The sequence below is a fragment of the Lucilia sericata genome, unplaced genomic scaffold (assembly GCF_015586225.1).
Source record: "Lucilia sericata isolate MDLA Ls3-8-SP2 unplaced genomic scaffold, ASM1558622v1 Contig000623F_arrow, whole genome shotgun sequence".
In the NCBI taxonomy this organism is placed as follows: domain Eukaryota; kingdom Metazoa; phylum Arthropoda; class Insecta; order Diptera; family Calliphoridae; genus Lucilia; species Lucilia sericata.
In genome coordinates, this window is record NW_023994629.1 from 1 (window position 1) to 275,221 (window position 275,221).

General features: G+C 31.4%; 3 protein-coding genes across 7 annotated transcripts; all 3 read right to left on the minus strand.

Moving 5' to 3' along the window:
• Nucleotides 1–58,987: 58,987 nt before the first annotated feature.
• Nucleotides 58,988–60,581, minus strand: LOC119606794 (jerky protein homolog-like). Its single transcript, XM_037960384.1, has 4 exons — nt 60,561–60,581; nt 60,005–60,481; nt 59,701–59,942; nt 58,988–59,000 (listed from the first exon to the last, which is right to left on the minus strand). The coding sequence occupies exons 1-4, from the start codon at nt 60,579–60,581 to the stop codon at nt 58,988–58,990; spliced, it is 753 nt and encodes a 250-aa protein (XP_037816312.1).
• Nucleotides 60,582–85,224: 24,643 nt separating this feature from the next.
• LOC119606795 (GIGYF family protein CG11148) lies at nt 85,225–203,493 on the minus strand. 5 transcript variants are annotated; one of them, XM_037960390.1, is made up of 9 exons: nt 203,259–203,484; nt 181,282–181,576; nt 181,034–181,221; nt 169,473–169,646; nt 129,432–132,849; nt 108,222–109,181; nt 108,087–108,161; nt 107,856–108,010; nt 85,225–86,944 (listed from the first exon to the last, which is right to left on the minus strand). In XM_037960390.1, exons 2-9 carry the CDS (start codon nt 181,448–181,450, stop codon nt 86,819–86,821), a joined length of 5,265 nt encoding a protein of 1,754 aa, XP_037816318.1. In that variant the 5' UTR covers nt 181,451–181,576; nt 203,259–203,484; the 3' UTR covers nt 85,225–86,818. The 5 variants fall into 5 exon arrangements, with proteins under 5 accessions (XP_037816318.1, XP_037816317.1, XP_037816315.1 ...); XM_037960389.1 differs by having other exon boundaries at nt 181,034–181,233; XM_037960387.1 differs by having other exon boundaries at nt 181,034–181,576; nt 203,385–203,493.
• Nucleotides 203,494–254,374: 50,881 nt separating this feature from the next.
• LOC119606796 lies at nt 254,375–261,854 on the minus strand. The gene is made up of 2 exons (XM_037960391.1): nt 261,419–261,854; nt 254,375–255,346 (listed from the first exon to the last, which is right to left on the minus strand). The coding sequence occupies exons 1-2, from the start codon at nt 261,479–261,481 to the stop codon at nt 254,810–254,812; spliced, it is 600 nt and encodes a 199-aa protein (XP_037816319.1). The 5' UTR covers nt 261,482–261,854; the 3' UTR covers nt 254,375–254,809.
• Nucleotides 261,855–275,221: the final 13,367 nt, after the last annotated feature.

Genomic DNA, 275,221 nt, shown 5'->3' on the forward strand with positions numbered 1-275,221 from the left:
ACAAATAAAATGTCCGATCCATAAAACATGGTTATTGTATCGACTATATCAAGATATGATTGGTAGCATTATTGTATGCTTTGGAAATCGGAGTATTTGTTTAAATTTAAGGAAATATATAGAATTATCCAAATTTTAAAATTTATGTTGTAAGTCTTAAGAAATCGGAGTTAAATTTCGGTTTTTTAAGAACGTACTCTGTTCAAAATGGCTAAATCCATGCATATAACATTAATTTCGAAATAACAACTCTTTTCAAAAGTTAAAAATTCTATTTCCAATGCATCATTTGGCCACCAGATCCAAAATCCGGGGACTAAAGTGGAAAAAATCGTAGAAATGAGAAAAAACTGTTCTACTAATTAATTCCGGAGCCAATCGGCCCAAATTTCAAGATTTCGGAACTAAAAGTAAATTTTTTCCAAGTTATTGTGTAAAATATATTTTATTAAAAGGTAATTATATTAATACAAGTAAAATTTTCATAAATTTTGATAATATCATTTAACCAAATATATTCTGAAATGATCTGTATACTTACTTTTGTGACGTAAATTTTGCACCTTTTTAACTTCAGCTTAAATGAGAACTCAAAGAACCAAAATATGAAGAAAAAAAGTAGTGAATAATAATTATCATAATTGTTTTTAATAAATAAATGTGTTACTTTTTTGTTTTTTGAAAAAATAATATCTTTTTTTAAATAAAACCAATCGCCAGTATTTCTGTATACTTATTTTTGTGATTAACTGTATGTCTGTATGTATCCTCTTTATGGATGATCCAGTGTAATCTCTGAGAACTTCAGTTTTCCAATCCGGTTCGTTGGGAAAAGTGTTGCCACAACAAAATTTTTTTCTAACCAAAATACGAATAAAAAATAACCAAATTAAGAAAAATGTAAACAAAATTATTTTTATTTGTTTCATATTTACATTTGGATATTAAAATAACAAATTCATTTTCTGAAGTGGAACGTGTAACTATGTCAAATTTCGTCGCTAAACTGGTATTATGAAGACAGTTATGGGCCATAAAGTAATTTTCTGTAGGGGATCTTATATGAGACATTTTCTGAGGAGAATTTTTATGAGGGATAGAGTCAATTATATACCGATCCTCATAAACTTTGACAAATACATTTCCAATAAAACTTTTTTATATTGAATTTCATCCCTATACATGCTTTTTTAAGCAATATAGTAATTTTTTGAATAGGACATAATATGGGGGCTAAAAATATTTTGGCAAAATATTTCAGTTTTCTATCTTGTTTCTTTTCGACTCTATCGTGTTTTCAACAATAAATATATGTCTCTTCGCGGATTCGTTAACAAAAGTAATTTTAAAAATAACTGAGTTTTTAACGCGTTTTAGCGCTATTCAAAAATACTCCACATTTGACTTTTTGGAAAACAATTTTAAATTGAAAAATTCTTCCCATTTTATGTACAGATTTTTAGATTTCGTTCGAAATTTGGGTTTAAGGGGTATATTTGACCAAATTATAATACCATGTAGCGGACGTTAGCATTACATTCATAACTTCAGCAATATTTGTAAACGTAATCTATCCAAATTATCCGACAAATCGACCAAAATTTAGAATTTAAGACGGTAAAATAAAAACTAGTTTACAACATCATCTAGAAAATGTAAATAAAGAACTAAAAGTCATGGTGAGATAGTAGAAGTCAAAGGTCATGAGTATCAAATCTTTGCATATATCGCGATTATTATTCATCGTATGAGTTGTTACTACAAGTTTTGTAGATAATACAATTTCATTTTCCTTAGCTGTGTTATTTAAAAATATCAGTTGATTAATACTTTAAAGATATTGTGATACTATTCTTGCATCAATTAGCAGAAAATACTTTATTAATTCTTATTAAATCATTAGAATTCGAGAATTAGAATTTCGACAAATTAGCACAGTATCTGTTTATGCAAAATTTCATATAGGTATAGAAGTTGCAATTATACTTTAAATTTTTAATTTAAATTGGAGGACATAATCTACTAAGTATGTAGACTATTCCCACCAAATTCCATAAAAATCGAAATGCGAAATACAGCCTACTTCGTTTTTTCATATAAGTACCGCGAGTTCTTTACATAAAAAGTTCCAATAGAAATATTAACGGAAGGACGGACGAGTTTGAATCAAAAAGTGATTCATTCCATTATTCACGGTGGTAGATAGGTTAGTGTAAATAAAATAATATAACGGCGTTGTTATGATTTAAATCAACTCATTTAATATGTGGAAAACGCATAGTTACTTTTGCTAAATCCTAAACCAATTAAGATATCGAAAAATACCTTTGTGCACATAATTATAACCAGTAGATGTACAAATTGCAGTAATAAAAAAATTTCGAATAGTAAAAAAAGAATTCCACATATTACCAAAATTCAAAACAGGGACGATATGTATATTTACATAGTTGGTTTAAAAGTAGAGATAAAAGAAGTTCTTTTTTAATTTTATTTTTAGAATAAAAGCAAACAGCATTTAGTGCATTTGTTTGCAAAAAATAACCAAAACGAAAAAATAATTCCCATGTACACATGCAAAATAAAAATAACCAATTTTGGTTAATAATAACCAAAGTGGCAACACTGGTTGGGACCAAATGTTGACGTGGAGAAGCAAGGAGTGGGAAACCGGTTGGAAAGTGTATGGAGTTACTCTCAAAGCCAAATAAACAAATTATTAATATAATTTGTTTACTCAATATAAACAACCCAATGGCAAATGCAGAAAAAAAAGAAATAAACAAAACCAAGTATTAGGATTTTGGATAATAATAGGAAATTCTTTATTGGGATAAATGGATGTAAGGAATACCTTTTCAGTCGGCTGCTAGTGATATAAGAAAGAAAATTTAGTTTTGTAAAACCGGAAACAGCAGCTTAGATACTTCACCAATTTGACATTTGGGTTTAGGCGAAAAAAATGAAAAAGAGATAGATAGTCATTGCAATAACTATCTATCATAAAACAATTAGCTTTTATATGTAATAAAACTATTAGGGAGAACCCAAAAAGTTAGTTAAGGCTTTTGGCATTAACATTACCTCTTAAAACGTTTGTTAATATCCCTTTTAAGTTAACCGGATTATTTTTATTGCAAATAAAATCTTTAAATTAGTATATATAGATTATAACAACTCTTTATTTACACAGTTTAATACACTAACACTTTTATAAAACTACACAACTTATACAGTAAACGGTACCAAACCCTACAAACATTTTCTATTGCGGAAGTTATCTGTGTGAAACTTCCAAACATGCTAAAATCTCGCCAGCGATATTGCGAAAGTATACGAATTCTTATCACCAGTCGGGAAGAACTGATGCCGAACTGGGGAACGTCTAAACGTAACGTGGAAGATACTTCTATATGACTCTTGGAAGTAAGGTATTGCCAAAGGCTCATCACTTCTTGGAGTGACTTCTTAGTATCAACTAGAAATGTTGTTATCGTATCTTCCAGAAGTAGGAACACTTCTAAAATAATGGAAAAAATAATTAATTTAACAACCAATTTAAAAAAAATATATGTTTGAAAAAATTAATTCCTTATGATAAGATAATTTTCAAAGAATCTGTATTAATCTTCCAACTGTTGACTGGTACCCTTCCAAAAGTTGTAAAACGTTGGACTCTATAATATTTTTGTAATTCTTCATAAATTTTATGATCAATCCATCAAATTGTAAGAGTTTTATTTTGGAACGCATTAATCCTTCAACGAAATAAACAAAAATAATATGTATTATAATTAATACATTTGTATTTATTGAAATTACCTGTTTTACTTTAGGAAGCAATAAAAATAGGATTCTCTCATGCCCAATTCATTTCCCACCAAAGTTTAAACGGTCAGATCCATTTTTTACATTTTCTGCAAATAATCGAAATTTTTAATGGAACTGCGTAATGATATAAGACTTATAGAGGGGTATATTGATTTTGTCACTCCGTTTGTAACACATCGAAATATTGGTTGTAGAGATACAAAAGTATATATATTCCGGGTCCCTATTAAATTCTAAGACGAAAGTACGATAGTGTTCGAACGGAAAGAGCTAGAGACTTAAATTTTTCAACAAATTCCCTTTAGTTAAGGTTTGTTTGGTGTTGCAAATGGGCATATCGGCCCACGATTCCGCATAGCCCCCAGAAAAACAGCTTTAACAGTCATAACAATTTTAAAAATACGAGTATAGCGATGAAATTTTGTGAGGATCGGTTCATAATTGACCCTACTCCTTCCCTTAGAAAATGACTTCATCGCTCATTGCTGGCTTAAAAATACGAGTACAGCGATAAAATTCGACATAAGTAAGTTTTATTATAATTGACCCTACCCCCTATATAAGGTCCCCTTTAGATACTCATTACCAACTTACAAGTACTAATATAGCGATGAAATTCGATATAAATAAGTTTTATATAAACCAAAATCTCTATACCAAATTTTATGGGAATCGGTCCATAATTGACTCTACCCCCCATATAAGGTCCCCTTCAGAAAAAGACTTCATCGATCATTGCTGGCTTAAAAATACGAGTACAGCGGTAAAATTCGACAAAAGTAAGTTTTATATAAGCCAAAAAATCTCTACGGCGGCGCCTAAACGGCAGCGTTCAGAGGAGAAAGCCACTGCAATTAGCCAGCAATCTGGAACGAAACGTCCCAAACAATCGCAGAAGTCGTTGACGCGTTCTTTCAGCGAAGTTGCCAAAGACATCCTCGTTCGGGCCGTCATTGACAGAAGCGACGTTGACGGATCCATATCTCAATCTAATTGGGATATGGTGAAGCAAAAGCTCATGGCGGTGTTCTGGAAAGTTATCGTTGCTCCTCAAGTCTGCTATTGCATTACTGGGTGAGGTATGGGCTGGATCGAAGCTTGAGGTGGTGACTCCTGAGGAGATACCACGCAGGCCTATATACCGTCTGAACCCTCCACCCCCGAAGAGATCCTGGAGATCCTTCACTGCTGCAACACTCAGCTTCCAACTCAAGATTGGAAAGTGGTAAGGGTTTCAGTGGCTGATGGACCTTCAAGACACGTGATCGTGGTCTTTAATAAGGAATCTATGGAGCCGTTGAGAGAGACAAAGTGGAAGGTCTATTATGGATTTGGTACGATCGTCCTCCGAGTCTATTGCAGTGACAGAGGATGTAGATGCCGTGCAGTCTGTACAAGGCACGGAAGGCGACTTGGCCGCTGATCCTTCTGATAAAGAGGACGCTCGATCAGTCTCAGAGATGATGGCTGACGAAGACGATCTTCTGGGATTATCTCAGGTAAAATACGATCCTGTATACTGGCAAAAAGCTCATTGCACATTTTCATCCTTTCTGATTTCAGTGATGAAGATACAGTTGCAGTTGCACTGGAGTATGACGGTGTAATGACATGGCTTATATCGAGCTGTATGGCCCACGACCGCGGAGACAGCCCGCCAAACAACTGTGTGCGTAGGCTGGTAGACAAGGCGAACCACAATGATATTCCCATCATCATATGCGCTGACGCCAACTCGCACCACAACTTATGGGGTAGTAGTGACACCAACATTAGAGGTGAGCAACTTTTTAATTTCATACTCAGTAGAAATTTAGAAGTAGTAAATAGCGGTTCAGAACCCACTATTATTGTATCTAATAGAAGAGAGGTACTAGATATAACGCTTGTGAGTGCTAAGCATCGCAGGTGCATAACAAATTGGACTGTCTCTAATGACTGTTCTCTATCGGACCACCGGTATATTGACTTTACAGTTGGCACTATAAAAGGGAATATTACTAATATTATCAATAGGAGAAAAACAAACTGGGAGGTTCAAACTAACATGCTTTCCATTTCTCTTCGGTCTCCCCCTACTATTGAGAGTACGGAGGATATTGATGCGGCCGTTTTAGAAGTTACGGAAGCGTTCCGTTCGGCGACTAATATTGCCTGTAAACCCTCTACCAACAGAGGTAGATCGAAACCTCCGTGGTGGAATCTTGACATTGCACACGATAGGAGAAAGTGTCGTAAGTTATTTAATGAGGCTAAAAGAACAAATAATTGATCTTCCTATAAGTCCTCTGTGAATCATTTCAAGAATATGATTAGGAATGCAAAGAGGAAGGCTTGGAGGGACTTCTGCTCTAATGTAGAAGGATCATCCGAAACCAATCGACTTCGTAAGATTTTGTCAACTACACAGACCGTACCGAGTTACATCCAAAAACCCTGCGATAGTTGGACTATGTCCAGCAGGGACATAGTCCCACTGGATACTCACTTTGCAGGATGCCAATCCATTGTAAATAATGGAACAATGACTCACTTGGATTACAACACGACAAACCCTAGTTCTGTTACTATCAACAGAGAAAGGATTTTTTGGGCTCTCAACAGTTTCGATCCATATAAATCACCGGGTCTTGACGGAATTATTCCAGTAGACCTTCCGAAAAATTAAGATCTTGTTATCCTCAGGGCGGAGTATTGTCTCCCCTACTGTGGAACGAGACTATGAATACACTACTATCTGAAATGGATAGAAGGAGGGTTACGACCGTCGCTTATGCTAACGACGTAGCAGTGTTGATATCGGGTAAATTTCCTGACACAATATATAGATGCATGGAAACCGTTCTCTTCTTCTTTTTGAAAAATTTAAAAATTTACACCCGCTAAACTGAATGGTATTAGATTGAAAACTTCGGATCACGCAAATTATCTCGGCGTAATCTTAGATAGCAAGCTATCCTGGTCAGAGGGCGAAGTCAACTTAAAATTGTCGGCGGCGGCTGAGCCAAAATAATTCGGCGGCGGCTTAAATTCGGCTCAGAGCCGAACGTTCTTTAGGAAATTTAAACTCTTACATTTATGTTCAAAAATAATGTAAATATCAAAATTTAGAGACTGGGAGGATCACTTTGCTTCAAATATTAATAATAAATGATTTTTAAAAAAGGCTCAAAAGTTTCTAGATTTAGTCTACTTTAATTCTCATTTACACTCTCTTGAATCTTATTAAGAAATTGTGGATGGTATATAGGGAACAAATAAAAAATATTTAAATTAACAAGACATACATTTACATATCTTTTAAATATTTTTATTTACAAAATATATATATTATTAATATAAAAAAATGTTAGCATAATAGTTACGAAACAACTTATTGCACATTCACATAAAAATATAACAACACATAAAAAATATACATATCGGGAGTATTGAAAATTATAAAATATCGCTTGTTACATATATCCTTTGTAAAAATCTTGTACGTTTTCAAAATATAATTTGGCCAATAATAATTCATTATGTTACAGAATCAAAAATAATTGGTATAGTTAATAAAAATATTAAAAAATTTGAGTCGACTTAAGCCGAGTGTTTCGGCGGCGGCTAAGCGCCGACTCGAAGCCGGTCGACTTCGCACTCTGATCCTGGTATCTGAACATCCAGAACCGGGTAAATAAGGCCAATGTGGCTATATATATACATGCAAGAAGGCAGTTGGTTCAACCTGGGGAATAGACCCGAAAGGTATTAACTGGATTTTCAAGGCATATTGTTCTATATAGTTATAGTATGGTGTTCTATGGAGTTATAGTATGGTGACAAGCAATGGAGCATACTTCACACTGTGCAACCATTGAGCGCAATATGCGAAATATTGCCATCCTTATTACAGGAGCAATAAAGACAACGCCGACCAAAGCACTGTTTACCATGTTAAACTGGTTACCAGCTGACTTAATGGCCGTTCAACTTGTCCTCAACTCTGCGATCGGACTTAATGCCTGCGGCTCATGGTCTGGTCACAGAGATTAGCGGCATTCAAGAATTATAAAGCAATTCGAATCTCTGCATTTAAATGTTGATTATTGCATTACGAAGCCCAACTTCGATGATCGTTTTTGTACATGGATTCCACATAGGAGTTCCGAGTTAGAGCCCCAACCTCCTCCAGGTGTATCTAGAGTTTACACTGATGGCTTCAAGAGGAGTGAAAAAGTGGGTGGTGGTTTCTTTATTGAAGAAATTGAAGAAATATTCAGACTGCCTAACTACGGTAGTGTTCTTCAGGCAGAAATATCTGCTATTAAACGAGCAGCGAATTGGCTAAGGTATTATCGCATATCGGGTGATATATGTATATATACGGATAGTAAAGCTGCTATCAAAAACATACCGGGTGTCTACACGACATCTACTTTAATCAAAGAATGCCGGGTATCTCTAAATGAGAAAGAGAGACATTCATGGGTTACGCTAATATGGGTCCCTGGCCATGATAAATGTCAGGGTAACTTTATAGCTAATGAACTAGCCATAAATGGCGCGATGTTGGTTGAGGAGAAAATCTACACCTATATTGGTATCTCTCTTACGAATTGTAAGAATCTTGTTCTTAATGAACTGTATGGGAAAGTCCAAATCAGGTGGTTCAGTGAAACTACTTGTCAGATGCTCTCAGATCCAGGCTGCTTATAGGTTTTCGAAGAGAGCATATAAGAACGCTTGTATCAGTAATTACAGGACACTGTGCCATAGGCAATCACGCCAGAAGACTAGGCCTTGTATATAATGACTACTGTAGAAGTTGTCATAATGAGGAAGAAGATCAACTTAATGGACCCAAGTGAGCTGCTTTTATAGCAGCTGCCCTCGATACCTAACCTAACGTTAATTACTGACTTAAAAATACGACAATAGCTATGAAATTCGACATAAATAAGTTTTTTATGCGTCAAAATCTCTCTACCAAATTTTATGAGGATCGGTCCATAAATGACCCTATCCTTATTATAAGGTCCCCTTCAGAAAATAAACTAATATAATAATGAAACTCGACACAAATGTTTTATATAAGCCAATATCTCTCTACCAAATTTGTAAGGATCGGTCCATAATTGATCCTACCCCCATATAAGGTTCCCTTGAGTAGAATGAGTAGAACATTTCTTTTACGGCATACGATTTGATGGTGAGTATATAAGATTCGGCATAGCCGAATATAACCCACTTACTTGTTGGTATTTATTTAATAAATTTCACCAATTAACAAAACCTTCTTAAATGATTATTAACTGTTGATTTTTAACACAACACTGTCATATTGTATTTTATTACTTATGATTCACAATATATTAATTACACTATTTTTCTACGAATATTAAATTAAGTTTTACAATGAATAATTAAAACACCAACAAAACATCACTGAAGTTAGCAAAATTTTTGCATTATTTTTTTATTTTTTCGCGTTTACGCTGGAAAAAATGGAGTATTTATATTTTATTTGTTTTTGTACTCCTCTAACAATCATCCGGAAGTACCCTTAAAGTATACTTCCAGATGGCGAAAACTCGAAATCAATGGACATATTTTGTTTTTGTAAAATGTGTGCTCTCGTTTGACAATCGTCCAGAAGTGACTACAATGTACACTTTCAGATGATTAAAATGCAACATTAATGTGTACACTCTTCAAACTATCTTCCAGAAGTGACATAAACATACAAACCAGGAAGATACAAATTCGGAAACAATGTATTTTGTTATTGTAAAATGTGTGTTCTCTCCTAACTATCATTCAGAAGTCACTAAAACGTATACTTCTAGATGAAAAAACTGCAATAGTCATGTATTTTCAATGTCAATGTATTTTGTTTTTGTAAAATGTGCGTTCTCGTCGGACAATCGTCCAGAAGTTATTTTTATAAAAAACTAGCTATACCCAGTGCGCTTTGCTACCATAAAAACCGCACTTTACGAGTTTTGAAAATTCTAGTTCTATTAGTTTCCCAGTTGTACGAATTTTTATTTTAATGCATATGAGAGGTACCATAGCCCCTTTTGATAGTCCACAATAGCGGTATGGTTCCTCCCATGTTCACATGAATGTGAAAATTCTTCGTGCAAATTTTTAGGATTCTAGATTCAAATATTCACATGTCAGAGTTGTTAGCGCAAAATTTAAGGATTTTAGTTTCTCAGATATACAAATTTTTGCATTTAATTCATATGAAAGGTCCCAAGAACCCCAAATGAATGTCCGCACATTTTACTTCCAAATGTGCACTTTTATGTTAATTTTAAGATTCTACCTCTAATAGTTTCCCAGATAAACGAATTTTTTATTTAATTCATATGGTAGGTACCACGGCCCCTATTACCCTAGTACGCCAATTTTTCCACCAAAATGTTTACATAGATGTTAAAGTGCATTGTGCAAAATTTACTGATTCCAGCTCCAATAGTTTCCCAAATAAATGATTTTTTGTATTTTATTCATATGGGAGGTGCCACTCCCTCTATTGCGAGTCCGCTAATTTTTTGTCCTAAGTATAAATGTTGATACTAAAGTGGGTCCGCAAAAGTGGAGGACTCTAGTTGTTATATTTTCTCAGATATACTAATTTAAGATTTTCTTTATATGGGAGGGGCCATGCCCTCTATAGCTAGTCTGCCCATATTGTCCCCATATGTTCATGTAGATGTCCATACAGGACTCTAGCTGTTGCAGTTTCTGAGATATGTGATTTCAAATACTTATTATGTATGTGGGCGTGGCACTAGCCTATAGTACATACATACATACATACATACATACATACATACATACATACATACATACATACATACATACATACATACATACATACATACATACATACATACATACATACATACATACATACATACATACATACATACATACATACATACATACATACATACATACATACATACATACATACATACATACATACATACATATACATACATACATACATACATACATACATACATACATACATACATACATACATACATACATACATACATACATACATACATACATACATACATACATACATACATACATACATACATACATACATACATACATACATACATACATACATACATACATACATACATACATACATACTACATACATACATACATACATACATACATACATACATACATACATACATACATACATACATACATACATACATACATACATACATACATACATACATACATACATACATACATACATACATACATACATACATACATACATACATACATACATACATACATACATACATACATACATACATACATACATACATACATACATACATACATACATACATACATACATACATACATACATACATACATACATACATACATACATACATACATACATACATACATACATACATACATACATACATACATACATACATACATACATACATACATACATACATACATACATACATACATACATACATACATACATACATACATACATACATACATACATACATACATACATACATACATACATACATACATACATCATACATACATACATACATACATACATACATACATACATACATACATACATACATACATACATACATACATACATACATACATACATACATACATACATACATACATACATACATACATACATACATACATACATACATACATCATACATACATACATACATACATACATACATACATACATACATACATACATACATACATACATACATACATACATACATACATACCATACTACATCATACATACATACATACATACATACATACATACATACATACATACATACATACATACATACATACATACATACATACATACATACATACATACATACATACATACATACATACATACATACATACATACATACATACATACATACATACATACATACATACATACATACATACATACATACATACATACATACATACATCATACATACATACATACATACATACATACATCATACATACATACATACATACATACATCATCATACATACAACACACATACATACATACAGACATCATACATACATACATACATACACACATACATACATACATACATGCATACATACATACAGAGAGAAGAGTTAGTCCTGATGTTGAAACACAAACGAAGTTGAATTGTTTTTGTTTTTGGGACGCTTTTAGCCAACAAAATGAATCATATGATTGAGTACACCGAACAGTACAACTTACTTTATTGCGATTTTCATGATAATGAACTAGGGATGCCAATCCCGAAATCCCGATCCCGAAAATCCCGGGATTTTTCGGGATTGGTAAATCCCGAATCCCGGGATTTGGAAAATAAATCCCGGGATTTTTTCGGGATTAGGATTTGTTTCAAAAAACTGTTTTATTTTCTTTTTTTGAGCCATAATTTTCATTAATTTGAAAATTACGATCTTATTTTATTTTGACTCATGCAAAACAAAATTCCGCAGAGCTAATTTTATACATATTTGAACCTTTTATTTTTTAAAGTGGTATGAGTCCATACACATAGCACATATAAATTTATTTATTCACTTCGTTTTTATACCTTACACCACTTTAGTGGGGAGGGTATATTGGGTTTGTGCTGATGTTTGTTACACACAATAATATTGGTCCTATACCTTAAAGTATACCAATCGGCTCAGAATCATTTTCAAAAAAGCTGCAAAACCAAGTTCTATACTAGCCTTCATGACCCTGATGTATTTTTTGATGATGCGGCCTCATTTGACCCTAGCCCCTATGCAAAGCCCCCTTCGAAATATGACTTAAATGTACACAATTTTATTCAACAAAAAATAGCTAAATTATATCTGAGGCAAGGTACAATTCAACTTAGATGCTTTATTATGAACAATAAATCACATTTTATTTTTATAACTGGTGTAGGGTATTATATGGTAGGCTTCGCCCAACTATAACTTTTTACTTGTTAGCACATTGCAATGTTGGTCGTAGACCGACCCAAAAAGTATACACATTCTGTGTCTGTAAGCTGAAAACACGAGTTAGAAGACTCATTCTATTTGGGCTGCAAATTTGGACCAAAATTGACACAAAAAAACCTAATTGGACCTCCTCTGAAAATCACATTGATGCTGATATTAATATCAATACATTACAATATTTTGATGGTGGGTATTTAATTTCGGCGCAGTCGAATACAAACTTTATTTTTCAATACTAGAGGATTTTACATTTCTAACTTTCTACAAATCTGAATGATACCGGTAAAGGTAAATTACCTTGTTCTGAATGCACCTAAAATTTTAAATTAATACTACGAATATAATAATATGTTCCAAAACTAATATGTATTTTGAGTAAAATTCCAAATATTTTTCAAAGAATAGGTTCTAAATTGATGTTCGAATAATTGAATTGGTATCTGTTATAATTATTAGTTCACATGGAACAGTATGAGGTTTTAAAAAGTGCTTATGTCTAATTTCGGAACTTGATATTTATTTTTATTTAGGAAGTAGTTAGTTAGTTTGAAAGGAGGATGTATATACATCAAATCCGAAGAAATATACCTAGGCCTCTATCGGGCCTGTTGTGCGCTCCTTAACCAGTGCCTCAGGTGGGAATCGAACCCACCACCTCCGGTCTACCAGACTAGAACACTAACCACTAACCTACCGGAGGCCACATTTAGGAAGTAAGTATGTATTTAAAAAGTTCTGAAAGTTTTTATTTAAAAATTGGAATTAATTGGATTGTTTTAATTTAAATATATCTTCTGTCTGTTAAATTAAACAATTTTCTTTACAAATATGATGATTTAAAGATTTTCATATATAAAATAATTAAATTCATGTAATCCCGAAATCCCGTAAAATCCCGAAATACCGAAAAATCCCGGGATCCCGAAAAATCCCGGGATCCCGAAATATCCCGGGATCCCGGGATTGCAATTTTCAAAATCCCGAATCCCGGGATTTGTAAAAGCCAGTCCCGTTTGGCATCCCTATAATGAACCAAAACCTTTGGCAAAGTTGATCTAAGACTAGTTATCGATTAATAGGACCAAAATTCTTTGATTGTCCATCAAAATCTCCTGACTCAAGCCCTTTAGAGATGCTGTTTGGCATTCTAAAGCGCTGGGTCGAAACTCGCAGTTTTAGCAAACATTGCAGCTGGCGAATGACTTAAAATCCTGTAATGGCCAGGATTATGAAAATTGAAAGCAAAACAAATGCCGAAACATCTGTTGCGGGTCGGTGTTGCCAAATGTCGACGGCGCTGGTATTATGGCTTACGCCGGGCTGAGGCTCGCCGGATGGGGTGGTTCTTGCCGACACTGCAACTTTTCCTGGGTACAAAAACTCTATACAATACCAGCTTTACTTTTAAGTTTAAAAAAAGAAAAGTATTTAAATTGAAAAGGGACCCGAAATGAGCAAACATTCATAAGACGAATACACCAAAACATTTATCTAAATTATTCCTTTTCAGGCCAAGAATAATCATTATTGGCGGATGGAGTTGCCAATATGTTGTTTCCCTCCCAGAGGTCTGAACCTACAACCGTAGCAACCTAGTCATTTTAGCTGCCCCTAACTATCCCTACCCACTCCCCCCGGGGGCATGTTACCTTGGCGAGACCTCCGCCTTGGTGTTATTGCAATCCCGGGGTATAAAGAGGTGGCCAATACCTCCAGTCTGACCGGGGCTGAAAAATTGGTTACAGTCTACTGCCTGGCTAAGTCCTTGCATAGATTGCTAGAGGTCAGACCAGAGAACCGCATAATCTGGTACTACGGGTGGCCAGTTGCCCGCAGGACTATGTCCTGGCTGGTCAGTTGGTTGAGGTTCCTTCGGGATCCACGTAGTGGCTGTGGTTTAAACCCAAATTCGCGGGAAGAGTAAGTTGCGGTTAAAAGACTGATGCATGATAATAGTCAATATTTCGGGATAAGTTCGGTGCTGTTGCCGAAAACAACAGATACCCCACAGAGGAGTGACTGTGGGACTAAGCGTTGGAAATGGGTTGGAGTCAATTGTATATGATACGGAATGAATGTAGAGGTATGCGGGCCTCATCCACCCGTATATCTAAATGAGTGTGTCGTATGTTTTTCTCTTATGAGTGTGTCGAATAAATGAGATGTGTGCTGGGTTGAATGATGATGGATGAAAGGTATCATATACAAGTGATACCGATTAATTTTCCTTCCTTGTCCAGATATGTTCAGAGTATACTCTGTTCATATCAGAATTACCACAGCATGTCACTGTGAGTAAGAACAATGTCTACGGCTTATTGATGGATCGTGCTTCGGTCCACCGGTTACGTCTCTAGGTGCTGTTGCCGAATCAACAGAGCCATAGTAGTGTGGTTGGGCGACATTATGTCGGGGTAGATTGAGCTTGCTCATGATACCTGTCTTTCCCCAACGTGACTACTTTGGCAAGAGATTAGATAGCTCGAGTACTCCAGCAAAGTACTTGCGCATGGACCGGTCATAGCCAATGTGCAAAAATTGCCACCTGAGTTCTTCATTGAAGAAAAAGGGGCGATGGTAGACCGTTCTCAAGTCTACCCTGTGGATGAAAAAGACCACCGTGGGATAAGGCCGACACGGCAGGTGCTCACGTTAAAACTCTCGACAGTCTATCCCTACCCACTCACAATAATTTCACCCCAATCACTTACCTTGTAAACTTAGCAGATCTCCATATTTGTGATCTGGACTATCGGGTGTTTACATAACATTCATTTGGAAGAAGGGTAGCTTAGGTTTTCAGTCTGTCCGTTATCTGTCCTCGTTCGGTGTTTCAGTAAGTAAAATATTATATAAACTTAAAAAAACCTTTTAAATAATTTATACTTTACGATATATTTTTTTATTTTTTTTTTTTTAATCCAATTCTGTTTACGTTGTTTTTTTTTTATTTCATTAATTCATACCTAAACATATATATATTTTAAGTCTAAACTAATATCTTTTTTTTACCTTTTTTTTATAGAAATTACCTAAAAGGAATTAACCGTCTAGTTCGTCCTGTCGTACGAGGTAAAAGTAAATTTTCCTGGTCGAAAACCTGGTACCTGAAGCACCACCGGATTGTTGGTGCTAATCTGCCGAATAAAGTCCCCCGTTGAGTGGAGCTGGCGATGGCGTGGCTTGGTGTTGCTTATTTTAGATTAAGTTATATTTTATTTAGTTTTAAGTATTCTTTAGTTTTAAATATACTTCAATTTAGTTTTAAACTTTAGGTTTTAAAGATTCTTTAAATTTTTCTTCAATAAAAATAAACCGTCTCACAATGAAAAAAGTTTTTTTTTTGTGTTCTTTCTTCTTTTTTACGTAGACGATGGCCACGGGCTCCACCTTCTTCCTTAGCCAAAAGAAATAAAAAAGGACCGACATTTTGGCCATTAGGGACCGAGAAACCTCGGTAAGCAAAATGGTTCCCTTTAATTTAATTTCATTTCAGCTATTAGTCTCTATAGTTTTTCTTTTTTCTAGCTTAGTTTTGTTTTTGTTTATGTTATTCCAGATGTCAAATTGTTTATCACCGCGTTGCCAACTTTCCATTTACTCTTCTTCTTTTATTTTCCCCAAATTCTGCCCTACTACAGGGTGCACACGACAATCCGATTGGGATTCATTACGAACTACACTAGTAACTACTCTATTCCATAAAGGTGTTTGGAACTCAAAAGGACCAAAGATTTTCATAAGAAGATCAAAGAGTTACTTAAGTTTCGAACGGCTATTTATGGAGTTAATTCAGTTATTATTTTCTTGTAACTCACAGTGAACTGGAATTAAACTTTTGTTGTTGTTATTATAATGTAGACACATAATATTATTATTATCAATTATATAATTTTGAATAAATCAATTAAAATAGAAAATGTAGCACTTTGTATACAATGCCAAAAAAAGTTGCTTAAGTTTCGAACAATACTGTATATGTATACATACCCTGCCAGCAATTTTGTAGTCGACTACGAGAAAAATTCACTTCTAGTTTACTTTTACAGACTGACTATAAGTTAACTACAATGTAATGCAGAGCTGTCGCGAAATTATCTGGAGAGAATTTTATTTCAACATGTTTTCTTTTGTTTCTCCATTATTATGAATGTTTTTTTGTTAACTTTAGTAGACTGACTATAAAGGAACTACAATATAATGCAGAAATGTTCCAAAATTTGGTATTTGTTAACGTAAGCAACCGACTTTTAAAGACTAGCTACAAGCTAACTTTCATATAATGCAGAAGTACCCCAAAATTATCTGGAGAGCATTTTGCTTCGACATGTTTTCTCATGTTTCTTTATTATTTGAAATTTTGTTTTACATTTTTGTCATTTTCTTGTATACATTGTGAAATTAAAGTCAGTAAATTGGAAAAATAAATTATAAAAAGTTAAATATTTCAAAAATCGGTCCCTAAATTCTAAATTCTGCTGATTGACACTGTAAATATAATAGTTAATTAACCCTTTCAGGGTCAAAAATAATTTATGTCTAGAAAAAAACTTGAAAACTTATATTTAAGATAATTTGAGTATGCTGAATCCGGGAAAAATAATATTTTTTGAATTTGAGTTTTCCCTAGTGAGTTATAGAAGGTCAAAGTTAAATGTCGAATATATTCGACATTCGAAAAACAGTCTCCAAAAAGTACCGATGTCCTAAAATACAATTTTTTTGGCCATTAAGTGAAGCTGTTTTTTAAACGTTGTTTAAAAGCACTTTTTAAAAAGTAGTCATGAGTGACAATTTCTTAAAATCTGATTTTTAAATACTTTTAAAATACGGAAGATCTTTCAAAATCTCAATTATAAATATAATAAAGTCTTTATTTTCATCTAAAAGAAAGAAATTAAAACTAAAGTTAAATATTATACCCAAAAAATGCTTAAAAACAGAGTCTATTGTAATGTCGAATATATTCGACAAAACCACGGAAAGGGTTAACATTACACATAACATGTTTAAATTTATTTAGATTTGGGTCATGGATACCGGTGTTATTATTAGTTCCCCTGCAGAAAACTGATGTCTATAAATTTTAACAAACTACTATCACGACTTGAAAAAGCAGATAATATTACATAAACTTTCCAAATCTTAAAAAGGTGTCTATTTCCACAGTATTTTCAACTACTTAGTGGATCTAATGAACTTGAGCCATAAATAGCTTACAGAATAAGCACTGGAACATATTTTCATTCAGATTTCTCTGTTTTTAACATGTTTTGCATAATTATTAAAGCGAAGTGTGATTTAGATAACTAATAGTTAAATAAATTTCAATTAAAATTTTCTTTAGTTAATGTAAATTAATTTTACATATATTTAATTAAAATGTAATTAATTAATACAGTAGGTAATACAAAAGAAAACTATTAGTTGACTTTTCTGCAACAAACTTTAAGTTAGTTAATAAACAGTTAACTTTAAGCTAATATTTTTGTAACTAACTTTAAGTTAGTTGAAAAGTCATGCAGAGTCGGACAATTGACTACTGCGTAGGACATCGCCATGTTAAAATATTCAGTTGGCTCCATTAAAAATAATCCAATGATCAACCATAACTAGTTGATGAAAAAGTCGGCTTTTAATGCATTTAAAGTTAGTTGAGTTGCTGGCAGGGTAATTAAAAACATAAAACACACTATATTTATTACATATCTACACATACACACATATTAAGCCACATACATTTACACGCACCTATACATATTATTTCATCACAGATTTTATATTTATCACACATTACACTGTTTCTGATTCATTTTCTTATATACAGCCGACATTTTCTATTCTATTCTCTTTTTTATTATTATTGAATTAAGTGTCTATAATTCGTAAATTGCTGCACAATAGAATATAACAAACAAAACAGATTGAGAAGTAAAACCCGTGTATAGAAATTCACATTAGATGATTTCATCACAAAGGGAAAAAGGAATTACAAATGTATAAAAATTGTAACGATAAATTAAGAAATTAAAATAAAAGGAGAAGTGTTTAAGTAATAACACAGAAAAGAAAATAATTGTTTTTTTTTTTTTGTGGTCTGATTTAGTTAAAGTGGTAAAGCATAACCAGATTGTTATATTATTTAGTAAAGTTTTTTAATACATTAGAATGTCCGAGGCAGAAGCACTTTCGTGTCTACAGAAGCAGAGGACGAAGACTAAAGCAAATATAAACCGTATTAGAAAAATTTATCAAGATGGTACGGGATCATTAGATGCAATTGACATGCAATTGAGACTCGAAATGTTAGATTATATTAGATCTTGATCTGATGCCACGCCCCTTTTTACGCCCACCTTTTGTAAAACTATTATTACGCCAATTTGGAATAACAATATGCAAAAACTACTAAACTGATTTTGCATACCGTTAGGTATAAGCTTGGAAAGAACTATAGGCTATATATAAGAACTTGATCCGCCCCTTTCTACGCCCACTTTTTATAAAACTATCCTTACCTATATCTTACTCTATAATTATATGAAAGAGAAATTCTGTTTGTTACGCTTTAACGGACAAGGTACTGAACCGATTTACATGAAAATTAGAACACTAATAGTTCTATTCTAAAGTAGAACAATAGGTTATTTAAAATAATGATTTGACGTCACGATTCTTCTTATGCTCACTTTTTTCTATATAATTGTTATACAAAATTTTCACTCGAGACTTACAGAAAACTACTGAACCGATAGTTCTGATCTCAGGATCAGGATCGGACGCCCCTTTTTACACCAACTTTTTGTAAAACAATTATTAAACCAAATTTACGTTCAGACATACAAAAAACTACTGATCCGATTTTCATGAAATCTGTTATAATGAATGTTGTGGAGTGAACAGTACGACACATTACATCTTCAAAAACTATAATATATAAAAACTATAAAATATAATGATTCAAATGTATGTAGACAAAACATATTTGTGTCGAATTTTATCAAGATAGCTTTATTTAACAATGAAATATGTGAGTGTAAAAGATTTTCGGAAGAGAGCCTTATATGGGAGCTATGACCAATAACGGACCGATCCGGGGAAAAATTGTTAGAATGATTTATAGGTATACAAAACATATCCAAGTTGAATTTTATACCGATAGCTTTATTTATCAATGAAACATATGCGATTAAATGATTTTCGGAAGTGGACCATATATGGGAGCTATGACCAATTATGGTCTTATCCGAAAAAAATTTCGTAGAGTGATTCATATATAGACGAAACATATTTGTGTCGAATTTTATCAAGATACCTTTATTTGACAATTAAATATGTGCGTTTAAGTGAATGATTTGTATGTACACAAAACATATTCAGCTCGAATTTTATCACAAAAGCTTTATTTGTCAATGAAATATGTGTGATTAGGTGATTTTTGGAAGTGGACCTTACATGGGAGCTATGACCAATTGTGGACAGACTGAGATCTACGTTGGTAGTATGATTTCTATTTATATTATATTTGTAAGTACAAAATATTGTGTTGATACCGATATATCTGAGGGAATTATTAACGATACACTTATATCCGGGAATATACACCTTTGTATGGGGGCTGTGGGAAATATTGGATCAATTGTTATGAGTTTGAACATACTTGACCCCTGGCACAAAAAAATAATGTGTGACAAAATTCATCGAAATATTTTTGGCAGTCTCTAAATATATGATATTGATTGGATGATACACACATTTTTATATTCCCTTTTTGAATAACTGCTATAACACCAAATTTCTAGGCTAAATATAAAAAACATGAACCGATTTTCAAGAAATTTGGCAACATACTGTGTTTGAGGAAGAGAATGTTTAATACACCAAATCCGAATAAATACACCTATAGCACTCATTTCGGGCCTGTTGTGATCTGTTGTGTGCAATGACCTTTTTCGTCCACTTTTTGTTACATTTATAATGCTAAAGATCATGAGATATAATTCTAATAGTATATGAGAGTTATTATTTAGTTAAATTTTTAATCAAAAATTTATTTTTATATGAAAACTCTAAAATGTTTGTAGATCCATAACTAACTTTACGATTAAGTAAAATAAAAATCTGTATTCAATTTAATTTATTATCAAAAATCGATTTTCGTCTAAAGATTTTTCCACCGGAAAACAGTTTTATTTAAAAACCTGTAATCTGCTGTATATTCTCAGAAAATAACTATTTTAAAACAGAATCTTTATTAGATCTTAAATGAATGTCTACGATGCCACGTTTGTATGCAGAATAAAAACTACTGAACAAAAACCGCGTCTAAAATAGGGAAAATAATATATTCATATTACATTTTCACTTAAATTCGAATTTTAAATGGGCTGTGGTTCGTTCCTTTAACACCTAGGTCTATCTAGAAAATCATTCATATCTCCCTTTAAAATTTCTATTTATATAACTCTTTAAAAAATTACTTTAAATAACTCTCAATTTGAGAAAACAATAAAGATCCGTAATCACTCATATTTTCCATACAAATCGAGCTTTATACCAAAAATTAAAAATGTAAATTTATTGTTAATCGAGATAACAATAAAAATCTATGATCAGGTAAATATGCCATCAAAAAATTATCTTGATATAAATTCGGCTGCCATTTTTCAAATGCAGCTCAAATATAAAAATCCATGAAGATATGTATTTGAGTACTTATTAGAGTGTCCCGAAAGACAGCACTTTTGCAAATCTTATATAGGTAGACCTCTCAAACGATGCTTTCTATGCATTGTTCATATAAAATTTGGATAAATTGATTTTTCGATAGCTTTTTATACTTTTAGAAAATTATCCAACAAAACTTCTGCACAACATTTTCTGTATGTAGCTCCGTATTTATTCTTAGCTTTTCAAATTAAATAATAATGAATAACTCCAGCACACATTTTCCATTTACCATTTATAAATTCCGACATTTTTTTTAATTAGAGGAAGACGTGGTTATTTTAATAAGTAAAATTATTTGGGTATCTGCTTTGTACACCTAACGATATTTGACCTTTATTTCTTCGAATTTAATAAGTGGTGTCTAAATTCAGTCAAAACTTTAGTGTGGATGCATAAAAGCTAATGAATAAAAATAATTGTTCAATTCACAATCAAGCTGTATATTGTACCTACTAAAGTGTAGTAACAGTGATTGTGAACAGATCTTTGCAGCAAGTCATAAGTTTATGTTCTCAATGAAAAAAAAAAAAAAAACAATCAAAACAAATATATGTACATAAGAATGCCAGAAGATAAAAAAATCAAAAAATATTAAATTAATTAAACATGCGAAATAAACAAAATTAATTTCTTTGAATTTTCAATTCTTTTATTTTCTTTATTCCACATTTTAAACTAATAAATAAACTGTTTTTAATAAAATTTTAGTTTTTTTGTTTTGGTAAACAGCTGTTTGTTTTTGATTTCAGCGTTACCACTTTATCGTTTTTTATGCTAAAATCGTTTGAATTTTTTGTTTATATGTTTAAATAAACAATTGGCAACACTAAACTTTCTTACAACATTCGAAAAACATATGAAAAATTGTCGTAGGAGTTGTATAGAGCTTTTGCATAGAAAATACCAACAGCATTGTTATGACTATTGTAGCAGCTGCTGACATACAACGCTACAACATCGATTGTGAATTGAAAAAATATGTTCAAACATACTTTTGTATAAAAGGATGTATTTTTGAGAAACAATGATGAGACAAAAACGATGGTTTTACTCTTTAATGAACTACTCAAAATTGTTTGTCAAATTAAAAGTTGTTTTGTTTTCTCTGTCAAGATTCAAGGGTTCTTCATATTTTTTAAAACAAAAAAACTTAATTTTGTTATTTTTAAGGGAATTTGAAATCTTCCAAATTTTTCATAATTTTGTGCAGAACGTTTCATAATCGTTTCAGAGTTTCTTCAATTGCCTGTACTTTTTCAAATAGAAAGAAAATCGCTTGAAATTTTGTAGTTAATAAAATGCCCCAAAGCGTTTTGTCTCTATACACCAGGGGCACTACAATTCAAAGTACAGTGTGACCGAATTTAAACTGAACAGTTCTTTAAATTAACTGCACATGGGAGAAATAAAACAACTAATTTGAAAGTGTCCTTAGTTCCCGACCAGTGATTGAGAGTGCTGATTTCAGTGTAATTTCTCAAAAAAACTTTCCTAAATGTTTCTACAAATTAGTCAAAATTTCCTAATTAAAGCTCATTTTCAATTTGTAAATTTTTAAGAGACATTTTTGTCCAGAAACTGACTTTAAGTATTAAACAAAATGCAGTAAAATACAATAACAATTTTATCGTTATAAGCTAAATTTTGACATCTATTAAAAAAAAGAATGGTCATTACGGACAGAATAATATTCTCTTTATTTTAGAAGAAACCCGGGGTACGCGTAGCTAGCATATATATATATATATATATATATATATATATATATATATATATATATATATATATATATATATATATATATATATATTAGGGTGATCGACTCGATTTTTCAACCGGTTTTAAAACCGGTTTTTTCTGCTTTACCAGTGTCGGTTTTTTCTTAATGTTGATTTTTCGAATATCGAATAACCCGGTTTTTTCACTTTTTAAAACCCGGTTTCGAATACTTTTATTTGCTTTGTATTCAAAGATTATTTAAATGAAATTTTTAAGTAAATAATAATACAGCCCGTCTAAATTTTAAAAATATTCGAGTCGAGGAACTAGAGTACATTTTCTACAGCTCTTTTGGTTAAACTTTTTTGATTTTCCTAATTAATTAAAAAAATTTATTTGTAAAATTGATAACTGTTTGATAAAATTTAGCAATCTTAAGATTATATTCCAATTACAATAATTAATTTACGGCTGAAATTTTATGGAAGAGTTGGAATGAATATGCAAATTTCCTAAACAGGGCTTTTAAAATAAGCTAGGATTACATAGTACCTTATGTTTAACAGAAGTGTCCCACTTTTTTCCTAACTTTTTTATATTAAAGAAATAATGTAAATCAGACGACTAGATCTAAAGTTATAATCTTTTAAACTGTTAAAAATCATTTCGGGCCATGTTTTATTAATCAAATTTAAACATAGACATTAAGTTTTTCAAATTAAAATATATTTTTTTAATTATAATGAAAAACCGGTTAACCGGTTTTTTCTGAATTTGAAAAATATCAACCGGTTTTTTTAAATGTCAACTATTCGAACTATTCGAAAACCGGTTTTTGGAAAATGTCGAATAATCGATCACCCTAATATATATATATATATATGCACTAATTTAATAATGCAATGCACGGCACTACTCAAAAGAAATGAGTGTAACGAAAAATTATGCTTGTATTGCTTGTCTTCTGCAAATGTCAACGAATACTCTCAAAAGCAACGAATACTAAACGATTGGTATGAATGGTTTCAATGCTGATTGAATAAGCTGTAAGAAAAAATTTACTTAACAATTTCGAAAACGTTTGCTGATTGTTTTGCTCATTTTAAAGACTTTATTGAGTAAATTTAACAGAATGTGTTTATAAAGGATTAAGTTTTTCTTCATTCATATGGGCAATTCCATGAAAAGATAAACCACGACTGAAAAAATAAAACCCTTATAACTTCTGCATTTTTGAAGATAATTCAACAAAATTTGGTATATGATCTTTTGTAGCGCCAAAGACGAAGACTGTTGAAAATTTTTGAAATCGGTCTATTTTTACACCTCGCCGCCATACAAACAGAACCGAAAATATCCCTTTTTATCTCATAATTATGTTAATTATAATACTATCCCTTCAAAAATCGGCAGATCTAAAATGTTTATAAGCCTAAACCCTTATGCCGATTTTCATAACGATTGGACCTCATTTGACCCTAGTTCCATTCAAAGTTTAATTTCAGAAAAACACTTAAACGTCCGTAACTCACCTCTAATCACTAATATTATGATAAAATGTGGCACAAATAAGTTTTATATGAATTAAAATCACACCCTAGAATTTTATGAGGATCGGTCCATATTTGACCCTAGTCGCTATATAACTCCAGTTTTTTAATTTTATCTATAAATTGTTTAAACATGTATATAGGTCGGCCATGTCCGTCTGCACTTTCCTACTCCTTTTGATTTGCTGAAGTGTGTGTATGCATATATACCCAATATATATATTTTATAACCTAAAAAAAAATCAGGAGAAAAATCTCTCACATACGATGTGTCACGTACGATATTTAAATATGTTCATTATAAAATTATATTAATTTCTTTTTTTATTTAAAAATTATGGATTACTAATGAAAAATATGTCCCATAGTGTAAGCAATTAAAACAAAAAAGATATTTCTTGTCAGTTTCGATTTAAATAGGTTTAAATTTCTCCAGCAATTTTCTAGATGATTATATGCAATTTTGCACATTTTGCACAAATAGCCAATTTTTGGATAACCGACAAACCGGTTTCTCCAAAAGTCATTTTTTTATAAACTTTAAAGGGGATTTTACATAAATACTTTGTAACAATATCAGAGTTGTCTTTAATACAAAATCAAATTTGTTGTCAAACTGTGTTGAACAATTTTCATTCATGTATTACACCGTCCGACAAACAGAGAAAAAATTCGTTTGACACGAGCCGGATGATATACGTCTTAAACTATAAATTTAATGGACAAAAACTGCGTTTTTTGTTTTTCATTTCGTAATCCTGTATCCTTTTTAAAGGATTTCAAAGTTTTAAAAAGTAAATTTTTCAAAAAATATTTAAAAATACTTCTACTGATCAAACAATATGAAATTTGATGTCAATCTCATCACCTAAGATCCACAAAAGCAATATTTTACAGCTAATACATACACTTATATATAGTTAGAACCCAAATCAAAATAACTGACCAAATCCAACTACGCCTACTGTATTTAATTCATAAAATAATGCATTCAAAATATGAGGTAGAATATCAAAATTCTAGCATGTAATAGTTCTATTGTGGTATACGGTGATATCACCATACTTAGAGTGGCTAGGATGGTACTTAGTGTTAGCTTTATTGAATAAGAATCAATATTATACAATTCTAAATAAAATCCACACAGTAACTCCCCAAATAGATGGGGTTTCCGTAATGTAGTTTTTGTTTATGAATACAAAATGACCAAAAACCTAGATTATTTGTGTTATAATCTATAGATTTATACCCCACTAAAATTTTTTTTCTAGGTCCAAATCCATTGATTTCCTAATATATCATGTATCCAATTCAAAATTACTTATTATTTTTTTTTACTTTAAGATTAAAATATTTATATACGGGCATTTTTACCTAGAAGTATACTTTTGTCACATCGCGATTCATCACTACCTATATCTTAGGACTTTTTGATTATTACGCAAATATATTACTTTACATCCCTAAATCAAAAAATCAATAAAAAATTACTTGTTGTTCATATTTGTTTTGACCATAACTTCGATTCTTATGGACCGATTTTACTGGTTTTTAACAACTAAATTCTTAAAAGCATATCTATATAAATAATCTAAGATTTGGATTCCGAAGGCATATGGAGCCTTCAAAAAACTGATTTTAAAAATTAGACGGACAGACATTTGGTGCGTGAACTTTTTAACCAACCGCGAAAAATAATTATGTATACATTATTATTTTTTCGCGGTTGGTTAAAAAGTTCACGCACCTACTATACTATAGTTTCTCATAGTTTTAATTTGTAAATATATATAAATATATACATGTTTTAAAATTTTCCACATCGGTCCATAACTACCTCCCATATAAGGTTCACTTCTGAAAACCACTTAATACCACAAAATTTATTATTAAAGTCGACATGAGCATTAGGGTGGGACGAAAATAGGCTTTTCTTTCGGATCAACTTCTAATAGTGAAATTATGTTGTATTTTATCGTCAAATGGAAGACTGTAAACTTTGGCGGCCGTGCATCGCCGCCAAAGTTTGTAAATGCGTTTATATGGGGAAAATGGCACTTTTTGGAGTTTTTTCACAAAATGAGGCTTTAAGTATTAATTATTGCACCATTTTATAGCAAAATCGTAATGTCTACAAAATTGTCTTTCCAAAAAGATGGAAAAACTCAAAATTGGTTAAAAAAGTTTTGAGTTATTAAAATTTCCCCCGAGAATTTTGTGATTCTGAAGACATATAAAAGTAAATATAAGAAAATTTTTGTTAGTTTTGAAAAATTTTACAAAAAAATATTATGTTTATCTTTAAACTTTAAAAAATTTTGTTAAATGGATTATTAAAAATTAAAGTTTTCTATACTGGATATTATAAAGGATATATAAAAGAATTACACACACAGAAAGAATGAGCTTAATACCTCTCATAGTTTTACCGTACCTGCGATGTGAATTTGAAGGATTTCGGGAAAAAGGCAATTTTTGCCAATAAATAAGTAAAAATTATATTATTACCAATTGTTGCTTAATTTTGATCAAGTAAATTGCGATTATTATTTCCGAGTCCATGGAAAGTTAGTCTGATCAAATTTCCGAAACTAAAAGTCATTAACCCTCTAAACACCGGGGTCAAAATCAAAATTTTGAATATTTTATGTTCTTGAAGAAATAAGAGAAGTTATTTTTACTACATTCAAATAATATGATAAACCAAATACTGGATATATATCCATTAATTCTTTAAGAAAATTAATTTTAAAAAATTCCTTTTAAAAGTGTTTTTTGTAGTGTTTAAAAAAATCGGTCTTGAATTGACCCCAAGTATGACAGAGGGTTAATTTTTGAAGAAGTTTGATTCCTAGATTTCTGGATATATTTTCATGTAATTTGTCAAAATGAATTCATAATTAAATACACAATATTTTTCTATTTTTAATGAAGAATATTAAATATACATAAACTTGATTTTGACCCCGGTTTTTAGAGGGTTAATGATTTTTAATTTCGGAAATTTTATCAGAAATAACTTTTCATGGACTCGGAAATAATAATCGCAATTTAATTGATCAAAATTAAACAACAATTGGTAATAATATAATTTTTACTTAATTAATGGCAAAAACTGCCTTTTTCCCGAAATCCTTCAATTTCACATCGCAGGTACGGTAAAACTACGAGAGGTATTGAGCTCATTCTTTCTGCTTTTAATTCTTATATATATCCTTTATAATATCCAGTATAGAAAACTTTAATTTTTAAAAATCCATTTAACAAAATTTTTTAAAGTTTGAAAATGGAGTTTTGGAGATGCTGCTAAAATAATGGCCCTTTTTCGACCAAGTAAGCGTTATCCAATTTGAACAAAAATTCGTACTAGCATATTTATGAATCTTATAAAGATAAACAAAATATTTGTTTGTAAAATTTTTCAAAACTAAAACAAATTTACTTATATTTACTTTTATATGACTTCAGAATCACAAAATTCTCGGGGGAAATTTTAATAACTCAACCATTTTTTAACCAATTTTGAGTTTTTTCATCTTTTTGGAAAGACAATTTTGTAGACATTACGATTTTGCTAAAAAATTGTGCAATAATTAATACTTAAAGCCTCATTTTGTGAAATTTTCCCATATAAACGCATTTACAAACTTTGGCGGCGATGCGCGGGCTCTTACCCTCAAAATAATTGAATAATATTTTACAGTCTTCCATTTGACGTTAAAATACAACATAATTTCACTATTAGAAGTTGATCCGAGCGAAAAGCCTATTTTCGACCCACCCTAATGAGTATGTTCCGTATATAGATAAATCATTTTGATTATTTTTTTTTTCGAATTGGTCCATTGTTGGACATAGTTCCCATATAAGTTATCAGCAGGATCGGCACATAATAGAATAATAGTCATAGAATAATCGGTCGGTATCTGAAAATCACTTAATACAAATGTTTCTGGGCCTAATCAAAACAGTATCTTAATTAGGGAAACAAAACATATGCCGGGTTTCACAGTTTTCCATAAGGGAAACGAAGTACTTTAGACCTAAGGTACATACTTAAGTAAAATTTCTTTCCTTAATATAAACTACAAATTCGGCCCTATAACTTCAACCATTTATAACATATTTATATAAAAAGTAGCTTGCAGGTGGAGGGTATTTAAGATTCGGCATAGCATTATAACTTGTTTTATATAACTTTATAAAAGTTAATAACTTTTATAAATAAATTAATAAAATGTAATTAATCTTGAAGTTATAGAACTATGCACAAATTTATAGCATGTTTATAGACTGACCGTATCTTATATAGGTAGAATAAAATGTCGGAATCTTGTTCGTCTTAACCCCACAAAACGTTTCCCTTTTCCAGATATTGAGATAGCCGAAATTTGAGCTTGATTAATAGACGTTAACACGTGCCGCTTGTCGCTCAAAGTTTGAAAAAATCCAAATTTTTGGCCAAAAAGCTAACATATGAAGCTATAACTCCAGAACGGTAAATAATAGAAACACACTTAGTACCTCAAAACAAAGCTAATATTGTACTTCATAATTTATATTATATACATACATAACTCTTGTTACTTTAAGTCAGAGTTACAACCGATTTTGGCTTCAAAAAACGTGACCTGGTCGCGGTAGGAGCATACTTCGTATATTTTGATATTATGTGATAAATGTTGCTATTAGGTAAATATTTCACATATAATTGTTAAAGAATCATAATGTTCATGGAATTAGTTATTATTAGTTATTATTATATTTCAAAAGGATGTAAAACACAAATCTTGGTTCAAACATGTAAAAGTTATTAAAAATGTCCCAGGAAATGCGGAAAAAATTTAACTTATTTTGGAAAATATTGTAATAAAATTATTTTTTTACATAAAATATATCTATATTTACTCGAAAATAAGTTTTTATCCCTTAAAGATATTGTGGACCTGTTCTCAGCTATGATCAAAAAAATATTTTTTTACACGGCAGTTTCAAAACTCTTTCAAATTTAAAAAAAAAATTAGGGAATAATCCAGTGAAAAAATTAGGTCAATACCTCTTATAGTTAAGCTGTGCCTGCGATTTGAATTCTGCGCATTTTTTGTAATATTTTACAAAATATGTCCTAACACCTTACTGTTATACATTTTAAACAAAATATTTACAGAATATTATTTCTCAGATAATATAAAATATGTCCCTGAAGTTATATATAAATCAGAAAATCGTAAGGTAAACTTTAGCAATATTTAGAAATTCTCATTAAAACATGTCGAAATATTATTTATTTGTTCGCTATATTTTCTAAAATTACAGGAATTTATAATATATGGTCCGATATTTAAAATAAATTAATAAATTTAATAATTTTTTTTCCACATTTCCTAATCAAGTGCTCTGAGACATGTTAATAGCCGGGGAATTTTTAATAACTTTTACATGTTTAAACCAAGTTTTGTGTTTTACATCTTTTTGAAATACTAAATCCATTACATATTATTGTTAAAGAATCATCTTTAACAATAATATGTAATATATTTACCTAATACATATATTACATAATATCAGAATATACGAAGCATGTTTCTACCGCGACCAGGTCACGTTTCTTGAGACAAAATCGGTTGTAACTCTGTATGACTTAAAGTGACAGGAATAATGTATATATATAAATTTTGAAGTACAATATTAGCTTTGATTTGAGGTATTAAGTGTGTTTCTATTATTTACCGTTCTGGACTCATAGCTTCATATGGTCAAATATGGCTTCTTTTGGCCAAAAATTTGGATTTATTCAAACTTTGTGCGACGACCGGCATGTGTTAACTTTTATTAATCGAGCTCAAATTTCGGCTATCTCAATATCTGGAAAGGGAAATCATTTTGTCAGGTTAAGACGAACAATATTCCAACATCGACTTTTTGCGGTCACTCTAATGTTTATGTACATATTGCCAATATTCAATCACGGCAACTTCTAAATATTATCACCGGATCGATGTAGAATTTTTACTTTTGGACTTAGATTTACAATGTTTAGTTATGACAAAACAATAAATACATCATAAAAGGTCTTATTATTTTAAGACTTTTTTTTTTGAAGCAACACAACATTTTTTTAAAGCTATCATAAAACTTTAGTATTATATGACAATAGTCTATCTATCTATCTATCTATCTATCTATCTATCTATCTATCTATCTATCTATCTATCTATCTATCTATCTATCTATCTATCTATCTATCTATCTATCTATCTATCTATCTATCTATCTATCTATCTATCTATCTATCTATCTATCTATCTATCTATCTATCTATCTATCTATCTATCTATCTATCTATCTATCTATCTATCTATCTATCTATCTATCTATCTATCTATCTATCTATCTATCTATCTATCTATCTATCTATCTATCTATCTATCTATCTATCTATCTATCTATCTATCTATCTATCTATCTATCTATCTATCTATCTATCTATCTATCTATCTATCTATCTATCTATCTATCTATCTATCTATCTATCTATCTATCTATCTATCTATCTATCTATCTACATATATAAAAATCAATGCATGTTTGCTTATTTGTTTGATTGTTTGTTTGTTCCTTATAGGAGGCTACACCCCTGAAGCGATTTTCTTGAAATTTTCAGTGTATGTTCCCCTATATCTGGAAGGAACTATAGGCTACTTTTTATTTTGAAATTGCAAGTGGTCAAATATCTCGCAACATGGTACAACTAGAGTCCTCAAATTGTTTATGGACAACTTTGACATTCATATGTTTATTAGCTGGAAAAATTGGAGGACTAGCAGTAGGGGGCGTGGCACCCCCCATCTATTTATATACAAATTAATGTGTATTTGTATGTTTGTTTGTTTGGACTTTATGGACAGTTAACGGCTGGACCGATTTTTCTCAAATTTTTACAGTGTCTTCCTGGAACTACACGCGACGTGCCATGCCCACATTAAAAATACACAAGAAATAGTGAACAACGACGTTGAATGCAATTTTTTTACTTTTAAGTTGTTACGTATTAACGCTATTAACTTAAGTAAGTAATCTAAAATTAATAAATTTTATTATTCTAAAATAACAAATATTAACCAATTCGTTTGCAGTTGGGACCAAATGTATCTATTGGTCCAAGCGTTACCATAGGTCCCAGTGTTAGAATACGTGAGTTCATAATATTGGAAAATGCTGTAATCAAAGATCACACTCTAATATTGCATTCTGTAGGTACATGAATACAATTTTGGTAGACAATAGATATGTAGAAAATTTCATATTTATACCCTACACCACTTTAGTGGGGAGGATATATTGGGTTTGTGCTGATGTTTGTAACATACAAAAATATTCGTCCTATACCCACCTTAAAGTATACCAATCGGCTTAGAATCGTTTTCTGAGTCAATCTAAACCTTGTGCGCAAGGTACAGGTCGCAATTTTCAAGATAATTGGATGATAATTGGCAAACACGCTTTTTTGGCCCAAGAACGAAGCCTATTGAAAATGGTTAAAATCGGTCCATTATTTCACCTAGCCCCCATACAACAGAACCCCCGAAAAGGGCTTCTGAGCTCATAATTATGTTAAATATAACTGTATATTGATAAAAAGCGGCACAACTAAATTTTATACAAGCCTTGATGACCTTGCCAAATTTCATAGAGATCGCATGGGATCATTTGCTCCCATACAAAGTCCCCTTCAGAAAATTACTTGAATGTCCAAAATTAACTTATAAACACAAATATCTCGATGAAATTCAGCACAATAAAATGTTATGTACATATAAATATATTCACAAAATTTTATCAGGTTTGACCATATTTGCCCCTAGCCCCCATATAAGGCATCTTTCAGAAAATTAGTTTTTCATCCATAAATTGCTTAAATGTATCGGAACAAGGTAATAGAAGATAAATGCTTTATTATAAAAAATAAATCACATCTAATATTCATAACTGGTCGGTCACGTCCACGAACGAAGCAGTGTGTTTGTTGCTGGAAACATGAAATTTAGTATGTAGAGCCCGGATTAGGTACAAACACATAAAAGGGGATTTTTTTGTACTTTTTCGCCTACAAAAAGTACTTTTTGAATTTTCTATAATATTGAACATAGGAACATTAAATTTAGTATGTAGAGCCCGGATTAGGTACAAACACATAAAAGGGGATTTTTTTGTACTTTTTAGTTCTACAAAACGTACATTTTGAATTTTCTATAATATTGAACCAGAAACATGAAATTTTGTATGTACACAGAGCCAAACATTTACCTAAATACTGCAAAATGGGGTGTAAATATGAAGAAATTTTGGTATTATACAGCCAACGAAAACTTTATTCCAGATTACAGATTTGTTCGTTAATTTTTTTATATTTTAGTAAATAGTTAATATGAAGAAATTTCTTCATATTTTTAATATCGTTTCGTTGTTTAGGGGTGGTAAATATGAAGAAATTTTAGTTAAATTAACTAATATTTTTTATACCTTACGCCACCATAGTGGGGAGGGTATTATACGTTTGTGCTGATGTTTGTAACGCACAAAAATATTGGTCCTACACCCACCTTAAAGTATACCGATCGACTCAGATATTTTGATGAAATTTGGACCATACGTGTTTTTCGGCCCAACGACGAAGCCTATTGAAAATGGTTGAAATCGGTCCATTATTTCACCTAGCCCCCATACAACCCTACCCTCCGGAAAGGGCTTTTAAGTTCATAATTATGTTAAATATTGTAGTATCTCTACAAAAATCGGCAAAACTTATACGTCTTAATAATACTACCAATTTTCATAATTATCGGACTTTATTTGACCCTAGCCGACATACAAAGTCCCCTTCAGAAAATGACTTGAAGATCAATAATTCCCTAATAAACACTAGTATCACGATGAAATCCATCCATCAGCATACATAACTCTAATGTAAACGTAAAGCCATGTACCAAGCCCATATTTACCCTTGCCCCCATATAACCTCTCTTTTAGAAAATCACCTTTTTCAACAAATTGTTAAAATATTTCGGAATTAAAGTAAACAACTTAAATGCTTTGTTATTAAATATAATCCACATTTTTAACATTCTCAGTGGTGTAGGGTATCATATGGTCGACCATGCCCGACTATACTTTCCTACTTGTTTTAATTATAGTCGGTCGTGGTTCTACAATTGGTCAGTGGTCTCGTGTCGAGGGTACACCCAGTGATCCTGATCCAAATAAACCTTTTGCCAAAATGGAAAATCCACCTCTATTCAATAAGGAGGGAAAACTTAATCCTTCTATAACTATTTTAGGTGAATTTTAAAAATTTTTAAAAAATTTACTAAAAGTAGCTTTGCTTTTTTCCTGTATTATTACATAGAACTTAGCAGAAGTTTTAAAAACGAAATCATTTTATAAATCGACTAAATTTATGTTTATGTATTTACCAATGTTTACTTGCGCTTTTTATATATATATATTTTTTAAAGTTTATTAAATTTTATAATGACTGGATATGTAGTTTTTTTAAGCAAAATTTCCTCTTGGTTACCAGAAAAATGGAGTTTATTAGTTTCACTAAAAAGTAGACCATTTTGTCTTAACAAAGATCATAAGTACTTTGTATTGTAAAAACTTCCGAACAGGTCCTTTGTTTATTATCAAACAGTAATAAAACAGCACTTCCAAATTGCCAATTTTGGATATGAAAGCGAAAACTATCTTCGCTGCAAAGAAAATATCATAAGATATTGCTTTTTATTCGAATATTCATTTGGATTTACGAAATTTTTCATTCGTTTTCAGATCTTAAAATAATATTATCAGTAGCATCAAAAATTGCAGTATTCTCATCCGTTAAGCTATCTGACTGAAATGTATTTTCCTCTTCTAACGAATTTGCCAAATTATTATATGTAGCTAAATCAAATACGTATGTCCTACTTTATAATAATTCTTGGTGCCGCTATGCCATCCATTCACGAATTGTTTTCTGTGATTAATTTCTATTATCGAAATATAGTAATGTTGATTTAATCCTTTTGCCATTCTTTTGTGTAGCTTCCAAAGTTTTTGCAATTTGCCTAAGTCACATCCACAAACTTATCTTCTACATAGAAATTTACACTCCCTAGTTGTTGTTGTAACACCTAAAAAATGTGCTACTTCCATTAGATGTGTCCATAAATCCATTGGAAGTAGGGTTGTCATGAGGGCCTTGACCACATGCAGGACATTCATTGGGGACGGCACTCTTTATGCGTGACCAGTAGGCATTAATCCTGTTGCTTCATCCCGATCTTAGTTGTGCCAAAGCTTATTTTTTTTCCGCTGCAGGTTTTTTTCTGTGTCTGCTATGGGCGATCTCTAAGTATCCTGCGACCGCGGAATTGATGGCGTCTCTATGATTGTCGTTTAAAGCTGCTATATACCAGGACTGATCTAATGGATCGTGCACTTATCTGCGTATGTTCTCCTCGTATATACGAACATCTTTCCTGACATGCCTCGGGAGAGTATCCAACTATGTGATTTTAAAGTTAGAATGATTCCTCAGATGTCATCCCAGAGGAACTATTTAATCAACATGATATTGCGTTTCGAAGTAATTTGTAGGTAGCATTTTGGCAGCTCTGAGCGAAGGTAATCACACTGAACAGCATAGATATGCACTGAGGGACCAATCGTTTTATATGTAGCTAACAAGGTTTCTTTAGCCATAGCCCAAGTGCTGGCGGTAATTGTTTTCCAAAATGAAGAAAGTGCGATTTCTGATTTCGATCATGGAAAAAATTGATTGAAATTAATTGATTCTCTAAATTTAAACACTATTTATTTATCAATTATCACTTTATTGAATAAATGTATTTTTTTTCGATTTTGAAATTACCTGTTGCAACTTTTAAAAAATTTCAACTTTATCGGGTTAATGAAGTACAAATTGTAGGAGGAAACGTTATTTGAATGAAAATTTATATTAATTTTAAATTAATTTAAAACAGGTATAATTTGCCGCGAATACATTTATGTACTTTATTTAATTTATGAGTCCGAGATAAATATTTCTCTGTGTTATACACAGAATAACCAACATGTTCCACTGATGGCTGTAGAGGCTCCAATAGTCGAATTTTGATAAGATACGAAATATTTCCTTTCGGAAATCAAAATTTTTAAGAGAAATTACAAAAGTAATTATAAATGTTCCACAATTAATGTCATTTCTTGAAAAATGTGTTTCATGAAAATAAAAAGATAAAAGTTACGGTGCAGGGCCTAAATAACCCAGTACCGACGGCAAGTGTTGATCAACTCGCGAGCCATGTGTCGTCGTCATCCTGCAATCGTGAGCAAAAGACTACTACAGAGAGTGGTACCTTGGCCTCCGTGGCGGACAATGCGTCAAGTGTACAGCATGTCATTGACAAAAACATAGGGGTGAAAGAGAAGGATGTACGCGGAGAGAGCTCCAAGCTACATCAACCTTTAAATATAGGTGAGAACTCCGGCTCTGAATCCTCAGATAATAATAACACTCCGTTATAGCAAATCACAAAAAGGATGAAGTAAAGCAAATGGTGAAACAGGTGAGTGATAGCATTGCTAAACTACCTATTGCTAAGAAAAGACTTTCTGGAGCACAGAGGAGGAAGTCGAATAAGATGCTTCAGGAAATCATAGTTAGACACTCCAAAGGAAAAACCGGACTTATAAGGTGTGAGGCAAAGAGGATCAGGTCTCCCAAGTAGTTGACAATTAAGAATAAACCTAAGAAGAAAAAGAGCTCCCCATCTTCTAATACACAGTCGAAGCCAAGCCATACTTCACTCAAAAAACCTGAAGTCAGAATCCAGTCAGAGTAAGGGTGACAACGCCAAGCCAGGTATTTCGAAGATGACCGTCGGCGAAATCAACCATGAAGGAAAGGGTATCTCAAAATAATCCCCGAAAAACGAGGAAGAGAAGCTAGACAGTGGAAAAGGAAAAGAGCCGCCATTTCTCGTCAAAGTTGCCAGAAGAAGACACCGGGACGATCTCAGCTATGCAGTTTACGATGCCGGTAACCAGGCAGGCAAAATTCCAATAGACCAACAAAGAAAAATAGAAGACCTGGACAACAATAAGATAGTGGACAACGCATAAAATGATGGGGCAGTGAACGTATACTGGAAATTCTTGTTGGTCAAAATGCTGAGCTGGCTGTGGAAAAATGGGATGTCTTTTACAGAAAAGAAGAACCTCAAGGAACTTTATTTGTAATAAGTATCGAACAGAACTCTATGGTAGTCTTGCCAACAATAAAGGTAGGGATTACTTCGCCTCTAAAGCTTTCATATTCAAAATAGGGAAGGTGCCGATTGGAAGGGCTATTACAACAAGCCTCGAAAAGGACACTAAAAAACCTAATACCACACCATCAGTAGCCACTACTGATAACGAAGTCAAATCCAAAAAGAGAGGAAGTTACCACTAACTCCCCAAAGAAAGTGCAGCTGCCCTTTCCAAAATTGGGAAGGCACCGATTGAAATGGCTGTCAAAGCCGGTCCCGACAAGGACACTAAAACACTTAAGATGGTATCCAAAGCATCATTAGCAATTACTGGTAATTTTGAGGAGTCAAATGCCAAAAGCGAGAAGGAAATCACTAGCCCGAAAACAGAAGAGCAGTGCTTTCCAAAATTGGAAAGGTGTCGATTAAAAAGACTGCTATTCCTATGCCTGATAAGGGGACCGCAGTGCCAACAATAGAACCCACTGCATTAATAACCAGTTCAGGGTAGTCAAATCCAACGAGCGAGGTGGTAACACTAGCACCAACGTCGGATCTGATGAAACTGGTTGAAGGGGCACAAAGGAAAAATAAGAAAATTGTAGTAGGTTGTGATGCCAACTCCCAGGTTGGGGTAGTACAAACACCAATCGCAGAGGACAAGCCCTCATGGATTTCCTTAATACTAATGACTTGATCACATTGAACTTAGGAATCTATGGTCGATGACACGAGCAGGAGGCTGAAGGATACAATAATGGAATCTCATTTCCCACCCGGTATATCGAATAACAGAGATGAACCGATATTGGAGGAAGGGGAGGCTAACACGGAGATTGTAATTACATCTGATATGATAAAATGGGCAATCAAGAGCTTTGCTCCCTATAAAGCTGCAGGGCCGGATGGCATTTTCCCGGCACTTTTGCATATGGAAGCAGGACTGGTTTCCGTACATCTGTCTCAGATATTCACTGCATGCTTGAAATTGACATATACCCCCATTACATGACAGGATGCAAGGGTAATATTTTTACCCTAACCAGGGAAACCTAGCTATGCGACACCTAAGCCCTATCGACCGATAAGACTTACGTCCTTCTTACTTAAAATCTTGGAACGGATAGTCGATATTATGGTTAAAAGCAGTATACCAGACAAAGACCTTAAATTTAAGCAGCATGCTTATGTAAAGGGTCGATCGGTGGAAACTGCTTTAAACCAAGATGTCCACTACATAGGTGAATCCTTCGATAGCCAACTGTATACACTGGCGGTAGGCATTGATATCGAAGGCGCTTTCAATAACGTGCATACTGATACAATTATCCAAACTCTAGACCAGTTCATGTTGACCAGGTGCTCCGTAACTGGATCAACTACATGCTAAGGAACAGATGGATAAGTTGCGAGATGTACGATATAACTATCAGGAAAAAGGTATTTCATGGTATACCACAGGGTGGCATTTTGTCAACTTTACTCTGGGTTACTATGATTAATAGCCTCCTAAGGACCCTAACCGAAAAAGGACATAGGCCTGTCTGCTATGCAGACGATGTCGTAATACTTTTAAAGGAAAAGGAAGGTAGGTAGAAGAGAGGCCGAGAGGTCTTAATGTTAACCCGGCGAAGACGGAAATTTTTCAACAGGATAGACAAAAGTTTCTACCTATACTGAACCTGGGCAAGAAGATACCGGTGACAGAAAAGTTAAGTACTTAGGTGTAATCCTCGACCGGAAATTAAAATGGAGGCACCACATAGAGGATGGGATCAACAAGGCACATCGGTGATGGCGGTATGTAGGAGACAAATTGGATGACAAATTGGCTTTATAAAAGTGTAATTAGACCAATTCTAGCTGGCCAAAAGGACACGTCATCAATGTATACTGGACACATTGGAAGGATATACATAATCATCGGACGTGCCTGCCAGACACAGAATATATCGGAAGCTTTGAAACCAGATATGTCTTGGTCAAGCGGAAAACTAGAGCAAATACCAGTAGGAATCAATTGTTACACGGACGGCTCTAAATTGGGAGACAAAGTAGGCCTGTGGTTCTATATTGAAACTGAAACAGAACTGTGTACCTAATCATAACACAAGCTTCCAGGCTGAAGTCGGAGCAGTAACGGAATGTGTAAATTGGATTAGAATAAATATGGCGCCCACAGCCCTCAATATATTTACGGACAGCCAGAAGGCAATAAGAGCGATATCAGGTGATAGAATTAAATCTAAGACCGTATTGGATTGTAAGAAAGCTTTAACTGAATACTCTCCCAGAGGTAAGGTTTTCATCATATGGGTACCAGACAACTCGGGCAAATGTAATAGCTTTAAAGGGAAGGGAGCTCGAGGTATTTAACCTGACAAACGCAAAACCATTCGACGCAACAAAAGCTGAATTAAAAATATGGGTGAAAGAATCCCATAAGGCCTCTTGGAATAATGCAACGGTGGGTAGAACAACAAATATTAAAAACGTTGCTTTTGGAGTTAAAATATCTTTTGTATATGTTAACGCAAAAAACATTGCACTATAAAACATTTAAGTATTGCAAAACCTTTTTTATTTAAACTGCTGACACATTTAAATTAGGTAAATAGCCAAAATTAACTAATATTGCAAAATAACAACATTTTGCTTACCATGCAAATTAACATTTATTTTAAAGTTAATGTAAGAATAAAAATTGTAATTAAAGTTAGTTCTAAATAAAAAGTGAACAAATAAAGATATATTTTTTAATGAAATAAAATATAAAAATCATAACTGGCTCCGGACATCACCTTTAGTAAAAACACCCCATAGGCTGTAACTAAAAGGACGATCCAAGAAGAAGAAAATATTGGATAAGCACCCACAGACTGCGCAAGAAAAGTACCCCATAGGCTTCATAGAAGAAGGAAAAGCACCCCATAAGGCTACAATATATTTAGTAGCTTTAATTAGCCGTATAAGGCCCTATGGGCTCGGTTATGTAAATGAAGAATTAATAATTTTTTGACATTTCAAAAAAAAAACCGGTTAATATTTTTCAATTCAGAAAAAACCGGTTAACCGGTTTTTATTATTAATAACAAAATCCATTTTATTTTGAAAAAATTAACGTTTATGTTTAAATTTGATGGCCCGAAGTGACTTTTAACGGTTTAAAAGATTATAAATTTACATTATTTCTTTAATGTAAAAAATGTTAAATATAAACAACTATGTAATCCTAGCTAAAATCCCAGTTTAGACAATTTTCATAGGCATTCCAACACATCAATAATAGTGTAGCCGCCAAGTAATTATTGTAATTGGAATATAATCTTAAGATTGATAAAAATTTTTTTAAATAGTTATTCCAATAAATTTTAAAAATAAAATTTGTTAATTAATTAGGAAAATCAAAAAAGTTTAACCAAAGGTGCGTTAGAAAAATACACTCTAGTTCCTGAACTCCAATATTTTTAAAATTTAGACGGGCTATATTAATATTTACTTCAAAATTTAATTTAAGTAATCTTTGAATACAAAGCAAATAAAAGTATTCGAAACCGGTTTTTAAAAAGTAAAAAACCGGGTTATTCGATATTCGAAAAATCGACAGTTAGAAAAAACCGACACTGCAAAAGCTGAAAAAAACAGGGTTTTAAAACGGTTGAAAAGTTGAGTCGATCACCCTAATAGGTACTGAAGAAAACGAAAACTCAGACGAACAATTTTACGAAGAAGAACTGCTTAATTATGAAAATCAGGAAGGACTACCAACGTTAGACAAATATTTGCAAGATGGACCGGAGTCCTCAAATCATTTGGAAGTTAACGATTTTGTTGACATTCATTTTTTAGATTAACCAACACGTCCCACAGTGGTATAGGAAAATTAAATTTTTAAAACCATCCTATTTCTTCATTTGAGTTCCGATTTAAAAAAATTTCGTATATAGAATCTCCTCATCGAGCACTATAAAAATGTCGTAAATTATCTCTTATAGTTTAGGAGATATTCGCATTTGAAAATTAAAATTTTAAAATTTTTACCGTCCTTACTTTAGTTTTTTTGATAATAGCGGGTCCAAATATTCCAATTTTTTTATATTCGCTTAACAACAATCGAGCACTATAAAAATGTCGTAAATTATCTCTTATAGTTTAGGAGATATTCGCATTTGAAAATTAAAATTTTAAAATTTTTACCGTCCTTACTTTAGTTTTTTTGATAATAGCGGGTCCAAATATTCCAATTTTTTTATATTCGCTTAACAACAAGTTTATATATCAAGCAGTGAAAGAATTATGTAAAAATCATGACTGAGTCCAAAGTTATAGGCATTTTAATTTAAAAAATTAAAAAAAAAAATTGTAATTTTTTTGGGAAAAAAGTATCTTTTTCTTTTTAAGTTATCTAAAAAGTTTCTAAGAAGATGTATGTATATAGAATTTATACTTTTTGGAAAGCTGACTTTACATAAAATACGATAACTGAAACAAAACCTAAAAATTTTTGATACCGAGGGGACCAGGTCCATCCAAAAAAACCCTATTTTTTATGGAAAATTTAATTTTGAGCAAAAATTCTCAAAGCTCATAGTCGATATCAAATTATAGTGACCTGTTTTATATGACCCAATCAGGATCGTTTTAAAAATATAACTTAGCCGAGGTCTCCTAATTAGAGGACCCCCCGCCGGGCCCCTGGTTGGCCTATAAGGTCCAAATTCATAACCTAAACTCGACAACACCTCCTCTTTGTGCATACCGAATTTCATTAAAATCGGATTAACCGTTTAGAAGTTACCGAATTATTTCCCTCTTTTTTTTTTCCTATACCACTGTGCGTCCTTGCCTTATATTGAGTGCAGTACAAACACCGAACAGATTTTAAATTTCCTAATTGACACAGGTCGAACAAAAACTACATCCAACCAAGCTTAGTTCAGAATCCATTACCAAATTAAGAATCCTTTTTAGCCAGTTCAGTAGGCGGTCACAATAGAATAAACTATAGAATAAACTCACCATACTTATATAAATTTGTTCGATAAAAACTCTAACAGAATAAAACTTTTCCTACTACCTTTCATGGTATTGTGGGAAACGACAGCATTAAAGAACTATCGGCAGTGATTTATTCAGCTGAAAATTACATGATAATAAACGTCAAATTTAAAATAAGAATAAAACAAAAAATCTCTCAATCAGTAAATAATATTTAAATTAGAACAGACGAACAGAAATGCAATTTACAAGAAATTGTCTCAAGGCACAGACATCTTTTCAGCAAACCAAATGAGAGCTTGACATATACATCGGCTGAAGTAGCCGAAATCCATACAAAAACTAACGAACCTGTATATTCTCGTTATTACCCTTACCTCATGCATCTAAAAGAAGAAGTAGAAAAACAAATGCGAAAACTCTTACAACAGGGTATTGTTCAGCCTTCTAAATCAGCTTATAACTCTCCGATTTGGATAGTTCCAAATAAAGTCGACGCATCAGGACAGAAGAAATACAGAATAGTAATTGACTACCGAAAACTAAATGAACAGACAATACCAGACAAATACCCAATTCCTGAAATAAACGATGTACTTCCACAACTTGGTCAAAATAAATTCTTTTCGATACTAGACCTAAAAAGTGGTTTCCACCAAATACCACTTAGGGAAATCGATATTCCTGCGTACCTTAGATGATATTTTGAGGGAACATATCAGGAAGATAAGCTTTGTCTATATGGACGAAATAATTATATTTGCGAAGAATGAAAGGGAACATAATGAAAATATAGATACCATATTTGAAACCATGAAAAATGCAAATATGATAGTTCAATTAGACAATGAAAGAAGAAGTGGAATTTTTAGGGTTTATAATTTCAAATAAGGGGATAAAAACCAAACCAAAAAATTAGAGGCAATTTTGAACTATCCAATACCTAAAACACTTAAAGAATTAAGATCATTTCTAGGGATTTTTAATTACTATAGACGCTTTATCAGGGACTATGCTAAACCCATGACAATGCTTTTAAGAGGGGAGGCAGGACGTTCGTTTAAACATACCCCAAAAAAAATATCAGTAGAACTAGAGCATGAAACTGTAAATGCCTTTAATAAACTAAAAACCGTATTATCTTCCGAAGATGTAATGCTAGAATACCCAGATTTCAGTAAAGAGTTTTGTTTAACGACAGATGCTTCGAATTATGCTCTCGGAGCCGTCCTATCGCAAGACCAATCGTATTCCTGTCAAGATCTCTTATCTGAGCGGAAGAGCATATGAATGAAAAAGAAATGCTCACAATTGTATTGGCACTAAAGTCTCTCCGAAATTTCTTATATGGTTCTCCAAAATTAAAAATGTATACTGATCACCTTCCTCTTACATATGCTTTAAATAGTAAAAATTCGAACTTCAAATTAAAAAGATGGAAAGCATTCCTCGAAGATTTTAATTAAGAATTGCAGTATAAACCTGGTAGTGCTAACGTTGTCGCAGACGCATTATCTAGACCTGCGCTAGACAATTCCCAGATAAATACTATGACCACCACACAGCACAGTGACGAAAGTTTATCTCAAGATCTTATACAATTTACAGACGCCAAAATTAATGCTTTTAAAAATCAGATAATAGTAAGCAATGAAGATGCACAGTCAACCTATAGATTTGAAATAGTATTTCCCACCTTTCATAGACACACCTTTAATGAATCCAATATTACAGAAAACCTTCTTACTCAACTTTTAAAAAAATATTTGAATCCTTCTGTAACAAATTGTATTAGGACTGACGAAATTCTAGGGAAACTACTATTTATAAAGATAATTTTACACAATATAAGATAAAATACAGTAGAACCATGGTTATAGATCTTAAAAGTGAGGAAGAACAGGAAAACGATATAATCAATGAACATAATAGAGCACAAAGAAACAGTAGAGAAAATAAAACACAATTACTGACCAAATTTTATTTTCTCCATATGCATTCTAAAATAAAGAAAATCACTAGTTATGCAAAGTATGTAAGGAAAACAAATACGAGAGACATCCCAACAAAATTACCCTTCAAGAGACGCAAATACCATTATTTCCTGGACAGATCATACATATAGATATCTTTATGATAGAAAAAAGGCAATATTAACTGCAGCAGATAAGTTTTGATGATGTTAAAGAACCTTTGAGAGAACTCTTACTTTCTTTTGGTATGCCGGAGACAATTGTTATGGACAATGAAAAATCGTTCAATTCTACCGTTATAATATTCATGTTGGAAAATCAATACAAAACAAGTTAGAGTGCTATATTCGGCTGAGCCGAATCTAAATACCCTCCACCAGCTATTTTTATATTAATACTTTTCTAATTGATCAAATATTTGCATAAATAAGTGTTCTCGTGTCTTAAATAGAAAATTTAAACAGCTTAAATTTATTACAATTCCAAGATTTATTGAACATTGCAAACGCCATTTTCTTTTATATTTTTATAGCACCATAAGATATGCTTTAGCGATATTTAGTAATGTTTGCATGTGTGTGAAAGATTTAAAGATTTTCAAAATATATAAATATATATATAATTTTGTTCTACACAAATTGATAATGCAACTAGTTAAATACGGTTAAAGTGCTCTTAGGGGCAGGGCCTAGTATAGGAGATATGACCACCTATAGACCGATCGTAAAAAAATCTGCAAGCAACATTTTTGTACATAAAAGCTATATTTCAGTAAAATTTTGTATCTATATCGTAATTTAGTAATAAGTAATGTGTGTTTAAGTGATTTTCTGAAGGGAACCTTGTATGGGACCGACCGCCCTATGTTATAAACCGATCGTAAAAAAATCTTGAATTTGTGTATACCAAACTAATATTTGTGCCAAATTTTGTATAAAAAGCTTTATTTGGTAATGAGTAATGTGCGTTTAAGAGATTTTCGTAAAAGGACCTTGTATGGGAGCTATGACCAATTATGTATATAAAGACAAAATTTCAAAATTCTGTATCTATATCATTATTTGGTAATGAATATTGTGCATTTAAGTGATTTTCTGGAGGGGACCTAGTATGAGAGCTATGACCAAATATGGACCGATCGTAAAACAATTTTATAGTGTAATTTTTGTATATAAGAGAAATATTTCTGCTAAATGTATGGATATCAATATTTTGTAATGAGTTATGTGCGTTTAAGTGATTTTCGGGAGGGAACCTTGTATGGGAGCTATGACCAAAGATGAACCGATCGAGAAAAAATTTTGAAATAACATTTCTGTGTACAAAAATAGTATGTATGCCAAATTTTTTATGGGTATCACTATTTGGTAATGAGTTATGTGAGCTATGATCAATTATGGACCGATAGGAATTTACAATTTTACAGTAATATTTCTGTATATATGAGCAATACTTATGTTAAACTTTATATGGATATTTTAATTTAGTAATGAGTTATGCGCGGTTAAGTTATTTTCGGGAGGGGACCTTGTATGGAAGCTATGAGAAATTATGGACCATAGTAATATTTCTGTATGTGAGAGCAATACTTGTACCAAATTTTATATGGATATCTTAATTTAGTAATGAGTTATGTGCGTTTAAGTGATTTTCGGGAGGAGACCTTGTATGGGAGCTATGACCAATTATGGACCGATCGGAAAAAACTTTCACAGTAATATTTCTGTGCATATGAGCAATACTTATTCCAAACTTTATATGGATATCTTAATTTAGTAAGGAGTTATGCGCGTTTAAGTGATTTTCGGGAGGGGACTTTGTATGGGAACTATGTCCAATGATGGACCGACCCAGAAAATGAACCGATTCTGGCAATTTTCAACAGGAATCAAGATCTTGTGTAGAAACAAATGTATGATGACTTTCATGAAATTATCTTGCATAGTTTTCGAGAAAATTACATCAGAATGTGTAAAAAATGTTTATTTTTTTTCGGAGTTGTTTTAAATTTTGATTCATAACTTTTTCACTATGTGAACCGATTTTGCTCATTTCCAATACCAAACTGTACCGGATAATAATGAATATTTTGGCTAAATTTCGTTAATTTCCATTGCTTCGTTTTAACGTGAGCGTGTTTTACCCAGACAGACTGCCGGACGGATATAGCAAAATCGACTCAGAATTTCATAAGGGCCCAGAATATACACACAGAATAAAAAAGTTATATATACCCTCTATCACCACTGATGGTAGTGGAGGGTATAATAAAAGTATTTAAAATGCCACCATATAGTAGTAGCGTCAATGGTCAAGTTGAAAGATTTCATTCAACGCTTTCGGAAATGATGCACTGTTTAAAAGTTGAACATGTACATAGAACGTTTTCGGAATTATTGCATAGAGCAATCTATGAATACAATAACTCCATACATTCAACAATAAAAAGAAAACCAATAGAAGCATTCTTTTTAGGAAGAGTAAGTACTAACCCTCAGGAAATAGAAAAGTTTAAATTAGGTACCATCAAAAGACCATCAAAACAATTAGAGGATATAAATTACCATAACAAAAGAAAAACCGTACCTAAGACTTACGAACCTGGACAAATCATTTATGTAAAGGAAAATAAATGATTAGAAACAATACTTAGCAAGGCATATAGGGAAGAAATAGTTAAAGAGGATAAAAACACAACAGTCAAAACTGAATCAGGAAAGACAGTACATAAGAATAATATCAGGAACTAAAAACTACTTTAACTTACTGATTATTTGTAACACTGCTTTCGGCCGAAGTTAAAATCCTGGACTATTCTAACTCACAAATAGTAACTTAGAACTCGGGACTATTTAAACTACAGACTGGTACATTTAAATTAATTCATATTATAGAGACAAAGGAATATCAGAAACTTAACTTAAACTACAAGTAATATTAGACCACGGTGTTAGCCCATCTCATTTCTTGCAACTCTTATTAAAAACTGAGATAATAGAACTCCAATCATATCTGGACAGATTAAAACCAAGGTCAAAAAGATCGCTAGACTTAATTGGTAGTGCCTAGAAGTGGATTGCCGGTAGCCCTGATCACGAAGATCTCGGTATTTTGACTAAGAAAACCAAAAGAATACTAAGAAATAATAATAAGCAAGTTATAATTAACAAACTGACAATAGAAAAAATTTATGAACTTACTCACATAACGAATAATATATTGGAAACATTTAATAATAATCATAATAAAACTAATTCCACAAGAGAACAATTAGGAACTGTATTGAAATATCGTCTGGATATAGTCAAAGAAGAATAACTAACATGCACTGGGCAAAAGTAGGTGAAGTTAACTCTTTTTTATTAACATCCGAAGAAATTAATATTGTCAAAGATATAATAAATAATAGAATCGTTAATTCATAAATTTAGAACAGGCATTTGAATTTGCTGAAATAAAAATAGTCTCTACCCAAGATTCAATTATCTATATATTAAGTACTAGATAAAACCCGGCGTGCTTTGCTACTCCTGTCGATATAAAATAAGAAATATTAAAAATGTTTTTTGTTTAGGAAAATTGTATTAATATTTGTTTGTCTCTATCCAAAACCATAAAGTAATAAGACAAAGAAAGTTTGATATTTAAAGTATTTTATTGATTAATTGATATTTATGTATATTATTTCTTATTCCTAAAAATAAAATTTACAAAATATTACAAAATTACTAAAATATAATTGATTTAATACTTACAATTGAAATTTTTCTTAATAATTATTTCCTATTCTAAAGCCTTGGGATATACAACATTTTTCGTTTTCCCCTCAGGCGCGTAGATATACAAATCTGAAGGTTTCCCAACTCGACCAAACTGACCATATGAGAAGCATGGATTTTCGAGATTTATTCCACACACTTGCAGGGATTGACACTGAGATTTGTTTATTGTCATCGCGAATGCCAAACGTATAGGAATGTTATTCATTAATATCTTAACTGCTAATCGAGTACCATTACAAAGACGTGGTGAATCAATATTTCGCAATAAAATAATTGGAACGCCAATTATCAACCAGAGAATGACAAAAGTAGTAATCGTAAAGTATTGCAACCAAACATGTATGTGTATGTATCGTCAAACACAAAGCGCACAATCATATTCAGCATACTCATACCATTTTTAACTCAAATAAATATACATATAGTCGGCATTTGGTTGTGTCGTATATTCATACATTTTTCTTTCCTATACAACAGGTTTGAGGTAAGGAATGTACTTGTTTTATTCAATTATCATACTAATATCTTCTTTGCAAAATTAATATAAATCATAGGAGCTCAATATTGCCATTACATAGCACGCGTGATAGGGTAAGAAAATTCTGCTGACGCTAAGTTGATACACATACACTATAGGTTTAATTCTTCTTCTTTTTATAATGAGCAATATCAGTTGGTTTGCTCTCAACTTGAAAAACAAAATTTGCTGATCAGCACTTGTCGAAGCAAGGTCTGTGCGCGACGTTTTTAGAACACACACAGAAATACAACAACAAAATTTTGAGAAAGCCGAATTAATGTAGGAGAACATGCTGTCAAAATCCGTAATAAATATTTGACAGTTAGCATATACTTTATAGTTTGTAGTCATTTTATTAGTATACTTTTATATTGAATTCTGTTCTCTGCTGCTTTACCAACACAAATAAAACTATGGTAGTATGTGTTTGAGCATCTCTGATATAAATATACCCTTCAAACATTTTCTATTGCGAAAGTAACCCGTGTGAAACTTCCAAACGTGCTAAAAGCTCGCCAGCGATGTTGCGGAAGTATAAGAATTCTTGTCACCAGTCGGGAAGAACTGATGCCGAGCTGGGGAACGTCCAAGAGTAACGTGGAAGATACTTCTGGACGACCCGCAGAAGAAACTTCTAGATGACTCTTGGAAGTAAGATATTGCCAAAGACTCTTCTAGATGTGACTAGGAAGTCACTTCTTGAAGTGACGACATAGTATCATCTAAAAGTGTTCCTATCTTATCTTCTAGAAGATGAGTTTTCTCTTCTTCTAGAAGATGAGTATTCTCGTCTTCTAGAAGATGAGTTTTCTCATCTTCTATTTGTATACTCACCAAAATAAAATCTATAAAAATAAATCTAATTAAAATGAAATTCTATAGTTTTTATTGAAATAATTGAAATTAAAATAGTAGAAAAAATAATTGATTTAACAACTAATCTAAAAAAAGTAATATATGTACATTAGACCGACTCACAAAGAATGGTGCTTGAGTTACCCCCCTCCTAATATTCGCTGTTATGTAATATGATGTTACCCAAAATATTTTCGGTTAAGTGTTGTCCATTCGTGAGCTGGACAGTTTTAAAAAAAATATCGTATGGGAACACGATTCTTCATGTTAAATTCAATATTTTACCCAGCTTCAAGAAATCTTTGTTATGTTTTATAATGGTTCCCAAAATATTTCTAGTCTATGGATAGCCGTTCGTGAGCTGAACCGGTCACAAAAAAGTCCCTTTTTAGTTATTTTGTTTTAAATTATACAGTATTTCTTAAACAATATATATAGTATTGTGCATACATTTTATTTTTCTTAGTGAAAAACCTAACAATTTTAAATATTTTGGAATATGACAATTATAAGCAGACGGTTATTTATGATTAATACATCATTGGACGCGGCTTTAAAATACCTTTTAAACGATACCCCGTATTGGATATTTTGTTTCAAAACAAACAAAAATTTAAAAAATATAATTCCAAAATACCTTTTTTTAATTTGGTCCAGCTCGCGAACCGTCATCCCTAGACTTAAAATATTTTGAGAATCATCATAAAATAAAGCAAGGTAAATTTTGAGAGGGGTAACAAAAACACGTTTTTTCTTTCCATACAGAGTGAGTCGGTCTAATAAACATATGTATCAAAAATTTAGAATTATTACCTTATAATAAGATAATATTCAGGAAATCTGTATTAATATTCCAACTGCTGACTGGTACACTTCCAAAAATTGTAAAACGTTGGACTCTTAAATATTTTTATAGTTCTTCATCAATTTTATGATCAATCCATCAAAGTGTAAGAGTAATATTTTGGAACGCATTAATCCTTCAACGAAATAAACCAAAATAATGTTATAATTAATATTGAATATACATACTTTTGTATTTATTGAAATTACCTGTTATACTTTTAGAAGCAATAAAAATAGGATTCTCTTATGACCAATACATTTCCCACCAAAGTTTAAACGGTCAGATCTACTTTTTACATTTTCTGCAAATAATCGACATTTTTAATTGAACCGCGTGATAAAATAAGACATATATAACTTCCCAGATCCGTTTTTTAATATTTTAATTCGGTTAGAAGTATTTTAATAGGGGTACAATATTAGCTACTGCTTTCTAAAAAGAATAAAATAATTAAAAATTAATTAATTTATTTATTTATTGTTTCGAATCAATAAAAACATTACCTTTCATGAAAATTTTTTAAATAGCTTTGAATTAAACCGATAAAGATCTGAAATTACTAAGTCATGGATTATTTTTAAATTTATTTACAGTCACTAACGATAGAAACACCTTAACTACCCTAAACGGGATATTGCTTTTGACACTAATATTGCAATACTATTTTTTGTTTGCTCTCTTCTAATTAAGGAGTTATACACGTTCAAAAACTATCTACTTAGGTTCAATATCTTGGGAACGGCATGCTGAATATTACGAATATTAGTATCATATGATAGGTCATAGAAAGTGTTAATAACTAAAAAAAGTACCTATAATTAGAATAATTAAATCCAAAGCTATATGAAAATTAATAAAATTGTATTTAAACAAGTAAGAGTGCTATATTCGGCTGTGCCGAATCTTATATACCCTTCACCATAGTGTATTTAAAAAATATAAATTTTATAAAATTTAAATTTATGTACCTATTTAATTTTCCCGATTATATCATTATTATAGCAATAGCAAAACAATATGAACAACAACAACGCTAAACGAAATAAACACTCAAAAAACAAAATACACAAGGCAGTAAAACCAACAAACGAAACTGTACACCAACAAACAAAAACAATATACACAAGGCAATGAAACACACAGCCATCCAAACACACAAAACTGAATACACCAAGAAACAAAAACAATATACACATGCCAATGAAACACACAGCCATCCAAACATGTGAAACGAAATACTCAATGAATAAGCAGTGTTGTTGTTGTTGCATGAAAGCATGAAAAAATTGTCTTTTTTAATGAAATTTTCAGAGGTTGTCTCGGATTTTTGCTTATATCTCCGTCATTTATGGACCGATTTTGCTGATTTTAAATAGCGATCTTCTCGAAAGCATGTCTAACAGAATTATTGAAGATTCGGATCTCGCCGATATCTGGGGTCCTCTAAAAACTGATTTCAACAGACAGACAGACGGACATGGCTTAATCGACTCCGCTATCTATAAGGATCCAGAATATATATATACTTTATAGGGTCGGAAAATTATATTATAGAAATTACAAACGGAATGACAAACTTATATATACCCTTCTCACGAAGGTGAAGGGTATAAAAAGGTGGTTTTAAAAATATCTGATTTTAATACTAAATATATTATATGGGCAATTTCGAGTCAAGTGACCCAAGTCAAGAAATAATATATGTATAAAACAGTAGTATTAATTTGAATATAATGATTCCAGATAGAATACTTTAAGTAAAAATTAAATAAAACAAGTAAGAAGTCTATATTCGCCTTTGCCGAATCTTATATACCCTTCACCATATTGTGTTTAAAAAATATTAATTTTATAAAATGTAAATTTATTTCATATTCCCGACCCTGTCATAACTTAAGCAAAACGAGAGAAACAACAACAATGCTAAACGAAATAAAAAACAGAAAAAACGAAATACACAACGTAATGAAACCACAGCAATCCAAACATTCGAAACAATATACACAAAAAAACAAAAACAAAATACACAAGGCAATGAAACCACAGACATCCAAACATATGAAACGAAATACATACACAAAAAAACAAAAACAAAATACACATCGCAATGAAACCAACCTTCCCTTCAAACATTTAAAAGAGAAAACTATTGCGCATCACCCCAGACGCCACGTCAGAAACACTTCTGGACGATTGTCAGACGAGAACGCACATTTTACAAAAACAAAATACATTGATTTCGAATTTTCGTCTTCTAGAAATATACTTTTAAGTTACTTCCGGATGATAGTTAGAAGAGTGCATCCATTTTGCTTAAACAAAAAACCATGCCTGTTGAATTTTTTTCATCTGGAAGTATACGTTTTAGTGACTTCTGTATGAGAGTTGGGTGAGAACACACATTTTACAATAACAAAATACATTGTTTCCTAATTTGTATCTTCTTGATTTGTATGTTTATGTCACTTCTGGAAGACAGTTTGAAGAGTGTTCACATTAATGTTGTATTTTATTCATCTGGAAGTGTGGATTGTAGTCACTTCTGTACAATTGTCAGACGAGAGCACACATTTTACAAAAACAAAATACATTGATTTCTAGTTTTCGCCGTCTGGAAGTATACTTTTAGGTTACTTCCGGATGATAGTAAGAAGAGTACAAAAACAAAAAATATAAATACTCCATTTTTTAGCGTGAAAAAAAAAAAAATAAAAATAAATAATGCAGAAATTTTGTTAAGTTCAGTGATGTTTTGTGTTTTGTTCAGTCATGTTCAGTTTTAATTATTCATCGTAAAACTTAAATGAGTTCTTGAATTTAATGTTCATAGAAAAATAGTGTAATTAAAATATTGTGAATCTTAAGTAATAAAAAACAATATGACAGTGTTGTGTTAAAAATCAACTGTTAATAAACATTTAAGAAGGTTTTCTTAATTGGCGAAGTGTATTAAATATATACCAAAAAGTATAAGGAAGGATTATATAAATAAAATTAAAAAGTAAGTTGCCATATTAAAATACTATTTTAGGAATATGTTAACAACTCTAAACGGCTTCCATTTCCATTATTTTTAAAAAAGTCTAATATGTTTCATTAAAAATGTTTTTATATTAAATTTCGACTCTCTCTTAATTCGTTTAGGAGGTATAAGCATTTAAAGACTTTTTCAAGTTGTACATTTCGGCTTTCATTTGATGAACATTGCATTTTTAACATATTTAGATTTATTTGAGTTAAATCTTAACTTTCAATATTTTTAAAACTATTTGCGCGTTTAGGTCTGGAATCACTATATTGAAATTAATACTACTGTTTTATACATAAATTATTTTTTGACTTGGGTCACTCGACACGAAATTGCCCATATAAGATATTTAATATTGAAATCAGATAGTTTTAAACCCACCTTTTTTAAATAAATACAATTTTATTAATTTCCATATAGCTTTGGATTTAATTATTCTAATTATAGGTACTTTTTTAGTTATTAACACCAGGTCTTTCTATGACCTATCATAAGATACTAATATTCTTAATATTTAGCATGCTGTTCCCAAGATATTGAACCTAAGTATTAGAAGAGAGCAAACAAAAAATGTCAAAAGCAATATCCCGTTTAGGGTCGTTAAGGTGTTTCTATCGTTAGTGACTGTAAATAATTTAAAAAATAATCCATGACTTAGTAATTTCAGATCTTTATAGACGGTTTAATTCCAAGTTATTGAAAAAATGTTCATGAAAGGTAATGTTTTTATTGATTCAAAACAATAAATAAATAAATTAATTAATTTTTAATTATTTTATTTTTTAGAAAGCAGTAGCTAATATTAAAATACTTCTAACTGAATTAAAATATAAAAAAGGGATCTGGTAAGTTATAAATGTCTAATTTCATCACGTGGTTCTACTAAAAATGTCGATTATTTGCAGAAAATGTAAAAAATGGATCTGACCGTTTAAACTTTGGTGGTAAATGTATTGGACATGAGAGAATCCTATTTTTATTGCTTCCTAAAGTATAACTGGTAATTTCAATAAATACAAAAGTATGTATATTCAATATTAATTATAACATTATTTTGGTTTATTTCGTTGAAGGATTAATGCGTTCCATAATATAACTCTTACAATTTGATGGATTAATCATAAAATTTATGAAGAACTACAAAAATATTTTAGAGTCCAACGTTTTACAATTTTTGGAAGTGTACCAGTCAGCAGTTGGAATATTAATACAGATTCCCTGACAATTATCTTATTATAAGGTAATAATTCTAAATTTTTTATACATATGTACATTAGACCGACTCCCTCTGTATGGAAAGCAAAAACGTGTTTTTGTTACCCCTCCCAAAATTTACCTTGCTTTGTTTTATGATGATTCCCAAAATATTTTAAGTGACCGCTGAACCAAATTAAAAAAAGGTATTTTGGAATTATTTTTTTTAAATTTTTGTTTGTTTTGAAACAAAATATCCAATACGGGGTATCGTTTAAAAGGTATTTTAAAGTCGCGTCCAATGATGTATTAATCATAAATAACCGTTTGCTTATAATTGTCATATTCCAAAATATTTAAAATTGTTAGGTTTTTACTAAGAAAAATTAAATATATGCACAATTTTGCAAATTTTGCGCACCACTAGACTTGGCTTCAAAAAACCTTTCAAATGATACCACATACTGTATATATTGTTTAAGAAATGCTGTATAATTTAAAACAAAATAACTAAAAAGGGACTTTTTTGTAACCGGTTCAGCTCACGAACGGCCACCGATAGACTAGAAATATTTTGGGAACCATTATAAAACATAACAAAGATTTTTTGAAGCTGGATAAAATATTGAATTTAACATGAAGAATCGTGTTCCCATACGATATTTTCTTTAAAACTGTCCAGCTCACGAATGGACAACACTTAACCGAAAATATTTTGGGTAACATCATATTACATAACAGCGAATATTATGAGGGGGGTAACTCAAGCACCATTTTTTGTGAGTCGGTCTAATGTACATATATTACTTTTTTTAGATTAGTTGTTAAATCTGTTATTTTTTCTACTATTTTAATTTCAATTAATTCAATAAAAACTATAAAATTTCATTTTATTTAGATTTATTTTTATAGATTTTATTTTGGTGAGTATACAAATAGAAGAAGAGAAAACTCATCTTCTAGAAGACGAGAATACTCATCTTCTAGAAGAAGAGAATACTCATCTTCAAGAAGAAGTGAATACTCTTCTTCAAGAAGAAGAGAATACTCTTCTTCTAGAAGAAGAGAAAACTCATCTTCTAGAAGATAAGATAGGAACACTTCTAGAGGATACTAGGTAGTCACTTCAAGAAGTGACTTCCTAGTCACATCTAGAAGAGTCTTTGGCAATACCTTACTTCCAAGAGTCATCTAGAAGTTTCTTCTGCGGGTCTTCCAGAAGTATCTTCCAAGTTACTATTAGACGTTCCCCAGCTCGGCATCAGTTCTTCCCGACTGGTGACAAGAATTCTTATACTTCCGCAACATCGCTGGCGAGCTTTTAGCACGTTTGGAAGTTTCACACGGGTAACTTCCGCAATAGAAAATGTTTGTAGGGCTTTTATACAATAAGCAGTGTTGTTGTTGCTTTTTTGATGAAATTTTCAGAGGTTGTCTCGGATTTTTGCTCATATCTGATTTTCAATAGGAAACTTCTCGAAAGTATGTCCAACAGAATTATTGAAGATTTGGATCCTTGAAGATATCTGGGGTCTTCAGAAAATTGATTTTAACAAACACACAGACAGACGGACAGACAGACGGACATAGCTTAATCGACTCCGCTATCTATAAGGACTCGGAATATATATACTTTAAAGGGTCGGAAAATTATATTGTAGAAATTACAAACGGAATGACAAACTTATATATACCCTTCTCACGAAGGTGAAGGGTATAAAAATACAAATAAAATTTTAGCTCAAAGTGATCATACGTAATCTAGAAAAAAATATTGAAAGTTAAGATTTAACTTAAATAAATCTAAATAGGTTAAAATGCAATGTTCATCAAAAGAAAGCCGAAACGTACAACTTGAAGTTGTCTCGGATTTTTGCTCATATCTGATTTTCAATAGGAAACTTCTCGAAAGTATGTCCAACAGAATTATTGAAGATTTGGATCCTTGAAGATATCTGGGGTCTTCAGAAAATTGATTTTAACAAACACACAGACAGACGGACAGACAGACGGACATAGCTTAATCGACTCCGCTATCTATAAGGACTCGGAATATATATACTTTAAAGGGTCGGAAAATTATATTGTAGAAATTACAAACGGAATGACAAACTTATATATACCCTTCTCACGAAGGTGAAGGGTATAAAAATACAAATAAAATTTTAGCTCAAAGTGATCATACGTAATCTAGAAAAAAATATTGAAAGTTAAGATTTAACTTAAATAAATCTAAATAGGTTAAAATGCAATGTTCATCAAAAGAAAGCCGAAACGTACAACTTGAAAAAATCTTTAAATGCTTATAACTCCTAAACCAATTAAGAGAGAGACGAAATTTAATATATTTCGATTTCGCTGATTTTCAGTACCAAACTGCTTAGGATAATAATAAATATTTTGGGTGAGCGTGTTTTACACAGACAGACGGACATAGCCAAATCGACTCAGGAAGGACCCAGAATATATATACTTTGTTGAGTCTTAGATGAATATTTCTTGGTGTTACACACTGAACGACAAACTTATATATACCCTCTATCACCACTGATGGTGGTGGAGGGTATAAATAGTATTGCAATATTAGTGTCAAAAGCAATATCCCGTTTAGGGTCGTTATTTTGAAAATTATCCATGACTTAGTAATTTCAGATCTTTATAGACGGTTTAATTCCAAGTTATTTAAAAAATGTTCATTAAAGGTAATGTTTTAATTGATTCAAAACAATAAATAAATTAATTAATTAATTGTTAATTATTTTATTTTTTTTAGAAAGCAGTAGCTAATACTGTACCCCCTATTAAAATACTTCTAACCGAATTAAAATATAAAAAAAGGGATCTGGTAAGTTATATATGTCTTATTTCATCACGCGGTTCCATTAAAAATGTCGATTATTTGCAGAAAATGTAAAAAATGGATCTGACCGTTTAAACTTTGGTGGTAAATGTATTGGACATAGGAGAATCCTATTTTTCTTGCTTCCTAAAGTATAACAGGTAATTTCAATAAATACAAAAGTATGTATATTCAATATTAACCCCCTCATTTTATTTCGTTAACGTAAAAAATTTGTATGAAGAATATTGGGAAATTTTTGAAAATTTGAATTCTTTCCATACAAATTTTTTTGAACGTTTGTCGTTTCGTTTTATAAAATGAGACCCTAATTATAACATTATTTTGGTTTATTTCTTTCAAGGATTAATGCGTTCCAAAATATAACTCTTACAACTTGATGGATTGATCATACAATTGATGAAGAACTACAAAAATATTTTAGAGTCCAACATTTTACAATTTTTGGAAGTATACCAGTCAGCAGTTGGAATATTAATACAGATTTCCTTATAATTATCTTATTATAAGGTAATAATTCTAAATTTTTGACACATATGTACTTTATACCGACTCATTCTGTATGGAAAGCAAAAACGTGTTTTTGTTACCCCTCTCAAAATTTACCTTGCTTTATTTTATGATGATTCTCAAAATATTTTAAGTCTAGGGATGACGGTTCGTGAGCTGGACCAAATTAAAAAAAGGTATTTTGGAATTATTTTTTTTAAGTTTTTGTTTGTTTTGAAACAAAATATCCAATACGGGGTATCGTTTAAAAGGTATTTTAAAGCCGCGTCCAATGATGTATTAATCATAAATAACCGTCTGCTTATAATTGTCATATTCCAAAATACTTAAACTTGTTAGGTTTTTCACTAAGAAAAATAAAATGTATGCACAATTTTGCGCACCACTAGACTTGGCTTCAAAAAATCTTTCAAATGATACCACATACTATACATATTGTTTAAGAAATGCTGTATAATTTAAAATAAAATAACTAAAAAAGGACTATTTTGTAACCGGTTCAGCTCACGAACGGCCATCGATAGACTAGAAATACTTTGGGAACCATTATAAAGCATAACAAAGATTTTTTGAAACTGGGTAAAATATTGAATTTAACATGAAGAATCGTGTTCCCATACGATATTTTCTTTAAAACTGTCCAGCTCACTAATGGACAACACTTAACCGAAAATATTTTGGGTAACATCATATTACATAACAGCAAATAATATGAGGGGGGTAACTCAAGCACCATTTTTTGTAAGTCGGTCTAATGTACATACATATATTACTTATTTTAGATTAGTTGTTAAATCAATTATTTTTTCTACTATTTTAATTTCAATTATTTCAATAAAAACTATAGAATTTCATTTTAATTAGATTTATTTTTATAGATTTTATTTTGGTGAGTATACAAATAGAAGAAGAGAAAACTAATCTTCTAGAAGATAAGATAGGAACACTTCTAGATGATACTAGGTAGTCACTTGAAGAAGTCTTTGGCAATACCTTACTTCCAAGAGTAATCTAGAAGTTTCTTCTGCGGGTCTTCCAGAAGTATCTTCCACGTTACTCTTAGACGTTCCCCAGCTCGGCAACAGTTCTTCCCGACTGGTGACAAGAATTCTTATACTTCCGCAATATCGCTGGCGAGCTTTTAGCACGTTTGGAAGTTTCACACGGGTAGCTTCCGTAATAGACAATGTTTGTAGGGTAAGTATCTTTTGAGTATACGCCCTGTGTTTTCTCTTCTTCTATTTGTCTACTCATAAAATCTGTAAAAATAAATCTAAATAAAATGAAATTTTATAGTTTTTATTGAAATAATTGAAATTAAAATAGTAGAAAAAATAATAGTTTTAACAACTAATCTAAAAAAAGTAATATATGTACTAAAGACGTGCAGTAGTACACCACAAAGTATTTGTAAAACAAATACACCATGGTGAGTACCTAATACTATAAGTATAAATGAGAGAATGAGTGTAACTGATATTGTATTCTTTTGCTTGTGCTCATCCACTCTATCCACAAAAACAATACCAGTTGCTTATGGTTTTGAGTTGAATACTGTATTGTATTTGTTTCTTGCTCTCAAATAACTGTTGTACTACAAATATTTTTGACTATTTGTTGTTACTTATAGTAATACAGTAGTTTTCCGATTTAACGAACGTATATGTTGTCAGGCCAGTTCGTTAAAGTGAATTGTTCGTTATATGCAGTACTAACTTAAAAGTGGGTTTTTGTCATGTGAATAATTAAAAAAAAACATTAAAATATTTATAAAAGTATATTTTATAAAAAAATGTATTTATTTAATAGAAACAAAAACAAAAAAAGGAACAATTCATGTCACATTTAGAGTTAGATATACAAAAAACATAAATAAAAGGCAATTCTTTTATAAAAGTAAAAAAATCTATTTAAAAAAAACGATTTAGCAATGTTTGTTTTTTTGGTATGGAAATTTGCTTTTTAATAGCCTCTTCTTGAAGCTCTCTTAAAACCATTGATTTTGAGTAATCTATATTATTTTGCTCTGTCCATTTAATGCAGGCTTCAAAATGTTTGACTGCATCCGCATGATTTATTTTTGGATCTAAGTTTTCGGCTTCGACAATATCCTCATCATTTTGAATTTCATCTTCATCGACGTCTTCAGGTGGGGTAATGTTTTCAACCCAGCTGTTTAAATCATCTACTGATATGTCTGCCTGTAAATGTAAATCATAAAATTTATTATAGTTTGAGAAAATTTCTTAAATCTATGACTTACTGTAGGAAAAATTGATCTTAACAATTGAACTCCAGTTTCAACTGCAATTGTATCTTCGTCATGGCGTAAATACGAAGCAAAAGGGAGATCATCTTCTTCATCAAAGTGGTAATTTTCCCTTAAAATCTTGTTCCAGCATTTTGCCAAAGAAGACTCAGACACACTTTTCCAAGCTGATGCCAATATAATCGTTGCTTCAAATAAATTAAATTGCTTTAAAAACAAAGATACATTTTGCTCCGGTGTTGAAAAGAGTCGAGACAATAGACTGTTTTTATAATGTAATTTAAGCAAGCGAATTGCATTCTGATCCATGGGTTGGATCAATGGGGTTACATTAGGGGGCATATAATGCGCCCAAATTTTGCCACTATGAGTTTGTTTTACCAATTCCTCTGCAGGAGGATGAGAGGGTGCATTATCCAAAAGGAGAATAGCATTTAGAGGCAAATTGTTTTGTGCTAGAAACTCTTCTACCTAAAATTTAAAATAAAATAAGACTAAGTTATAAAAATGTATGTATGAACTTACCTGGGGTACAAAATTGTTGAAAAACCATGTTTTGAATAGTGTACATGTTATCCAAGCATTTTTCGAGTGGGTATAATCCACAGGCAACGTTTTATTCCGAAATGCACGAGGACTTCGTGATTTTCCAATTAGCAAAGGTTTAATTTTTTTCGAACCACTGGCATTACTACAAACCAAGACTGTGATTCGTTTCTTTGATATTTTTCGGCCCGGCGCACTCCTTTCTCCGGAATGAACATATGTTTTGTCAGGTAAAACTTTCCAAAATAACCCGGTTTCATCCGCATTGAAAATTGCGTCTTTCGGCAAGTTATTTTCTAGAATAATTTGGTTTAATTTTCTTTTAAATGGCTCCACTTCTTGTGCATCTGACGAAAGTTTCTCTCCACTTTGTTTTAAAAGCCGAATGCCATACCTATTTTTAAATCTGGTCAACCACCCGTGGCTGGCATTGAAATCGCCACCATATAATTTTTTATGAATTTCCTTGGCTTTGAATTGTATCCAGTTATGGGATTATGACAACGCCGCTGTCTTTGAAACCAAGAAAAGAGCCGGTTTTCCATTATGGGGAATTCACCCTGTTTAATAGCCTTTCTATTTTTGCTCCAAAAATTTGTAGTTTCCGCATTTTTCAGAAGATTCTCCTTAGATTTTAAAATGGTACAAATTGTGGATTTTTTTATACCATACTTTTTATACAAATCTGTTACACGTAAACCATTTCGATGATCATCCACAATTTTTAATTTATCTTTTAAACAAAGTCTTTTTCTTGTACTCATTTTGATGTTTACATTAGAAAGGAATACACATAACTAATCATCATATTTTAAAAACAAACAAAAACATCAAAAGAAAACAAAAAAAACACCGCTTAAAACAACGGTAAATTTTTTGACAACATAGTTTTTTTTTTGGTAATTTTGTAAAATGTTCATTCAAATAATTTTATTAGTATTTGTTCGCTAAACTGAGTACAAAAAATAATTTTTGTTCGTTATATAAGGAACTCAATAGAAAAAATTGGTCTGTTCGTTAAACGCGATTTTCGTTAAAACGAATGTTCGTTAAACCGGAAAACTACTGTACAAAGAATCTATATTGATGCAGTATGTTTATTTATATTAAATAAGATTATTTCTAAACAAAAGAAAAATATGTAATAAATGAATAATAAATTAGTGAATATTATTATATTTTTTTTTAATTTTTTATTTATTTATATTTTTATTTAATATTCTAGTTCAGTTCTTGTTCAGTTCTAGTTAGTTCTAGTTCAGTTTTCAGTTTTTTTATTTAATATTTATTTAAACTGAAAAACGATTTCAATTACCAAAACCTCGTTTTCATTTATTTTATTTATTGAATTGATTTTTGATTGATTTCACACAAAATTTTTATTTGTTTCTAATTTTGTTGTTGTTAAATACGTATTTGATTATACATTTTTATGATTCAAACACAAAATGAATTGAACCATTTTAAAATTTTCGATTAATCGTTTAACTGAATTTTTTTTAAATCTGTTTTTTCTGTGATATTTTCTGATAGTAATTCAACATTTTCTGAAAATAATTCTGAACTATTGAGGATATTGAAATTAAATTTTACATAAATATTCTTAGGTGGTCTCCAGAGTTATATTTTTTAATCGACATAAAATCAATAATAAATGCAAGGAAAATATATTGATATTCCTTATCATCATTTATTTGATAAAAAAAATTAAAACACAACATTTAAAAGAAAATTTTTTTTTAATTTTGAAAAATGTCTCTCAAAAAATCTCAAAAAAAGTCTAAGCCTAATATCTGATCTAAAGAAAAGTGAAACGAGAAACAGGTTTTTGTGATTTAAAGTGGGCACAAGTCTCAAATGATGTGTATTGTCGTAGTGAACTCGAAAAAAAATAAAAAATAATTTTCCCACCTATTGAAAATAATGATCTCAGTACAAATTATAAAAAAAGTTTCCTACATTTTTTAGAAAAAATAATCATAAAATTGTTTGTTCCACGGAATTACTTTTAGTGCTTCAGAATTCCTACATAAATTAAAAAAGTCATTAAGTAAAAAGCTAAATGTTTTTGTAAACTTTTCTTAAAATTACGATAATTTTTACATATTTCGAAAAAATTCAAAATCTTTTTGTCCTTTGTAATGCGCTAAATAAAAGACTTTTTGTGGACCAAATTTTACAATTTAGGGAATATTTGAGATGAATTTCGACAAAATTTAAAAACTTTTTTTTTGGCAAATTGTACTGAGATCAGGATTTTCAATTAGGAAACTAAGGACCCTTTCAAAAGTTTTGTTTTGTATTTTTTCATTAAAATGTTTTTTTTTTTTTAATTCGGATCATAAATGCATTTTTATTGATTTTAAAAAAATTGAGTCGAGGTGACCAATTTTAAGGGCCTTACCACTGGACTCCATTGGACCTACGGAGTCTACAGATTGTAAGTAGATACGCAAACACCTCAGCTCTAACTATATTAAATTTTGCTACGATATCTCCTATAGATCACGAGATACCGAATATACATTATAAAATAATAAAAAAATGTTTCTAAACAACTGTGTTTTTATACGCTTGCAGCATACAATAAGTTATTTGTTGTACAACCATCATTATCTATTTTATTTGTTTGGCAAAAGTATAGCAAAACAAGTATGTTACTCTTATTCTCTTTGTACTCACTCACACAACCTATGTTTGAGAAAATAACAATATCAACTTGTACCAGAACTACTCAACTACTCATCAATACGCACTCACAGTAGGAGACACTACAAAACTTGTGCAAACAGTTGTAACTGCCCAGCAAAAAATCTGAAATTTTTGGTAATAGCCAGTAGTTATTTCATATATTACTTGGTAATGAGTGTTCATTATCATCCACATTATTTCATTTAGCTGAATAGGTTATTACTGGTAAAGAACAAAACAATTTGGATTTGTTATGGCTCAATTGTCTAGGTCGTTCATTTAACAAATAGGGGGTTCGTGGTTCGAGCCCTGCTGGATACTGCTTATTTTTTTTCAAAATGACATTCATTTATATATTTTTGTAAAAAGCCGTTCTCAAAATTACAAAAAGCAACATGTTAATGGAGCATCGAGTAGGCGGCTGGAGTGAGAAACATAGAAAACAACTGAATGCCTGGGTTCAAATCCCGGCAGAGGAATTTTTTTATTTTTTGTTTTCTACATACAAAGTCGGCCCAAAATAACTAGCTATAACATAACATATTTGTAGGTTTATTTGTAACTAGTTATTTCGCAAAGTTTTTGTAATCAAATTAGTAACCATTTATTAATTTGTTTAAGGTAGGTACATATTATTTGAACCTCGTCGAACAAAAATAATTAGTTATTCACCCCAAAAGTAATTAGTTTCCACGTGATTCCAATATTACTTTCTAGATTACAAGGTAATGAAAATTTTTGCTGGGTGTGCACATCTTTAATATGTACATTAGACCGACAAAAAAATGGTGCTTGAGTTACCCACCTCAAAATATTCATTGTTATGTAATATGATGTTACCCAAAATATTTTCGGTTAAGTGTTGTTCATTTGTGAGCTGGACAGTTTTAAAGAAAAAATTCAATATTTTACCCAGCTTCAAAAAATCTTTGTTATGTTTTATAATGGTTCCCAAAATATTTCTAGTCTATCGATGGCCGTTCCTCAGCTAAACCGGTTACAAAAAAGTCCCTTTTTAGTTATTATACCCTTCACCTTCGTGAGAAGGGTATATATAAGTTTGTCATTCCGTTTGTAATTTCTATAATATAATTTTCCGACCCCATAAAGTATATATATCCTGGATCCTTATAGGTAGCGGAGTTGATTAAGCTATGTCCGTATGTCTGTCCGTCTGTGTGTTTGTTGAAATCAGTTTTTAGAGGACCCCAGATATCGGTGACATCCAAATTTTCAATAATTCTGTTAGACATGCTTTCGAGAAGATCGCTATTTAAAATCAGCAAAATCGGTCCATAAATACCGGAGATATGAGCAAAAATCCGAGACAACCTCTGAAAATTTCATAAAAAAGACAATTTTTTTCATGCTTTGATATACGCAACAACAACAACACTGCTTATTCATCGAGTATTTCGTTTCATATGTTTGGATGGCTGTGTGTTTCATTGCCTTGTGTATATTGTTTTTGTTTCTTGGTACATTTAGTTTCGTATGTTTGGATGTCTGTTGGTTTCATTGCATTGTGTATTTTGTTTTTGCTTTTTTTTTAGTATTTCATTTCGTATATTTCATTGCCTTGTGTATATTGTTTTTGTTTCTTGGTGTATTCAGTTTCGAAGGGTGTGAAGTTAAATTCGTCTGCCAAATACGTCCCACACTACATAATGTAAATACGTTCCACATACTGTAAAATTCGTTTTCAAATTATTTAAAATTATTTTTTAATAAAACAAAGATCAAATAAAATGTTTGTTTAAGAAAAAAAGTAAAATTATATTAAAATATATTCAAAAAATAAATATGTAAAATAAAACTTAGTTAAAATAATTGAATACTCGTTAAATATGGTGGTAAAATATAGAATTTTCAAATGAAAAAAGCAGAGAAGACATGAATCGGGGCACCGAAAGACTGGAAGTAGCATAGGACTAGATCTTTCCAAAAATATATAGTTTATATGCAATTCCAGCTCTGGATAATTTTGACGATTTTTTGAAAAAACATTAAATTTTGCCAAAAATGATGGAATTTTCAAGTGGATCAAAAGGGCATTTGGAGAAGACATGAATCGGGGTACCGAAAAACAGGAAGTAGCACAGGACCAATTCTTTCCAAAAATATATAGTTTATATGCAATTCCAGCTCTGGATAATTTTGACGATTTTTTGAAAAACATCAAATTTTGCCAAAAATGATGGAATTTTCAAGTGGATCAAAAGGGCATTTGGAGAAGACATGAATCGGGGTACCGAAAAACTGGAAGTAGCCCAGGACCAGTTCTTTCCAAAAATATATAGCTTATATGCAATTCCAGCTCTGGATAATTTTGAAGATTTTTTGAAAAAACATCAAATTTTGCCAATAATAGTGGAATTTTCAAGTGGATCCTACGGGCATTTGAAGAAGACATGAATCGGGGTACCGAAAAACTGGAAGTAGCCCAGGACTAGTTCTTTCCAAAAATATATAGTTTATATGCAATTCCAGCTCTAGATAATTTTGACGATTTTTTGAAATATCATCAAATTTTTCCAAAAATAGTGGAATTTTCAAGTGGATCCTACGGGCATTTGGAGAAGACATGAATCGGGGTACCGAAAAGCTGGAAGTAGCCCAGGATTAGTTCTTTCCAAAAATATATAGTTTGTATGCAAATCCAGATCTGGATAATTTTGACGATTTTTTGAAAAAACATCAAATTTTGCCAAAAATGATGGAATATTCAAGTGGATCAAAAGGGCATTTGGAGAAGACATGAATCGGGGTACCAAAAAACTGGAAGTAGCCCAGGACCAATTCTTTCCAAAAATATATAGTTTATATGCAATTCCAGCTCTGGATAATTTTGACGATTTTTTGAAATATCATCAAATTTTGCGAAAAATGTAGGTAGTTTCAGGTCGATACTATTATTCTTATTATGAAAAATATTTCAAAAATCAACTTCTGTTGTTTAGTATTTGATTTGAATTTTCGTTAACAGTTTTTACGTATAAAAAATACTTTCAATAAAAAATAAACATTTCTTTCATATTGTTTTTCATTTTTGTTAATATTAAATATCACTCAATGAACTCTTTTTAAAGAATTATCTTGACGGTAGTTCATAATTTTATTTTGTGAATAAATAATGAGAGTGATGGAGGTAGCAAAATATTGTTGTAAGTTTTCCATGAAACTTATGCATATTTTATTGCTTCGCTGCCAATAGGTTTGATCGTTTTGGGCGCTGTTAATTTGTTGTTGGGATCGCCGTTTTTTTTATATGATTTCTGTAATTTGTTTATGACAGCACAATTTTTTTCTTGTGTTTTTTATATTCTCAGGTACTAATAATGTAAAAATAGAGTCCCTTCGTCTTAGTTAAAATAATTGTATACTCGTTAAATATGGTGGTAAAATATAGAATTTTCAAATGAAAAAAGCAGACTCTTGGAGAGTCTCATGTCTTCTCCAAATGCCCGTAGGATCCACTTGAAAATTCCACTATTTTTGGAAAAATTTGATGATATTTCAAAAAATCGTCAAAATTATCCAGAGCTGGAATTGCATATAAACTATATATTTTTGGAAAGAACTAGTCCTGGGCTACTTCCAGTTTTTCGGTACCCCGATTCATGTCTTCTTCAAATGCCCGTAGGATCCATTTGAAAATTCCACTATTATTGGCAAAATTTGATGTTTTTTCAAAAAATCGTCAAAATTATCCAGAGCTGGAATTGCATATAAACTATATATTTTTGGAAAGAACTGGTCCTGGGCTACTTCCAGTTTTTCGGTACCCCGATTCATGTCTTCTCCAAATGCCCTTTTGATCCACTTGAAAATTCCATCATTTTTGGCAAAATTTGATGTTTTTTCAAAAAATCGTCAAAATTATCCAGAGCTGGAATTGCATACAAACTATATATTTTTGGAAAGATCTAGTCCTATGCTACTTCCAGTCTTTCGGTGCCCCGATTCATGTCTTCTCTGCTTTTTTCATTTGAAAATTCTATATTTTACCACCATATTTAACGAGTATTCAATTATTTTAACTAAGTTTTATTTTACATATTTATTTTTTGAATATATTTTAATATAATTTTACTTTTTTTCTTAAAAAAACATTTTATTTGATCTTTGTTTTATTAAAAAATAATTTTAAATAATTTGAAAACGAATTTTACAGTATGTGGAACGTATTTACATTATGTAGTGTGGGACGTATTTGGCAGACGAATTTAACTTCACACCCTTTCATTTAAATGAGGTAAATTACCAAAAATAACTAATATTGCAAAATAGCAACGTTTTGCTTACCATGCAAATTAACATTTATTTTAAATTTAATGTAAGAATAAAAATTTTAATTAAAACCCAGCTAACATTTTTTAAAATTTTGATCACATTCGAGTCATTTATGACTCTTCTGCACGATTAAAATGATCATATCGCACACCCAGTACAAAAGTGACACAACTCAAAAATTTTTTTTAAGAAAAGGAACAAATTTTTTACAAATTCGGAAAGATAAAGAAAGACATAACGTTTTTTCTTGAACAGTTAACAACCAGTGTTGCCACTTCGGTTATTATTAACCAAAATTGGTTATTTTTATTTTGCATGTGTACATGTGAATTATTTTTTCGTTTTGGTTATTTTTTGCAAACAAGTGAACTAAATGCTGTTTGCTTTTATTCTAAAAATAAAATTAAAAATAACTTCTTTTATCTCTAGTTTTAAATGAACTATGTAAATATACATATCGTCCCTGTTTTGAATTTTGGTAATATGTGGAATTTTTTTTACTATTCGAAATTTTTTTATTACTGCAATTTGTACATCTACTGGTTATACTTATGTGCACAAAGGTATTTTTCGATATCTTAATTGGTTTAGGATTTAGCAAAAGTACCTATACATTTTCCACATATTAAATGAGTTGATTTAAATCATAACAACACCGTAATATTATTTTATTTACACTAGCTAATCTAACACCGTGAATAATGGATCCTCTCTCTCCTTTTGGTGCATCCATGAACTTAAAATCGCTTTTTGGGTCGATTCAAACTCGTCCGTCCTTCCGTTAATATTTCTATTGGAACTTTTTATGTAAAGAACTCGCGGTACTTATATGAAAAAACGAAGTAGGCTGTATTTCGCATTTCGATTTTTATGGAATTTGGTGGGAATAGTCTACGTACTTAGTAGATTATGTCCTCCAAATTTAATTTAAAGTATAATTGCAACTTCTATACCTATTTGAAATTTTGCATAAACAGATACTGTGCTAATTTGCCGAAATTCTAAGATAAATGGTTTAATAAGAATTAATAAAGTATTTTCTGCAAATTGATGCAAGAATAGTATCACAATATCTTTAAAGTATTAATCAACTGATATTTTAAGTAACACAGCTAAGGAAAATTAAATTGTATTGTCTACAAAAGTTGTAATAACATCTAATCTTGTACGACGAACAATAATCGCTATATATGCAAAGATTTGATACTCATGACCTTTGACTTCTACTAAATATCTCACCATGACTTTTAGTTCTTTATTTACATTTTCTGGATGATGTTGTATACTTGTTTTTATTTTACCGTCTTAAATTCTAAATGTTGGTCAATTTGTCGGATAATTTGGATATATTACGTTTACAAATATTGCTGAAGTTATGAAGATCGGTATGTGGATCGGTATATAATTGACTCTATCCCTTATGAAAAGTCTCCTCAGAAAATGACTTTAAAGCTCATAATGTACTGCAATATAGCAACAAAATTCAACATAATCAAGTTTTAAAGGAACTAAAATATCTCTGTCAGATTTTATGAGAATTGGTTTATAATTGACCATACGTCTCATATAAGATCCCCTACAGAAAATTACGTTAACGCTCATAACTGTCTTCATAATACCAGTTTAGCGACGAAATTTAACATAGTTACAAGTTCCACTTCAGAAAATGAATTTGTTATTTTAATGTAAACATGAAACAAATAAAAATAATTTTGTTTACTTTTTTCTTAATTTGGTTATTTTTTATTCGAATTTTGGTTAGAAAAAAAATTTTGTTGTGGCAACACTGTTCACAACAACAAAATACACAAATATTTTTGTAGAGTTAAACAAGTATCTTGTGCATAGTTTAAGGCTTAAACTTAAGGCTTAAAGAATATAAAAACGCAAAAATAAAATTTTGAGTTGTGTCACTTTTGTACTGGGTGTGCGATATTTCTGATCATTTTCTGATCATAAATGATACATTCGTCGGGAGAAAATGGTACCCTACCCGCGACTCTTCTAAACGAGTCTTTTATGAGCCCCACTTCTGATCAGTTCTGACTCATTTTCTAATCATTTTTGAGTCATTAATGAGCCGACTTACTGGTCGTTTTAGAATTATTTTTTAATCATATTATAGTCATTTTTATGTCTTTTCTGAGTAATTTTTATGTTTGTTACAGACAAATACAATACAATAGAAAACACTTTTTGATCTTCCAACTGCTCGAAATGTAACTACAAAATAAATTTATAAACAATCAAATTTCGAACACCTGGAAGACTTATTTGTGATTACTGTACATTTGTTATTGTTTTTCAAATAAATCAGATTTTAAACATTAATTGGAATTATTAAGACTTAGTTTAGTGATTAGTCACCCAACTCAAATATCTTCCGTAGAAGATCATTAAACATATAAAATTATTATAATTAAAGCATAATATAATTTCAATTTCCTTGACAGAAAATCGACTTTATAAATATTACACAAATTGAAATACTTATACATTTAATTTAATAAACGAAATGAGAATTGATATCAACTTATTTTAGGCCACACAAACTTTTTTGCCAACTCTTCAAAAAGAGTCTTTTCTGAGCCCATTTTCTAATCAGTTTCGACTCATTTTTGAATAGTTTTTCAGTAATTTTTAAGTGTAAGTGTTGCTATTCCATTGCAAACAAAAACAATTATACAAGAAAAAATTTTTGATCTTCCAACTGCTCGAAATATGATCACAAAATAAGTTTTTAAAACCATAATATTTTAAACACCGGGATGATCAATTTATGATTGCTATACATTTTGTTATTGTTTTTCAAATAATCAGTTTTCAATCATATATCGGGATCATTTTCGAATCATTTTTTAAACGGCCAACTTATTAATCACGTTTAGGTCATCAAAAGGAGTCAAAAATAATTCATCCAACAATCTTCAAATGCTAGCTGGGAAAATTCCGTATAACGATTTATATATACAAAATACACATTTATGTCGATTGATTGTCAATGTGCATTGAAGTAATTTTCGGTAATGGTCCTTATATGGGAGTTGTGAACAATTATGGACCGATCAGGAAAAAATTTCGTATAATGATTTATATGCAAAAAAATCAAGTCGAATTTTACTCCAATAGATTAATTAATTAATCTGCGTTGGTAGTATGATTTCTGTTCACATTATATTTCTGTGTAGAAATTTTGTGTTGATATCGATGTATTTGATGGAGTTATTAACGATAATCTACTTTCCGGGAATATATACCTTTGTATGGGGGCTATTGAAAATATTGGATCAATTGTTGGCCCCTATTCCGCATTTCAATTCGAATCGAAATTTTCTCCGTTTGGCAACTTTGGTATTCTGCATTTCGATTCGACTCTCCTCCACATAAACAACAACTTAAAAAAACGTAGGTATGATCGTAACGCAGAATACACACATTCGTAAAGCATTGAAACGAAATGGAATTGCTTCTTCTTTTTCTTACTATTCAACTGCTTACGATAATAACAAATATTTCTGGCGAATTTGGTTGATTCACTTATCTTAGTTTTAACGTGAGCGTGTTTTACACAGACAGACAGACGGACATAGCTAAATCGACACAGAATTGAATAAGAACCCAGAATATATATACTTTGTTGGGTCTCAGATAAATATTTCTTGGTGTTACACACGGAATGACAAAGTTATATATACCCTCTATCACAACTGATGGTGGTGGAGGGTATAAAAAGTACATATTCATGAAAAAATTATATTACGAATGAATATTTCTTGCGAATAGATAATTCTACTCCGGCGGAGTAATTTTCAATATTTGGCCATAATGTAGCAGCCGCCGGACGGGTAAATACCTCATATGGGTTTTGTTATATAAAGCGTTCCGGAACAGAAATTTTTTAGTTAATCTCTTTATCTACATAGTGTATATATAAAACAATATTGTTTAATTTGTTAACATTTAATAGATTTCAAAATTAAGCCATAACGTAGAAGTCAGCTGCCGCCAGCCGGGTAAATGCTTCGTATGCTTTTCTTTATATAAAGTGTTCCGGAAGAGATTATGTTAACATTTAATAGAATAAATATTTTTCTTAAATAACATATTTGTATACATACCAATTATGGCATTATTTAAATAAAATGATATTTGTTTACGGGATGCTTGGTATTTTGAGATATTTTACATAAATAATTCAAAATATTAACGAAGTTTTTCTCCGCTTAACGGAAATTTTTAAATATAACAAATAACAAACTTTGACAGCTACGTAGACCAGGCGAATTAAGAAAAAAATTATCTGCTGATTGAATAACACCACCTTATATGAATTCGCCTTGCTTTGCATCTTCTATATCAAGGCGAATTCAGATAAGGTGGTGGTAGTTCGGCAACAACAAAGTTTGCCATGTAATTTGTTTTTGCATTTGGTACGTACTGTTGTCAAAAGCAATAATTGCGGCGAATTCATTTAATGAAAATATTTTGTAAAATTTTTATATTTTATAAAAAATACACATAAAAATATTAAAATTTGTGAAGATAATATAACCTGATTGGAAGAATTTTTGTTCCAAATGAAAAATTCTACACCGCCGGTTTAATTTTGCAAAACTTAAGTTTGTGCCAATGTAATGTAAAAATTTATGGAAAAATTGTATACCGAATAAAAGAATCTTTGTTGTAAATGGAAAATTATACTCCGGCGGAGTAATTTTTAAGATTTACACCATGGCGAAACTAATAAGGTGGAGTCATTTCAACAGCTGATTGTTTTTTTGTCCATGGAAATTTAGCCCGAAGCTGTCAAACTCCATATAAAAAAAATCTCTCTCAAACCCGACGCTGTCAAATTACATATATAAAAAATTTCATGAATTCGCCGCAAAATGAAATGACTTCACCTTATAGTCTATTCGCCTTGATTTACACGTTGTAGTCAGCTGCCGCCGGACAGGAAATAGCTCATATGGATTTTGTTATAAAAAGCGTTCCGGATAGGGTTTCCAAATTCCCGACGTTTTTTGATTCCCGGGAATCGGGGAAAAAATATTCACATTCCCTGGAACCCGAAAAAATAAAAAAATAATTAAAAAAGCGTTTACGCGATGTTTTATTGAATTTTCGTAACTTAGAAATGTGTATATATAAAGTCAGGATTGGCAATAGTTTTGTAGCAGTGAAGACATAAGGGTAACGGGGTTTGGCTTATTTCGGTAACGTTATTTTAGCGGTAATGGTAGCGAGATTAAAGGGTATTTTAAATAAAGGAAAAATTATTTAAAAATAATATAAAATAACGGTAATTTGGTAGCGATATTTTAGAGATAACGATAGTAGAGCTGAGGAAACGTAGCCAAGCTTTATTTAAATAAAGTAAATAAAATACTTTATTATTTTCTTTTTAAGTACATACATATGCGTATGTCTACATTGAAGTGTCCCGCGGGCAACTCTTTGAAGGAATATCTGTCCATTTTTGTTGTATAAAATGTGTTACAATAAATGGTAAGACATGGTTGCATTTTTACTAGTTTTTAATTCCCGGGATTCCCGACTAAAATTCCCGGGAATCGGGAAGCTAAAAATCACTACATTACCCGGGAATTTTTTCCCGACGCTTCCCGGGAACGATACCCTAGTTCCGGAACAGAATTTTGTTAGTTAATCAGATTATATACACAATGTAAATATAAAACAATTTATTAAATTTTTTATAGATAAAATGTTCCGCAACATTTTTTTTGGTTAATCGCGTTAACTACAAAGTGTAAAACAAAGTATAAAACAATATTGTTTAATTTGTTAATATTTAATAGAAAAAATATTATTGTTATTTTAAGTTTGTATATGCGTACCAATTATTCATTATTTATATAAGAAAAATATTTGTTTACAAAATGCTTGGTATTTTCAGATTTTTTACATAAATTATTCAAATTACTAACGTAGTTTTTCTCTGTTTTAACGGAAATGTTTAAATATAAAAATGTAAACAATAACAAACTCTGACATCAGTGCGTATCAGTCAAGTGAAGAAAAAAAATAATCGGCTGATTGAATAACACCATCTTGTTCTATATTTTAGAACGTGAAAATAAACAAAGCTTCGTTGCAATATTTTGAAACTTTACATGTGTACAAGATATAAATACCGCAATGAAATTGTGTTTAAATTGTGTATTGATACTTTTTGGAAGTCAGACAAATATACTATAAACCTATTTACTATGGGGTAAACTTGAGGTGAACATTTTTAAAAGAAAAAAAATTGTTTATAAAACTGATAATTTATATAATCCTTTTTGCGGTTGTTTTTATAGGCTCGCGTAATCTGTTAAGGACAAAAATTTATATTCGAATAAATATGTTTTATGTAATAAAATAGTTTTATTAGAACATTTTCCAAAATAAGTTAATTTTTGGCCTGAGGAATTTCAAATAATTGTTAAATTTTTCAACCAATTTTTGTGTTTTATAATTTTTTGAAATACTAAATCTATGTTTATTATGATTCTTTAACAATAATACATAAAAATATTTACCTAATAGCAACATTTATCACATAATATCAAAAATGTAGCGCGACCAGGTCACGTTTTTGGGTAAAAAAACTGTGTAATTCTGTTTGACTTAAAGTAACAAGAATTACAAGAACAATATTAACTTTGTTTTGAGATACTAAGCGTGCTTCTATTATTTACCGTTCTGGAGTTATAGCTTCATATGTTAGCTTTTTGGCCAAAAATTTGAATTTTTTTATTAACTTTGAGCGACGAGCGGCATGAGATAACGTCGTTAATTTGAGCTCAAATTCAAATGTATAAAATATTACCAGTAGAAGAACGAAAAAGTACAAAAAATTCCTTCCAGCTGATTTAAATTCACTTAGAACTCTAAAGGTCCAAAAACATACAATACTTTACGACGAACTGCGACTGACAGCTCAGGTTTACTGTATGTGTTTAAATTAGAGCGGTCACAATCAAAACGTCAAACTTGTGCACGACGTACAAAAGTTGAATAATATTCAACTTTGGCGTACGAAACATAAGAGAAACAGAAAACAAAACTGTCAAAAATATTTTTTGTCCTTTTTGTTCTGTTTAATTGTGATTTGTGCGTGTGAAAAACAACATTTTTAAATTAAATATTTCATATATTAAATATTGAATTTTTTATATTATTAAAATATATTTAATTATTTTTTCATACTTTATCGGAGCAGCGATTGGGCATTTCTTTTTTTACGTTGCGTAGCTGTCAGTCGTAGTTCGTCGCAAAGTATTGTATGTGTTTGGACCTTAAAAGTGTAATTTTATGTTTTAGGTAAAATATTTATTTTATTTAACAAAATATTATATAGAATTCAAAGAGTACCCGAATCCAATTTTACTTTGTCAATCGATGTCCCGCACTGTGAGAGTGTTATATTCGACTGTGCCGAATCTCATATACCCATCATCAAACCGTATGCTTTAAAAGGAATGCTCCCCTATAAACATCAGGGTGATATTACTCATCAAATTAACTGAAGTGAACCTTATATAAGAGATATGATTAATAATTGACCGTTTTTCATAAAATTTTTTTAGACCAATATATCATCTCCGACACTTTCCGCATCAAATTCGGTAGGAAGATTTACGTTCCTATAAATGTTTCTTATATAAAATTTCGTAACTGTTCACTTATTTTTAAGTCAGCAAAGATCGTTAAAGTAATTTTCTTATGGACCGATCCTCAATACATTTGGTAGAGAGGTTTTAACTCGTATAAAACATACAGTTGCGTTCAAAATAGTAGGAGTGAAAAATTGAAAAATTTTGAATATAAATTTTTTAGTTAAAGATTTAGATTTTTAATTAAGTATTTTTATAATTTATTTATTTAACAGGTTCTCTAGTTTTTATAATAGTTATTTAAAATATATAAGAAACTTAAATAAAAAAATATTTGTTTTTTAAAATTTATATACAAAATTTATTGTTCAAAATAATTGGAGTATTCGATTTAAGTTCAAATATTTTTAAAATAACAAGTAAGAGTGCTATATTCGGCTGTGCCGAATCTTATATACCCTTCACCATAGTGTATTTAAAAATTCATTTTCCCGACTATATCATTATTATAGCAATAGCAAAACATAATGAACAACAACAACGCTAAACGAAATAAACACACAAAAAACAAAATACACAAGGCAGTAAAACCAACAGACATCCAAACATACGAAACGAAATACAGAAAAAAACAAAAACAAAATACACAACGCAATGAAACTAACAGACATCCAAACATACGAAATTCAATACGCTAAGAAAACAAAAACAACATACACAAGGCAATGAAACACACAGCCATCCAAACATACGAAACGAAATACTCAAAAAAACAAAATACAAAGGCAATGAATAAGCAGTGTTGTTGTTGTTTATTTTTTATGAAATTTTCAGAGGTTGTCTCGGATTTTTGCTTATATCTCCGTTGTTTATGAACGGATTTTGCTGATTTTAAATAGGAAACTTCTCGAAAGCATGTCTGATAGAATTATTGAAGATTTGGATCCAGAAGATATCTGGAAAACTTCAGAAAACTGATTTCAACAGACAGACAGACAGACAGACGGACTCCGCTATATATAAGGATTCAGAATATATATACTTTATGGGGTCGGAAAATTATATTTGGGAAATTACAAACGGAATGACAAACTTATATATACCCTTCTCAAGAAGGTGAAGGGTATAAAAACGAAAACGAAAGGACTTTCATCTAAAATATTATTAATTAATGTGTGGCAATACAACATCAGTCATTTTTGTAAAGATTTTATTTAGACTTAGGGTATATTAGCCTCCGGAACTTAATGTCTTTCCGACAACGGTTTTGAGGGGCTTGATGACACATGTCGTGGCCGATTACCAACAAATATGCAGTAATTTATTCAGAAAGCCTTAAAAGATGTTATACGCAAGGTCTTTTAACGTTTTGCTTTAGAATCAGTAAGTCGACAACCATGTAATGGCCTACTTCCTATGAAACGGGCTTCCACCAATTTGGAATCAATAATGTTTTCATATGACAACACCGCCATTTTATCAAATTTGTTTATTGGAAATATGAGAACATATTTTGGGGTAATATATTTACCTACAATATTTACCTCTGATAGAATTATGTCAGGTTTTTAATAATGTAAAACCTGACATAATTCTATCAGATCTACAAGAACTTAATGTAGATGCCTCGATCGCAAGGTTTATAAGAGAACTTCTAGAACAACGGATCATCTGTTCCAATATGGGCACAGCAACGATCCATAGAAAGGTGAACAGAGGCACACCACAAGGTGGTGTTCTCTCTCCACTATTGTGGAATGTTTCCATTAACTGTTTACTCAAGACACTAGATTCCATGAGATATAAAATTGTTGCCTATGCAGATGATGTTGCGGTAGCAGTATCAGGAATTTATTTGAATACAATATCACAGAGACTGGAGGATGCACTCAGAATACTAAGTTGATGGAGTATCGATAGTGGTTTGGGTGTAAATCCGAACTTATACTATTTACCAGGAAGTATAAGATTGACTCTTTTACACTGCCTCGTCTGAACTCCCACTTTCGGACTGTGCTAAATATTTAGGGGTTATTCTTGATAGTAAATTATCATGGAAACCCAACAAAAGCCATAACTGCAATGTAAATTTGCAAAAAAGCTATAGGAGCAAAATGGGGGATAAAACCCAAATTAGTGAAATGGATTATCAATCCAATTCTGTTCTATGGAGCTACATTTTGGTGGAAAGCACTAAATATAAACTCAAATTCAGACTGAATGCAATAAACGCATGGTCGTATAGACCATATGGACATGCTAGCATCACCGATAGGATGGGAAATCTACCGGTAAATATTGATTACTGCGTCCCCAAGCCCTTCCTCCAGAGAAGCTTTAGTTTCATCATCTCGGAAAATACGGGACTGAAGGAAGATCGCTCTCCACGAAGCCTATCCGTGTACACAGATGGCTCAAAACGAGGAGAACGAGTAGGGGGCGGTATTGTTATTCCAGAATTTGGAATCAGGATTACTTTTAGAATCGGTAATGATTGTAATCCAATCTACGCTGAAATATTGGCCATAACAGGAACGGCAAACTGGCTATGGTATCATAAGATATCGAACAGAGATATCCTAATCTTTACCGACAGCCAAGCTGCAATCAAGTCCCTGACAGGTGTATACTCTACATCACGACTAGTCCAGGAATGCCGGATATCCTTAAATAGGATGGCGAGACATTCAAACATCGTACTCGTACAGGTACATGGACACGGGGACTCTACAGGCAAATGTATCGCTCATGAGCTCGCGAAGGCGGGTTCACAGCTGCCCGACTCGGACATAGACCATTTCTGAGGTACTCCGATAGGAGTATGCAAAAGACTCATAGATAACATGTTTTATGAACTTTCACAGGCAAGATGGGAAAATGAGCCAATTTGTACACAAACAAAGAAGATATGGCCAAAGCTTGATAAAGAGCGCACGGACCATCTTCTAAAACGTAGCCGAACCCAACTCAGCAGAACTATAGCTGTCATCACAGGCCACTGTAAATTTGGTAACCACGCAATTCGACTTGGATTACCTTATAACGACTTCTGCAGAAGCTGTCAAGATGAGGAATCAATAGAACATCTTCTTTGCCACTGTCCGGCACTGGAGGACATCCGACTTCGGTATGTGGGACATCGATTTCTGGAGGACACCTTAGAATTATCAGGGACTAAAATAGATAACCTGAACGCCTTTATCAGGCACTGCGGTTGGTTTGACGAGACAAACTCAAATAGCACTGATTAGTAGCTTTTTCGAGTTCGAGACTCTTCCTCTCTTACGTTATGTTCTTAGTCTCTCTCTATCTATCTTAATCTCCGTCTTTCAATATATTCTACTACAATTAATACCCCTTAATGCCTCTTCACTATTGTCTCTTACCATAACTTTCTATGTCCTCTTCCTCTTTTCTTTTAATAAACTTACAGGTATCACAAAGGGACCAATAGGACCCACGTGTGCATCTATTGCAGCCTGAACTACCAATCAACCAACCAACATTTGGTCCACGATGCCATTTTACAATTTATTAGACCATACCCTTTTTGTGAAGACCAATCATGAATCATTCCTATTATACAACTTCCTTAAAAGTTGGTATTAGCTTAATATTTTTCGATTAGTGGTATATATATTTTCTGAATTCATTTAGATCTAAAAATGTAATTTGTTGTCGTATTCATGCATTAAAAACTCATCCATTTATGAAACCACCTCTAAATATGTTACTTTGCAAACTTTATGGGTTTCACTATATGCTTTATGGTCTGAAAATTAAATTTTTCAAAAAAGATTTGTTTAAAAATTGATCTGAACTAACTGAATATTGATCACGATGTTTAATAACTACAATTTGGCTTAGTTTCACAAATTCGGGACGCCCTAAAGGGATTAATTTAAAAAAAATTATAAGCGCTTGTGGGAAGCTCGTTATCATTTTTGAATAAAATGTTTATTTTTTTATGAGATATTTTAAAACATTTGACTTCCTAAAGTATTCAAAAAATCTTTTAATGAAATTACCATGAGAATTTTCATATTTTTTCGCGATGTTTAATTTTCAAGATATTTGAACAGGTTCAGACATTTTCTTTCATGGTTTTAAATGAGCTGAGCTCAAAATCATCTAAATATAACAGTTTTATATTATATTTTTAATATTTACTACGAATAAAGGAAATTAATCTAACTTAGGATAGATAATATACGGTACTCCTATTTTTTTGAACATATCGGATATGGATTTCGAAAAAAGTGAATACCAAAAAAACTAATGAACCTATATACAAAATTTCATTTGCACAATTATTTTTTGAACGCAGCTGTATGTGTGTCGAATTTCATCGCTTTTCTGGTATTTTTAAGCCTGTAATGATCGTTTAAGTAATTTTTTGAAGGGCACCTTATATAGAGAGTAGGGTCAATTATGGACCGATCCACATAAAGTTTAATAGAGAGAGATTTTGGCTTTATTGAAACTTATGTGTGGCGAATTTCATCACTATACTCGTATTTTTAAGCCAGTAATGAGCGTTAGTCATATTCTGAAGGGGACCTTATATGGGGGGGTAGGGTCAATTATGGACTGATCAACATAGATAGAGGTTTTGGATCATAAGAGACCTACTTACTTCAAATAAGTGTTAAAGTAATTTTCTGAATCCTGATAAAATTTGGTAGGTAGAGTTTGGATCATATTACTTATTTATGTCGAATTTCATCGCTATACTCGTACTTTTGAAACAGATATGCCCATTAAAGCTGTTTTTCGGGGGTCCACTTGTATGGGGGCTATCCGAAAACGTGGACCGATATTGCCTACTTTCAATGCCAAACAAACCTTACCTATAGAGAATTTTTGTGGAAAATTTCTATTCTCTATCTCGTTCCGTTCGGACTCTATCGTGCTTTCAACAGACAGACAGACGGACGGACGGACAGACATGGCTAGATCGTGTTAGAATTTAATAAGTACCCAGAATATACAATGTCTCACATATACAGTGTCTCACCTAAGGTATAATATCACACTCTTTAAAATTTGGAAAAATTACATTTACCTCAATTGATTTAACTTTTTTTAAAAAAGTCCATAAAATTGCCTCACAAAATTATTCGAATTTTTTCTGTATTTCATATATGACCATATTATACGAAACACAAAAATTATAATCGAGTGGTTTTTTGCTTAAAATTGTGTCAAGGGGTTACTATCAACCGAAATTATATATTTTTGGCCCATTTGTTCCACAATTTTGGAGCATTTTGTACCATCTTTTCATGTAATATCATTAAAATGGCGATTTTTGACCATATTTGCAATTTTTTTCTTTTTTTTCAGAAATAAAACCAAACTTTAATATTGGGATTTAAAAGACCCCTTGAGGTATCTAAAAATAATAATTTTTGTTATAAGGATCTGTACTTAAAAGTTCCAAGATGTATTTTTGGTATCGTTATTCTGTTTCTAATTGAATTGTATGGATCTTAAGTCCGTTTTCGTACCACTAGGGTCGATATTTTCCGACAAAGTTGGCTAGTATACATTCATGTACATATTAGCACTAATATATTTTAAATTTTCAATACATTATATCGGTATATAATTCCAAAACATGCTTTACATTACGTCATCCTATACAGTAGATTTCAGTTTTTACTAATCGTAACTTTCACGCTTATGTTGCCCATTACAATAACACTATAAGTCCAAAATTTTGGGTTTATTTTGATCATAGTAATCAATATTTAAACAGATATCGATATTTTTGAGTTAGACTATAATGATATAGTGGCATGCAGCCTGGCGGTCATTGGTATATAAAAACAAGTCAGAGTGCTATATTCGGCTGAGCCGAATCTTAAATACCCTCCACCAGCTACTTATACATATATTAATACTTTTCTAATTGATCAAATATTTGTAGAAATAAGTTTTCTCATGTCTTGAATAGAAAAAATACAAAAATTTAAACAGCTTAAATCTATTACAATTCCATGATTTATTGAACATTACAAACACCATTTGCTTTATATTTTTATAGCGCTTAGCGATATTTAGTATTTTGCATGTATGCATGTGTGTAAAAGATTTAAGGATTTTCAAAATAAATATATATAATTTTGTTCTACACAAATTGATAATGCAACTAGTTAAATACGGTTAAAGCGCTTTTAGGGGCAGGACATAGTATGGGAGATATGACCAATTATAGACCGATCGTAAAAAATTCATTACAATAACACTATAAGTCCAAAATTTTGGGTTTATTTTGATCATAGTAATCAATATTTAAACAGATATCGATATTTTTGAGTTAGACTATAATGATATAGTGGCATGCAGCCTGGCGGTCATTGGTATATAAAAACAAGTCAGAGTGCTATATTCGGCTGAGCCGAATCTTAAATACCCTCCACCAGCTACTTATACATATATTAATACTTTTCTAATTGATCAAATATTTGTAGAAATAAGTTTTCTCATGTCTTGAATAGAAAAAATACAAAAATTTAAACAGCTTAAATCTATTACAATTCCATGATTTATTGAACATTACAAACACCATTTGCTTTATATTTTTATAGCGCTTAGCGATATTTAGTATTTTGCATGTATGCATGTGTGTAAAAGATTTAAGGATTTTCAAAATAAATATATATAATTTTGTTCTACACAAATTGATAATGCAACTAGTTAAATACGGTTAAAGCGCTTTTAGGGGCAGGACATAGTATGGGAGATATGACCAATTATAGACCGATCGTAAAAAATTCTTTAAGCAAAATTTCTGTTCATAAAAGCTATATTTCAGTCAAATTTTGTATCTATATCGTAATTTAGTAATAAGTAATGTGTGTTTAAGTGATTTTCTGAAGGGAACCTTGTATGGGACCGACCGCACCCATGTTATGAACCGATCGTGAAAAAATCTTGAAATAGAATTTTTGTATACAAAATTAATATTTGGGCCAAAATTTTTATCAATAGCTTTATTTGGTAATGAGTAATGTGCGTTTAAGAGATTTTCGTAAAAGGACCTTGTATGGGAGCTATGACCAATTTTGTATATAAAGACAAAATTTCAAAATTCTGTATCTATATCATTATTTGGTAATGAATATTGTGCATTTAAGTGATTTTCTGGAGGGGACCTAGTATAAGAGCTATGACCAAATATGGACCGATCGTAAAACAATTTTATAGTTTAATTTATGTATATAAGAGGAATATTTTTGCTAAATGTATGGATATCAATATTTTGTAATGAGTTATGTGCGTTTAAGTGATTTTCGCGAGGGAACCTTGTATGGGAGCTATGACCAAAGTTGGACCGATCATGAAAAAATGTTCAAATAACATTTCTGTGTACAAAAATAGTATTTATGCCAAATGTTTTATGGGTATCACTATTTGATAATGAGTGAGCCTTTATGTGTTTTTCTGAAAGGGACCTTGGGAGCTATGATCAATTATGGACCGATAGGAAAACAAATTCACAGTAATATTTGTCTGTATATGAGAATGCTTGTGCTAAACTTTATATAAATATCTTAATTTAGTAATTATTTATGTGCGTTTAAGTGATTTTCGGGAGGGGACCTTGTATGGGAGCTATGACCAATTATGGACCGATCGGAAAAAAAGTCACAGTAATATTTTCATGCATATGTGGATATCTTAATTTTGTAATGAGTTATGTGCGTTTAAGTGATTTTCGGGAGGGGACCTTGTATGGGAGCTATGACCAATTATGGACCGCTCGGAGAAAATTTCACAGTAATATTTTCGTGCATATGAGCAATACCAAATTTTATGTGGATATCTTAATTTTGTAATGAGTTATGTGCATTTAAGTGATTTTTGGGAGGGGACCTTGTATGGGAGTTATGACCAATTATGGACCGCTCGGAGAAAAATTGCACAGTAATATTTCTGTGCATATGAGTAAAATTTCCTTGCGTATGAGCAATACTTATACCAAATTTTATATGGATATCTTAATTTAGTAATGAGTTATGCGCGTTTAAGTGTATGGGAACTATGACCAATTATGGATCGATGGAACAAAAATTTCACAGTAATATTTCTGTATGTGAGAGCAATACTTGTACCAAATTTTATATGGATGTCTTAATTTAGTAATGAATTATTTGCGTTTAAGTTATTTTCGGGAGGGGACCTTGTATGGGAGCTATGTCCAATTATGGACCGATCCAGAAAATTTTTTCTCTGAATGAATTCTAATCACATAAGATTTTAGTTTGTAAAATTTTGTAAAGATTTATATTGTGACGGAAGTTATTAACAAAAAACCCATTTTCCGGGAATATGTACTTTTGTATGGGAGGTATATGAAATTGTTGACCGATTCTGACAATTTTCAGCAGGAGTCAAGCTCTTGTGTAGAAACGAATGTATGGTGATTTTCATGGAATTATCTTGCATAGTTTTCGAGAAAATTACATCAGAATGTGCAATAAATGCTTATTTTTTTCGAGGTTGTTTCAAATTTTGATTCATAACTTTTCCCGGTGTGAACCGATTTTGCTTATTTTCAATACCAAACTGCCTAGGACAATAATAAATATTTTGGGTGAATTTCGTTAATTTTTGTTGCTTCGTGTTAACGTGAGAATGTTTTATACAGACAGACGGACGGACAGACGGACATAGCTAAATCGACTCTGAATTTCATAAGGTCCAAGAATATATATACTTTGTTGGGTCTCAGATGAATATTTCTTGGTGTTACACACGGAATGACAAAGTTATATATACCCTCTATCACCACTGATGGTGGTGGAGGGTATAAATAATGATACTACCATATTGAATGGTGTTTCTTCGAGGCATGTTTTGGAGTTGTACACTTCCACAATACATTGAAAACTTAAAATATATAAAATCTGATATCTAAAAGAATATATAAAAGAAAACTTTCCCCGAAAATTTTTGACCCTAGTATTATAGAAATGGACTTAAGTTCCAATATATTGAATTAGAGACAGAATAATAATATCAATAATATATCTTGGATCGTTTAAATACAGATTCTTGTAACAAAAAATACTATTTTTAGATACTCCAAGGGGTCTATTAAATCCCAATATCAAATTTTGGTTTTATCTCTGGAAAAAAAGAGAAAATACTACAAATATTGCCAAAAATCGCCATTTAATGTTATTACATAAAAAGAGGGTACAAATCCCCAAAAAGTGTGGACCGAATGGGCCAAAAATATATCATTTCGGTTGATAGTAACCCCTTAAAACAATTTAAAGCGTAAAAACCATTCGATTCTAAAATTTGTGTTTCGTATAATATGATCAAATATGAAATACAGGAAAAATTCGTATACTTTTGTGAGGCAATTTTATGGACTTTTTTAAAAAAAGCTAATTTAATTTAAGTAAATGTAAATGTTTCAAGTTTTAAAAAGCGTGATATCAAACCTAAGGATTGTCTAGACAATATAACAAATTAATTTATTTTTTTTGCACACAAAATATATTATTAAATTTGGTTTCTTTTCATAGTTTACCTAAATTCGAATACTTATGAGAGACACTGTATATACTTTTGTGGCTCTATGACCAACATTTCGATGTGTTACAAACGGAATGACAAAATCAATATACCCCTCATCCTTTTTGATGGTGGGTATAAAAATAAGAAAATCCTTGAGCATAGTCCCCATTCATGTCTATAAAAGTAATATATTAAAATATGTATATTTCATTTTATTAATTCAAATATTTTTAAATTATAAAAACTATACATATGATGTAAATATGTATATATATGCATATACATACGTATGTATATATTTGACATATATTTATACATATATGAATGACAGTATGAAAGCATTTTACTTTTTATGGTTACAATTTTTTATATATATTATATATTTTTAACATGGCTTTAAGTTACATTAACAATATTTATATTTATATGTATATAATGTAATATTATTATAACAATTACAGGAATTTTCTGTTTTCAATTACATGTTACGAAAAAGCCATAATTTTTTTCTTTCATACAAAAATATTTTTTAATATACTTCTTCATTAATGTAAAGTCGAAATCAAGATAATCAGGATAATAGGAAATTCAATTTAATTCATATGTTTTGTTTTCATTTAATGTTAACAAGGAAGTAGAATGAAAAATTACATTTTCAAAAACATTAACTGCCAGTCGAAGGCAATGTTCCCAACTTTTTTTAAAAAAGTGAAGGAGCCATTGTTCGACATACAAGAGCTGGTAGATAGAATTTAAATTCGGAAAATTATTCTAAATCATTTATAAACAGCATTTGTCTTTTTGTGTGTTTACTTTAATGATATTGTAAACTATTGTTATGTTTTTTCCAAAACACATATATACGAAAATTTAGCTGTTACTGTTTTTGATTTCATTAAAATATATTAATAATAATAATATAAAAGCTAAAAGAAGTGGGATAATAACATCTTTGAAAGTAGTTCCTTTTACATGGACGTAATGGTCGAGTCAATTATTGACCCACACATATTTTACTTTTAAACATTTTTGGAAAAATATGTATTCTATATGCTTTTATTTGTAATTTTCAATAATAAATTGGTATACATTTCTGAGAAATAGTAGTTGAGAATTAAAAATGAGATATAAAAATATATAAATTCAAAAAAGTTAAATTAAAAAATGTATGATCATTTATATAAAAAATTAAATTATTGATTAAAAAAGAAACATGATTATAACTTTTTGGGCTACTATATACTATAGCAAAAACTTTTTAACTTTACTGTCTGGACAATAAAATGATAAACATATTAATTCAAAAATGTTGTTGTCTTAAATTTGTGTCTATCAATAATTTTCACAAAATTACATATTACATCTTAATCATAATATTGCGACGCAATCATTTTAATTTGAGACAAGCTTCGTACGGTCGCAAAAAAAAATTATATTTCTTATTATCTTGTCATTCTATGCAAGGGGTTGCTATTGAAATTTTGATATTAGCAAATGTTATAACCCAAGTGTACCAATTATAGCTAATAAAAAGAAGTACATGAAATTAATTCTTAAAATAGATGAACACATTTTCATGTTTATATTTCCGATTTTCAATCATCCACACTATTTCGAACTTGTTTGGCAGTATTTAATGCACTGTTAATATAACAATTACATACATATCATTTTAAATTTCTTTTTAAACTTTTTTACTTAAACACATAAAATTTTGAAAAAAGATGTACCATTGAATTGATTAACACTATTAACAGTTCTATTAAAATAAATAATAAAATGCTTGTTATGAAAGAGAGGAATCTGTAATTAGTGTTTGGACTTTAACATTAAATGTTAAACCAGAAGAAGAATATTAAATGTGTTTTAAAAACGAATCTTTAAAGTTACTTAGTGTCCCATTTTATAAAACGAAACAACAAACGTTGTATGGAAAAAATTTGAAAATTAAAAAATGTCCCAGTATTCTTCATACAAATTTTTTACTCCAACAAAAGTTTAGTTTTATAAAATGAGAGTATTAATTAAAAAAAATAATAATGTTTAACAATTAATAAAATTAAATTGAAGTACAATAAAGTAACTTCTTTTGCTCGTTCTTTTAAAGCACATTTTAAGCTTAAGGAGCATCTCCATAATCACGATCTCCTACATTTATGCGGCCTTCGGCGGCTGTAACGGAAAAGCCCAAAATACGTGCATCCAATTTTGTCATTTTATTCTTCTTAACCTTCTTCTGTTTACCCTGAAAAATATATAAAATTAATGTTATATAAGTATGATGATTACAATTTTTCAAATATGTATAAAGTGTGTATTAAAAATTTTGCGACGGAACTTCTCCCACTATCAGAGATAATTTTTATTTAAGGCCCTGTCGCATCTAAAGGTTACAATGAATTCAGTGCCTCGTTTCTGTATTTTTCTCGAATCGAGAAAAAAAAAATAAAAATATTTTTTTCTCGATTCTCTCCCTTTTTTTAAAAGGGTTGTTCAGTATATTTTCAAAATTTACGCATTAAAATTTAACACGAAATATTTAAATTGCTTGTGTTCAAAACAGGGCGTTTTTTACAAGATGATCATAAATTTTCCGACAATTTTTCTCGATGCAAAAAATACTGAAACGGGGCAAAGATTCCTCAATTTAATGCAGTTTTTTAATTTTTTATACGGTTTCAATAGTTCTATATTTGGTCGAAGGAAGAAATGAAAGAATTTAATGGACAGAAATCAAAGTTTGTAATTTTCTCAATATCATTTTCCGGCTCTAATAATCATATATATTCTGGATCCTTATAGATAGCGGAGTCGATTAAGCCATGTCCATCTGTCTGTTGAAATCTATTTTCTGAAGATCCCAGATAATTTTTTGAATGCTTGGACAAAAAAGCAACAACAACATAGCTTATTGGAAAATACACGTTTGTTTGGATGTGCATTGGTTTAATTGCTTTGCTTATTTTGTTTTTCTTTCATTTGGTATTGTTGTTGTTTTTTGTTTTGTTATTGCCAAAGTAATGGTAGAGTAGGGAAAAATAAAATAAATTTAAATTTTATAAAATTAATCTCTTTTAAACACACCATGGTGAGGGGTATATAAGATTCGGCAACGGCGAATATATAATTCTTACTTGTTTTTGTATAAGTTGTTACGTGTGACAAAAATTTCTTATTAAGCAAATTGAAATATTATTAAACATTAAGTAGTCCGTAGATTTATGACACTATTAAAAGTTTTTGAAACCGGACAAATATTTCCACTATTTAATAACATTCCAATTGGAAATACCTTACATATGAGAATGGTATAAGAAATAACATTAATTAATATAAATCTTTTAAAAATGCTTATATCAACATAAAATTCAACAGAAATAATTTTGATATGCACAAAAGTTGTTCTACCTTATCTTTAAAAAATTTGGTCCATAATTAAGGGTATAGCTTCCGTACAAAGCAAATATCTATTAAATGCACAACAATCACATCACTGACCCTTCTGATGATAAAACAATATATGGTTATAACTCCCATATAAAGCCGATATCCGAAAATTACTTTATTTTCCATACATTTCTTAAGAAGGTAAATTCTTTAGTTTAAACAAGTAAGAGTGCTATATTCGGCTGTGCCGAATCTTATATACCCTTCACCATAGTGTAAAAAACAAGTAAGAAAGTATAGGGTATCATATGGGCGTGGCCGACCATATGATACCCTACACCAGTTATGAATATTAAATGTGATTTATTTTTTATAATAAAGCATTTATCTTCAATATTCCCTTGTTCCGATACATTTAAGCAATTTATGGATGAAAAACTAATTTTCTGAAAGAGGCTTTATATGGGGGCTAGGGGCAAAAAAGGACCAAGCCCGATAAAATTTTGTGAATATATTTATATTTACATAATATTTTATTGTGCTGAATTTCATCGCGATATTTGTGTTTATAAGTTAATTTGGGACATTCAAGTAATTTTCTGAAGGGGACTTTGTATGGGAGCTAGGGTCAAATGGGGCCCGATCTTTATGAAATTTGGCAGGGTCATCAAGACTTCTATAAAACTTAGTTGTGCCGTATTTTATCGATATATCTGTATATTTAACATAATTATGAGCTCATAAGCATTTTTCGGGGGGTTCTGTTCTATGGGGGCTAGGTGAAATAATGGACCGATTTTTACCATTTTCAATAGGCTTCGTCCTTGGGTCAAATAAAACGTGCGTGCCAAATTTCATCCAATTAATCGACTCAGAAAACGATTCTAAGCGGATTGGTATACTTTAATATATACGAATATTTTTGTATGTTACAAACATCAGCACAAATCCAATATACCCTCCTCACTAAAGTGGTGTAGGGTATAAATATCAATTTTATAAAATTTAAATTTATTTAATTTTCCCGAATATATCATTATTATATTAGCAATAGCAAAACGAACAACGCTAAACAATATAAACACACAAAAAACAAAATACACAAGGCAGTAAAACCAACAAACATCCAAACTTACGAAAGGAAATACACAAAAAAAAAAAAAAAAAAAAAAAAACAAAATACAAAACGCAATGAAACCAACAGACATCCAAACATACGAAACTGAATACACCAAGAAACAAAAACACAAGGCAATGAAACACACAGCCATCCAAACAAACGAAACTGAATGCACCAAAAAACAAAATCAATATACATATTAACCACAAAAACATTTGTTGGGTTGTCTTTGTTGGGTTTTTACAAAATAATAAAACTGCAGTGTCAATATTAAAGAAGCATTTATTATGTGATAAATACTAATAAATAAAATTCGATTATTTAGCAATTATTAATTTCACTTTAAAAATGCAAAAGTAAAAATTGCTTATTTATTTATCTTCCCGAAAGCTAACAGAATTATTGAAGATTCGGATCTCGCCGATATCTGGGGTCTGACAGACAGACATGGCTTAATCGACTCCGCTCTCTATAAGGATTTAGAATATATATACTTTATGGGGTCGGAAAATTATATTTTGGAAATTACAAACGGAATGACAAACTTATATATATCCTTCTCACAAAGGTTTGAATAAAATACATAACTATTACATAATTTCATAGTTATGCGTAATGTGTGTAATGTATAAAAATAACTACGCTTGGTTAATTCATATTTTCTTTTAAATTGTGTTCAATATACACACAAAAATTTTGTCAAGTTAGCTAAAAATTAGATAATTAAATGGGTTTTAATAAAAAGTAGATTGCTGGTGGAGGGTATCTAAGATTCGGCATAGCCGAATATAGCACCCTAACTTGTTTTATTATTGTTACTGGTTTGAGCTTTGAGAGTCTTGTGAATTCTATTGTATCTTCACAGAAAAAATAAATTTACGATTCAGTACAAGAACTCACGTATTACGAAAATTGTATATTTAGTAAACAGATTCGCATAGAATTAATTGAAAAAATTAGCTAAAGAACTTATTAAAAATTCACTACAATTTCAAAAAAATTATTTACCAAAACAAACATGAATTTTGTTACATATATTTAAAATGAATTATCAAACAAATTTTTTGTTGAATCTGCAAAAATCTTTATTGAAAAATTTGAATTGAATTTTTCAAATATAATTTAACAAATTAGTTTTCCAAATCTACAAATAATTTGAATACTGACAAGAAAAAACTTGCTTTTTTACTTACAACACTTATAAGAAACCCCAAATTTTATTTTTCATTTTAGAAACTATTATTTTGTACTGTTGAAACTGAAATACTTATACATTAAATGTTATAAATCAAATAAGAAGCATATTAATTCATTTTAGTATATCCTAAAAGTTGTTTTATTGTTGGATTCCATATGCAGACATAAAAACATAACTCAAACAAAAACATTTATTAAATCAGTAAAAATATTTATCAGTGTAAAAATCAAACAACTTCGTTATAAAATCAAATAAAAATATTTATAAAAATCATATTTTTTTATGTAAGGTTATTTTTACAGCTTAGATTTATTGTTGCCGTTTAATATTAAGAGGAGGATTCATTGGAGGTATTTTCTGGTACCTCTGTCTACATCATGAAAAAACTTAGATTAGCTTTTAATAGAATTGTTAGGTATTTGTACTTCCTTAGCATGTCTCAGCATGTTTCGTCTTAAATTTATAAGTTTTTGTGTTTTTCCTTCACGAAACTTATAACTTTTATAATTCACTAGCCTGGAAACAACATAAACAAAAAAACATTTACAATTTTTCATATTTACATTTTACGGCCATTTCTCTAGTCGGCAAACTGTAACACCGACATTAATTTCATCGACCAAAAGAAAATTGTTTTGTTAACATTTCAATGCCATATTAAACACATTAAAACTAAGGTAGCTAAGGTTCTAGTGGAACCTGGTACAGAATTGATAAAAATTGAATTTATATGTGAGGTAGCATGCCCCTTGTTACAGCCGAAATAGTAGTTGATGGCGCCGTAGAATGTGTCCTGACATTGTATTCTGAACGTCAAATTTTTATGTGATTGTGTTGCAAGTGGCAGTTAGTCGCGAATATTTAAGCCGAACAGAAATAAAAATTTTGAAGCTACCTCCGCTATATCATCTACCTTCACTACAACTACCACCACCACTTCTGTGATACCACCTCAGCTCGTCTCACCACTCTATACCCATTACATACTCCTATTTTATCATACAATTATTATTTTATATTACTATACTTTTTAAAACTAAAAGGACAATAAAAACGTGAATTTAATTTAAAGTGTGGATTTTGATTTTATTTGTACGCTATCAAAAGTTTCAATTCGGTTGCGATAACAATTCTTCAAAATATTTCAACGAGAATCGCTGGAAGCTGGACAGCTTTACAATGTGCCAAGAGATTGACAACGATAGAATGGTTCAAAGTGACACCTGCGACCGCTGGTGTCGGTGATGAAATTGCCGACATGAGTTGGAACTGCAATAAGTGCTCTGAAGCACAAAGAAGCACACTAAGCAAATCATTGAATATGCACGAAGGTACTTTATCCCCAATGGCAGATTATGGTTCTTGCTGTTCCTAGGGGCAGCAAAGCCTTTTGGTCGTTCGTTAAAAGTGTAAAGAATAATGTTAGTTCTTCAATTCCGACGCTTTTCAAGGACGACCAAATATTCACTGACCCGGTATCAGTAACTATAAGTGCTCTGAAGCACAAAGAAGCCCACTAAGCAAATCATTGAATATGTACGAAGGTACTTTATCCCCAATGGCAGATTATGGTCATCAAAAAATCATCGATTAGACCTAGGCAAAAGTCTTGGTTTAATCAGAAATTCAAAAATGCAATCAGATCCAGAGAAGAAGCTTTCAGAATTTGGCGTAATAACAAAAACGTCCAAACTGATAAGCTACACATTCGTGTGCCAGAGTGCTAAGACGCTAAAAAGCTCTACACGAGCAGCGCCTTCGCGCTAAGGTTCTTGCTGTTCCTAGGGGCAGCAAAGCCTTTGGTCATTCGTTAAAAGTGTAAAGGATAATTCTAGTTCTTCAATTCCGACGCTTTTCAAGGACGACCAAATATTCACTGACCCGGTATCAGTAACTATGCCAAATATATTCTTTCGAGCGCGTGCCGTTAAAAAGGTTTTAACAGATCTTAACATAAACAAGTCTCCTGGACCAGATGGCATACCGGCACTGTTCTTGAGGCAGTGCTCTTCGACGCTAGCTCGTCCATTAGCTAATCTTTTCAGCATTCTATACCAGCCGGCAAATTTCCTGCATGCTGGAAGATTGCTAATGTAACCCCAATTCCTAAAAAGGAAGAGGCTAATAATCCTGTAAATTACCGTCAAATAGCAATTTGTTCAGCACTGTCTAAAGTTATGGAAAGTATAGTCAATTTACATCTTGTCAAGTATTTAGAGACCAACAATTTACTTAACGACCACCAGTATGGCTTTCGTAGAGGTCGCTCTACGGGAGACTTACTAGCGAAAGTAAAGTGGTGGCTTTAGATGTATCAAAGGCGTTTGATAGAGTGTGGCATGGTGCACTTGTATCAAAACTATTTGCATTTGGTGTCGGTAATAACTTCTCTCGATTTATTTCGAGCTTCCTCAGAGATCGCACTTTACGAGTTGTTATCGATGGGATCTCATCAAACGAGTTTAAGATTAATTCAGGGGTACCGCAAGGTATCTGCCATACTTATTCATTCAATCATAGGCCAAGCCATATAGTAGGTATATAGGCGAAACTGAAGGGGGTTGTCAAACAAAATTTGTTATTCTCTTTACACAGACGAGTTCTGAGAGAATAAAACACACTTGAGAGAACCAAGCGCACTCACAAAACTTCAATTTTCTTCGCGAAATTGCGAGGTTATAAGTGCAGAAAAAATAACAAAAAGACGTGTTTATAATATGTTTAAAGATGAAATATCTTTTGAAAAAAATTAATTAACTAATATTTTCATTTAAAAGAAAAATAACGTATCAAAAATACATTTATTATTTAGTAACTTTTGAACAACTGTGTTTATATTTGTGCTTCTACTACCACATTCTCACCAGTTAGGTCTTTGACAGGGGACTTAGGTCTTTGACAATCCCTTTCGCCTATATGCCACTATATGGGCCAAGCCCTCTAGAGATTGGAGCAATGAGACGCAATATGAATGAATCGCTTAATCACGACTTGATAAAAATCTCTGAATGGGGTCGTGTTAACAGAGTCGATTTTAACGCCCGCAAGACTCAATGTTGTTTTTTAACACATAAACGCTTGGCAGATATTGTTGTTCCATCTTTATAAATGGGTGGTGTAAATATTAAGGAATCAGAAACTCTTGATGTTCTGGGCATGAAAATTCAGTGCGATGTCCGCTTTTCAAGTGTCGAAAGAAGCATTCAAGTGTCTTGGTTTTTTAAAACGGTGTAAGACACTTATATCCGACCGAAAATGGAATACAACTCTCATGTATGGGCCGGAGCTTCGAAGTCTATTTTGGAACTACTTGACCGCGTACAGGAGAGGGCGAAGGTACTTATCGATGACAGTAGGGTATCCAAATCTATTGATTCACTGGAGCATCGTCGCAACGTGGGGTGTATTTCACTGTTCTATCGATACTACAATGGAATGTGTTCCTTTGAAATTAGGTAACTGGTTCCCGATACCCGTATATTCTTACGTAACACACGTCTTTCTTCAAGAAAACACCCATTTGTGGTAGGTTGGCCAGTGGACCGTACAACACACTACAGGGAAAATTCATTCTTCAGCCGTCCTGTTCGTATGTGGAATAAACTTCCTGCAGAGGTATTCCCTGCCACTTTCCATATAAAAAGATTTAAATCAAATGTCCATAACCAATTTTCCTAGTTCCAACACAATGCTTCGCATAAGTAGGGGTAAAAAAAAAAAAACATCACCTATCGGCTTAGTTACTGTATCACAAACTGTAGAAAACAATGTATGCTACATTTCTACAAACGAATATCCTATGTATACGTTAGCTGCAACAACAAACACATCGGGCAACAATCAAGTGGTGTCATGCACGGCAGTAACGCAAAATTCAATGTTATTCAACAACAACGCTTGTTTTGTGAACAAGCAAGCACTGCATGCACAGAAACATTAACGAATTTTAACCGCTTTTCTAATTTGAATTTAAATTTTTTTTCAATTTCTTTATTCTAATAACCTAGCCTATATAGGCCATAATCGGTCATAAATTTCTACTTATAAAAAGTTTACACAAAAAAATTAATTCTTAATATTAATAATAATGATCTAAATAATAGTATAGTAATAAATTAAAATAAAAAAAAAACATAATTTTTTTTGTTATTCTACAATATAAAATACATAGCCAAAACTCAAATTCTTTCAATTCCACTTTTAATTTAAAGTTATAAGTTTTGAAGTTAGTCAGAGAAAACCAAACTCAACCGGTTCCAGAAATATTTAGAGGTCTATGTGTGTATAGAAATAACTAACCAAGTTTTTAAAAAAAAAACATACTCCTTACAACCCAAAAAATACGATAAAGAAATACCTTTGTATGAATTAGTTCATAAGTGTCTATCAGTTAAAGTTTTATTCGGTGAGAAAAAAATATAAAGAAAGAAATTGTCCACAATGATAAGTAATGCCACAAGAAGATGAAACATCCACACCGACACTCAACACTGATATTAAAAGTAGGTTCAACACTAATCTCTAAAAAAACAATAAATCCTCAAGAGAAATTAATAAATTAATTCACAGTGGGAAAAAACCAACCTCAAACCCAAATTCAGTGCCAACACACTATCCGCAAATTAAATTCCAAACAAGATATTATTGGATGTCCAATCCATATGCCCAAGTACAACACGCCGATCAGTCGCTAATAAGCCAATAAAAACTCTACATCAAATCACCAAACAATTTATGTACTCACAGTTATAATACAGTCAAGAAAGTCTCAAAGTAACCACACTGAAAGAATAGTAATCAACTGAAATGTCAAATACTAACAATGCAGAAAACAAATGAAGGAAAAAAGAGACTTTAACAGCAACTACATGAAATCAAACCTCCTAAAAGACGATTAGTAGTACTCAAAACAATAAGAGGACCAATGCTACCTTAACAAAATATTCAATTTTTTTCAGCAACAATGTTTCGGCAACATGTGCCACAGAATGTTTACGTGAACAATCAACATGCAGACAGAATGCAGCAAGTTCGTGTTGATAATGGCCGGTGGCAGCATGTTTCTGTTGATAATCAGAATGTAAATAATTAATTTGCACAACAGCAGAAGGTATTGGAGCTTGAAATGCTGGAAGAGGAATATTAATTCAACTGTAACTCCTATTGATCGAATGAATAATTTTATTGACGCACCTGTGAGTTTTCCTACAACTCAACAGATATCTGCAAGGCATGTACTTTCTAGAGAATTACCAACGTTATACGGTGCCCGGAGGAGTGGCCGATATTTATAAGCGGCTTTGAGAATAGTACAACAGTTGATGGCTACTCTAATGCGGAAAACTTAATTCGTTTGCAGCAATGTTTAATGGGTAAAGCTCGTGAAATTGTTCGCAACAAACTTTTGCTACCCGATATGGTCGCAGACAATGCGAATGTACTTTGGTCGCTCCGAGTTAATCTTGATACGTATGATCGAAAAAGTGAGACATATGACACACCCAAAAGACAAACTGGACTCAATTATGGACTTTGCTATGTGTGTAAGAAATATATGTTCTACGATAGAGGCTTGTAAATTAGATGCTCATCTCAACAACCCAATGTTAGTCAAGGGGTTATTGGAGAAATTATCTAACTTGCAGTGGGTAATGTTACCAAAACCAAATGGTGTCCCAGCTCTAAAGGTGTTTAGTGACTGGTTATATTCAGTTGACCTCCCCAGTGTACACAAAGAAGAGTGGAGTTATCAACACGCATGCCAAATCGGAGTGGGCTATGATACCAAATGTTTTGCATGTGATAAACCAGGTCATAAATTATCAAACTTTTCAAAATTTACTGGGTTGCCTATGGATGAAAAGTGGTCAATCGTTCGAAATAAGAATATTTGGAGAAAGTGTTTGAAAACTCATAAACGTAAATGTGGTGTTGAAGGTTGTACGGCAAAACATCACCCGCTACTGCACGATAAGAAATATTTTTCGGAAGCAGTTTCGAATGTGACGGAAATAACTAGTAATGTTGCCAACGTAAACGCACGCTGTGAGAATGAAAATGCAACATTCTTCAAAATAATACCCTTTCTGGATGAAGGATCTTCAATTCGGGCCAACATAATGAATCAACATACACCTTGAAAGATGTTCGTACCGTAAAGAATCTTTCACTTCCAACACCGACAATTGATGACGCTGTATTTAAGACGAAGTATCCGTACCTATCGACAATTCCATTGAAGTCATACAGGAATGCGAAGCCCACGATTTTAATAGGAAGTGACAATTGGAGATTAGCCCTCCCACAGAAGATTCGTGAAGGTCCGTGGAACCAGCCAATAGCGATGAAAACCCTTCTGGGATGGACGATTCAAGGGAGATCCAATAACGATAAACTAGAATATCATGTGAATGTACACATGTGTCAATGTGAAAGAAGCTCCAGGAAATTCACGAAGCAGTTAAACTGATGTATGCCCTTGAGTCATTCCCTGTGAAGACAATACAGTCTGATGAGGATGAAAAAACTGTTTCCATTCTTGAATCAACTTGTAAATATGATAATGGTCATTTTGAAATTGGTTTACCATGGCAAAGTGAAAAAGTAGATCTGCCTGAGAGTTATGATACGGCCTACAAGCGCTCCACATGACTTGAGAAAAGGCGTCAACTTAAGGACGAAAATGGAAAAGTAAATTAACAACTTGATAGATAAAGGCTATGCTAGAAAACTTAATGCAGAATATGCCCATATGGTATCTATATTTGTTATCAACAATCCGAACAAACAGCATAGAATTATGATGGTGTGGGATGCTGCCGCTAAAATGAATGCAGCATTACTAAATGATTTTCTACTAAGCAGCCCCGACTTGTTGACTCCATTAATTGATGTTCTTCTAGCTTTCAGAATTGGTCGAATAGCGATATGCGGCGACATTGCTGAAATGTTTCATCAGATTGTAGTGAGGCAAGAGGACACCCACGTGCAAAGATTTCATTGGTGGAATGAAGATGACGTTGGCAATTCCTCTATTTATGTGATGAACGCCTTATCATTTGGACTGAACTGTGCGCCATGTATAGCCCACTTTGTACGCAACAAGAATGCTGATCGATTTGAGATACAAAGAGGGAAGTTTTGAGCGTCTTGATGTCTATTTATGATCCCATGGGATTCGTATCGTGCTATACAATTTGTTTGAAAATACTGCTGCAGGCTGTTTGGCAATCAGGTACTAGATGGGTGTTATTCGCCTAGGTTGAAATTTGCAGAGCTCGGATATGCCGCAATATGTTATTGGAGAGCTCGGATTTGCGGCATATCCGAGTTATCGATCAAAACCAATATCGATACCAAGGTTGAAGCTACTGGCAGCCGTGCAGGGAATTAGATTAGCTCAGAAAGTGACCAAGATTGAACGCATGCCGATAAATTCATGCTACTTTTGGTATGATTTTAAAACGGTACTCAGATGGCTCAGAAAAATGCAACAATTTGAAGAGACTATGATCAAAATGTGTTAAGACAGTGGCGAGATGATATGTGAAGCCAAGAATATATTGTACAAAAATGCTCAGTCTGATGTTTACTTACATGAAATATGCTCTTTAAGGGTAAGAACGTATTTCTGACGAAGATGGTCTTTTAAAGGTTCGTGGACGAACCGAGCATCTTGGTTGCCATTAGGAGGTTATTGTTTTACCAAAGCATCATTATATAACAATAGAGTGCTCCAAGCTTATATGAAGAAAAAAATATTTTATCCGACAGGCCCTCCCCCTCTAGAATTGGTCTATGGGTTGTAAAACAATGTCATGCAAAAAATTAGACTGATAGGATAACGTTAACAGGTGCCGCAACGGCTATGAAGTTTCTAAGTGCATTTACAATTTCAAAATTTTAAGGAGATCTCATGGGGATTTATGGACAATAGATAAGGGAATAAAAGCGGTGAAAAAAAAAATAAAATCGCACTTTTTTGTAGTATTTTAGAGAACACTTATTAATTCTTTACTGTTGTACATTTTAAACAAAGAATTTTCAGAGTATTATAGATCAGATTAAATCGGACCTTCTTAACCCATAAAATGTGGAGTTCAAAGGTCAAATTTTGCAAATTTTTTGAGTTCTCAGTATGCCATGTCGAAATATTATTTATTTGTTGGCCATATTTAATAAATATGACTGGAATTTTTAGTACAAAGTTTAAAATAACAGTTATAAAAGTAAAATTAACCCTTTAAAATACATGAGACAAATTTAACCCCGAAGTTACTCTATATAATTAGAGGAATAACAGAAATAAAACAAAAATTATATATTAGGTATAAAAGCTTATGAATTAAGTTCAAGTTTGCTCCATATTCAAAAAGGGTTAAATATGACGTTTTATAAATAATATATAAGTTTTTGTTATATTTCTGTATTAATTCATTCGACCCCTTCAAGTCACCGGGGCCGGATGGTATATTTCCAGCTCTACTAAAGAACTTGCCTCAGGACGCTATATCTCTTCTGATGAAGATTTTTAAGAGATGCCTTGGTAGTAGGTATTTACCAAAGAGGTGGAGGGAGGTTAGGGTTATTTTCATACCCAAGGCCGGTAAGGTAAGCCACTCAAAGCCAAAGGATTTTAGACCTATCAGCCTGTCTTCTTTTCTTTTGAAGACACTTGAGAGACTGATAGATCTACATCTAAGGAACTATATTGATACTCGCCTCATTAGTGGCGCTCAACATGCCTACCTTAAGGGTAAATCTGTTGAGAGTGCACTGCATGAGGTGGTAAGTTGTGTTGAGCACGGCTTGAAGAATAAGTATTATACTCTGGCTGCGTTTTTGGACATTGAGGGAGCCTTCAATAATATAAGGATTGAGGCTATTAGAGATTCGCTTATAGGGCTCGGAGTTCAGGACTTCCTGGTGAGTTGGATAGTCTGTATGCTTAGCAGTAGAATTATTAACTCGACCCTAGGGGATCATTGCATTAGGAGAAGGGTTACCAGGGGGACACCACAGGGAGGTGTTTTATCTCCTCTTCTGTGGCTACTAGCGGTTAACGGTATCCTAAGGCTATTTGAATCTAAGGGTAGGAAGATAGTTGCCTATGCGGACGACGTGGTGATACTGGTCAAAGGAAAATTTCTATCCACGATCAGTGACATCATGGAGACTGCATTAGGTGAACTCTCGCTATGGGCGAAAGATAAGGGACTGGGTGTTAATCCTTGTAAAACGGAACTGGTACTATTTACCAGAAGGTATAAGGTAGACAATTTCAGATTGCCAATGTTAGATGGCGTCGAATTAGGTTTATCTAGAGGAGCTAAGTATTTAGGGATCTTCCTTGATAGCAAGCTGTCATGGAAGGAAAAAACTCAGGAATGAATGAAAAAGGGTCTCAATGCCTACTACACATGCAAGAATTCCATAGGGAAGAATTGGGGTCTGCAACCAGATATGGTAAATTGGATTTACACATCGGTTGTCAGGCCTATTCTAACTTATGGTTGCATTGTCTGGTGGGAGACATTGAGAAAGGACAGTTACAGGAAGTTGCTCAATAAAGCTCAAAGGTGTGCCTCCATTGGCATTACTGGTGCCATTAGAAGTACTCCGCAAGCGGCCTTGGACATCATTCTGAACCCGTCACCTATAGAACATTTTGTAGCGGGTGTGGCGGCTAGGAATCTACTAAGACTCTACGAGTCTTCGTTAGTGAAACCCTCGCGCGACAATCATACAAAAATTTTGTACGAAGTAGGTCTGCTTGATCAGGGTAATTCCCTTCACGGAATTACGGATTATGATATTAATACTCTAGACTTCGGGGAAACACCTTTGATAGAATTTCCAACTAGGGATGATTGGCTTGTATCCGATAGACTGTTTGGAGGGTGTGCAGTTTTCACTGACGGGTCCAAGATGGATACCGGCACGGGTGCCGGTGTCTATATCGCTGATATGAACATAAAACGGTCATTCAGACTCCCTGACGAATGTAGTGTCTTCCAAGCAGAGATCCTAGCGATCTGGAAAGCGACGGAACTGATTCGGAATCATATCGATCCGGGGTCGGTTGTGACAATTTATGTTGATAGTCAAGCTGCTCTTAGAGCATTGGATTGTCACACGGTACACTCGCACCTAGTTGTAGATTGCAGAAATGCCCTTAGGGACATTATGAGACTGTTTGTCATTAGATTGTGTTGGGTGCCAGGGCACTGTAATGTGCATGGTAATGAGGTTGCGGACGAACTAGCTAGATTAGGTTCGAACCTTGATATAGATGACAGGGAAAGGATGGTTAAACCACCCATTTGTCACTATAATAGGTTGATATTCGAAAGAATACGTGATATCATTAACCAGTCCTGGAATAGTAGATTGGATTGCAAAATATCAAAGGCCCTGTGGCCAAAACTTGATATGGGTGCTACCAAAATACTTATAGGACTGGACAGACGCAGTCTAAGGGTTCTGATAGGGATTCTAACTGGACACTGCTCAGTTAGAGCCTTTGTTAGTAAGTGGGACAGTAGTGTACCGGACTATTGCAGGTTATGCGAGGATGAGGAGGAAGTAGAGACGATCGAGCATATTATTTGCCAGTGTCCTAGGATACAGAACCTTAGGTTGAAATGGCTAGGGAATAGGTTCCATGGCGAACTGGGGGAAATTGCGGGACTTAACCCTCGCAGTCTACTAGGTTTTGTCAAGGGAATTAGTCACTTCTTTAACTGGGCTTTATAGGGGGACATGGATTTTCCTTATTATATATATATATATAATTATTTACTTATCTGTTATTTAATTATCTATTAATATGACCTCTTTACCATTTTCTTTCATTCTTGTGTTGTGGTAGCGTTTTTGTGTTGTGGTAGTGTTTTGGCTTCTGTTTTGAATCTTCACTTCTTGAAGGGAATCACAATGGACCTTATGGTCTCCGAGTGGATATACACCGTTTTTTACGGTGTATAACCCTTCTTAACCTAACCTAACCTATATTTCTGTAATTATATAGAGCATTATTCAAATAGATAGTGTTTTTACGATTTTTTGAAATTCGGGGTTAAATTGCTTTTTCGAATTTTTGAACTTTGATTTAAAATTGTAACCAAGAACCTTAAAGAGTTAATTTACCTTTATTGCACTCTATTTCAAATATCGGACTTTATGCGATAAATTCCAATAATTTTTAGTAAATATGGTCATCAAATAAATAATATTTCGATATGGTACACTGAAAATTCCCGAATATAGCAAAATTTGACCTTTGAACTCCACATTTTATAGGTTAAGAATGTCCGATTTAAATAAAACTTGAAATATATATCTTATATTATCTGATCTATAATACTCTGAAAATACTTTGTTTAAAATGTACAACAGTAAAGAATTAATACGTATTCCCTAAAATATTACCAAAAAGTGCGAATTTCCCGAAATCCGCCGAGTTCAAATCGCAGGTACAGCTAAACTGTAAGAATTATTGATTTAATTTTTTCACCGTTTTATTCCCTTATCTATTGTCCCCAAATCCCCATGAGATCACCTAAAAATTTTGAAATTTCTTAACAAAGTTTCAAACTAAAATTGGAGATTTGAGACAGCCGTTTTAACGGCAAACTTTTTTAACCATAGCTGAGAAAAATTTGCGTTATCGTATAAAGACAACAGCTAATATTCTAGTTATTATAGATATATTTTAAATAACAAAATGTTTTTTTACAATATATCCTAAAAAATGTAAATTTGTTTGCAACATTTCGAATTCATGTGCTGTGAGACACGTTAATGGTCTGGGGAATTTGCAATAACTTTTTAATTTTTCAACCAATATTTGTGTTTGATATCTTTCCGAAATGCTTATTATGTGTAAATGTATTATTAAGTTGCAAAATTTTAGCAAAAAAAAAAAATGAAAAAAATCGATTTTTTTTTTTTTTAAATATGAACTTCCTCGTTCCATTTACAAATTTTTTATTCTTCATATAAAAATGAGAATTTTAAGTTGTTAAGCTATTTCCATAAGATGTCTTCAATATAGTTAAAATTATAATTTCAAATATTTAAGTAAATTTATCTTTCTGTATATATTTAAAAAAGGCCTATATGTTATTTTCGGAAAATTTATATACGGTGGTGGAAAAAATAATAGAAACGACCTTATTTTGCGGTAAAAAATAATTTTTCTCAAAAATTATCAGTTAGAATTTTATGATTTGTATCTTAAATAAAAGGTATTTATCACTACTTTCTTATGATATATAGAGTTTATAAGTTTTTTTACTCCATCGTATTTTATTAGTATTTGAAATATTTAGCATTGGAAAAAATAATAGAAACGATTTATAGTATTATATTGGAGACATAACCTAAGATTTCTTAAACGGCCTGTTTGTACTTATTTTAAAATTTTTAATTGTAAATGATATTTCCAATATCAAAATATACTGTTTCCTCGGTTCTTTATGTTAACGTGTGTTTTTTTCAAAGCCTGATTGACAATATGAGCTCTGACGGCTGAATTGGAGCCACGACTTTCAAATTTTCTTAAAAGAAAAGTTAAAACAGTGAAAGAAATTGCTTTATATTGTTAAATTATTTAAAAAATTAGTTCTTGACAAGATTTCGATCCGAAGAAGTTTTAATCCGCTTATAGATAACGACAATACACCGATTTTTGGCCCAGATTTTGAGCAATATTTCACATTTTGGCAACTCAACCCGTTCTTGGTGATTAAAAAGGGGCTTAAATATCAAAGTATCTTGATGGTCAGGTAAAATAAGTTGGATTTAACACTAAAATTTCAAGATATGTAAAAATTTCGAAAATTAATTTTAAATTTAGGTATAGCACTGTTTGGGAATTAATACAAGTATATAGACCCAATACGATCTATTACAAAAAATAAAACAGAACGATTTTAAATGAGGAAAATAAAATATGTTTTTTATTTCATTTTCTTTTCTAAAATCTAATACGTTTATTTTATGAAAAAAATTATCAAAAATATTCTTTCTGATGTTTTAATATGCATTTTATCTAAACTTACGTACCAGTAAACTACCTACAATTCAAACTGAATTTTAAAATTTTTTAGATTTTGTAAACATTTTGTGTTAAATTTAACTTATTTTAGCATTATTTCACAAGTCCATCAATATACTTTGATATTTAAGCCCCTTTTTGACCACCAAGAATGGGTCAAATTGCAAAATAGCGAAATATTGCTCGAAATTTGGCCCAAAAATCGGTGTCCCACGATTTTTTTAATTTTTCTCGATGTAGAGCATAATTTTGAGTTCACAGCTACAATAAACTAATTTCTATTAAAGAATTTTTAGAATTTTATTTTTATTTCAGAATTTTATACTACGACGATATTATCCTTATCCGCGATAAAAATACTTTTTCCACTTTTCATCCAAAATGATCAATATACGTCAAAATAAAAGTCCGGCGTTTTAGTTTTGTGCGTGAAAGGGTTATTGGGATTGTTACGGTTCAGGCGATGTGCCCTACCCTTCAGGAGACTTGCGGTACCTATAATTCCGACCGTTCCCAGGGTTTGGGGTTGTGTTCTTGTCTCCATCAATATAGGCTAAGAACCGCACATTAACTTAAAAAAGTAGCTTCAATATATTAACCAAAACAAAAATAAAGAAATCACAGGAGAAGTTGGTGACATTACTTCTCTGTCTAGGCCCTCCCTACCTTACTATCTTATAACAAAATTCAAAGATAGCCCTAAAATGATTCCCTAACTACATGTGTAATTAACTTTTCGTGGAATAAAAAGAAGTTAGTCATAATATACATTAAATTAAGATTGTTTATTATTTAATTCTAAATTTAACATGTTTAAAAAAAATGTATAATAAACAATACAATAAAAGGTTTATTAATTTTTGTTGTGTAGTGTAATTGTTTTGATTGTTTATTTTCAAGTATTCTAAACAGGGACTGTAAATAACAGTTATTCTGAAATTTTTAACCCAAAAAACCTCTATATTGCAGTCAACGTAGATCTATACTATTATATACCAATATACACGTATTGAAGTGCTTTTTCAGAATATATGGTGATTTAAAAAAACTATCTTAGCTCCACAAATAACAGTTATTTTTTAACGGAAAAATAAAAGTCTGATTGAAACAGTTAAAATATGAGTTTTATTTTTCCGTCATAAAATAAAAGTTATTTGAGGTGTTTTATTTTTTCCATCAGAAAATAAAACTCATTTGGGGAGTTTTGTTTTCCCAGTCAAACAATTAACAATGTTTTTATATATTTTTTCGGTCTCTTATTTTATTTGTATATCTGATCAAGTCCATTAAATAGTTGATTTGTACTGACGTTAAAAACATCAGAATCAAAAACGGCAAATGGTAATTTTTCTGTTGTGACTGAACACAACCTTTTTTAATTTCTTCTGAAAGCATTATTATTGAAAATGAGTATTATTTTCTGACGGAAACAACAAAACTCCTCATATAATTTTTATTTTATGACGGAAAAATAAAACTCTTTTTTTTTAAATTTCATTTGAATTTTTATTTTTAGGTTTAAAAATAACTTTTTCATATGGATTTTTATTTTTAAAGTCACATAATAACTGTTATAAATTAACTTTTTTTAATATAACTTATAACTGTTACGGTCCCTGATTCTAAATTGAAATGTTATTAACAGGATCAAACTTCTTATTTTGGATGTATGGAGGGAAATAGTAATCCATTCTGATATTGTCTAATTTTTCTTTTGTATATTTTTTGTTTTTCATGGTGAGTACAGGTGATGTGTGATTTTTGGTATTGCGGGTGCATGATGATTCTTGTCTCGACCATTTTCGCTTGATACTTGTTTGCAACATTCCAAAATAATGAGAAGGATGTTGTTGCTCTATTGTGTTGACTGAATATGGTGTTGGTTGTCGGCAATTCGCGTTAGGGGTTTGACTTGGGATAAAACTTTCGTGGTTTTTTGTTTTAATTTTGGAGAGTATTAATATTTCATTGATATCTATGGAACTAGGGGTGAGTTTAACGTATGGATTGAGGATATATTCTTTATGTCTGATGAAATTGCATACTGATAGTGGGGGAGAGATTTGTTTTTGTCCTTGGGCACTTTTGGTTTTATCATAGTTATCCATTAGTCCGTTTTTTATTTTAGTGTACTATTCATAGTTTTGCTCCTTATCCTGTTCATATACATATTTCTTTTGATCCGTTTTCTTGTAATGTATTTCATCTGGCTTTTTTTCTCTCAGAAGATAATTCAATTATCGCAATTTTGAAGATAATTCAATAAAATTTGGCATGGTACCGGAGACGATGCCTATTGAAAATGGTTGACATCGGTCCATTATTTCACCTAGCCCCCATACAACTGAACCCGACGAATAGGGCTTTTAAGTTCATAATTATGTTTAATATACTCGTATCTCGACAAAAAGCTGCAAAACCAAGTTTTATACTAGCCTTGATGACTCTCATGAATTTTATAATTATAATTTGACCATAGCCCCTATACAAAGCTCCCTTCAAAATTTGACTTAAATGTCCACAATTTTATTCAACAATAAATGGCTTAAGTATATTTGAGGCAAGGTACAATTTCAACTTAAATGCTTTATTATGAAAACTAAATCACATTTTATTTTTGTAACAGGTTGTTTGATTATTTTTCTGGACTTAGAAGCCCAAAATAAAAAATCCACATAGGTTTTATATCCCATGTGGATTATATATGTAATAATATTTTTCTTAATAGTTAAAAAACCGGAATTTTTTTGCTTCTTTTTAACATTAATTAATTTAATTTGATAAAAAAAAAATTAATTACTTGTAGTAGCTGTGTTCAATAACTAAAAGTTGTTACTATTTATTACTACACTGAAAAAAATCCATGCCCAATATATACGAAAAATGTCGTACATTGTACGAATCGTTCGTTGTTTCGCACCAATAAATTCTTTCGTAATATATATGAAATTGTACGAAATATTTTAGTATAATGCAAAATAATCTTGGAAAAATTAATTTAAACAAATTTAAAAAAGTGAATTTTGAATAAATATGGTAAAATTTACGAAATATTAATTTATGAGTTTTGAATAAATATGGTAAAATTTACGAAATATTAATTTATGCAAACATTTTTGTTCATTTTAAAATAATTTTTCTAATTTTAGTTGAAAATTATTCTCCACACGAATTTTTAATTTTTTTATGAAAATAGTTCGTGAATTATATTATACTTTTTCTTAATTTGTATAAAAATGTTGTAATTTTATTTAACGATAATATAATTATGTTTAATTTCGCTAAAATTTAAGAAAAAAATATTACGAAAGGTTCTCGTACTTTCGTAAAAATAGAAAAGGGTCTTATTAAATAATATTTCGTATTATACACGAAATTTTTGTAAATATTACGAAAAAAGAAGTTATGAAATTTTTTTTCGTAAAGTTGAGCATGGATTATTTTCAGTGTAATTAGTAACAATTGTTACTGGAACTACTACAAGTACGTTACAAACTATTACAAGTTCTATTTTGTACTAGTCGGTATGTTCAGAGCCTATGGACGAGTCTAAATCTCCCGAACTAACATTGTAATGTGACTTATATAAATAAAATCAAAATAAAATTTTGAATCATTCAACTGAAACCGAACTCAACTAGGCTGAGTTTTTTTTTTACTTAAATAAATATATTTTTTTTAGAATTAAATTTAATGTTTTTTTTTCTCCAATTTCTTCGACTTTGGAAATAACAAACCAATAACAACATACTTCATACGTAACCTATCGTACAATAACAACATATATCCTATTAAGCTGTATGCGTCTGAATGCCCCAAAATTATAGGTTGTGTTAAATATGAATGATTATTTGCAGTATTTTTCTCTAAGTGTAAATCCTAATGATTTAGTTAACATTTTTGATGGAATACTATATTAATTTAAACGAGTAATCCGCGGTGTTTAAATTGAGAATTAATTAGTTAATAGCTCTTATCATTATGAAGGTAAAATGTTTAAGGTAAAATAATAAAAAAGGGAAGACAAATCGTCTCCTTTTTATTAATTTTGCGTATTTACTTTGAACCATATCAGATTGACGCCGAAAAAGGTTGTCTGTAATTTTTGCTTATATCTCCGTTATTTATAGACCGATTTTGCTGATTTTAAATAGGAAACTTCAGGACAGAATATTTGGATCCGAAGATATCTGGGGTATTCAAATTGATTTCAATAAACATAAAGGCAGACGGACATGGCTTGATGAATCTGCTATCTACAACGATCCAGAATATATACTGCATAGGAAAAATATAGTATAGAAATTATAAACGGAATGACAAACTTATATATAGCCTTGTCATGAAGATGATGGGTATAAAATAAACAAAATTCCTAGTTTGATAAATACCTTATTCTCACTGTTATCATTGACTGACGGAGTTATAGCCTGGGCAGGCTTACATAAATCATCGTCATGAGCATTTTGTGCGCGTTGTAGGTTTTTATATTTGCTTCTACGTTCCAAAAATTGCTTGGCGAAATCTATATATTCTTTACTTTCACCTGAATGGAAAAAAGAAAAAAGTTATATGTAAATCTCGAAAGAAATATAAGACAAAAAAAAAATAAATTTATTTACCTAAATACATGCGAATGTAATCTTTTACTTCATAGGGTGACTCCAAGTCCCTTAAAAAGGAGACAAATGTAGGCACTATAAAAAAACATACATTTAATTAAGTATTCTTAATATAATATTCTTAAAAATAATTACCGTCTACTTTTGTGTTCATATTATTTAAGCTTTTTGTACACCAATTGGTAAATTCTGCTTCGTAATCATCAATCTTATTAGTATTATTGCTGTTTTTAACAGTAGATTTCTTATTTTCATTATTTCCACAAACTGCACCATTATTATCGGCTTTTTGAGACTTTACTTGCTTAGTAGCTGGTACAGCATTGTTTGACGGTTTTCTTTGAGGGTTTGAGCCGCCTGATGTGCTACCTGTTGGTGAGGATATTGTATTTTGCCCTACTGCAACGCTTGGACTTTTTTTGACGTTCTTATTTAAAGACTGTTGGGATGAAGAAGGTTGTTGTTGTTGCTGCTGAGAAGTTGTTTGCTTTTGTTGCAAATTCGATGATTGTGATATAATTGAAGCACCTGTTACATTACTATTATTGTTTACATTGTTATTGGATAAACCAGAAGTCATTGATTTATTATTAAATTTAAGTGGTTCTTCCCAAAAGCCAGTAGCATTGGTAGATGTTCCCCAAATTTTATTACCACTCCAAATGCTCGAAATATTCGATGAACTATTAAGACCCCCTGCGGCGGTAGTACCAGCAGAATTAAAGGCGACGAGATTATTGTGTGCTTCTTGTTCTTTACGCCTTTGCAATTCCATTTGTTCGTGAGCCAAACGTTTCGCCTCCTCAGCTTGAATTTCAGCAAAACTTTTAACAGGCACAGGTGCAGCATTCCACTTCAAAACTGTATCTTGAGTTTCATGAGCACGCATCTGCTTTTCTTGAATTTCTAATTGGCGTTGTTGGTCCGCACGACGTTCGCGTATCTCTGCCTTTTGTATTTCAGCCAAACCTGGTCCTTGGGATTTTGTTGTCATGGTTTGGGTGGACCACGGAGCAACTGATGACTGAATACGTTGTTGGTCCTTAGATTTCTGGCTGCCTACATTGTTGGCAGAATTGGAGGAAGATAATAAACCTACAATTAAGACAAAATTTTAATATACTTTTATTTTATTTTTATTTTAATTTTATTCATAGTAATATAAAAAGCCACTATTGGCCAATAAATATTTATATATTACAAGGCAGTAATCCTAAATAAAAAATTATAAATATAAATATTATAATGGTAATTTATTTTATAAATTTATAAATGCGCTCCATTATTATATTGGTTCCCAAACCAATGGTAATAAACAATGTAGTATTAGAATTTAAAAAGACAGATCCCAGCAGTGATAAAGTATGGACAAATTATTCGAAAAATATAATTAAAAATTATGGTATAGAAAAACTCGTAACAAGTTAGTTAGAGACGAGAAAGCTCATGAGTTTGAGCTGGAAAGCATTATTGGAATGGGAAAATACTCTTAGTTCTAGAGGTATATAATTCCAATATCTAGCTATTCTAACTAAAAAAGATTGTTCAAATACAACTAAAGAAATCCTTGGTATTAAAATTTGCGGGTTCCTAATAGAATGTGTAAAAGAGAATTTAGAACATAGTAATGTGGGTAATCCAATCTTAATGACTCTATAAAAAAATAATAAGTTACGATAGCGTATAAAATTCAGAAAAGAACAACCAAGAAAACGTTTGACATAGTCAGAAATATGTTCACGTCTTCGGAGATAAAAAACATATCTAACAATCGTATTTACAATTCTATTTAATTTTGTAATAAAATATGAAAAAGTTCCTGACACAATCTCGAGACCATACAATATAATTGACATTAAATGAGAGAAAAAATTTGCAAAATTTAAGCGATTATCGATATGAATACCTAAACATCTTAGTTGATTAACAAACGATACAGGTGAACCAGCAATATAAATATTTAAATCCTCTCCATTATTTCCAAAAGATAGTGCTTTAGTTTTTGTTGAGTTAATGACCAAGGAGTTTTCAGATGACCAATGTAAAAAACGATTTAGAGTATAGTTAATATCAGAAGAAAGTTTATTAAAATCATTTTTATTTACACTAAATAAGAGCATCACATCATCTGCATATAAAAAAGATTTGCAATAATCCGAGTTAATACTCATTGGCAAATCATTAATATATAAGATAAAAAGAAGTGGCCCCAAAACTGATATTCGAAAAGTGGCCATTAACATCAACAAATTGATATCTACCTGTAAGATAGGAAAAAATAAGCTTACATGCAGTAGAGGAGAACTTAAATATATCTCGCAATTTACATATCATATTAAAAAAAATTATCGAGTTAAAGGCCTTAGCCAAATCAAGTAAAAGAGTAATATACTTTTAGTTAATATAAAAATTTATAAATGTTTGAATATATGTACATATGTAAATATTTGCCTTATAACAAAAATAATAGTAAGAGATACAATGTAGTACTAAATACTAATAGTTTTCTATGATGTAGTAGTTGAAGTAATTGAGGTACTATGTAATTAAATAAATTGTAAAACAAGTTAGAATGCTATATTCCGCTACGCCGATTCCTAAAAACCCTCCACCTGCAAGCTACATTTTTAGAAATTTTACTTAAGTATGTACTTTAGTACTAAAGTACTTTATTTCCCTTACGGAGAACTGTAAAACCCGCCATATGTTTTGTTACCGTAATAAAGATACTATTTATCATTGTGTAACTTCTTTAGGTATGTATGTATGTATGTATGTATGTATGTATGTATGTATGTATGTATGTATGTATGTATGTATGTATGTATGTATGTATGTATGTATGTATGTATGTATGTATGTATGTATGTATGTAACTAATTATGATTAGGCCCAGAAACATTTGTATTTATTTATTTTCAGATACTGACCGATTATTCTATGACCTATTATGTACCGATCCTGTCGATAACCTATATGGGAGCTATGACCAGTAATGGAGCAAGTCCAAAGAAATAAAAATGATTTATCTATATGCAGAACATACTCATGTCGAGTTAAATAATAAATTATGTGGTATTTAGTGGTTTTCAGAAGTGAACCTTATATGGGATATATATATATATATATATATATATATATATATATATATATATATATATATATATATATATATATATATATATTTATTTAGTGGTTTTCAGAAGTGAACCTTATATGGGAGATATATATATATATATATATATATATATATTGTATTGTCCATTTTATATACCAATCAAACTGCAACAATAGTTTAGGTCCTATCGTTCTTTCAAGAGACTGACAGACAGTTTAGATCGTTCGAGAATAAAAACCTAGAAAATTTCGATGTTACAAATGAAATCAAAGATTTATAATCGAAACTAGATAATTCAAATTAAATATTTCACTTTTCTTAGCTTTTTAATCAGTTTCTGGTTAAAAGTTTTTCAAATCAGCCGAAAAAACGAACGGTTAAAAAGACGTTTTGTACCTATGTATATCCGAAATTTTTTGTACAGCCAGGATGTATGATAACTTCTGTAAACAGATTTTCAGCATTTTTAAAACTTTTTGATGATATAAAAATATGATAAAAAAACATTTTATAAAAAGTTCGGAGTTCGGTATTCGGTCAAAATTTCGCCGAACACCGAACATTGACCGAACCTCACTTTTTACCGAACTCCGAACCCGTACCCGAACGTTCGGTCGGACACTACCATTTAATGATTCAAATATGTAATAAAATTTTAATATACACAAATTTTAATATTTTAATACAGTAAATAAGTGTATAATTAATTGTTAATATTCTTTAAAAGTATGTGTTTTGACAAAACTAACAAAAATCGATTTAAACTAACATCCTACCAAATGAAAAAAATCCTACCAAATTTGGTAGGAAAAGCCCAAAACGGCAACGCTGTTGGTGGCTCTTCTGTTATCTTAGTAGATCAGCTAAAATGTTTGGGAATTTATAAAGATAAACGTTTGATTGTATGATTACATGTGTGATTATATGTTCTTTACGGAAGCTTTATTCGACGGGTATTTATTTACCATTTCGAATTATATACCGTTTGGCGCATTCTCTTTTGATGTCCTCTATTTTGTATGGACTTGAGATTTTGACAGGGACGTTCTCCTATGTCATATGCTGATTAAGTAGAAATGTGAATATGATAGTAAGTTATGTTTTTTGTCTTCGTAGGAGGGATCATATTTCGGAATATTCCAGCAAAAAGTTACATGACAAAGATATAGTTTAATCAGAGGTGCAAGTGATAATGAATTGGTTCAATTTAGGTGAAACATGCATGATTTTAACATTAGCGTGTCATTGGCGATCATGAGTTTATGCGAGTATTTCGAATAATCGAACCAATGCAAATCCGATGATTTGAAAACGATGTGATGGAAATCTTATTTCAGATTGGAATTCAGCGCAGCTCAATTCATCATTCTCAGGGTTACGAATTTTTTTAAAGTTGTTACTTTTGTTTTGCTTTCATGCATGACAAAAATTTATTGTCATTCAAAAACTACCCGTTCATGATTAATATCTCAAATCAAACGTATTTAAGTCTACTTCCCTTCGTTATTTACACTTTATACTTCATATTTATGTATTATACATAGGAAAAAATAATAGAAACAATTCCTGGCATTGCATAGGGGACATAAAGTAATATTTATAAAAACGGTTTTTATGCCTTTATTTTTAAAAGTTGTAATCATCAGGGAAACCAAAATATGCAAATGCATGTTTTTTGTGGTGCGTCGTATGGACTCATGGATAAGATATTTACACGTTTCAGACCAATTTAAGAATTTTAGCATCGATTTGTTAGAGCATATATTTGCATATTTTACCCATAAGAGCATAATTTTGCATGATTTGACTTTTGTAGCATATTTAAGGCTTATTTTCGAGTTTTTAGAGCATATTTTACTCTTTTAGTGCATATTATGAAGTTTTTCGCTTTTTTTAATTTTTGTACATTTTTAATTTTCTTTTCAAAACTATATCTAAAAAAATCAAATTTATTTTTTTTTTTAATTTTTAGCCTATTTTACAATTTTGAAAAAAATTATTTTCTTTGTAGAACTTGAAAACTTCCAAAAATACATTAGTCTCATGAAAACCAATGTTATATTTTTTATTCAATAAAGCATTAAATTTTAAATCGGACATAAAACCGATTACTTTGGATTTCATGACACCAATCCATTTTTATCGTTTAAAAAACTAGTATTGATAACACTGTAAGTATGTCAAAAAGACACAGAAAAACGCCGAGACACCTAAACTTAATTTTGGGTCGTAGAATCTAGTGGCTTACTCCGTTTTGAAAATTTAGGTCAAAATCGGGAGATATTGTGTTTTAAAGTATGAACTGTTTATGAGGTTATTTTTTAATTTTTAAATTTTTGAAAAAAGTTTTCACGCATAGACATACGAACTAATTATAAAAACCTAAATATATGTATATGCATAATTAATTCATAATTTTCTATGCGTGAAAGTTTTTTTAATTTAAATAATCAAAAAACACCTCAGAAACAGTGTAAACTTTAAAATCCAATATCTCCCGATTTTGACCTAACTTTTCAAAACGGAGTATGCCACTAGATTCTACGACCGAAAATTAAGTTCACGTGTTTCGGCGTTTTTCTGTGTGAAGCTATGAATACAATTGGAAGAAATGTGTCAAACTTTGTCGTTTGAAATATGTTTTTTTTGGGGACCAAATGGCTTCATGTTATTTATTGGTTATCTGAACGTAAAACAGAGTTCTATTAAACTAGTTCTTTAAACTGTCAGATGAATCAATTATCAAAAATCTAGTACGATGAAATATGACATATGTCTTTTAAGCTTTTCAATGTTAAAATATAATTTAAAATAATTATTTTTGGAGCATATTTTTTAAATTTTAAGAGCATATTTTGAGTTTTTTACGGCATATTTAAAGCGCTTAAAACACTTTTTTTAGAGCATGTTTTCGGTTTCCCTGGTAATCATAAATTAAGTTTTTTAATTTAAAAATATGATTTTTATTTCATTATCTATTCTCACTTGTTATTTCAAGTATGCAACATCTCTTGAAATTATCTCTCCACAATAAAAACTTCAAATAAAACACAACAAATAACTTAATTTTAAAATTAAAGCCAAAGAAAAATGATTTTAGATTTTAGTTGAATAAGGATGGTGCATGTTAAATTTTCAACCAGATGTTCCTCTCATACAGATTTTTATACACTCAGGAAGCTGCGTGTCTAATTTTATGTTTTTAGGTTAAATATTATAGAAAATTCAAAAAGTATTATTAAAAAAAAATTCCATAAAGTTTTTATATATTTTCGTTCAATCAGGACACTACGTGTTTCATTTTGTTTTTATACATATATTAATTTTAGGTTTATACAATACCAAAAGACATCTTTTATTTAATTTCATGTTTCTGAGTTCAATAGTATCGAAAATTCAAAAAGTACCAGTTAAAGAACGAAAAAAATACTCTATTTTAGATTTTCATTCACATACACTGAAAAAAATCCATGCCTAATATATACGAAAAATTTCGTACATTGTACGAATCGTTCGTTGTTTCGCACCAAGAAATTCTTTCGTAATTTATACGAAATTGTACGAAATATTTTAGTGTAATGCAAAATAATCTTGGAAAAATTAATTTACATAAATTGAAAAAAGTAAATTTTGAATAAATATAGTAAAATTTACGAAATATTAATTTATGCAAAATTCGAAAAATACCTTTTGAACAACGAAAAAGTGCCAAAAAATTCCCATTTTATAGATTCTCATTTTCTCTGGACTCTACATTCTTAATTTCATGTTTCTAGGTTCAATATTATAGGCCATGTTGCAAAAGTATGCATAAAATTGAAATTTGCTCAAAAATCAAACAAGTCCTTACATATTGTTGATTCATGCTCTTCAGATGATGATTATTTAGTGGAAGACGAGACTTTTGGTATAAGTCAAATAATTGATATATACCACAAAAGTGAAATACCGTCGTCGGAGCTAAAAAAATTTTTCACATATGTTTTCATTGAAGGCAAGATAAAAATTGTTGAGGTAGATTCTGGCTACACTTTAATTCCCAAAAGTGATTTCGATAAGTTAAAATTAAATGTTAAAATACAGAATTGTTGAAGTTAACGTACGGTATAAAAAAAAATCAATAGAACAAAATGTTCTCCGTTACATGTACGTGTATGGATACGACACCTTAAAATTTATATAGAAGACCATGATTTAGAAGATTTGGGAGTAAAAACAAAATTCAACCACACATCTCACAGTGGTATAGGAAAAAAAAAGAGTAAAATAATTCGGTAAATTCTAAACGGTTAATCCGATTTTAATGAAATTTGGTATGCACAAAGAGGAGGTGTTGTCGAGTTTAGGTTTTGAATTTGGACCTTATAGGCCAACCAGGGGCCCGGCGGGGGGTCCTCAAATTAGAACACCTCGGCTATGTTAAATTTTTAAAACGATCCTATTTCTTCATTTGAGTTCCGATTTAAAAAAAATTCGTATATAGAATCTCCTCATCGAGCACTATAAAAAATGTAGCAGTAAATTATCTCTTATAGTTTAGGAGATATTCGCATTTGAAAATTAAAATATTAAATTTTTTACCGTCCTTACTTTAGTTTTTTGATAATAGCGGGTCCAAATATTCCCGACTTTCGCCATTTTTTTTTTATTCGCTTAACAACAAGTTTATATATCAAGCAGTGAAAGAATTATGTAAAAATCACGACTGAGTCCAAAGTTATAGGCATTTTAATTTAAAAAATTAAAAAAAAAGCCGATTTTTTGTAATTTTTTTGGGAAAAAAGTATCTTTTTCTTTTTAAGTTATCTAAAAAGTTTCTAAGAAGATGTATATAGAATTTATACATTTTGGAAAGCTGACTTTACATAAAATACGATAAATTAAACAAAACCTAAAAATGATACCGAGGGGACCAGGTCCATTTTGTAACGGGTTTCGATAACCCCGCCCCTGGTATGGATATAATAGGCGAAAAACCAAAAAATCCCATTTTTGGGATTTTTTAAAACTTTTTTGGGAATTCCGGGATTTATAATAAGAAAATTAAACATTTTTATTTTTGAGTAAAAAAATCTACCTAACTGTAAAATTTCATCAAAAAATATTCATAATAAAATTTTTATTGCAATTTGAAAAATTTGTATCTTCGCAAAAACTGAATAAAAACATTTTTTAATTTTTTTTTTTTAAAGTATTCCGCGAATTTTTTAATTTTCAAAAATTATATACAGTTTTGAAAAATAGACAAAATTACCTTTCCATTGATATATAACGTGCCTACCTAATGTTTTTTAAGTGACAAATTAATTAGGGAAAACTCAACATCTTTTAGAAAATTTACCTAGCACTATTATTTTCATCCATAAGGTTAACTCTTAAATTTGTTACATATATGGATGAAAATAATAGTGATAGGTAAATTTTCTAAAAGATGTTGAGTTTTCCCTAATTAATTTGTCACTTAAAAAACATTAGGTAGGCATGTTATATATCAATGGAAAGGTAATTTTGTCTATTTTTCAAAACTGACGACATTTTTTATAGTGCTCGATGAGGAGATTCTATATACGAAATTTTTTTTAAATCGGAACTCAAATGAAGAAATAGGATCGTTTTAAAAATTTAACATAGCCGAGGTGTCCTAATTTGAGGACCCCCGCCGGGCCCCTGGTTGGCCTATAAGGTCCAAATTCAAAACCTAAACTCGACAACACCTCCTCTTTGTGCATACCAAATTTCATTAAAATCGGATTAACCGTTTAGAAGTTACCGAATTATTTCCCTCTTTTTTTTTCCTATACCACTGTGTGACGGTTGCTCCGATCTCATCAGTAATTTAAAGCTAGTTCTATCCAACTTTAAAAGTCAAAATTCGTCAAAATCACAAGAAACATCCCTTCACCCATCTACCAATTAAAATGCATAAATTCATATCTCCATATCTTTTTTCATTCCAATATTTAAATACTTTTTTCCGTCTTCTATCAAAACTCAAATTGCATTATACAATAAACATACGTGGAAAATGTCAATTACTCCCATATTTATACTTTTACTACATAAATGGTAAGGCTTTCGCAATACAATATCCAAAGTCTCTCTCTAAATAAAAACTTTTAGAACACTATCTAAACAGGTTTGATATCGACATCTGTGTACTTAGTGAAATATTCAATACTCAAAATAAAAATCTTGTAATCTAATTAACTACTTATTTACCAAATATCGCTGACAATTTTTTAATGCCAGATCTATTGCCTACGGTGATATTTTGGTAGAGTTCTTCAGGCTGTCATGGAAGCGTCATTAATGATGGGAATAACACTTTCAAAAGATTTTTGACTGACCCTCAATGTCATGGCTCCGTCTTGGATCTTTCGTACTCGTATACTAATCTGAATAATTGCTGGCACGTTTCACACACTACAATTGGAGGTAGCCACCATTTTCCAATTCATATCGAAATTGACGAAGCTTCTCTACGGGATACAATCTTCTTATCAAAAATAAAAGTTTTAAATAATTTTGCCGAAATCAGCCTACCCCAGACTTCGATTCGATCGATAAATCTGTCAAAAAGATCTTAGAAGACTCAACATTTAAGATAAAGAGTAACAGCAAAAGAATTCCCAAAGGATGGTGGGACAAATAAATTGAAAAACTATACCGTCTCAAAGCTGCCGCTCAAAAGTCGTTCAATTTCAAGAAAAGCTCGGAAAATGCTTTCCGATTCTATCTACTGCTACAAAAAACTTTCAATTAGTATAGTTTTTATATAGTTCTCTTAAATAACACATCCATCAAAGATGTTAAATGTATACATTTTTGGGTCGAGTCATCAAGAACAGTCTCTCGATGAGGTATCACTTTGATAAGGTAATGTCAGAGTCATCCTTTGCGGCTAGAGCTGTCAAAATGGTCACTCCAGTTAAAGGTGGTCTACGCTCTGATATTGCTATCAACATCACTAAATCTGTTGTCTTCTCGAAAACGGAATATGGCTCATACACCAATATACCTGGATAAGAAAATTGTTACATTTCAACATCATTTGCTTCGCAGGTGTCTCGGTTTAAACCCTTCGTCTCATGTTTTCAAAATCTACGCGCTTTCTCTAATCCTACCTCCCAAATACAGAAACCAATATTTGTCCTTCAAAGAGCTACTATAGTTTGTTATATAATATTGGCTTATTTAAAATGTACTTTATTAATTAATATTGCAACTATGTTGTTAAACCCTTTTAATACAACTATGTCATTGAAGTCCGTGTGGAGTTGCTTGTCTCCCATCAGACGCGTCCTCAGGTGGCGGATAGGGGAATGCCCTACAGATATGTAAGGTAGGAGGGAAATCAAATACCACCCGCGGACCAAAACAAGCTAATCCACAAAATCCAATCAACGTCTGTCTTATAATAAGCGGTGCATTGGTAGGCGTCTGTTTCTCATGTTAGAGGCGGCCTGTTTCCATAGTCGACCCGACGACTAGTTTATTCTACAGTGGAACGAACCTGACATCAGCAGGTTTCTTAGTATCAGGAGAACGTCTGAACTTGGTACTTGGATACACGCCGTTTAACGACAGAATGTGCATACTTCGAATTAAGGGAAAATTTAGCAACATCTCACTCATATCAGCGTACGCCCCGACAGAGGAAAGTGATGACTCGATCAAGGACAGCTTTTACAATGACTTGGAGACATGGAGAATACCGGGAACGATCAGCACGAACCAGATTGATCACGTTCTAATATCCAAACGAAGGATGACCTCGATCATAGACGTTCATACGTGCAGGAGTGCGAATATTGATAGCGACCATTACCTGGTAAAAGTGCGACTAGTGCAGAGAATCTCCACCTTCGCCAATAAGCATGGCATGAAGGGACGAAAATGGGACATAGAAAGATTTAAGGACTCGAATATCGCATCCAACTTTCGCACCAATTTATCGACGAATTTATTGAATACTCCAGAGACTCTGAATATTGATGAGGACTGGAAACGATTACAAACGGCAATAACGACAGCAGCTGCAACCTGTATCGGCAACAGCAGACAATCGAGGAATAGTTTGATGAGGAATGTATGGAGGCAATCAGACTGAAGAATGAGGCTCGTGCGATCATGATGCAACAGGACACGAATCATAACAGAAATGTCTATCACCAAAGGAGAATAAGTGCCAACAAATTGTGCAGAGGAAAGGAGGAACAGGCCCTACGGGCAAAAATCGAATGCATTAACAGGGATTTTTCCAACCTGATAGTAGACAATTCTACAGGAAACTAAAAAAGGAGACAAAAGGTTTCCAACCCAGGATTGGCGACTGTAAATCCAAGAACGGTACAACCCTTACGGAAGTTGGTGATATCCTACAACGGTGGAGAGAGCATTGCAGCGAATTATATGAAAATGGGCCTGTCGACGAAAATCCTTACTTCATAATCCATGATGAAGAAGAGGAAATACCACTACCAGATGGCAACGATATCTTGAGAATGATTAAGAGAATGAAGACTAACAAAGCATACGGGGAAGATGGAATTACAACTGAACTCATCCAGGCAATGGGCGATGACTGGAACTGATACTTAATATATGGAACCAGGAACAGCTACCCAAATCATGGGGCGTCGGTCTCATCGTACCAATCCACAAGAAGGGCGACAAAAGTTCATGCGAGAACTATAGAGGAATCACGCTATTGGACGTTTGCTACAGGATCTTTACCAATATTCTCTCCGGGAGACTAACCGAAGCTGCATCCAACATATTGGGAGAATATCAAGGAGGGTTTCGACCAGGCAAATTAACTGTTGACCAACTATTCCTTCTAAAACTGAACTGTGAAAAATGTTACGAGTATGGCATAGACATTCATATGCTTTTCATTGATTTCGAGCATTCCTTTGACAGCATAGATAGAAGGGTAATCCCGCATGCATTCACCGAAATGGGTATACCCTCAAAGCTGACGAGACTTACTTGTGCAACATTGACGAACACCACTGCCAGGGTCGTAATTCAACAAAGGGAAACAGATCCCCTCCATATAAATAGTGGAGTGAAACAAGGAGACTCACTGTCAACAGTGGTATTCAACTTGGGTCTACATTACGCAATTTAGGACCATGTAGGAACAGGCAGCCTGCTTAATAGATCTGGTCTGACCATCGCATATGCAGACGATGTCGCGAATGTAGCACGAAATGCTCGCTACATGGAAGAGCTGTTCAGGAAAGTAGAGGATTCGGCTAAGAAGGTGGGCCTCAGTATAAATAAATGCAAGACCAAGTATATGAAAATGTCAGGGAATGAGGGTAGACGACAAGCACAGAACATCCAAATTGGAACCTACAACTTTGAGGGAGTAACGGGCTTTGTATACCTGGGTTCCCAGCTGGGGAATGATAACAGCATGCGAGACGGGATAAGCGATCGCATAGAGCGTATTTTGCGCAGAGGAAAATATTTACGTCCAAATTGGTATCAAAAGGAATGGAGGAAAATAACTGATTAGGCTAAAGCTCACCCCGAGCTGTAATGCTATAAGATGATGATGATGTCATTGAAGTTTAGTTTATGAATTCTTTTATAAATAAAGTCAGTCCCAATAAATCCTTAAATGCATGCGTTTCAAACTTAACAATTGGCGACGAGTAAAAAAAAAACCGAGCTTAAAATTTGTTCATGTATATATGTACATATGTGTATGTATGTGTGTGAAAAAAATATATACAGTGTCTCTCATAAGTATTCGAATTTAATGTATTATGAAAACAGACATCATTTTATAATAGATTTTGCGGGAAAAATAAATAAATAAATTTATTATGTTGCCCAGACAGTCCTTAAATTTTATACCACATTTAAAAAAAAAAAAAAAATAATTTACTTAAACTAATTTAACTTTTTTTAAAAAAAGTGCAAAAAATAGCTTCACAAAAGTATTCGAATTTTTTGTATAAATCATATTTAGATTAGCACTATGAAGTAAAAATAAATAATTAAAATTAAATTAATGTTTTGTATAGTAGCCTTTATTTTTAAAAACAACTTCCAAGCGTCGTGGGTCCGTTTCTACCAATTTATGGAATAGTTCTGGCGTTATTTTGTCCCATTCTTCATGCAAAGCAACCGTATGGTGGTTTTAGAGGATAATGAGTGATTTAAAAGTTTTTCTTGTAAATATAACCACATATTTTCAATGGAGTTTAAGTCCAGATATTAACTTCATTGAAAATTTGGTGAAAGAAGATACTTAGTGTTGTAAATGATCAACATTTTCACGTACCAGGTCGTGTATTTTGGATCGTTTTTCTGTTGAAAAATAAATTGAATGGGTTGTAGCCCCATTTTGGTGGTACTAGCATGCAAATTCTGCTCTAAAATTGAGAAGTGGACCTTCTAGTCTATAATTACAATAATAAATTTTAGCAGTCCAACACCGTGGACGGTCACAGAACCCCAAAATATGGCAGAGCAACTTGGGTGCTTTACAGTTGGTTTTAAGTTAGATAATTCCAAGGCATCTCCAAGCTTTCGTCATATCATTTGACGGCCATCTGAGCCAAAAATATTATATTTGTTCTAATAGTCGAAGATAACCTCCTTCCAAAATCCAATATTCTTACTTATGAGTCTATTTGCGGAGTCAAGACACTTAACATCGATTAACTTCGATATGAGCGGTTTCCACCTTGGTACTTGACCATGCAAATTATTGCTCCCTAGTACTTTGCGCACAATTTCGACACTAATTTTTATTCACAGGACCGTCCTGAGTTCGTTGTTAATTTTTGGAGCTGATAGATGAAGGTTCCTTAGGTAATTCCTCAGTATTTCTCTGTCGTCCTGTATTGACAGCAGTTTAGGATGACTTGATAATGGCAAATACTCGATGGAATTCTTTGTTCCATGCGTGTAATGACAAAATATATTGTCGATGGGAATCTATCAAACATTTCCTATATGTATTTAATTGATCGGCCTTGATTATACAGATATAAATTAATTTTTTAATTTGAATTGATCAACTCTTTTTCTTTGAACATTTTAAGCGCTTACACAGGAAGGATTTACAACATAATTATGCAAATTTCCAAAAAATATAATGTTAAATATTCCATATAACCACTACCTGCATAATGGGTTAATTAATGGGCAATAAAACACGTGTTCAAGGATTCTAATAAAGTTCTTAGAAAAAATTCGAATATTTTTGCGCAGTACCTGAAATGACCCTTTTTGGGTTTTTTCCATTTTCTTGGAAACCATTAATGAGTTTTTATTACTTTTTTCTTGTATTTTGTAAAAATAATATAAATTAATAAAATTTCATTAAAAAATTTTAAATACCATTATTATTTTTAAAGCAGCATCATAAAATAACACAGTAATTAATAAAAAATAATAAATTCGAATATTTATGTGAGACACTGTATGTATATATAAAAAGACAAGAACTTTTAAGGCAACAGCAGGAATTCACACAGAATTTACTAAAACAACAGCAAGTTTGGATGCAGTCGTTCATGCAAAATTTTCCTGGACCAAGTTCTTCAGGAAATATGGACAAGCAAATGGTGTCAGCTTTTCATAGTTTTGACAAGGATCGCCTAAATTGGAAATCATACTTGCAGCAGTTAAAACAAAATTTTTTAGCGTACAGAGTGTCATCTCCAGCAAAACAAAAATCATTTATTTTATCGTGGATAGGAACTGAAACGTTTGACTTGTTAAAAAATTTATTTGGTTCATCAAATCTTCATCAGCAAGTTTCTGGTAGATGTTCTACTCATAGCAGAGTCGTTCGAGTCAACAACAAAAACAGTAGCTGTTATTAAACGATGAATCGATACAAGTGAACGCAGTTACCAAACACAATTTACAAACTCATAAAAACAACGTAAACAAGATTTGTTTAAATCTTGTTAGGGCTGTTTTGTCTCACATAAAATAGAAAATTGCAAATTTAGGCACGCGACCTGTAACAAGTGTGGTAAAAAGGGACATAAATATGTACATATGTATGTCAGTAAATATAAATACCAACAAAAGAAAAAGAAACAAGAGTAATTATAATAGAAGAGATATTGAAACTATTTTTGATGTAACCGGTGTAGTAAAAAATAAAGACTCAAAAAGTTTTATACAACTGGAGATTTTTAATGAAATTGTAAAATTTCAAATGGATTCCGGTGCTTCCATTTCTATTATAACCTTGAAAACGTATAGAAAATTAAACAGACCAAAATTTATACAAACAAAACGAATATTATACGGCTTCGGTAAAAAAAAATACCAGTGTTGGGTGAAATTCATACAGCAGTCAAGTGCGGCGGACAGCGGAAAAACGTTGTTATTGTTGTTGTGAATACAGAAGTTGGTGACAATCTTTTTGGTTATGATCTGTTTAGAAAATTTGGTTTTGAAATTCTGCAAATTAATATTATTATGCTGTTTCTGATACATTTAGTGAACAAATTAATGATTTACTTGCAAAATACAAATATATTTTTGAACCGGCTCTGGGGGAAATAAAACATTTTAAAGCTGATATCCGTCTAAAATCCGATGCCCAACCCAAATGTTTTAAAACTAGACAAATACCATATGCTCAAATGCCACAATTTAAGCTGGAAATTGAAAGGCTTATTAATGAAGGTATTTTAAAACCTGTGAAATTTAGTGAGTGGGCTTCGACCATTGTTTTGGCAAAAAAGCCAAACAACTCAATACGCATATGCGGAGACATTAAGGTAGATGTTAATGCACAGATTGAGATTGAACAATATCCCTTGCCAACTCCTGCACATTATTCGCAATGCTAAATTCGATCGTAGAAAAGATCGACCTCAAAGATGCATATCTACAGATGCAATTAGATGAAGAATCAAAGAAAATAATGGTAATTATTACCCCAGCCGGTCTGTTTCAATATCAAAGTTTACGGTATGAAGTTGCAATTGCGCCAGCAATTTTTCAAAAATACTTCTTACTAGTATAGAAGGTTGTGGAAATTACCTGGATGATATTATAATATATTTTGAACTCCTTGAAAAAATCTGATTTTAAAATCTAATGGTATTAAATGTAAGCAAGAAAAATGCCAATTATTAGAAGATAATATAATAATAATATAAAGCTATGTATACACGGTTGTCAGATCAACCAACGTTGTTAGATCTGTCAATGTGCTGGCAATGTACTGACAACAAAAAATTATTAGCAACAGATAAATTGTCAGTTTAGACGATTGCAAGAAAATCTTTCAATTTCATTGCCAGGCAATTGTGAGACAATAAATTTATCTGCCAGATCTAAATTTTAACTGCAAATGTTCTTTTAATGCACCGTGTTGGCAATAGAAAATATGATTCCATTCCATGATTCCATTGTCAGATGCATAAAATTAGCACATCTGACAATAAAAATTGTCAGACAATTATCTGGCAATGGCGACGTAATGTGTTTACACGGTTGTTAGATGCCTGACAATATTGTTGTTTTACAATATACTGACAACACTTTTTCTTACAACGTTGCAAGACAAAAATTGTAAGTTCACACGGTTGTTAGATATTTTCTGAACACTTTTCTGCCAACGTTGGTAGATCTGACAACCGTGTATACATAGCTTAACATATCTGGGCTGTCAGATTAGTTCCAACGGAATTTTGCCAGATGAATCCGGTGTACGTGCAGCTAAAAATTTAAAACCCCCTAGTGATATCAAAGAATTGGAAGCTTTCATGAGTAAAGTATATTATTACCACAGTTTCGTGCAAAACTTTTCGAATTTGTTAAAAAGGGAAGGCGTTCCTTTCAAGTGAGGCACAGCTTAACAACAGGCTTTTAATCAACTGAAAAACACATTGTAAATGCAACACAATTATCGCATTTTCAGGATACATTGTCCTAAGTTCTCGCTACCGATGCTGCACCTTTGGTATAGGCGCGGTCATATCACACCTTTATCTCGATGTATTTGAAAGGTCAATTGCTTTCGCCTCAAAAACTCTAGATCAGCACCAAGTTAAGTATATTTAAATTGAGAAAGAAGAACTTGCAATAGTATTTGGAGTAAAGAGTTTTCACCAACACCTCTTCTATGGACGAATGTATATCCTGCTAACGGATCACAAGCCTTTGGTAAGCATTTTTAATACAAATAAGCATTTACCCACGATGACAGCTCACAGATTGCAGCGTTGGACCATTACCCTTATGGTATACCAATTTGAAATTAAATATCGTAGATCCACAGAGCACGGCAATGCTGACGCTCTATCGCGTTAACCTTTTGAAGGCGATGACAATTTTGATAAGGAGGAAGCATGTTTCAATATATTTCGAAAAATTTCCAATAAATACAGAACAAATTCGAGCACATGCTTCAAAAGATAAAATACTCCGTGAAGTACGTAATTTTATGGGAAAAGTCTGGCCGGATCATCTTACTTCTGAATATTCTCACCTCAATCCATTTTTTAACCGAAAGAACTCATTAACAATATATAACGATCTTGTTTGCCTGCAAACCGAATTTATTCGTGTTGTTATACCAGACACTTTAAAACAAAAAACTTTGGAGTTTTTACTTGATTACTGGTGTGTAGTGAAAATTAAGCAACTCGCCAGGCTGCATATTTGGTGGTGCATCATGGACGAGGATATAAAACAATTAGCTTCAAAGTATGAAATTTGTAAAATTGAAAACCAATTTCCACCAAAAGAATACCAAAGTTGGCCTGCACCAAATAAATCTTGATCGACTTTGCGGGACCCATATTTAATTGCATGCGGCTTATATGTGTCGATTCGTTTTCAAAATTTCCCTACGTTTCGTCAATGTCAAGTACAACATCAGAGGATACATTTACAGCCTTGTCAACTATATTTTCAATGTTAGGTATCCCTGACACCATTGTCAGCGATAATGAACCGCAACTAACGTCTGCTTCTTTTCAAAATCTTCGTAAAACTCTTGGTGTACATCCCCTATAGAGTTAATAAGAGGTAGGTACAGTTTGGTCTTAACTATTGGATAAGAAGAAAACCTCACAACACAACTATGCCACAACATTCCAACAAAACCAACAAGTTTACATTTGCTATTATGCAGTGGATTCTAGGAATCATAAAACATCCAATGGGCAGAATGCCATATTAAGTTAGCACTGAAATGGGTGACTGTAGGCGTCACTTAAATCAGATTAAACCCAGTTTTTCCACAAATTCAAACCAAATTCTCAAAATGATCTAAGTAATGATTATTCATAGTTATCGTTATCAGGTGAAATTTCGGATGTCGTTATTCGCCTGAGAGATTTCGTTGATATTAATCATCTTTTTTTTTGTTAAAAGAAAATTAAGTATCTATTATTTTAATTATTATTTCTTTCATAGATTTAAATTTTCTTAAGGAGGAGTATTGCTATATATTATTGGTTTATTTAAAGTGGGGAGGGTATATTGGATTTGTGCTGATGTTTGTAACATACAAAAATATTCGTCCTAGACCCACCTTAAAGTATACCAATCGGCTTAGAATCGTTTTCTGAGTCGATTAAGCTATGACCCAAGGACGAAGCCTATTGAAAATGGTTAAAATCGGTCCATTATTTCACCTAGCCCCCATAGAACAGAAACCCCCGAAAAGGGCTTCTGAGCTCATAATTATGTTAAATATAAAGATATATCGATAAAATACGGCACAACTAAGTTTTATAGAAGTCTTGATGACCCTGCCAAATTTCATAAAGATCGGGCCCCATTTGACCCTAGCTCCCATACAAAGTCCCCTTCAGAAAATTACTTGAATGTCCCAAATTAACTTATAAACACAAATATCGCGATGAAATTCAGCACAATATAATATTATGTAAATATAAATATATTCACAAAATTTTATCGGGCTTGGTCCATATTTGCCCCTAGCCCCCATATAAAGCCTCTTTCAGAAAATTAGTTTTTCATCCATAAATTGCTTAAATGTATCGGAACAAGGGAATATTGAAGATAAATGCTTTATTATGAAAAATAAATCACATTTAATATTCATAACTGGTGTAGGGTATCATATGGTCGGCCTCGCCCGACTATACTTTCTTACTTGTTAATATTGCAACTATGTTGTTAAACCCTTTTAATACAACTATGTCAAAGATGTTCAACTCCACCTTATATCGTCATATTGTTGGCAACCCATCAGAAAGATCTATCGTACATTTCAAAACATATTCGACAACACTCCCACCGGCTTCTCAGTAATGCCCTCAGATAAACTCTTTATCATTACAAATGTCCTGTCGCAGTCGAAAAGCATTACTTCTGGCAATGTTATGAAAGCTCTTTATGGAGAAAGGATAGAACAATACCAAAATCAAGGATTTGTAATTGTTGCAACGGATGCCTCAATTAATGCGGATAGCACTGCTTGCGGAGTCTGTAACATCCCGTGTGGGAACAATCTTCTCTTTAGAAACCACGACAACAGGAGAACTTCACCCCTTGGACAAGGCCGTTAACCACATTATATTCAATGGCTTCTCCAATTCTCTATAAAAGATGTCTGTTGTAAGGTTTGCAGCATATTATCATCCCAGTGGAACGAAGAATACAAATAATTAGCTGGTGAGAAAGACGCGGACTCTTTGGAGCTCTTCCCAAACTTGCCAAAGAATCACTGGTTCAAGAAATCTAACCTTCAACCGCGCGAAGTAAAAATTATAAATGTAATCGTCACAAGTTCAAATCTCTCATCCTTCGAAGTCAAATGATTAACCGGCTTCTAACTGGTCACACGTACAACAAACCATATCTCAAGATGATTGGATCTACGCCAACTGATTTATGTGATACATGCGACATACTCGAAGTTGACAACCACCTAATCTTTGTATGTCCAAAATATGCCACACAACGCCAACAGTTCCCTCTTTTTTGTATGTATGTCAGTCTTCTTGATGTATCCAAATTAAAACAAATCTCTTTCTACAAACAACTCATCAGATTCATCAGCGTATGTAAAATTGATCTATGAAAACCACTCTCTCTAAACTACCTTGCCTTGTCTTCTAACCCACCACTCACAAACACGATACTCTCAACCGGCACAAAATTACCTACAGCTATGTATACAAAAAACAAACCGATTTTCTTCACACTGTTACAAGCACCGTCACAAAGTCATACTCAGCTATGTAGAAAAGGGAAATCTACTGCTTAGCTTTTCACAACTGTGGGACACTTTCCCCAAATACATTCTAAAACCAACTAATGCTCTCATAATCATCAGTGTGTATCAACGTCTATTGTGACTTAAACAGCCCTGGCGTATAATCATATGACACATGCTTGGCCATTTACACATTAATTTCAATATTTTCATGTATAAACTAATCTTAGCTTAAGACCGCAGTAGTCATAGCTAAATTTAAGTTATCTTAAATTTTGGTAATAAATATGACAGCTAATAAATAAAATATTTCATTTTATGTTAATGTTGGGTTCTTCAACACTTTATTTAGTAGCATAACACCAGATAGCTGAATCGGAGGTCCCACTTTGAAAATTTCTTAAATAAAATTAAGAAACAATGATGTTCATAACTTAAAATTGATAAATTATCTATAAAATTAATTTATGATAAGATTTCGAGCCGAAAAAGTTTCGGGTCCATCTAAGATAACGACAATCTACTGATATTTCGGTAGAATTTCGTGCAATATTTTGGGAATTCAAACCGTTCTCAGAAGTTTAAACATGCCTTCTTTAAGGGTAAAATGGTTGAGAGTGCGCTGAATGAGGTTGCACTGATCACGGCTTGAATAATATGGACTACACTCATTCCGCGTTTTGGATGTAGAGGGAACTTTCAATAATATAAGGATTAGATGATTAGACATTTCTCGTGAAGTCGATTGTATATTTGCTTAACAGCAGAATTAAACTCATACCCAGAAGATCATTGCTTTAGGAGGAAGTTACCAGGAGGATGAAACATGGGGTCTTATATAGCCTCTATTGTGGCTACTAGCCGTTAACGGTATTCTAAGACTATAAATCTAAAGGTAGGAAGAGCGTTGCCTATGCGGATTAAGGGAAATTTTTATCCACCATCATATGTATATGTTATAAATGTTATTTTTGTTAATTATTACTTTGTAAAAAAAAAATTGCAAGTAAGATTAATTGATTAAAAGAATAATACTTACTATTGTTTGCGTTATTATTGCCTGAAGAATTATTACTGCTCATTAATGCCTTACGTCTTTGAGCTTGTATTTGTTGCTGCCTCTTCTCTTCTTCCTGCATTTGGCGGCGTTTTTCTTCTTCAGCTTGCATAAGACGACGTTTCTCTTCTTCCATCTGCATACGTTTGCGTTCCTCCTTTTGACGACGTTTTTCTTCATTTATTTCACGACGGCGCTCTTCCTCAGTTTTTTTTGAAATCTGATCAACATTTTCATTTTTAGGTTTGTTACCCGATTTCAGAACATTGTTGTTATTGTTAGTGGAATTTCGCTTATTATTGTTGTTTACGTGTGACTGAGTTTTTTCATTAACTGATGGTTGCAATGGTGCTTGGCGTTGATGTGGTTCTTGTTTACCATTATTATCATTTGAGGAAGAAACCTTTGTCACAGCATCAAGTGATTTTTGTAGTTCGATTGTTGACATTTGTTGCTGCTCCTGTTTATTATCTTCTGAGCGTTGCTGTTGTTTGTTTATATTATTATCAATATTTTGCTGCTGTTGGTCTTGAAGGTGTTTACCGGCATCCTTTACATGACGCTGATGTTCAAATGATTGCTGCTGCATTTGTTGTTGTAATTGTTGTTGTTCATGTTGTTGTTGTTGCTGAACTTGAACTTGTTGCTCTAGGGTGGCTACATCCCACATTGAAGCTGGTGTAGGTTTCGGTGAACCCATAATGTTACCGCCACCGTGCTGTTCCCGTGATAAATTTATTGTTGGTATTCCTACTAATGGTCCATTAAGCCACTGGTTATTTACACCGGCAGCTTGCTGAGGACTGCCCATCAAAGGATGTTGGTTTGGAAGATGATTTGTCTGATTGGACGCTAATGAATTCATCCACATTTGCATCATTGGACTTTGCGTTGCATTATTTGGAGGATTTTGTGTGGGTGTTGCACCTGCCCCAAACAACTGTTGATCACTTAAAAATTCATGACCATGCGAATTAGAAGCTGCTACCCCACCGCTGCCGCCTGCACCCGAATCGGAGCCGTTGTTTAGAAACATTCTCAGATTAAATTCATTCAACAAATCATTACTGTTCAGGTCATGTCCCGAATTTTTAGTCTTCATAATGAAATCCTCAGCATTTATATATGGCGTACCGGATGATGCATGGTGGTTAGACCTTTGCTGCTGCTGTTGTTGCTGAACCTGAGTCTGTGATTGTGGCTGGCCCTGATGATTGCTAAATAATTGCTCTTTCTTGGTACACTCGGCAATAGTGTCATACAACTGCGTACCAGCAGTTGGGTTTAAAGCCGCCAATGAATTACTTAAACCTGTTAAATTTGTAAGATACTCTGGCAACACCATCATTTGCAATTTTTGTCTGACAACAGCGTCTTGTTCAGCAGGACTTAATCGACGGAAACACTCATTTTTTGATAATTCATTAGCTATTTCAATTTCCTGATTATGTATAAAACGGTCCTGAAGTGTTTGGAAATGCATATTTAAAACTTGTGAAATATCTACAGAATTAATTAAACTCTTTAGGGCATTGCTTAAGGAATCAGCAGCAGCAGTTACACTACCTTTAAGCTTTTCATGCTGTTGCTGTTCATTTAATGTTTTAATAACAAAATCAGCCGCTTGTGTAGAGGGTTGTGCGGATATTACAGGGGCTAAAGGTGGCGTCAAAGGTGTTGTGTTCAAATCAATTGGTATCAAATGGCTATGACTAAAAGGCATTTGGCCATTGCAAATTTTAATTAATTCACCCAAAGGTCTGAATCGTACATCACAAACTCGTCGTACAAAAAGGTTTTCATTAAAGTAACCGGCGCGATACCATTCTGTCATTTCCAAAGCGGAAAATGGTCCTTGGACTTTAGCTTGAGGATCCCGATACAACCACAAATCTGTAGGAGCTGAGGAAGTCATAGGATGTGGTGGGGGTGGAGTAGGTTGTAAGCCAATGGCCGCGGCTGCTACGGCTGCCATTTGTTGTTGTTGTAACTGATGTAATGCAGCAATGTTGTGAGCGTGATCAACCATAATACCACCCATATTGTATAAAGACATATTAGGTGGACAACTTGGTCCTGACCCACTTCCCAACGCTGGGGAAACTGTTGTTGGATGACTTGAGTTTTGCGGTTGTTGCAGCGCTGATATAAAAACTGGTTGGGAATTTCTTTTATTGCCGCCCGACAACATCGACGTTTTCATATGATCGTCTTTAGTATCTTCATCATCCATTATTAATTTCTCTATCATGTCATCGGTAACTTTCATCATGCGTTCTGCATAATCTCCCGCGTTCGTATTAGTTACGTTGTTGTCTGATTCTTTAGTGTTATACTCATTTTCAGAATGATTTTCAATACTTTTCTGAAAAATACTTTCCTGTGCAACATCTACTGGAGAAACCTGATTCCGTGTGTTATTGCTGGGGTTTTGTTTTGATTTTTCATTAACACCTGAATTTTCACTGCTTTCCTGGTTAACCGGAATAGGTGGTGTGGGCGAGGGAGATGAGGAATCTTGATAGTTTTCAGTTTCTTTCACTGACGATGAATTATGGGACTTTGTAGATATATTGGAATTGTCATCCGAAGTTTTTGATATCTTTTCTTGAACATCTACATCTGATGACTTTTTTTCCTCGTTAGTTTGTTCAGACAAATCATTCTCATTTTGTTCTTCGGGGATATTTCCTGCATGTACGTCATCATCGACCGCACCATGAAAAGCGCCACTTGCATCAAAAGTACCACCAATATCTGAAGGATTTTCCATTGCCCATTCTGGCAAACCCATTTCATCGTTACCACTACCATCACCTTGAATATTGTTCATTTGCCCAACTGTTGCGCTATTGGGCCAAATATTTCCACTAACCGTGTTTCTACTTCCGGAAGATGTAACAGACATTGAACGCGTAGGTGCACCTGTTTGTTTACCCGAAACACTTGATTGTCCTATACGTTCACTTTGTGTTGTTGATATGGTTGAATTTGAACGCATCATCATTATACCTCCAGCTCCGGCAATAGTAGCACCACTACTACCAACCATTCCTGAGTTTTCATTGTTATTTGCTAGTTCATCATCTCTCCAACTCGTGGATCTGCCCCAACGTGTATGAGAATTTTGAAATCCAGATGTGTTCATTCTCCATCCACCATCAGCAGAAAATGTAGCAGCAGATGATGCCTCACCACCTGATCCATCTTCATTACGGCTACGTCGCCAATTTTCCATATTTCTGGGATGATTGCTAAATTCTCTTCGGGGACTTGATACCGGCGTATTTCCATTCCAAGCATCCGCTCCCAACCCTCCACCAACTATTGTTGAAGGACCAGACACAGCCGGATCGCCAGCGGTTGCCCCACCATTTCGTTCAGCCCATGACCGATCGGTCTATAAATAAAAAAAATATATATAGATACATATATATTTATGCAATACTAGTCATTTTTATGAGAAACATATTTGTTGTCCTATAAATGTTAAATGTTAGAATTGTTACCGCTTGAGAACGCTTTATCTTTCTAAAGGCGTCATAAACGCCAAACATAATTGTCTGCGAGATACCATTTTACTATTAGCGTTAACGTAAAATATACCTAAGGGAAGGACTTGCCGTAAATCCGAAAAAACTGAGCTTGTACTTTTTTCAAGCAAAAAGATTAATACGTTCACACTGCATAGTATTCGAAATACGCAATTTGGCGTCATTAAATTAAAAATTGTATAAAACAAAACTAAATTATTATTTTCTACTGTAAAACAAGTTAATAAATACACTTTAAGCATTTTTTTGTACATGGGCAATTTCGTGTCAAGTGAAACAACTCAAAAGATCGTTTTGGGTGAAATTTGCACCAAAGTTATTAATACTGGATAGTAGGCCAGGCACAAATTTTCTGCTCTATCGGTCGAGAACTGCTGGAGTTAGAGGTGGCCAAAGTTGGATATTTTGGTCATACAGGGTTTTTTTCAAATGAGTGTAACTTCCTACTAAACAATTTTTCGTACCGACAGTCTGCACAAGTTTCCGATTAGCCTGACTATTCTGATCAACGTCTGATGAAAACTATTTTCATATATATAATTTATTACGGTTAAATTTTATTAATTTTAATAATAATTTATAAACTTCCATTATTCAGGACTTCTTAAGAGTGCATAAATAAATAATAGAAACTTAATTTTTTTTTTAATTAATAAAATTAAACCATACTACTTACATATTATATACGAAAATGGAGTTCATTATAACATATATTTAAAATTATGTAATTTTTTTTGCTAATTTTTGTGTATTAACAAAGTTTAAAAAAAATATAAACAATAATCATCACATATGCAGATGTTGTTTACTTGATTTCCAAAGACCAACTGAGAAAATAAAAGAAAATTAAAATTAAATTCCCTTTTAAAGTACAGTTGACGAATTACAAAATATAAACAGGTTTGTGCATGATTTTTATTTAAAAAAAAAATCCCTCAGATAATGTGCAGAGTTGTCGCAAAGTTTTCTTACAAAAGTACTGAAAATGGGAACAAAACGACCGAGCAAAAAATATCAGAAAATGTGCAGATCATTCTGTTAAATATCTAAAGGAAATTTATATTATTCGCTTAATTGTCTGATGAAGTTATAAAACTCTTCAGATTATGTGCAGATTTATCGGATATAATTCTTAAACCATTTTATATTTTACTTCAGAAAATGTACAGACTCTTCTCCTTTATGTCTAAAAAATAATATAGGAATAAAAAACAAATTGTCCTCCTCCAATGTGCAGATTAGTCTCATAATTGTCGTAACACTGAAATTCCCTTTCGACAATGTGCAGACAAGTCTGATGTTAATCGTTTTATACTTCAGAAAATGTGCAGAGAAGTCTAACAAACAATTTGCCGATTAATCTGTAAAATGTCTGAAGGAAATTTAGAAATACGTTAAAAATTCTGATAAAGTATAAGAATTATTTCAGAAAATTTCTGACATCAGACATGTGTGAAAAAATTATTTACTGGGTTTTCACTTATTTCTCCTAGCAAAAATTGTTCAAAGGAGTTTATATAGATATTTCTTAACTATTTCCAACTGTTAAAATATTTTTTTTGATAGATATCCCACTTAGTAACCACGAAGCTTTTAGGGAAAGCTTTATTCTTTTCTTCTTTAAGCAAAAAAAAAAAAAAGCAAAATAAGGTCCATTTTGAAAAATAAGAAAAAATGACAATGATTTAAAAAATATTTTTTTGATAGATATCCAACTATCTATAAGGGAAATTGTACAAGCTTTCTTTTGAGCAAATAAAAATTTTTTGCAAACAGTATAGGATAGGCGTAATTATCTACAATGTCAAAAGATGAATCTAAAATATATATAAATAATATTACGTATTGAGGTCGGGACTTTAATTAATCATTCTGTTGAAAAAAAATTCGTCGACTGGATTAGCGCTCTTATTTAAAAAATCGGGATGATAAGTTTATAAAGTCGGTATGATGCGTCTTCAAAATTCATCACTATTTTCCTGAGTCATTCAAAATTGGTGACAGTGTCTTTTGGCGAGAATTTGAATTCTAGGATGTTCAGGAAACACGGTAATGGTATATATAAAAAAATTTAAAATAACATTTTGTATACAAAAGTAATGCCTGTGTAAAATTTTGTACGGATATCATTGTTTGGTAATGAGTAATGTGAATTTAAGTGATATTTGGGAGGGGACCTTATATGGGAGTTATGGCCAAATATGGGCCGATCGTGAATTTTTTTTAAATACAATTTTTGTAAACTAAATTAATATTTGTGCCAACTTTTGAATGGATATCATTATTTGGTAATGAGTTATGTGTGTTTAAGTGATTTTCTGATGGAGATCTTCCAGGGGAGCTATGACCAAATATGGACCGATCGTGTAACCATTTTAAAATTAAATGTTTGTCTACAAAAGTAATATTTGTGGCAAATTTTGTATAGATATCATTATTTGGTAATGAGTTATGTGCATTTAAGTGATTTTCGGGAGGGGACATTGTATGGGAGCTAAGACCAAATATAGACCGATCATGAAAACATTACAGTATCATTTCTATATACAGTGGTGGAAAATATATAGAAACGACCTCAAATAAAAGGTATTTAACTCATATTATTTATAGATTTTCTTGCTTCATCGCATTTGATTGATATTCAAAGAAATTGGCATTGGAAAAAATAATAGAAACGGTTCATAGTATTGCATAGGAGACATAAGGTAAGATTTTTTGAATGGATTTTTTATTTAATTTTGAAATTTTTAATTATTAATGAAGTTCTTTACATAAATATATACTTTTTACTTTGTTTTTTATTAGGTTTAAAAGTGACTTAAATATCACAGTATTTTGACAAACAGGAAAAATTATTTAAAGCTAAGACTGATTTAACACGAGAAGTTCAAAATAACCTACCTTAAAATCAATATGAATTTTAAAATTTTTTCAATTTTTTGAACTTTTTGTGTTAAATTTAACTTTATGTAATATTATTTTACCAGTTTGTCAAGATATTTGATATTGAAGTCACATTTTGACCTCATGAATTGGGTTGAGTTACAAAAAATTAAAATTTTGCTCAAAATTTTGACCAAAAATCGGTGGATTACCATTATCTATAAGTGGATCTAAAACTTTTTTTATATAAAATTTGACAATGAAAAGTAATTTCTTTCACTATCTGTTCATTTTATTTAAGAAATTTTGAATGTAGGACCCCTGAATCAGCTGTCAGGAACTATGTGATAAATTAAACGATGAAAAAACGATCGTTATAGTCATAGAAAACAAAGTAAAACTTATATTTTTATATTAAGGACTTCAATTATAATTAAAATGTTTAAAATTAAATACAAAGCTATGATCAAATATGAACCGATCGTGAAAGAAATTTTCAGTATCATTTCTGTATATAAAGGCAGTACTTGTGCCAAATTTTTGTATGAATATCATCATTTGGTAAATGCGCTTGAGTGATTTTCGGGAGGGGACCTTGTATGGGAGCTACGGATTACTAACCTACGGAAGTCAAAAATTGTAAAGAATGTGGTTTAAAAAAAATTTCTTATTAATGTAGTTAACAGTTCAATGTCCGAGCTCAAGAATTTGTAGTGAATCGTGAAGATGCGGTTGGGACAATACCGATTAAATCGAACAAATTCGGACGAGTTTTGGCATGAGAGAGGATTCGAAATGAAAAATTGGTCGATAGTATACTAAAACGTGTAAACAATTAATTACGTAATAAAACAATTTAATTTATTTATTTCCATATTAAGCAACAGTTCGATTGTGGCCGACAGTTATTTTCTGGAAAAAAAAAACAGATGTCTTTGGCCGAGTATGACTCAGGTCTTTCTGGAGCGAAGATCCAATTATATTGAGAACAAGTGAGTTATTTTCGTATTGTGTGGTTTTACCTATAATCGAGAAAGTACAGATAAAGAATTCATAATAAAATAATACATTGGAATATAGAGTTCTTTGAACTTATAAACCAGACACTTCAATTAGGCGATTTAGGATGATCTTTTTATACCCACCATCAAAAAAAAATACCCCAAATTTTTTGATTGATTGATTTTGTCACTCCGTTTGTAACACATTGGAATCGAGCTAGATAGTTAAGATTTTCCACAAATATTCCTTATAGGTAAGGTTTGTTTGGTATTGCAAAAGGCAATATCGGTCCACGTTTTCGCATAGCTCCCATACAAGTGGCCCCCCTAAAAACTGCTTTAACAGTCACAACTGTTTTGAAAATACGAGTATAGCGATGAAATTTTACATAAATAAGTTTAATATGCAACAAAATCTCTCTACCAAATTTTAAGGCGATCGGTTCATAATTGACCCTACCCCCCATATAAGGTCCCCTTCAGAAAATGACATTAATACTCATTAACGGCTTACAAAAACGTTTATGTAAGTCAAAATCTCTCTACCAAATTTTATGAGGATCGGTCCATAATTGACCCTGGCCCCATATAAGGTCCCCTTCAGAAAACGACTTCAACGCTCATTTCTGGCTTAAAAATACGAGTACAGCGATAAAATTTGACATAAATAAGTTTTATATAAGCTAAAATATCTTTAACAAATTTTATCGGGATCGGTCCATAATTGACCCTACCCCCCATATAAGGTCCCCTTCAGATAATGTCTTTAACGTTCATTACTAACTTAAAAATACGAGCACAGCGATGAAATTCGACATAATTAAGTTGTATATGCATCAAAATGTCTTTACCAAATTTTATGTGGATCGGTCCATAATTGAACTTACCCCCACATAAGGTCCCTATCAAAAAATGATTTAAACCCTCACTACTGACTAAAAAATACGAGTACAGCGGAGAAATTCGACTTTTATAGAGACGTAATCTTCCTACCGTATTTAATACGGAATGGGTCGGTAACTCACCGACTATGAAATTTGACAAAAAATAGGTTTCATACTAGCTAAAATATCTCTATAATTTTTTTTAAAATTGCTCCATAATTCAACCTACCGCCCACTTAAGGTCCCCTTCAAGAAATGATTTTAACGCTCATTACTGGCTTAAAAATAAGACTATAGGGAGGAAATTCGACATAAGCAACTTTTATAGGAACGTAATCTTCCTACCTATTTTCATGCAGAATGGGTCGGTTACTCACCCTACCCCCCATATAAGGTCCCCTACAGAACACTACTCTAATTACTGTCTTAAAGATACGAATATAATAATGAAACTCGACATAAATATGTTTTATAAAAGCCAATATCTCACTATCAAATTTGTAAGGATCGGTCCATAATTGATCCTACGCCCATACTTATAAGGTTCCCTTGAGAAATTTACTTTAGCGCTAATTACTGGCTTAAAAAAAACGATAAATTTTGACATAAACAAGTTTTGTATTCATGAAAATCGCATTACAAAATTTTATATTTTGTTTTTAAAAATTCAATTTTAAGTGTTCGCTTATCGAATATCCTTAAAAAACTTCTAAACAATACAAGATGTGTGGCATTATTGTGTGATCTAATATAACTTTAAGATTAATAGGCAAATACCTACCAATATTATATAATCTCTTCAACATGAAAGTAATTTTGGCCAATATTGTATTTATAGGCTTATCGAATAGTAAATATTTGTCTAAAGTGACACCCAAACATTTCATGCTGTCCACTGCTATAATAGAGTCGCCTCTCATTTTTATATCCACACAATCATTGAAATTATTGCTCTAGATTTATTAATATTAACTTTCGTAATTTTTAATATCAGATAATTTTTAATATGTATGAAAACAAACGAAACATTTCGCATACGTTTCCATAATGTACAAAACTTTTAAAAATTTTTAAATCGTTTTGTACATGAGCAAAACTAAAACAAATGCTTTTTAAGTGAGAAAGAGCGAAAACTGCCGGTCCACACTAAGAAACAATTTTGGGGAGACTTGATTTTGCGTGAGTGAGAAAGTAATATCATTCATCTCTCTCGCGGTACGGAGTTTCTCGTACTCGGAAACTCGTTTTGTTTTGTTATTCTTCTTATTCGTACAAAAACAAATCAATGCAATTAACACGTAGTTTCTGAAACAAAAGTTTCTATGTGTAGACATTAAGGAAACTTTAAAAGAGAATTAAGAAAAAGTTTCTCAACAAAAGTTTCCGTGTGTGGACCAGCACAAACGTTTGCGAAAATGTTTCGCTCAAAACTTTTGTTCCCATTGTTTTCTTTTCTAGCTGCGTACATTTGAGTTAATGAACATGATGTGCTCAAAGGCAAAAACAATACAAAGCCAAATGAGAAAGTCGATTTTGTTGTTTTGGTTGTGTTTCTGTTTTACTCAAAACAAAACAATTGAAAACGTTTCGTTTAGTTTGTTTTCGTACTCTGGTTAATATTAAACCATGCTTGAGCCCTATTCAGCTTAAAATTTTTATTCGACTGTAGTATATCATTGAAATACTTATCGTGTTTGAACAAAATATAAACATCATCAGCATAAATGAAAATTTGTGATTCTGGAACAGTTAAAGTTTTGATAAAATCATTAAGAAATACCATGAACAGGTTGGGACTAAGAATGGAACCCTGAGGAACTCCACTTATAACATTTTTAATATTGCTCAAATGTTTATTACAGTCCACGTATTGGGCCCGTTCCGATAAGAATGAGAATACAAGTTTACAAGCTGTCGAAGAAAATTAAAATGAATTTTGTAATTTCCGAATAAAAAAATTTTGGTCAATAGTATAAAAAGCTTTTGACAAATCTAATGATCAGGGAAACCAAAATATGCAAATGCATGTTTTTTGTGGTGCGTCGTATGGACTCATGGATAAGATATTTACACGTTTCAGACTAATTTAAGAATTTTGGCATCGATTTGTTAGAGCATATTTTTGCATATTTTACCCATAAGAGCATAATTTAGCATGATTTGACTTTTGTAGCATATTTAAGGCTTATTTTCGAGTTTTTAGAGCATATTTTACTCTTTTAGTGCATATTTTGAAGTTTTTCACTTTTTTTCATTTTTGTACATTTTTAATTTTCTTTTCAAAACTATATCTAAAAAAATCAAATTTAATTTTTTTTTTAATTTTTTTTAATTTTTTAGCCTATTTTACAATTTTGAAAAAAATTATTTTCTTTGTAGAACTTGAAAACTGCCAAAAATACATTAGTCTCATGAAAACCAATGTTATATTTTTTATTCAATAAAGCATTAAATTTTAAACTGGACATAAAACAGATTACTTTGGATTTCATGACACCAATTCATTTTTATCGTTTAAAAAACTAGTATTGATAACACTGCACAGTGGGGCAGAATGGAAATTTTTTGGAAATAAATCTGGCATTTCTAAACGGCTGATCCGATCGGGATAAAATTTGGCGTGAGCGTAGCCAAGGAGTATTCGAGTTTAAGTTTTGAAGATGAACCCTGCAGATGCCCCAGGGACGGCGCTGTGGCGGCTCGTGCCATTTTTTTGTTTTTCACCCAAGATTTCACAAAGATTTTTATATTTTGTGAAAGCGCTCGACGAGATCTTGAAAAAATATGCTTGGACATACTACTTATCTCTTATAATATCCGAGTTATAGGCATTTAAAAATTTAGTGATACAAAATTTACCATACCTTGGTCCGCCTTTTTTTGAATACCGGGCGTAATTTTGGACCAAATGGACTCAATTTTTTCTTGTTAGTTAGACAACAAAATTTCCAATAATATACAAAAAATTTCAGATCAATATTGTTTACAGATCCAAAAATATACGTTTTTTAATTTAAAAATTCAAAAAATTTTAGATTTTTGGCGTTTTTTTGCCAAAAATGTGTCTTAACTCTTTTATTAATAAAATAAAATTTTTATTAAGAACATATAACAATTTTATAGTTTTCTAAAAGGTATCTTTACGCAGAACGCTTTGGCGTAAAAAACTTGTCCTATTTTTTGAAAATGTTGCCACCACGTCCTTCCGAATATGACCTATTTTTTATCAAAACTTCAACTTTGGGCGACATGTTCTAAAATCCCAAAGCTGGGATCAGAAAACTGAAAGCAGTTTTGGAAACCTCAATATGTTTTCTATTTACTCCAAAAGTATTTTCCCAGCCCTGAAAGAAATGTGGACCCTATGGGCAAAAAAGTAAAAAATCCCATTTTTGGGATTTTCATTCCTATTTTTGGGAATTGCGGGATACCCTTTGACCTTTTCAATTTTTTTTTTTGCATATTCTTATTTGAAATGACAAATTTAACAAGCGTTGAAAATTTCATTGAGTTTTGTTCATAAATAAAGATTTTGTCATATATTACATATTTGTTTAATTTCTAAAACTATGATTTATATCAAAATTTTAATAGGATCGCAGATAGCTACAACAATTTAGTCCATATTTATCCCTTAATATCATTTTTTAGTTAGATATGGAAATTCTCGACCCTTTACAAAAAATTTCAAGCCAATATCTCAATTACATTCAAAAATATGTTCATTTAAACCTGTGTCCTTTAATTTCATCTTTTTCATATTTTAGTATTAAGTATGACAGCACATATTTAAATCTTATATTTGCCTATTTTCTATTTGTTTGCTTATCCTTATAATTGAAAGGTCCTATTATGCTTAAATTTTCAAAAATGTATAACTATTTTTTACCTAAATTTTTTCGACAGATCATTTCGTTCTGTTTCGTTTATGATCATGTAGGTAAAAATATACAGGTAATGATAATTTCGATTCATTCACTAATAAGAAATATCAATGACTGAATTACAGGTTATAGTAATATAGTCCTAAATGTTAATAGGTAGACAATTCGTAATTTTTTACTTTGGAATACCTGTATCGGAAATGACAAGAATTGGTATATAAGTAAACTTCTCAGATTTTAAGTACCATATTTAATAAATCTACAATGAAGATTACATTAAAGTACGAAGAGTTGTGTTCCGTTTTATGGAATATATCTTCAAAAGGGCCAGAAAGAATTGAAGACATTTCAAATTATATAAAAACTACATATAGTAGAAAAGTAGACAAAACAGGCATATCAAAAATTTAAAACTTTTTGATGTAAAAAGTAAGTCTGTGGATGGAAATCAAAAGAAATTTCGATTAAAATTTTGTAGTTGGATGGAAACTACTGCGGAAATCTCAACTTACAACACATCAATAGGAGCGCCTTGCAAGTCATACGAAGACTTATGTTCAAGGTAAAAAAAAGAGGGTCACACAAAAACTTTTTTCAATCTCAAATGAGGAAATTGCTGATACATTTAACGAAATGCTGAAAAAGGAAAACCAACATATGGATGTCGTACATATTGCAACTATTCTTCCTAATGCATCACCAAAACGACTTAAGCGAATTGTGGAAAGTATACCAACTCCAACATCATAATCAAATTTTACTGAAGAGGAAGCAATAGCGCTTATGTTGGAACTGGGTCTCAGTCGAAATAAGTACCAAATATTAAGGAAAGCTCTGCATGAAAAAGGACACAATATATTACCATCATACAAGGCGATCCAGGAAAAAAAAAAACAAACTATCCTACTAAATCAACAAAAAATAATGAAGAATTGAAAGAACTGAGAACTGCGGAAAAAAGCAGAATCCAAGAAGAATTTAAAGTTCAGATGGGATTAAACATCGACAAACCACTTTCAAGTTGCGGTAGTACAAATGACGGTAATACGTCGAGAAGGTTTTTTCGTGATTTTGAAATTACTTCAAAAATAACTGGAATCGACAAGGAGTTGCTTCGAAGAGTTAAAACTATTTTAATGGCACTGAATAGTAAACATAAAATTAATGAAAATCGATTTGGGGAATACACATCTGAAATTTCTAAATTACTTGTATCTCTGTATCCATGGAGGGAACTAACACCAACAGTACACAAAGTATTGTGTCATGGTCAAATAATAATTGAATCGAATATTCTTCCACTTGGAGAGTTAACAGAAGAAGCCCAGGAAGCGAGGAATCGAGATTTTAAGCATGTTCAACTATTCAGCTCAAGAAAATGCTCCAGGCAATCACAGAATGAAGATATTTTTAATAGTTTACTTCTATCTTCTGATCCTGTTCTTTCAACTATGCGAAAAAGATGGATTTGTTATGAAACTCTATCATCTCAAAACAAGGAAGATTTAAAGGACTTATATTACCTTCTGGATATGTATACCGATATGACAGATTATTTTATAGAAAATAAGTAGTGTTAGGAATTAACTATATAAGTAGGTTGTAAGAATTAATTGTATTATGTTTAAGATAAACAGTTCAAATAAAAAAGCTATTATACTAACTGATGATATTGTATTAAATTGTGTTTTATATTTCGGTGGGAGGGAAAGGTAATTTGTGTGGGGTGATTTAGGTGTTGTTGTGCGTGGCTCATAATAAAATTATAATTTTTTTTATTTTATATACAATATTATAATAAAATAATTAACTAAATAATTTTTAAAAATTGTCCAAATATTTTATTCAACACCAAATGTATGTTCTGTCATACTTAATACTAAAATATGAAAAAGATGAAATTAAAGGACACAGGTTTAAATGAACATATTTTTGAATGTAATTGAGATATTGGCTTGAAATTTTTTGTAAAGGGTCGAGAATTTCCATATCTAACTAAAAAATGATATTAAGGGATAAATATGGACTAAATTGTTGTAGCTATCTGCGATCCTATTAAAATTTTGATATAAATCATAGTTTTAGAAATAAAACAAATATGTAATATATGACAAAATCTTTATTTATGAACAAAACTCAATGAAATTTTCAACGCTTGTTAAATTTGTCATTTCAAATAAGAATATGCAAAAAAAAAATTGAAAAGGTCAAAGGGCATCCCGCAAATCCCAAAAATAGGAATGAAAATCCCAAAAATGGGATTTTTTACTTTTTTGCCCATAGGGTCCACATTTCTTTCAGGGCTGGGAAAATACTTTTGAAGTAAATAGAAAACATATTGAGGTTTCCAAAACTGCTTTCAGTTTTCTGATCCCAGCTTTGGGATTTTAGAACATGTCGCCCAAAGTTGAAGTTTTGATAAAAAATAGGTCATATTCGGAAGGACGCAGTGGCAACATTTTCAAAAAATAGGACAAGTTTTTTACGCCAAAGCGTTCTGCGTAAAGATACCTTTTAGAAAACTATAAAATTGTTATATGTTCTTAATAAAAATTTTATTTTATTAATAAAAGAGTTAAGACACATTTTTGGCAAAAAAAACGCCAAAAATCTAAAATTTTTTGAATTTTTAAATTAAAAAACGTATATTTTTGGATCTGTAAACAATATTGATCTGAAATTTTTTGTATATTATTGGAAATTTTGTTGTCTAACTAACAAGAAAAAATTGAGTCCATTTGGTCCAAAATTACGCCCGGTATTCAAAAAAAGGCGGACCAAGGTATGGTAAATTTTGTATCACTAAATTTTTAAATGCCTATAACTCGGATATTATAAGAGATAAGTAGTATGTCCAAGCATATTTTTTCAAGATCTCGTCGAGCGCTTTCACAAAATATAAAAATCTTTGTATTTGGGTGAAAAACAAAAAAATGGCACGAGTTTAAAAATTTTACATGTCGTAGGTACCCTACTTTGAGCCGCCACAGCGCCGTCCCTGGGGCATCTGCAGGGTTCATCTTCAAAACTTAAACTCGAATACTCCTTGGCTACGCTCACGCCAAATTTTATCCCGATCGGATCAGCCGTTTAGAAATGCCAGATTTATTTCCAAAAAATTTCCATTCTGCCCCACTGTGCACTGTAAGTATGTCAAAAAGACACAGAAAAACGCCGAGACACCTAAACTTAATTTTGGGTCGTAGAATCTAGTGGCTTACTCCGTTTTGAAAATTTAGGTCAAAATCGGGAGATATTGTTTTAAAGTATGAACTGTTTATGAGGTTATTTTTTAATTTTTAAATTTTTGAAAAAAGTTTTCACGCATAGACATACGAACTAATTATAAAAAGCTAAATATATGTATATGCATAATTAATTCATAATTTTCTATGCGTGAAAGTTTTTTTTAATTTAAATAATCAAAAAACACCTCAGAAACAGTGTAAACTTTAAAATCCAATATCTCCCGATTTTGACCTAACTTTTCAAAACGGAGTATGCCAATAGATTCTACGACCGAAAATTAAGTTCACGTGTTTCGGCGTTTTTCTGTGTCTTTTTGAAAGTCGGAATTTTACTTACGGTGTTATTATTGGATTTTATGACAACACCGATTAAAATGTCACTTTAGAAGCTATGAATACAATTGGAAGAAATGTGTCAAACTTTGTCGTTTGAAATATGTTTTTTTTGGGCTTCATGTTATTTATTGGTTATCTGAACGTAAAACAGAGTTCTATTTTACTAATTCTTCAAACTTTCAGATGAATCAATTATAAAAAATCTAGTAGGATGAAATATGACATTAAATATTTATTATTTCATTACAATTTCAGTCTTTTTAAGCTTTTAAATGTTAAAATATAATTTAAAATAATTATTTTTGGAGCATATTTTTTAAATTTTAAGAGCATATTTTGATGTTTTTACGGCATATTTAAAGCGCTTAGAACACTTCTTTAGAGCATGTTTTCCGTTTCCCTGCTAATGATTTATCAAAATTAATCAACTTATTGCAGTTATCAATCTCCTTCTTCAAATCCGTAAATTTCGAGTCCAGCTCAATTTTAACCTCAGAGAGAATGGTGTCAAATTTTGTCTGGATATCAGCGAGGCCACTACGCAATTCATCACGAAAGGAAAATCCTGAATCATTTCTTGAAGTCTTGCAGGAGTCACACAAATAATTCAAAGAACCCTTCCCATTAGCCAATGTTGTCAGTTGATCAGATGTTATATCAACACATTTAGCATGGAACCATTTAAGGCATAAAACACACTTTTAGGTGACACTTTCGGTAGGTGACATATTTCCCAGCAATAGCAACAACAACAGAATAACAAGTTAAAGTGCTATATTCGGCTATGCTGAATCTTAAATACCCTCCTCCACTTTTTATTAAAGCTCAATTAACTATATAATTATACCCTTCACCTTCGTGAGAATGGTATATATAAGTTTGTCATTCCGTTTGTAATTTCCAGAATATAGTTTTCCGACCCTATAAATTATGTATATGCTGAATCCTTATAGAAAGCGGAGTCGATTAAGCCATGTCTATCTTTCGTTTTGTCCGTCTGTGTGTCTGTTGAAATCAGTTTTCTGAAGACCCCAGATATCTTCGGGATCCAAATCTTCAATAATTCTGTCAGACATGCTTACGAGAAGTTTCCTATTACAATCTGCAAAAAAATTTATGTTTCCGTATTTAGGGTAATAACATTTATGCATATGTCGAATTAATTTTGATTAGGTCCAGAAAAATTTATATTAATAGGCCAGTTCGAAAACATTACAATAGAATGATTTATCTATACACAGAACATACTCATGTCGAATTTTATCCGGATATAATCATTTAATAACGTACACAAAACATATTCAAGTCAAATTTTATCCCTATAGCTAAAGAAATCAATGAAATATATGTATGCGTTTAAGTGATTTTCAGAAGTTGTCCTTATATGGGAGCTATGACCAATTATGGTCCTATCCGAAAAAATTTCGTAGAATGCTTCATATTTAAAACATATTTGTGTCGAATGTTATCAAGATAGCTTTATTTGATAATGAAATATGTATGTGCGTTTAAGTGATTTTCGGATGTGAGCCTTATATGGGGGCTATGACTAATAATGGACCGATCCGTAAAAAAATTGGTAGAATGATTTGTATGTACACAAAACATATTCAACTCGAATTTTACCACAATAGCTTTATTTATCTATGAACTAAGCTCGTTTAAGTGATTTTCGGAAGTGGACCTTATATGGAAGCTATGACCAATTGTGGACCGACTGAGATCTACGTTGAGAGTAAGATTTCTGTTCATATTATACTTGCATGTACAAAATTTTGTGTTGATACCGATATATTTGAGGGAGTTATTAATGATAAACTAATTTCCGGGAATACCTTTGTAAAGATTTTGAACATAATTGATCACTGCCCTGAAAAAGTAATGTGTGACAAAATTCATCTAGATATCTTTGGTAGTTTCTGAGAAAACTTCTTAAAAATTAGGAAAAAAAACGTAATTTTTTTCGAGTTAGTTTGAAATTTTTCTCATAACTTTTTACGTTGTGATGTTCGATTTTTCAATACCTAACTGCTTGGGATAATAATAAATATTTTGGGTGAATTTGGTTGATTTCCTTTGTTTAGTTTTAACGTGAGCGTGTTTTACACAGACAGACAGACGGACATAACTAAATCGACTCAGAATTTCATAAGGACCCAAAATACAAATATTGTTGGGTCTTAGATGAATATTTCTTGGTGTTACACACGGAACGACAAACTTATACATTAGGGATATACAACTATTGACATATTTTGCAAATATGCAAGTTGGCATAGCTAAGTCGAGCATTAAAAGATATGAAAAACCACAGTATTATTTTTTCGCGATTGTTAAAAAAGTTCACTCACCAAATGTCTGTCCGTCTGTTTATTACAATAAATTTTTTGAAGGCCCCATATATCTTTGGAATCCAAATCTTAGATTATTTTATTAGATATACTCTTAGAAATTTCTCTGTGTTAAACCAGTAAAATCGATCTATAAGTATCAAAGATATGATCAACACAAATACGATCAACAAATTTCAACTCGTTTGGTGCGGGAGTGTTGTGTTTCTTATTATTTTTTATGGACGTTTTGATTAGGGGATGTAAAATTTTATATTTGCAAAACATCAAAAAGTCATAACTCAAATATATTACTTTTTATGAATGTTATTTTATGATGTTACTTTAAAATAATAATAGTATTTAAAATTTTTTAATGAAATTTTATTAATTTATATTATTTCTACGAAATACAAGAAAAAAGTAATAAGAACTCATTAATGGTTTCCAAGAAAATGGAAAAAACCCAAAAAGGGTCATTTCAGGTACTGCGCAAAAATATTCGAATTTTTTCTAAGAACTTTTTTAGAATCCTTGAACACGTGTTTTATTGCCCATTAATTAACCCTGTGTAAGCGCTTAAAATGTTCAAAGAAAAAGAGTTGATCAATTCAAATTAAAAAAATTAATTTATATCTGTATAATCAAGGCCGATCAATTAAATACATATAGGAAATGGTTGATAGATTCCCATCGACAATATATTTTGTCATTACACGCATGGAACAAAGAATTCCATCGAGTATTTACCATTATCAAGTCGTCCAAAACTGCTGTCAATACAGGACTACAGAGAAATACTGAGGAAATACCGAAGGAACCTTCATCTATCAGCTCCAAAAATTAACAACGAACTCATGACATTCCTGTGAATAAAAATTAGTGTCGAAATTGTGCGCAAAGTACTAGGGGCAATAATTTGCATAGTCAAGTATCAAGGTGGAAACCGCTCATATCGAAGTTAATCGATGTTAAGTGTCTTGACTCCGCAAATACTCATAAGTAAGAATATTGGATTCTGGAAGGAAGTTATCTTCGACGATTAGAACAAATATAATATTTTTGGCTCAGATGGTCGTCAAATGATATGGCGAAAGAATGATTTGTATGTACACAAAACATATTCAACTCGAATTTTACCACAATAGCTTTATTTATCTATGAACTAAGCTCGTTTAAGTGATTTTCGGAAGTGGACCTTATATGGAAGCTATGACCAATTGTGGACCGACTGAGATCTACGTTGAGAGTAAGATTTCTGTTCATATTATACTTGCATGTACAAAATTTTGTGTTGATACCGATATATTTGAGGGAGTTATTAATGATAAACTAATTTCCGGGAATACCTTTGTAAAGATTTTGAACATAATTGATCACTGCCCTGAAAAAGTAATGTGTGACAAAATTCATCTAGATATCTTTGGTAGTTTCTGAGAAAACTTCTTAAAAATTAGGAAAAAAAACGTAATTTTTTTCGAGTTAGTTTGAAATTTTTCTCATAACTTTTTACGTTGTGATGTTCGATTTTTCAATACCTAACTGCTTGGGATAATAATAAATATTTTGGGTGAATTTGGTTGATTTCCTTTGTTTAGTTTTAACGTGAGCGTGTTTTACACAGACAGACAGACAGACGGACATAACTAAATCGACTCAGAATTTCATAAGGACCCAAAATACAAATATTGTTGGGTCTTAGATGAATATTTCTTGGTGTTACACACGGAACGACAAACTTATACATTAGGGATATACAACTATTGACATATTTTGCAAATATGCAAGTTGGCATAGCTAAGTCGAGCATTAAAAGATATGAAAAACCACAGTATTATTTTTTCGCGATTGTTAAAAAAGTTCACTCACCAAATGTCTGTCCGTCTGTTTATTACAATAAATTTTTTGAAGGCCCCATATATCTTTGGAATCCAAATCTTAGATTATTTTATTAGATATACTCTTAGAAATTTCTCTGTGTTAAACCAGTAAAATCGATCTATAAGTATCAAAGATATGATCAACACAAATACGATCAACAAATTTCAACTCGTTTGGTGCGGGAGTGTTGTGTTTCTTATTATTTTTTATGGACGTTTTGATTAGGGGATGTAAAATTTTATATTTGCAAAAACATCAAAAAGTCATAACTCAAATATATTAGTTTTTATGAATGTTATTTTATGATGTTACTTTAAAATAATAATAGTATTTAAAATTTTTTAATGAAATTTTATTAATTTATATTATTTCTACGAAATACAAGAAAAAAGTAATAAGAACTCATTAATGGTTTCCAAGAAAATGGAAAAAACCCAAAAAGGGTCATTTCAGGTACTGCGCAAAAATATTCGAATTTTTTCTAAGAACTTTTTTAGAATCCTTGAACACGTGTTTTATTGCCCATTAATTAACCCTGTGTAAGCGCTTAAAATGTTCAAAGAAAAAGAGTTGATCAATTCAAATTAAAAAAATTAATTTATATCTGTATAATCAAGGCCGATCAATTAAATACATATAGGAAATGGTTGATAGATTCCCATCGACAATATATTTTGTCATTACACGCATGGAACAAAGAATTCCATCGAGTATTTACCATTATCAAGTCGTCCAAAACTGCTGTCAATACAGGACTACAGAGAAATACTGAGGAAATACCGAAGGAACCTTCATCTATCAGCTCCAAAAATTAACAACGAACTCATGACATTCCTGTGAATAAAAATTAGTGTCGAAATTGTGCGCAAAGTACTAGGGAGCAATAATTTGCATGGTCAAGTATCAAGGTGGAAACCGCTCATATCGAAGTTAATCGATGTTAAGTGTCTTGACTCCGCAAATACTCATAAGTAAGAATATTGGATTCTGGAAGGAAGTTATCTTCGACGATTAGAACAAATATAATATTTTTGGCTCAGATGGTCGTCAAATGATATGGCGAAAGCTTGGAGATGCCTTGGAATTATCTAACTTAAAACCAACTGTAAAGGACCCAAGTTGCTCTGCCATATTTTGGGGTTCTGTGTCCGTCCACGGTGTTGGACTGCTAAAATTTATTATTGTAATTATAGACTAGAAGGTCCACTTGTCAATTTTAGAGCAGAATTTGCATGCTAGTACCACCAAAATGGGGCTACAACCCATTCAATTTATTTTTCAACAGAAAAACGATCCAAAATACACGAAAATGTTGATCATTTACAACACTAAGTATCTTCTTTCACCAAATTTTCAATGGAGTTAATGTCTGGACTTAAACTCCATTGAAAATTTGTGGTTATATTTACAAGAACAACTTTTAAATCACTCATTATCCTCTAAAACCACCATACGGTTGCTTTGCATGAAGAATGGGACATAATAACGGCAGAACTATTCCATAAATTGGTAGAAACGGTCCCACGACGCTTGGAAGTTGGTTTTAAAAACAAAGGCTACTATACAAAACATTAATTTCATTTTAATTATTTATTTTTACTTCATAATGCTAATCTAAATATGATTTATACAAAAAATTCGAATAATTTTGTGAAGCTATTTTTTGCACTTTTTTTTAAAAAAGTTAAATTAGTTTAAGTAAATTATTTTTTTTTAATTTTTAAAATGTGGTATAAAATTTAAGGACTGTCTGGACAACATAATAAATTTATTTATTTATTTTTCCCACAAAATCTATTATAAAATGATGTCTGTTTTCATAATACATTAAATTCGAATACTTATGAGAGACACTGTAAATACACATTTTCACCGAAAAGTCTGCTTTTGTCACATCATATCGATGTAAATACCAGTATTTAAAATTAAAAAACAAAATTAAAACTTGAACAAAAATGTTGGTTTATATTAGAAATTGGTGTTGGTGCCTGATGTTTTTGCTTACAAATGTCATAAAAACTTATTTTCACTACTTATACAACATTGGCTATCACGTGGTGGTATGTATTTGGTGGTGGAATATATTTTATAATATACGACGAATATATTTTCGTAGTCAGCCTCCTATGTATTAATGAAATTATAATATTGATTTAAGTTGCCTATTTTAACATATATATTTGCTAGTCTACCAACTATATATGGCCCTATGGTCGGTTGGTTTTTCGTAAATAAATAAATAAATATACTCATTTTGCGATAATTTACTTGTTGAAAAAATCTAAAGTCCTTAAGAAATTTTAAGAATATGAAGCTCTTGTGACAGCTAAATTTGGTAAAATAATTTCTACTCTACGCTGTGATCAAGGAAACGAGTATCATTCTAAAGAACAATTATCCTTCTATAAACAAAAAGGTACACAAATAGAAGATAAGATAGTGTACTCACCACAGCAAAATGGTATTTCAGAAAGATTTAAATAGAACTTTAGTTGAAAGAATAAGAACAATGCTAATAGAATCAAGTGCTCTAAAGAAACTGTTGAGTGAAGCAGTATTAATGGCTGTAAATTTAATAAATAGAAGTCCAACGAGAGCTGTTAAAGAAATGAAGACCCCAGCTAAGTTATGGTATGGATACAAACCTAATGTTAAAAAGTTGCAAAGCTTACGTTTGGATACCAGAACAGAAGAGAATAAAACTTGATGAAAAAAGTCAAGATGGTGTGATGATTGGTTATACAAACAATGGCTATAGAATTTGGAACAATACCAATCAGAAAATATTTACAGCTCGTGACGTAAAATTTGACGAATCTGTCTTCCCATTTAAAAGTGTAAATAAAACGTTTAAACCACAACTTATTCCCATTTGCAGTATTGAGTAAGAGAGGGAAATAGTGATGATGTCATTACTACAAATGAAATAACGGAATCCCAAATTGTGGAAGAGGAATCAAGTGATGTTGTTGATGAAGTACAGAAGCACGGAAGACATTACGAAGAAACATTTACACCGGTTGCTAAACTAACAACTATAAGAATTGTATTGGCTGTTGGAGTTCAATTGAAATTTTATTTGCATCAAATGGTTGTAAAAACTGCCTTTCATTCACGGCGATCTTAAAGAAAATATTTATATTTATACGTTTGCAAGCTAAATAAATCGTTATATGGTATGAAACAAAGTCCCAGATGTCGAATTAATAATTATTTACTTGAAATTGGTTTCAGTAGATCTAAACATGTTTACTGTTTATATATAAGAAAAAAAATGTCAGTATCATTAATTTATTACTTTATGTAGATGATTTACTTATTGCAGACAAAAAATCATCTGATATAACAACTTTAACTGTGGGAAGCTAAAGTTCTTTTTGGGAATAAAAATTGATTACAATCGTGAAGATGACATAATATCTCAAGAATCAAATATTAATAATATTTTGAGGATGTTTGATATAGAACAATGTAAACCTGCTAGAACACCAATGAAAAGAATGACAGAATTACCTAAATCTGAAAATACAAATAAACCATATCGGGAGCTATTAGTTAGCTTAATGTATTTAATGCTTTGTGTTCGTCCTGACATATGCTTTCATATTGGATAGATGGGTAATTTGCAACAAAACCCTACAGAAATAAATTGGAAAATGCTTAAAAGAATTTATATATTTCATGTTTATGCTAATACTATATCATTATCATCAGTAAGAAGCAAGCAACAGTAGCAACATCATCATCTGAAGCAGAATATATCGCTTTAAGTGCTGCTACATCTGAAGCCATATGGTTGAAAGGGATCTTTAACGACTTTGCAATTATAAATAAGATTATTCTGTAACAATATATGAGGATAACCAAGGTTGTATCTTTAAGTCGAAAAACACAGAATTCAAGAGGTCCAAACATGTCGATATCAAATACCATTTCATTTGAGTTCTTTTAGCTCAAGCCAATATACATGCTTAATTTCATGTTTCAAGGTTTAATTTTACAGAAAACTTAAAAAAGTACCGGTATAGAACGAAAAAGTAATGAAAATCTCTTTATTATTAATTTTTTTCGATGTTCAATCCAAAAAGTACCTGCTGGAGAATGAAAAAATACAAAAAATATCACTTGGTACCGGGGTTTCAAATAACACCCCATTAGCATATTTAGTGTTTCTAAATCTAAATTTTTACCTAAATTGCCTCATTGTTTGAATAAAATAAAATTTTCCGTTTTACCTTCTTTTGATACTTTTTTCCTTACCATTAACGAAATTAAAATTCTATTCCAAAAAGTTGCAACAACGTAGTGGGAGCCCAATTTTCACTACTTAAACGTCCAAATATCCAAATATTTTTTCTAAAACATTTAGAAGATCAAAATGTTGACATTTGTCTGTTATGTGAAACTTGGCTTAGTAGAGGAGGAGATGTTGCTATACTTGTAAAGAAAAACATACCTCATCAATTATTACCTATAACAAATACAACTCTAATTAGAAATATTGGAATAAAAGTTTTTTTTAGCTGATAACTTTTCTAATATACATACTTTCCTCTTATATTCCAGGAGGTTCTGCTAGCTCAACCCAAAATAAAATATAAACTTTTAAATCAGATCTTCGCAAGCTTATTAGCTCCAGCAATGAATACATTATAGGGCGGCAATTTTTTTAATTGTAGACATAGATATTGGGGTAATATTTTATATTTAATTATTATAAAATTCAACCCAAATACTTTTCCCACATGAACACTAGAGTGACCGCAAAAAGTCGATGTTGGAATCTTGTTCGTCTTAACCCCACAAAATGATTACCTTTTCCAGATATTGATATAGCCGAAATTTGAGCTCGATTAGCTCGACGTTAACACGTACCGCTCGTCGCTCAAAGATAGAAAAAATCTAAATTTTGAAAAAAAGCTAGCATAGAAACTATAACTCCAGAACGGTAAATAATAGAAACACGCTTAGTACCTCAAAACAAAGCAAATATTGTACTTGAAAATTTATATTATATACATAATTCTAGTTACTTTAAGTCAAACAGAGTTACAACAGATTTTGTCACCAAAAACGCGACCTGGTGGTGGTAGAAGGATACTACGTATATTTTGATATTATGTGATAAATTTTGCTATTAAGTAAATATTTTACATATTATTGTTAAAGAATCATAATGCACATAGATTTAGTATTTCAAAAAGATGTAAAACACAAAACTTGGTTGAAAAATTTAAAAGTTATTAAAAATTCCCCAGACCATTAATGTGTCTCAGAGCACTTTATTAGGAAATGTGGAAAACAATTTAACTTATTTTGGAAAATATTTAAAAAAAAGTTATTAAAATTCCCCAGACCATTAATGTGTCTCAGAGCACTTTATTAGGAAATGTGGAAAACAATTTAACTTATTTTGGAAAATATTTAAAAAAATAATTTTTATTACATATCTATATTTACTCGAATATAAGATTTTGTCATTAAAAGATATCGTGAAACTGTTCTCAGCTATGATCAAAAAAAATTATTTTTTAAACGGCAGTTTTCAAAACTCCATTTTCAGTTTTTTTTTAAATCTTTCTTAAACAAATTTGAAAATGTTTGAAATATCACCGGGGGGATTTATGGTCAATAGGTTTGGGAATAAAAGAGTGAAAAACAGAAAAAATTAGGTCAATACCTCTTATAGTTAAGCTGTGCATGCGATTTGAATATGTCTTTAAACAAAATATTTATTTATTCAAACAAAGTAATATAAAAGTAATATAAAAAATATTTACAGAATATTATTTCTCAGATAATATAAAATATGTTCCTGAAGTTATATATAAATCGGGAAATCCTAAGGCGTAAACTTTGGAGGTCAAAGGTAAAATTTAGCAATATTTAGAAATTCTCATTAAAACATGTCGAAATATTATTTATTTGTTAGTTTGCTGTATTTACTAAAATTACTGGAATTTATACTATATGGTCCGATATTTAAAATAACAAAAAAACCCTTTATTTTTTTAAATTATATAGAGCATTATTAAAATTGATTTATTGAACTTTGGGGTTATATTGAACCCAAGTGCTTTAAAGAGTTAATTTTAATTTTTTTGTTGTTATTTTAAATATCGGACCATATACTATAAATTCCTGTAATTTTAGTAAATATGGACCACAAATAAATAATATTTCCATGTTTCAATGAGAATTCCCAAATATTGCAAAATTTTACCTTTGACTTCCAAAGTTTACGCCTTTGGATTTTTCGATTTTTATATAACTTCAAAGACATATTTTATATAATCTGAGAAATAATATTATGTAAAAATTTTGTTTAAAATGTATAACAGTAAAGAATTAAGACATATTTTGTAAAATATTACAAAAAAATTAGTTTTTCGCATCTTTTTGAAATACTAAATCTATGTACATTATGATTCGTTAACAATAATATGTCATTTATTTACCTAATTGCAACATTTATCACATAATATTAAAATATACGAAGTATGCTCCTACCGCGACCAGGTCACGTTTTTGGAGAAAAATTATATAATATAAATTTTGAAGTACAATATTAGCTTTGTTTTGAGGTACTAAACGGGTTTCTATTATTTACCATTCTGGAGTTATGGCTTCATATGTTAGCTTTTTGGCCAAACATTTGGATTTTACAAACTTTGAGCGACGAGCGGTACGGTTAACGTCTATTAATCAAGCTCAAATGTCGGCCATCTCAATATCTGGAAAGGGGAATAAACAACCACTAGAGTTTTATTTAACAAATATCTGGCAAAATATGACAGCAGTAAAAGTTTCAAATGATTTAAGTTCGAATCATCTTCCAATCAACACGATAATAAACTTAAAATACGGGGAAATATAATATGAGTACTATAACTTAAATAAGGCAAACTGGGGGCTAATTCTCACATTCGTATACGTACAAATTTATATTCGATCGTACGAGTTTTTTTACTTTTTGGATTCTCTTATTCGATAACGAATAACACGTATCGAAATTTCTCATGATGGCATTTGAAAACGAGCAATCGAATGAAACCTTTCGAGTTTTTTCTCGAAAGCTAATAAATTCCTTTCCAAGTAAAGTTTTTGTGAAAAAAAAGAATCATTGGCAATTTAATGGCAAATCACAAGAGGTTAATGCCAAATACTCAAAAGGGAAATAACTCTATTTCGGAGGGTTTTGGCGGTTATAATTTTATTGCAGACATTCCTTGGAAGTTTTTTTAAGAGATAAATATAGTCATTATATCTTTGAGATCCAAGTTTAAAGGACTAAAACAGGACAAAGGGATCCATGAATATAGAATTTACATTTACGCTTATTCCAATGTTTAAGTTTTGAAATATGGATTTCTATATGGTAAAATTTTTAATTTTGTCCACCTAGGTATTGATTTGGAATTACAGTGCAACGATGAAATGAAAAGATGCCTATAATACAAAATGTTGTATTTACGTCCATGTTGTATTTACATATCACTTGGAATATTATATTTTGCATAAAATACTCCTCTGTGCAATCAAACTCCATATTTATATTTATATTTTAATTAATTTTTTTTTAAATTTTGTGAATAAAATTGATTCTGAAGTACCAATTTTAACAAAGTCATTTTTTACTTCCCGAAATAAAGTTTGCGAAATAATGAAACTTAAGAACAGAAAATCACTTGGAACAGATTTGATAAACAACAAATGCCAAAACAACAAATAAGAGTGCAGAATGTCCAACATCGTATAGACCAATTAGTTTACTGTCTTCAATTAGCAAAATCTTGGAAAAAATTTTAAAGGAGAAACTAAATGAATTTATTGACTTAAACTATATTCTCCCTGTACAACAATTCGGTTTCAGAAAAGAACACAACTCAACCTCATATTAAAATACGCTATCTAGTGCAATGTTTCTCCCAGATATAAAAGCCGCATTTGATTCCGTATGGCATAATGCCCTTAAATATAAATTAAAAAATTAAATTCTCCATCAGAAATTATTAAAATTATGAAGAGTTTCCTTAATAACAGGTCCTTTAAAGTTTATTAAGGTTCGATCCACTCCCAAGGAACAAATATAAACGCAGGTTGCCCTCAAGGGTCTTGCTTGTCACCCATTTTATACAATATCTTCACTGCAGATTTACCTACAAAATTGCTTTACACAATATTCGCAGACGATTCATCTATACTTTGCTCAGATGTACTCGCCCCTAGTATTACAACCAATTTACAAACAGCGCTGTTGCCGCCACTGTCATCACTTAGTAATGTAAACTTAGTAAGTTTACTTTTAGTAGATCGACGATTTTGGTACCCAAAATTAATAATTTCTTCTATGAAAGATCTTTCTTAGTTGGTATTGCTCGTTGTTGGAACTACTTACCTATAGAGTTACGTATTTTCTCACATTCAAATAATGTCTTTCGAATTAAACTTTCGGATTTTTTTTTCAAGTAATGGAGCCTCTTAATTCAGTTTTATTCCCCCTTTTATTTGCAAACAACCTTGATTGTTATATCTTTTACTTGAGAAAATTGCTAAATTTTTTTATATATTGGTACTAGCTATACCCAGTGTGCTTTGCTGCCCTAAAAGCAATATACAAACAAAAAACCCACTTAACGATTTTGAAGATTCTTACTACAATAGTTTTCCACATATACCATTTGTTACATATGAGAGATGCCACGCAAATTATTAAGATTTTAATGTAATCTATGAAAAATTTTTAATCTAATCCGAAAATCCGCCCTTTTTTACAAAATGTTCAGATGAATATTATCGTGCAAAATTTGAAGAATCTGGTTCTATGAGTTTCCCAGATAAACCAAATTTTGTATTTAATTTATCACGCACCTTGATCTCTATGGAGATTTTATTTTTCTTTTTTTTACGTTTTAAGATAATTTCTATAGTTTATTTTGACATACACAGATAGCAAACACTTATTGTAAAATTTTAATGGTGTTAGCTTATTTTTATATACATACATATATACTCAAGAAAAATGTTTTTTGTTTAAATATTTCAATTAACGATTTATCAGAAATTTGAGATTATTTATATCAGTTTAAATTTAATTGAAATTATTGTTGGGAATAATGTTTCACTAATTTGAATCACATTTAATTTTTATTTCTGCGTATATACAGTGTCTCTCATAATTATTCGAATTTGGGTAAACTATAAAAAGAAACCAAATTTAATAATATATTTTGTGTGCAAAATAAATAATTTAATTTGTTATATTGTCTAGATAGTCCTTATGTTTGATATCATGCTTTTTAAAACTTGAAAAATTTGTATTGACTTAAATTAATTGTGCTTTTTTAAAAAAAGTCCATGAAATTGCCTCACAAAAGTATTCGAATTTTTCCTGTATTTCATATTTGATCATATTATACGCAACACAAATTTTAGAATCGAATGGTTTTTATGCGTAATATTGTTTTAAGGGGTTACTATCCACGGAAAGGATATATTTTTGGCCCATTTGGTCCACAATTTGGGGAATTTGTACCTTTTTTCAAGTAGTATCATTAAAATGGATATTTTTGGCCATAATTGTAAATTTTTCTCCTTATTTCCAGAGATAAAACAAAAATTTGATATTGGGACTTATAAGACCCCTTGGGGTATCTAAAAATAGTATTTTTTGTTACAAGAATCTGTATTTAAACGTTCCAAGATAAATTATTCGGATCATTCTTCTGTCGCTAATTCAATATATTGGAACTTAAGTGCATTTTTATAATACTAGGATCAATTATTTTCGGGGAAAGTTTTCTGGTATATATTCTTTTAGATATCAGCTTTTATACACTTTAAGTTTTCAATGTGTTGTGGAAGTGTACAACTCCAAAACATGCCTCGAAGAAACACCATTCAAAATAGTAAAATCATTATTTTTATATACCAATGGCCTCCATGCTGCATGGCACGATATCATTATGATCTAACTCAAGAATGTTGATATGTGTTTAAATATTATTTACTATGATCAAATTAAAACCAAAATTTTGGACTTACAGTGTTACTGTAACGGGCAACATAAGCGTGAAAGATACGAGTAGTAAAAACTGAAATCTACTATATAGGATGACGTTTTATTAAGGCATGTTTTGCGGTTGTATACCGCTATAATATATTGAAAATTTAAAATATATTAGTGCCAATATGTACATGAATATACACTAGACAACTTTGTCGGAAAATATCGTCCCTAGAGGTACGAAAGATAATTCAATTAGAAACTGAAAAACGATACAAAAAATACATCTTGGAACGTTTAAGTACAGATCCTTATAACAAAAAATATTATTTTTAGATACCCTATGGGTTCTATTAAATTCCAATATTAAATTTTGGTTTTATCTCTGGAAAAAGAGTGAAAACATTACAAATATAGCCAAAAATCGACATTTTAATGATAATACATGAAAAGAGGGTACAAATCCCCCAAAATTGTGGATCAAATGGGTCAAAAATATATCCATGCGGTGGATAGTTACCCCTTAAAAAAATATTAAGCATAAAACCATGCGATTCTAGAATTTGTGTATCGTATAATATGATCAAATATGAAATACAGGAAAAATTCGCATACTTTTGTAAAGTAGTTTCATGGACTTTTTTTAAAAAAAGCACAACTAATTTAAGTAAATGTAAAGTTTTCAAGTTTTAAGGGGCGTGTTATCAAAACTAAGGACTATCTAGACAATATAACAAATTAATTTATTTATTTCCCACACAAAATATATTATTAAATTTGGTTTCTTTTCATAGTTTACCTAAATTCGAATACTTATGAGAGACACTGTATATATTTAAATAACTTCCACTTTTTTCTGAGCACTCTTATTTTCTATTATTGTAAATGTATAAGAAGGAAAGAAAAGAGAAGAATTTATCAATGAAAATTTTGGTAGTTATCTTTTGTATTTTTTTGTTTCTGTTGGTTTTATTCTTGTTATGCATAATTTCTTCACTTTATATATTTTATTTTTTTTCGCTTAACAAGAAATTAAATCAATTGCACTACAATTAAGATACATTTGTTAATAATAGTCACTGATTTTAAAATTGATCATGGCGGTTATCACTTTGACATGTACATTTCTATAATATAGAGGTATTAGTCCAATGTAAATATGGCGGCAAAAACTTTTTTTCCAGTGGTATAACAGTTTGTTTCATTTGCAATTCTGTGATGATTTGCGTATACATATGTACATACAGTGTCTCTCATAAGTATTCGAATTTAGGTAAACTATGAAAAGAAACCAAATTTAATAATATATTTTGTGTGCAAAATAAATAAATTAATTTGTTATATTGTCTAGATAGTCCTTATGTTTGATATCACGCTTTTTAAAACTTGAAAAATTTGCCTTGACTTAAATTAATTGTGCTTTTTTAAAAAAAGTCCATGAAATTGCCTCACAAAAGTATGCGAATTTTTCCTGTATTTCATATTTGATCATATTATACGATACACAAATTTTAGAATCGCATGGTTTTATGCTTAATATTGTTTTAAGGGGTTACTATCAACCGCATGGATATATTTTTGACCCATTTGGTCCACAATTTTGAGGGATTTGTACCCTCTTTTCATGTAATATCATTAAAATGGCGATTTTTGGCTATATTTGTAATGTTTTCACCCTTTTTCCAGAGATAAAACCAAAATTTAATATTGGAATGTAATAGAACCCATAGGATATCTAAAAATAATATTTTTTGTTAAAGGGTCCATACTTAATCGTTCCAAGATGTATTTTTGGTATCGTTTTTCAGTTTCTAATTGAATTATCTGGATCATAAGTCCCTTTTCGTACCTCTAGGGACCATATTTTCCGACAAAGTTGTCTAGTGTATATTCATGTACATATTGGCACTAATGTATTTTAAATTTTCAATATATTATAGCGGTATACAACCCCAAATCATGCCTTAACAAAACGTCATCCTATATAGTAGATTTCAGTTTTTACTACTCGTAACTTTCACGCTTATGTTGCCCGTTACAATAACACTGTAAGTTCTAAATTTTGGTTTTAATTTGATCATAGTAAATAATATTTAAACACATATCAACATTTTTGATGTGATCATAATGATATCGTGCCATGCAGCATGGAGGCCATTGGTATATAAAAATAATGATTTTACTATTTTGAATGGTGCTTCTTCGAGGCATGTTTTGGAGTTGTACACTTCCACAACACATTGAAAACTTAAAATGTATAAAAGCTGATATCTAAAAGAATATATACCAGAAAACTTTCCCCGAAAATAGTTGATCCTAGTATTATAAAAATGGACTTAAGTTCCAATATATTGAATTAGCGACAGAAGAATGATCCGAATAATTTATCTTGGAACGTTTAAATACAGATTCTTGTAACAAAAATATTATTTTTAGATACCCCAAGGGGTCTTTTAAGTCCCAATATCAAATTTTTGTTTTATCTCTGGAAAAAAGGATACAAATTTACAATTATGGCCAAAAATCGCCATTTTAATGATATTACATGAAAAGAGGATACAAATTCCCCAAAATTGTGGACCAAATGGGCCAAAAATATACCCTTTCCGTGGATAGTAACCCCTTAAAACAATATTACGCATAAAAACCATTCGATTCTAAAATTTGTGTTGCGTTTAATATGATCAAATATGAAATACAGGAAAAATTCGTATACTTTTGTGAGGCAATTTCATGGACTTTTTTTAAAAAAGCACAATTAATTTAAGTCAATGCAAATTTTTCAAGTTTTAAAAAGCGTGATATCGAACATAAGGACTATCTAGACAATATAACAAATTAATTTATTTATTTTGCACACAAAATATATTATTAAATTTGGTTTCTTTTTATAGTTTACCCAAATTCGAATAATTATGAGAGACACTGTACATATGTAGGATGAGTACACTTGTACTTTTTAATAACCACGAGCTCAGCCATGATCATAATTTTACTTTCAGGAATTGAACAGAGTTATAACACTTACATATTTCATGTAACATTTACATATGTTTCTTTTACTTATACTCGGAAAGTTGCTGTCGAATATGTTATTGACTGGATACCATTTAAGGACATTCATTTTTTATCCATTACATTTTGTTTTTACTTTATCTTTGGTTGGGGAGCCAATAGATTTTCATTGATTTAATTAATTTTTATGAGTTATGTGTATTAATATATATATTATTTTATTATTAATTAATTTTTGCATATTGTTGTATATTATAATAGATTTTGTGATTTACATAGTCATATAAGTATTTTATTCAGGATTTTGCCTTTGTAATATGGTGGATTGGCCTATTAAGGCTTTATATATTTCTTGATTAAATAAATAAATAAATAATAAATAAATTCATATAGGAGGTGGTAAGCACCCTATTGATAGTCCGCCCGTTATTAAATGTTCAGATGAATGTTAAAGTTCTTCATGTAAAATTTGATGATTCTAGCCCCCTAATAGTTTCTCAGATATACGAATTTTTCTATTTAATTCATTTGGGGGCTCCAAACCCCTCCAGATGAAAGTCCGCCCTTTTTTCTCCAAAATTTTCTGATGAATATTAAAGTTCTTCGTGCAAAATTTGAAGAATTTAGTTCTATTAGTTTCCCATATAAACGAATTTTTGTAACTAATTTGTATGGGAGGTACCACTCCCCTCATTGGTAGTCCGCCAATTTATGACCCCAAATGTTTACATGGATGTTAAAGTTCTTCGTGCAAAATTTTAAGATTCTGGTTGAAATAGTTTCCAAGATAAACGAATTTGTGTATTTAATTTATATGGTAGGTGCCCGCATACTTTTTATCCTAAATAATCTATTGACTCTAAAGTAGCTCCGACAAAATTTGAGAACTCTTACTGTTATATCATCTCAGATATACTGATTTAATATTTTCTTAATATGGGCGTGGCCCCTCGGCCACTTGAAATTTCAAAATAAAAAGTAGCCTATAACCTCTTCCGGATATACAGGAATATACTGCGCAAATTTCAAGAAAATCGGTTCAGACGTTTAGTAGTCTATAAACTTCAAATATACAAACATACAAACACACGTTCATTTTTAAATATATAGATTACACGTTTTGTTGATCAATGTTGCTATTAATTTGGATCTCTTTTGAAATTTTCTATATTTATTTTTTGCTCTTTTAATGTTCTTTTGTTTTACATTGCGTTATAGTTAGGATAAACTATGTTTAAAGTTAGTTATGTATTTAGTTAAGAAAATTTAAGTTTCTTTATGCTTAGGTTTTTATTGCTAAGTAATATGTTTTTTGGCTTTGAAGGCTTTGTATTACTTGAATGAGTAAATAACTGTCAAAATATTAACAAAAATTCCCAAGAATTTAAAGGCGCTCATTATATTATCGTAGACCAACATGGTTCCCACTCGTAAAAATTGAAATAATACCCGATTGTTATAATTAATTTTCTGACCGAAAGTAAATTTGTAAAAGACGACTCATTAAATTTTGTCGCGCTTTGTTTTTATACTAGGAAAGTACGTAAATTGGGTAATTTGTATTTAATTATAAATTTTTATGTATTTACTTATTCTTGGCAATTTTAAAATAGAAATTTAAAATTATAAATAAAATTGAATAATTGAATTTTTATATATTTGTTGTTCATAATCTTATAAAAACTGGACGCTCGAGTTAATTCCCGTAACAAGCGCTAACTGAGCTGCACAACTATTTTAGCAAATGGAATATAATCCCAGCAAAAACTCGGTAATGGGTTGTACTTTCATAACCACTTACTTTTCAATGACTACTACTTACCGTCTGCATTACTTAGAAGTACTCTAGTAATGACTTTCTTATAATCTCATATAGAAGTACTTTACTTTCGGCTTTGTCATTTTGTTTGCGCATTTTATTTAATTGCGTTTTAAGAATTGTGTTTTACAAAAAATAAAACAAAATTACTTTTGTTTGTGAAAACCATTATTTGACGCGCAATAAAATAGCTAAGCAGTGGTGCAGTGTGTGGAACATTTGACTAATAAACCGAAGTCCATGGTTCGTATTCTAGCTGGCTATTTTTATTATTAAAAAAACAAAATAACTTACTCAGCAACTGTTTTGTAAGAGAAATTGCAAGTACTTCTTTAACTCCCTATTTGTAAGTACTTCTTTAACTCCCTATTTGTAAGCGTGCGTAGAAGTACTTGCCTCCAATGACATCACCGTGTTAAAATAATGACTTAAAACGGTAATGAAGAAGTAGTGAAAAGAGATTTTATTAGCTTTTTAACTCATTACTTTTCAATGTAAGTTTTTCCTGGGAATGATAAATCCAGAAAAAGCACAAGTCATTTACTTTACAAGGAAGAGAAAGGACTGCTTTACACCTCAAATCCCACTTCAATTTATGAACCACAACGTCTCCTGAGGAAATAAAGTTAAGTATCTTGGCATAATCCTCGACAGCAAACTTTGTTTTAATGAACATATTTCATATTTGCTCAACAAAATTAATGTGATGACTGGAATGCTGTATCCAAGTATAAACGGGAAATCTGAACTTCAAAAACAACAAAAAATTAATTGTAAAATCAATTTTTCACCCATTATTATTTCCTGCGCCCCAGTATGGTCATATAAATAAACTCCAAATTGCTCATAATAAACTATTAAAATTAATTTATAATCTACCTTGGCATTACTCAACCCAACGTTAACATACTCTCGCTAACCTTGATCTCGTACATGTTAAAATTTAAAAACTAACTCACAATTTCCAAACAAGATGTCAATATTCCCAGTATAATCGCTCAAACGATCTGATACAATCTTAATTTTTGTTTTTTTACACATAGTTTAAGTTTTTAATCTACACCCAGCTTTAAAAATGTTTTTGTTAAATTTTTACCTTCCTTTAATAAATATTAAAGCATTTTCGTATACATTAAATTTTGAAATAATTACTAAGTAGAAAATGAACGTAGTTCCTAAACTCTTTACTGTACTAAGCCAAATGTAAAAATTTATTAATGACAAAATAAAGAATAATAAATAAATAAATTTAATTTTGTTCAGCGATAGCAAAAACTACTAAAAGTTTTCACATAACTAGGCTAGGTTATTGAATATTGTTAAATAAAATAAAAAATAACTAAATAAAATCATAGTCATAATAGTTATACGTTTTATGGTTATAAGTTTTATATTTCAATAAATATTTTTGCGCTACTTAAAATATTAATGAAAGATGGAAAAATAATTAACCATAAAATCATAACCATAAAAATATTTTTTGGACACAGTTTTAGTTGAGAGATATGAAATATTTTTATTATATTACTCATTCATAACTATTAGAATTCGATTAAAAAATATTGATCTTAAAGAAATTATTATGCAAATTTAATTTTTTTATTTCCGTAAATAACAATTATTAAAACATTTGTTTCTTATTAATTAAAAATCCGGCAATTATTTTGGGTCCTTTCATAAAATTAAAGAATACTTTCTAACATTTCATGTATTAGTAGTAATATCAAGGAGGTAGACAGAGCTAACATTTTTTTACTTTAATGAAAACTGCAAATGATGAATTATTTAGAGCATTGATTTACCCAAATCTCTTAGGGTCTTATTCATAAACTTTTATCAAAGTTTTATAAATCAAATTTTCATACAAAATTTGTTCTATAAACCTTTGGTAAAAGTTTATGAATGAGGCAGTTAAACTACACAAATGTAATTTAAATATTTTTTCTTCCTTTTAAATTGAATTGCATCATTAGATTTCTTGAAATTAATTGTCGAAAAATTTACTTTTCCCAAATATAGCATTGTGCTCCGCCCTAAATCCAATAGATTAATTAAGACATGTATTTATTTTGAAAATAATAATATAAAGGAAAATCTAAGAGAATGGAAGGCGATTCCGAATTATAATGTTAAAAAATGCCTTAATTGATATACAAACATTTTTAATAATGATATATAAAATTTATACTATATTTTGTCCGACAAAAAAGTAAATTAATTTTAATTTTAGATGTTATACAGCAAAATCATAAAGTAAAAAATTTAATATTTTTTTTTAAATTGCTTATTTAATAATCACTTAACAGTTTTTTCGCTGTAGTAATATAAAATGAGGTCTTTTACACTTATGTATATATATAGTAGAGATCAAAAATGAGTACATGTTGGTACTTTTTATCAAGGTTTGTATTGCTTGCTTAAAATTAGCAAAAGCACCAAAATATCTGCTTTGCTTAAAGTTTTTCAGCGACTGTATCCAAAGCAAAAGCAGAAAGCAAAGCAAATAAAACGAAAACAAACTCATTATCTGCAATGATCCAGTGAAATATTTTCTGTTTACGCAGTCAGTCACAGCGATTAATTTGAAATAATCACTACTGCTTGCAGCATTTAGCACTTCCATTTTTCTTTGTGCTTTTGCTGTACTTCTTCGCTACGCTCTTTCACTTTGTACCGTTATTGTTTTTGAGTTGTATTTTTGATAAACAAGTTGTTTTTTTTGTGGACAAAAACCGTTTTAAGGTTTTTGTTAAATGATTTTATGCATGTAGATACGTACATACATATATATGTATATATACATACATGCATACAAACATACATACATACATACATACATACATACATACATACATACATACATACATACCTACATACGTACATACATACATACATACATACATACATACATACATACATACATACATACATACATACATACATACATACATACATACATACATACATACATACATACATACATACATACATACATACATACATACATACATACATACATACATACATACATACATACATACATACATACATACAAACATACGAGCGTATCTACATGCATACAATCATTTAACAAAAACACTAAAACGGTTATTTCCCATAAAAACAACTTGTTTATCAAAAAACCAACGCAAAAACAATAACGGAAAAATTTTTCAACATTCTACAATAACAAATCAAAACCACCTTCACACACTTCTGGTACAAAGTAAAATATCGCAGCGAAGAAGTACAGCGAAAGCACAAAGAAAAATAGAAGTACTGAAATGCTGCAAGCAGTAGTGATTGTTTCAAATTAATCGCTGTGACTGACTGTATGTAAGCAGAAAACATTTCACTGAACCACTGCAGCTAGTAATGAGTTTGTTTTGAGTTTGGCTTTGCTGTTTGACTTTGCTTGTTTATGTTCTCATAGTTTTAGTTAAGCAAAAAGGTAAAAGCAGTTGTATACTTCTAGTGGAATAAAAATTAAACTAATATTGGAAATCCAAAAGTGGCATTTAATTTATTTTTATTATGTAACAAAATTAATTGAAAATCAAAACAAAAAGCAGCGAATTCTATGTAAAAACTAGGCAAAACGAAAATAACTCGCATGTACTCAATATTGCTCTCCACAAAAACTTTAGGTAATAATTGAATTTTGAAAGAGTTTGATTACGTAAATTAAATAAATTTTTGCTAAAATTTCGTTAGCTTAACTTGGAGTGTTCTCAATCCGCTGCCAAAGTTCTCCCAAATTGACTGGACTTAATCGTTATTGTCCCATCCGACACAATACGATTGACCAGAAATTCTCAATTGGATTGAGTTCGGAACTTTGAGTGCTAACAGCTTTAGTGAAAAAATTTTCCAGAAAAACCAATCTTTACAATTTATGACTTATACATTGGGTCGCCATCCCGTTGAAAAATTACTTCATCTGCAGGAATACCACTTTTAAATATAAAATCGTGATGATGGGACTACAAAATTGGAATGATACATCTGAAAAATACGCAAATGGTCTTCTTTACGCATCATTTCATCGATTCTTTGCATTGGTCCAAGATGGCACCATATAAAGCAACCCCATGTCATTACTGTTTTTCCTTTACATGCTACCTTTGAATTCTCTCCATAGGATGGTGTCACCAATTTTGAAAGAATCGGGAAAATAACAACGAAAAAAGTCTATCTGCGTATTTTGAAGACTCATCATCCCGATTTTATAGACTTATTATCCCGATTTTCTAAATAAGAGCGACAACTCTATCGAAGGAGTTATTTTTCAGCAGAATGTCGATTTAAAGCACTCATAAAAAATAGCCCAGCAAAATTTCCTACCGAAATAGTATCTAAATCAAAGTTCCGACCTCAATACGTAATAATATATACATAAATTTCAGATTCATCCTTTGACTGTGTATATAATAACGCCTATTCTAGGGAAGAAGTAATGTCACTGCGATGTGAGTATTCAAAACACACATCAAAAATAGTAATGAATGGTGTTCAAAACATAATTTCTTATTGCTGTAGTATCCAGTTCAATGCCACGAAACCAATCCCATAGAGAATTTTTGGTGAATCCTGAAGGAGCGGTGGAAACAATACCGATTAACTCCTACCAATTTGGGCGAGCTTTAGCAGCGAATTGAGCACGAGAGGGAGAGTTTTCGAAATCAAGTAAATGAATATTTTTTAGAAAATATATCCAAACGAACGTAATAACGGATTTTGGAACATATATTAAAAAAAAAAAAAAAAAAACTTTTTTCCAATTTTTTTTTTTTTTTTTTTGTTTGGTGCAAAATTGAGTACATGCGAGTTATATATTTTTGCCTGTTTTTTGCTTTTAACGACAGAAAAAATTTTGGATTTTCTTTATTACTTTTATTTTTATTGCATTAGAAGTGTACAAAGTACCAACAATACTGTATGTATGTGTATGTGCTAGCAGCAGATAAAAAAGCATATTATTTGAATAAAATAAATAAATATTTAAGAAAAACGTTTGTGAAAATTTTCGAGTTTTTCGGACAAAATTTTACAAAACGAAATAAATTAAATATTAAGTGTTTCGGTAACCTACTATCAGTATTCCATTAAATAATCAATGTTTCAACAAAAATAAATAAATCGCGAATTGAAGACATTAACACTATATTTAACACTAAATTACCTTGATTGTAGACGAACGCTGGTCATCATCAAACATGGCATTTGGTCTTTGGAAAACAGGATGATAAATAGATTTTCCACGCATACGACCTCTCTCCATACATCCGACCCTACCAGTACCACGAGTTGTTGTGCTGAAACCAACTGGTGATCGTTGGAGCCATCCCGGCCTTTGCTAGAATGATCATTTAATACATAAATATGTTTATTTAATTTTTTTTTAATATAAGAATATTAAGTTGTTTTTATAAATAACAAAGTTTTAAGGTTTGTCGGATAACCGAGAATAAAAATCTGGGTAATCAGACTAAAAGAGTATGTTTTAAATATTCCATATATTTGTTTGATTTAAAAATTTAATACTGCAATATAATGTTTACACTTTTCAGTATATCATAAGATTAATAAGATTTAAAAGATTTTATAACAGTACCACTATAGCTCAAAGTTTTAATCCGGGGTATAAAACATTTGGTTGATACTAATATCGCTGATTGTAATTGAGTTCTGATTTATGAATCAGGACAATCCGAAGCGAAAATTCAGTCTAATGATGTTTTTTATGGAACCAATAACCCACAAAAAATGTTGATGTCTTCGGACTATTAGCATTTAAAAAATGTCAGGTTCTAACAACAATTATGTTGTAAAAAATCGTAATATGTACTAACATTAATTATGGTCTTGTGTTGTTAAAATATTCAGAATTTCATTCATTGATTTGTAATAAATTCTATAACTTTACTCAGCCTTTTTAAAATTGGAGTGATAACAATAACACGGGCACAAATAGTGTAATTTTATTTGGTTTGTTGTAACAGGGTGTAATATTTTGATAAACAAAGCAAACAAAATTACACAGATGCGGTTTTCACTATTGGTGGTATATTTAATACTCTAATAAATTTACTATGACTTTTGTGACCTTTTTTTTATAAACATAATTAATTATGTTTATATACTTTGTAAATAAATAAATAAATATTTGACTCGCTTAGACAAAAAATCTAAAAAGAAATTGAATTTAAACAAGAGTTCTATATTCGGCTGTGCCGAATCTTATATACCCTTCTCCATGATGTGTTAAAAAAAGTAGTTAGTAACTACAATTATTACAGAAAAACAGAAAGTCCTAATCCGAGCCCATGTTTCTAGGTTCAATATTATAGACAATTCAAAAAGTACCTTTTGTAGAACGAAAAAGTACCAAAAAGACCTATATGCATTCATCTTTCAAGGTTCAATATTATAGAAAATTTATTTTTTTTATTTTAATTTTATTCATAGTAATATAAAAAGCCACTATTGGCCAATAAATATTTATATATTACAAGGCAGTAATCCTAAATAAAAAATTATAAATATAAATATTATAATGGTAATTTATTTTATAAATTTATAAATGCGCTCCATTATGATATTGGTTCCCAAACCAATGGTAATAAACAATGTAGTATTAGAATTTAAAAAGACAGATCCCAGCAGTGATAAAGTATGGACAAATTATTCGAAAAAAATAATTAAAAATTATGGTATAGAAAAACTCGTAACAAGTTAGTTAGAGGCGAGAAAGCTCATGAGTTTGAGCCGGAAGCATTATTGGAATGGGAGAATACTCTTAGTTCTAGAGGTAAATAATTCCAATATCTAGCTATTCTAACTAAAAAAGATTGTTCAAATAGAATTCAATAGAATGTGTAAAAGAGAATTTAGAACATAGTAATGTGGGTAATCCAAACTTAATGACTCTGTAAAAAAATAATAAGTTACGATAGCGTATAAAATTTAGAAAGAAAATTCAAAAAGTACCTTTTGTAGAACGAAAAAATACCAAAAAGTTCCCTTTTATAGATTCTCACCTAATCAAGGCCCTACATGCTAAATTTCATGTTTCTAGGTTTAACATTATGGAAAATTCAAAAAGTACCTATTCGAGAACAAAAAGTACCAAAAAGTTCCCTTTTATGTGTTCTCGCTCTACATACTTAATTTCATGTTTCTAGGTTCAATATTATAGAAAATTTAAAAAGTACCAACAAGTCCCCTGTTATAGGTTCTCGCCTAATCATGCTAAATTTCATGTTTCTAGGTTCATTATTATAGAAAATTCAAAAAGTACCTTTTGTAGAACGAAAAAGTACCAAAAAGTCCACTTTTATAGGTTTTCACCGAATCATGGTCTTTCATGTTTCTAGGTTCCTTTTGTAGAACGAAAAAGTCCCCTTTTATAGGTTCTCACTTAAACCGGGCTCTACAAACTGAAGTTTCTAGCCAGTAACAACAACACATTGCTTCTTTCATTATTGTTGTTCCTGCTTTCTTTTTTTATAAAGAAGTAAAACAATAACAAAATTTACCGTATGGTTATGTGTTTTGTTTGTTTAGAGCGGGTTTTTGAGATGGTAATCAAATGCCAATTAATAATCAGATTAGTTAATCTAAAAATAAATTTAATCTTATATTAATCCCCTTTGATGTTTTTGAGTACAAGATTAAACTCCGCAGTGTTGCCATACAAAACAACAGAAAACTTCACTGTTTGTTATCAAAACAATGCACATTTTATAGAAAGAAGAAGGCAATTGTAAATTTAATATGAAAATTAATGAAAACTTAAATTAAAAACAAAAAAATGTATTTTGAAGTGTCCTTAATTTATACTAATCAATAAATAGAACATTTTAATGTTTATATTTATAAAAATTTTATTAATTTTTTTGCATCAGCTGTTTACACTTTTGCATTTCGTGCTTAAGATTAAACCACCTCCATTGGGTGCTTAAACTTGCAAACAAAATTAACTAATTAAGTACTCAAAAACATCTTTCGAGGATTAATTTTAATTTAATCGCTAATCTTTCACCTAAAGATTGGCCCTTATCGTTTTGTCTGTGCATGAACGAAAAATGTAAATTTTTGATGAAATTTCCAGAGGTTGTCTCAGATTTTTGCTCATATCTTCCTTATTTATGGACCGAATTTGCTGATTTTCACTGGCGTTCTATTCGACCGTATGTCTGATAGAATTATTAAAGATTCGGATCTCGCAGATATCTGGGGTCTTCTGAAAACTGATTTCAACATACATACGGACAGACAGACAGACGGACATGGCTAAATCGTCTCCGGTATCTATAAGGATCTAAAATATAGGGTCGGAAAATAATATTTTAGAAATTTAAAACGGAATGACAAACTTATATATTCCTTTCTTACAGCCCCCTGGGCATGTTTCCTTGATGATAGACCGCATCTTGGTGTATTGCAATCCGGGGGTAGATAGGTGCTACCAATACCTCTAGTCTGCAGGGACTATAAATTGGTGTTTATAATTCACTGCCTGGCCTAGTCCTTGCATGAATTGAAAATAGGTCTAACCAGAGCATAATCTGGTACTACGGGTGTCCAGTTGCCCACAGGACTTGTCCTGGCTGGTCAGTTGGTTGAGGTTCTTTCGGGATTCACGTAGTGGCTGTGGTTGAAATCGTAGGAAGGGGGGTGCTTGGTTAAAAGAGCGATACACGGTGAAATATAATTTTCAAGATACATTTCTGTTTCTGTGTCCCAGATGCTAGGAGCGGTACAAGCTACAGAGCATGACTGTGGATTAATAAAATGTTGGATTTGAGCTGATAATGCAAAGATTGGATATATGGGATGTGGAGTTTCTGATGTTCTGATGTTTTGACGGATTTGACGGATGGAGTGATTTGATCGCTTATGATGTGCTGAATGATGTTTTGGCAGGACGGAGGAGGAGTTGTGGTGTAAACCGTCATTGACCTTTCTTTAATTTATCGGCAATTTTCCTTTCATGGTTGAGTATGTTGGAGTTTACTCTAAAACACAGTGGGTCTTTGTGGCCACTGAAATAAGTCTTGTCTATTAAAATGATCCCTGTTTCGGACTACCAATTACGTCTCCTAGGTGCTGTTGCCGAATCAACAGAGCCATCTCAGTAGTGTGGTTGAGCGACATATAAGGTTTTAACTTGTCAGGGTTAGATTGAGCTTGCTTATGACACCTGTTCTTCCTCAACGGGACTACTATGGCAAGAAATTAGATAGCTCGAACACTTGAGCAAAGTGCTTGTGCATGGACCGGCTTTAGCCATGTACAGAAATTGCCACCTGATTTCTTCATTGAACACGACAGGTACTCACGTAAAGCACTTCGGCATTCATTCCCTTCTTACAAAGGTAAAGGGTATAAAAAGGAAAAAAAGTGGTACAAAACATGCGTCATTCTAAAGTCTTTCATATAAATTCATCAAATTTAAAATATTTGTATTACTTTCGGTGTAAGATCGATATTTTGGTGTAAACGTAAAAAATAACAATCATTTGACCAAATCACAACTGTTAAGGGGGTAAAAACGGGTAAATTCAGTAACATCATATCTCCTAAACTAGAAAAGATACAAAAATAGTTTCAAGCTTATCCACGTTCATTTAAAAAATAACCGGACAGGTGTCTGTTCCTTTTTAAATATGGTCCCTTTAGGAAATAAACGGGTAAAAACTGTACTTTGGTACTTTTTTTGCACCCCATGTATCTTTTAAACCAGTGCCAATTTAACAAATATTTTTGACTCCTTCATAACTTAACGAAAAAATAAAAATATGGAGTTGGTAATTTTTTGGATATTCTGACGTTTAAGGGTGAAAATTGTACCTAATTTTGGTACTTTTTTCATAAAAACTTGTTTTTGATTTATTAACTTACACAAATACATAATGGGCTCCCACTTGCAACTTTTGGAATATAATTTTTATTTCAATAATGGGGAAGAAAAAAGTGCCAAAAGGGGTAAAGAGGGATTTTATTTAAACAAAATGATCCAATTTAGATAAAATTTTTAGATTTGGAAACACTTAATATGCTAATGTGTTGTTATTTGGAACCCCGGTAGCTAGTGATATTTTTTTGTAGTTTTTCATTCTCCAACTGGTACTTTTTGTGTTTTTATGATATTGAAATAGAATCATGAAATTAATAATAAAGGGATTTTTCGGTACTTTTTCATTCTACACAGGTATTTTTTTGAGTTTTCTTTAAAATTAAACCTAGAAACATGAAATTAAACATTTAGAGCCCGGAATAAATGATAATCTATAAAAGGGGACTTTTTGGTACCTTTTTGTTCTTCAAAAGGTATTTTTTGAATTTTCTATAATATTGAACCTAGAAACATAAAATTAAGCACGTAGAGGTCGGAGTAAGTGAGAACAAATAAAAGAGGACTTTTTGGCACTTTTTCGTTCTTCAAAAGGTACTTTTTGAATTTTCTATAATATTGATCCTGGAAACATGAAATTAAGCATGTAGAACCCGGATTAAGTGTACTTTTTCATTCTTTAACTGGTACTTTTTGAATTTTCAATAATATTGAACTTAGAAACATGAACTGGTACTTTTTTAATTTTCTATAATACTGAATACATAAACATAAAATTAAACACTCAGTATCCTGATTGAACGAAAATTTTACAAATACTTTTCGAATTTTCTATAATATTGAAGCTAAAAATATATAATTGGACCCGCAGCTACCGCATTGTATAAAAATCTGTATGTCTGTCTGGGGGTTGTGTGTTCAATTTCCACCAGAGAAATTGTTTGAAAAAGCGAATTCTTCGTTTTTTCGAACAATTCTTCAGTTTTTTGAATAAGCACTAATGTCAAAAAAATATATATTTGATACCGTTATTAAATATGTAATGGCTAAAATGGGATCATGCATGAACTATTTGTGATAATTACAATAAATTGAAGCAAATTTTTAAAAAATTTCTTCATGATATCTGCAATAATTAGCAAGTGTGAGTAGGCCGTGGCAAAAATTCGAAGATAATTATGAAAAGTTGCCAAATGGTGATTTATTTAAAAAAATGTAGATTGTAAGTGTTATAATTTCCCAGATATATGAATTAGAGTAATGACTTACTTTGGGTGATATCCACAACTGGTAGTCCGCCGATTTTTTAACGAATAGTACCAAAAGTCCCGTTTCTCACGTTAAGTTTAAACTTTAGCTGTTATAGTGTCTATGATACATATATGAATTTACATATATGAAAGTCCCGTTTCTCATGTTAAGTTTAAACTTTAGCTGTTATAGTGTCTATGATACATACATATATGAATTTTAGTATACATACATGAATTTAGTATATGTATATACAGTACAATACTGTAATTGTAATTAATAGTTTCCCAGATTTAATTATTTTTGTAATATCTGCCTACTATCATGCCTACTTCTAATAGTTCGCCCTGATCTGATTTATTTTATTTATTTATTTATTCAAAAACAATGGCCGTAAGCCGATAGGGCCTAATTGGCTAGTCTACAATTAAATATACTTATAATACAAAAATATTATTGGTACATTATTTAGTAGAAAAATATAACATATATTTATAATTTTTTTAATTATAATTTTCTTATTTTTAATAGTTAGACTTGAAGTTTTGCACACACTGATTAGGATTCTATAAATTGGTGAAAATAAAGATAATATTATTAGCCTAAAAATGACAGTAAAACATAATAGGAGCGAAATGCAATAAGGTTATATAAAAGATTTTTTGCAACAAATGAGTTATACCAATTAAATATTTTATAAAAACTTAGGGGAAATGGCTGTACAATATACATTTACATAGTGGAATATCATTAAAAATAGGCTAGATTTACATGAAATTTGGACCGCTAATAGGTCTAACCCCAAAAGGAACAATAGGCTATATAAGATCTTGATTGGATGACACGCCCCTTTTTACGCCCACTTTTTGTAAGAATATTATTACACCAATTTTGCAATCACAATATGCAACAACTACTATACCGATTTACCTAAAGATTGCAAAGAACTATAGGCTATATAAAATATATTGATCCGATGTCACGAGAACTTTTTGTTAAACAATTACATATTATACCAAATTTTCTTTCAGGCGTACAAAAAACAGCTGATCCGATTTTCATGAAATCTGTTATAATGAATGTTGTGGAATGAACAGTACGACACATTACATTTTCAAAACGTATAAAATATAATAAGATATATATAATAACAGCTATAACACGAAATTTCTAGGCTAAATGTAAAAAACAGGAACCGATTTTCAAGAAATTTGTTAACATACAGTGTATTTTTGGAACCAACTTTTTGGTCTTTATAATATTTAGCATGACAATTGTTCTATCGTGGAAGGTTAGGTTAGTTTGAGGAAGAGAATGTTTAATACATCAAATCCGAATAAAGACATCTATACCACTAACTTCGGGCCTGTTGTGATCTTATAGAAATGCAATGACATTTTTCCGTCCACTTTTTGTTACATTTATAATGCTAAAGATCAAGAAAGTGTATGAGAATTATTATTTAAATACATTTTCAATCAAACATTTATTATACCCTTCACCGTCGTGAGAAGGGTATATATAAGTTTCTCATTCCGTTTGTAATTTCTAATTTCTAATTTCCGAATCTTCAATAATTCTATTAGACATGCCTCCGAGAAGATCGCTATTTAAAATCAGCAGAATCGGTCCATAAATACCGGAGATATGAGCAAAAATCATAAAAAGACAATTTTTTTCATGCTTTGATGTAAGCAACAACAACACTGCTTATTCATTGAGTATTTCGTTTCGTATGTTTGGATGGCTGTGTGTTTCATTGTCTTGTGTATATTGTTTTTATTTCCTGGTACATTCAGTTTCGTATGTTTGGATGTCTGTTGCACAGTGGTATAGGAAAAAAAAAGGGAAATAATTCGGTAACTTCTAAACGGTTAATCCGATTTTGATGAAATTTGGTATGCACAAAGAGGAGGTATTGTCGAGTTTAGGTTTTGAATTTGGACCTTATAGGCCAACCAAGGGCCCGGCGGAGGGTCCTCAAATTAGGACACCTCGGCTATGTTAAATTTTTAAAACGATCCTATTTCTTCAGTTGAGTTCCGATTTAAAAAAAATTTCGTATATAGAATCTCCTCATCGAGCACTATAAAAAATGTAGCAGTAAATTATCTCTTACAGTTTACGAGATATTCGCATTTGAAAATTAAAATTTTAAAATTTTTACCGTCCTTACTTTAGTTTTTTCATAATAGCGGGTCCAAATATTCCCGATTTTCGCCATTTTTTTTTATTCGCTTAACAACAAGTTTACATATCAAGCAGTGAAAGAATTATGTAAAAATCATGACTGAGTCCAAAGTTATAGGCATTTTAATTTAAAAAATTAAAAAAGGCGATTTTTTGCAATTTTTTGGGGAAAAAAGTATCTTTTTCTTTTTAAGTTATCTAAAAAGTTTCTAAGAAGATGTATATAGAATTTATACTTTTTGGAAAGCTGACTTTACATAAAATACGATAAATGAAACAAAACCTAAAAATTTTTGATACTGGGACCAGGTCCATCCAAAAAAACACTATTTTTTATGGAAAATTCAATTTTGAGCAAAAATTCTCAAATCGCATAGTCGATATCAAATTATAGGGACCTGTTTTATATGACCCAATATGTTCTTAATCATTTTGTAACGGGTTTCGATAACCCCGACCCTGGTATGGATATAATAGGCAAAAAACCAAAAAATCCCATTTTTGGGATTTTTTAAAACTTTTTTGGGAATTCCGGGATTTCTAATAAGAAAATTCGAAATTTTTATTTAATTTTGGATTTTGAGTAAAAAAATCTACCTAACTGTAAAATTTCATCAAAAAATATTCATAAATAAAATTTTTATTGCAATTTGAAAAATTTGTATCTTCGCAAAAACTGAATAAAAAACATTTTTTAATTTTTTTTAAAAAAAGTATTCCGCGAATTTTTTAATTTTCAAAAATTATATACAGTTTTGAAAAATAGACAAAATTACCTTTCCATTGATATATAACATGCCTACCTAATGTTTTTTAAGTGACAAATTAATTAGGGAAAACTCAACATCTTTTAGAGAATTTACCTAGTACTATTATTTTCATCCATAAGGTTAACTTTTAAATTTGTTACATATATGGATGAAAATAATAGTGCTAGGTAAATTTTCTAAAAGATGTTGAGTTTTCCCTAATTAATTTGTCACTTAAAAAACATTAGGTAGGCATGTTATATATCAAAATTAAAAAATTCGCGGAATACTTTTTAAAAAAAAAAAATTAAAAAATGTTTTTTATTCAGTTTTTGCGAAAATACAAATTTTTCAAATTGCAATAAATTTATGAATATTTTTTGATGAAATTTTACAGTTAGGTAGATTTTTTACTCAAAATCCAAAATTAAATAAAAATTTCGAATTTTCCTATTAGAAATCCCGGAATTCCCAAAAAAGATTTAAAAAATCCCAAAATGGGATTTTTTGGTTTTTTTCCTATTATATCCATACCAGGGGCGGGGTTATCGAAACCCGTTACAAAATGATTAAGAACATATTGGGTCATATAAAACAGGTCACTATAATTTGATATCGACTATGCGATTTGAGAATTTTTGCTCAAAATTGAATTTTCCATAAAAAATAGGGTTTTTTTGGATGGACCTGGTCCCCTCGGTATCAAAAATTTTTAGGTTTTGTTTCATTTATCGTATTTTATGTAAAGTCAGCTTTCCAAAAAGTATAAATTCTATATACATCTTCTTAGAAACTTTTTAGATAACTTAAAAAGAAAAAGATACTTTTTTTCCAAAAAAATGGCATAAAATCGCTTTTTTTTTAATTTTTTAAATTAAAATGCCTATAACTTTGGACTCAGTCATGATTTTTACATAATTCTTTCACTGCTTGATATATAAACTTGTTGTTAAGCGAATAACAAAAAAATGGCGAAAATCGGGAATATTTGGACCCGCTATTATCAAAAAACTAAAGTATGGACGGTAAAAATTTTAAAATTTTAATTTTCAAATGCGAATATCTCCTAAACTATAAGAGATAATTTACTGCTACGACATTTTTTATAGTGCTCGATGAGGAGATTCTATATACGAAATTTTTTTTAAATCGGAACTCAAATGAAGAAATAGGATCGTTTTAAAAATTTAACATAGCCGATGTGTCCTAATTTGAGGACCCCCCGCCGGGCCCCTGGTTGGCCTATAAGGTCCAAGTTCAAAACCTAAACTCGACAATACCTCCTCTTTGTGCATACCAAATTTCATTAAAATCGGATAAACCGTTTAGAAGTTACCGAATTATTTCCCTCTTTTTTTTCCTTTACCACTGTGTGCTGTTGGTTTTACTGCCTTGTGTATTTTGTTTTTTGTGTGGTGATTTCGTTTAGCGTTGTTGTTGTTCATTTTGTTTTGCTATTGCTATAATAATGAAATAGTCGGGAAAATGAAATAAAAATAAATTTTATGAAATTGATATTTATTAAATACACTATGGTGAAGGGTATATAAGATTCGGCACAGCCGAATATAGCACTCTTACTTGTTTTTATTTTAAAACTCTAAAACCTTTGTAGATCCTTTACTAACTTTACGATTAGGTAAAATAAAAATCTGTAATCAATTTAATTTATTATCAAAAATCGATTTTATGTTTTAGATGTGTAAAATCGGTTGTAGATCCGTATATAATACGGAATCGGATGTAGTTTACTACGTTCGAGAGAATGGCATATGAACATTTTTTTTATCAAAATTATATTGTTGTTGATCCGTATATACATAATAAGTACTCCCATCACTAATATTATTTCAAAACCTGTAATCGGCTGTATATCCTCAAAAAAAAAAAAAAAAAAACAATTTTAAAACATATTATGAATTACTTAATAAGACGTACATAATAAATCATAAGAAAACAAACTTTTACATACTTAGGTAAACCTATGTATATAAGATTTGCAAAAGTGCCATCTTTCGGTACATTCTAACCGAATTTATATCAAGATAATTTGTTGATGGTATATTTAACTAATCACAGATTTTTATTTTTACCTCTCAAACGATGCACGTAAAGCATGATTCATATAAAATATGGATGAATTGATTTTTTGATTTCTTTTTATACTTTTAGAAATTATCCACCAAAACAACTTTTTCTGTATATAGCGTATTTATTCCAATATTCCATTTACCATTAACAAATTCTGAAATTTTTTTTAATTAGAGGAAGACGTGGATATTTTAATAAGTAAAATTATTTGGGTATCTGCTTTGTACATCTAACGATATTTGACCTTTATTTCTTCGGATTTAATAAGTGGTGACTAAATCCAGCCAAAACTTTAGTGTGGATGCATAACAGCTAATGAATAAAAATTATATTTTTAAACATACTTTTGTATAAATGGATGTATTTTTAAGAAACAATGACGAGACAAAAACGGTGGGTTTACCGTTTAATGAAAAAATCAAAATTGTTTGTCAAATTAAAAGTTGTTTTGTTTTCTCTGTTAAGATTCAAGGATTCTTCATAGTTCCCAAACATCAAAGTAATGAGTAACAAAAAAAACTATAAGTTAAATCTTTTCCCAACAGTGATTCAAAAATTGATTTGTAAAAATGGAAATAAAAGATGAAATGTTTTTTTACTTACCGTTGGTGGTGCAGATCCTTGCAACATATCTTCATCTGTGCTAGGCACTAAAGCTAATGGAAATTGAACTCTTTCCACAAAAAGATTTTTATATGATGGTAAAATTTCAGGTATGCCGCAATTTCTATCAAACAGTAATAGCATTTCTTCTCTACCATATCGAAATTCGGGAAATGTGTTACGTGAAGCTGTAGTATTTGCTGCATTTACATTATTATGTAAACTGCTAGAATTTAGATTTGACGTACCACTGTTTGTATTGTTTACAGTTGATCCCTCTATGCCACCACCCCCTGAGTTACCGGATCCAAACACTCCCGCAGGATTTATTTGACCACTTGTATTTGTATTGGAGGAAGTTGTATCGGCTGACATGTTTCGCAACCATTCAGGACCAAATTTCATTGAATCTGTCATTTTTAGTTGATTTATTAAATGGAAGATTTAGTTTTAAATATACTATTTAAAGATGTACTTTTATTGAATTTGAAATTTTCAAAAACTATTTGCCACACCTTAGGATGTAGTGTAGTTTACAGGTATCTGTAAAAAAAAAATTAAAAAATATGTAGTACATAAAACGTAAAAATATAAAATTAACATTTTATTAATCAACAAAATCTACATACAATAGTAATAATTATATTTCTTTTGTTTAAAACAATATTTGGATGTTTTAAATAACGAAATATACAATAATACATGCATCATGTCGATTTTTTTGGTACATTTTTGAAATAACCGTTATTAGAGTTATTGATTCTGAGTGAAATAACAAACAAAAACATCACTTACTCCAACTTTTGGGAGGGCGGAACTTTTAAGTTTCATTATATTTTGAACATAAAACCCAAAAATTTACCTTTTAATTATTTTGTATATCAATTGTATTACGTTTGACTTAGAGGAAAATGTTATTATTATTATTATTATTTGTTAGATTTATAAGTAAATTATAGAATCTCAAGAACCAAAAGATGAAGAGGAATGATGATGAAGGATCACCACCACTATAGTGTAACGCATAAAAATATTGGTCATACACCTTAAAGTATACCGATCGACTCAGAATCACTTTTTGAGTCGATTAAGACATGCCCGTCCGTCTGTCCGGCTGGCTGGCTGTCCAAGTAAACCTTGTGCGCAAGCTACGGCCCACAATTTTAAAGATAGTTGGATAAAATTTGGACCATACAAGTTTTTCGGTTTTTTGGGCGATGCCTATTGAAAATGGTTAAAATCGGTCCATTATTTCACCTAGCCCCCATTCAACATGACCTTCCGATTTGGGGTTTTTAACTCATAACTATGTCAAATATACTACTATCTCACCAAATTTGCACAACTAAGTTTTATATAAGCATAAATGACCATATCAATTTTTATAATGATCGGCCGTCGTTTGACTCTAGCCCACATACAAACCCCCCTTTAAAAAATATCTTGAAAGTCCAAAAACCTACTTATAACCATTAGTATCGCTATGAAATTCAGCATTTGAGGCTCGGCCCATAATTGACCCTAACTCCCATATAAAGCTTCTTTTAGAAATTTAGGTTTTCATCAATAAATTGCTTAAATACATCGGAATTAAGCTAAAATTCAACAAATTTTTTATGAAAAATAAATAATTTTTAAAATATTCCCATGGTGTAGGGTATTATAGTCGGCCATGTCCGACTATACTTTAATACTTGTTTTTTAATAAAATAACATATTTTATGTATATTATCCTTATTTGGTATTTCCAAAAGTTTTTTGGGGTGAATGTTTCCAAAAATATTATTTCTTATAGTTTGATAATAGGCACATTCTGAGAAGAAGTCCACATTTGTTGCAGGAGGGAGCAGTTTCGAATGATAAATAGCTTAGAGGCTACGTCTCTTTTCTCAAAAAATTACCTTATTTAGCTCAGAATCAATAATTCTAATAATGGTGAATTTTTGGACGTGATGTATTTGTTTTATTTTAGTATGAATTATTTTTTATCAAATATATTTAATTTTTTTAAACTTACTGCTTTCAGTGAAAGAAATTGTATTATAATTCCTGTATGTAGACTTTATTGAGCTACTGTATATATGTATATTAGAGGTGTCCAAAAATATGAATTTTGCTCGTTAGTGTCTAAAACTGGTGTAAAATTTTAGCCAAATCGGATAACGGTTATCTCTTATGCTTCAAGAGACACATATTTAGGTTCGCATTTTTGAACCCTCTACCACCATCAGTGGTGATAGAGGTTATATATAAATTTGTCATTCCGTCTGTAACACCAAGAAATATTCATCTGAGACCCAACAAAGTATATATATTCTTGAACACGCTCACGTAAAAACGATGCTAAATAAATTAATGAAATTCGGCCAAAAGATTCACTATTGTCCTAGGCAGTTTGGTATTAAAAATGAGCAAAATCGGTTTACATCGGATAGAGTTATGAATCAAAATTTAAAAAACTTCAAAAAAATTAAGCTTTTTTAACACATTCTAATACAGCTTTCACAAAAACTATGCGATATAATTTCATAACAATCAGCACACAATAGTTTCCATATGAAAGCTTAATTCCTGTTAAAAATGGGCGGAATCGGTCCACATTTTCATATACCTCCCATACAAATGTACATATTCCCGGAAAATGCATTAATTGTTAATAACTTCCGGTAGAAGGACAATATCTTTACAAACTTTTACAAGTAAAAGTTTTATGTCAATTGAATTCATACAGAGGAAAAGTTTTCTGAATAAGTCCATAATTGGCCGTATATATACAACGGATCCCGAAAATCTAAATTTCCTTAAATATATACCTGGAAATTATTAAATATCTTTAAAGCATATTTTAAGGCGCTATTAAATATTATAGAAAATCGTGTTTATAATGCTGCGAAAAAAACTTGCAATTGTAACAGATTTAAAATATTTAAATCTTTGCTTGTTGTATTAGAAAAGAAATTTAAAATATGATTTAATTTAAAAATTAGCGCATTTATGTAGAATTTGCTTTAATTCCGTTATATTATAAAAATTTTGGATGAAAAATTCATTATCCGAAAGAGTGTTTATATTGTGTGTTTTTAAGTGAATTATGGACGTTCTGAAGGATATTTTGTATGGGGGTTAGGGTTAGACAGATGTGTATGGAAGTCATGTCAGGTTATTTGTTTATAAGGACACACAGATGGAGAGACTCAGATTGTGATTCTAAGTGATTCTAAGCCGATACTTGAAGGTGTGTATAGGATCAATATTTTTGGACGTTAAAAGTCATCGGCACAAATGCCCCACTATAGTAGTGTAGATTTTAAAAAATGATTAGAACTAAATTAAAATTTAATTTCATAGTTTTACAGATTGAGCCTAGTTATTTTTTCTTAAGTAAATATCAAATTTATTGTAAAAATATGTAATACAAAGAAATCAAAACACAATTTTTGCTAGAAAAATAAAAAAAAATGCAAAATATGCAATAAAAATATGAGAAATATGCAAAATATGTGCAATTTATGCGTTTATAACAAAATATACAACAACAAATCGATGCTATTTTGTAGCAAATTCTTTGATTCGAAAAGAAAATAGTTAAAAGTTATTTGAGTTACTGACTACAAACATGAATTTGCATAGAAATCTTTGCCCTGATAATGACATTAAAAATAAATGAAATTAGAAATATTCTCGAAGGGAATTTTCTTGATATTGTTGGTATGTGCGAAACATGGTTGAAACCACGCAGAAGTGATAGACTAAGACCGGCTAGAGCTGGTGGTGTGGCTTTACTTATATCAGAGAATATTAAATATAGAGTCATTTTACATTTGTTTTTGCACAGGGAATAAAAATTGTATTAGGTGTTATTATTTACCATTGCCATATAGCCATTTGAAGAATCTGTCGAAGAAATTATTACCCGGTATTCTAACATTTGTATTATGGGTTATTCGTCAAATTTATTGAGTTCGTCTCTCACAGTTTCTACATCTGGTCAGATGCAATGTCCTGGTGTATCACACCATTCAATGATTTTTATAGCTCTTAACATTCCATGTTTTTCTTCACAGCAATATGTAACTTATTTGAATTATAAAGCCCTTAGTATGTTATTGGAACAAACCTATCGTTCTTTAGATTTTAGTGGAATGTACTTAACATCAAATGTTAATATTTAATTGCATGAAAAATATACATTCTTTACATTCCCTGGTTCCATTTGTAAGACGTAAGGTTGTAACTAAGGCTGATTGTTGATTCAATTCCCCGGAGATTGTATATCACATCTCAATTCGAGGTTATTTTGCTGAGGTATTTATTGGCACTACTAATGTAGAATTTAAAAGAGTTGTTAAAATATTTAATAGAATAGTAAGATTTGTGTATGGACTGAGACTGCGGCCCAGTATTTCTCCTTATGTATTACAATTTCTTGGGTGTTCGTTTCAAAATTATATTAATGTCAGGATTTTACTGTTCTTTTACAAAACTATGGTAGGTAAATGGCTTTCCTGAATATATTGTAGATAATTTTAATTTTAATCATTACAGCTGGAACCCACAATTATTATATCCCCGGTTTAATTTAAGTATATAAATATAATAATTCATTTCAGATTAGAATGTCGAAGATGTGGAATGACCTGCATAGGGATTTGAAATTTTTCTCGGCTTCGCCTCTCGGTTTTAGGCGAAAACTTCAAAAATATGTTATTGACCATGAACTTCGATTGGTGCACTTGTAATTACCGTTCGAATTTTCTCTTTCAACTTGTATTCATTGGTAATATAAAAGAATTGTTTTTATTTTATTTTTATTATTTTTTTATATATCATTATAATATTTTTTATTATACGTTTACTACTTTTTCTAAAAATGTGTTATAATTATTGTTGTAGTAGCTTTTTATAACTATATAGGCCTAAAAGGCTCTGTTATAATAAAATAGGAAATAAACAAGTTAGAGTGCTATATTCGACTATACCGAATCTTAAATACCCTCCGCCAGCAAGCTACTTTTCATTTACTATCTAATTTTTAGATAACTTGACAAAATGTTTGTTTCCGTAGTGAGGGTACTAACATTTATGCATATGTGGAACTAATTTTGATTAGGTTCATAAAATTTTATATTAATAGGCCAGTTGCAAACATTTTAATATAATGATTTATCTATACACAAACATACTCATGTCAAATTTTACCTGGATATAATCATTTAATAATGAATTAAGTGGTATTAAATGATTTTCAGAAGTAAAATTCCGTATAACGATTTATATATGGGCAATTCCATGAAAAGGTACACCACCACAAACGATGTGTCACGTACGATATTCAAAAATGTTTATTATAAAATTATATTAATTTAATTTTTTTGTTCCTTTTTAAAAATTATGGATTACGAATAAAAAATATGTCCCAGTGTAAGAAGTTAAAACAAACAAGTAAGAGTGCTATATTCGGCTGTGCCGAATCTTATATACCCTTCACCATAGTGTATTTAAAAAATATAAATTTTATAAAATTTAAATTTATTTCATTTTCCCAACAATATCATTATTATAGTAATAGTCAAACGAAATAAACAACAACAACGCTAAACGAAATAAACACACAAAATACACAAGGCAGTAAAACCAACAGACATCCAAACATACGAAACGAAGTACACAAAAAAACAAAAACAAAATACACAACACAATGAAACCAACAGACATCCAAACATACGAATACACCAAGAAACAAAAACAATATACAGAAGGCAATGAAACACACAGCCATCCAAACATACGAAACTGAATACACCAAGGAACAAAACAACATACATATGGCAATGAAACACCCAAAGTCAACTCGTCCAAGAGCAAGAGTAAGCTATACTTTGAAAATATTTCTGCGCACTTGGAAATGATGGAAATTCTAAAGGCACAGAATATTAATATCATATCAGAGTATCAGTTGTCTTACGATGTTTATATCATTTGACAGAGGTGTCTGAAATTCAAAATGCTATTGATGTGGAATTACCGAATACATAAGATAAGGTCAGTAAACTTGTTACGCAGTTTTCAGCTAAAAATAATTATGACAGGTTTATTTATTGTTACGTTAGCCTAAGGTAAGGAACTAAAAGATGTAAATAAATTACGCTACATCCTGAATCAAGCTATAACTTGGAAATCACCCAAATTAAAGAAAAATGAGATTCAATGTTTTAGATGCCAACAATGGGGGCATTCTGCGCGAAATTGTAACTCTAAGTTCAATTGTGTTAAATGAAATTTGTCCCATGAACCTGGTTCTTGTAGTATTAAAAAGGGAGAATCTTCTCCAATATGTGTTAATTGCAATGAGACTGGACATGCTGCTAATTATAGGGGATGCCCAGCCTATAAAAAGTAAATAAAGCATAAAAAGGAATTATTGAGTAAGTCTAAAGAAAGACAGACTAAGATTACAGATAAAGTTGAACATGTAATAATAGGTAGCCAAAAGGTTAATAATAAGACTTCGTTTGCAAGTCTTTTTCACACAGAGCGTAAGGAACTTTCGGACAATAGAAATGTACATAAGCTGCCTCCAATCGGTGAGGAATTTATCAAGCTCGGAGAATATTTAAGGGAACCAAAGGCAATTACTTTGGAATCAAAAATTTCCAATTTTTAAATACATATACATCACTACCTATTGAAATGGCAAGAAAGTAGTACGGTAGTCTATTAAATGAAGTTTTAATTATTTATGTATGTCCGTAATAATTTAAGTTTTGTTACATTTAACGTAAGGTCTTTAGTCGAGTTAAGTCGACGTATAGAATTGATTAAAATTCTTAAGTTTCACAAGATTGATATTTGTTTCCTACAGAAAACTCGTTTTCGGACAAACTCGAAGCTACAGTTTGAAAATGATAACGTATTTAGAGATTATTCTCCTCAAGGCACGGCAATTTTAATTGACAAAAATATTGAATCCTCTCCCGTTGCTAAAAACAACTAGAAATTTTCGTACTGTTTTATAGAGATACAATTATCATTCGATGGTCGCGTAAGTAGACTTCTATTAGGAAGTCTTTATATTCCGACAAATTTTTCTCAATCTGACTTATGTTCTAGTCTCGACACAATCAATAATGTGTCACAGTCATACGATGGCTTGTTTATTGGGGGGGATTTTAATTCCAGAAATATGAACTGGGGTGATTCGCTTATTAATTTGTTTGACTGGTTAAACTGTCCAGGGGACAATCTTACTAGAATTTGTAATATAAATCCATCTTTCCCAGGAGGCCCATCATTTTTAGATCACTTCCTCATTAGTACGAGTCTAGTCGATGCATCACTTCCAATTTATGAGATAAATTCTCTTCCCAGCTTTTCCAATCACTATCCCCTCAAATTGAATTTCAGATTCCGGGACTTTGATCTAATTTTGTCACCTCCAAGGTTTTTCGAATCTTTCTAGAACACAAACTGGGAAAAATTTCATGATGACGCTCACCATACAATGCTAAATCTAATGCCACCCGACTTCAGTTAGTGAAATTGTTAGGTCTTTAAATGGTAAGAAATCTTCAGGAACTGATAACCTGTCCAACTTTATAATAAAAACGAGGCCATTCATATGTTGATGCATTAGTTCATTTACACAACGAAGTGATTTGCAACTTAAGGGACCAAAAATGTTTCTTTGGATATTGAAAAAGCTTTCGATAAAGCCTATCAGCGTGGCATCATTTATAAACTTATACAAATGACATGTGACTCCTTTTTGATAAAAATGTTTGTAAGCTATTTTAAATACCGACAATTTTTTGTTCAAATTAGTGATACCAAATCTGATTTTGGTGATATTTTTAGTGGTGTTCCAAAGGGAGCTATTTTAGATCCACTACTGTATAGTATTTTCGTGTACGATTTTCCCAACCTCTACAATGACGACCTATACACCGACGACTCCCTAGTTTACGCCCATTACAGTGATCCACATATTGCACTTGCTAAGGTTCCAACCGTGATGAAAGAGTTGGAGGTTTTAGAGAGAAGCTGCTTAAGACACTGCGTTAACGCGAATTATGAAAATTATGTCAAAAGATTTTCAAATAGAAAAATTTATGGAAAGGCAGATATACTGCCACTGTCTTCCTATGCTCTTTTCCTACTTGATAAGTTTGAAAATCGACTGGAAACCCACGATAACATTTTGATGAGAAATGTTTATGAAACACGGGTTGTATTTGACTGGTCAAACAGTATATATGTATGTAGGTTAAAAATGAACTTGTTATTTTCTACTTTGTAAATTTTATATCAAATATGTTTTGAATGAAAAATTTATATGACTTTTGTTTAATAAAATTTTCCTTACTTCTGTTCATAATTTCATATCAAAAACAAGAATTGTCTGTGCGTATAAATAATTTTCAATAGGTTATGGGCCTTTTGTCTCGCGTTAATTAATTCTTGTCTGATTGTGTTATAAATACTAAACTGAGATGAATTCATTAAGTTTTCCGTTCGAAAAGTTACGTGGTCGTGAAAATTTCGATGTTTGGCGGAGACATGCGAAATCATGTTAAGTGATAAAAAATTTTTGGAAAGTCGTACAAAACGGCGTATCAGGTGAGCAAGATCAAGATGCAAATGAACGCGCTCTTGCTGAAATAACCCTGATGATTGAACCAACGAATTTTGCACACATTGCAACAGCAACAACAGCTAAAGAAGCCTGGGATTCTCTTATTTGTGCATATGAGGATAACGGTTTAACAAGGAAAGTTGAGTTATTGAAGCAGCTTGTACAACTAAAACTTGGAGATTTTGATTCAATGCTAGATTATGTGAATGCAATGGTAATGACATCATTGAAAGTTAAAAATGCTGGTCTTAACATTGATGATGAGCTAACAGCATCTCTAATGCTTGCTGGTCTTCCTGACGATTTCCCTGCTTTAGTGATGGCAGTAGAAAATTCAAAAACTAATTTAACAGTAGATGCAATCAAGAACCTGTTACTTCAAGATGCTAAATTTGATAATAATAGTAGTGAAAATGCGTTAATAGCAAAAAATAAATTTAAAAACAAAAAGTTTAAGTGCCACTCGTGTAATCAGGTGGGTCATTTTAGTAAAAATTGTCCCAACAAGAAGAATACAAAGGTCGCCAAGGAAAAAACAAAAAACGGGTTTTAAAATAATGGTTCGATATTATTTGCCGCGCTTTTTTCGAATAGTAAAAACACAGACGAATGGAATGTTGATTCGGGCGCAACATCGCACATAACAAATAATGAAAACTTTTTATCTAATAAAAAAGATGTGCATAATAAAGAAATTATTGTTGCAAATAATAACAAAATGCCTATATCATGTGTTGGTGATATTAAAATGATATTAAAAACTGAAAATGGAAAGTGTCAAAGCGTTGTTAATAATGTTGAATATATACCCAATTTGTGTAGCAATTAACTTTCGGTTCGCCAAATGACTAAAAACGGAAACAATGTGGTATTTGAAAAAAACTTTTGTAAAATATTTGACAATAGAAACTAACTAATTGGAAAAGCGGTTGTTGAAAATGATCTGTATCGGTTAAATTGTGAAATCAAATGAAAAAGCATTAATTGTTAACGAAAATGCGGATTTGTGGCATCGTCGAATGGGACATATTTGTAACGAAAATTTGAAAAAAGTAAAACAGTCGTGTTACGGTATTAATATAAAAACGAGTGAAAAGTGTTACGTGTATTAATGGTAAACATACAAGAAATGCATTCAAAGAATCCAATAATCGTGCTAAATGTTTACTCGAAGTAATTCACTCTGATGTTGTTGGTCCCTTTAAACAAAAATCTTTTTCGGGAAATCGGTTTTTATTAACATTTGTCGATGATTATTCACGTAAAGTTTTCGCAATACCAATTAAAAGAAAATCTGATGTGTACAATGAATTCGTGAAGTTTAAAACCCTAGTTGAGAATCAGTGTTCTAAAAAAATTAAAATATTACGTACGGATAATGGTACAGAATACGTAAATAAGAATTTTTCAAAATATTTACAACAAAATGGTATAATACATCAAAAAACATGTCCTTACACTCCCGAGCAAAATGGAGTTGCGGAACGTATGAATCGAAATCTAATAGAAAGAATGAGGTATATGTTATTTGATGCTAAATTGGATGAACAATTTTGGGCAGAAACATCAGTTACTGCTGCTTATTTAATTAATCGTGTTCCATGCAGAGGAAACACCAGAAGAAATGTGGTCAAATAAAAAACCGACATTAAAACATTTAAAAGTGTTTGGATGTAAAGCAATGGTTCACATTCCTCAAAGTAAACGAAAAAAGCTGGACAAAAAATCATTTACTGGTATTCTGGTGGGATATAGCTCAGAATCAAAAGCCTATAGAATTTATATTCCAAACACCAAAGAAATAATAACTAGTAGAGATGTTATTTTCTTAGAGAATGAAAAATTGGAACAATGTAACAAACATAATTATTATTTTCCAATTTTAATTAATGAAACAGAAGAATTCAGAATTCTGAAGAAAATGTTGTTACACCTAACAACACAGATGTTGAAACAAACTCTGAATCAAGTGATGAAGATTTTATGGGGTTTTCCGAAGAAGATAACGTACAAGAAGAAGTTATTCTTGAAACTAATAAAGTTAATCCAGCAGTAAGAAGTAAGAAAAGACAAAGAGAAGATGATGTGGTTGAACTTCGAAGATCAGAAAGAATTTGCAAGAAACCAAAACAAATGTATACTTTTTGTGCTACAGAATTTTTGGAAGAAGATCCTAATACAGTTAAGAAAGCTTTATCATCACCTTATGCAGCAGAATGGTCTCAAGGAATGAAAGAAGAATACAATTCATTAATTGATAATAATACTTGAATATTAACAGAATTACCTTCTAACAAAAAGCGATTTCTTGTAAATGGGTTTTTAAAACGAAAACAAATGCAGCTGGAGAAGTGATTCGAAGAAAGGCAAGATTAGTAGCCAAAGGGTATAGTCAAGAAAAAGGTATAGACTATAACGAAACATTCGCTCCTGTAGTAAGGTATGAATCAATACGATATTTAATTGCATTAGCTGTTGGTCATGATTTAATTATTCATCAAATGGATGCAGTAACTGCACTTCTGAATAGTACATTAAAAGAAGAGATTTATATGAAGCAACCAGAAGGTATGGATGATGGCTCAGGAAAAGTATGTAAACGTCAAAAAAATATTTACGGCCTTAAACAAGCAAGTCGTGTATGGAATGAGACGCTCAATAAAGTTTTATTAGATTTGGATGTCAAAAGAAGTGAAGTTGACCAGTGTATTTATTATCATGTAACAGCAAATAAGATATTATTTATTGCAATTTATGTTGATGTTTTAATATTTGCGAATGATAATAAAATAATCAACGAAGTTAATCAAAAATTAATGAGCAACTTTAAAATGAAAGATTTAGGCGAAGCTTCATCTATATTGGGAATTCGAATAACTCGAAGTAAAAATTCAACAAAATTAGACCAATCTCAATATATTTCTAATATACTGACTCGGTTTGGAATGGAAGATTGTAACCCCGTTAGTACCCCTGTTGATTGTAACCAGAAAATGTCAGCTGAACTTTGTCCAACTAATGATGATGAGATAAAACAAATGTCAAATGTACCATATATGGAGGCAATTGGATGTTTACTGTTTGCTGCTCAAGTTTCACGTCCTGATATCTGCTATATAGTTAATGTTTTAAGCAGCTATACAAGAAGCAATATGGCTAAAAAGATTAGAAAATGAAATTTCTCAAATCAAATTAAAACGATGGATTTGCATTGTGATAATAAAAGTGCAATACATGTTGCGCTAAACAATGCATATTCATCTCGAACTAAACACATTGATGTAAGGGTCAAATTTATTCGTGAATGTTTTGAAAATAAATTAATTAATTTAAAATATTTGCCAACAAATAGTATGTTAGCAGATTTGTTAACAAAAGGTGTTCCTTCTCCAAAACTAAAGACTCTCACGAATAAGTTCGGTCTAAAATAGTATTGTATTTTATAATTTTGACTAGTATTTTTATATTGAAATCAAATAACAAATTCAGGGAAGATGTTAAAAATGAACTTCTTATTTTCTACTTTGTAAATTTTATATCAAATATGTTTTGAATGAAAAATTTATATGACTTTTGTTTAATAAAATTTTCCTTACATCTGTTCATAATTTCATATCAAAAACAAGAATTGTTTGTGCGTATAAATAATTTTCAATAATATATAACTCACCTATTGGTATTATCGGAGAGGATATTTCTACGCTGTCAAACTCAGGTCAATACTGTCTACTATTGGTTCAAATAGGGGTTAATCTTTTTATCCTAGTTTATAATATTTGTATATATGTTGTTTAGTTTTAAGATTAGTTTTAAGTTTCTTTTAATCTCAATGTTGACGTATTAGCAGTCTACGTAAACTTTTATTATATTTATTGAGCAATATAATTTTAATGTTTATTGTCGATGTGAAATTCTTATGATCTTTTATTGTTAATGTGAGCATGTTGCGTTATCGTCTTGTCTTCAATGTTTATGAAAATAATACATATAGTTTTAAGTTTATACAAATATAATGTTATCGTTATTAAGTTCCATTGTAATCTGACTATCAAGTCTTAATAAAAGAATATTTAATATTGTTTCTGAATTAAAAAGCTAAAGTTTTTGTTTTTACATACATATTTTTATAATCTGAATTCTTATTTTAATTTCGATTAGGGAAAAGAAGATCCTTTTATATACGTTAGTTTAATTTAAACATCGAATGTTAGTTTTAAAGGATTTCAGTAATTTTTTAAACATTTTGAAAAATATAACTATAAACGGTTTTCACTCTTGGTAGTAAAGTACCCTTATATCCACGTTCTTGTCGTATTTTACAATTGTTGTTGTACTTCTGATTACAATATTTGAATGTAACATGTATCCATGTTAAGTATGGTAGGTATATTATAAATAATAATAATAAAAATGTATTTAATTTATATATACAGCTGCGTTCAAAAAATAGGAGTGAAACCTTAAAATAATTGTTCGAATTGACGATAATGAAGTCTGTTCAAATATCTATAAAATTAAATTAAATGTGGTTCTTGATCGGGAATCAATGATAGTGGGAAACTTTGCATTAATTTCCTAATAGCAGCTTTTCATTATCTGTGATATATTATGTAGGATCCATATTGTTTGATTGCATTTTGAATGATATTTCATGCTCTGGTGAAGAGTCGTGTATTATATATGGGTTTCTCTTAACCGTAACTTTAAATTTCTAAATTCTACATATTGTGTTTTGTGATTGATGGCATATATTGATCTACATCTTGTGTTGGTGAGACATTATGTTTTGTGTAGCTCACTGTTTTGGGCATATGATTTGTTATATTATAGGATTTTTTAAAACATTGGTTTTTACATAATATCCTTCGCTAGGAATTTTATTTATCAGTTGCTCATTTTGCATTGTGGTGGTGATGCTATTTCATCTGATCTTTGATTGCCAATATTTGGGTTTGTCTTTTTCAGAGGTTTGTTTTGTAAGAGAGGTCTTGTTGTATTAATGGGGTGTGGTGGGATTGCTATAGTTGGTATTAGTAGTTTAAGTTGTTTGAGTGTGGATCTTTTATTGCTTCAGATATTGTTTTATTTTCGGGCAAGGTTGGTAACATTTTATTTGTATTTATAGTGCTGAGGGAGTTTTTATCTTTTGATGTGTGGAATTATCTTTAATGTTTGATTAATTCTCAGATTGTTTATAGTGAGGGAGTGTCTTGGTCATTGGAAGAGATATTTTTGGTATTATTTTTGCCATTGAATAAGCCATTTTTATTTTTATAGTTTTGATCTTCATAGTCTTCTATTATTTGTTCATATACATGAGTTCTTTGCTTTATTTTCAATTAATTTATTTGGTTTATTTCCTATTCTGTCAGGAGTCTTTAAATTGTTTTTTTTTCTGTTGTGCGAATTTTTCTATGGTTTGGACTCTATTTGCAATCAGATGTCTAATTCAGTTGTTGTTCATCTTATCATTTTGGTTATTAGCTGTTGCAGTTTTTAAGGGATACTTAGTTTAATGTAATCATTGGTATTTCATTTTTAAATCATTCTTTGTTGTCATTGAATTGGTAAACGGAGTAGGTTTATTTTTCTTGCAGATATTTTTTATCTTGATATCTTGTCGTATTTTACAATTGTTGTTGTACTTACTTCTGATTACAATATTTGAATGTGGAGCTTGGTTTTAGATATTTGCTTTTTTGTGACTATGTTTTCTATGTTGGGTAGTCATTCCTATTATCTTGTATAGCTAGGGGTGCGTTTGACTAACAGGCTCTCATGTTCTTGTTCTTTCAACTTTTTAGAGATTGGGGATCACATTTCTATCTCTTAAATTGGTCGATTATTTTTATGGTTTTTCTTGGCTGGCTTTGTTGAACTTCCATTATTAATCTTTTGTCGTTTTGAGTTGGGATTTAAATTTTGGCGTTACAACTTTTAATTTTCTTTCAAAATTATTTTATAATTTATTTTATTATTTTTTATTTTTAATTATTTGTTATATGATTATATTTTTTATGTATAAATTCTTTTTTTAAATAGAAATTTATAACCGATTATGGCCAATAGGCTAGGTTTATTTGGAAATAAATTACATAAATTAAAATAAAATCTAGTTGTGTTAAGATATTTCGAAAATCTTTCATGGATTTATTTTATTTTATTTTATTTTATTTATTCATAGTAATATAGAAAGCCACTCTTGGCCAATATAATATATATTACAAAGCAGTAATCCTGAATTTAATTACAATAAAAATAAAGATGTTTACAATTCTAAATAGTAGTGTTAATTAAAAAATTAACAAAAAGTTTTTATAAAAATTAATTAGAGAAAAACAATTTTGCTAGCGGTTCCCAAACCATCAAGGTAATGATTAACAAAAAAACAATTATAACTTGAATCTTGTCCCAACAGTGATTCAAATGTCAACAATAAACTACTCGATAGGTAGTCCTTAAGTATGATATATAATTTTCATGTATATATTGAGAATTGGAATTAAGATAAATTAGTTAAGTAATAGTAATTCTCAATATAAATACATTTGTTGTAATAAATAGATTATGATAAGAACCTCATAAGTTTAAGCCGAAAAGCATTATTCGAGTGCGAAAATACTCTCAGTTCTAAAGGTAAATAATTCCAAGACCTAGCCGTTCTAACTATAAATGATTGTTCAAATATTACTGTATGAATCATAGGGATTAAAACCTGTGGATTCCTAGTTGAACGTGTAAAAGAAAATGTTGAACAAAGAAATGTAGGTAATCCACGCTTTATTACACGATAAAAAAATAGTAAGTTACGGTAATTCAAGAACTGCTGGAAAGAACAACCAAGAAAACGTTTAACGTGTTCCGAAATATGATCCCTTCTACGAAGACTAAAAACATACCTTACAATCATATTAACGATTCTATTTAATCTAGATATAACATAGGAGAACGTCCCTGTCACAATCTCAAGACCATACAAAATAGAGGACATCAAAAGAGAATGCGCCAAACGGTATCTGATTCTAAATGGTAAATAAATACCCGTCGAATAAAGCTTCCGTAGAGTACATGTAATCTTACAACATAAATGATCAATATGATTTTTAAAAGTCAAACGTTTATCTATATAAATTCCCAAACATTTTAGCTGATCAACAAAGCTAACAGAAGAGCCAGCAATAGATATATTTAGATCTTCATCAACAATTCCAAATGCTAATGCTTTAGTCTTAGCCGAGTTAATAGCCAAGGAATTAATAGATGACCACGAAAGAAAACGATTAAGAGTAGAATTAATATCCAAAGATAGCCCATTCAAATTACTTTTACTTCCCCTGAACAAAAGCATAACGTCATCAGCAAACAAAAATGATTTGCAACTATTAGAGTCAACGAATGTTGGCAAATCATTAATGTATAATATAAATAAAAGTGGCCCCAGTACCGAGCCCTGGGGAACACCAGAAGTAAGGGGAAGCAAATTTGAAAAATTTCCATTAATATCTACAAATTGAAATCTTCCTGATAAATAAGAATAAACAAGCTTACAAGCAGTAGCAGAAAAACCGAAATAATATCTCAATTTGTGTATCATATTAGAATAATTAATAGAATTGAATGCTTTTGCTAAATCAAGGGAAACCAATGTAGATATAGCATTATCATTAAAATTTTGTCTTATATCATCCGTCAAATTAAGTAAAAGTGAGGTAGTGTTGTGTCCAGAACGGAAAGCATATTGAGAGGGGGTTATAAGTTCACGTACAAAGTATAATATCTGATCCTGTAAAATATGTTCTACAGCTTTAGATAAAGCCGGGAGAATCGAGATTGGCCTTAAATCATCCAGAGCACAAACTACTCTTGACTTCGGGATAGGGACAACTCGGGCTGTCTTCCATATAGCTGGAAATTTCGATGTAGTTATAATCATGTTAACATGATGGTTAAGAATATAAGAAATGAATGGATAAATAACTTTTATAAAACGAATAGGAATGGAGTCGGTACCAACAGAAGTTGATTTAATCCTACAGATTGCATCAAACAACTCGTCTTCACTCACGCAAGAGAAAGAAAAAGATCCTATAGCATCACTATATGCACTGAAATCAATATCATTGTAATTTGGAACAGACCCAGCAACATTAACAAAATAATCATTCATGTCATCAATATTCAGATCACACTGCCATCCACAATTATCAGAAATGCCACGTTTCTTTAGTAATCTCCACATTCCAGAAGAGTCAAGACCAGAAAATAGTTTACAATAGAATGCCCTTTTTTCTTTTCGAATAACATTTTTAGCCTTATTTCGGTATTTACAATACGTACGCCAAGAAGAAGCAGTTCTGTTAGAACGAAATGCCGAGTAGGCCAAGTCCCTAAGAGATGTTGCCAAAACAATACAATTCGCAGTCATCCATTCATTATTATCCACTTTAATTCTTCTTCTTACCGTCGGAACAAAAGAGTACAGTGTGTTTATAAAAGAATCAATAATAGAACACTGAAACTCAACATCATTACATCTAAAGAAAGAATCAGTGTCAAATTCCGAAATGGAAGTTATAAGACCGTCCCAATTTATGCGATTGAAATCCTTATATTCAACAAACTCATCACAACAAGAAACGTTAAATCCAAATACAGCATAAATAAGGGAATGATGAGAAATAGAACATGCTTGTATTTGATCAGAAAATTGAATAATAGAATTATCATTAGTTAACCAAAAATCCAGTAAAGAAGATGAACCTTGAGCAACTGCAAAATGAGTAGGTTTTGAGTTATGAAATATTGAAAGGTTACATCGCAAACACATGGATCTAAGTAGATAGGCCCTAGAAATGTCGAAGAGGTTACAATTGAAATCTCCTACTATAATCATATTTGAATACATTAGAAATAAATCATAATGAGAGTTTTCAAATTCAAGAATATCTCCATGGGGGAGATAAACAACTCCAAATAAAGTTTTAACTCCCCTAAAGCAAAGCTCAATAAATAACGATTCACAACCATTAAGAGAAATCTTCCTAACAACTTTGTACTTTAGCCCACTGGTTAGGTAAATACACACACCACCACCCCTATTATGCAGTCGATCATTTCTAATCAATTTATAACCAGGTATCTGCACAGAGGCATCAGAAATATGAGGTTTTAACCATGTTTCGGATTTTGTGATAATCTTTAAAAATTTACATTGAATTTAATTTTTGCGTAATATAAAAATCAGCTATTTTACATAGTTTACAATAAACAACAAAAGTGTGCTCACACTTTCTATAAAAAATTATAATTAATTAAATTCTAATTATTTTACAATTGATTTTATTATTAATAATTTCTTTTTTCTTTATTATATGATTATATTTTTTACGTATAAATTTTATTAAGTAGAAATTTGTAACCGATTATGGACAATAGGCTGGGTTTATTTTAGAAATAAATTAAATTAAAAAAAGTCGCTGTAAATATAAAAGTTAATACCCTATTATATTTACACCGACTTTTTTATATATACTGACAAGAGTGAAAACCGCTATAGTTATAGTTTATGCAGAACTTAAAAAATAATTCAATATTTTGTACACATATAAAAATATATTTAATTTAAACATCGTTTTTTTTAAATTAATTTAATAAATAAAAAAATTTTAAAAAATTTCTTTGGTCTGTTTTGCACTTTTATGAAAATTTGTGGAATTTGATTTTAATTTATCATTTTCGCTATAACTTTGGAATAAAAAAGACGGTTTTCAAATTTAGCTGGCCAAAACCCCAAAAAATAATTTAAATCAAGTAAGAAGTGTGTATTCGACTTTGCCGAATCTTATACATATACCCTTCACCATTCACCATAGTATGTTTAAAAAATACTAATTTTATAAAATTTAAATTTACTTAATTTTTCCGACTATCATTACATTAGCAATAGCAAAACAAAAGAAACAACAACAACGTTAAACGAAATAAAACACAGAAAAAACAAAATGCACAACGCAATGAAACCACAGACATCCAAACGTATGAAACAAAATACACGACGTAATGAAACTAACATACATCCAAACATACGAAACAAAATACACAAAAGAAAACCAAAATATACAACGCAATCAATAGCATTCAAACATAAGAAAAAAATACACAAAGAAACAAAAACAAAATACACAACGCAATGAAACCAACAGACATCCAAACATACATCTTTACCCAATAAGCAGTGTTGTTGTTGCTTATTTATCAAAGCATGCAAAAAATTTTCTTTTTTTGATAAAATTTTCAGATGTCTCGGATTTTTGCTTATATTACCGTTATTAATGGACGGGTTTTGCTGATTTTAAATAGGAAACTTCTCGAAAGCATGTCTGACAGAATTATTAAAGATTTGGATACCAAAGATATCTAGGGTCTTTAGAAAATTGATTTCAACACACAGACAGACGGACAGGCAGGCAGAAGGACATGGCTGAATCGACTCCGCTATCTATAAGGATTCAGAATATATGTATATACTTTATAGGGTCGGAAAATTATACTTTGGAAATTACAAACGGAATGACAAACTTATATGTATATACCCTTCTCACGAAGGTGAAGGGTATAATAAAAATATAATAACAAAAACCACAACATGCAACTACCCATCCTTATTTTTCAATCATCTTTCCCACTATAAAGAACTCAACATAAATTATGTCCCACCCAAATATACTACAAATGCAAAAAACATCAAACTCATATCTTTAGCCGTCTCCGTCTTGGGCACACTACTGCTACACATAACTATATCCTTCGAAATGTACCAGCTCCCTCCTGCAACAAAATGTGGTCTTCTCAATACCAATCGTATCCTTTCTGAATATGCCTATTGGAAACAATCACCTCAATAAACTGTTAGAAATACCAAATAATCTGTTATTTTAATAAACAAATTGATATAATCATTTGATCCTTCATCATTACTCTTCTTCATCATATACCTTAATATAATACAAAATGTATAAATGTAATAATAATGTAATTGTTCTATATATACTATATATATATATATTCATGAAAGAGCTGCTTCTAAATTTTTGCATTAGAATCTGCAATTTATTTACATAAAAGTCTAATAAATATATTATAACCACTAGTTCAACATCTGAAAATCTTCATCGGATTAATCTAGATGATAAATAGAGAAAAAGAACTTGTTATTAGAAAAAATTAAATCTTCACTGTTTAAACATTTTTAAATAGAATTTAAATAAATTATATGTAAAAAGAAAGAAACAACTTTTTAAGATATTTTAGTATTACGCACCCAAATTTTAAAGATTCTAATTTGAAAAAATTTGGAAACAATTTAAATTCCTTATAAGAAATATATGTAATTGGTTATTTCTGCTTGAATGTCAACAATTTTACAATTGATTTATAAAAAGTAATAATAACACAAGCTTACAAATTTTTGCTTTTTGTCTGCTTATGGATTGAAACATATGTATATTTTTGGAATGGGCTATCTATGTCCGATAGTGAATTAACACTATTTATTTTATTTTTTTTTTTCGTCGAAATTTTGAGATAAAGAGGTTTTTATTAAGCGTTTTTCTTCAGTAGTGCAGGAAAAATATTTTAAAGTGAGTATTGAATTTTAGGTGCTTGCACCTGGAATAGGACTCTCTCAACCCACTATTTATAATTTTTTGTTTTTCTTGGTTCTTTTTTATGCGATTTTTAGTAAAATAAAAAAGGGGGTCAATAAAGGACCATTTTGGGACATTACTAGTGATTCGTTTTTTCGTTAAATATATATTACATGCTTGAGAGGAGAATTCAAAATTCTGAGACAAATTATTTTATTAATTAATCCATATTGTAATACAAAAGCCACCCAGGCCAAAAAACACGTATTACTCATTATAATTCATAAAAAAAACTTCAACTAACAAGCTGCTACCTTTCTCTTATGGGAATTTACACACAAAAAAGTTAGCATCTGATAGCAGTTCGTTTTTCATTATGAATAAGCCCGTTAGATATAAAAATTTAAGAACTTATAAAAATATACATATCTAGCATATAATGTAATCTAGAATGGAATACCTTATCAAAACTTTAGAAAAATCTTCTGATATTAATATAACATTCTTCGGATTCGGCTGTCTAAAAACTGTCTAATAGAATCAGTCAAAGAAGTAAACGTCAGAATCCAAATTGTGAAGGCTGACCTGGTTCTAGATGCTCAAACATTTTGTACTTTAATATTTATTAATTTCTAAAAAATATTATGAATTTTTCACTGCATGCACTATCTACTCTTTCGTAATCATAGGATCTACAATAATATTCGGTGTGCTGTTTTAGGAACAACCCTGAAAAGTGCAGACGGCCTTCGACCTGGTGCAGTGATTTCTATGTAGGAGTGTATCGAATACCGGCTTTGATAAAAATGCCGTTTCTGGTTACTGCTTTATATGATTAAAAAAAAAAAAAAAACAGAACAAAAATAGATCCCTGAACCAGGATTCTTCTCCTCTGGAGTGTATCGAACACGGGCTGCGCTAAAAATTCCTTTTCTGCATACAAAAATGTTACTGTTTTATATGTAAAAACTACAACTTCGAAGTCAATAACTCTGAAAATAGAAGAGCTCAGACGAAAATGTTTACGCCTAGACTTATTATTAAAAAAAATTTTAAATGTAAGGTGGTTTAGGCTATATGTTTATATGTTAACAAGTAAAAATTTGAGGTCCCATAACTCTTTCAGGGATCTGGGTTTATTACACAAAATGGAAATACAAAATCAATATAAGTACCCCAATAATTTGCTGTCCTTATAAAAAAATAAAATACATATACCAATTAAAATAGAGATAAATTCTACTTTATTAGAGATAGGAATAAAGTAGTACTTATCGGATTCATTTTTAGTTATTTTTCCAATCAGATTAATCACTATTAGATAGAATCTTAATTTCTAGCCTACTAACACAATAAAAGATTTTGGATTTTATATACTATACGCAATGTATGATGGTAAGACTTTTATTTATTTATTTTTTGTAGTCGTTGTGGTTCGTTTAGGATTTGATAGGATTATTTTTCATCTGCCGTATTTTTATTAATAATTGCAACAAGATTTTAGCAAGAAATTCAAATCTAAATCTATAATCACAAAAAATCAGTTGTCACAAACTTTTTCGTTAAGGATTGAAACATAAAAAAAAAAATAATGAAGTCACATTATATTCTTCAGAACCAAAGATTGTATTTGCGTATGGCAACACAAAGTTGCCATACGCCAATGATAGATTATTGTTATTCATTAAATTTTTAATATTCAATTCTTACTTTTATTAATTATTCAATTAGAAAAAAACGCTGTTTTTAGGGAACAAATCACACAGTTTTTGATACAAATGTGTGCAATGGCACAATTAAATTATATCTGCACAGAAGAATTTCGCGTCATTAACACTTAAAAACGAACATACACAGACACTTGCTACACACATTTTCATTTTTTATATATAAAAATATAACATTCTGAACTTATGTGGTTATATCCCCAAAAAGTACTTGTACTTACGCAAACGACGTATACAATCCAAATTATCTACTTTTAATAGGGCATAAAACTCCCAATATTTGTTTTTTATATTTTTTAATATTCAGTAACAATATCGCTTTTTGTTTTAAGGCAAATAATATTTACCGATTAATATAACTTTGGATATAAAATATTTTTTTAAGCAAAAATGTCACGCAACGAGGTGTGCCTTGTTAAGCTCTTCGGAAAGAACGACTACAAAACAGTGATATCAACATCTTCTACGAAAAAATCGTTTATTTGATAATAGTATTTTAACAACCCTGTTTATATTTTAACAACTCTGTCTACATAAGCATGGAAAATAATAAAACGTATTATTAAGTATAACCTATATTTTTTTTGATAAGGAGTTTGATAGAAGATATAATAATTAAAAAAATGTGGTTTTTCCTATTCAATCTCATAAATCTGACTAAATTAAAACATATTTAATGTAACACCTTGTGAAAAGTAAAAGAGTTGCCACACCATTAACACGCATATAAATACTTGACACGTTAGTAAAAGTAAATATCATCCCTACAAGAAACCCAGCAGTTCGGGCGGACAGTCCCGAACTCCCTATTTAGCCTACCACATAGGATTACCCCTAGCCACCGACTGTCCAGGTGAATAGCTATTTTAACATGTGCTTGTCCTACGAGGAAGTCAATCGTCACCCCATAGGTTACAAAAAGACAGAAAAGTGTTTTTTAAGTGTCCCCTCTCTCGCTTACAAAGGGGACACTAAAGTGACGATTACCTTCACCCTCGTTTACAAAGAGTACATCCGTGACGAAAGACGAATTAGAGCCCACCAGGTGGTTTAACATAAGTGGAAATCACTGTCTTTTTCCTATGCATTGACTCTTTGTCGAACTGCAGGGAATGTATGACCGAAATTAATACATACAGAATGGTTTTACTAACAATAAAATTGCTAAAAAAAATAGTTAATGGATAATTGCATCAATAATGACAGTCAAATGATTGTTGATGTACCCAATGTGTGATAAAGGGTTTCATTTGCATATGAAAGAGTGAAACAAGTACATTTTAATTAATATATATTAAAATCTATATTCCCATCAACAATAACAGCCAAATGACTGTCACTGTGTTTCAGAGTTGTATTTTCCGTCGTTATAAATTCATTGTTTCTGCGAAAAATTAAAAAATTTACAAAGTCTATAAATTATTAAAATAAAAAGAATTATTATAAACTGAATTTAAAAAAAGTGCAGAAAGTGGAGCTGAAGATAAACATTTTGGAGTTTAATCAATCTATGGTAACATGAATACTTACTTTTGATTTTTATATTTCGATATTTATATGTATTTCTTTGCAGACAACTTATTTCCACAAATTAAGCGGAGAATCAGAGGATTTAAGATTCTGCGAGGCATGTAAAATGGTGAAATGATTGTTAATTTATGTATATACGTACTATATTAATAAAATTAAAAAATATATATCTTAAAATATTAATAAATTGTGTTTTGTTATAAATTGGTATAGCCGTCAGTTTTGACGGATATATTCATCAAGTATGTTTAGTCAACAATGACCGATTAATACATCATTTCTTATTTGTTAACTGTGATGCATATATCCATCAAGCATGATGAGTCAACCGTGACTAATATTTATATCATCCTTGATTAGTAAACAGCAAAAGAGTGAGCAGCTCAATATATGTTTTAAAATCAATAGAATTCATAAGTGCAAGGGAGAAGCAAGATCACAAAAATTTTCATCAAGTTTTTCATATTGCACTTAAGAACCTGATAGAAACTTTGTTCTACGCAATGATCGATATTTCCTTCACTAGTGTCAGTCAAATGACCGGTAAAATGACTGTCACCAGTGTACACTTAATAAGGTAGCCTCGACACTACCACAAATACAACAATACAAAAACAACAGTGAAATAATACCATCTATCAAAATAAACTGCATGCGGAGAATGAAGAAGCAACAAATAAACACAATAAAAATATGAGTTTTTAGCAAATATTTTAAATTTTAACTATTAATATTAATATATTAAATTAATTAAACGTGGAATGTCTGAAAATCATAACTATAACTATTGGGAAGACAAATTTTGCGTATAAAATATGCTTTTTGTGAAAAGTAATTGGTCGTGCTAAAAATTGTTGAATCTGATTTGAAACGTATGCCGTATGCAAAAGATTTTTTTATTTTATCAAGGAGGAGGACAACAAAGACATTTAATCATAATTGACCCAGAAAACTTATTTAAAAACATATTTTTTTTCACTTTTTAAAAAATTTTAAAACTTTTGCGATTTTTTCTTAATGTAAACAAACTGGAATTTTGACAGATAAGATTGTAACAGCTGATGATCAACTGTGTGGACGAGGCTACCTTATTAATTGTATCATAACTGTCACTGTTCTTGTAGGGATGGCATAAATAAAATGGTGGCTGCGATAAAGCAGCTGATTATTATTTATTTGTGTAGAGCAACGGTGGCCACCCAGCAGTCCGACAAAGAGTCAATGCATACGTTAAAGACAGTCATTTACACTAATGTGTAACCACATGGTTGACCCTAATTTCTATATATTGGGTTATTCGTCACATTCGTCACCTTACTGTACCCTAGGTAAACGAGTGAGGGGACACTTAAAAATTGTTTTTTTTTTTTTTCATTGTGCTTAAAAATGTAGGTATTTTACACATCTATTGGAGACACAATTGTTATTTTCCACTAAAGTATAACCAGCTGGTTGTACCCTATTTCAATGTTTTTGGTCATTCATCACGAATGTACTCTTCGTAATCGAGAGCGAAGACAGTCGCCACTTTACTGTACACCAAGAAAGCAAGAGAGTGGCAATCGTGGCACTTGAAAAAACTTAAGAATTGAAGGTGAAGAGAAAAAGAATAAACATGATAAGTTTTGTCTGAGTGCAAAGACAATGAACAGTTATACTACTACTACATCAATTTTTAAGCTATTTTATTTTTATGTTAGTTGATTTTAATAAGTTGTTTAAGACAGTATGTAAATAAGAAAATGTTTTTTTAATTTAATTAAAAAAATAGTCAAATTTAAATAAGAAATATTTACAATTTGGAAGACTGAATTCATTTAAGATGAGTTAAAACAAAAAACTTTAGCAGAGATTACGAAAAAAGTAATCTTTCTTTAATATAACAAATTATATTCTTATTTAAAAGTCCGATTTTACTGAAGATACAAATGAGCAGCAATATTAAAAATATTTATTTCAATATCTATTTAATCTAGAAATAAAAGTATATTTTAAGTGTTTTTTTTTATATTTCATTAGTTTTTAAAGTTAAGGCCCAATAATGTGCATAAACCAGCTTAAGGTAATGTCAAAACCGAACGAAAAGTCTCTCAAGTGATTAAGAAAACTCGAAGAAACTTTTAGGTGACTACAATATACTTACATGCATTCCAAGCAATTTAGCTCCATTTTCACATTTATATACCACACGTAATAACAAAAATACATATTTCATAATATTTTATCGAAATAAATTAATTTTCTTGTAAATTTTATTTTTTTTTTCTTTATTTTCTTTGTGAATAATAAACCAAAAATTGATTCTATACGGAATGTGCTTTCAGTATCGCTCTTTGCTTAAGCAAATAAAATTTAACGAAAATTGACGAAACTCTCTTAAGTACATTATAGTTTGTCACATACGTTTCATATGTATTCGCTCAGTTGCTTAAGGTGACTTCAGCTTGTGTAAGCATATTATAGTTAGGCCTTTATACTTCGGTGGACCGGTTATTTAACCCTACTGCAATACCTGTCCATTGGACAAGCTACTTGGGGACACATGACTTTCCCCTAGGACACGTCAATAGCTGGTAAAGTAACTAGTAATAGAGCTAGTAATGTGACTGACTCCCAAGAACCCATTTGGAGATTGACTACCTTTTGACAGTATCATTGTAGACTGTAGAGTGACGATTGACTTCCTCGTAGGACAAGCCCATGTTAAAATGTTTGGTCACCTGGGTAGTCGGGTGGCTAGGGGCCACCATAAGTAGTATGTCAAGTGGTTAGTTCGGGACTGTCCCGTCGAACTGCTGGGCAGAAAGAGAGTGTTTGAAACGCATATGTGTAGTGTAAAATACAAAAGAAAATATGTGTGATTTGCACTGAAAAAAAATTGTATGGTTGTACTTATTTGTGTTATTCATATCATTTGTATTATAAATGAATAATGGTAGGAATTAATGTGTCGATGTATGTATGTGCTAATGAAAGTATGTTTGTTTGTCTAATAAATCTGTCAAAAGTATTCAGGGGCATGTTTGGCCACCGTTGGTGTAGAGCAAAGTATATTAATAAAGTAACATCACTTGAACAGCTGACTATTTGTTTTAAACTAGATAAATTAAGAAGTTGTCAAAGTTTATTTTGAAAATTATCATTGTTTATGTCGCCATTTTTAAGTTATGTTTAGCTATTTGTGAAAAGTTGAAAAAGTGAATGAAAAGTGGTTTAAAAGTGTTATAAATTATATAATATATAAAAATATAACTATATCCTTATTTAAGTTTTCTTCCCATTGTTGCTGAAAGAAATTTTTGTTAAATTTTATAAACAGAAACCATATGATTTTGACACAATTTTAAATTATTCCAAAAACAAAATACATGCGGTTGTTGTAGATGTTGTTGTACAACAAGAGATGTCGCTACTTTTTTAATATACTTTGGTGTAGAGTAGGATTCTATAAATCGATTCTATAAATCATCTTTTTTGATACCCGTTAATAAAACAACCTTTTGATAAAACAACAAACACTAACAGCTGTTTTTGATTGTTGTGTGGTGAGTTTCTGTAAAAACGTAAACAAAAACAAATTACTAGACAAATTTATTTTGTGCTAAGAAAAATTTATGTATTTTAATAATGTTTATAGCCAGTGCCAGTGTTCTTGGTGTACACCACCTACCCCAATAATAAATCCGTTTGTTTTAGAATCAAGCCTTGTCAAAAACTCCATATATAATGTGCAATTCATTCTATATTCCAAGACTGATTGATAAAGTCACAGAATCCATCGGAGATCAACATAAAAAAATGACAAAGTACATTGCAGGGCCCTGGTCAGGGTTGGTAAAAGTATCGCTCGTCATCACTATTTTATTTATATCGCTCGTATTAAAATTAAAAATCGCAAGTTTTAGTTTTTTCAACTCGCTTCCGAGCGTGTGGAAAACGAGTTGACATCGAGTTAAATTCGAGCGGAATGTATGTATGTATGTATGTATGTATGTATGTATGTATGTATGTATGTATGTATGTATGTATGTATGTATGTATGTATGTATGTATGTATGTATGTATGTATGTATGTATGTATGTATGTATGTATGTATGTATGTATGTATGTATGTATGTATGTATGTATGTATGTATGTATGTATGTATGTATGTATGTATGTATGTATGTATGTATGTATGTATGTATGTATGTATGTATGTATGTATGTATGTATGTATGTACGTATATGTAAACTCGCTCGCGAGCAAATTGAATTCGATCGCTATCTGTACCCTGGGTACTAACACAGCTTTTATTTAACGGTCTTATCATAACACTTAGATTTTTTTGTCTTCCTACGACTATGCAAGCTATGACATATTAATGCTTTAAGTGCAGCATGACTATCAACCTAAAATCTTAGATGGAGTTTGTTATTGAAAATGGGCAGCATCGGTATACGATAAACTCATCGGGGAGTCAAGGAACTTTTTACTTCGTTTGTAACACGTCGAAATATTGGACCAAAATCCATAAAAGTATAGACTGGGATCTTACTACCGTCTAAGACGATCTAGTCAATACCTATTTGCCAAAATATCTTTAGTTAATGGAGTTTGTTATTGAGAATGGACTATATCGGTATATGATTTTACTATCTTAATATAACGTCTGTTTCACAAAATAATTAAATCTCGAATAAAATGTTTCAAAATGCCCTTATAGTAACAAAATTCTACATAATTATAGGAGCCAAAATCGTTTTGGTCCCATATATTCAGAAAATAATCAACGTCCATTACTTGATTTAAAATTTTGCAATGAAATTTGACATAAAGAAGTTTCATATAAATTAAAATTTTTCTTTCCAATTTGTTGTGTTTTAATGAAGCAACATAAGGAATCAATTCAAATTATATTTATTTAATTAATCAAAATTATCCCTTTAAATACGCTTTAACAAATACTGTAAAATATAAACTTCTTAATTTTTTCACCGTTAGAGCTCTTATGACTTCTTGTTTAAAAATTCATTTTCCTTTTTATATGACAACTATAAAAACATTGATGCCAACACCTCCCTCGTTAAAACTGAAGGTCCCTGAACCGCTGGGGTTGTCTTCGCTTCCTAGCGGATCTGCGAATTGGCGTTGGCGTATTACTTTCGCTGTCTTGGTCACTATGAACTGGCAAGGGTATCGCCGTTTCCCTGTTTTTTTTTGTTTCGGTTCGTGGCAAATGATATCCAATGGTAATTCCATATCAGCTTCTTCAAGAGGCAATTGCTTTGGACGCAATCGCATTTGATTTGCATGACATCTGATGGTCCTATTAGAATCATGTAGCTGAACATTGTACATTACTTTTCCTATTTGTTCTTTAACTGAACATGTTGACCATCTAAACTTGTTGTTGTGATAAACCTTTACATCAAGGGTGTCTCCGACTAGGAATTGACTATGCTTTGCTTTATGGTACACGTTGAATTGTTTATTTTGGATTTGTTGGCGTTCGTCATACTCGTTGCTGTGTTGAAATTTTGGCTTAAGCAAGTCTAGTGGCGTCTTTATTTTCCATCCTAGCATTGTCTTTGCTGGAGATTTTTGCATAGGTGAATTGGAATTTGGCGTACTACGGAAGGTAGATAGGAACAAATGAAGAGCGTTCTGAAAGCCTCCTTCCCCTTGATTTGTCTGAAGTGATCTTTTCAACGTATCGACAAACCTTTCAGCCTGCCCATTCGACTGCGGGTGGTATGGTGCTGTTCGAATGTGGTCGATACCGTTTTGTTGACAAAACATCTCGAATTGTGCTGAAACGAATTGGGTATCGTTGTCCGAAATTATAGTTTGTGGAATACCAAATCTAGCGAACACGGTTTCTAACAATTGAATGGTTTTGCTAGCTGTTGTTGAGGTTTTTGCAAGCATTTCTTTTGTTTTGGTACAAAGACCTAAACTTCCTTCGAATAATTTTTGGAACCGTGAAACGACTGAGTTTTTTGATACAAACTTCTCGAAGAGGAACGTCCCACAGATTAATTTTTTCTATGAAATCAATTCCAAGGAGATTGATGTCATCTGCGACATAACATATTCCAGTTTTAACGACATTTTTTAAAAAAAAAGTGACACATAAATTGTCGGTATATGTTAAGACGACGCTTTTCAGCGTTATGTGCTGTGGATGTGGGCATTGTTAATTTAGGTTTGCCAATATGCTCCCAAATGGATTTCGATATGATTGTGATATCTGAGCCACAGTCGATCTGCAGGGTTACATCAACACATTTTATGCGCAATGTAATGAATTTGCTCTTTGCTTGCATATCACCTATGCTATTAACAAAAATTTCTTTGACAGAAGATTTATCACGATTGAATTTAGAAAAAGTACTTATCATATTTTGCTTGCTGGGAAACAGTTACAATAACCTTCCTTGTTTCCAATTCGTGCGCATTGCCTACACTTGTAATTTTTGTATTGGCAATTTTTCATATAATGCATTCCGCCACATGCCCAACATGGTGTACGTGGAGCGCTTGATGATCTGCTAGTAGATTTACCACTCCAGCTTGTTCTTGATGTGAACTTATTGGATGATTTTTGACACGAGACTGTTACAGAATTTACAGCACACAGTGGTATAGGAAAAAAAAAGAGGGAAATAATTCGGTAACTTCTAAACGGTTAATCCGATTTTAATGAAATTTGGTATGCACAAAGAGGAGGTGTTGTCGAGTTTAGGTTTTGAATTTGGACCTTATAGGCCAACCAGGGGCCCGGCGGGGGGTCCTCAAATTAGGACACCTCGGCTATGTTAAATTTTTAAAACGATCCTATTTCTTCATTTGAGTTCCGATTTAAAAAAAATTTCGTATATAGAATCTCCTCATCGAGCACTATAAAAAATGTCGTAGCAGTAAATTAAAATAATAGTGCTAGGCAAATTTTCTAAAAGATGTTGAGTTTTCCCTAATTAATTTGTCACTTAAAAAACATTATGTAGGCATGTTATATATCAATGGAAAGGTAATTTTGTCTATTTTTCAAAACTGTATATAATTTTTGAAAATTAAAAAATTGGCGGAATACTTTTTTTAAAAAAAATTAAAAAATGTTTTTTATTCAGTTTTTGCGAAGATACAAATTTTTCTAATTGCAATAAAAATTTTATTTATGAATATTTTTTGATGAAATTTTACAGTTAGGTAGATTTTTTTACTTAAAATCCAAAATTAAATCAAAATTTCGAATTTTCTTATTAGAAATCCCGGAATTCCCAAAAAAGTTTTAAAAAATCCCAAAAATGGGATTTTTTAGTTTTTTGCCTATTATATCCATACCAGGGGCGGGGTTATCGAAACCCGTTACAAAATGATTAAGAACATATTGGGTCATATAAAACAGGTCACTATAATTTGATATCGACTATGCGATTTGAGAATTTTTGCTCAAAATTTAATTTTCCATAAAAAATAGGGTTTTTTTGGATGGACCTGGTCCCCTCGGTATCAAAAATTTTTAGGTTTTGTTTCATTTATCGTACTTTATGTAAAGTCAGCTTTCCAAAAAGTATAAATTCTATATACATCTTCTTAGAAACTTTTTAGATAACTTAAAAAGAAAAAGATACTTTTTTCCCAAAAAAATGACAAAAAATCGCCTTTTTTTAATTTTTTAAATTAAAATGCCTATAACTTTGGACTCAGTCATGATTTTTACATAATTCTTTCACTGCTTGATATATAAACTTGTTGTTAAGCGAATAAAACAAAATGGCGAAAATCGGGAATATTTGGACCTGCTATTATCAAAAAAAACTAAAGTAAGGACGGTAAAAATTTTAAAATTTTAATTTTCAAATGCGAATATCTGACAACATTTTTTATAGTGCTCGATGAGGAGATTCTATATACGAAATTTTTTTTAAATCGGAACTCAAATGAAGAAATAGGATCGTTTTAAAAATTTAACATAGCCGAGGTGTCCTAATTTGATGACCCCCCGCCGGGCCCCTGGTTGGCCTATAAGGTCCAAATTCAAAACCTAAACTCGACAACACCTCCTCTTTGTGCACACCAAATTTCATTAAAATCGGATTAACCGTTTAGAAGTTACCGAATTATTTCCCTCTTTTTTTTTTCCTATACCACTGTGCAGCAGTCTTTGATGTGTTGGCTTTCTCAACTAAATTAGCATCTGACTTTAGATTTATGAGCATTTGACATACGGCTATAAGTTTGTCAATTCCGTTGAGTTGCCGTCATTTAGTTTTGACAAATGACCTCAACCCAAGAATAAAAATTAAGCTTTTGAACTCATCCGCTGATATTTTAGACAATTCAAAACCTTCACAAAGTTTGTTAACTTTGCTTCCATAAGTAGCAAAATCGTCTGCGTTATTTTTCTCCAGCTGAAGACAATCTTATCGGCGATGAAACAATGATTTTTTTGGCTCAAATAGGTCTGTTAGTTTTTTAACAGTTTCTTCAAAACTAAAATCATTTGTCATTTTTGGCAGAATTATGTTGGAGTACTTTTCATAATTTGAAGTATGAATTTTACGCAGCAGAATCCTCACTTTCATGGAGTCATCAAGATTTTTGCCATCTTTTTTAAAAAGCTGCTCATATTTGTTGTACCATGATTTAAAATATACCCACGAATCTGCATTAAGGTTATGTTTCAATCCTCGTTTTTCTGCAAAAGTTGTTGAAGTATTGCATCGTGATTTTGCAAAAGCTTTGTTAATGTTTCAAGGATTTGTCCGTCATCTTGAATTTCTTCGCAGATTTTTTATTTTAAATGTTTTTCTTTGCAGAGAGACGGTGAAACTATTTAAAAGAACACGGGGAAAAATTACAATTGGAATGTGTTGGAAATTTTTTTCTCTTTGTTGCGAAAAACCTCGTCGCCACAATTATGTTGTGTTTTAATGAAAGAACATAAGGAATCAATTCAAATTATATTTATTGAATTAAAATTATCCTATTAAATACGCTTTAACAAATACTATAAAATATAAACTTCTTAATAATTTTCACCGTTAGAGCTCTTATGACTTCTTGTTTAAAAATTCATTATACCCTACACCACTTTAGTGGGGAGGGTATATTGGATTTGTGCTGATGTTTGTAACATACAAAAATATTCGTCCTAGACCCACCTTAAAGTATACCAATCGGCTTAGAATCGTTTTCTGAGTCGATTAAGCTATGTCCGTCCGTCCGTCCGTCAGTCCGTCTGGCTGGCTGGCTGTCCATGTAAACCTTGTGCGCAAGGTACAGGTCGCAATTTTCACGCACGTTTTATTTGACCTAAGGACGAAGCCTATTGAAAATGGTTAAAATCGGTCCATTATTTCACCTAGCCCCCATACAACAGAACCCCCCGAAAAGGGCTTCTGAGCTCATAATTATGTTAAATATACAAATATATCGATAAAATACGGCACAACTAAGTTTTATAGAAGTCTTGATGACCCTGCCAAATTCAATAAAGATCGGGCCACATTTGACCCTAGCTCCCATACAAAGTCCCCTTCAGAAAATTACTTGAATGTCCCAAATTAGCTTATAAACACAAATATCGCGATGAAATTCAGCACAATAAAATATTATGTCAATATAAATATATTCACAAAATTTTATCGGGCTTGGTCCATATTTGCCCCTAGCCCCCATATAAAGCCTCTTTCAGAAAATTAGTTTTTCATCCATAAATTGCTTAAATGTATCGGAACAAGGGAATATTGAAGATAAATGCTTTATTATGAAAAATAAATCACATTTAATATTCATAACTGGTGTAGGGTATCATATGGTCGGCCACGCCCGACTATAATTTCTTACTTGTTTTCCTTTTGATATGATAGTGATGCCAACACAATTTTGTGAGGATCACGACATAATTGACCCTATTCCCATAAAAAGTCCCCTTCGGAAAATGACTAACGCTCAGACCCTACATTAATATTCCAGTATAGCGAAGAAAAACGACAAAAACAAGTTTTATAGGAACTAAAACTTTTTTGCAAATTTTATGAGGATCGCTTCATATTTGACACTGCCCTCATATAAGGTTCCTCACAGGAAATTATTTTACAAGATTTATATGATCCAAACCCTTTTTGGGTTGGTCCAAAATTGAGCCTACTCCCATATAAGTTCCCCTTCAGAAAAAGATATTACCTCCAATAATTGGAATAAAAATACCAATACAGCAAAGAAATTCACATAAACAAAGAGTCAAAACCGTTTTTTTATTAATTCTTCATTTAAATTTTTTTTGTCAAATTTTATGTCCTATCCGATATAATGTCTATCTCGGGAAATTACTAACGCTCATAACTGGCTTAACAAATTTATAACTATAAAATTCGACATTAACAACAAGTTTCATATGAAACAAAATCTATCTTTCGGTCCACAGTTGACCCTACCTAGAATAGCAAACAGATTATGCCATCTGATTTCTATATTTCCAACTTAAAGTTCTATATATGTTTTTATTGTGCACAAGATCGTCCAATAGCAGTTATATATAATTTTTTATATACGGCCATAGTAAAATTTTTTGTAAAAAAAAAGTTTGTTGCTGTAGTACACACCCTAGAACGATGAAATCCAAAAAAAAAATATGCCATTCGACTTGTATATTTCCAACTTAAAGTTCTATATAGGTTTTTATCGTGCACAAGATCGCCCAATAGCAGATATATAATTTTGTATATACAGCCAAAATAACATTATTTTGTAAAAAAAATTGTTGTTGTAGTACATACCCTAGAACGATGAAATCTAAAAAATGTATGACATCCGATTTATACATATCCAACTTAAAGTTTTTATATGTTCATATAAATTTATTAATTAATAAAAAAATCTATTAAAAAACTAGCCAAAAATTGGCACTTAATTAACCGAGAAAATCGATTATACAGTATGCTTCCGGTCCCGACCATCATAAAAAATTGTGGGACCTCGATCAATATAAGATAAATATTTATCAAGCTAAACGTCAAATTGTTATCATGATAAAACCAAACGAATGTTGTCTTGATAACAAACATTATTGTATTGTACATTTTTTATAGAATTTTGTTTTTGTGTAATTTAAATTGATTTTTAACATAAGTTTTAGTGAAATTAGTCTTTATTTACTAAATATGCATTTAATTTTTTTATAACATGTAGTGGCGAGGATATTATTTGTTTGTGCTGATGTTTGTAAGACCCAAACATATTGGCCCTACACCCACTTTAAAGTATACCAATCGGCTCAGAATCATTTTCAAAATGTACCATTTCAAATTGCCAGATGCACAAAAAAGTAATTCAAATTTGTAATTAAACGAGTATTTATATCTTTAAAATTCACGCTATATGTTTATGTATATCTTAAACATGATATTTTTAATGAAAACTGTTTAACCCGTTGCCCGGGTTACTTCGAAAAGTAAAGACTTTTTTTGGAAATAATGACTTTTTTGGAAATAGATTTCAAAATTTAGCTCATAACGATAAAAGAGTTATTATATTTTCTGCCTTTTTTTAATCCTTAAATTCAGTTTCTGGACCAAAAAGTCCCTTAAAAATTTAGAAATTGAAAATGAGCTTAAATTAGGAAGTTTTGACTAATTTTTAGGGAAATTTATGAAACTATTTTTGAGTAATTATACTGAAATCAGCATTTTCAATCACTGATAGGGAACAAAGGACACCTTCAAATTATTTGTTTTATTTTTATACCCTCCCACCATCATCATTCCGTGTGTAACACCAAGATATATTCATCTGAGACCCAACAAAATATATATATTCTGGGTCCTTATCAAATTCTGAGTCGATTTAGCTATGTCCGTCTGTCTGCCTAAAACACGCTCACGTTAAAACTAAGCAAAAGAAATAAACCAAATTCACCAAAAATATTCACTGTTGTCCTAAGCAGTTTGGTATTGAAAATCAGCAAAATCAGTTAAAAGTTATGAGTGAAAATTTCAGACTACCTCGAAAAAATTACAGGCTTTTTCGTAATTCTTAAGTCGTTTTCTCAGAAACTACAAAAGATAATTCTATGAATTTAGTCCCACATTATTTTTTTTTTTCAAGAATAAATTATGTTGAAAATCAAAATAATCGATTCAAAATTTCCCATAGCCCCCAAACAAATGTATATATTCCCGAAAATTAGTTTATCATTAACAAGTAAGAGTGCTATATTCGGCTATGCCGAATCTTAAATACCCTCCACCAGCAAGCTACTTTTTATTAAAACCCATTTAGCTATCTAATTTTTAGATAGTTAGTTAGTTAGTTAGTTAACTAATTTTTAGATAACTTGGCAACATTTTTGTTTCCGTATTGAGAGTACTAACATTTATGCATATATCGAACTAATTTTTATAAGTCCAGAAAAATTTATATTAATGGGCCAGTTCGATAACATGTTATTTATGATTTATTTATTAGAATGATTTATATACACAAAATACACATTTATGTAGAATTTTATCCCGATAACTTTGATTGTCAATGTGCATTTAAATAATTTATAATGATTTATATGTAAAAAAATCAAGTTTAATTTTACTCCAATAGATTATCAATTAATGAAATATGTGCGTTTAAGTGATTTTCGGAAGTGGACTTTATATAGGAGCCATGACCAATTACGTGCCTATCCGGAAAAAAAATTGGTAGAATGATTTATATGCTCACAAAAAATATTCAAGTCGTACTTTATCCCGATAGCTTTACTATTCAAAGAAATAAATATATGCGTTTAAGTGATTTTCGTAAGTGGACCTTATATGGGAGCCTATCAGGAAAAAATTTTGTAGAGTGATTCATATAAAGACAAAACATTTACTTGACAATGAAATATGAGCGTTTAAGTGATTATCCGAAGTGGGCCTTATATGGGAACTAAGACCAATATTGGACCGATCCGGAAAAAAGTGGTAGAATGATTTATATGTACACAAAACATATTCAAGTCGAATTTTATCTGTATAGCTTTAGAATTAGCGTTTAAGTGATTTTCGGAAGTGGGCTTTATATGTGAGCTATGACCAATAATGGACCGATCCTTAAAGAATTTTGTAGGATGTATATGTACACAAAACATATTCCAGTCGAATTTTATCCCTATAGCGAAAAAAATTTAGTAGAGTGATTCATATAAAAACAAAACATATTTGTGTCGAATTTTATCAAGATAACTTTATTTGACAATGAAATATGAGCATTTAAGTGATTTTCGGAAATGGGCCTTATATGAAAGCTAAGACAATAATCGACCGATCCGGATATGACCAATTATGGGCCTATCCGGAAAAAATTACGTATAGTGATTTATATTTAGGCAAAACATATTTGTGTGGAATTTTATTAAGATAGCTTTATTTGACAATGAAATATGAGCTTTTAAGTGATTTTCGGAAGAGGGCCTTATATGGGAGCTATGACCAATAATGGACCGATCCGCAAAAAAATTGGTAGTGTCATACTATTTTTGCATATGAACAATTTATTCTTTTACATAATTATATATTATTTCTACTTTGATAATCTGGCATCACCAGAACATATAATAGTTAACAACTCTGTGTTTTGGTGGCAATTAATTAAATAAACTCTTTTCAACTAAACGGACGTGTTTTATATTTCTGAGCCATCCTTTGACAAAATCAGAAGTGGGATATACAAGTGAAGTTTAGAGGAAAACGGGCAAAGGGCATTATTTAATTGTAATATTTCGTGTGTCGAATATTGTGTTGCGTGTGTCGCGAATGTTTTAAAGGTGTGTGTCACCACAATTGGAAATGGACTATTCCCAGTGTACATTGGTGGAATTGAAGCGAAAGCTCCAGAATCGTGGTGAAAGAACATCAGGCAATAAGGCAGAGTTAGTGGCCAGAATGCAAAAGTTTGATGTGGAGAATCCAGATTATGTGGAGACGGTTTCAGGTTCAGAAGAGAATCTACTTGGATTTGAAGATTGTGTTATACAACATAATGGTCAGCAAATAAGTGATTTGCAGAAAGGTTTGTCTGGATTAATGGATGCAGTTGCAGCGTTATCAAGAAAAATTGATTCCATGGAGAGGAACACTGAAGCAACAGCACAGAACATAACATCAGTGTCTGATCAGGTATCGTCAGTACAGTCATATGTTGCTTGTAGCAACACGGTAACAAATACGACAACAACAACAACAAATACTCAACCGTTAACCAATGTGTCAAGTGTGGCATCAACGCCTGTGAATGTATGTGTAACATCAAGTGGCAATGCTCAGACAACAGCGAACAGGTTTAATCATGTTCAATATTCGTTAAATTCAAATACTATGCCGATGAATTATGGATATGCCAGACAGTCGGAAAATGTATTTTCTCCGTATGATAATGCAGGCAACCACTATATGAATTGTAATGCAGGGGAATTTATTCCACAAAGAGTACAAAATGAAATGGTACACCATCATGGTATAAATGAAATATGTAAAATGTTGCCGGAATTTGATCCATGTCGTGGTGAAATGACATCTGTGAAATTTGTTGAGCGAATTGACCAATTGAAGAATGCGTATGGTTGGAATGATTCTATTGTATTATTTGCTGTGCAAAGTAATTTGAAAGGTGTGGCGAAAGGGTGGGTTGATGCCCAGCCGGTGAATAATTCATGGACACAATTTGTGAATGCTTTCTTGTTGGATTTTCCATGTATAAGAAATTCAGCTGACGTCCACATTGAAATGATGAATTCGCGTATGTCTAAAAGTGAATCGGTAATAGAATATTATTACAGAATGTTATCGACCGGTCGTCGCGGTAATATTGACGATAATGCGATAATAAAATACGTTGTGAATGGTATAACTGATGTAAATTTACGGGGAACATTAATAGTTATGAATTTTATATCGTGTAATGATTTATTCAGAACATTGAACAGAATTTTTGAGGAGAATAAATTGAAAAGTTTACAAGGTGACCGGATTCGTAAATCGAATGACTATTATAATGGAGGAAGTGTGAATAACGACAAGTCTAATTACATTGAAAGTGATAATAGTGGAAATAGTGTTGTCGAGAGAAAAGGTCCTGTATGTTTTAATTGTCGGGAACGGGGACACATCGCTAAAAACTGTAAGAATAAATCTGTTAAACGTAAATGCGGCAAGTGTAATGCGAACGACCATGAGGCGGATAAATGCCCATCGCGATCGGTGAATTTGATTGATAAGGACAATAATAGTGATCCGAATAAGGAAATTTTTAAGAACGTTAAGATAGACAATGAACAATATAGTGCACTAGTGGATTCGGGAAGTGGTAGATCATTAGTGTCTAAACGTATCTCGTCAAAATGTAAAGCGCAAACAGTGAATTCTGATGAGAAACTGTACGGTTTCGCGGGTGGTGAATACGTGTGTCGTGAAAAACTTTTGGTAAACATTCAGATTGATGAAATACGTATCGATGCCGAGTTGTTGATTGTTGATAATGATGTGATGCAATATGATTTGATAATCGGAAGAGACATTTTATCGAGGAATCGGGTTATAATGGAAAACGGACAATGTCGCGTTGTTGCATTAAACGGTGAAAAGTTGGATGTTAACGGAACGTTGAATGAAATCGAGAAGTGTAATTTGCAAACGGTTTTGGACAAATATTCGAATTGTTTCGCGGAGGATATACAAAATATCGGTGATTGAGATGAATATAAAGTTAACTTCCGGAAGACCTATCGTGAAGAATCCGTATAATATTCCTATACCAAAACAGAAAACGGTTGAGGGAATAGTTGCCGAACTTTTGGAAACGGGGATAATTCGTCCGTCGAAATCATTATACTCATCTCCAATTGTACTCGTACCAAAGGCGAATGGTGAGGACAGAATGTGCGTTGATTACCGGGAATTAAACTCCATCACGGAAAAGCAGCCGTGGCTAATGCCAACCGTTGACGGTGTTCTACAGAAATTAGCCGGTAAGAAGTATTTTACAATTTTAGATCAGGTTATTATCAAATTCCGATTAGTGAAGAATCAAAGGAATATACGGCTTTTGTAACTCATTACGGACATTTTGAATTTAATAGAATGCCATTTGGGCTGAAAAATGCCCCATGCACTTTTCAGCAAATGATGTCTGTAGTTTTGGAGCCAATCAAAGATCAAGTTGTCAGTTATGTGGATGAAATTATTATAGCATCCGATTCGTTTCTGGATGGATTGATAAAATTGGAAACATTACTGAGTGTGGTGCAAAATAATGGATTGACACTCCGATTGTCCAAATGCTCATTTATGAAGGAACAGGTCACATTCTTGGGACATGAATTGGATCAGAATGGTCTCAAGCCGGGGAAGATTAAAACATTGGCAATTAAGAATTTTCCAGTGCCTACCAATGTGAAAGAGGTTAGGAGATTCATTGGTCTTACTGGATATTTCCGTAAATTTATTGGTAATTACGCCTTAATTGCTGCCCCTATAATTCGTTTGACGAGAAAAAATGTCGATATCGGAAATTAATTCAGTTACTGACAAGTGAAACAGTAGTTGATATATATGACGTTTCAAAGGAACATGAATTACACACTGACGCATCTAGTGTAGGCATAGCTGGTATTTTGCTGCAACGAGATGACGAAAATAACCTAAGACCAATTGCATATTTTAGTCGTCTATGCAATGAAGCTGAACAAAAATATCATGCGTACGAATTGGAAGTATTAGCGGTTGTGGAAGCATGTCAACGATTCCGAATGTATTTGTTGGGGAAGGAATTCTTAATTGTTACTGACTGTTCAGCAATATCCAACCTTAAATTGTCAAAGCCTATAATACCTAGAGTGTCAAGATGGTTTTTAAAGCTGATGGAATACGATTACAAGATAATAATCGAGAAGTTAGTAAAATGAGTCATGTAGATGCCTTAAGCCGGGCTCCAGTAGAGTCTGTCGGTGAGATCACGGTGAAAGATGTGTGTGACAACATAATGATTATTAAACCATCTATCAATGACTGGGTGTACATGATGCAATGTGATGACGAAAACCTGAAGGAGATAATTGATGTGTTAAATGGTCAAATCCAGTCAAGTCAACAAAAACAATATTCAAGTGAATTTGTGATTAAGAATAATCGTTTATTTAGGAAAGGCGATGAGAATACATTGATGTTGGTTGTTCCGAAAGGTATGAGATGGCGTATTGTGAAATTTGATCATGATGATGTGGGACATCCTGCACTTGAGAACACTCTGAAGCGCTTGTTCAAATATTTTTGATTTCCAAGAGCACGAAATTTTGTGAAAGTCTACATCATGTCATGCGTATAAGGAGCCGTAAGGGAAACGAACATCTACTGGTCATTGTTGATGCTCTGACCCGATATGTTGTACTGTGCCCTGTAAAATCAACTAAAACCAAGCCGGTCTTGGATGCGTTAAATCAGCTGTCGGTGTATTTTGGAATGCCGAAGGTATTGATTACTGACCGAGGTACTTCGTTTACATCAAACTGCTTTGAGGGTTATTGTTCGGAGAATAACATTAAACATATAAAGGTTGCAGTTCGAACACCTAGGGCCAATGGACTCGCTGAGAGAGTCAATAAGTCAATCTTATCCTACCTGAAGTCAACTGTGGATGATGCTAAGTATTGGGACGCAGAAATTCGTAATCTCCAATGGACTCTCAATACAAATGTAAATGCTACAACAAGATATGCTCCAATGGAACTTGTATTCGATTTTCCATTAAGGGACATCACTGGAAATAAAGTTTTGGCCGCAGTACAGGATGTTAATTCCAATGTTGAAGTCTCACTGGTGAATGAAAAACGTGAACATGCAATTAAGAACATTGAAGATGCTAGAAAAATCTGGAAGGCGAGATTTGATTCCAAACACAGAACACCCCACAAGTATAGAGAAGATGATTTAGTTTTGCTGGATTCTGCAATACCATGTAATGGTGAATCTAAGAAGCTTGAAGTTAAATACAAAGGCCCGTACGTCGTTAAGAAGATTCTCAGATATGATCGATACCTAGTAGAGGACATCGATGACGCTCAACGTAACCAACGCAAGTTTTCAACAGTAGCTAGCAGTGATAAAATGAAGCCATGGTGTGCCTTATACCCAGATATAGATGATGCTTATGATGATGACCTCATTCTACCCATAGACGAATAACTCGAGGACGAGTTACTTGCAGGAGTGGCCGAGTTGTCATACTATTTTTGCATATGAACAATTTATTCTTTTACATAATTATATATTATTTCTACTTTGATAATCTGGCATCACCAGAACATATAATAGTTAACAACTCTGTGTTTTGGTGGCAATTAATTAAATAAACTCTTTTCAACTAAACGGACGTGTTTTATATTTCTGAGCCATCCTTTGACAGTAGAATGATTTGTATGTACACAAAACATATTCAACTCGAATTTTATCTCAATAGCTTTATTTATCAATAAAATATGTGCGTTTAGGTGATTTTCGAAAGTGGACCCTATATGGGAGCTATGGCCAATTGTGGACATACTGAGATCTACGTTGATAGCATGATCTCTGTTCATATTATATTTGCATGTACAAACTTTTTTGTTGATATCGATATATTTGAGGGAATTATTACTTTTTCCCCAGTAAAAAATATCAAACATATGTTCACAACATATGATTTATTAATGAATGTGTAAGCAAACCAAAGAAAACGAATTTTTTTTAAGTTTTACATTTTTAGAAAGAAATATATAAATTAATATCACACAAATATTATTATTAATATGCAATTAGATTTATTCTAATTTTATTTATCATAAATTAGTTTTTAAAAGAGTTTGTTTGTTTTAAAAAATCATAATAAATATTGATAATCTAGCGTTTTTAAAACAATATAGAGTGTCTTTTTCTTAGCGATTTTGTGTAAATTTTTATTTTAATAATATGTTTGTAACACGATGTTTTAAAAAAATTATATATTTTTAACAAGGTTGGCAACCGTTTCGAAACGGTGATGAGGTAGCGGTATCGGTATTTTGACTTATTTCGGTATTGGTATTTTAGCGTTATCGGTATTTTGGCTTATTTCGGTATTGCTATTTTAGCGTTATCGGTATTTTGACTTATTTCGGTATTGATATTTTAGCGTTATCGGTAGTGTACAAAAAATATATTTTGACGGCAATTTCGATATGATTTAAATAATTAAAAATATGTTCATAAATGCAGTGGAACAGCATAAGCAAACTTTTAAATAAAACAAAAATAATATTGGTATTATTGTTTTACGTATTTTTTTAAGTTTATCTTAAAAACAGTGTTGAGCAAATTTACGCAGCATTTCGTAGAATTACGCAATATTGTTGCAACTGCATTTACTAATGCCCTCATAATTTTAACAGTTTTACGAATAATTAGATGTTTTTCGGCCCAACGACGAAGCCTATTGAAAATGGTTGAAATCGACCCAATATTTCACCTAGCCCCCATACAATCCTACCCCCCGGAAAGGGCTTTTGAGTTCATAATTATTTTAAATATTGTAGTATCTCTACAAAAATCGGCAAAACTTAGTTTTATATATGTCTTAATAATATACGTCTTAATACTACCAATTTTCATAATTATCGTACTTTATTTAACCCTAGCCCCCATACAAAGTCCCCTTCGGAAAATGACTTGAAGGTCAATAATTCACTAATAAACACTAGTATCACAATGAAATCCAGCATACATAACGCAATTAAGGCAAACAACTAAAATGCTTTGTTATTACATATAATCCACATTTTTAACATACTTAGTGGTGTAGGGTATCATATGGCCGGCCATGACCGACTATAATTTCCTACTTGTTATTAAGTTTTTTTTTTCATTTTATTGCATCAATCTTTTATTTTACTTTAAAACATATTTTAATGAGCCAATCAATCAGCAAACGTTTGCGAAAATGTTTTGTTTAAAATTTTTGAGTTTCGCTCTCTTTGAGTTGTCTTTTAACTGCGTGCGCACAATTCTGTTCATTTATTATACTCCCACCACCATAAGTGGTGATAGAGGGTATATATAGTTTGTCATTCCGTGTGTAACACCAAGAAATATTCATCTTAGACCCAACAAAGCATATATATTCCCTGTCCTTATTAAATTCTGTGTCGATTTAGCTACGTCCGTCTTTCCGTCTGTCTGTCTATCTCTCTGTCGCCAGAAATATTTGTTATTTTCCTAAGCAGTTTGGTATTGAAAATCAGCCAAATCGCTTCACGACGTACAAAGTTATGAGTAAACATTTCAGACTACCTAGAAAAAATAATTTTTTTCTCAATTCTTAAGCAGTTTTTTCAGAAACTACCAAAGATATTTCGATGCATTTTGACGTTATTTTTTTCTGCCAGGGATTAAGTATGTTCAAAATTATAACAATTGATCCAATATTTCCCATAGCCACCATACAAAGGTGTAAAATCCCGGAAATCAGTTTATCGTTAATAACTCCCTCGAATATCTCGATATCAACACAAAATTTTGTACACACAAATATAATGTGAACAGAAATCATACTACCAACGTAGATCTCAGTCGGTCTATAATTGGTCATAGCTCCCATATAAGGTCCACTTCCGAAAATTACCCAAACCTAAATATTTCATTGATAACTAAAGCTATTGTGATAAAATTTTAGTTGAATATGTTTTGTGTACATACAAATCATTCTACCAAATTTTTTTTCGGATCGGTACATTATTGGTCATAGCTCCCATATGAGGCCTACTTCCGAAAATCACTTAAACGCACACATTTCATTGTCAAATAAAGCTATCTCGATATAATTCGACACAAATATATTTTGTCTAAATATGAATCACTCTACGAAAACTTTTCCGGATAGGCCCATAATAGGTCAAAGATCCTATATAAAGTCACTTCCAGGTAAAATTCGACATGAGTATGTTTTGTGTATGGATAAATCATTCTATTAAAATGTTTTCAAATTGGCCTATTAATATAAATTTTTCTGGACCTAATCAAAATTAGTTCGATATATGCATAAATGTACCTTCAGTACGGAAACAAAAATTTTGTCAAGTTATCTAAAAATTAGATAGTTAAATGAGTTTTAATAAAAAGGGAAAGGGAAGGTTGGCAACCGTTTCGAAACGGTGATGAGGTAGCGGTATCGGTATTTTGACTTATTTCGGTATTGGTATTTTAGCGTTATCGATATTTTGCCTTATTTCGGTATTTATATTTTAGCGTTATCGGTAGTGTACAAAAAAGATATTTTGACGGCAATTTCGATATGATTTAAATAATTAAAAATATGTTCATAAATGCAGTGGAACAGCATAAGCAAACTTTTAAATAAAACAAAAATAATATTGGTATTATTGTTTTACGTATTTTTTTTAAATTTAACTTAAAAACAGTGTTGAGCAAATTTACGCAGCATTTCGTAGAATTACGCAATATTGTTGCAACTGCATTTACAAATGCGCTCATAATTTTAACAGTTTTACGAATAATTAGATTTTTATATAGAAACATTAAATAACAACATTCATTAATAAATTAAAAGTAAAAAATAATGTTCAAAAATAAATAAATTAAATTCAAAATTGTATGGATTTCGTTTTTAACAATTATTACAATATGCGACCAAAACAAATATTTATACTATTTTTCTGGAAGGTGGATCCGAGTAGAACACGAATCTGTTTTTTTTTTTAATTTGCCAAAAACCTCCAAAATCTTGAGATAGGTACGTATAAAACCGGGGTTTCGTACTTTTAAGCACATATAAGTCAGAAATTTAGTTGATTCTCAACCGATTTTAAGATTCTCAACTGATTGAGAAAGAAGAAGAAGTATTTTTTAAAGACATTTTCAGTTTCGATTTTATTGAACTTTTTTCGAGAAAACAGAAAAGTAAAGAACAAAAATATTATTTTCAAAAACAAATACCAAATTATCGAATTTGTATTTATTTATAAATACATATACATATTCTAATTTATTTATAAAAAAATTCAATTGGATTTCAGAAATATAATTTAAATTGGAATGCCGAAATATAAAGTTGTTTAATACAGCTATGAATGTTGAACGTTGTCATGAAGGCAGAGTCTTTTTTCTTTTAAAAATTCGTTTAATAATTATGGCATTTTTGCCATAATTTTCCTTTTCTATATTTTGTAATATTGCTTCCAAACTGTCTGTAGACGATGAACTAGTATTCATTTCACCATCGGTTACAAGTATGCAATCGGTCTGAGTAAGACTATTCATTTTATCTATTACAGAAATAACGTGTTCTATGGCACGTTCCTTTAAAGAGTTTTAAAGTACCACGTTCCAGCGTGGATCCATAAATATTGCAGCAATGAACACGTCATTTTCAAATAAAATATTTTCCTTATTTTTCATATGTTCTATTAAATTATTGGAAAAATTAGTTTTAATTTTTTGCAATTGCAATTTGCAATTGCACCAAGCGGCATACGCATCGCCAAATGTAAGTTGCTCCATTTGCAACGTTTTAGTGACAATATTGGCGGGTCGCAACGTATCAACGGCATCTGAGATGCTCTTCCACATTTTTTGTGAAATAAAAAAGTCATCACTTTTTTGAGACATTTTCTGGCAAAATTGTTTTATTTTATTTCCGTTAATTGATTCCAGCATTTCATAAGTAGAAGACCAACGTGTTACGCAATCAATTGTCGGTTTGTTTAATCCCTCATTTTTCAACAGAATGCCAACATTAGGAGTTCTAAATTTTTTAACCACGGTTCTTACGGTCGACGTTACCTTCTCCATTAGTTTTTCTTTTAAAACGCAATTAACAGCTAATTGCAGAGTATGTGCAGCACATCGAACTCCTAAAACGAGCGAAAATATCTCAATGATATTCAAATTATAGAGTTCACATGAGTATAAATTTAAAAAAAGAAAAATTTTCAAAAGATAATTTGCTCCATAAACCATTGATGAATTGTTATGAATAAGACAGTATATATCGTCACCTGAAACGCAAACGGCCCTAACTAACCAAAAATTCAAAATCGATTTTATTGCAGATTCTAATGAAATTAGACTCCTACAAAAACATTTAAATATTAAAGGTAAAAAGTCCAATTTATCCATTTTATGTACGCCAATGTTAATTATCACAAACTTTCCAATTTAAATAGTTTTTTGCTCCTCCTGTAAAATTTTAAATATGTTAAATAGGGCCGTTTGCATTTAAGTGACGATATGTATATACACATTTCTGAAATGCAATTAGTAAATTCTAAAATTTAAAATGGTGTTGGTAAAAATAGTACCCTTTTAACTTGTTTCAATTTTCTTCTATTTTGAAAAACTGTTAACGAGTATTCCAAAACATAAATAACATTTTTAGCTAAGATACTATTAAAAGCTAAGAAAAGTCAAAGATTTTAAATACTTCACTATCTTTTAAGATACTAAAAATTTCATTTAACTAAAAAAAATATAGAATTATGTATGTAGTTTCGATTATAACCCCCAATTCATAATCAAACTTTTATTTTATAAAAGGTTTATAAAACAAAATTTTCATACAAAATTTGTTTTCTTATACTGAAACAAAATAATTATTTTATGAATCTTTAATAAAAATTAGCTATATTTAATTTGAGATTTAACATTAAAATTAAGCATTTAATCCTAGTTTTTTTATACCCTCCACCACCATCAGTGGTGATAGAGGGTATATATAAGTTTGTCATTCCGTGTGTAACACCAAAAAATATTCATCTGACACCCAACAATGTATATATATTCTGGGTCCTTATGAAATTCTGATTCGATTTAGCTATGTCCGTCTGTCTGTCTGTCTGGTTGAAACACGCTCACGTTAAAACTAAGCAAATGAAATCAACCAAATTCACTGAGAATATTCACTGTTTTCCTAAGCAGTTTGGTATTGAAAATCAGCCAAATCGGTTCACAACGTAAAAAGTTATGTGTAAAAATTTCAGACTACCTAAAAAAATTAAGTTTTTTTCCCTAATTCTTAAGTAGTTTTCTCAGAAACTACCAAAGATAATTCGACAAATTTGGTCACAGATTATTTTTTCCATCTATAGATTAATTATGTTTAAAATTGTAACAATCGATCCAAAATTTCCCATAGCTCCCATACAAAGGTACATATTCCCGGAAATAAATTTATCGCTAATAACTTCCTCAAATATATCGGTATCAACACAAAATTTTATACATATTGACATTATATAAACAGGAATCAAAACTACGGACTTAGATCTGTATCGGTCCACAATTGGTCATAGTTCCCATATAAGGTCCACTTTCGAAAATCACTTAAATGAACACATTTTATTGATAAATAAAGCTATCGGGATAAAATTCGACATGAATATGTTTTGTATATACATAAATCATTCTAAGGAATTTTTTTCCGAATCGGTCCGTAATTGGTCATAGCTCCCATATAAGGTTCACATCCGAAAATCACTTAAACGAGCTTAATTCATAAATAAATAAAGCTATCTGGATAAAGTCCGACATGAATGTGTTTTGTGTGTATATTAATTACTCTACGAAATTTGTTCCGGATCGGTCCATAATCGGTTATAGCTCCCATATAAGGTCCACATCCGAAAATCACTCAAATGCGCATAATTCATTTATTAATAAAGTTATCAGGGTATCTGTATATAGATATAAATCAATTAGTGAAATTTTTTCCGGATCAGTCCACAATTGGTACTAGCTCCCATATAAGGTCCACATCCTAAAATCACTCAAATGCGCATAATTAATTGATAAATAAAGCTATCACGGTAAAAAAATCATTTTGATTATTATACCCTCCACCACCATCAGTGGTGATAGAGGGTTTATATAAGTTTGTCATTCCGTGTGTAACACCAAGAAATAGTCATCTGAGACCCAACAAAGTACATATATTCTGGGTCCTTATGAAATTCTGAGTCGATTTAGCTATGCCCGTCTGTGTAAAACACGCTCACGTTAAAACGAAGCAAGATAATTTAACCAAATTCACCCAAAATATTCACTATTATCCGGTACAGTTTGGTATTGAAAATGAGCAAAATCGGATCATATCGAGAAAAGTTATGAATCAAAATTTAAAACAACTCCGAAAAATAAACACATTCTGATGTAATTTTCTCGAAAACTATGCAAGATAATTTCATGAAAGTCATCATATATTCGTTTCTACACAATATCTTGATTCTTGCTGAAAATTGCCAGAATCGGTTTATAATTTCATATACCTCCCATTCAAAAGTACATATTCCCGGAAAATGAGTTTTTTGTTAATAACTTCCGTCAGAATGTTGATATCTTCATAAAAATTTTACAGCTTAAAATCTTATGTCAATAGAATTCATTGAGAGAAAAAATTTTCTGGATCGCCCATAATTGGTCATAGCTCCCGTACAAGGTCCCCTTCCGAAAATCACTTAAACGCACATAACTCATTACTTAATTAAGATATGCATATAAAGTTTGGTACAAGGTATTGCTCACAAATATAGAAATATTACTATGAAAGTTTTTTCCGATCGGTCCATAATTGGTCATAGCTCTCATACTATGTCCCCTCCAGAAAATCACTTAAATGCACAATATTCATTGCCAAATAATGATATAGATACAGAATTTTGAAATTTTGTCTTTATATACATAATTGGTCATAGCTCCCATACAAGGTCCTTTTACGAAAATCTCTTAAACGCACAATACTCATTACCAAATAAAGCTATTGATTCAAAATTTGGCACAAATATTAGTTTGGTATACAAAAATTCTATTTCAAGATTTTTTCACGATCGGTCCATAACATGGGTGCGGTCGGTCCTATGCAAGGTTCCCTTCAGAAAATCACTTAAACACACATTACTTATTACTAAATTACGATATAGATACAAAATTTGACTGAAATATAGCTTTTATGTACAGAAATTTTGCTTAAAGAATTTTTTACGATCGGTCTATAATTGGTCATATCTCCCATACAAGCACTTTAACCGTATTTAACTAATTGCATTATCAATTTATGTAGAACAAAATTATATATCTGTATTTTGAAAATCCTTAAATCTTTCACACACATGCACATTATTAAATATCGTTAAAGCATATCTTAGGGCGCTATAAAAATATAAAAGAAAATGGGGTTTGTAATGTTCAATAAATCTTGTAATTGTAACATATTTAAGCTGTTTAAATCTTGGGGTTTTTTTTATTTAAGACATGAGAAAACTTATTTCTACAAATATTTGATCAATTAAAAAGTATTAATATAAAAGTAGCTGGTGGAGGGTATTTAAGATTCGGTTCAGCCGAATATAGCACTCTAACTTGTTTTATTCTAAAACGATGTTTGAAAAAAGGGACTTTTATTTTACAAAAAATAAAATAAAATTTATGTTTAAATATTTGATTGGTATTGAAAATTGAGAAAATCGGTCCACATTTGAACGTTCTGAAAATTTCAATCCAAACCCAATTAAAGACCGTTTTCAAAAAATCTCTCCTATGTTAATATTTTGATGGCAACTTGTTTTTGAATGTTATATATTTGTTACTTTTTAACCATAAATGCATATTTTTCATTAAATAACATAAAGTTTGGCCGAACTTTTAAATTTGCCGAAGTTCGGGTTCGATTGAAAGTAAAAAACTAAAGTAGAGTGGTTAAAGTTTTATTTTCAAATAAAAATGTTTTGTAGATAAAAAATAATTCATAGCTTCAACAATAGATTTCATGAATAGTACAAAAAAAACTTACCTATACATCTTGTATTTAATTTAAAATCATTCAAAGTGTCATCAAATTCTTCATTTATCACCTCGTCTTCTAATTCGGTTACATTTTCGTTTATTAGCGAAACACATTTAAGCATATTCCGACAGTTGTCGGTGGTGCATGTATAAATTTGATCTGCTGATATATTGTATTTCTTGAGATAACGTTTTGGAGATATTCAGCTGTATGGCGTTCAAATAATTCTGCCACAGCTAAAGTCCGAAGAACAATTTTTTTATACTTAATATACTGCACATTGATACCTTAACATAACAAACAATTCAGCTTTGTGTACATGAGTTTTAAAATGTTTACTAAGACCCCGATATATGTCATAGATAGGAACGCAATTCGAACATATTAAATACATTTGCACTAAATTGTACTCAAAATAACAAAAATTAATAAATAAATGTTTATTTCAAAACAAAAGTAAATTTCGTGCTACGACGCTAATAAAATTATTACAGTGCAAATCGAAATTTTAACAGTAAAAATAGAATCGAAAAAAGTTTAAAAACTACGCAAATCAGAGTCTTAGTATGTATAATTTAGAAATACTAACCGAGAAATACTCTATTCAAATGTGTGAGGCCATCAATTTTAAGAGATAGTAATTTACCACTAATCTCATTAGAAATTGTATTTACAATACCATCGAATTTCCGAAGTACTTGATCTTTAACGACCCGACGATTCAAAGTCATATCTAATTTTTGTATAATTGGGTCTACAATGCTACGAAATCCTGAGTCCTCCACAATAGAAAATGGTCTTCCATTCACAGAACAGAGCTCTACACAGGATTTCAGTAAAACTTCTTTATAGTCTAGTCTATAGTCTAGTCTATAGTCTAGTCTATAGTCTAGTCTATAGTCTAGTCTATAGTCTAGTCTATAGTCTAGTCTATAGTCTAGTCTATAGTCTAGTCTATAGTCTAGTCTATAGTCTAGTCTATAGTCTAGTCTATAGTCTAGTCTATAGTCTAGTCTATAGTCTAGTCTATAGTCTAGTCTATAGTCTAGTCTATAGTCTAGTCTATAGTCTAGTCTATAGTCTAGTCTATAGTCTAGTCTATAGTCTAGTCTATAGTCTAGTCTATAGTCTAGTCTATAGTCTAGTCTATAGTCTAGTCTATAGTCTAGTCTATAGTCTAGTCTATAGTCTAGTCTATAGTCTAGTCTATAGTCTAGTCTATAGTCTAGTCTATAGTCTAGTCTATAGTCTAGTCTATAGTCTAGTCTATAGTCTAGTCTATAGTCTAGTCTATAGTCTAGTCTATAGTCTAGTCTATAGTCTAGTCTATAGTCTAGTCTATAGTCTAGTCTATAGTCTAGTCTATAGTCTAGTCTATAGTCTAGTCTATAGTCTAGTCTATAGTCTAGTCTATAGTCTAGTCTATAGTCTAGTCTATAGTCTAGTCTATAGTCTAGTCTATAGTCTAGTCTATAGTCTAGTCTATAGTCTAGTCTATAGTCTAGTCTATAGTCTAGTCTATAGTCTAGTCTATAGTCTAGTCTATAGTCTAGTCTATAGTCTAGTCTATAGTCTAGTCTATAGTCTAGTCTATAGTCTAGTCTATAGTCTAGTCTATAGTCTAGTCTATAGTCTAGTCTATAGTCTAGTCTATAGTCTAGTCTATAGTCTAGTCTATAGTCTAGTCTATAGTCTAGTCTATAGTCTAGTCTATAGTCTAGTCTATAGTCTAGTCTATAGTCTAGTCTATAGTCTAGTCTATAGTCTAGTCTATAGTCTAGTCTATAGTCTAGTCTATAGTCTAGTCTATAGTCTAGTCTATAGTCTAGTCTATAGTCTAGTCTATAGTCTAGTCTATAGTCTAGTCTATAGTCTAGTCTATAGTCTAGTCTATAGTCTAGTCTATAGTCTAGTCTATAGTCTAGTCTATAGTCTAGTCTATAGTCTAGTCTATAGTCTAGTCTATAGTCTAGTCTATAGTCTAGTCTATAGTAGTCTATAGTCTAGTATATAGTCTAGTCTATAGTCTAGTCTATAGTCTAGTAGTCTAGTCTATAGTCCAGTCTATAGTCTAGTCTATAGTCTAGTCTATAGTCTAGCCTATAGTCTAGCCTATAGTCTAGTCTATAGTCTAGTCTATAGTCTAGTCTATAGTCTAGGCTATAGTCTAGTCTATAGTCTAGTTATAGTCTAGTCTATAGTCTAGTCTATAGTCTAGTCTTTGTCTACTCTATAGTCTACTCTATAGTCTAGTCTATACTCTGGTCTATAGTCTAGTCTATAGTCTAGTCTATAGTCTAGTCTATAGTCTAGTCTATAGTCTACTCTATAGTCTAGTTTATAGGCTAGTCTATAGTATAATATGTATATACATATATATATATATATATATATATATATATATATAATCTGTATTATAGTTTAAAATTTAACCTGTGTAGATATCAAGGCATTCTGTGAGGGTTGTAGAAACTAAGGCAGCAATCTCCATTTCATTTAAGACCTTTCCTAAAAACTTCTATGTGAATTAGTTTCAAACTTGTTTAGATCTTCTTCCAATTCCATTATGCTAAATAGGCAGAAAAACTGAAATATAAATTAAAAACTATCTTTGAAAATACTACTATTCAATTTGAAAAAATACCATGGTGGCGATTGCTACCTTTGTTTCCGCACCCCTCAAGTATTCTTATACCGAACAGAATTTTGTCTTAAATGTCTTAAATAATTACCCTTAAGATTTTCCCACAAACACGTTCATTTTCTATTATTGTGCACTTGTTGTATTTGGTGTTGGCTTCAACTCTAAAAAATTTTCTGTATAAAAAACTTTTTTGACGAGGCATTTTACACTTTTTATAATTATTTGAACGCAAATCTGAGAATTTCCTTTTATTTCTAATTTATGTATGTTGCTGTTAATAAAAAATATATGACTTTTTTTACACAAAAAACAGTTATTTATATTATTTGTTCTCATTCTTTATCGAATTAATATGGTAACAGTTTTATATTTTTCTGTCAGTGTGTTTGTATGGAGTTTGACATTTACTGTGTACTAAAAAACTCATAATTTGAAAACAAAATGATCATCTGTCTTGCATTCATTTTTTACATGAGCATTATTGTCTCAGTATTATTTGGTAAAGAAGAAAATTGAACAAGAAAACAAAACGAAAAATAAGGTTGTCAATGTTTGAGAAAGAAATAAAAAAACGCCAGTGATGTTAACAATATTAATAAAGTGAAGAGTTTTGTACTTTTTGGTAATTTTAGTTTTTTTAATAAAATATCGGTATTGATATTTAAGGGTTATCGGTATTTTGTCATATTTCGGTATTGGTATTTTAGCGTTATCGGTATTTTAACTTATTTCGGTATTGATATTTTAGCGTTATCGGTATTTTGGCTTATTTCGGTATCGGTATTTTAGCGGTAACGGTAGTTGTGCTGAAAATGTATTTTAGTAGTAACGATAGCTTAGCGATAACGGTTGCCAACCTTGCAAATTTTAGGTTAAGGTTTATTTTCTTTTGAATTAGGGTTTAGTTTGAACACTAGGGTTAGGTTTATATATAAGTAAATTTTAAATATTTTTTATGTTTAAGGGTTTTAATATACGCTTAGGGCTTTCACTATGTTTTAATGTTTTTAACCATAGGTTTAAGTTTTTATATATTAGTTTTAACTATTTTATCTGTGATATACTTTAAGAACACTAGTTTTAAGTTTTATTTTTAGGTTTAGGGTTTAAAACTAATTGTAAGTTTTACCACTAGGTTTTTGCTTTAAACACTAGTTTAAGTTTAAATATTTTATTTTTAATTTGTTATTTATTTATTTAAAAACTTAAAATTTAATTTGCTGTTGTAGGGTTTGTTGTTTTTGTTTGTGGTTTATTCACACACACTTGTTGTTCTTCACATAGGTTGTTCAGAAGTGTTTATATTAAAGCTGCAGCTAACTTTTGCATGTAAGCTGAAGTTGGCTGCAGTTTGTTCATTGAAATTAACATCCTCCCGGGCCTGGCAACCTGTGAAAAAAAAAATAACAATTATTTTCATTTGTTCAACATTGGGTTAAAGAGAGTAAGGGTAATTATATAGTAAAATACTTTACTATATTATTAATTGGTAAGGGATCCCATAACTAGCCAACCCAGGGTTGAATCCTGGGCTATCAGTGAGCCGCCATCAATATGTATTGTATTTGGCTGTAAAATGGTGGTATACAAATCACCACCAATTTTCATGGCTACGGGTGAGTTGGCGTAAAATTGTGGGTCGGCCAGAGAAATTCGGCAGAACTTCCCTTTTATAGCTGGGTCCAAACCATGAGCGTAAGGGGTTCTTGGCAGGTCATTTGACACCTGCATGCACACCTCATATTGTATTGTGGAGGCCATGTTGGGTGATATAATGACCTTCACGTAAATATTTTCATCCACTTTAAACGGGTTTAGTGTTGATTCTCGCACAAACGCTACGCCTATTTTTGAGGTCGTTAGGCTCGGGTTTAATAGGGCTCTAACGAGTTGTTTCGACTTTTCTGTCACAACCTGAACTACAACCGTGGGTACAACTGTTTGGTTTCGGGATGTTGGCAATGTGGTTGCTACAGTTGGCATCACAATCGTTCGTGGCGCAGGAATCGGAGCAATAGTCCTTTTTGCTACGGGCGGTGGAGACTGTTCCTTTGGCAAATCTTTCAGGATCCGATCTGGGCCGTATGTGATGTCTTCCCTTGCACTTTTGGCATCGGGATTTGTTGGAACATTTTCCGATTAGATGATTCCTGGCCAGACAATTGACGCAGTAGTGAAATTTAACTGCGGTTTGGTACTTCTCCGCCAAGTTCATCTTTTTAAACTTTCTGCAGTTTGTTAAGCTGTGATCAGCTTGACAAATACCGCAACCAATTTGGCGTTTTTCTGTATAAAAGAAATTATGTGTGAATGAATGAGGTATAATGAGTGTGTTAGTGGGTTAGATTTTGAGGGTGAAGGGTTAGTGATGAACAATAATTACAAGTGGATAAGCGTGTTAAATGGGTTAAAAAGGGTAAGTAAACAACTTAATGTTATTTGGGTTATATTAGAAGTATTAAACTAGCTAGTGGGTAAAATGACAACTTTTGTTATTGGTCGAGTTAACGTTTCGGATGATGTCCGTATATCGACTACTCTGTTTCGTCCATCAGAGCCAGTGTATGTTTTAATGACTCGACCGAGTAACTATTCGTTTGGAGGTAAATTGTCCTGTCTGATAATAACAATGTCATCTGTTTCAACTTGACGTTGAGGGTTTTTCCACTTGTATCTCTTATGGAGCTCTTTAAGATATTCATCTTTCCATCTTCTACAAAAGTTATGATGTTGAATCTTTAACTTTTGCCATCTGTTTGCCAGGGTTATATTTTCATTGCTTACATCGGGTTCTGCTGGGGTTAAAATGGGTGATCCAATGAAAAAGTGTCCTGGAGTTAAAGGGTTAAGATCCTGTGGGTTCTCACGTGACGAGCTTAAGGGTCTTGAATTCGGGCATCCTTCTATTCACGCGAGAAGTGTGGCTAGCTCTTCAAATGTGTACTTTAGGGTATTCATTTTCTTTAGATGAGCCTTAAAGCTTTTTACTCCCGCTTCCCATAAACCACCCATATGTGGTGCTCCTGGGGGTATGAAATGCCACGTCAAATTTTGGAAACTGCTAGCAGATATAACGGAACCTTTTAATTGCTTGATGAATTCCTGTCGCTCTTTCTTTAACAGCTTGCTAGCTCCAATGAAATTTGTCCCATTGTCAGAGTAAATGGCGACAGGGCATCCCCGCCTCGAAAAAAATCGAGCGAAGGCTGCCATAAAGGCTTGGGTAGACAAATCAGATGTTGGCTCCAAGTGAATAGCTTTTGTTGCAAAGCAAACAAAAACGCATACGTAACCTTTTGTTATTCTACATGCTCTGCCATTATATATTTTAATGTCGAATGGTCCTGCAAAATCAACTCCAACATTTGTGAATTGTTTATTTATTTGGTTCGGGTGGCAACGCTGCCATAAATTGGGTAGTTTGTCTATTCTTGTATCTAGTACACGGTGAGCATTTGTTAACTACCGCGCTAACCAGATTCTTCAGTTTTGGAATCCAGTATCCTGAACGTATTATTCTCAACATAAGTTGATTTCCTCCGTGAAGTGTTATCAAGTGCACGTGTTGGGTTAATAATTTATTTGCGGAATCTAAAAATGACGTTAGGGTGAGCAGGTTACTTTTATTGGGCATAGAGTTTCTTTTCTTCAGACAGTTATATTCGTTTCTAAAATATTCAGTCTGACAAAGAATAATCAGTCTATCACGGGTAGATTTGATCTCTGATGCATCCAGTTCAATACTTGGGTGGGTAGTTAATAAACGTAGCCTATCATTGACTAGTTGTGGGTTATTTCGATCAAGAATAATTCTATCATTTCGAATTGTATTGTTCCGTTTATATGATGCGCGATCACAAAATCGATAGACATATGGCATTACTCGTAGAGCATTTGACAATTTTGAAAATCTTGATAATATATCTGGGTTTTCAGTATTCGTATCTAATTAACTGTCGTAGCAAACGACTGACTAACTTTAGCTTCAGCTTGAGTTACAAAGTATTTACATGTTGTTGGCCACTTCGACGCGAATTCTTTCAACCACGATGGTCCATTCCACCATAAAGTGTCATCTCGTAGTTCATCAGTAGTTCATCCTCGGCTAGCAATATCGGCAGGATTGTCGTGTGAGGCCACATGATTCCAGTTATCTACTCCTAATGTTTGTAGAATTTTTGAAACTCTGTTTGCCACAAATGTATTCCACAAGTTAGGGTGTTTACTAAGCCAGGCCAAAACTATAGATGAGTCGGCCCAGAAATATGTCTGTTGTAAAGGTAGGTTGAGTTGGGTGAGTAAATTGTGTGTCATATTTGCCAACAACACTGCACCACAAAGTTCAAGTTTTGGTAACGAGATTACTTTGATTGGCGCAACTCTCGTCTTAGCGAAGAGTAGGGTTAAGGAATTAAGTCCGTCTATTGGTGTTACTCGTGCATATAGACATGCAGAATATGCCTTTTCAGAAGCATCTGAAAAGCCATGAAACTCAATTTTTGCTGAAGGTGAAAAGTTAATCCATCTTGGAATACGAATTCGATTAATATTATCGTAGAACTGCAAAAACTTTTGCCATTTTATAAGGGTGAGTGGGTTAAGACTTTCATCCCAAGCTGTATTATCTTGCCAAATTTGCTGAATAATAATCTTGGCAGATATAACAATTGGCGCTAACCAACCAGCTGGGTCAAAAAGACGAGCAATGTCTGATAACACAGTTCGCTTTGTGTATGCTGATTTTCTCTCAATTAAGGGTACATTAAAGAAAAACGTATCTTCTTTAGCATTCCAACGAATGCCTAACGTTTTAGCATTATTTGATTCGGGTAGGGTGAGTAAATCAACATCGTGTAGATATTCTTCGGGTAAATTTTGTAATAAATACTTTGTATTGGAAATCCACTTTCTCAAAGGAAAACCAGCAGAGTCAAGAGCCGCGATCAATTGGGATTGGGCTTTTTGAGCTTCCTCAATTGTGTGACCTCCGGCTAAGACATCGTCAACATAATGTTGTTTCGCAATATTTGCGAAGCTACAGGGTGGGTATTTTGAATGTCCTCGGCTAATTTGTGTAGGGTTCTAATAGCCAAATTAGCGCACAGTTGACACCAAATGTAACTGTTTGCAGTTCAAAATCTTGAATGGGTTCGTTGACGCTTTTACGGCATAATATTCGTTGGAAGGGTGTGTGGGTAGGGTTAAGCATAATTTGCCGGTACATTTTTGTAATGTCGGCATTATAAACTATCTTGTAAAAGCGCCATTTCAAGATAAGTATAACTAAATCTTGTTGTAGGTGTAGCATACAACTGATCTGATGGTGTCAGAGTTCTCTCTTGTCTCTACTAAAGCAGCCAGCACGCAACTAGTTTCCGGCTTCTATCTCGTCGGCAATCGGGAGGATTCGTTGCTACTTTAAGTAGAGTAAACGTCGACATGCACAGTATTTATTATTTTATTTTGTGCGTGCGTAAAGTAGGGGGAAAAAAACAGAAATGAACAAAGAAAAGAAAAGAGAAAGGGAGACTAATACACAGGAAAACGGAAACGAACATTTAACATATTGAACTGCACTGTGTGTAGGTGGTAACACAGTGTCTTTTATCCCCTCCCAACCATGATCATACTAGGGAAATGCTGTTGGTATTAAGTATGATCCCAAAGAGTATTACCCTAACCAGAACAGTTCACCAGGATCCAGTTAAAGACAGTTTAGAACTGCATTTTGAAATTCATGTTATTTATTAACAAAAATAAATCCTTAAACATAATGTTTAATATAAAAAAATTAACTAATATTGAACATATTAAAGTTAGAGAAGATCGCGTAAAAACAATCTTTTGCAAAAATCAATATTAAAAAAAAAAATATTTATTCCAAAAAAAAAAATTGGGTTTAATCGGGATTCGAACTCGGGTCTCAAAGCAAAAAAAAAAATAAAAACAAAAATATTTAACTCGTCCGGGATTCGAACCTGGGCTTACAAAAAAAAAATAAATTAAAAATTACTTTGCCCTCACTGGGATTCGAACCAGGGCCTAATGAGTGGTAAATTACTACTCAATCCACTCGACTATGGTGAGTTTTGAAAAATTATGGGTTATTTAGTTAATTAAAATGTAATTATAGAAATGTAAAATATTAAATATATTTGAGACATTACATACACTGATATAAGATGATTTTAACAATTACACTCATGTTAACGAATTTTTCTGTTAATAATATTTACTTATTAAACATTCTGTATGTACGTATCAGTGGATGTTATGTGTTTTTATTAATATTTTGTTTGTTTAAAAGAAAAAAATGAAAATAACATAAAAAATGAGCAACTAAACTTACATTTACCAGGATCCCACGTCGAAAGATCTTTCGTCTGCTTCCTGTAGATGTTTGTGTATATAATTTTGTTGAAATTTTTTAAAAATTTATGTGTTTAAAATTACAGATTAACATTTTATGTTATTAACATTTGAACTCAATGTACATTTTTTTTCTTTTTTTACTAATATTTTTGTTTTTATATTATTTTGACACTTGCTTTTAAATATTTTTATACATTTTTAATTTTTCACCACTAACAATACATATTGATTTTTGCATTACATTTAGTTTCTTTACATTTCTGACGCGAGTGAACAAAAAAAAGTGATTTAATTGAATATAAAAAAAAATTAATTAATTAAAAAAAAAAGCGATAGTTTTAAGGAAAAAAATGATATTTTTACATATTAATGTCTAACACAATTTGTTTTATATTCTTGAATTAAATAAAGAAAATTATTTAAACATTGTTTCTTTTTGTGTTGAATTTCTTGTTCTTCTTACAGGCTTTTTTTAGGTTCTTGTGTTTACTTTTTGTTCTTGAACTTTTCTTTCAATTTTGATTTAAATTTTTGTGTTTTATGAAATATTAAAAATAAAAAAATTGTTTCACGAAATTTCACACGGATTTTTGGTATAAAATTTTTAAATTTTGATGTTTTTTTTTCTTGGGATTTTTTTTAAACTATTAACTTTGGAGTTTTCTTTTGGATTTATTTTTTTTTTTTTAACAGTTGGCATTTTCCCCGCACTTTTCACACTTTTCTGCTCGTCTCTAAGACCTTAGTATTGCAACCTAAAGCTTTCCCTGAAGGTTTGATTTTACGCCGAAGAAGGCACGATTGTCGACGAAGCCTTCCCAGGCGAAGATTTTGTGCCTGGAGGTTTCGTCGCTAGGAAGAATTTTGTCAAATATATCAAATCGACGTAGGTGTGTTTGTGTGCTGTAAAGATATTTTGGTTTTGGTTATGTTAGTTTGTATGCGTGTGTTTTGTTTTCTTTATGTTAATTATTACCTTTTTGTAAATAAAAACAAACGATTTTCTTTTTCTTTGACTTTTGTTGCCGCTGGGTAAATAAAAAACACTTTCTGCCTACTTTTGAGTTGAAATTTGTGAAATTGGCGTTACTGCGTTAAAAAAATTAAAAAAAATAGAATACTGATTTGAAAAAAATGGATTTTTTCTCAAGTTTTCCTTTAGAAAACAAAACTTACATTATTTTATTATCCTGTTACAGATAATTTTGTGGATATAAAATCCAAAAGATCCTTTCACGAAATGCGAACAATTTAAGCCAAATTTATTTAAAACTAAAAAAAAATTGTTTAACACTGAATTGTTTAACATGAATTAAATTCGAAGGATAATTGAAACAGGATAAAAACTTACAATTTCAAAAAAAACTTCTTTATTTTTTTTTTAATAAATTTTCCGGCAGAGTAACGACGTTTTTTTTTTTTTTAAGAAAACTGGTAGGTAGCAACAGGCAAAAAGGAAAGATTTTGGGCAATGGCTTCCTTTTTATACCCAATATTTGAGAGAAAAATTTTGGAAAATTTGGAAATTTAATGTTTTTTTAGCAAAAACTAACACATACAAAATAAGAAAAACCAATACCAAAATATATATCGAAAATGTCTTCCTTTTATCTTTTGACAACAGCACTGCATTATCATTTAATACAAGCTGTCAACAAATTGAAATGTCATTTGAAACCAAATCTTCAAAAACCGTTAAATTCAAATGAAACTCTTCCCAATAGAAATGATGTTCAACAAAATTACAATTTTGAAATAAAAATTCTTAAAAATCATTGTTTTCTACTACAAGCGCCCCTACATAACCCCCCAACCAAAATCAGATTTGGGAGCTAACAAGCAGCACAAAGCTGATACCGCTTGTAGTGATATAATAAAAAAAATAACAAAATGAAAAACAAGGTTATTGACGTATGTCCTTTGCGTGGTATACACCTAGAGAACGACCATTTAGATCTTCCAATTCGTAATAGCAATTTCCGGTTTTCGCCTTAATGCGTGCTTTAAGAAACGGTGGCGATAGTTTTGCATTGTAACCCTTTTCAAAGTTACTTTGGCTAAAGTTTCTTCGGAAAACTTTTTGCCCTACAACATAATTTACCTCACGCGATCGCAGATTGTAAGATCTTTCATTACGCTCTTGTTGTCGATTCATATTCTTTGCGGCTCCATCACGTATGATGTTAAACGAATCTTCACGGTTAAATTTCACTTCCCTATCGTCAAGCATTTCAAGTTTTCGAAGAAGTGCATAAGTATTACCGTTGGTAATCATATGCTGTCCGAACGCCATGTAATAAGGTGATGTACCTATAGAAGCATGCACAGATGACCGTAGAGAACAACTAATGCTGCTTCATCCCAATTACTTTGATCGTGTTTGATATAAGCCCTTATTGCCGATAGCACTGAACGATTAACCCGTTCTGAGGCATTTGCTTGGGGCGAGTGTACCGCGGTGTAAACGTGTTTTATCGCGTAATTAGACAAAAGCTTGTTAAATTGAGTAGACAAACTTAAGCAGTTTATTTCAGACAAATCTTCAGTGTTAGTACGCGAAAGTGCATCAGGAACTACGTTTTGGCTACCTTTCCGATGTTCAATTTTAAATCTAAATCCTTGAAGCTTTAAAGCCCATCTTGCCAACCGCGAATTGAGATCTGTTTGGGACATGAGCCACTTTAGAGATGCATGGTCAGTGATCACGGTGAACTCGTGTCCTTCCACATACGCTCGAAACTTCTTAATGCTCAACATTGCTGCTAAACATTCCTGTTCGGTAACAGAGTAGTTACGTTGGCCTTGGTTGAGCTTCTTAGACATAAATGCTATCGGAAACTCTTCACCCTCCGCATTCTTTTGTACCAATACACTTCCTATTCCAGTGTGGCTAGCATCACAGTGTATGAAAAATGGCTGTGAGAAATCGGGACTATGTAACACTGGTGCAGTTGTCAAGATGTTCTTCAATTCATCAAAGGACTTCTGAGCTTCTTCGCTCCATATAAACTTCCTACTGGTCTTTAACAAATCGGTTAAAGGTGAAGTAACCGCAGCGTAATTCTTGATGAACTTCCGATACCAACCGGACATCCCTAAAAATCGTCGTAGTTGCCTTACAGACCTCGGTGTCGGGAATTCAATAATGGCCGATATTTTCTCCGGGTCTGTCTGAATTACCCCATTACCCACTAAATGGCCAAGATAACGGACTTCCTGTACGCAAAATTTAGATTTTTCAACATTTATTGTCAGTCCTGCAGAACGAATTTGTTTTGAAATTTCTCGCAACACCTCCATATGTCTGGAAAAAGTATCTGACACTATCAATAAATCGTCCAGATAGACAAACACTTCGGTTCGCAAATTCGCCGGTATCACTTTGTCCATTAGCCTCGACATCGTCTGAGGCGCATTACATAGCCCAAAAGGCATGACCTTGTAATGGTACAAAGGACGGCCGGGAACCGTAAATGCTGTCTTATCTTTCGACGATTTATCCAACGGGATTTGCCAGAAGGCATCTTTTAAATCTAAGCTGGTTATGAACTCAGCCTTAGGCAAACGACTAAGGATCCCGTCGATATTGGGCAAAGGATAAGCATCCTTGATTGTCACCGAATTGACCTTGCGGCTATCTAAACATAACCTAACTTTTCCTGGCTTCCGGACCAAAACTATTGGGGAAGACCACGCGCTGTCAGATTCTTCGATGACATCGTTTTCCAACATCCGGTCAAGTTCTGCGTATATCAACTTTTCCATAGCAGGAGATACCGGGAAATGACGTTGTTTTATCGGGGTGGCAGAACCAACGTCAATGACGTGAGAAATTACACTAGTTCTACCTAAACCCTCTTTGGAAAACGATGGAAACGAATTGATCACAATTTGAAGTTGTTGTTTCTGATTTACGCTAAGTGGTCTCTGGTCTGAAATGCTCGAGGTATCCTTAGGCAATAGATCTGAATGTAATTCGGAAACTATTCCTGGTGGCAACAAATCAAAACTATGCCAAAAATCTATACCTAGATATAAGTTTTGGGCTAATGTTGGGACAATATATAATGTTATGGGTTCCACTTTACCCCTAAAAGCGATGTTCGTGTTTATAAAACCTACCACATTTTGGGATTTACCGTCAGCTGTCTTAACGGCGGATCGTATTTTTTTAAATTGGCGACCAGAATCAAGAAATTCTGTCGCAGTTTGAGCGCCTAAACAACTAATCGAAGCTCCGGTATCCAACAAACCCATCATCTTTTTACCAAAAAGCTGAACTTCCGCATATGGACGAATATCATTGGGCTTATCGTAAACAGAACTTAATAGTTTACGACGAGTATGCTTAATTTTACCCCAAAAATTCTTGACACGCTTAGTAGACCGTGTTGTTCTTGAATTTGGAGAGTAATCACTAAAAATGCGTTTTCTAGCAGCATTGTATTCGGCCAAACGAATGTGAAATGGTTTAAAATACGTAGGTGGATGAATTTTTAAGTCTGGAGCAGGTGTTATAGAATTAGGTTTGGAATTGGATTCATTAATGGTCACTATAGGTGTTTCAGAATTACATTCGGAAGAATGATTTACTGAAATTTGTATGTCAGGGTGTTTAATCGGTTTAGATAAAGAATTATCTAAACTCGAACTTGAATTGATTGATGAAGTTGTTGGTTCTAGTCGGTGTTGGTGTATGTTGATCGGGTCGGTTTGCGTGCACTTTTCGGTGCACTGGACCGCAAGTTTTTTGAACCAGTACAGTTTGTACAGGTTGGCTTATAGGCATTGGCTGCTCCGCAACCATAGCAAAATACCCGTCTTTCATCGAGGCAATCTTGGAATCTATGACCCGATTTCTGGCAATTCCAGCAAACGAGAGAAATTGCAGAGATTTCTTCGTCTGATGTTTCGACATCATCTTCATACATCTCATAGACTTGTCTGCGTGGAATAAACGATTTAGAAAATCCATGCTTTTTCCCTACATCTTGCATGAAGAATTCCCGTTTGCGACATACGTCGCGGAGTTGGGAAATTGAGTTAATTTCCAAATTTAACAATTCGTGTTGAATTTCTGGCAGTAGATTACGGCGTAAAATTTCCACTAGCACCCGTTCAGGAAGAGGAATCCTCAGGCGATCTGAAATATCAATTATGGCCTCATAAAACAGGTCGAAACCCTCTCCTGGTTTTTGTTTCCGGTCACGAATCATTTCACGAAAATCTATGTCAGTGCGCGAATCTTTGTATTGTTCGCGAAGAGCACTGCAAAGATCTGGCCACACGATTCTCCGAGCAGCTTTGTGGTATCGCCAGAACCAGTCAGAGGCTTTGGACTCAAACAGAGTCGAAATATGGTCACAAAGAATCTCAAAATTCCCACCCAAAGTTTGCTTCGTTAAAGCTTCAACTCTATAAATAAAATTTTCCACTGGGATACCCTTACAGTCCCCAGTAAAACGTATCTTCCAATTATGGATGATATGTCCTACCTTGTCCGACCTTAACGACGAATTTGTTGTCGACGCATTACTAACTGTAGTATTTTGAACCAAAGGATTTCTATTTGCTGGTAAACCTAACAACTGTTCCAGAGTTTGTTGCTCTACGGCTGGCAATGTTAGAATTTGTGGGTTTTGATTAGAAACTGATGGTTGAATTTGTGTCGGGGTATTACCAGGCGATTGTGCACTGAGATTTAACCTTTGGAATCCAGCTTCAATGTTGGATTCTATTAATTTTGTCAAATGTTGACTAAGGGTTGTAAGCATTACGGCTTGCTGAGCACTAACCGCAGCTGAAACCATAGACTGTAGTTGGTCCCGTTGACCTTGGGGAGAACTAGTGGACATAAAAGAAATATTTGGATCTGTAGGTGGAACACTGTTGGAACGATTATTATCGTATTCCAAAGCCCTTTGAGCCTGGGCACGCGCACGAGTCACAATTGTAGGTGGAGGTTGTGTATTAACATTACCAGTAGTTGACGGTCTTTGTGGTTGGGTTGCCTTTAGTTTGCCTTCGCAAACAGGACAAACTAGATTGTTTTTAGGGATTTTACCCAAACAAGATGAATGTAAAGGATGACCACAAGGAGGGATATACATAGATCCAGATTCCAAAATGGCATCTTTACAGAGGACACAATTAGGAAGAACGCCACTGGCGCTTTGAGGTTGAGACATTGTATTAAAATATAATAAGAAAAAAATTAAACTAAAAATTCAGCAATAAATGTTAAATCAACCAAAACTAAATTCGGTTAAAGACTTTATAAAATAAACTAAAGGTAATTAAAGAAAAATTAATTAAAAGTTTTACACCACAATGGATTTAAAATTCAGAACCAAGTAATGTAAAAACAAGAATAATAATAAAAAAATAATGAAAATAATAAAAAGTATTAAATATTTCGCAAATTAAAATATATAATAATCATGAAATTAGTTCCTGGTTAAACTGACGGATGGTAAAAAAAATGTTCAACATCGATTAAAAATTCGTTACCAAAGAATATTATAGGGAAAGAGAAATAGTAACAAAACAAAAAATAGGGAATATAGGGAATGGCCGGTACTAGCTTAAAATTTGTTTCCAAGTAGTCATTTCCACACCATACTGATACTATTAGGGAGTATTATCAATATTGATTATTCAGTTTCCGGTCAGTTTTTAGATCGAACTCCAAAAATCAGCAATTCCAGGAAGTGAATTGTCAAATCAATAACACACAACAAATAAGAGAACGTATGATTAACATTAATGTCGGTTAACAGCATAAAAAAGAGAACACATGTAATTCCAGACAATTATTTAACCATACTAGAAAATGGAAATTGAGGAAGCAGAATGAGAAAAGCATAAAAAAAAAAGAATTGAAAATTTACATTAATAAAGAGGACCACACAAAAACATGAATTTTGTAAATTCAAATGATGGTAGTTTGAGATTTAAATGAACTGTGTGGGCCCCACGTTGGGCGCCAAAAATAATAATGTAGCATACAACTGATCTGATGGTGTCAGAGTTCTCTCTTGTCTCTACTAAAGCAGCCAGCACGCAACTAGTTTCCGGCTTCTATCTCGTCGGCAATCGGGAGGATTCGTTGCTACTTTAAGTAGAGTAAACGTCGACATGCACAGTATTTATTATTTTATTTTGTGCGTGCGTAAAGTAGGGGGAAAAAACAGAAATGAACAAAGAAAAGAAAAGAGAAAGGGAGACTAATACACAGGAAAACGGAAACGAACATTTAACATATTGAACTGCACTGTGTGTAGGTGGTAACACAGTGTCTTTTATCCCCTCCCAACCATGATCATACTAGGGAAATGCTGTTGGTATTAAGTATGATCCCAAAGAGTATTACCCTAACCAGAACAGTTCACCAGGAACCAGTTAAAGACAGTTTAGAACTGCATTTTGAAATTCATGTTATTTATTAACAAAAATAAATCCTTAAACATAATGTTTAATATAAAAAAATTAACTAATATTGAACATATTAAAGTTAGAGAAGATCGCGTAAAAACAATCTTTTGCAAAAATCAATATTTAAAAAAAAAATATTTATTCCAAAAAAAAAATTGGGTTTAATCGGGATTCGAACTCGGGTCTCAAAGCAAAAAAAAAATAAAAACAAAAATATTTAACTCGTCCGGGATTCGAACCTGGGCTTACAAAAAAAAATAAATTAAAAATTACTTTGCCCTCACTGGGATTCGAACCAGGGCCTAATGAGTGGTAAATTACTACTCAATCCACTCGACTATGGTGAGTTTTGAAAAATTATGGGTTATTTAGTTAATTAAAATGTAATTACAGAAATGTAAAATATTAAATATATTTGAGAATAAATAAAAGACATTACATACACTGATATAAGATGATTTTAACAATTACACTCATGTTAACGAATTTTTCTGTTAATAATATTTACTTATTAAACATTCTGTATGTACGTATCAGTGGATGTTATGTGTTTTTATTAATATTTTGTTTGTTTAAAAGAAAAAAATGAAAATAACATAAAAAATGAGCAACTAAACTTACATTTACCAGGATCCCACGTCGAAAGATCTTTCGTCTGCTTCCTGTAGATGTTTGTGTATATAATTTTGTTGAAATTTTTTAAAAATTTATGTGTTTAAAATTACAGATTAACATTTTATGTTATTAACATTTGAACTCAATGTACATTTTTTTTCTTTTTTTACTAATATTTTTGTTTTTATATTATTTTGACACTTGCTTTTAAATATTTTTATACATTTTTAATTTTTCACCACTAACAATACATATTGATTTTTGCATTACATTTAGTTTCTTTACATTTCTGACGCGAGTGAACAAAAAAAGTGATTTAATTGAATATAAAAAAAAAATTAATTAATTAAAAAAAAAGTGATAGTTTTAAGGAAAAAAATGATATTTTTACATATTAATGTCTAACACAATTTGTTTTATATTCTTGAATTAAATAAAGAAAATTATTTAAACATTGTTTCTTTTTGTGTTGAATTTCTTGTTCTTCTTACAGGTTTTTTTTTAGGTTCTTGTGTTTACTTTTTGTTCTTGAACTTTTCTTTCAATTTTGATTTAAATTTTTGTGTTTTATGAAATATTAAAAATAAAAAAATTGTTTCACGAAATTTCACACGGATTTTTGGTATAAAATTTTTAAATTTTGATGTTTTTTTTTCTTGGGATTTTTTTTTTAACTATTAACTTTGGAGTTTTCTTTTGGATTTATTTTTTTTTTTAAACAGTTGACATTTTCCCCGCACTTTTCACACTTTTCTCCTCGTCTCTAAGACCTTAGTATTGCAACCTAAAGCTTTCCCTGAAGGTTTGATTTTACGCCGAAGAAGGCACGATTGTGGACGAAGCCTTCCCAGGCGAAGATTTTGTGCCTGGAGGTTTCGTCGCTAGGAAGAATTTTGTCAAATATATCAAATCGACGTAGGTGTGTTTGTGTGCTGTAAAGATATTTTGGTTTTGGTTATGTTAGTTTGTATGCGTGTGTTTTGTTTTCTTTATGTTAATTATTACCTTTTTGTAAATAAAAACAAACGATTTTCTTTTTCTTTGACTTTTGTTGCCGCTGGGTAAATAAAAAACACTTTCTGCCTACTTTTGAGTTGAAATTTGTGAAATTGGCGTTACTGCGTTAAAAAAATTAAAAAAAATAGAAAACTGATTTGAAAAAATGGATTTTTTCTCAAGTTTTCCTTTAGAAAACAAAACTTACATTATTTTATTATCCTGTTACAGATAATTTTGTGGATATAAAATCCAAAAGATCCTTTCACGAAATGCGAACAATTTAAGCCAAATTTATTTAAAACTAAAAAAAAATTGTTTAACACTGAATTGTTTAACATGAATTAAATTCGAAGGATAATTGAAACAGGATAAAAACTTACAATTTCAAAAAAAACTTCTTTATTTTTTTTTAAATAAATTTTCCGGCAGAGTAACGACGTTTTTTTTTTTTAAGAAAACTGGTAGGTAGCAGCAGGCAAAAAGGAAAGATTTTGGGCTTCCTTTTTATACCCAATATTTGAGAGAAAAATTTTGGAAAATTTGGAAATTTAATGTTTTTTTAGCAAAAACTAACACATACAAAATAAGAAAAACCAATACCAAAATATATATCGAAAATGTCTTCCTTTTATCTTTTGACAACAGCACTGCATTATCATTTAATACAAGCTGTCAACAAATTGAAATGTCAATTGAAACCAAATCTTCAAAAACCGTTAAATTCAAATGAAACTCTTCCCAATAGAAATGATGTTCAACAAAATTACAATTTTGAAATAAAAATTAAAAATCATTGTTTTCTACTACAAGCGCCCCTACGTAGGGTAAGACCAATGTGTAGGGAAGACTGTTGCTATTCGAGGTTTTACTAGATGCATTAAATACAACTCGAACTTTTGTCGTAACACGATCAAGTTTAACAACAGCGTGATGGGGTAAATAATAATGGGTGTTTGAAGGAGTGTTTGGGTTATATTTAATTGGTTTCATATGACCTAAATCGATATACTCTTGTAGCACGTTATCATATTCCATTTTTAGTTCTGGCTTTTTCATTAAACTTTTCTCATTTCTTAAGAACTGAGCCATAGCTACATGTCGCGAGTTTCCTAACTCTACAGGAGGGTATATAAATGGAAGGTTAACTTGATAACGTCCATTCGATAATCGACGGGTAGTGGTCATATAAGTTTCTTCACAAAAAGAACTTTCTTCTGAAACTTTGGGTTGGGTGGGTACATCTTCAATTTCCCAGAATTTGGTCAAAACTTTATCAAGCGTGACTGAACTGAAGTATGAAACTAAGGGTTGAGTATTGTTGGTGTTCTGAATGGGTCCGGTTAAAATCCAGCCAAACTCAGTTTCCTGAGCTATTAGGGTATTAAGAAGATCTTTTCGTACTCCAGATTTCAATATTTGAGGGTAAAAATCGCTGCCAATTATAAAGTCTATAGGTCTGCTTTCATAGAACTTTTGGTCAGCTAATTGAATATCTTCCAAGTCTTAATTAGGATTGGGTTTAAACTCTGGGTGGGTAAATTTTTTGTTAGTGTTTTGTTTTGTTAGTGTTTTCACTACAATTGCTTGGATATTCAATTTGAAATTATTGCGGGTATTCGAGCGTAGAGAAACTTGACACAGTTTAGTTGATCTTGCAGAAACTATCTCATTTAATCCGGAAATTTCTGCAACTATGGGTGTAGTGGGTAAATGTAACTTTCTTCTCAGTTTATCTGTAATAAATGAGAAGTCTGAAGCTGGGTCAATAAGCGCTCTAGCTGGAAATAGCTTTCCTTGAACTTCAACATTCAGAACATCCGACTCGAAGGACCAATGTTTGTTCGGGTTAGAAAGGGTAGGGTATAGAGTAAGTTTAAGTAGCGGGTAAGTAAATAAAAACTCTTGTTCTTTCCTTTTTTTTCATAAAACGTTATAAATTCATGTGTTTATTGAACTATAGCGGGTAAGTATTTATTATATAGGATTAAGGTAAGTATATATATATAACAAATTTTAGGTTAAGGTTTATTTTCTTTTGAATTAGGGTTTAGTTTGAACACTAGGGTTAGGTTTATATATAAGTAAATTTTAAATATTTTTTATGTTTAAGGGTTTTAATATTGACATCAGGGATGGGTATTTTTTGTTCATTGAAATGAATATTATGAATATATGTTCTTGAAGTAGAAAATAAAACAACTCCGTTGTTTATTTTCAAAAATTTCAAGAAATGCGATTTTTATGGCGGTTTTAATTTGTTCAAAACTACAAAAATCAAAAAGGTATTAAACTATGAACCTTTTTATCTTTGAGAGTTCATATCGGATTTTTTTGATTTAGAACCCAATCTCTTACTATGGATGAGCTCTTTCATTCTAATATAATTTTTATATTAAAAAGTTTAAGAGTACATTATTTATGGAAATGCACTTTTTGAATGCATTTTTGAAATCGTTCTCCCTGTTTAAAATTTTCTAAAAGTGCATAAGTAGATTATTTGAAGTTTTTTATGCAAAATATAAAAATATTTTGTTGTGACGTTCATTACATCTATTTTTGCCGATTTTTTAAAATATTTTATATTGAAAAATGTTTAAATTTTATGGATATTTTATGCATTTAACAGAATTTAAAACTGCTTAAAATACGTTACTGCGCACAATTAGGAAAAATGATAATAGCATATTCGTTAATAAAAAAAATCTTATTTCCTATCCTATACGTATATAAAACAGATTGTTTGTTTGTTTGTTACGCTTTCACGGCAAAACTACTGAACCGATTTACATGAAATTTGGACAGCTCATAGGTCTAACCCCCAAAAAAAAACAATAGGCTATATAATATCTTGATCGGATGCCACGCCCCTTTTTACACCAACTTTTTGTAAAACAATTATTAAACCAAATTTACGTTCAGGCATACAAAAAACTACTGATCCGATTTTCATGAAATCTATTATAATGAATGTTGTGGTATGAACAGTACGACACATTACATCTTCAAAACCTATAATCCTATATCCTATATATATAAAACAGACTGTTTGTTTGTTTGTTTGTTACGCTTTCACGGCAACACTACTGAACCGATTTACATGAACTTTGGACAGCTAATAGGTCTAACCCCAAAAGGAACAATAGGCTATATAAGATCTTGATCGGATGCCACGCCCCTTTTTACGCCCACTTTTTTTAAAACTATTATTACACCAATTTTACAATCACAATATGCAAAAACTACTAAAACGATTAACCTGAAATTTTGCATACCGATAGGTATAAGCTTGGTAAGAACTTTAGGCTATATATAAGAACTTGATCCGATGACACGCCCTTTCTACGCCCGATTTTTATAAAACTATCCTTACCTATATCTTATCCTATAATTATATGAAAGAGAATGTCTGTTTGTTACGCTTTCACGGACAAACTACTGAACCGATTTACATGAAATTTCGAACACTAATAGTTCTATTCTAAAGTAGAACAAGAGCCTATATAAAATAATGATTAGACGTCACGATTCTTATTATGCTCACTTTTTTCTATATAATTGTTATACAAAATTTGCATTCGAGACTTACAGAAAACTACTGAACCGATAGGTCTTATCTCAGGATCGGACGCCACGCCCCTTTTTACACCAACTTTTTGTAAAACAATTATTAAACCAAATTTACGTTCAGGCATACAAAAAACTACTGATCCGATTTTCATGAAATCTATTATAATGAATGTTGTGGTATGAACAGTACGACACATTACATCTTCAAAACCTATAATCCTATATCCTATATATATAAAACAGACTGTTTGTTTGTTTGTGTGTTTGTTTGTTACGCTTTCACGGCAAAACTACTGAACCGATTTACATGAAATTTGGACAGCTAATAGGTCTAACCCCAAAAGGAACAATAGGCTATTTGTTTTTCACGCTCACTTTTTGTAAAACTATTATTACACCAATTTTACAATCACAATATGAAAAACTTCTAAACCGATTAAGAACTTGATCCGATGCCACGCCCTTTCTACGCCCGATTTTTATAAAACTATCCTTACCTATATCTTATCCTATAATTATATGAAAGATAATGTCTGTTTGTTACGCTTTCACGGACAAACTACTGAATCGATTTACATGAAATTTAGAACCCTAATAGTTCTATTCTAAAGTAGAACAAGAGCCTATATAAAATAATGATTTGACGTCACGATTCTCCTTATGCTCACTTTTTTCTATATAATTGTTATACAAAATTTTCATTCGAGACTTACAGAAAACTTACATTACACCAAATTTACGTTCAGGCATACAAAAAACTACTGATCCGATTTTCATGAAATCTATTATAATGAATGTTGCGGTATGAACAGTACGACACATTACATCTTCAAAACCTATAATATAAATATAATAATAAATATATATGAAACTCTTTTTATACTCTTTCACTACATAACTAATAAACTTATTTACATAAAATGTGGCGTTTAATAGGTCTAACCTTAGAAGTTAACAAGTTAGAGTGCTATATTCGGCTATGCCGAATCTTAAATATGTACCCTCCACCAGCAAGCTACTTTTTATTAAAAACCATTTAACTATCTTATTTTTAGATAACTTGACTTCACATGGGAGCTACGACCAATTACGGGCCTCTCCAGAAAAAATTCGTAGAGTGATTCATATGTATGTACACAAAACATATTTGTGTCGAATTTTATCAAGATAGCTTTATTTAACAATGAATATGTGAGTTTAAATGATTTTCGGAAGATAGCCTTATATGGGAGCTGTTTAGCAAGAGTTTTTGCTAAATTAAATAGACCGATTATTCAAAAAAAAAACCACTAAATAGCCGATGCGAAAAAAAAATATAAAATTGGTGTTCACGATTTGGTGTTTAAAAAACAAGTGTTTTATTAATTTTAAAAATGGCAATTATTTTCTATATAGTATAACAGTTTTTTCTAAAATTACCCAAGCCTTACAAAGGGCAAGGGTGTAAAAAACTACTATTTTTTACAAAAAGTTTAAGGGTTTGCAGTTCAATTCAAATTTTTTTTTTTTATATAATTATTTTAAATTCATTTCAAAATTCATTTTTATAAATTATTAAAATGGGCAAACATGCCGGGCCCATTGAAGGACCTTGGTCTTCAATCCAACGGAAGAAGCGCTAGCTTGTGAATTGGCCGCTTAATGACTCCGTTCCTCGTCCTCACTTCCGCTACTCGGATCTTGCCGTCTTGGCCTGGAATAACGGCTATTATTCTGCCCGTCAGCCACTGCATTGGCGGAAGATTGTCGTCGTGTACGACGACGATTTTGTCGACGGCGACGTCGGGCATTTCATCGCACCATCGCGTCCTCTGTTGAAGGCCCAGGACGTAATCTCTCACCCAGGATCGCCAAAACGTCTGCTTGAGTGCGGAAATACGCTGCCATCTCTTCAAGTACGACAGCTTGGCCGACTCGTCTGTTGGCAATCCGCTGGGCAGCGCTCGAAGACTCTCTCCGACCAATAGATGAGCTGGTGTCAGGGCCTCTCCGTCGTTGGGATCGCTGCTGACGGGGCATATTGGTCGTGAGTTGAGGATTGCCTCTACCTCTGCTAACAGCGTTGTTAGCTCTTCCACTGTCAAGAGCGCGCTGCCAACGGTTTTCACCATCAGGTTCTTGGCTGACTTGACCGCTGCTTCCCACAACCCGCCGAAGTGAGGAGCCCTGGGAGGTATAAAGATGAACTCCATCCCTCTGTTGGCGGCGAACAATTCTGCCTGCTTCAAGATTTCTCCTCTGGCCTCTCGCAGCTCTCGGCTGGCCCCCACGAAGTTCGTTGCGTTGTCGCTGTGGATTCTCGTCGGCATTCCTCTCCTGGCGATGAACCTTTTGAGACACAAAATAAAGGAATCGGAAGATAAATCACTAACAAGTTCTAAGTGTACTGCCTTTGAAGTGAAACATACAAATACAGCTATATACATTTTTACGGGTGGACGGCCACGAATTTTTAAAGTTACATTCATTGGTCCGCAAAAATCTACGCTACATATCTTAAATGGTCGCAAAGCTCTCACCCTATCAGCAGGCAAATTTCCCATTATTTGGTTCATTAGCTTTGGTTTATACATAAAGCAATGAATACATTTGCGAACAATTCGACTGCATTCTTCTTTGGCATTAATTAGCCAGACTTTGTCTCGAAGAAGAGCTACTAACGCTTTAGCTCCTGCATGGCAGTTTTCGAAGTGCAAATGACGTAAGTAAATAGTCATAAAGTGACATTTTTTAGGCATCAATAAGGGAAATTTCGCATCGTACGAGATTGCTGCATTTAGCAATCGCCCGCCTACCCTGATTAGTGAAAATGTTCGATTGTGATCATTAAATTCGTGAATAAATGGATTCAGCTTTTGCAAATTCGATTGCAAGACTTGTGAATTCTGAAGTTTTTTAATTTCTTGCGAATACTCATCGTTCTGTATAATTTCCACTATTTTAAGGAATGACCAATTCATCTCATTTGCTGTTGGGTTTACGGTTGAGATATCCAATTCTTTTTTACGACAGCGCTGGATGAAACGTAATACATACGAAAACACTCGAATCAACTTAAGGTAGGATGAATGTTTATTAATCAGCTCTATTATCGAATTGGAATCTTTGACAGCAAAAAATACATTGGTTTTTCTTTTCTCTAATGATATTTGTTGATCGTTCAACGTAAAATGTTGATTTTCTGGCCATTCATTACTTTCACTAAGCAAGAATTCCGGGCCCTTGAACCAAATTGAGATCATCGACATTACAACCTCTAGATACAATATCAGCAGGATTGTCCCGTGAAGGAACATGTCGCCAAACAATTTGGTCTGACAATTCCTGAATGTCTGCAACACGATTTGATACAAATGTTGCTAGGGTTGATGGATGAGTTTTAATCCAATGTAGAGTTATTTCAGAATCAGTCCAGAACGTAACGCTTTCAATGTTACACGATAACAGAGTTCTCACCTTAGCCCATAATTTCGCTAATAAATGTGCTGCGCAAAGCTCAAGTCGAGGAAGCGACTTAGTTTTCAAAGGAGCTACTTTAGATTTTGCTGTTAGCAAACGACAAGTGATTTGATTAGCCACTCTACTTCGAACATAGATGCAACATCCATATGCTCTCATTGAGGCATCAGCGAAACCATGAATTTCGCTAGTAGAATGCGAACTTGTTAATACATGGCGGGGAACTTCGATATTATCAATTTTTGACAAATTTGTTTTAAAATTTTCCCAGGATGTCTGAAGATTCATCGGAATCGATTCATCCCAGTCCAATTTCTGTAGCCAAAGTTTTGAATCATACTGGAATCAGGATTGGTTTCATAATTAGAAACCCATTTAGTCAGATTAAACCCCGCTGATTGCAATATTTCAGTGACTTGATTTCGTATTACCTCAAGTTCTTCAATTGAATCTGCTCCAGTTAGCAAATCATCGACGTAAAAATCTCTACGGACAACTTTAGATCCAATTGGCAACTTGGTTCGGAATTGATCGCTTAAATACATTAAGCAGCGTATTGCCAAAAATGGAGCCGATGACGTGTCATAAGTAACTGTATTCAGTTTGTAAATTTCAAGGCTATCTGTCTCACTTTCACGCCAAAGTATTAATTGGAATTTTCTGTCTAGCTCATCAATTAAAACTTGGCGGTACATTTTTTCAATGTCAGCAGTGAGGGCATATTTATGTAGACGAAACCGAGTAGAATACAACTCTTCTTGAACTGTTGGTCCAATCATTAATAGATCGTTAAGAGAGAGTTGTGTTGTAGTTCTACACGAAGCATCGAAAACGACTCGAAGTTTCGTCGATATGCTCTGTGGACGCAATACACACTGATGTGGTATAAAATAATGTGGGAAATTTGGTACTTTATTGCCTGTAATAGACATGTGCCCCAGCTCAATGTACTCTTTCATAAAATTATTGTACATCTCTTTCGTTTTCAAATCTTTTGATAAGCGACGTTCCAGTGAAAGAAAACGTCTTCTGGCTATGTCAAAAGAACAACCCAATTTACTCGGATCGTCTTTGAAAGGGAGCGACACTTCAAATCTGCCAGACGGCAATTGTCTAATTGATTCAACAAATTTCTCTTCACATTGTTGGTGTTCTAAAGTTAGAACTTTTGTGTCTCTGGGAATTTCTTCCAATTCCCAAAATCTCTGAACAATTTTATCAAGAGACAAATCATTTTCATCATTACCCCATGTACTTATGTGACACGATTTGTTGGTGGAAGTCTTACAATTTTTGTATTTACCAGACACAACCCAACCGAGAAGTGTTTTCTGAACAGTTGGGATGTCGGGACTTCGTCTTATTTGACCAACGCATAACAGTTCAAAGAAAATCTCAGCGCCGATCAACATATCAATTTTCTGCGGTTTGAAAAAGTACGGATCAGCAAGTTCAATATTATTAGGAATATTCCAACCAGTGGTAGAAATTACCGTATCTGGCTGATAACCGGAAATCGATCGAAGAACCCAAACGTCGGAAGAAAATTCGTGGGAATTCACTCGAGATTTCACAGTAACTTGAATCTTGAATTTGTCTGCAGAATTAGTTTTCCCTATGCCTACAAGATTGAGATTATTTTCTTCTTTTTCTAATTGCAATCGTTGCGACAATTCTTCAGATACAAAATTAATTTGTGATCCAGAGTCCAATAATGTCCTAGCAAATACATATTGCCCAGATCTATCTTTTATTTTAACCAAAGCCGTAGCCAAGATAACATTATCTTTATTAGAGGCTGAAATATTGACAGATGCACTCGAAGATGCACTCGTCTGGACTTGAAGTTGTCGGATTTACAGTTTGCGTGTTATTGATGCAAAAGTGTATGATGAGAACGATTGCAAACTCTACATTTTGTGGCAGTACATTTTGTTATTGTATGACCTTTTCTCAAACAACTTATACAGGCCGGTACATTTTTTATGAAATCAAATCTTTGAGCAACAGGAATGGCAGCAAAGGACGGACAGTTAGAAACATAATGTTCCGCTGATCTGCAAAAAATGCATTTAATATTGTCCTGCTGTGTTTTGACTTGGCACGAAAATGATTTTCCTTTTCTACCCGTATTGTTGTCATTCTTCTTTTGAGTAATTTTATTAGTTTTAGGTCGCGAACACGAAGCTTCTTCAGCTGATATATGTGTATATCTCTTATTCAGGGCCTCTTCGCAATCACTCCACATTGGCAACATATCATAATTAAGTTGCTCTTCCCATTTAGAGCGAGTGACTGGATCGACTTTTGTCATAACCATATGAATAATCATAGCGTTTGAGATAGCTTTGTCATCACCAATTGATAACAGTGAATCATATACTGCCGAAACTGTGTCAATCGTGCTCCTCAAAGCTGAAGACGAAGGTTTCGTTATTTCGGGCAAGTGAAACAATTGTCTAATATTGTCGAAAAATATAAGACAAGGATTATCATAAACCCGTTTCAAACTTGCTAAAGCTTTGGAATAGTTCTGTTCAGTAATTTGATAAGCCTTCACAGTACCTAGAGCTTCATCAGAGAGACATGAAATCAAATGATTGAACTTTTCGATTTCAGTAAGCGACATGTCATGATCAACTAAACTCTCAAACAAACTAATGAAATGTTTGTACTCTGAGTACTTGCCGCTAAATTTTGGTAATTTCATTTTAGGAAGACTGCTGTGGTGTGTTGGATAACCAATAGTAGAATCATGGCTGCTTTGTCTTCGACTCGGTGTCAAATATCTAAGAAGTAGACATTTAGTAGTCACACACAAGTCTTCAACAGCAGATCTTTCATCGTTCTCAGGATCTAAAATATCGATTTCTGACTGATAAGTCATTGCCTGTTCAATATATGAATTTAATATATCGAGTCGACATTCCAATTCAAGTGGATTAAAAGAAATTGTTTTTTCCTTTATAGATCGCCGAACGCGATTAATATTATTCAAAACTGTATTCTTCTGTTGATTTAGAATTTCCAGTTTGCTTTTACCAGTTTTCTTTGATGCGTGCATTTTGTATTATTTTAATTTAACTTTATTCGCAAATTAGTTTTACAAATAGATGTATGGAAGGATCTCAAGAAAATATAATTGTCTATTTGATGAAGCAAATTAACAATTTTCGAGATCTAAAAGCGATTAAACGACTTCCAGTTATTATCGAAATAATTTGTTATAATTTCAGAAATTTTATATTGATTTTACAAAAAGCTATGGAAGGATCTCAAGAAATCTTATTGTCTATTTGATTATTAAAATTGACAATTTTCAAGATCTAAAACGATAAAACGACTTCCAATTATAATCCAAATTATTTACTATAATTTCAGAAACTTTATAGATTTATAAAAAAATACTTTTCTGCACGTTATAATTTTCGTTAGAATTCAAATAAGTATTAAACTTTTGATTATAATAATCGTTTGCTAGCTTAAATGTTCAAACAAATTCAATTTGCAAACACAAGCAACAGAATTCGTTCAATATTATCAAGAATTCTACAAATTAAAAACTCACAACGACCTCTAAATCGATTTGTTCTCAATTGTAAATTATTTTTTACTAAAATAATTTCTCAATCTTATCTTTACTTAATTAAACCAATTTGTGCTCAATCCTCAAGCTTTTTATAAATAATTATAAGTATTAGAAATTTATTATTAAAAATGATAAAGATATTTATCTATTTATATATTATTTAATTTTCATATACTTTTTTCACTATATTCAGTTTACATAAAAATGTTCGCTGGGTTGACGTTTGTTTTTTCTTATGTTGCCTTCTCTACTTTTTACATGTGTTGATCTACGTTACAAACATGTGTAACAGTGGAGCCAAGTCTCAATATTACAACAGCTGTGTAAAAGTAATGCCAAATATGATCAATCACAATAGTTGTAATTAGTAGGTACAAAAAAGGAACAACTCTGTTTATACAAACGAATGTCAATACAAACAAACAACACAATAATAAATTAAAGTGAAAGTAAAAGAAAAGTAGGAAAATGGTAAGTATTAGTTATTAATTAATATTAAATTTTATTTTCCAGGAAAATAAAACAAATTAAAGCGAAGAGAGCAGAGTAAAAAAATTAAGAGAAAAACAATGACTAAGAAAACCGATCGAGATCATCGAATTTATTGTAATTTTAATTAGTGAAAATATGTGCAATATTTTTGGCAATAAATGTGTGAAATGTATTATTTGTTTTTATTTAATGTTTCACTTTTCAGGGCGAATAATAAAATAAATTGGTAAGAAAAAATAATCGTTGTGTGGAATAAACTTGCGGAACGTGAATTTTTTTTTTTTTTTTATTAAAAGAAAAAAGTATTTACTATACTTCGTATCTCGAGCAGAGATACAAGCCGATGGGAAATGATCGGCGGCGGCGGCGCAACCATTTTGGGTCGGCGGCGGCGGCTTATTACAGAAAATATCGGCGGCGGCTAAATTGTCGGCTCAATTTAACTTTTTCTTTAGAAATTGACCTTATAAGGTTTATTATATTGAAAAATCTTTGTATAATAGTCTGTTACATAGAAACCTGTCTCTGTATAAGTTTTTTCTGCAGAAAATGGACATTTATAGTAGTTTTCACTATTTTAATATTAGCACAATATTGTGTGGAAACTCTTTTCAATTTGCCATAAGAATTCAAAATAGTGGCAACTCCGTTCAATTTGGTGAAATTATGTTTTGAAATACATGTGTGATTCTAATCTTTATCAGCGGCTACGTTTAAGCCGGCTTAGCTTTTGAGCCGAAAGAAGTCGGCGGCGGCGCGGCTTGCAAAATATTACCGGCGGCCAGCCGCCGCCGATTTGAGCCGTCTCGGCTTGTATCTCTGATCTCGAGTCTCACACAAAATTATTTATTCTTGAATACCTGGTTTTGTTGTTGGTTCGAACTTCCCTTTTCTTTTTGGCACAAGCAGCAATTACAGTGCATTTGGATGCTCCTTTGATGATTAAGGGGATGAAACACAAACTTTATTGTTTTTATATTAAATGTTTTGTTTATTAACCGAGCGTTTTACTAACGACCGCGGTTTTTTGAACGTTTGGTTAATTGTGTTAGCACTTAAAACACAAACACTTTGTTCTTATAATGTTTCTTTTTTAACCGAAATGTCTGATTGCGAAAAAAAATACAATTTTAGTATTCGATTATTTAAATGTTTTTTTTTCTTTATTAAAAATCAGTCCCTGCTCGGGCACCAAAATGTTTAGCAAGAGTTTTTGCTAAATTAAATAGACCGATTATTAAAAAAAAAAACACTAAATAGCCGATGCGAAAAAAAAAATATAAAATTGGTGTTCACGATTTGGTGTTTAAAAAACAAGTGTTTTATTAATTTTAAAAATGGCAATTATTTTCTATATAGTATAACAGTTTTTTCTAAAATTATCCAAGCCTTACAAAGGGCAAGGGTGTAAAAAACTACTATTTTTTACAAAAAGTTTAAGGGTTTGCAGTTCAATTCAAATTTTTTTTTTTATATATAATTATTTTAAATTCATTTCAAAATTCATTTTTATAAATTATTAAAATGGCCAAACAGGAGCTATGACCAATAATGGACCGATCCGGGGAAAATTTGTTAGAATGATTTATACGTATACAAAACATACAAGTTGAATTTTATACCGATAGCTTTATTTATCAACGAAACATATGCGTTTAAATGTTTTCGGAAGTGGACCCTATATGGGAGCTATGACCAATTATGGTCTTATCCGAAAAAAATTTCGTACAGTGATTCATATATAGACGAAACATACTTATTTCGTTTTTTATTTGACAATTAAATATGTGCGTTTAAGTGATTTCCGGAAGTGGGCCTTATATGAGAGCTATGACCAATAATGGTCCGATCCGTAAAAGATTTTGTAGAATGATTTGTATGTACGCAAAACATATCTGTACCGAATTTTATCAAGATACCTTTATTTGACAATTAAATATGTGAGTTTAAATGATTTTCGGAAGTGAGCCTTATATGGGAGCTATGACTAATAATAGACCGATCCGAAAAGAAATTTGGTAGAATGATTTGTATGTACATAAAACATATTCAGCTCGAATTTTATCACGAAAGCTTTATTTTTATTTGTCAATTAAATACGTGTGTTTAGGTGATTTTATGACCAATTGTAGACCGACTGAGATCTACGTTGGTGATTTCTATTCATATTATATTTGTATGTACATAATTTTGTGTTGATACCGATATATTTGAGGGAGTTATTAACGATAAACTTATATCCGGGAATATACACCTTTGTATGGGGGCTATGGGAAATATTGGATCAATTGTTATGAGTTTGAACATACTTGATCCCTGCCACAAAAAATATTGTCTGACAAAATTCATCGAAATATCGTTGGTAGTTTCTGAGAAAACTACTTAAGAATTGGGAAAAAACGTTATTTTTTCGAGGTAGTTTGAAATTTTTAATCATAACTTTTTACGTCTTGAACCGGTTTTACTGATTTTCAATACCAAACTGGACCGGATAATAAGGAATGTTTTGGGTGAGTTTCGTGAATATTTATTGCTTTGTTTTAACGTGAGCGTGTTTTACACAGACAGACAGACGGACATAGCTAAATCGACTCAGAATTTCATAAGAATATATATACTTTGTTGGGTCTCAGATGAATATTTCTTGGTGTTACACACGGAATGACAAAGTTATATATACCATCTATCACCACTGATGATGGTGGAGGGTATAAAATACTCTATATGATATTGAGTGGATGATATGCACATTTTTTTGTTCACTTTTTGAATAACTGCTATAACACTAAATTTCTAGGCTAAATATAAAAAAAAAAATTAACCGATTTTCAAGAAATTTGGCAACATACAATGTTTGAGGAAGAGAATGTTTAATACACCAAATCCGAATAAATACACCTATAGGACTAATTTCGGGCCTGTTGTTGTTATATGAAAGAGAAAGTATTTTTGTTACGCTTTCACGGACAAACTACTGAACCGATTTACATGAAATTTAGAACACTAATAGTTCTATTCTAAAGTAGAACAATAGGCTAAATAAAATAATGATTTGACGTCACGATTCTTCTAATGCTCACTTTTTTCTATATATGTAGACGAAATATATTTGTGTCGAATTTTATCAAGTTTAAGTGATTTCTGAAAGTGGGCGTTATATGGGAGCTATGAGTAATAATGGACCGATCCGAAAAGAAATTTGGTAGAATGATTTGTATGTAGACAAAACATATTCAGCTCGAATTTTATCACAAAAGCTTTATTTGTCAATGAAATATGTGTGTTACATTACATTGGCGCTATGACCAATTGTGTACAGACTGAGATCTACGTTGGTAGTATCATTTATATTCATATTATATTTGTATGTACAAATTTTTGTGTTGATACCGATATATTTGAGAGAGTTATTAACGATAAACTTATATCCGAGAATATACACCTTTTTTTATGGGGGCTATGGGAAATATTGTTTCAATTGTTATGAGTTTGAACATACTTGATCCCTGGCATAAAAAAATAATGTGTTACAAAATTCATCGAATTATCTTTGGTAGTTTCTGAAAAAACTACTTTAGAATTGGGAAAAAACATTTTATATATATATATATATATATATATATTTTGATTCGGGAACGAAATTTAAAAAATTAAGGTAAATACAAATATGTTCGATTTTCTTATTCAATGACTAATTGCTATCATCGATCAAGATCTCAATAACTAGTCAAAGCGATTTTTTGAAATTCCCCTTTATTTAAACATAAATTTTATTTTATTTTTTGTAAAATAAAAGTCCCTTTTTTCAAACATCGTTTTAGAATAAAAAAATTAGGATTAAATGCTTAATTTTAATGTTAAATCTCAAATTAAATATAGCTAATTTTTATTAAAGATTCATAAAATAATAATTTTTTCAGTATAAGAAAACAAATTTTGTAAGAAAATTTTGTTTTATAAACCTTTTATAAAATAAAAGTTTGATTATGAATTGGGGGTTATAATCGAAACTACATACATAATTCTATAATTTTTTTTGTAGAATGAAATTTTTAGTATCTTAAAAGATATTGAAGTATTTAAAATCTTTGACTTTTCTTAGCTTTTAATAGTATCTTAGCTAAAATTTTACAGGAGAAGCAAAAAACTATTTAAATTGGAAAGTTTGTGATAATTGACATTGGCGTACATAAAAATGGATAAATTGGACTTTTTACCTTTAATATTTAAATGTTTTTGTAGATAGGGCCTTTTGCTAATTTTGGCCGGAGGAGTCTAATTTCATTAGAATCTGCAATAAAATCGATTTTGGATTTTTGGTTAGTTAGGGCCGTTTGCGTTTCAGGTGACGATATATACTGTCTTATTCATAACAATTCATCAATGGTTTATGGAGCAAATTATGTTTTGAAAATTTGTCTTTTTTTAAATTTATACTCATGTGAACTCTATAATTTGAATATCATTGAGATATTTTCGCTCGTTTTAGGAGTTCGATGTGCTGCACATACTCTGCAATTAGCTGTTAATTGCGTTTTAAAAGAAAAACTAATGGAGAAAGGTAACGTCGACCGTAAGAACCGTGGTTAAAAAATTTAGAACTCCTAATGTTGGCATTCTGTTGAAAAATGAGGGATTAAACAAACCGACAATTGATTGCGTAACACGTTGGTCTTCTACTTATGAAATGCTGGAATCAATTAACGGAAATAAAATAAAACAATTTTGCCAGAAAATGTCTCAAAAAAGTGATGACTTTTTTATTTCACGAAAAATGTGGAAGAGCATCTCAGATGCCGTTGATACGTTGCGACCCGCCAATATTGTCACTAAAACGTTGCAAATGGAGCAACTTACATTTGGCGATGCGTATGCCGCTTGGTGCAATTGCAAATTGCAATTGCAAAAAATTAAAACTAATTTTTCCAATAATTTAATAGAACATATGAAAAATAATAAAAATATTTTATTTGAAAATGACGCGTTCATTGCTGCAATATTTATGGATCCACGCTGGAACGTGGTACTTTAAAACTCTTTAAAGGAACGTGCCATAGAACACGTTATTTCTGTAATAGATAAAATGAATAGTCTTACTCAGACCGATTGCATACTTGTAACCGATGGTGAAATGAATACTAGTTCATCGTCTACAGACAGTTTGGAAGCAATATTACAAAATATAGAAAAGGAAAATTATGGCAAAAATGCATCAATAAGAGAATTATTAAACGAATTTTTAAAAGAAAAAAGACTCTGCCTTCATGACAACGTTCAACATTCATAGCTGTATTAAACAACTTTATATTTCGGCATTCCAATTTAAATTATATTTCTGAAATCCAATTGAATTTTTTTATAAATAAATTAGAATATGTATTTATAAATAAATACAAATTCGATAATTTGGTATTTGTTTTTGAAAATAATATTTTTGTTCTTTACTTTTCTGTTTTCTCGAAAAAAGTTCAATAAAATCGAAACTGAAAATCGGTTGAGAATCAACTAAATTTCTGACTTATATGTGCTTAAAAGTACGAAACCCCGGTTTTATACGTACCTATCTCAAGATTTTGGAGGTGTTTGGCAAATTAAAAAAAAAACAGATTCGTTTTCTACTCGGATCCACCTTCCAGAAAAATAGTATAAATATTTGTTTTGGTCGCATATTGTAATAATTGTTAAAAACGAAATCCATACAATTTTGAATTTAATTTATTTATTTTTGAACATTATTTTTTACTTTTAATTTATTAATGAATGAATTAAAGTTGTTCTTTAATGTTTCTATATAAAAATCTAATTATTCGTAAAACTGTTAAAATTATGAGCGCATTTGTAAATGCAGTTGCAACAATATTGCGTAATTTTACGAAATGCTGCGTAAATTTGCTCAACACTGTTTTTAAGATAAACTTAAAAAAAATACGTAAAACAATAATACCAATATTATTTTTGTTTTATTTAAAAGTTTGCTTATGCTGTTCCACTGCATTTATGAACATATTTTTAATTATTTAAATCATATCGAAATTGCCGTCAAAATATCTTTTTTGTACACTACCGAAAACGCTAAAATATAAATACCGAAATAAGGCAAAATACCGATAACGCTAAAATACCAATACCGAAATAAGTCAAAATACCGATACCGCTACCTCATCACCGTTTCGAAACGGTTGCCAACCTTCCCTTTCCCTTTTTATTAAAACTCATTTAACTATCTAATTTTTAGATAACTTGACAAAATTTTTGTTTCCGTACTGAAGGTACATTTATGCATATATCGAACTAATTTTGATTAGGTCCTGAAAAATGTATATTAATAGGCCAATTTGAAAACATTTTAATAGAATGATTTATCCATACACAAAACATACTCATGTCGAATTTTACCTGGAAGTGGACTTTATATAGGATCTTTGACCTATTATGGGCCTATCCGGAAAAGTTTTCGTAGAGTGATTCATATTTAGACAAAACATATTTGTGTCGAATTATATCGAGATAGCTTTATTTGACAATGAAATGTGTGCGTTTAAGTGATTTTCGGAAGTAGGCCTCATATGGGAGCTATACCGATCCGAAAAAAAATTTGGTAGAATGATTTGTATGTACACAAAACATATTCAACTAAAATTTTATCACAATAGCTTTAGTTATCAATGAAATATTTAGGTTTGGGTAATTTTCGGAAGTGGACCTTATATGGGAGCTATGACCAATTATAGACCGACTGAGATCTACGTTGGTAGTATGATTTCTGTTCACATTATATTTGTGTGTACAAAATTTTGTGTTGATATCGAGATATTCGAGGGAGTTATTAACGATAAACTGATTTCCGGGATTTTACACCTTTGTATGGTGGCTATGGGAAATATTGGATCAATTGTTATAATTTTGAACATACTTAATCCCTGGCAGAAAAAAATAACGTCAAAATGCATCGAAATATCTTTGGTAGTTTCTGAAAAAACTGCTTAAGAATTGAGAAAAAAATAAATTTTTTCGAGGTAGTCTGAAATGTTTACTCATAACTTTGTACGTCGTGAAGCGATTTGGCTGATTTTCAATACCAAACTGCTTAGGAAAATAACAAATATTTCTGGCGACAGAGAGATAGACAGACAGACGGAAAGACGGACGTAGCTAAATCGACACAGAATTTTATAAGGACACGGAATATATATGCTTTGTTGGGTCTAAGATGAATATTTCTTGGTGTTACACACGGAATGACAAACTTATATATACCCTCTATCACCACTTATGGTGGTGGGAGTATAATAAATGAACAGAATTGTACGCACGCAGTTAAAAGACATCTCAAAGAGAGCGAAACTCAAAAATTTTAAACAAAGCATTTTCGCAAACGTTTGCTGATTGATTGGCTCATTAAAATGTGTTTTAAAGTAAAATAAAAGATTGATGCAATAAAATGAAAAAAAAAAAAAAAACTTAATAACAAGTAGGAAAGTATAGTCGGTCATGGCCGACCATATGATACCCTACACCACTAAGTATGTTAAAAATGTGGATTATATTTAATAACAAAGTATTTAAGTTGTTTGCCTTATGTATGCTGGATTTCATTGTGATACTAGTGTTTATTAGCGAATTATTGACCTTCAAGTCATTTTCCGAAGGGGACTTTGTATGGGGGCTAGGGTCAAATAAAGTCCGATAATTATGAAAATTGGTAGTATTGTATGGGGGCTAGGTGAAATATTGGGTCGATTTCAACCATTTTCAATAGGCTTCGTCGTTGGGCCGAAAAACACGTATGGTCCAAATTTCATCGAAATATCTTGAAAATTGCGACCTGTACCTTGCGCACAAGGTTTACATGGACAGCAAGCCAGACGGACGGACATGGCTTAATCGACTCAGAAAGTGATTCTGAGCACCTATATTATTTGCTTTAAAAACATCAGTACAAACGTATAATACCCTCCCCACTATGGTGGTGTAGGGTATAAAAAGCAATTCATATCATTAAAGAGAAAGTTGAAAAATTTTCTTTAAAATTAAAGCGCAAAATTCAAAATTGTTATTTTTAAGACTAGATATAAAATAATAATAAAATATATATTATTGTCCTTGGCAGGTATTGAAATTGAACAAAATCGGTTCACATCGGAAAAAGTTATGAATCAAAATTTTTAAAAACTCCAAAAAAATTTAACTTTTATGCCCTACACCACTATAGTGGGGTGGGTATTATACTTTTGTGCAGATGTTTGTAACACACAAAAATATTGGTCTTACACCTTAAAGTATACCGATCGATTCAGAATCACTTTTTGAGTCGATTGAGACATGTCCGTCCGGCTGTCCATGTAAACCTTGTGCGCAAGGTACTGGCCGCAATTTTCAAGATAATTTGATGAAATTTGGACCAAACATTTTTTTGCCAGAGCCTATTGAAAATGGTTGAAATCGGTCCATTATTTCACCTAGCCCGCATACAACCGATTTGGGCACAAATAAGTTTTATATAAGTATAAATGATACTGAAGATTTTCGTAATGATCGGCCCTTATTTGACCCTAGCCCCCATACAAACCCCCTTTAAAAAATGTCTTAAACGTCAAAAATTTACTTGTAACCATTTGTATCGCAATGAAACTCAACATAACTAACTGTTATTAAAAAATATATCCTTTTCCCAAATTTAATGAGCATCGTCCCATGTTTGACCTATACTCCTATATAAAGCCTCATTTAGAAAATTAGTTTTTATCAATAAATAGCTTACTTTGGAATTAGGGCAAAATTCAACATAAAAGTTTCTTTATGAAAAATAAAATCTTTTTAAATAATCTCATGGTGTAGGGTATTATATGGTTGGCCATGCCCGACTATACTTTCCTACTTGTTTTACATATTCTAATGTAATTTTCACAAAAACTGTGCAATATAACTCCATGAAAAGCATCGCAAATTTGTTTCTATGTGCTTTATTCTTGTTGAAAATGTGCGGAATCGGTCCAAAATTTGATATACCTCCCATACAATGTACATATTCCCGGAAAATAAGTTTTTTGTTAATAACTTCCTTTTGAATGTCAATATCTTCACAAAATTTTACAAATTAAAGCTTTATGTTAGTAGAATTCATCCAAAGAAAAACATTTCAAGATCGGTCCATAATTGGTCATAGCTCCTATACAAGCTCCCCTTCAGAAAATCATTTCAAATAATGATAGTCATAGCTCCCATACAAGGTTCCTTCCCGAAAATCACTTAAGCGCACATAACTTCTAAATTAAAATATTCATACAAAATTTGGTGCAAGTATTGCTCTTATATACAGAAATGTTACTGTGAAATTTTTTTCGATCGGTCCATAATTGGTCATAGCTCCCGTATAAGTTCCCCTCCAGAAAATCACTTAAACGCAAATAACTCATTACTAAATTAAGATATCCATATAAAATTTGGTAGAAGTATTGCTCTTATATACAGAAATATTACAGAAATATTATATTTTCCGAATTGTCCATAATTAGTCATAGCTCCCATACAAGGACCCCCAACGTAAATCATTTAAACGCACATAGCATTACCAAATATTGATTTCACGATCGGTCCATATTTGGTCATATCCCATTCAAGGTAATTTGTCAAGTAAAATTAATTTAGTATAAACAAATTCTGAACAACAGTACAGATATCTAAATTTCCTTAAATATTTCACACACATGCCTGGAAGCTATTAAATATCTTTAAAGCATATTTTAAGGCGCTATAAAATATTATAGAAAATCGTGTTTATAATGCTGCAATTGTAACAGATTTAAAATATTTAAATCTTTGCTTGTTGTATTAGAAAAGATGAGAAACCCTATATCCACAAATATTTGATTAACTAAAAGGTTATTAATATAAAAGAAGCTGGTGGAGGGTATTTAAGATTCGGCTCAGCAGAATATAGCCCTCTAACTTGTTACAATTTTCATTTTTACAAACCACATTTTTATCAGTCCCGCTTCAAAAAAACTACGCAGTAAATTATTTTTTGGACGAGGCATTTTGATTTAATTACACACAATCAAAATCGAACACAAACTAAATGATTCTTTCATAAAATAAGTTTCTGCATTTGTTTTGTTGTCAAATGAACCATTGTAAACAGTGTTGCCACAACAAAATTTTTTTTCTAACCAAAATTCATGTTTACATTTGGACATTAATATAACAAATTCATTTTCTGAAGTGGAACTTGTAACTATGTTAAATTTCGTCGCTAAACTGGTATTATGAAGACAGTTGTGAGCGTTAATGTAATTTTCTGTACGGCATCTTATATGAGACGTATGGTCAATTATGGACCAATTCTCATAAAATCTCATATATTGCAGTACATTATGAGCTTTAAAGCCATTTTCTGAGGAGACTTTTTATGAGGGATAGAGTCAATTATGTACCGATCCTCATAAACTTTGACAAATACATTTCCAATAAAACTTTTTATATTGAATTTCATCGCTATAGATGCTTTTTTAAGCAATATAGTAATTTTCTGAATAGGAAATCGTTGACCGATATTTCGCATTTTCAATACCAATCAAACTGGGTCAATTAAAAATATTTTGGCAAAATATTTCAGTTTTTTAAAAAACAACTGAGTTTTTAACGCGTTTTAGCGCAATTCAAAACTACTCCACATATGACTTTTTGGATAACAATTTTAAATTATAAAATTCTTCCCATTTTATGTACAGATTTGGAGATTTCGTTCGAAATTTGGGTTTAATAAGGGGTATATTTGACCAAATTATAATACCATGTAGCGGATGTTAGCATTACATTCATAACTTCAGCAATATTTGTAAACGTAATCTATTAAAAATTATCTGACAAATTGACCAAAATTTAGAATTTAAGACGGTAAAATAAAAACTAGTATACAACATCATCTAGAAAATGTAAATAAAGAACTAAAAGTCATGGTGAGATAGTAGAAGTCAAATATCATGAGTAACAAATCTTTGCATATATCGCGATTATTGTCGTCGTACGAGTTAAGATGTTATTACAACTATTGTATACAATACAATTTCATTTTCCTTAGCTGTGTTACTTAAAAAAATATCAGCTGATTAATACTTTAAAGATATTGTGATACTATTCTTGCATCAATTAGTAGAAAATACTTTACTAATTCTTATTAAATCATTTATCTTAGAATTTCGGCAAATTAGCACAGTATCTGTTTATGCAAAATTTCTGATAGGTATAGAAGTTGCAATTATACTTTAAATTTTAAATTTAATTTGGAGGACATAATCTACTAAGTACGTAGACTATTCCCACCAAATTCCATAAAAATCGAAATGCGAAATACAGCCTACTTCGTTTTTTCATATAATTATCGCCAGTTCTTTACATAAAAAGTTCCAATAGAAATATTAAAGGAAGGACGGACGAGTTTAAATCGACCAAAAAAGTGATTTTAAGTTCATGGATGCACCAAAAGGAGAGAGAAGATTCAATATACACGGTGTTAGATTGACTAGTGTAAATAAAATAATATTACGGCGTTGTTATGATTTAAATCAACTCATTTAATATGTGGAAAACTCATAGGTACTTTTGCTAAATCCTAACCAATTAAGATATCGAAAAATACCCTTGTGCACATAAGTATAACCAGTAGATGTACAAATTGCTAGTAAAACAAAAGCTAGTAAATGCTCTTCGCTCTTTCTCACTTAAATAGTATTTGTTTTGGTTTTGCACATGTACAAAACGGTTTAAAAATTTTGAAAAATTTTGTACAATATGGAAACATTTGTGAAATGTTTCGTTTGTCTTCATACTCTGTTTTGAACCGATTTTTCTGATTTTCAATACCAATCTGCTTAGTGAATATTTTCAGTGAATTTGGTTGATTTAATTTGCTTAGTTTTAACGTGAGCGTGTTTTAACCAGACATATAGACGGACAAAGCTAGATCGACTCAGAATTTAATAAGGGCGTATGGTCATCGTCACCCTGCTTGGTAAATTAGTTAAGAATAGAATATGTAATTGTATTGTAATGTACAAATAAATAAATGTTTTGTGTATGTCACTCTACGAATGTTTCTGGATAGACCCGTAACATATTTCATTAACTAATAATGCTATTGGGGTAAAATTCGACGTGAATATGTTTGTATATAAAACATTATGCGAAATTTTTCCGGAATCGGTCCATAATTGGCACAAATTCCATATAAGGAACATTTCCAAAAATAACTTAAATGCTCAATTTAATTGACGATAAAAGTTATCAGGATAAAATTCAACTTGAATATGTTTTGTGAACATGAGTATGTCCTGTGTATAGGTAAATCGTTCTGCTAAAATATTAAACTTCTACTAAATTTTTTGGCATCGACAAGATCAGCCCATAATAGGTCATAGCACCCGTGAAAAGTCCATATCCATATCACTTAATGTAATTTTTTTTCCAACTAATCAATATAAGTTCCACATATGCATAATGAAATTACTAAATGATAGTACCCTCACTATCTAAAACTAGATAGTTAAATGGGGTTTAATAAAATGTAGCTTGCTGGCATAGTCGAAATATAGCACTCTAACTTGTTATTTTTCAACATATTCCCCTTGGATCCCACTAAATAATCCCAATCTCTTAAAGGTAGTGGTCAAAGCTTTCTTTTGAGCATAAAAAAGGCAACTAAAACGTCCATTTTGGAAATATAGGGGAAAATTAACTGCCAAATATTAAAAAAATGTATTTGAGTTAAAAAATATTTTTTGATATTGATATTCAACTCGCATCCCATTATGGGATTATAAAGCCCTTAAAGGAAATTGTATAAGCTTTCTTTTAAGCAAAAAGGGCATATTTTGAAAAAAAATTATTTAAAACAAGTTAGAGAGCTATATTCGGCTGAGCCGAATCTTAAATACCCTCCACCAGCTTCTTTTATATTAATAACCTTTTAGTTAATCAAATATTTGTGGAAATAGGGTTTTTTCGCAGCATTATAAACACGATTTTCTATAATATTTTATAGCGCCTTAAAATATGCTTTAAAAATATTTAATAACTTCCAGGTATGCATGTGTGTGAAATATTTAAGGAAATTTAGATATCTGTACTGTTATTCAGAATTTATTTATACTAAACTAGCTATACTCAGTGTGCTTTGCTACCCTAAAAGCAAAAAAACCCACTTACACATGACAGATGCCACTCAAATTATTGCTAGTTCGCCAATTTTTCCGAACGCTAATAAGGATTTTAAAGTAAGCTATGAAAAATGTAAATAATATTGTATTGTATTTAATTCATATGGGAGGGGCCAATCCCCCCATTGAAAGTCCGCCTATTTTTCTCTAAATGTTCACATGAATGTCAAAATTCTTCATGTAAAATTTTAAGATTCTAGCTTCCACAGTATCTCAGATATACACATTTTTCTATATAATTCATATGGGGGTTCCAAGCCACCCCCTGATGAAAGTCCGTTTTTTTCCCAAAATGTTCAGATGAATATGAAAGTCCTTTTTGCAAAATTTTAGGAATCTAGTTCTATTAGTTTCTTAGATAAAATATTTTGTTGTATTTAATTCATATGGGAGGTGCCGCTCCCCTCATTGGTAGTCCGCCAATTTATTACCCAAAATATTTACATGGATGCTAAAGTTCTTTGTGCAAAATTTTAAGCTTTTAACTCTAATGGTTTCCAAGATAAACGAATTTGTGTATTTAATTAATATGGGAGGTGCCAGGCCCCCTACTGCTAGTCCACCCACTTTTTATCCTAACTAATCATATTGAGACTTATGTGGCTCCGACCAAATTTGAGGGCTCTAACTGTTACATTTTTCTAGATATACTGATTTAATATTTTCTTAATATGGAAGGTGCCACGCCCACTATAGTCATTCCACCCATTTTTTTCAAAAATATTCTTATGGATATCAAAGTTGTCCGTGCAAAATTTGTGGACTCTAATTGTACCAGTTTCCAAGATACTTGAAATTTTAAAATAAAAAGTAGTCTATAGTTCCTTACAGATATACAGGAAGGTACTGTTAAAATCTGAAGAAAATCGGTCCAGCCGTTTAGCCGCCTATAGACTTCAAACAAACAAACAAACCCACAAACAAATAAACACACATTCATTTTTATATACATTTATAGACTAGCTATACCCAGTGTGCTTTGCTACCCTAAAATCAATGTATATAAAAAACACGATTTTGAAGATTCTAACTATAATAGTTTCCAGATATACATTTTTTACATTTTGGGGATGCCACGCAAATTATTGCAAGTTCGCCAATTTTTTAAAATAGTTTCCCAGATGTACGAAATTTTGTTTTTAATTTATATTGGAGATGCCAAGGTCCCATTGAAAGTCCGCGCATTTTTCTCTAAATGTTCACATAAATGTCAAAGTTTTTTATATCAATTTTGTTAGCTCTAATAGTTTCTCAGATATATGAATTCTATATTTAATTCATATGGGAGGTTCCAATTTGCTAGTCTGTCAATTTATTACCCAAATGTTCGCATTGACGTCAAAGGATTTTTGCTCTAATTGTTTCCCAGACGTAAGATTTTTTCTACTTATTTCATATGGGAGGTTTCCGACATAAGCGAATTTTTGTATTTAATTCATATGGGGGTGC

Coding starts and splice junctions, on each gene's coding strand:
- LOC119606795 (XM_037960387.1), bottom strand. CDS start 181,450: ATGACAGATTCAATGAAATTTGGTCCTGAATGGTTGCGAAACATGTCA. Junction 109,182..129,431: donor CAATAATAACGCAAACAATA/GTAAGTATTATT, acceptor TCTTAATTGTAG/GTTTATTATCTTCCTCCAAT. Junction 108,162..108,221: donor TATGAACACAAAAGTAGACG/GTAATTATTTTT, acceptor GTTTTTTTATAG/TGCCTACATTTGTCTCCTTT.
- LOC119606796 (XM_037960391.1), bottom strand. CDS start 261,481: ATGCACTGTAATTGCTGCTTGTGCCAAAAAGAAAAGGGAAGTTCGAAC. Junction 255,347..261,418: donor CGAACCAACAACAAAACCAG/GTATTCAAGAAT, acceptor GTGTCTCAAAAG/GTTCATCGCCAGGAGAGGAA.
- LOC119606794 (XM_037960384.1), bottom strand. CDS start 60,581: ATGTACACTATTCAAAACATG. Junction 60,482..60,560: donor TGTACACTATTCAAAACATG/GTTTTTCAACAA, acceptor TTTAAATTTTAG/GTAGAAGAGTTTCTAGCACA. Junction 59,943..60,004: donor TAAGATCAATTTTTCCTACA/GTAAGTCATAGA, acceptor TTACATTTACAG/GCAGACATATCAGTAGATGA.